Raw genomic sequence first — 288,358 nt, 5'->3', positions numbered from 1 at the left:
ATTTAAGTCTTCTAAGTGTCACAAGGGGGGAGGGGGATGGAAGTATTACCGTATGAAGGCACTTCAAGTCTGTTAAAGGAGAATTTATTTTGGTACCAAAATTTGAAATCCATGTATAAGAGTGGTCTTCACAAAGTTCATGGAAATGCATATTATCAAAAAACTATGCATGCATTTCAAAATTCTTGCACCAAAATAAATATATTTTAATTCTATTTTCCATAAACATTTTGAAGTACCCTTACATAGTAATATGTTTTTAGTAACATGAACAAGAATATTAGTATGAAAGCTCAAGATTAAGGAAGAATATTAAACTCAGAAGAGTCTCCAAAAATCATCAAGTTTCATTCTTCATCCAATTCAGGCATCCCTGCCACACACAGCAGCCCCCAGTGTGTGGTATGCTTGTGTCTGGCTCTCACAAACTCTCTTCAATTCTCACCATCGCTGTTGTCTAGAATCTTTAGTCTCACAAGGAAAGAGTACTATCATTTTTGCTTCAATTCACAATCAGAAAAAAAAAAATAGATCCCGTCTTCATCCCCTCTGATGAAAACCTATCCTCCAAAAATCTCCTCCCTCCTCCTTGAGACACAGAATGAACTATCAGAAGAATTTATTGCTAAAATCAACATGGGCATAAGAAGAGGGAGGGAAGAGAATAGAGGAGGCCCCCAGTTCATCCATCCAAATTCCATATTGCATCTGGGATTTTATGAATCGTTATTTTATAAAGGATCTCCAGTTGCTACCTCCACCAGGAAATTAATATCAAAATACAAACAAAGGAGAAAAGATAATGAAGAGCAGAGTGCAGATTTGGGCTGGGTGTTTGGCGGGTGAAGGCCAGCCTGGGAGAGAAGATGAAGTGTGCCCAAGGGACGCTGTGGCGGGAGACACAGGACTGAGCTAAGAATGGCAGAGTCACAGCCGTATGCTTGTCAGCTGAGTGGTGCATAGAGCTGGCCTTCACAAGGAGTTAACACTTGTTCAATCCCGGCCGTTGGTTGTCATTAGTAAAGTTATCCTAGAGGACAGCTCTGCAACGGTCTCTCCACTTCCCCAATTTCAGGAGACAGAGTTTTTCTTAGCTCAAATGCTCCTTTCATCCTGGTTGTGATACACTCAGCAAGGCCCAACCTGATGAAATGGACCTTGAAGACAGCCTTGTTGTGTAGTTCACGTTGAAGGATGCACCATCAAGAACTCAACTCTTTATTTGGTCTGAGAGTGATGAAGCAATTAGAACATAAAGCGTGCTTAGGGTGTACTCATCTTAAATTCCTGAGTGACGTACGCAGATACTGTGAGACAAGGCTGGGCAGGTTCACACACACCATCCTCCAGGAAGAGCAGAAAGTTCCCAGGGGAAGGAAGGTGCTAGTGGAGCAGCTGAGAGCAGTGCTCTTTTGAGAAAGGGAAAAGAGAGCTTCTAAGCAACTATCTGAGATCCCATTTCCTGAGTTCCGTAAGTTTGGGGATGGGCCACTAGCAGAGAACATGGAACCTAACCCAGGACATTCCGGGGGAAGTGAGGCAGGAAAACGCTCCGCATGATTCTGCATCAAGTTGACCAAGGGCTGGAGAAAGGATTTTGCAAAGCAGTGAGAGGACCTCAGGCAGCACTCAGCGGACTTGGAGGGCAGCTATGTCTAGGATGGAAGGTGTTGGTTTACCCTGGGACTCCGACTGGAAGAACCTTGAGCAAACCCCAGGCACAGGGTTTCCTACCATTCTGACTAACCTAGTTGTATGATTCAACGTGAATAAAATGAGGAATAAGTACATGGCATTTTCAAAGAAAGCCAGGTTTCAGTAGGAAACTGTGCTCCTGTGACATCACCATGGCCCACGCTGGCATGGGCTGCAGCCACTGGCTCTCGGACACATGTGATTTCAAAACCCCACTCTCCCTCCTCTTCACTGCATCTTTTCACCATGGCTTCCCCTTTTATTTCACTTACTCCTTGCCTGCCCATAAGGTTGGAGCCATATACCTTTGTTTTTAGTTTTTAGAATTTTAAAAAATTATTTATTAATCTACTTGAAAGGCAGAGCAATGGAGGATGAGAGAGATTTTCCATCTACTGATTCACTCCCCAAATGACAGCAACAGTTGGGGCTGGGCCAGACTGAAGCCAGGAGCCAGGAAGTCCACGTGGGTCTCCCACATGGGTAGAAGGACCTGAGTGCTTGGGCTGTCATCCACTGCCTTCCCAGGCACATTAGCACAGAACTAGATTGGAAGCAAGGGTGCTGGGATTTGAACCAGCACTCTGGTATGGCTACAGCACAACACTTGTTGTTGTATTCCTTGATTTTTAAAATACACCCAACGATAATGGTTTATGAGCTCCTTGTAAAGGAGCTGAGGTACTGAAAGAACTAGAACATCAGGACGATCAAGAAGGGTGGCTGTCAAGGATAGCTCTGGCCACAGACCGCTGAAGTGGAAAAGCACCTTACAAACAAAGGAAGAAACTCCCTTGAGCTTTCTGCATACCTGCACTTTCAAAGGACAATTCACAAGAAAATGGGATTTTTTAAGTGTGTCCTCAAAAGCAATACTCTAATACAAATACTAGCTTCCAGTCCTGATTCTAAAAAAACAAGGGAGTCATGAAAAATACTTAGAAAAGTACCCACTATTTTGGAAATGGGATATTGAGTTGGTGCTTACATGCAAAGGCCAATGAATATTCTAGAGAGATGCTGGTGAGCACAGAGCCCCAGAGTCACCCCCATTTAGCTTGCATTGAGCAGCAACCACGATGAACCTTGCCTAGAGAGAGCTCCTGGGAACAACCTTTCATTGCAGTTGGTTTTAGAAACTTCCAGATTGGCTGGCAGGGCTTCTGGGCTAGTTCAGTCAAGCTCAGAACACACCCAGGTGAGTCAAATCCAGCCTAGGCAGTGTTGTAACATGGGGAAGAGGGACCAACAGAACAGAAAAAGATGTACCCCCAATCATCCTGACTCTTAGCCCAAGGGTGGTGGACTCAACATCCATTTGGGAAAACACTGAAATTTCCAGTACAACCTGCCCTCCCTGAGTGTAGCTTGATACCCATCAAACGTACAGGAATAAACAGCTGCCTCTCCCTGCTTCTATCCCCTGCCATAGACCCGCCCTCACGTCATGAGTGAGCCTGGACTAGACAGTTCCTGGAATTACCCACTTGGTAAGGTGGAAGAAGTCCTGAGCAAGCAGCACAGAGCATCCTGGGCTGGGAAAAGCACTGGGAGTTGGGGTACCAGGAAAGCTGGGCTGATTATAGAGACTAGAAGAGAATGGTCACTGAGGCTGTATTAGGCAGCCTTACCCACCATGGAATCAGTAGGCCGCTGGAACTTCTGGATCTCAATGGAGCATGCTTTTACTACGCTGGCACCAGCTGGAGAGAGGTGGTTGTCACAGCTAGGAGGAGGCTTCTGGCATCTAATGTCTAGAGGTCAGGGATGCTGCTAAGCATCCTCCAACAGAGAGCAGCCCCCCCAATAAAGAATTACCTGGCCCAGAGCATCATGAATGCCAAGGGTGAGGAACCCGGCTCAAGAATGTGTCCTCAGCCCTACGCTGAGCCGTAGGCTGGCCCTCAGGAGCTTTGCAGGGCCTTTGTTCTTGCTGAGAAGGGAAATTGTCATCATATAGTCAGTCCAGTCCTGGTGGAAACCTTTGGATTGGGCTTGCTATTTGCTAATTCAATGCTTGACAACAATTATACAGAAAACGAATACAAGAATTCCTGCAAGTCCCCTAGGAAAGAGTTGTGACAGTCTCACTGTTTCAAAGTCAAGGGAAAATGATGACAGCACAGGGCAGTGGGGTTTGGGAGGCAAGGCAGGGAGGTGTCTGCTTTATCAAGTGACGCATTCCCAAGTTCCTAGGACAATGCCTGATGAATGATAGGTGCCCAAAATTCAAAGAGTCTTCAAAATTTCATAGAAAATGCCTATTATAAAAAAACTGCATGAATTTCAAATTTGAGGATGCCAACATAAACTTTGAATCATTTTTGCACAAACTTTTTTATATTCCTCCATATATTATTTTCTGAATCACAGACTCAGAATCCTCCCCAGACCTCCCCTGGAGAAATAATAGCTAATAGTAACTGACATTTAGTGACGGTTTAGTAGATGTAGGAACTGCTCTACATGTTTGTATTGTCTAAATCGACTGAACTCACCCTCACAGCAGCCCTGTACTCTCAATATCCCCACTGTGCAGATGAGAAAAAACGAGGCAAAAAGAAGTTCCCTATGGAGTCAGTGCTAGAGTCAAGATTCAAATGAGACTCTTCCCAGTAGCGCCATTTGCCCCAGGGAAGAGGCTACATGCCCCAGCCCACCCTGCTGTGTGTCACTCAGTCCCAGCGAGAAATACCCCACCCAGGGCAGAAAATAAGAGGGCACCTTCTGGCCAAGAGTCAAACCCTGAAACTACGGTACAGATGCTAACCTAGAAAAAGGGAAGAGTTCAGCCGCCCTCAAACTCTGAAGAAACGGAGTATAAGAGGCAGGGAGGCAGGAGATGGGGCGGGAGCAGTCGGTGATGATTTGCCTGGCTCCCTACCTAGCTTCCCAGACCTCAGGCATCGCCATCAGCCGGTCCCCTGCCCTGCTGCCTCCACTCTGTCATCTCGGTTGTGCTGCTGAACTTCATCAGAGACCTGGAGCTCTCAGCTTCACTTTGATGTTAAGCTTGACATGAACTTCTCCAGATTCTGTTCTCCAAACAGCCCCAGCTCTCACCCCAGTTCCTCTGAGTTGGTGCCGTCCCCGTTCCCCTCTCTCCCTCCCTTCGGGAATACGAGTTGGCTCTGGAAGCCCCTTCTCAGTTACTTCTTGTCTCTTCCGTCAGACCAGCTGCCTGAGCTGTCTGAGCTGCCTGAGCACGTGGCAGGTGCTTTGCTCGGCCTGGATGTCCCCAGACAGTGCTCCTGCCCGTGCCTTCACCTGCCGCACTGGGCCTCCCTGGTGCTATTCCAGCCTGCACCACTAGCTGGCGTTAGTTCTTATTCTTACTGGAGCTGCTCCCCATCCTGGACTTCCCCCTGCGTTTGCCCTGAGCACCTGTAGAGGGTGCCACTGGGAGGTGTCCCAGATTCTCTCTTCTTGCCAGTCTGGGACAGCCACCATCAGGGAGCTTACACCTCAGCTGTGACGCGGCTGTGACACACATCTAGATCCATGTTGAGGTCAGCAAATCCCACCTCTGTCCCTTACTCCACTTCCCAAAAGGTGAGGCCAAGCACCTCCGGTTTGGTTTTTCTGTTTTTTGTTTTTGTCGTTTTTTTCTTTTTTTTTTTTTAAGGTTTATTTTCATTTGAAAGTCAGAGCAACAGGGAGAGAGAGAACTTCCATCCACTGGTTCACTTCTCTCAGAAGGTTTTTCTCAATTCCCTAAGCAGAGTTCATACCTCTCCCATCCTCGTTGAGCCCAGGGTGCCTGGATATATCTCTGTGAGGACACCTGTCATTTTCAGGATCTTTATTTTTTAAAATATATGCCAGGGCAGCACTGTGGCATAGTGGGTAAACCACCACCTGCAGTGCCGGCATCCCATATGGGTGCCGGTTCCAGTCCTGGCTGCTCTACTTCAGATCCAGCTCTCTACTGTGGCCTGGGAAAGCAGTAGAAGATGACCCAAGTCCTTGGGACCCTGTACCCACGTGGGAGACCCGAGAGAAACTCCTGGCTTCAGATAGGTCCAGCTCCAACCATTGTGGCCATCTAGGGAGTGAACCAACAGATGAAAGATCTTTCTCTTTCTATTTTTTTTAAAGATTTTATTCATTTATTTGAAAGTCAGAGTTACACAGAAAAAGGAAAGGCAGAGAGAGAGAGAGACGTCTTCCATCCACTGGTTCACTCTTGAGATAGCCACAATGGTCAGAGCTGGGCCGATCTGAAACCAGGAGCCAGGAGCTTCTTCTGGATCTCCCACGTGGGTGCAGGGGCCCAAGGACTTGGACCATCTTCCACTGCTTTCCTAGGCCATAGCAGAGAGCTGGATCGAAAGTGGAGCAGTTGGGACTAGAACCAGTGCTCATATGGGATGCCAGTACCACAGGCAGCAGCTTTATCCGCTACACCACAGCGCCGGCCCCTCTCTTTTTCTTTCTTTGCCTCTGCCTCTATGAAACTCTGCCTTTCAAATAAATAAATACATATATATATATATATACACACATGTATATAGATTTGGTAGGGCATGCAGCATACGAGAGTTCTCTTAGGGAAAGGGCTAATTTTGTTGAGAAAGAGTTTCTTAAGATAATTTGGGTGGGGCAAATTTTGGGTTAAGCCTCTGCTTGCAACACTGGCATATTGCCAGTGTGCCAGATGGAGTTCTGGCTGCTCTACTTTCAATCTAGCTTCCTGATAACACATCTGGGAAAGCAATAGAGGATGGCCCAAGTGCTTTGGCCCCTGCCAGCCACATGGGAAACCTAGAGGGAGTTCCTGGCTCCAGGGCCAGTCCCAGCTATTGTGGCCGTTTGGGTAGCGAATCAGCAAATGGAAGACCCATCTCTCTCTCTATCACTCTTCATTTCAAATAATAAATAAATCTTTTTTAAACAAGACAGATTAATTGGGTTTAACGGGTTCCTTTAGGAGGTATAAACCGGGATCAAAGCCCCAGAGGAAAGGGCAAAATTACAACAGAGAGAGGGCTTTGTTTGATCCCGGAGCTAGTAGTGAGATTAAAGCAAGGAGAAACATAGGGGGGAGGAAGAATGAATCCATCAAGAGGCAAAAGGTTACACATCTCCTGGAAAAGCCCAGCCACTTCATCTGATTAACCTTGTTTAGTAGAAGATTGTTAAGAGGCAACAAGGGGTTTGGCTTTGGCATCCAGATTTTTTTTTAAGATTTTTAAAAAATGTATTTGAGAGGTAGAATTGCAGAGAGAGGTCTTCCATCTGCTGGTTCACGCCTCAAATGGCTGCAGTAGCCAGAGCTGGGCCAATCTGAAGCCAAGAGCCAGGAGTTTGTTCTTCCAGGTCTCCTATGCAGGTACAGAGGCCCACATGCACTTGGGCCACCTTCTAGACCATAGCAGAGAGCTGGATTGGAAGAGAAGCAGTCAGGACACAAACCAGCACCCATATAGGATGCTGCAGGTGGAGGTTTAGCCCACTGAGCCACAGTGCTGGCCCCATCCAGATTTATTTGAAAAGAATCAGAAATGTGTAGACATGGATTCAGAGTCAGGGGAATCATAAGATTGCAAGCCTTCAGGAATACATATACATGAAATCATATTTATTTGTGTTAAATATTTATATAATATGGGGTACCTCACAAAGTTCATGGAAAATTGAATTCAAAGATAACATTCTTTCCACTATTTCAAGTACTTTCACAGATGTGATATATAATTTATAGCAAATTATTTATGAATATGTTTGTGAATATTTACCTAGCCAACTGATTTCCAACATCAAAGAGAGGTCTTCAGAAGTTGCTAATTTGAGAACTTAGTAGGTTGGTTTCAAGTAATAAAATCTCCACAGAAACCCTAAAAGTAGGGATTCTCAGAGTCAAAACTCAAGGCTTAGCACTGCATGAAGTCCCCGCCCATTTATTATTGGTCTTGTTAGTCCTTTAGTCCCTGTTCTTTTTATTTTTTTGACAGGCAGAGTTAGACAGTGGGAGAGGGAGACAGAGAGAAAGGTCTTCCTTCCGCTGGTTCACCCCCCAAATGGCCGCTACGGCCGGTGCTACGCCAATCCGAAGCCAGGAGCCAGTGCTTTCTCCTGGTCTCCCATGTGGGTGCAGGGACCCAAGCACTTGGGCCATCCTCCACTGCCTTCCCGGGCCACAGCAGAGAGCTGGACTGGAAGAAGAGCAACTGGGATAGAACCCAGCACCGCGACCGGGACTAGAACCAGGGTACAGGCGCTGCAGGCGGAGGATTAGCCTAGTGAGCCGCGGTGTAGGCCTAGCCCCTGTTCTAACCAAAGGACATAGTAACATATGGTTTTTGTGTGTGCATTTGTACAGTGGCATATATGATAATAGGTAGTATTATAGTATAGTATTATCTAATATTACATAGGTTAGCATTTGCATCTTTTATTAAATGAAGACTCCCCAACAACAAAGATGTCATCTTACTCAACTTTATTCTTCACACCGTGCCTGCCCAGCATCCAGCAGGTGCTCCCCAAATATGCTTTGAACTGGGAAATTCTGCAATTCTTCCAACAGCAACTCCACCTTGCTAGGCTATGCAAGGTCCTTGTGTCATCTTCTACTGCTAAGAGAATGGAAGCTACTGCCTTACATAATCCTCATCAGACCTTGTGAGAAATCCCCGCAACGGTTCCCAAGCCAGCCAAGGAGGCTGTGCTGCCTTGGTTGTTTGAACAAAGGGCACAGAGCCCTGGGCAGAAGGGTGGCCAAACTACCCAACCTCCAGAGAGTGCTGAGACCCAGCCTTCTTAAGTCAGGCCCTGGGTGTGGCTCCTGTGGAGGGCCCCAGGTGAAGGGTGGGGATGGCTCTCCAAACCTAGGTGGGGCAGGGTGGGGAGCTGGTTCGGAGGCTGCATGTGCCAGTTCATTTCATTCTCACAACGATTTCCCTGGACTGGGGAGCTGTGCGCTCTCCTGGCAGTGGGCGGCTCCCAATGACACATGACAGCTTCAGGGCCACCAACCCAATGTAAAAGCTTATGCTTGGCTCTGCTTCAACGTAGCCCAGCCCTTAACCTGGTGCTTAAAGCTCTCCTCAGCCTGGCCCAGTTTACCAACTGACTTCCCAACATCAAAGAGAGGCTTCGGACGTTGCTCATTTGAAGATCGGGCCCAAGTAATGAGGTTTCCACAAAATTCTACGCACAGGGAGTCCAGGAGACAAATCCTCAGCCTCACAATGGAATGAGCCTCCTGTTTATTGGTGGGGGATGTTAGTCACAAACTCCATCTTCTAACAAAAGATCAGGAAGCCTTTATTTAAAGAGCCAGTTTATCTGATTTCTGATCAGCTAATTTCTATGTTCAGTTCATACAAATGAGTATTTGTGCACTTTCTAGGCCATGTCACCCTCACGTCAGCACCTCCTGCCAGCCATGTTATGTTTTAGAACACATTAATCTCCTGGAAACAATGACAGTGAGTGGCCGAAAACATGTCAGCTTGTATCTCATTCTACAGCAGTAATGACAGGGAGGTTTGAAAATGCCCTGGGACTCCATGACTCCAGGCACACTACCTCTTACAATCCATTGAGTGCAAAGAAGGAACAGGCACTCACCCACTTGGAGTTTTCCTTTTGCCAGAGACTGAAGTCATGGCTATTTAGGCTGCAGCGAGGGTATTATTCTGGTAATAATAACTGAAGTCATGTAAGGAAAATTTGCACTCTGAGGCCCGAAGCAAATACCTATGTTAATTAATCACTTCGGGTTCTCACAGTTTTACTCTTGGGACTCTTGAGATTGAACACTTCCTGGCCACCCAATCCCCCACCATCTCCACCAAATGTTGGTAACCGTGACATTGAGTGTATACTCTTAGCAGGCAGTGCTTTTTTTTTTTAAAAAAAAAAAAAGAGTTATTTATTTATTTGAAAGACAGAGTTACAGAGAGAAGTAGAGCCAGAAAGAGAGGTCTTCCATTCTGCTGGTTCACTCCCCAAATGACTGCAACAGCCAGAGCTGAGCTGATCCAAAGCCAGGATCTAGGAGCTTCTTCCAGGTCTCCCACACAGGTGCAGGAGCCCAAGGAGTTGGCCCAACTTCCACTGCTTTCCCAGGCCACAGCAGAGAGCTAGATTGGAAGAGGAGCAGCCGGGACTCGAACAGGGGCCCATATGGGATGCCAGCGCTGCAGGCTGGGGCTTTAACCTACTTGCTGGCCACAGTAGGCAGTGCTTTTGATGTTCCCTACACTGACTCATTGAATGCTCACAAATTCATGACGAGGATCTGCTACCCTCTTTGACAATCAGGGAAACTGAGACTTAAGCAGATTCAGTAATTTACCCAAAGGCGTATAGTTATAAATTACAGAATCTGGATTTGAACTCAGGCAGCCTGACTCCAAAATCCACATAAACTGTGAGTATGCTACACCAAATTCAAAACAGTAAAACTAAATGCAGAAGTTCTATGAACAGAATAGATGACCAACATGAATTATTTGAATGGGAAAAGACAGACAAAGGAAAAACCAGAGAGGAAAAATGACCCTTCCATAAAGTCTACAATTCTCTCCATTTAAACCCAACCATGACCTGCATTGGCTCAAGAAATGGAAGCCATGAAAAAACACAAGGGGGCATAAAAAGTTTGTGTTTGGGTTAGGTGTCCAAGTAGTGTAAGGAATGTTCAAGGGTAGCCTGATTATCCAGTGTTTTCCCTTATATGTTGAATTTAGATTCCAATCCCTAATATAATGTAACTTCCCTCAGTTATTGCAACTGATTTGGGGCAAATCTTGCAACATTTCTTCTATCATGGAATTGTGGTCAAGAGGCATGGCAAGGGGTCGGTGCTGTGGCGAAGCAGGTTAACGCCCTGGCCTGAAGCGCCAGCATCCCATATGGGCACTAGTTCTAGTCCTGGCTGCTCCTCTTCCCATCCAGCTCTCTGCTATGGCCTGGGAAAGCAGTAGAGGATGGCCCAAGTCTTTGGGCCCCTGCACCCAAGTGGGAGACCCAGAGGAAGCTCCTGGCTCTGGATCGGTGCAGCTCCGACCATTGCGGCCAACTGCGGAGTGAACCATCACATGGAAGACCTCTCTCTCTCTCTTTCTCTCTGCCTCTCCTCTATCTCTAACTCTGACTTTCAAATAAACCTTTTTTTTAAAAAAAGGAGGCATCACAAGAACCAACTGTTTTCTTTCTTTATAAAATTCCATTTTGTTTGAAAGGTAGAGGAAAAGAGAGAGAGAGAGAGAGAGACAGATAGATCTTCCTTCTGCTGGTTCACTTCCCAAATGCCCACTATGGCTGGGGCTGCATCAGGCCAAAACCAGGAGCCCAGAACTCAATCTAGATCTCACGTGTGGGTGGCCAGGACCCAAGTACTTGGGCCATCATCTGCTGCCTCCTAGGGTGTGCACCAATAGCAAGTCAGAATCAGAAATGACTCAAACCCAGGCACTCCAGTACAGCAGGCAGACTTCCAATCTGCATCGTGGCTGCTGAGCTAAACACTGACCCCTGTATCTTCTATTGCTGCAGCAACATGGTTCTGCTGAATAGGCCCCTAGGCTCAGTAGGGCCTGGCGTAGAGCTAACAAAACGCAAACATCTACCCTTATTCACAGGATGTAGTCCAAGACCAAAGTTAGATACTTGAAGCTGCAGAGAACACCAACCCCTATGTTATATATACTATGTTACCTATAGGTTATACTATCAGAAAGCTTAATTTATATATTTGGCACAGTAAGAGATCACAAGAACAAATAATAAAATAGAACAATTATAAAAATACACATAGTAAAAGATTTGTGAACATGGCCTCTCTCTCTCAAAAATAGTTTACTGTACTGTGCTCCCTTTTCAGAACATGGTTGACCATGGGGACTGAAAGCCTGGATGGTGACACCATGAATAAGGAGTCACCACTATAATAGCAATGGAAACATTGCTATAATAAATTGCTATAAATAAATGGAAACAACATAGATTCGCAGTCACACATTGATCAAAAACTCCATTAAGCACTTCTCCTTTAGGCATAAATCACACATTACCTACAACTTCATATACCGCCTCTCACTATTTTCACCCCACTGTCAAGTGATGCCTCTGCCCATGCACAGCTCATACTAATCGTTCTTTTTCTCTGAAAGCCATCTCCCTTGTGCAGTGTGCCTCAATGTAATTTGGTGAAGGCATTTTGCCAAAAGCAACGTGGGCTCTCTTTCTGAGCGTGATATTACTCATTGTCTTTGCAGCTGGTCCCAGAGGCCTCTCCCAAATAGTTAATGGGCACAGTGTTTGCTTCAGGAGGCTCGCTTGGTGTAAATCCTCAGGTAGAGAAGAAGGGCTTGGCTGTGAAGCTGAAACTGAGAAGCAATGTGTTCAGGAACTCAGGAAGAAGGGCCAGTCTGCCTTTGATTTAGATCAAAAGTAGACCACATGTTTAATTGCCATACTTCAGAATCGCTGGAAAAACTAAAAAGATTTTAAAAATAAGTCCCATCTTCCCCCTTACAGTTCTGACCTTCTTGGTCAGGACAGCAGGTCCCAGGGGTTTTTCAAAAAGTTGTAGAGGCTGGCGCCGCGGCTCACTAGGCTAATCCTCCGCCTGCAGCGCCAGCACACTGGGTTCTAGTTCCAATTGGGAGGCCGGATTCTGTCCTGGCTGCCCCTCTTCCAGTCCAGCTCTCTGCTGTGGCCAGGAGTGAGGTGGAGGATGGCCCAGGTCCTTGGGCCCTGCACCCGCGTGGGAGACCAGGAGAAGCACCTGGCTCCTGGCTTCGGATCAGTGTGGTGCGCCGGCTGCAGCAGCCATTGCGGGGTGAACCAACGGCAAAGGAAGATCTTTCTCTCTGTCTTTCTCTCACTGTCTAACTCTGCCTGTCACAAAAAAAAAAAAAAAGTTATAGAGGTCATAATCAGCATAGGCCAGAGCACGACTGTAAAACAGATTCCCGAAAGCTCTCTGTACTGTAATCCCTATTGGTTCTATAGTTATTAAACAAAATTTAATTTTTCTCTAGGTTGAAGTTTAAAAAGATGATCAACTATAATTTTGCACCTATTAATAAGAGTTTAATATTACAAAATTATCTATCTGAAGCCATACTTACATTTTCTTTTGAGATAAAAAGAGTAACACATGGGAGAAACTCCACACATTGACCATAACCTTGAGGCAATCTCCTTCCTGGTTATTCCAACCAAGAAAGGGATTGGTGAATTTGACACATGCCATAAGCAAGAAAGGAAAAGCTCTCCCCTCCTGTACCTTGCTTTCCCTCAGAAGCCAGAACATATTGTGGGGAATGACAAGAATACATCACGAACTAGCAAGCGTCAAATACAGATTTCATCACCTTTCTCTATCCAACTATTTCTTCAGTGATGATGCTGGTCTCACATTACAGCATTATGGTAATCCTCAAAGTAAAATATTTAACCCTAGTGTGACTTCCTGGATTCTATGGGGAAATAATAAATATAAGTATGTGCTATTAGTTTGTTGATGGATTAATGGATTTTATTGTAAATATGTTTTATTAATCCAGTAACTGATACACATATTTAAAATTGAGGTTTTGAAGTCAGGAATGTGGGCTCAGTCCGTTAAGCCACCATCTACAAGCGCCAGCATCAGTTCATGTCCTGGACGCTCCACTTCCAATCCAGCTCCCTGTGAATATACCTTGGAAAGCATCAGAGGATGGTCCAAGTCCTTGGGCCCCTGTACCTACATGGGAGACATGGATGAAGCTTCTGACTCCTGGCTTAGGCCTGGCCCAGCCCTTGCCCTTATGGCCATTTGGGGAGTGAACCAGTGGATGTAAGATCTCTCTCTCTTTCCCTCTCTCTCTCTCTCTCTCTCTTTCTCTCTCTCTCTTTTCTCTCTTCCTCTACTCTCTCTCTCCCTTTCTCCCCTGTCTCTCCCTTCTCTCCCTCTCTCTCTGTAATTCTGACTCTCGACTAAATAATCTTTTAAGAACTGGGGTTCTGGGGCTGGCCATCTGGCTCAGCAATTTAGATAAGGCTTGACAAGATGCCCACATCCCATATCCAAGTGCCTGGGTTCCAATGTCTGAGTTGGAGTCACAGATCTGCTCCCTATTCCAGCTTCTGCTGATGAACACCCTTGGAGGTAGCAGGTAATGGCTCAAGTACTTGGGTGCTTGCTACCCAATTCGAGCTGAATCTTGGCTCCCAGACTCAGCCTGGCCCAGTCCCAGCTCTTGTGGTTATCTGGGGAGTCAATTTACAGACAGGAGATCTCTGTCTCTGTGTTTCATTCTGCATTTTAAATAAATAAAATACTTTTTAAAAAAGATACTAGGGGGCCAGCGCTGTGGCAGAGTGGGTAAAGTCGCCGCCTGCAGTGCCGGCATCCACTATGGGTGCCGGTTCGAGTCCCAGCTGTTCCACTTCCAATCCAGCACTCTGCTGTGGCCTGGGAAAGCAGTAGAAGATGGCCCAAGTGCTTGGGCTCCTGCACCCATGTGGGAGACCTGGAAAAAGCTCCTGGATCCTGGCTTCCAATCTGCCCAGCTCCAGCCATTGCGGCCAGCTGGGAAGTGAACCAGCAGATAGAAGACCTCTCTCTCTCTCTCTGCCTCTCCTTCTCTCTGTGTAACTCTGACTTTCAAAATAAAAAATCTTTTTAAAAAAAACTGGTTAATTTAATTTAGAAAAACTGATCTCTAGAATAGTGCTTCTTATCCTCCCAGATCTTCATACAGATAATCCTGTATTGAGGTATCTCTTAATTGGATCTAAATGTCAAAGATTAATCCCTAAGGGATTAGGTAATAAGATGGTGTCTGCCCTGTGCACTCAGACTGAGAGCTGGAAAGCAAACACCATGTCCAGGATCTGCCTTTCCCCCCTTACTACACAAGAAAGGGCAGGTTTTTCAAACTGGAACTAGCTGTATTTTATAAACCAAGCTATTTAGGCCCATCAACCCATCTGTTTGACTTCCCAGGGGTCATCCCCTAATGCCTTTAAAGTCTTATTTGAATGTTCCACAGTGTCTCAGGAACGCTTCAGGGACACAGGGACAGGTCATGTTTGTATGGCTAACACAGGGATCAGAGGAAAAAACTCCTTCAGAGGCAAGAGCTGTAGTAAGTTAAGAGAACAAATTTCACATTGTAGCATGTAAAAGAATTCCTTTCTTTTCAAGCCTGAAAAATATCCCATTGTATGTAATTTCCACGTGTTGTTTATCCATCAATGAATGCTTCCACCTCTTGGCTACTGTAAATAATGCTGCTATGGACACAAGTGTGCAAATACTTCTCTCAGATCCTGCTTTCAATACTTTTGAGTTTATACCAAAAAATGAAATTTTTTATTTATTTTGTTGTTGTTTTGTTCACTCTCATGTTCTCTCCATGCCTTCAGGAACTCCTAGAACCCGAATGTTGTTTTTTTTAATAGTATCCTGTAGATTCCCAACAATATTTTTTAGATTTCTAATTTCCTCTTCTTTTCTTTGGTTTGACTGTATACTTTCCTGTGCCCTTGTCTTCTAAGTCCGATATTCTCTCTTCTGTTTCACTGACTCTGTTTTTAAGGCTCTCTAATGTGTTTTTCATTTGATCTATTGAGTTCTTCATTTCATTTTGATTTCTCTTCACTATCACTTTCCTGTTCTACTAGTTTCTGCGTTTCATTTTGATTCCTCCTTAAGATTTCATTTTCATGAGAGAGATTTTCTACCCTGTCCAGTAAGGGTTTCCATAGCTCAAGCATTTGTTTTTGAAAATTTCTAAATGTTATTATTATAAATTTTTTGAAATCCGTATCTTGCATTTCTTCCGTCTTATCATCTTCATAATCTTGGCTTGGGGTGTCTTGTTCATTTGGGGGTGTCATAATGTCTTCCTTGTTCTTGTTTCCTCGGTTTCTGCGTCTGTTGCTTGGCATTGTGGAGATATTCTTGGGATTCTTCTTCCATCACTGCAGTGTTTTTTTCTTGTTATACTATGACTGTATTAAGTGGACTGTCTGCTTTTGATGGAGCCTTAGAGGCTTGAGATGGGTGTGGCCTGAGAGCTCTGTTTGGTTCCTCAGGTTTAAGGGTGTGCCAAAGGTGACACTCCCAGGTTAGGCATGGTAAATTCTCTCTCTCTCTCTCTCTCTCTCTCTCTCTCTCTCTGATTCAGAAGGGAAGTAATTCCACACAGCTGAGCAGAATTAAAGGTAGTCTGCTTCCGATCTCTGGCTCCTGTGGGAACATTCACCTACTCTTTCCCAAGGACCACATAGGGAATCTTTTCTGCCCTCAGTGTGGGCTCAAATTCTCCTGCAGTCTCCCACTGGGTTGCCAAAGTTATCAAATTGCAGCGTCTCTGGAGAGTATTCACGTGAACTCTGTGAGTTCTCTCACCCACTGTCTCTTTTATCACAGTCTCAGTTCATTAGCTCCACACATTCACTAGGTCCTAATCTCCTGTTATTTCACCCCCCCAGAGTCAGGCTTTTCTGCTTGGCTGAGGGCAGGCACAGCCCTGAGGTCAAGCCGCTTTTCTGTATGTCCAAAATGGCGTCTGCTCTTTGTCTTGCTTGCCTTTGAGAGGTGAGCGGAGAGAGAAATTCCGGTCTGTACTGGTCCCTTTTTTTTTTTTTTTTTCCTCTCTCCTCTAGTTAGCCTGGTGAACTTTTCCCCACGGGGCTTCAAGCCTCGTTCCCTCTAGGCTCCTCATTCTCTCTAGGCTCCTCCTTCTGCTTTCCCACCGGTTGACTCGAGCTATTGAGGGTTGGCTCACCTCGCATTCCAGCGCTGGTGCATAGATTCTGCCACAGGTGTCCCGAGCCATAGACTCCCATGCCCTCCACAGAGGTCCACCGTGAATCACTTGTTCCAGAAAAATTTCCTCTGCTGTTTCTTCCCCAACTCTTCCTTGAATCTGCAGTATCTCCACTTTTATTAAACTGTCTCTTCCTGGAATATCAGTGTGCTCCCTTCCTGTTCCGCCATCTTGCCCAGTCTCCAATCCTGAGCATTTTTTAATGTATCTGTTGGCCATTTGAATTTCCTTTTTTGAAAAATGCCTGTTCATTTTTAATTTTATTAATTTGAGTCTTCTCCCTCTTTTTTTGGTTATTTTAACCACTGGTGTATCAAGTTTGTTTATTTTTTCAAAAAACCAGCTCTTCATTTCACTGATCTTTTTTTTGTTTCAATGTTGTTTATTTCTTCTCTAATTTCAATTATTTCTTTATTCCTATTAATTTGGCATTTGGTTCATTTTTTTCTAGGTCCTTGAGATGTACTGATAGCTCACTTATTTGATGCCTTTCCAATTTCTTGATGTAGGCACTAATTGCTATAAACTTCCTTCTTAACACTACTTTGGCTGTGTCCCACACATTTTTTTTATGTTGTATTGTCATTTTCATTCATTTCCAAGAATTTCTTTATGTCCTTTTTGGTTTCTTCTGCTACTTGATGTTCATTTAGGAGCATGCTTTTCAGTCTCCATGTGTTCAGATATTTTCTAGAGATTCTTAAATTGTAATTTCCACCTTCATTCCATTGTGGTCAGAAAAAATAAACAATAACACTTTCAATTTGTTTGAATTTGCAGATAATTGCTTTATGGCCAGCACATGGTCTATCCTAGAGAAAGTTCCATGCACTGATGAAAATAATGTATATTCTTCAACTGTAGGGTGAAATGTTCTATAGATATCAGTTAGGTCCATTTTATCCCTAGTGTAAGTTCATTCTGTTGTTTCTTTGTTGACTTTCTGTCTAGTCAGTCTATCCTTTGATGAAAGTAGGATGTTGAAGATATTTTTTGGAGTCTATGTCTCCCTTTAAATCTATTAACATTTATTTTAAATTGCCAGACCGCTAGCATTGGGTGCACATACGTATTATAGTCACATCTTCCTGTTGAGTAGATCCCTTTGTCATTACATAATGCCCTTCTTTGTCTCTTAACAGTTTTTGTGTTAAAGTCAATTTTGTCAGATTTTACTTTCCATTAGCATGGAATATTTTTCCATCCTTTCACTTTCAGTCTGTGTGTATCTTTGTTGATGAGGTGAGTTTCTTGTAGGCAGCAAATAGATGGGTCTTATTTTTTTAATCCTTTCAGCCATTTTGTATCTTTTAATTGGAGAATTGAAGCCATTTACATTGAAGGGTACTATTGATAAGTAACAACGTGGCCCTGCCATTTTCCATAAATAGTACTGTTGTTTCCATTGTACTTTCACTAGGAGGTCTTCTACCTTCACATTCTTTCATAATGATGACTATCTTTCTGTTTTTCTGTGTGATGCACATCCTTAACTATCATTTATAAGCCTGGATGAATGATGACAAATTCTTTCAATTTCTGTTTGTTTTGGAAGGTCTTTAGTTCACCTTCATTAATAAATGAGAGCTTTGCAGGTATTCTGGGTTAACAATTTTTTTTCTTTAAGACTTGGAATATACTCTTCTTTCTCTCCTAGCCTGGAGGGTCTCTGATAAGTCAGCTGTGACTCTAATTGGAGATCCTCTGAAAGTAATCTGGCATTTCTCTTGTGCACATTTTAGAAACTTTTCATTATGTTTTACTGTTGAAAATTTGACTACAATGTGTTATGTTGAAGATATTTTTAGTCATGACTATTAGGAGTTCAATGTGCTTTCTGTACTTGGATGTCCCTTTATTTATCCAAATTAGGGAATTATTATTTCACTGAATATGCCTTCTAATCTATTGTCTCTTTTCACATCTTCAGGAACTTGTAAGCTCCATATGTTGGGTCATTTCTTAATACCCCATAAATCCATAAATCTCGAACATCATTTTTAACTTTTCTCATGTTTATTCTTTTTATTTTTTTTCCTGACTAAAATATTTCCAAAGATTTGTCTTCTAGCTCTGGTATTCTTTCTTCTGTTTCACCAAGTCTGTTGTTAAGGCTTTTCCCTATATATTTTTTTTATTTACCATATTAAATTCTTCATTTCTTATATGTTTAATTTCTCTTCAAAATCTCATTCTCACAGGAAAATTTTTTCATCCATATCACATATGGGTTTCTTCAACTTGTTACTTTGCTTCTCATTGCTTTTGAATAATCCTATGATCATTCTTTTAATTCCTTTCCAGTCATTTCATCAATCTCTTCATATTCACATTCTAATATTGAAGTTTTGTTGTGTTCCTTTGGGGAAGTCATGTTATCTTCATTATTCATTTTTCTTGAATTTCTGCGATTATTTTAGGCATTTGTTAAATACTTGGTTTTCTCTTATAACAGCTTTTATCTTTGAACTATTCCTCTGTGGATTAGTGGAGTGTCTGCTCTTTCAGTAAATACCCAGAAGCATACTGGGTGTGGCCAGGGAACTTCAGTGCTCCAGGGTGGGGCAGGTATCCAGGTTATACCCAAGTTGAGCATGGTAGATCTCCTCTATTATCAGCAAAAGGGTATAACCACAACCTCACTTCCAAGGTGATCAATGACTGGGCTTTCCCACAGTGGGTACAACCCCCATCCACACTGGTGCATAACAAAACAAAGGATCTGTGCAGACCTCAGTGTGAACACAGAACCCTCTCAATGACTCATCAGAGGCTGTCAGGGAGCTCTGAGCTTCTGTTGCCAGATACAGATTGCCCAGAGACCCAGCTACACCCATGCCCTATCTTCCAGTCACAAGATTCCAATAGTCATAGTGCTAAGAGATCCCATAGTCACAGGATACAAAGGATCTGCTTGGCCCTACAAACCTGCCCATGGAGAAAGCAGAAGACTTCCCCAGAGCCGGCTGTCTATGAGTTCTCAACCTTGGCAGTTTGAGCATCAGAGCCTATGATATGTTGAGAGGATGATGGCACCTCATGGTTCTACATGTTTGTCCAGCCCCTATTAACCCTTTCAGCCAGACACAAAGTCAGTGTGGAATGTGGCTTTTTCCCTCTGGTAAAATCCCCTGGTCAAAGACATGTTCAAGAACTGCCACAGCTTCAACTGGTGCCAAAATAGTGCCTCCCCACCAGTTGCCAGGCACCCTTGTTGGGGGTATGGGGAGAAAGAAACATGCTTTTCTTTCCATGGATTAGGAGGTACCTAGCTCCTGATTAGGACTCCAGGTGAGACCCAAAAGCAGTGTGGTCTGCAAAGCTCTCCTTCAGGCAATATCACCAGTGACATGGGCTGCCACAGTCTGCTCTCACCTTGTTCTTCAAAGCTGGTGTGTATTTCAGTTCTTGGCTACAGGGGTTGTGTGTGGTACCTGTGCTCATTGCTGTGTGTGCACATCATCCAGGCTCCTCCATGGCCCCCCTCTCTCTTCTGTAGAATTTCCAGTGCAAACTTATCTACAACTCTTTCTCTGATTTCTTCTACTATTTTCCACTTGTCAAAAGCAGCACATCTTTTCCCTATCCAGTCATCTTGGAACTCCCAGAAGTGAGATTTCTAAGTCATATGATAATTATATTACTAACATTTTGAAAAACTACTTCACTGTGTTCTGAAGTGACTGTACAATTTTAAGTTCCCACAACAGTACAGAAAGGACCAAGTTTCTCCACATCCTTATGAGCTCCTGTTATTTCCTGTTGTGTGTGGTTTTTGCTAATAGCCATATCAATGAAGATGGGGTGACATTTTGCTTGGTTTTGACTTTAATTTTCCTGGTGATTAATGATTTAAGGATCTTTTATATGCCTGTTGGCCATTTGTATATCTTCTTTAGGAAAATGTCTGTTCAATTCCTTTGCCCTTTTTTAAAAAATGTTTTGGGGTTTTAGTTGTTTAGTTTTAGGTTGTTTTTTTTTTTTTTCAAGTACATTCTGGATCTTACTTCCTTATCAGATATATGATAAATAAATATCTCCCCTCATTCGATAGGTTGGTTTTTCACTCTGTTGATTGTGTCCTTTGACTCACAAAATGTTTTAAGTTTTAATTCAAGCTGCCTGTTTTTTTTCTCTTATTGCTAATGCATTTGGTGCTATATCTAAGAAATCATTGCAAATCAATATCATAACATTTCCTACCATTGTGTTCTTCTAGGACATATATAGTCTTAACTCTTAATGTTTCATGCATTTTGAGTTATTTTTTTAAAATACTCATTTATTTAGTGGCCAGCATTGTGGCATAGCATCTAAGGCTAGCACTTGCAATGCCAGCATCCCATATGGACACAAGTTCAAGTTTCTGCTGCTCTACATCTATACCAGTTCCCTGTAATGGCCTAGAAAAAAGCAACGGTTGGTGGCCCAAGTGCTTGGGTTCCTGCCACCCACATGGGAGACCTGGATAAAGCTCCTGACTCCTGGCTTCAGCCTGGCCCAGCCCTGGCTGTTGCAACCATTTAGGAAGTGAACCAGTAGACAGAAGATAGATTTATTCATTCTCTCTCTCTCTCTCTCTCTCTCTCTCTCAGTTTCAAATAAATAAGTATTTTTTAAAAAGCTGAATTAGAAACAAAGAAGCCAGGACTTGAACCAGCAATCCAATATGGGATATGGTGTTGCAAGCAGCAACTTAACCTGCTGTGTCACAACATCCATCCCTTGAGTTAATTTTTGTAGTGGCATAATACTTAATTACCCAGTAATGTAATATGTAGTTATCCAGTTGTGCCAATACCAGTTATTGAAAATACTGTTTTCCTCTATTGACTGGTCTTGGCATCCGTATTGATGATCATTTGATCTTATATGTGAGGCTTCATTTTTGTGCTCTCTATTTGATTTTAGTGGTCTGTATGTCAGTTCTTATACCAAGTCCTGTTTTGATTACTGCAGATTTGTAATAGGTTTTTACATCAGAAAGTGTGAGGCAAACAACTTTGTCTTCTTTTCCAAGATCATTTTTGTTATTTCAGGGTCCCTTGAGATTCCACATGAATTTTAAGATAAACTTTTTATTTCTGCCAATATATCATTAGATCCCTTTCAGGAATTGCATTAAATCTTTAGAATACTTTGAGTAGCATTGATTTTTTAACAATGCTAATGCTTCAAATCCATAAACATGGTATATCTTTTCACTTATTTTTATTTTTCTTTAATTTCTTTTTGTTCGTACATAGTTTTCAGTGTACAAGTGTTTGGGTTCTTTGCTTAAGTATACTCCTAAATATTTTATTTTGGCACAATTGTAAATAGAATTATCTTGGTAATTCTTTTTCAAAGTGTTCATTGTTTTGGTGTTTAGAAATAAAGCTGATATTTGTGTGTTAATTTGTATTATGCAATTCTGTTGACTTTGTGTCTTAGTTATAACCATCTTTTGTATATGTGTGGAAGCTATAGTGTTTTCTACATAATAAAATTATGCTGCCTTCAAACAGAAATCATTTTACTTCTTCCTTTCAATTTGGATGCCTTTGATTTATTTTTCTTGCCAAATTTCTCTGGATAGGACTTCCAGAACTATGTTGAATAGAAGTGGCCAAAGTAGGCACTGTTTTCTTCATCTTAGAAGAAAAGATTTTTCTTTCATCATTGAATGCAGTGTTAGCTGTGAAGTTTTTATCTATGATCTTTATTATGCTGTGGTGACTTATTCCTATTCCTACATTACTGAGTGCTTTTCATCATGGATGGTGTTAGATTTTGTTAAGTGTTTTCCTGCATTCATTAGGATAACATGGGTTCCACCAACCCTCATCATGTTAATGTGGTTTATTACATTGATTTTCATCTGTTGAAGCATTCTTGAATTCAGAAATAAATTCTAGTAGTCATGTTGTGAAATCTTTAAAATGTGCCTTTTGAATTTTGTTTGCTATCATTTTGTGAGGATTTTTACATTATTTATAATATTTATATATTTATATAAATTTATGGCACATATTATATATTTGTAAATAATTATTATATTAATCAAGGGTATTGGTCAGTTGTTTTCTTTTCTTGTAGCATCTTTGGGTTTGGCTTTCAGGCAATTGCTGGCCTCATGGAATGAATTGGAAATATGTGTTCCTCTTCAGCTTCTGGAAGAGTTTGAGGGTTGGTATCAATTCTTGTTTAAATGTTTGGTATAATTCACCAGTGAAACCATCTAGACCTGGGCTTCTCTTTGTTAGGATGTTGTTGATTTGTGATTCAATCTCCTTATGAGTTATAGGTCTGCTCATATTTTTCATGTAATAGATTTTATGATTCTAGGAATTTACCTATATTCTCTGAGTTATCACATTTGTTGGCATACATGCATTTTGAATATGAGACATTTTGACAATTTACTAAAGATATTTAAAGACTTATGGCAACACTAACCTAGTCAGCAATGAATTCAAACACAATTGTTACCTCAAAAAGACAATATCCTAGTATTTACACAAGTACCCACTCACAGTCATCGTGTTGTTCAGTGGGTTGACTTTTTAGCACAGTGTTTCAGTGAAAGTGCTCACCTCCCCAGCTAGGCTTCCTTAAAAGCTTATGGTTGGCCAGTGCCGTGGCTCAATAGGCTAATCCTCCGCCTGCAGCCCTGGCACACCGGGTTCTAGTCCCATTCGGGACACCAGATTCTGTCCTGGTTGCTCCTCTTCCAGTCCAGCTCTCTGCTGTGGCCCAGGAGTGCAGTGGAGGATGGCCCAAGTCCTTGAGTCCTGCACCTGCATGGGAGACCAGGAGAAGCACCTGGCTCCTGGCTTTGGATAAGCGTGGTGTGCCGGCCTCAGCGGCCATTGGGGGGTGAACCAACGGAAAAGGAAGAATTTCTCTCTGTCTCTCTCTCTCTCACTGTCCACTCTGCCTGTCAAAAAATAAAAAAAAAAATAAAATAAAAATAAAAAAGCTTATAGTTAAGTCTAACATATGTTGCAGTAAACAGGAGACACTTCTCTGATGCTAACTCATTTTATTATTCCTCTGCAACTTAGTTGTGAATTTCAGTGTCGTTAGCTATAGTAAAAAAGAATATCATTGATCAAAATTCAGTGGCAAGTCAGTGATTATCCATGTGTTCAACATACCAACTGAATAATGCAAAGGTATAGTATAATTTCTTACAGAAGGTATTTCTTAGACCCTAAGGATATCTCCATCATTCTTACTGAACTGAATAATTACATTAATTTAATTGGAAGTATTAAATTTTCTGACGTATGTGGAAGGCACTATCTTTTTTAAAACAAAAAGAAAAATTGTTTATTTTTTTGGAAGTCAGAGTAAGAGACAGAGAAAGATCTTCCACCTGCTAATTCACTCCCCAAGTGGCTGCAACAGCCCAGGCTGGGCCAAGCCAAAGTAAGGAGCCAGGAACTCTATTTCCCACATGGGTGGCCGAGACTCATCTGAAGTGTGAGCCATTTCCATCCTGGGGCCTTCTATGCTCCTCAGGAGAAGAAATGGATAAGGAGTAACTGCGAACTAGGAAGCTTGGTGTGGGGTCTTTTGGTCCGGGATGTGTTATACACAGAAAGAGACTCATCCGCAACCTGTCCAGGGTGGACAGGGCCTTATGCAGTACAGGTGATGAGCATCTCCTACTCTTGGTTCTACTATTGTCCTATTGTCCTTGTGCTCATTAGAGGCAGCCCAAAGGATAATAGCAAATTTCTCTTTATGGACCAATCATAAGTTCCTCCGCATAGTCTCAGTGTTTAATTATTTGTAGTTTACAGAGGAATAAATGAAGATGAGACAGGCTGGAGAACACAGAATAAGAGTTAAAGCAAGGTTCCAAAAGGCTAGATTCCTAGGCTAGTAGCTGGTTTTCTTTACTCCGCTATTTCCTTAAGTTTAAAATATAATCTAAAACTCTCATTATTATTTGCTACTTAGCCTTTCAGAGCACGATATACAAGCATTGCCTCGACATGAGTTTTCTCGTATTACTTTGATGTTTTTAAGCGGCTGCCATGACACCATGGTCACTTAGTTTTCTTTCCTCCTGGTGGTTCCTTCTCAAACTCCTTTACAGACTCCAGGATGCTAGGTATGGATCCTGGAGTCTCCAACCCCAAATATGTTTCTGCCATGGACTTCTCATTTCACTGAATAACTAGTTGTTCAGGCCCAAAGCGGAAGGAATTGTCTTTTATTTCCCAGTTTCCCTCATCTTCCAACATCTACACCAACCATAACATTATCTAAGTAAGCACTAGCAACACTCTGCCTAAAATACCTCTGCATTTCAGTCTCTCCTTTTCACGTCGACCACTGTTGTCTTCTTCCACACCTCTACCTTCTCTGTCCTGGGCTACTGAAGCTTGCCATTAATTGATCCCTCTGCATCCAATGTACCCCAAGCATAGCCCTCTGGTCCCAAACTATTTACAGTCAGCAAACAGAATGATATCCTAAAAGTACATTCTCCAACACACTCCAATGCCTCCCATTGCAAATAGAATACAATCTAAAATCTCCTGTCTTTTGAACTCATGCCCAACAAGTGCTTCCTTATTCATCACATCCCATCTGCACGAGTATCCTTTTTCTTCCTCAGACACTCCAAGCTCATTCCCACCTTGCTCTTTCCTCCACCAGAAATACATGTGTCTGAAACTCTCTCCTGTTCTCTCCTTCCCAACACACATGCCTCCTCCTTACACAAGCCTTCCTGGCCAGTGAGGAGAAGTCACCATAGCAACACCATCTTACCCATGACCCAGATTTTTTCAGAATACCACATGTCCCTGTTTAAAATCATCCTATTTATTTGACTTCTTGACTGATTGTAGGAGCTTTTTCTTGTTCACCTCTCAATCTCTAGCTTTGAGTAGCACCTGTGACAAAATGTGCAATAAATTTATACATAGTCTAATGGCAAAATAAACATATATAGAAAACTTATAAAGTAGGGAAGAAGATTAGAAGAAAAACCTATGCTCTTTATCCAGAGGTAGCAACTCTCAATTCATTCTCATTCTCATCTAATTGTGCATGTGCATGTGTGTAATCAAATTTATATATTGTACATACTATTTTATAGTCCGCTTTTATTGCATGGCAATCACTATTAAACATATACCCCTATAAATGATAATTATTATAAAGTTTAAATATGAGCATTTAAAAAAATAAACACAAGTAAAATATAAACAGTGAAAGTCATACCCGACTCAAGCCAGCTCCCAGAAGTAACTACGGAACATCACATTCTGTGGTTTTTCCTTTATCTTTAAAAATATACACACACACGTCATACACATATGTAAGATGTGACAAACCATAATACATATATAGAGTACATATATATGTATATATATATATGCTCATCAACATACATGGTAAAATAAGATCACAGAATTTAATTGTAATTTCAGAAGTTTTCGAGATCTTTCCATGTCATAACAAGCTCAAAATTTCAAGGACTTTTTAATCTTTAATTGGCTGCAGGGTGGGGAGAGAGGCAAGCCAAGAAGAAGCAAGTTGATTCCTGTTACAGGGAGGTACAGGAACTAACGAGAGCTCTCTGAAGCAGGGACTTGGAGTGGGATTGTGTACCGAGGGAGAAATTCAAAGTCTACAAGAAGAATACAGAAGCTAATCTCATGTCCTCACTACACAGTCAAGTGACTACCACTCCCCACCCTGTGCAGAAGACTAGGGAAGTACCAGGAGAATCCTATACAGAAATCACAGCCAAGGGCAGAAAAAGGCACACGCTGGCAACAGACAAGCTACAGGAAGTCTATATATTCAGTGGTGAAATGCCCAGCCCATTCCCACAGTGGCTTCTAGAATCATAGCAACCAGATTGCAAGATTCTGCTCCAGGAAAACTGATCACCCAAATATACTGGCAATTAGGAGTGTTCCATGGAAGCAGCCGGATTCTCCACCTTCCCCGATGGTGAGGTCCGCTAGCTGAGCCCAATCAACACAAAAGGAGCTTTCAAACTAAGTTTTTGTGTATCTCTCAAATATAAAATAGTTAGCCATAAATATGAAACATTCAAGAAAATCCTCAAAATTGGACCCTAGAGACCAAAATATATACATAAACAAACCAAACATGGAGCTTAAAGGAAAAGGACGCAGAAAGGATCATAAGCAAACCCAAACACTTACTAATTTTTCTTCCACAAATTAAGATGGATTGATACATTCTGTTTTTTTAAAGATTTTATTTATTTGAGAAGTAGAGTTACAGAGAGAGAGAGGGAGACACAGAAAGATCTTCCATCTGCTGGTTCATTCCCCACATGGCTGCAATGGCTGGAGCTGAGCTGATCTGAAGCCAAGAGCTTCCTCAGAATCTCCCTCATGGATGCAGGGGCCCAAGCACTTGAGCCATCCTCTACTGCATTCCCAGGCCATAGCAGAGAGCTGGATCTGAAGAGGAGCAGCCAGGACATAAACCAGCACCTATGTGGGATACTGGCACCATAGGCAGAGGCTTAACCTACTACACCACAGCACCAGCCCCAGATTGATAAATTCTTTAAAAAGGAATAATTAGGTGCTGGCATTGTGGCATAACGAGCAAAGTCATGCCCATGACACAGGCATCCCATTTGGGCACCAATTCAAGTCCCAGCTGCTCCACTTCCAATCCAGCTCCCTGCTAATGGCCTAGGAAAAGTAGCAGAGGATGACCTAAGTGCTTGAGCCCCTACCACCCACATGGAAGACCCAGAAAAAGCTCTTGGCTCCTGGCTTCAGCCTGGGCCTGCCTTGGCCATTGCAGCCATCCGGGGAGTAAGCCAGCAGATGAAATCTCTCTCTCTCTCTCTCTCTCTCTCTCTCTCTCTACCTCTCTCACTCTTTCTCTCTGCCTCTCCCTCTCTTCTCTAACTATAACTTTCAAATAAATACATAAATCCTTTATGAAAAAAGAATAATTCAAGAATAAGAAAAACCTCTTGGAAGTGAAATAATCACATATGTTAGGAGAAAAATTATTTTCAACAGAAACATTAAAAAATTAATATGGGGGGCTGGCATTGTGGCACAGCAGGTAAAGCTGCCAAGTGCAATGCTGGCATCTCATTTTGGAGTCCCAGTCCAAGTCTCAGCTGCTCCAGTTCTGATACAGCTTCCTGCCAATGCACCTGGGAAGGCAAACATTTAGTTAACGAAAGATCAGACTTCTTTGTTTCACCCTTTTCTCAAGGGTCTCCCATCCATCTGCCCATTCCCAGGGAGACAGCTGGCAGCAGGTTGCATTCACCCACCTGTGGGGGGAGTGACCTTTGTAATTAGTGCATCCTGTTCTTCACCATGGGTTACTATTTGCCTTTATCACTACCGCCAAGTACACCCCTAGAGTGAAGAATGGTCTGTTTTCTTCGTTCAGGTCATCAACACATGGAAGAGGATTCTCAGGGACCTTGGACATCAACTGCTGTTGACATGGTCTGTTCTTGGCCTTAGCTGGTGTTGTAGATAGCTATAGCCCTTGTGTGGCCAGATGGCAGACAAGCTGAAAGCAAAGGCTGCCATACCCCATGGCATGAGGTTGTGCCCTAGCACTGTTATTTAGCAGTAAGTGTGGCTGTGATAACTGCAGCCAGCCTGTGCAACACAGTGACAGCACTGCTCGCTTGAGATGCATTTGGATAGGAGAGGAAGCACTGGCTCCTATGAGCTCTGATTCTCCAATATCCATAGCATAAGACAGGGGCAATGGCAATGATAAGGATTGCAGACTAGTTACTTGGAAAAAAAAGTCAATAAAAAGCTTACACCAACCAACAATTGACCCCCTCTGGCACACTGTGCATGCTGAGGTCCTCCATGGAAATGTTATTAAGGAGATCTTCTGTCTTGCAGCTGTGGGATACACTTTGGAAGATCCAGGATAGGGTTTGATTGAAAGATGATAGACCCACAAGGAGGATGAGTGTATGGTCCCACAAGGTCTCCCACACTGAAACTCACACAGTGAGAGGGAAGGATTTGGATTCTGAGACCTGACTTTCAGGGGAAAACCCCAGGCAGGATGATTGTCCTCTTAAGTAAAGAGAACAACCTCCTGGTGCCTGGAACCATGCCACAGCTTGGCATGAGGCAGACAACTTGCAAGAAGCTGTGGGTCCTCCTCATTGCTCCTTCACTGATCGTCTCTGGATCATTAGTGAGGGCACGATTTCATAATATTCTGAATGGGGAGGCAAAGTCCACAGTACAGGAAAAAATAGCTTGTCCACTGAAAGAGCTGGTCTATACAGCCAATGAGAGCTAAAGGAGCGTGTATGGAATAGACCTCAAGGACTTTGGATCAAAGGATGAGTTGGTCAAATGAATTCTTCCCCCAAAAAACTGCAGGCATATATCACTTTATTGAGCTTCCATTTATTGTGCTTTGCAGATACTATGTTTGTGGCAAACACAAAACCATCAGCAAGCAAATCCAGTGGTACCAGTTCCACAACAGCATGGATTCATTTTTTGTCACATTTTTGTAATTCTCATAATATTTCTTTTTTTCATTATTATAATATGTGTTAGGAGGGTCTGTTAGCAGTAATCTTTGGTGTTTGGTTGTAATTGTTTTGGGGCTCCATGAACCTCATCCATATAAAATGACAAACTTCATTGATAAATATTTTGTGTGTTTTGACTGTTCCAATCAGTCATTCCCTGTCTACCTCCCTCTCCTTAGGCCTCCTTATTCTAAAGTTAAAATTTGGTCAGCTGATAACCACACAACAGCTTCCAAGTGTTCAAGTGTGAGGTGGACTTGTACATCTCTCACTTTAAATAAAAAGTTAGCAATGCTGAAGTTCAGCAAGAAAGGTATGTCAAAAGCTGAGATGGGCTGAAAGCTATTTCTTCTGTAGCAGCTGGCCAATTTGTGAATGCAAAGGAAAAGTTCTTGAAGGAAAATAAAAATGTCACCCTAAGACAGGCATGTGGCTCAACATTTAAAACCTTGGGACACCCTCATGCTAAATTGGAGTACCTGGGTTCAAGTCTTGGTTCAGCTCAGTTGGTTCTACAACTGTATACCCTGAGAGGTACCAGTAATGACTTGAGTGGGTTGTACCCCTGCCATCCACTCAAGAGACTTGGAGTGAGTTCCTGGCTTCTGGCTTTGGCTTGGTCTGGCCCTACCCGTAGCAGGCATTTGTGGGGTGAATTAGTGGATGAGAGATCTCTATCTCTCTTTCAAATTAAAAAAATGCTCATTAAAGTGGAATTTTAAAATAAGTTTATTTTTAAGTGCTGCACTAGTGAACAAATTAATAAGAAAGCAAAACAGCCTTACTGCCAATATGGAAAAATGTTTAGTGGTCTGGATAACTCAAAACAGCTACAACATTGTCTGAAGCAAATCCTAATTCAGAAAAAGGCCTTATCTTGCATTCTATGAAGATGGAGAGAGACGAGAAAGCTGCCGGAGAGTTTGAGCTAGTAGATGCTGGTTCATGAGGTTTGAGGAAGAAGCTGTCTCCATAACACACAAGTGTGAAGTGAATACGTGATTCAGACACAGTTTGCAATGGCCACATCCCATACTGGAGTACCTGGTTCTCCTCCCCATTCCCGCTTCCTGCTAATGTGTACCCTGGGAAGCAGCGGCAAGTGATGGCTCAAATACTTGGGTCCCTCCTGTGTAGACCTGGCTTCAGCCTGACCCAGCTCTGGCTGTTGCTGGTACTTGGGGAGTGAATTAGTAGATAGAAGATATTAATTTTCATATTCATTCTCTCTTTTTTCTCTCTCTCTCATAAAATTGCGGGGGGGGGGGAGGAAATGATGCAAGGTGAATAAGTCAGCACTATAGAAGCTGCAGCAAGTTATCCAGAAGATCTAGCCTAGATCACTGATGAGAGCAGCCACACTCAACAACATATTTTCAATGTTGACGAGACAACCTTCTATTAGAAGGAGATGCCATCTAGGACTTTGATCAAAATCAACACCTGGCATCAAAGCTTCAAAAGACAGACTGACTCTCTTATTAGGAGCTAATGCAACTGATAAAGTTGAAACTAATTTTACCTTATACCGAAACTGTAGGGCCCTAATGAAATACACTGAATCTACTCTCCCTGTGCTCTGTAAATGAAACAATAAATCCTGGATGACAGCACTTCTGTCTACAACATCGCTTATGGAATATTTTAAGCTCATTGTGTTGAGATATTACTGCTCATTGACAGTGCACCTGGCCACTGAAGAGACCTGATGGAAATGTATAGTAATATTAGCCGGCGCTGCAGCTCACTAGGCTAATCCTCCGCCTTGAGGTGCCGGCACACCGGGTTCTAGTCCCAGTTGGGGCACCGGATTCTGTCCTGGTTGACCTTCTTCCAGGACAGCTCTCTGCTGTGGCCAGGGAGTGCAGTGGAGGATGGCCCAAGTGCTTGGGCCCTGCACCCCATGGGAGACCAGGAGAAGCACCTGGCTCCTGCCATCGGATCAGCGCGGTGCGCCTGCCGCGGCAGCCATTGGAGGGTGAACCAAAGGCAAAGGAAGACCTTTCTCTCTCTCTCTCTCTCACTGTCCACTCTGCCTGTCAAAAACAAACAAACAAACAAAAAAGACCCTCTGTCTCTCTCTCTCACTGTCCACTCTGCCTGTCAAAAAATAATGCTATGGTGACACTTTTCATGGAAGAAAAAAAAAAAAAAAACGGAGTCCATCAGTGTGGCAAACTTCAGCCTTGCCTAGTATTAATGAATTGCTGCAGTACACTAACCTTCAGAAACCACTGCCCTGGTTGCTCTGTGCCTGCCAGCATTGAGACTAGACCCTCTGCTAGGAAAACAGGTTAGGACTCACCAATGGCTCAGAGGCTCATTAGCATTTTTAACAATATTCTTAATTAAAGCATGTAGATTTGAGATTTGTTAGACATAATGACATCGCATACCTAACAGAGTGCAGTCGAGTATAAACATCACACTTGGATGCACTGGGGATCCAGAAACTTCATGTAACTCACGCTGTTGCAGTGGTCTGGACCCTAACCCACAATATCTCCAGAGTGTGCCACTTAGAGACAAGTTGGTAAGATCAAACCCTTCCATCATGGGGGGTACAGTAATTCACCTTAAAAGAGTTGACATTTGCTTCCATCTCCCTTCCCTGCCTGCAGTGGTTCTGGGAAGGGGGTTGGAACATGTCACCCAAAATATGCCACTTTGGCATAAGGATTATTTTGAGTTAAAGGAATTTGAAAAACAGCAGAGGCCCAAGTACCTGGGTCATCCTCTGCTGCTTTCCCAGGCATATTAGCAGTGAGCTGCATGAGAAGTGGAGCAGCCAGGACTTGAACCAGCACCTATATGGGATGCTGGCACTGCAGGCAGCAGCATAACCTATTATGTCCCCCCACTTCTGATTTTTTTTCCTGCAGCCGCAGCAGACAGTTCCCATGCAGAGAGACCACTTCCGACTCCAGTTGTCTGTCTGCCTCTCGGCTGGAGAACTTTCCCTGGTGCTAGAGAAGTTGGCTCAGTCTGCACAGGGCCGTCCAGACATGCTGGGGATTTAACTTTCAAGAGCAAATGTCAACAGGGAAGGTTGCATAGATAACACAGTCTCTCTGCCCTCCCAGAGAACTATTTTGGGATGCATTCTACACAGCTCCTGAGAGAGTCCCCATGCTACAGCCTCAGTTGCCCACAGCAATGATCTGACTGTGAAAACACACACTTAATTGTCTTTTTTTCCTAAGCTATCTATCCTCTCTTCTCTTTCCTTCACTTGTGCTACCTGGGATCACCACCTAAATTCTCTACCCCCAAGTCCAGGCTCAGAAACCCACATTAAGACAGTGCTCCATTAAAAACCAGAAAGCATTTCTCCTGAGGACTGATTCATTTTAGCATATTAAAGGATCCAAAACTTGCATCATAAATTTTAAAAACTAAAATGTAAGCAAATACCGGAACCGGCACTGTGGCATAGCAGCTAAAACCGCCGCCCACAGTGCAGGTGTCCCATACGGGCACCGGTTCAAGTCCCAGCTGCTCCACTTCCGATCCAGCTCCCTGCTGTGGCCTGGGAAAGCAGTAGAAGATGGCCCAAGTCCTTGGGCAGCTGCACCTATGTGGGAGACCCGGAAGAAGCTCCTGGCCTGGCTTTGGATTGGCACAGCTCCAGTCATTACAGCCATCTGGGGAGTGAACCAGCAATAGACGACCTCTCTCTCTCTCTCTCCCTCTCTCTTTCTCTGTCTCTCTCTCTCTCTCTCTCTCCCTCTCTCTTTCTCTGTCTCTCTCTCTCTTTCTCTCTGCCTCTCTGTAACTCTACCTTTCAAATAAATACAATAAATCTTAAAAGAACAGGCAAATACATTTAAACATCTGTGTTTCTCAAACATATTTGTGTATTGGCAAAGAAAGTGGACTTTGGAATCAAACCAACCTCCTTTGAATGACTACTCCATTCTTTACTTTGAGAGTCACAAATCTAAGTTTTAGTATTATTAGCTCTAAAATGGGGATAATGGCTAAAGATACTGCAGTTAAAGTATATGAAATAGAGCCTGACATACACGAAGCCATACATTACATGAATGGTAAGTGGTTGATATTATCACAGTTACTTGACCACAGGATCTTTTTTGTGATATCTATTAATATCTGGAGTGGATCTTTTTGGCAGTTCCAATAGGCATTCCCATGGGGGAAATTTGGTCTCTTACAATAAAAGTACTAGATCATAATTCTGTATGGTGGCTTTTCTGCTTTCTAGAAGTCTTAAAGGCATTTGTAGAGCTCAAAAGAAAAGGAGAGTTACCATGAGGGCACTTTAAAAAAATCCATGGAAGATGCCAGTGGTGTGGTACTGCAGGTTAAGCCATCACTTGTGACACAAGTGACCCATATCAGAGTGACAATTCAAGTCCATGATGCTCTGTTTCCAGTAGAGCTTCCTGTTACTGTGCCTGGGAAGGCAGTGGAAGATGGGCCAAGTCCTGGGGCCCCTGCATCATGCGGGAGGCCCAGATGAAGCTCCTGGTTCCTGGCTTCACACCTGGCCCAGCCCTGGCTATTGTGGCCATTTGGGAGTGAACCAGCAGATGGAAGATGTCTTGCTCTGTCTCTCCCTCTCTCTTTGTTGTTCTACCTTTCAAATAAATAAATATAAATCTTTAAAGAGTTCATTGGAAATGGAATTGAAGGATAAATTTATTTTGATACAAAATATTTTAAATATGTGTACTTTTTCAAAATATACTTTTTCCTTGATTTTTTTTGTTTGCACAAAAAGCTTTTCATTCTTTCTTTCCTGAACTTTTTCAAGTTCCCTTACATCAATTAACCTCTGCAAATGAGAAACTAGGCTTAAATGCCGCCTGACCCTCAATATAAGCCTTGCAGTGTTTCTTAGAGAACTACCATTTGGCCATTTTGACACTAAACACAATTCAATGATCTTTAAAGACAAAGTTCTGTGGTTTAGATTGTAGAAGTTGTCTATACTTTGTCTGCCAGTCCAAACTCATGCTATGATGATTCACTCAGCCCAGGTTGAGAAAAAATATTGACCCGCTCTGTTACCAAAGTAAACAACAAACCAAAGAGTGCCTTTCCTATTGACTACAAACAGATTCTAGAAACAAGTGTCCTTGGTGAGAACACAGACAGCATTCTCCCCTTTCTCCTTTATTTCCTCAGACAGCTCTAGGATTACCCAGCTATATCTATGCTAAAAAGTTTTCTGGTCTTTTCATGGAACAAGCAGCTGTTGAGTGAAAGAACATCAACAACCAGACATGTCTTCTGCATAGCCCTTAGTACCAGCCAGGCTGAAGTGAGCCACCCAGATGGAGGGTTGCAAGTGCATTCTCTTCTCACAGTGACTTTGCTTTAATGACTCAGATTTGCCATGGTCTAAGGGTGGCACCACTTTGGGCAAGAATGAAAAAGACACCCAGAGGTTCTCAGCCCCACTGAGCAACAGGACTAATAATTAGCCAGTTACAATGGAAGCCTGTGTTGGTCTGTGCAATCATGAAGCGTAGTAGCAGCATTCTGAGCTGAGCAAATTCAGCATGGCATTTCTTTTATTTTTATGTGCATAGTTTTACTTGAGTTCCTGTGTATTTACAGCACGTCTGAATAGAAAAAAGACATATATCATTGGATTCAGCTTAGACTTTATTTGTTACTGAATGTGGAATTTACCCTTCAAAGACATAAATTGGAGGGTGGTGGAAAGACATTTACCCTTGTCCTAAATGCCTGATCCCAGTGATTGAAGACGCTTCTGTGTTTCTGAGTCTTGGAGGAAAGAATTTGAGCGAGGCAAGTGTGGTGGATGTAGGAGGAGAGAGAGAAGCCTTAAATGACTTCTTAAAATAATCCCAGGAACTCCCATTGATATCAGATTTCTCTTTGAACCAAGGACGAATCACCATGGAATCTGGATGTTCTATCCCACAGGCAGGCTGCCAGGGAGGGCTGGGCAGGCGTCTTGCTACACAAGGAGACCCACTCCACGGTGCTCCTGGTGGGGGCTGCGTCAGTGCTGAGGCTACAGCAGCTCTACCAGAAAGATCAGTCCAGAACAGGGCCAATGGACTGTCCTGAGACACTAGGCTTTGTCTCTGTTATCCGCCAGGAATTCATTCGGTGGTGTTGACATCTGTAGTCTTGCTTTATCCAACTCCAACTACCTAGATATCTCCCAATGGGTTGGCAGATACTTCCTGTGTGTGCTTCAGTTCTCAGTTTGCTGTATCTGCACTAAAACCAGATTGTCTTCAGGTCTTTTTTTTTTCCTGCTTGAGAAGGGGCTAGGCATTGAGATGTTGCTTACTTTAGAAACTAGGGTAGTGGCATTTGGAAATACCAATTTTGATTTATGAATATTCTTTTTGATTTGTGAGTAGACACTGAGCAACAAGTATAGAAAAGAGGACTCAGGGAAACAGAAGATTCACAACACAGAATTTGCTTTCAATGTTTCTCTCAGCTATTTACTTTTCCTGGTTACATTCAGGGTTTCTATTTCAAATCTCAGTGTTCCTTCTAAACAATTGATAATAGCAGGCTAATTACCTTGAGTCTTTATGCTGGAAAAACTGGCTGAGCAAACCATTATAAGCTGTGTATTATGACTATTTCATGATTCATTATCACTAAGACAATCTTAATCTGTTTAAATCAACAGGACTCCATTTCTTCACTAGAGAACGATCTTTAAATGAGCATGTGTGTGCATGCATGAGCACATACAGACACACACACACACACACACACACACTCTTCTGAGTTCTCCTATTTATTTCTACAGCTGAAGAGATTAAGTTCTTGGAAGCAACCATGAAGAACAAGTGGAATGTCATTCACATGACTGGATATGAGCCTTTTTGAATTCCCCTATTTGATCATCTTTTCCCACACCCAAAGTCTATTACATTCGTGATTGCCACACCTAGGACATACACTCAAATACTTACCAGAGTCGTGAAATTTAGGAACAAGGCACAGCACACTGGGACCAGGTAAGTCACACTCAGCTAAAACCAATTCAAAAAGCAAAAGCCCCCATGAGAGGCTGACGGGGCCCTAGCCCAGCCTGTGGACAGGAATTGTAAGGCCTGAAACTGCAGAGAGAAAGCAATCGTTAGATCCCAAGAGGCCTATTTTAGAAATATAATGCAAAAAATAGCTGTTGCCAAAAGAGGAGGAGAGGAAGAGAGAGTTTAAAACAGTAAGTTGGAACTGGACTCACAGCTCCCAACTCCCCTAAGCAAGCTGCTCATGCCCCGTGCTTGAGGGACTGGCAGTGGTGCCAGTTACAGCCACCTGTGTAGTTGTATGACATATGCTTGTTCACAGCCAGCCATTTTTCTTGGTGATCTAGGTTTCAAAATTGATTCTCATTATGGTTTTACTATACCACTCTGAGTTTGCCTCTTCAGAAAAGAATTAAGTATTAGAGGATTATTAAAAGAATTTGACTGTGATATTCTACCTAAGGTAAAGTATCAGGAGTTCAGATGATTGCTAGAAAAAGGAGATGATTTCTTCCCCAAACACAACAAGCTTTATTCGTAACCTCTTTTATATGAAGATGGGTGGGAAGAGGGTTGAGGGTTAAGTAATGAACCTGTAACTTAAAACATATTTATACAGCACAGTGGGGTGACTATTGTTCACAATAACCTCGTACATATTTTCTGAGCAAATAGAAGAGTTCCAAGGCTGAAGATAGAAAGTTAATGACAAAGAGGGGACAATGTCAGTGATTTGGCGGGTACACATGGCATACATGCACTGGAAGCTTTTCTAATGTTTTAAAAAGCAAATAAGGGCTGGCGCTGTGGCTCACTTGCCTAATCCTCCACCTGCGGTGCCGGCATCCCATATGGGCACTTGGTTCTAGGCCCGGTTGCTCCTCTTCCAGTCCAGCTCTCTGCTGTGGCCCGGGAGTGCAGTGGAGGATGGCCCAAGTGCTTGGGCCCCTGCACCCGCATGGGAGACCAGGAAGAAGCACCTGGCTCCTGGCTTCGGATCGGCGCAGTGCCATCCGTGGCGGCCATTTGGAGAGTGAACCAACGGAAGGAAGACCTTTCTCTCTGTCTCTCTCTCTGTCAAATAAATTAAAATAAATAAATAAATAAATAAATAAAAAGCAAATAAGTTTCAAAAAGAAAAAACACATGTTTATACTAAAACAACCATGGCTATATTTCATATCAAATATTTTTTATAAAAATTTCAAGGGGCTGGCGCTGTGGCACGGTAGGTTAACCCTCTGCCTGCAGTGCAGGCATCCCATACAGGTGCTGGTTCGAGTCCCGGCTGCTCCTCTTCTGATCCAGCTCGCTGCTATGGCTTGGAAAAGTAGCGGCAAATGGCCCAAGTGCTTGGGCCCCTGCACCTGCATGGGAGACCTGGAAGAAGCTCTTGGCTTCGGATCAGCCCAGCTCCAGCAGTTGTGGCCATTTGGGGAGTTAACCAGTAGATGGAATACCTTTCTTTCTCTCTCCCTCTCACTGGTTATAACTCTACCTCTCAAATAAATAAATAAAAATCTAAAAAGAGAAATTCCAAGCCAAAACATGGGAACTATATATTCATTTTCCTCTGCGTAGAGTACTGAGTGAAAAGGATTTAAACACAATAATGCACAAAAGTAAAAAGAGCTTTCTTCCACGTTTCTATTTCTTTTCTTTTTTTCCTTTTTGATGAACATGTAATACTCTTTTACAAAAATGTATAAACATACATTTTTACAGTGTACAGTCTAATGTTTCCACACATGTATCCAGGCCAATCAGGCAAATAGCATTTCTATTTCCTTTTCAAACTTACTCTTTGTGTTCAGAACCCAGCAGCTCTTCACTTCTAGTACTTACTGCAGCATATAATACATTTTGTGAACTGTAGTCACCCCATAGGTCTCTGTGGAACACAGTAACCCATTATTTCTCTCTGACTGGTACCCCTTATGCAACCTCCCTCTTCCCCGCCCCTTGCCCTCCATCTCTACGAATCACTGTTCTCAGATCAGTGTTGTCAAATGTTCACAGAGGAGAGAACATGTGGCACTTGTCTTTCTATGTCTGGCTATTCACTTACCATAGTGGCTTCCTGTTCCATTCACTTCGGGCAAGTGCCAGGCTTTCATTCCTTTTTCATGACTGAATAGCATTACAATGTGCACATCTACAACATGTTCTTTAGGTGCCCATCCACTGATAGTCACCCAGGTTGATTCCGTATCCTGGCTACTGTGATTAGTGCTGTGGTGGACATGACACTGCGGGTATCTCTTCCAGATGCTGATTTCACTTCCTTCAGGTAAATACCCAGAAATGAGTCATACAGTAGACATATGCATAGTCTTCTGACGATCCTCCATGATGGTTGCATGTTTCTCATTCCCACCAATGGTGTACCAGGGTTGTTTTCTCCACAATGTCACCAGCATTTGTTATCTTTTGTCTTTTTGCTAATAGCCATTCTAGTGGCATGAGATCATCTCATTGTCGATTTGATCTGTGATTCCCAGATGGCTAGTGATACTGGCCATCTCATCACATACTTGCTGGACATTCGTTATTCCTTCTTTTGAGAAATGCCCATTCAGATGCTTTGTCTTTCTTAACTAGATTGTTTTTATATTGAGGTTTTTGAATTCCTTATCTATTCTGGATATTAATTGCATGTCAGATGAACAGTTTGTGAATATTTTCTCCCATTGTGCCAGCTCTCCCTTCACTCTCTTGATTGTTTATGTTTCTATTTCTGATCAGGATTATTCTACAGTATAACAAAACCAAAAACAATTAGCTATGGTATATGGACATCTGTGTGCTCTGTTTTATCCATGTGAATGCCATATGTTATGTGTTTTTCTCTAACACATATTTCAAAATAGTGTTTTAAAACACCCTATGCAGCACAGGGATGGCATTAATGTTTAAAAAATCATACTTCAGTTAGAACCAAATAATACATAATAGCAAAAGCATCTTTTAAGAAAAGCTAAAAACGAGTGCTTCTGAAAGATGCCACTGGGGCTTTATTCAAGGGACCCTCTCCACCAGGCAGCAAATTAAGTTGGAACTTGTCATTTCCACCACACCCCTGGACTGGTCTGGAAGATGCCTTCTCCCTGTGGTTTTTACCAAGTAAAGACCTGCAGGGTCCAAACACAAGGAAGTGCTCCAAGGGTAGCCTTCAGGAAGGAAAATGTCTTTCAAAACAAAGCAAACTGTGTTTCTCAAACACTGGGCAAGGGCAGTGTGCAGCCAGGCACCAGGACCTTGGAAGGAGGTTTTTTTGTTTGCTTTCAATTTCTTATTATCTTTCCCCTTTACTTTGCCTTCTGCTGCCTCCCTGCTTGGGCAACCAGCCCCACCCAGGCCTGGTCCTTTGCACTTCTAGCCCTTTCACCTTGTCCGAACACACTGGCAAGGCAGAACCCTTCCTGGGGTCTGGAGAAGGGGGAGTGACTGGGAGACCCACACCATTACGCGCACGCGCGGGAGAGGAAGGTCTGGGAATGCTAAGGGAGCAATACTGTGTCGTGCCCTACTTTCCTCACACTACCCCAACACCCACACCTCTCCTACAGTGGAGGCTGTTATTCCTGTCTGAGCGTGGGAAAGTCACTGCATTGCCCTGTGCTTCCATTTCTAGCCTGAATCCATAGGAGGGGCTCAAGGTGAGGTTGACACTGCGTTGCTACACTGGAAGCCCTTAGAGCAGAGCCTGGGCACCATCTCTGCTGTATGCCTACAGCTAGGGGGTCAGGTGGATGGAAGGGAAGCTGGGGCCAACTCGGTAATGCCTGCAGGGGCAGACCCCTCACCTACCCCGCTGACTTCCACCCTCTTCATGCCCAGTCATGCTCTCTTCCCTGCCAGCTGCAATCTTGGCTCCTCTTTGGCACTTATCAAGAATTACAGCTGTGTTATTTCCCTGACAAACTTGAATTTGTCACTGGGCTTTTGACAATGGGACTCATTTTTCTTCTTCCAGAAAGTTGACAAAAATCTCTTCTCAGCTAATGGATCTTTTTCCTGGTGTGCATTCATTCCCTCTGATATTTGTTGTCACTAATCCATCATCTTTTCCCTACTGCTCAGAAGAAATAGATGTCCTAAGAGTCCACTCCACCACCGTGAATCAAAGGTTCCCTGGAAAGTGAATAGTTTTTCTTCAAAGCTTTAGGGTTACTGATGCTCTTAATAGAGTCTGTATTCATTTAGTTTGCAGTTCTTCCACCTAAAGGAATATTCTTCAGTTCTTCATTAAACAAACAAACAAAAAAGTCCATCCTTGCTTTAAGATTATTTTCATCAAATTTCCACCTATGAAAAGCATTTTAAAAACACCAAACCCCAGCATAATTTGACCCTTTTTACATTGTCTGAGATTATTTGAGTAAATTAACAACTGGGTTAATATACAAGCACTCCTATTCAGAGAATCTTGAGGGGCCAGCACTGTGCTATAGTAGGCTAAGCATCTGCCTGTGGTACCAGCATCCCACATGGGCTTTGGGTTCATGTCCCAGCTACTCTCTTCTAATCCACTTTCCCACTAATGGCTAATGGCTAATGGGAAAGCAGTAGAAGGCAGCCCAAGTGCTTGGGCCTCTGCACCCGTGTGGGAGACCCAGAAGCTCCTGGCTTCTGGCTTTGGATTAGCGCAGCTCCAGTCATTGCAGCCATCTGGGGAGTGAACCAACGGAAGGAAGACCATTCTCTCTGTCTCTCTCTCACTGTCTATAACTCTACCTCTCAAATAAATAAATAAAATCTTAAAAAAATAATTTTGAAGGGAAAGGGACCATTTGCAATCATTGTATAGAAGAGGGTACTGAGACCAATGGGAGGAGAACTTCCCAAGTCTACACAGCAAGCATGAGCCTAAATAAGCCACTGTGCCTAGAAAGTGAGTCCATCCAGCACTCACACATTAGGAGGAATGTCTTTTACCAGTTCACACCAAGACCAACCTAGTTAAGTCACCATGACTATCTCCTTCCACTGTTTCTATTTCCTCCAAATAGGGAAGCCTATCAAACTTTCTTCCTTCCCTCCCTCCCTCCCTCCCTCCTTCCCTCCCTCCCTCCCTCCCTCCCTCCCTCCCTCCCTCCCTCCCTTCCTTCCTTCCTTCCTTTTTTCCAGTGCTGCAGTGTATGGTTTTGAAGCTGAAAGTAATTACACTTTATGATTACCTTGCAGGACAACTTGATAAATTACTTCTTTGTCCTATTCAATAGTAAGAGGCACTTAGGCTAGCTGGCCAGGTATAGTGTGAGCATGAGATAATTGTTTAGGAACGTCAAACTGTTTATTTAAAAGGTGGAGACTCATAACAGAGCCAAGAACAACCTCAGCTTCACGGTGATCATTTAATCTGTAGGTGGTTGCATAGAGTCTCCATCAATTTCCAGATCCCAGAACTTTGCTTCTGCTCATGACATGAAGGTATCTGTCCTTGCGAATGGGAACCAACAAGAACGGAGTCTCAACACTGGAACAAGGCTGACAGAAACGGATCATTTCAGCCAGAGTGGTGACAGTGCATCTTCGTCATAATTATTTCAAGTTGAAATGCTCCCATGGGTTCAGCTCACTGGTCCCAGGCAGTTGTATTCCTAAGTATATGCCATCAGGATTCAGAGCGTCATTGACCGCGGATGCTGACATCAACGGGAGGTGTCCTGCCCAAGTCTGCACAGCAGCAAGAACCAAATATGCCCTTCAGGTGTGCCTAGAAACGAGCCTATTCGGCACTCACACATACTGTATTGGGCCAAGGCTGGATGGGAAAGAGTTCAAAGACAAAAATGTCCGTGCCAAAGAAGCTTGCCATCTGAGTCATGTTCACGTTCAATAGGAGATCGCGTTTTTTCATCTCTAGATATCCAGTATCTTCTAGAATTAGATGTGCTATTATTTTGGCAGGTGGTATTTTTCACAATGCTCATGACCACTGCAAACTCTCTTCCAGTCACAAAATACTAGAATTTTTTTAATGGTTGTGTAAATAATCACCAAGTATACATTTCACTAAAATTCAGAGGTACGGAACATCCAGCCTGTGGGCCAACAGAATGCCCACAAAATTGTCTGCTTGGGCCCTGCCAAGGCAACTGCAGAGGGTCTCAAATCAGCATATCTACAGCAGGCTGATTTGTAAGTGGGTAGTTTTCTGTGGCCTGTGAATGATGTGAGAAACACTCAAATGGCCCTTGGTGGAAAGACGGTTCCCCATCTCTGAGGGGAAGCAGCCACCTGGCATTCTGAAAGGTGCAAAAGGCAAATATGCTGGCAAGGACCAACAAGCCAACAGAAGCACTGCAGATAAGCAGCTCCATTCCCCCACACACACACTCCCCACCCCTCGGCAGCCCCTCTCCACACCGACATGCACTGCAGAATTACCCAGTGACCTTTGGCAGGAAAAACCACTCAGATGGGAAGGTGGACACGGGGAAAGGAGTGGCGTGGCAGCTGCTGCCACTGCCTGCATGGGAGAGGCGGAGGCTGTGAACGGGTGGGAGAGGGAGACCATCTAGCGGAACCACACATGGTTCTTCTGTATTGGAAGCTACTGGAAATCTCAGTGCTGTTCCCTGCAGTGGAAGCACTGGATAGACCTTGTTGGCCTCTGTGCATGGGGTATTGTGGATTGAGGGAGAAGTTCAGGGAGTAGACTATTAGAATCAACTAATAGCCATTCAAAAATTGTCCTCAGACACCTAAAACACACCTAAAAAATTACAAAAAGCAACTTTTTGTTTGACCTAATTGTCTCATAACCCTCTCAATGCAATTTTTTAAAAATTGCCTTCCCCACCATTGAAAACAAAAAACAAACTAGACACAAGATTTAAAGACCTGGTTTATTGGGGGAAAGTCATAATGGAAACTTCAATGGCTTATTCTGCAACTTACAAAATAATGATTTGATATACAAAATGATTTGGGTTTTCATTATGTCAATACAAATGGTAAAAAAATAATCCATCCAATATGTATTTGCCATTCAGAGAAAGTCACCTGCCTGAATTTTCCTGTTCCATATTTTATGTCATGTTAAGTCTGTTTACCAAGGAAGACCAGGTTTTAACTAAATGTTTCTGCTTACAGTTGCAATCTATTAGAGCTGTATCTGCATGATTCAAGCCCAGTAAGACCCGAGATGAAGAATCCATACTTGGGCTGTGTTGATGACACTTTTGTGATGGCAATGAACAGGCTTTAGAACATGACCTCATCATGTCTATCAGCCAAGGTCAACTAGACTGTCCATCTCTCGATCCATCTACACCAGTCCTGAACACACAGACACGCAACAGTATGGATGTATCAATACAGCATTTCCCAACACCCTAACCCTGTACACTACCCTAAAAGAGAAAATTTCATCATAGCACTTCACTTCTCAAAGAGGCCTGGCTACAGCCGCAGACTTTGGGCAGTGAAGAAATACTTTCCTACGTGACATATCAAGTCAGTGTGAGGCTCACACGAAAGCAAAGATCCGGGATGGTAATGACAAATCCTCACATACAGTATGCACTTAGGAAACTATGTTGCTTCTTTAAATAGCTGAAAGCTTGAAAAAAATGGTTTTGCCTTTGGACTCTGAACATTTTCACTAATACCTCCCCTTCTCTTTAACCCTTTGTAGACCCATCCCATCTGGAAGAAAACAAACACTTGATCAGATCATGAACTCTGAGAAGCTTTCTCTGTTTCGCCTTAGCAAGTGGTAAGTTTCATGTTCATATTCTTTTCCAAATGCAATATAAATGTTCGGAATAGACACAAGGAAATATTGTCATGTTCTAGGTTAATTATGGAAAAGAAACAAGTCTTGTTGAATTCCACAAAACATATACAAAAGATGAATATGAAACTATAATACCATGTAAGAAACATTTTCTCTCCCAAGCTAAAAATGTAGAGCACTTGTGCCTAGCTGAATAATATACACACTGCTGGAGTACAGGTTCCGAGGAGCCTGGGGCAACAGTTTCTCGCTCTGGAATGGATCTCGGAGGCAAGGATTCTCTTCCCCCTCTGCCCTGCCTTAGGCTGAGGTGTAGAAGTACCTGGGCTTCGCATTGCCCAGCAGGTCATCCTCGTAGTTGGGGAGACAGCAGAAGAAGAAGGCACAGCCAATCAGGATGATCGTGGCTGCCCACCCAAAGCCATAGGCCCAGTTAAAGATGTACGTGACAGCAGGGTTGAGATGAAGGTTGAAGGTCTGGGTGTACTTGACTGGGTAAATTACCAGCGAGATGATCTGGAACACAGCTAAGGGGAAGAAAAAAGGAATATCCCAGAGTATAAATGCATGCGTGAACGAATGATGGGACACACAGGAACAACAGATTAGCTCCCTCCCCCACATCATTTCTCTTTGAAATACATGCTAGATTCACCTTTAAAATGACAACGGGGCTGGAGGAACCTGGTCCACCACAGGCCAAAAGAGGTTATTGGCTCTCATGGGTAAGAGATGCCTGGAACTGGGAAGCAGCAAACCTACTTACTGCCCACGTGAAACACAGACAGAAAACAGAGCCATTTTATGTCGCAGATGGCAGCGACTACACAGGCTAAGGAAACTACATGGCGGTGCCGACCTGGTCATCACACGGTCATGCAATGCTTTCAACTAGTGCAATGGGTCAGGGACACTCAGGCCTCCTAAGCATGGGACTCTCAGGAGCCCAGGACTGGGGGCCCCTATACTCCCAGGCCTGACGCAGCCTAGTCTCTGGGGTGGGGGCACTGCTGCAAGGGGTCACCTAAGAGACAGGGGCACCCAGAGGGACAAACTGCAGCACCCGGCTGCGAGGCGGAGGATACACTGGGCGGATCCTACAACACCTCTCCTGCCACTTCTGCAGTGGTGGCATGCTTTCTGAGAGGAGGTCAGACACGGCTCCTCCCTGCAGAACGGACCACCGTGCTCCCAGTGCCCACCAGACACGTGCACCAAGATGGCCCAGACACAGTCTTACCAGCCAGGGCGAGGAGGCCCCCGATCACTCTGAGGAAGACCAGCATCTGGGGTCCGCAGAGGGCGAAGAAGGACAGCACGAAGCAGATGACGAGGATGATAAATCCGCAGAAGAGCATGGCGGCCGCCGCCCGTCCCCACGCTGCGGGCAAACAGGACAGGAGTTAGCAGGGCAGGTGCCGCCAGTGTCCCGCAGACAGGCTCAAGCACCGCGGGACATCCTGCTGGCTGGCTTCTCACCACGTTCAGCAGAGAGACGGCTGTTCTTTTGACCATCCTTAGGCACCACATGTCCAGGGGAGAGTAAGCCATTCCCACGTAGGACACTCATGGACTGATGCTTGAAAGGTAGTTTTCCCTCCGTTGGGGGGAAACAATGATACCTCGGAGAGCTCACCTCCAGGAAGCTGTTGCCCCCATAATAAACTTGGTAGGCTGACAAGGTTCACCCAAGCTCTTACATAGCACAACCAGAATAAACAGGTTTGTTGGCACTAAACCATCCAGATTGCAAACCCTTTGGGAAATGTTCCAAACACTGTTAAATGAGTCTTTTGTTTTATATTCATGGTTGATTCCATGCAAAAATAATCACTGGAAAATATGCATTTACAACCCAGACAGAGATGTTAAATAAAACAACGTAAAGGTAGAGAAGAAGCTATGTTTTTTATAACAAGTTTAGTAGCAAACAACGTTCTTATATCCCTAAATGTTTCATTTCTAAACTTTAATTTAGAATGCATTGTGCATACTTATGTATTTAATTATATGAACAACAGTGAGGGACAGCAGGGAAGAGGGAGAGAGAGAGAGAGAGAGATGTCTTCCATCCTGTTTTCACTCCCCAAATGCCCTCAACAGCCAGGACTGGCCCAGGCTGAACTCAGGAGGCAGGAACCCCATCTGGGTGACCCATGTGGGTGGCAGGGACACAAGCATGAGAGCCATCATCTGCCGCCTTCTGGACGCACCAGCAGGAAGCTGGCACTCCCATGTGGGATGACGGCATCCCAAGCGGTGGCTTAAACCACTGCACCACCACACCCACCCCTGGGTAAGAGTTCATCATTATTGATGCTGTTCCCTGAAAAGCCTCAGGAGAACTGAGTTCCCAGTGTGAGGGCCTGTATGGGGGCCTCCAGCCTTGTGCCGTCCACTCTGCGTCTGACAATACAGGGACACGCGTGACGCACACACAGAGGGCGGCAGTCAGTCATTGCTGGAGTTCAGCCTGCGCTGGTCTTCTCAGGCTTCCCTATAGCACCTTTGCTCTGAGCTAGTGCAAGGCTGGCGTTAGCTCCCCGAATCCCTGTAGCCACTGTGACCATTTCTATTTCAGAAAGGAAGATACACATGGGCCTTGAGAGCTCAAATAACCTGTTCATGGCTGCACAGTAGATGGTTTCGTCAGAGTCTGATAGCCGGCCTGTCTGAATACAAATCATGACCCTCATTTCTGAGATATGATATATGTAACTTAAATACACCTTTGCAAAGGGTGCACCTCGGTGCTTTTTTTTTTTTATTATACCCACAGGGTTATGCAAGCACCACCAGTAAGAATTCCAAAATACTTTTTTAGATTTATTGGAAAGTCAAAATTACAAAGAAGGAGAGGCAGAGGCAGGGAGAGAGAGAAAGAAAGATCTTCCATCTGCTGGTTCACTCCCCAAACAGCCACAAGGGCCAGAGCTGGGCCAGGCTGAAGCCAGGAGCCAGGAGCTTCAGCCAGGTCTCCCAAGTGGGTGCAAGGGCCCAGGGACTTGGACCATCCTCCACTACCTTCCCAGGTGCACTTGCAAGGAGCTGGATCGGAAAAGGAGCAACTGGGTCTCGAACTGGTGCCCATATGGGATGCCAGCGCCGCAGACGATGGCCTTACCCATTATGCCACAGTGCCGGCCTCTTCCAGAACATTTTTGTCACCCCAAAAAGAAACCCTATGCCTATCTGCACTCACTCTCCACTCCTCCCTTACTCCTGCTCTGGCCATTAGTACTCTTCTGTGCCTATGCAGGTGTCTGCTCTGGGCACTGGGCATAAATGCAGTTTTACACAGTGTGGCCTTGCGGCTAGCTTCTCTCACCAAGCAAGTGTTTCCCAGGGTCATTGTGTTGTGCGTGCATCAGTACTTCATTCTTTTCATGGCAGAATGACACCCTAGTATATGGATGAACCACATATACAGCATCCTTCCACTCGTTCCGGAAGCACACACACTCTTAACCGGGACTCCTCACTGCACATGAGAAGGAAAGGCATGTGCCCTCTGCCGTGGTATTTGGGCCATCTTCCACTGCTTTCCCAGGCCAATAGCAGGAAGCTGGATGGGAAGAGGAGCAGCCGGGACTAGAACCGGTGCCCAAATGAGATGCAGTCCACGCAGGCGGAGGCTTAGCTTACTACCCCCAGTGCCACCCCGATCAATGACAGATTTTAAGGATAAGATTAAAATGGGAATGTTTTCTTTTAAAATAGAAATTCATACACCCAAATGTGAACTTTAGTTAGGCCTGTTTCCTCACTTTTGCCCTATACTTGAAGTAACGCAGCGGTTGCAGGCATTTGGGGCAGTGAACCATGGGAGTGCTCTCTCTCTCCCTGCTCTCTCCTTTGCTTCCCTTACCTTCCCCTCTCTCTCTCCTTCTCTTTCAAATAAATAAAACAAATAAATTTGTTTTTTAAAAAAAATGGTAAATTTAACATTGGGCATTTGGCACAGTGGGTAAGACACCAACGCCCCTGGGACACCCACATCCCGCATCAGAGTGGCCAGGGTTTGCGTTCTGGCTCTGCTTGAAACTCCTACTTCCTGCTAGTGCACATCCTGGGAGGGAGCAGGTGACGGCTCAGGTCCACATCCTGACATGGATGTGGGAGAACCAGGCTGATTCCTGGCTCCTGGTTTTGGCAAAACCCCAGCCCCAGGTATTTTGGGCACTTGGGGGGAGATGGGAGATCTCTGTCTATCTCTGCCTTTCTGCCTGTCAAACAAATAAGTAGACAAAAATGTAAAGAAACAATTTTTAAAAAGATGTCTATTTAGGAGCAAAATAATTAAAACCCACGTATAATTTTTCCATAACACACATTTCCATAAACTTTAAAGACTTCTTGCATTTCTTGCATCTATAATTAACATTTGAAAAAAACTTAAATAGGTGACTAAATTCCTTATAAAACAGACACATCACTACCAAAAAGGACCACGTAACTTTTGGTATATATGGCACTTACAGCCTACGATTTAGTTACATGGCCATTATAGTCTCATTTCTGAAGATTTTTATGACTACTATCAATTATTAAGTTCAATTCAAATAAGTAAAATTTATTGTTCCATGTAAAGAAATGAAAATTCTATCCAATGAATTTGATTTATTTTATTTACTGGAAAAATTTATTTTTCTCGTTTTGAAACTGTAAAATGAAAGACAACACATCTTCATGTATATATGTGCATTCTGAGCAATGCAGACAAAACAACTATAAATTATACAGCAGAATGTGAGTTTCCAATAAAGACAGGAGAAACATTCTAACAAGGAACTTTTTTAAAAAAAAAAGATATTTGAAAGGCAGAGTTAGAGAGAGAGAGAGAAAGACAGAGATCTTCCATCTGTTGGTTAACTCCCAGTAGCCGCAATGGCCATCAGCTGGGCCTATCCAAAGCCAGGAGCTTCTTCTGAGTCTCCCATGTGTGTGCAGGGGCCCAAGCACTTGGGCCATCTTCTGCTGCTTTTCCAAGTGGATTAGCAAGGAGATGAATCAGAAGTGGAGCAGCCGGGACTAGAACTGGCGCCTACATGGGATGCCGGCACTGCAGGTGGTGGCTTTATCCGCTATGCCACAGTGCTGGCCCCACCAAGGAACCTATTTTAACATTCAACTCTGACAATCACAGACTTAGAAGTATAACTAATAAATTCTATTTAATGTTGCTATAAAGAGTAATAACAACTGTACATGTTTACTTGAGGAAAATGAAAACATAGAATTGCTGTTACGACTTCCTCTGGCATGGCTGCAGTATAATGTATGCTTACTTTCAGGTACTCAGAAGGAATCAGACAAAAGAAATAGTGAACCAAGTCACCCAACAGTACACCAACAGGTGAACACAAACATAGAGGCTGGCCATTTGAAGAACTTTTCCTGGGGCCAGTGTTGTGGTACAGCTTCCAATCGCACTCTCTGCTAATGCTCCTGAGAAAGCAGCAGGAGATGGGACCGGTGCTGTGGCATAGTGGGTAAAGCCACTGCCTATGGCGCCAACATCTTATATGGGCGCTGGTTCAAGTGCCAGCTGCTGCACTTCCAATCCAGCTCTCTGCTATGGCCTGGGAAAGCAGTAGAGGATGGCCCAAGTGCTTGAACCCCAGCACCCATGTAGTAGACGCAGAAGAAGCTTCTGGTTCCTGGCTTCAGATCAGCCCAGCTCCAGCCAGGGCAGCCATTTGGGGAGTGAACCAGCAGATGGAAGACCACTCTCTAGAGTGAACCAGCAGATGGAAGGCCTCTCTCTCTCTGCCTCTCTGTAACTCTGCCTTTCAAATAATAAATAAATCATTAAAAAAAAAAAAAAAAGAAAGCCGTGGCTTGGGCCACAGCTGCCCATATAGGAGACCCAGATGGCATTGCAGGCTCCTAGCTTCCTTCCATTGCAAGTATTTGGAGAGTGAACCAGCAGATGAAAGAGATATCTCTCTCTCTCTCTCTCTCTCTCTCTCCCTCCCTCCAACACTGTCTTTCCAATCAATAAATCTTCCCCCAAAAAAAAAAAAAAAAAAAAAAAAGAACTTTTCCTATGCCACATTCATGTCTTCCCTATTTAAAATGCTGAGTATAAAGAAATTCAGAATGCAAAACTAAGTGGCACTGAGTCTTGGGAAAGCTGCCTTGGGAGCAGAACGTGTCAAACCTGCTCCTGCAGCACAGAAACACCCACCGTGAATCACTCGCTGTTACCCAGGACAGACATCTGTAAAGGCAGACAGAAAAGACAGTGGCAAGCCTCCCCAGGAAGGCCACCTGCCTCCCCAGTCAGAGACTGCTTTCTTTTACAATATGCAGATCCCACGCCAGCCCCAAGCAGGATGCCTGCAGCTCAGCCTCCCACGCGTGAGAGGGGCCAATGCCCCACGTGGACTTAGAACCCGGCTAATCTCCAGGACACACATGTTGAAAATTTAACCTCAGACTACACCCTAAGTGCCTTTGGTTTCACTTAATTACCCGGAATGAACTTGTGTCTAGACTTTTACCCAAACCTTTGGGAAATGTTTGCATTTTTACTTTCACCATACTGATCAACCCCTACAGGAAAGCAGGAATTTTTAGAATTTGACCTGAAGCTATGCCTTTTGGGATTGAACAGACAACCCACAGTCCTCCTCAAAAGTGGACGGTTCATTGTCATCTGAACACAGGTTTATCCTTCCTTGCTATTTGATTTGATTTGATTTGAATACCCTTTCTAACTCAGAGAGAGAGAGAGAAACAGGAGGGAGTAGGGGAGAGGCGCAGGGGTGGAGCTCCCTGGGTGTGAGATTCCATGCGTTCTCTACATTTTCTCCGCGGCCTTGGACCCCTGACTGTGGGCACTGAGCCTGTCACGCCAGCCCATGGCCCGCTTTAGTCTCATCACAGGAGTGGGGAAGCCACCCACCACCCAGCAACAGGCTACTGCAAAATATTTGCAAGTGTATCAGATGGAAGGAGACAGCTGGAATGCAGGAAGAGAGGTGAAGAGAAAGGCTTTTAAACAAACACCCCCTTGCAGGGAACAGAACAAGGGAAGCAGATCCCGGAGGGGGGCTGTGCATGGGAGCTGTACTTTAATCCCCCTGTGATTCCAGCAGGCCGGAGTCCCTGTCTGTTTACAGAGCAAAGGCCACCAGAAGGGCCCCAGGGTCTCTGTGCTGAGGGCAGGGAACCTGGAGTGGCCGGCTTGCAGATCCTCTTACATATGTGTGACACTGTGAAGCCAACAGAGTGGCCAGTTTTTAACTCTGCTTACACAAACACACCCGTGGACACACAACTCATAATCGTCTGCTAATGACTAGTTTCATAAAATAAGAACAATTTAATATTTCACACCTCCCAAAAAGCCACAAGGGCATAATATCCAAAAAGAACTCATTTAAGTTGAATTTATCCCAATGAAAACTGTTCACTTCTGATTTATTTGTCCAGTTTCCTCTACATTTAAGAAACAGGGCTACATGTCCTAAAAATATTCCACCTAACATTCTGATTTTTTTTTTTTTTTTTTTTTTGCTTCTCCAAGAGAGATAATGGGATGCATTCTGTGGTATTCAGATGTGATTCTGGCAAAAATGAGGTTCTTCACACCAAGTTCAGATTAAAGTCGGACTCCCTCCCCAAGTTAGGTGAATAAACTCATCCCCATTATTCTCCAACAGACTTGAACTCTACCAGCTGACGCCTAAAATAGCCCCCTGATAAGTCCTTTTCCTAACAGCCTTTCTTAAAACGGAGAGAAGGCACCAGCCCTGTCAAAACAGTACGGGGATCCTGAATTTTGCATTTTGTCTACATGCCATTTAATCATTTCAATCATATACATCTCTATTTTCCTGTGTTGACAAATATGAATTGTGACTCAAACAAAAATTCAAACAAGTATCTGTTTAAGTTCTGCATTAATTTTGCTTTTACCGTCAGGGACAAGAAAAGATTCAGTGAATAATTTGGAAAAAACAAAACAAAACAAAACAAAGTGATTGCATCATCTAAAGATCTTAAAGAACATAATAATAGTGAGGAACCTAATCTGCTATTTTATAAGTTCTAAGGAACTATTTATCTTGATAAAAATGTCTGTATTCTTGAGGGCTATTGTCAACACTTGCTGATGACCCACGTCTTGTCTTCCAAATGACTGGTGTGAGTATCAGCTAACAAAAAGACGTAAACACTGCCATAAAAAGGCTTGCTCTCTTACTAGTTGCCATAGTAAATCAAAATATTTTCCTATTATGCATCAAGACTTTAAAAACAGGGTCCGCACACACCGGACGCCCGTGGGTCCTGGCGCTATCCCCTCACTCTGAGCCATCACCCTGACTCCGGGTCGGTGTGTACCTGGGGGTGGGGGATGTAAAGTGCTCAGCGCATCGCACCTCTTGTCAACACAGTGTTTCCAGCAAAGCCTTACTTCAGCTATCTGAGAATCTGTGAGTTCAGAGAAGCCGGGACCGTCACCCCACACCTGTAGGAAGACACGGTGGCTCCACTTCCCAGGCGGAGCCAGCGCCTGCAGGAGATGGGCGAGAATTAATGAGAGCTTCTGCGCCCAGCTGGCTACACTGGCAGGAGGCGGGCCCCACGCCGGCTCCCAGACCCTGGGTTTGGGATCTGATGATAGGCCCTGCATTGTAACCATCCTCGCAAAGGTAACAGGAGTAAGGAAACTGAGTTCTAAAGCCAGTTCTAAAATCGGTCAGGCCGGCACTCTAAAGACAGGACAGATTTTTCCAGATTTACTTGGAAAACGCAGCTTTGCCCAAAAGCCAGGCCAATTGCTGTATCCAACTGAGACAAAGCACACTAGATCTGCCTTTTCTGTACAACAGGAAAAGTCCATGCTGTAGACTTTATCTGATTAAAAAATCAAAGCGAGCAACAAAGCCTACTTACTCCACAGACACAGCACCAGCTAATGGGTGTGAGGCTGGAGCGGCCGCACCCTAGAAAGGTGAGCTCACCCTCCAAATGGAAGCCACTGAGCAGGGCTTTGTGTGCGTTTCACAAGAGGGCTGCGGTGCCGGCCAGCGCCGACCCGGCAAGAGTGCGGGTGGTGGCTGGGCCGGCTGCCTGCGTTCTGGGGAGAGCCCTGCACAGCGTCCTCTGGGTCCTCGCAGCAGGGAGCTAGGTTTGTTCAAAACAAACGAGCTGTTGCGTCTCCCCCCAACAGCCTGGGTCCCTGTGCATTTTAACTCAAAGACACAGTCAGCTCATCCCAAATCAACTCCCCGTGAACAGTGGAGAGACTGGGGGGTAACGCAGACCGTGGCAGGTGCAGGGCCCGTGCGTTTTCAGGAGAGAAAAGCTCAGGCACTTCTGGGCCTTTTGCCTGTCGTGACCGGCCTGACGAGGAAGGGGTTCATCCAGGGAACACCCCTACAACTCCACAAGCGATCAAACCCACCCCGCGGCTGGCACAGGGCCCCAGAGCCACAGGCAGAACAGGATTGAGAAGGAAGCCCCCCGCCACTTCGGGAAAGAAAATCCGACAGCAACTAGTGAACAAAGGGCGCCTGCTTTAATGCTGTTTACTCGGCCGGCGAAAGCCCCATAGGCATTGGGGATTTGCTGCTGCTTTTCCCCGCGGGGTCCATTTGCGTGGACACTCACACTGTACACCCGCTGACTCGGGCCCACCCCGGGCAGGGGCAGGAGCCCACGGCGGGGGACCGCCCCCTGCGCGGACACTGGGTCAAGCACCCAGGCCTGCTCCAGCCTGCAAGCCACCGCACTCCATCCGCAGGGACCCACGCTGGCCGCTCAGTGACTCTGCCCCACTTCGCTTTCCCAATCCGGTTAACAGAAACAGTTTCTAAAGGGCTGTGCTGAAGCCGCAGGGCGCTCCTCGGAGCAAGCGCTAACAGGAACTGGCCGGGTGCGGTGCGTGGAACGCCCAGGAGTCCACGGCAATCCCAGGTGCTGGAGCTTCGCCTGCAAGGGCTTTTGTTTTCCAATGGGAAATATTTCTTTGGGTAAGATCAAGTTACAAGGACCCACCGGCATCAGGCAGGGGACATGATTTTAATACTTGGATTTTAATACTAAGGAGAACCAAGGGAGAAGGAAGACAAGAAGATTCAACAGGTCTCCAAGAAAATATACTTTGTTCCTTAGGCGTACTCATCTAAGCCTTCCTAGTGGCTGAAACCCGTAACTCCCAAGATTTGAATTAGGGCCATTTTCTTCGTAGTTGCGACTGTTTTGGGTCACCCAAAGTGGCTTTTGGTTCAGGTCGAAAGCAGGAGCCTTAAGTCTAAATAGACTTAAAAAAAAAAAAAAAAAAGAAAAGAAAAAGAAAAAAAAAGGAAAGAAAAGAAGAAAAGAAAAACGGTAGCCACTAGCCCGGACCGCATAAAACCTTTCCCGCGCAGGCCGCAGTCCCGAGGACTTCCCGGAGGCGGCGGCGGGAACTCACCGTACTCCATGAGGCTCTGGCATCCTTCCTCGTAGGACCCGCTGCCGCCGCCCTCGCCCAGGCATTTCCACCAGAGCGAGGACGTCTGGCCATGGTCGCTCGACTGCAGCCAGCCTCGGCCGGCCAGCGCTATGATGTCGAAGGCGATGGCGCTGAGCAGGAGCAGGGGCAGGATCCACCTGCAGCGTTCGCAGGCCAGGCCGCAGCGCAGCATCGTGGACGGTCGCGGCGCGGAGCGGAGCGGGGTAGTGTGCGGGGCACGGGCGGCGGCCCAGAGTGGCCCGCGAGCGCGGGGGCCGCGACAAAAGGGAAGAGGAGGCCGCGGGGAGGCGGCGCACGGGGCGCGGCGCGCGGCCACACCTCGAGGCCGGTGACTCAGAGCGCGCCCGCCCGGACCTGCCCGGCCGGCCCCCGGCTCGGGTTACACCCGGCGGCCGGCTTAACCCTGCCGGGGGCGGCTTGCCAGTGGCGGGCCCGGGGACCCTGCCCCAGGCGCCGCGGGGCTTCGGCTGCGTGCCGCGGGACACCTGCCCGGTCGTGTGTGCGTTTCACGCGCGTGGAGGCGGCTGTCCCAGCGGCGAGGGTGCACGCAGGCTGCGGGCCGCTGGACCTGGAGCCCCGCGGGCCGGCGGAGGCGCGCGCTCCCTGCCGGGCCCCGCCTTGGCACTCTGGACCCTGGCTCCGGGGTGACGGGCCTGTCTTGACGCCATGTTTATTGCTGTGTGTGTCCCCGGTGTCTAGTTCCGAGCCTGGGCCAGAGAGGAGGTTCAGTGACTTGGGTGAACTGACAGATTTCCCTCGCCGGAGCCCCGCAGGTGGCCTCCCCCCACCCTCCCCCCCCATTGCTCCCTGTCCCTGCTCAGACCCCCTTTCAGCCGCTCTCCATTGGCTCCTTTGGCTTCTCTAGATAAAACCCCTAGGTCAGCAAGCCCGCCTGTCGGATACCCCCGTAGCTTCCTCCGTCCCGCAGGTGTGGCCGAGCGGGTGGGGCGGCAGCCGGGAGTGGCCCAGCCGCAGCAGCAGAACGAGTTCTCGGCGGCAGGCGCCACAGTGGCCTCAGCCGAGTCGTGGAGACGTCCCAGGAGCGTCCCTTCTTACCCTGGATCTCTGGAGAGCGCTGCTGGATGCCTTGGGTCTTCCTCCGGCTTGGTGTAAAAGAAGCGGGAAGTTTAAGCAAGTCCGAACTTTAGTCCTCTGCCTTTCCATTTCGACTTCTCCAGGGAAACTGGGCCATTTTGTCCTGGGTGGGTCTCCGACAATTTTGAGAACAAATAAAGGTACCCAGAAAGGGGCTGAAGCCATTTGAAGTCTTTTTCCGTAGCCCCCCTTGTGTGTCCATCAAGTTGCACATAAATCAAGTTCCCGTATTTTCATTAGCGGTAAATAATTCGTTGCATAGACTGGCAGGAAGCTGTGTTCTGAGAAAAGTGAGGCCCATACGGTGTAGATTTGTGAGGGTAAATGTAATGTTTGTGTTCTCAGGGCTTTCAAAAGCAATGCAAATGTTTGCGTAATTAGCTATAATTTTTCTGTGAGTGAAAAAAAATGGCCTTTCAAATCAAATAAAGTTCTCATAAGCAAAATGGTTTTGGAAACAAACGAGAGAGGCACAAGTATCTTAATGTTTGAAAAATTTTGCACTACAGGTAGCTTGTTTTCTTGTTCGGATGAAGCTACGGCGCACCAGTGCTGGGTGGACACAAGGAAAGTGGCTCTTTAGAACTTCTGGAAGAGTCCACGCTGGTCTTGGTTGTGTGCCTAACATATATGTACCTAACAGGTGATTCAGACTCTGGACCCGGATTGGAGAGGGTTGGGTGCCTTCTCCGATTAGCTGTGTGATGTCCCACAAGTGACTTAACACTGATAGATGATAGTTTCTTCATATATCATATAGATTGGGCTTACTCACACGGGTATAACATGCCTAAGAGAGTACCTACATGTAATAAGCAAGCCACAACGTAAAGGTGAAAGATTTTCACATAGGTTTTTCACTTTAATGATAGAAAAGGATAAATTGCATGTTTATAAAGGGACAATTCTATAAATCAATACCAGTCACAAGTTACAGAGTTATGTCGGACAATGCAATCTTGCATCCCAGCCATTATTTGTAAAATGATAGTCAAGAGTAGAAAGCTGGATAGCTCTCCCTGGTGGATAACACAGGGATTGCCGAGGACTTGGTAAAGGTAAATTGCACCTTAAGTTGTTTTCTTAAGCAAAGATGGATTTTTTAAAGGCATGTTTAAGGGTAGGTATTTGATGCAGGGTTAAGACTCCCTTCATGATTGCATCCCAGTCAGGATGCCTGGGTTCAGTACCAGCTCTGCTTCGATCCCAGCTGTGTACCCTGAACGGCAGCAGATGGTAGTTAAGTGCTTGGGTCTCCCTCCCTCATAGAGACCTGAATTGGATTCCATGTTCCTGGCTTCAGTCTGGCCCCGCTCTGGCTGTTAACAGGCATCCGGGGAGTGACCCAATGGGTGAAAGAGCTCTGTGTCTTTTTGCCTTTTAAATATATAGAAACAAACAATTGTTAAAAGGTAAACATCAGTATTTAATATATACATTTTTATGAGTTTGGAGATAATTACATGCTCATCAAAGCATGTAATGACCATTACAAACAAAAGCACACAGATCTATAATTTTTTTTACAGATTTATTTATTTGAAAGGCAGAGTTACAGAGAGACAGAGGCAGAGAGAGAGGTCTTCCATCTGCTAGTTCACTCCCCAAATGATCAGAGTTGAGCTAATCTGAAGCCAGGAGCCAGGAGCTTCCTCCAGGTCTCCCATGTGGGTGCAGGCGCTCAGGCACTTGGGCCATCCTCTTACTGCTTTCCCAGGCCACAGCAGAGAGCTGAATCAGAAGTGGAGCAGCTGGTTCTCGAACCGATGCCCATACAGGATGCCTGTACTGCAAGCAGCTTTACCCACTACACCACAGCGCTGGCCCCAAAGATATTTATTTTAAGAAGAAACATTTATGGGTGTTTTACTCTTCCAAATAGAGAAAGCAATTTAAATAATAACTGAATATGTACTGGTAAGAGCTTGACATCAATCTTATGAGTTCTGTACTGTCATGTTTTCATATGGACATGAAGACTAACCCTGGAAGTTAAGTATCTCACTCCAAACAACCATCACTGCGCGGCTAAGCCGGACTTCAGCCTAGGCAGTTTGATCCCAGCGGTGTTAGCTACATGAACCCCTCCGAGTCTGGGATATGTTCCTTGAAAAGCTTCCTTTTTTCTTTCTTCTCCTTTCCCTCATATATCCCTAGTGGCAACCATTTAGCCAAGGTGCATTTAATATTAGTGACACAGCTTGACAGCTGTGGACCATAAGATGAACGTGAACCCCAGGTAGAGCCAGTAGGTGGAATCCGAGAGACACAGGATCTCCTGTGGCTGCAGAAACACGGCCAATGCCAACCCAAGCTACCCGCCCTGAACCTCAGGACCCCCTCCTTCTCCTGGGACCTGAGCACAGCTACGACTCCCAGAGCTCAGCAAAAATGAACTTTTCCTGGTCCCCAATGAGAGGAGGTCTCCATTCATGTCCTGAGGCCTTGCATCATGTCCTTCCTCTCAAGATTCTGTCCACACATTTGAGATTTTTTTAAGGTTGTATTTTATTTATTTGAAAGTCAGAGTGAGAGTGAGAGAGTGTGCATGTGTGCTTCTATCCACTGATTCACTTCCAAAATGCCCTCAAAAGCCAGGGCTGAGCCAGGCTGAAGCCAGGAGCTCAGAACTCCAGCCCAGTCTCCCCTATGGGTGGCAGGAACCCAAACATTTGAGCCATCATCGGCTGCTCCCCAAGTTCATCAGCTAGATGCTGGATAGGAAGTGGAGTAGTCCAGACTCAGTCCCAGCTACTGTTGTTTGGGATGTGGACATTTCAGATGGTGGCTTAGCCCACTGTGCCACAGTGCCCGCCCTACATGTTTTATTAATTAATTCATATTTGCCTCCAGCACACTAAATCCAACATGCTGTGTTACCTCTCACCATTGTATTCATAGCACCCAGTGCCTGGCACACATGGGGACTCCAATAAAAACGTGTTGAATACACATGAGAATCCAGTCAAGTCTTAAAATAACTCAGGGGAGCTGTGGGCACCTTTCCTTTTTAATAGGTGTTACTATAAAATTGGTCATTCGTTTCCTGCCTCAGCACAACAGCCCATGGTTTCCTCCCTTGAGATACCCAGGACATGCAGGAGCCTTCACCATGGAGTTGGTTGATTTTTTCTCCCACTCCACCACCACTCGTTTCCTACATTTCTTCTCTCAGGCTGGCTATCTACTTTTATTTCAACTTTTTCCACTTCTTTGTCAACTTGTTGACTCTTCTCTGAACAACTTCCAGATTATAGTATTGCTCATTGGGTAGGGTGCTCAGAGTCAAACCTTGTGCTGACAAGTGAACTTTGTCTGCACCCCTAGTGACAGAGTCCAGGTACACATTGGTTGGTGTTTCACACCAATAGCCATCATGGCGAACCTGTGCTTCACTAATAGCACATTTACTTGTGCAGTTCTTATTATTTGTGTCTTTCTTCTGATACACTTGTATTTATTTCAGATACTTGACATCATTATAATCACCGTTATGTTGACCTGCCAGCATCTTTTTCAAATCTTTCTTCTTTTGGCCAATACATTAGCTCTTCATTTCAGCTCCTGGTTTTGTGAGCCTGTCTTCCATACAGTCATACAAGTCACTGACACCACTATAACAAGGGCCAGAGATTGGTAGCTCATCACCTCACTCATGATGGACAACACCCGTGATTGGACAACACTCCTGCTGGGGACATGATGTGCACACTTGTGAAGCAGGTGTGAGGCTTGGAAGGTAGTAGAAGCTTTCTCAGAGAAGTGAAGACTTCGCTGGTGCCGCGGCTCACTAGGCTAATCCTCCGCCTTGCAGCGCCGGCACACCGGGTTCTCGTCCCGGTCGGTTGGGGCGCCGGATTCTGTCCCGGTTGCCCCTCTTCCAGGCCAGCTCTCTGCTGTGGCCAGGGAAGTGCAGTGGAGGATGGCCCAAGTCCTTGGGCCCTGCACCCCATGGGAGACCAGGAGAAGTACCTGGCTCCTGCCATGGGATCAGCTCGGTGCGCCGGCCACAGCGTGCCAGCCACGGCGGCCATTGGAGGGTGAACCAATGGCAAAAGGAAGACCTTTCTCTCAGAAGTCAAGACTTCAGTACCGCGGTACTGCAGTACTGCATAGGGCAGAAAGGAGAAGGAAGCTTTTCCAGAGGAAGGGAGCATTTTGAATGTGAAGATGTGGATACAAGATTAGCCATAGACATTTTAAAGTGTGTTGTTTTTCTTTTCAGGTAATGATTTCATCAGCTTACTTATCAGCCCCTAATACAGTATTCTATACCAGGGAGACTTAGTAATACAAAGCTAAGAAAAATACTACCTTCAGCAAATTGCAAAATCTTGGCAAATCAATTCATCACCCAGTTATAAGTAAAAGTGTATTTTTGTTGCCAACCCATATCCCTTCAATGAAATTACCACCACATGAATGCAATTGGAGTATCAAACTAAAGCACCAAAGTTTTTATGGCAGAACTACCTATATTATGCAAATTAATATAACTTTTAAAGTTTTACTATTTCCTTCTTGTGCAGTGAGTTTCTGCAACCTGTTAGAGTCCTGGCATCAGAGCAATTGCATGTATGTAATAGAGGACTCTATGTCATTCTGAGACTCCTCCAAGACCAAGTGGAGACCATGGATGACAACACTTAGAATTCTACCTTGAGAACATTCAATACACTGATAGCAATTTCAGGTTGAAATAATTTTTCAAATATTATTTTCACATGACTTCCCATATGTAATGGGACTATCGGTGTGTTAATACTCATTCTAGGCCGGCGCCGCGGCTCACTAGGCTAATCCTCCGCCTTGCGGCGCCGGCACACTGGGTTCTCGTCCCGGTCGGTTGGGGCGCCGGATTCTGTCCCGGTTGCCCCTCTTCCAGGCCAGCCCTCTGCTGTGGCCAGGGAGTGCAGTGGACGATGGCCCAAGTGCTTGGGCCCTGCACCCCATGGGAGACCAGGAGAAGTACCTGACTCCTGCCATCGGATCAGTGCGGTGCACCAGCCGCAGCGCACCGGCCGCGGCGGCCATTGGAGGGTGAACCAACAGCAAAGGAAGACCTTTCTCTCTGTCTCTCTCTCTCACTGTCCACTCTGCCTGTCAAAAAAAAAAAATACTCATTCCAGTTGATCTTTTAAATTTGAAGTCCTACATTAATTGCCATTCCATGTTTTAAAACATCTACCTAGTAGATATACAAGTGTTTTAAATAACAAACACAGGTGACTATTTGCCATCTTGGAGAGACCCAGGGACCTGATATATTATGCCAACCTTCCTTACCATTTCTCTGCAAAAGTTGTTAGCATTTGTGTAACATTTACCTCTCTTAGCTGAAGCTGTTAGTTCTCCAGTCTCAGCATTTAATTTTTACATCAATCATTCCAATTCCTTTATTAGCTACTGAAGATATGGTTCTCGCTGTTAGTCCTCCTGGTAATTATCAAGGCTGTTTCTTTTCACATGACTATGACCTCCTGAGCCAATAGTGTTTCCTTTATTTTGAGATCTGATTTATAGATATGTCACTCCTAAAACTAATTTTATAAATGAAGTATTAGTATTTAAATTGTTGTCTCTACAACACTGGCTCCAGTTGTTGATCCAGCAGAACGTGAGTCCCCACTCTGGGCTGAGAAATCTGTGGCTGTGTGATTTTCCAGTGGGAGGTCATTATATGTTCTGTACATCAACTCCAATACATATGGGCTTCAGGATTTGAGTATTTCTACATTTGCAGTCGTTATAACCATGTCTATTGGGAGACCAAAATTCTGAAGACCAAAACACTGAAGTTCAGGATTTCTTGGTGTCTTCCACTTGCATAATGTTCTTCAAGTGCTTAGGGACATGAGTCAAAGAGGTAACACCTGTCCCCTGCCTCTTTTCTGACTGATTATGCCTGCTTCATGCTGTTTGAAAATCCTCTCCCGAGAGCACTTTTACTTGATTCCAGTAATAAGAGCAAACATTTACTGAGAACTTGCTATACACCAGGAGTTATTCTCTGTACTTCCCACACCACAACGCTGTGAAGCAGATATTATGATCACAATCTTACCAAATGGGAGGTAGGGGCTCATAGATGTTGGGTAAGTTGTCCAGTGTCACACAGCTAAGACAGGATTCCGACTCAGCCTGTCTGACCCTGACTCTGTACTCTTACACACCTTGTAAATTCGTAACATCCACACCACATAGCGATACTGTGAGTAGGTATTAATTCCACTTTAGAGCTGGGGCACTGGACTTTCCAAAAGGCCTGATGGCTTATCCAAGGTTAAAACAAACAAACTAGTCATTGAGAGAAGCCATGACACCATGTGGCTGACGTAGAACAAACACCAGACAATTATTGGTGGATAATTGCTTAGAACCAAATGACACATGCCTGGAGCAAGGGGTTTAGCTGAGCCCTGTTTTTTTATTCTGACTTTGTCGGCTGATTTATAATCAGGTCAGTTGATTTTACTTCACAGAACTGTTTGTGCCGTGAAAGGCTTCTTATGGCCACTTTGTTGTAAGACCATCTGGAACTGTGCAGACCTCACCTCCCAGCAGCCATCACCTCCTGACCCACATAAGCCATCATGCTCACACAATAGCTTCTTTCCTTTAAAAAGGACTCTAAAGCATAACTTGTAGATATTTTGTTTAATTTTGTTCTAAAACACCTGAAGACACCATGAAGGGAAAGAGTTCACTTGCAGGTTGGCAGTTTCAAGGGTCCCTTATTCACATAATCAATTTTGAAATAAGTGCTCATATTGTTGTCCCAGTAGGCTCATTCTTAGATCTAGGAATCTGACCTAAATGGACTAGATCCTACTTATAGCAACTCTGCCTCTCACCCCCTATACACACCACCTATATACACATGTGCGAAGGTATGTGTGTGCTTATGCATGCTTGTGCAAACACACACACACACACAGGAATAGAATTGACCACTGAGGAGGTATGGCTCCTCTCCTGGCAACGCATGGTACAAAACAAGCACAGTCAGGCAACCTGAGTTCTAGTTCACCCTGACCCTGTTCTCCCTCTAATCCTTGCCCAATTGCTCCTCTCTGCTAATGCAAACCTTTAATTATCCCCACTCTCTTACCTCCTACTCCTCCCTCAGCCTGCTGAGATCTCACTTTTACACAGTGATGCGAGGACAAAACGTGCAGCATTCTGATGGAAAGCAATCCTTGCTGTGTGCCATTTGCTATTTTGATGGTGTGAATGCTCCCTCCCCCTCCCTCTTGGCTCTTTTTGAGATACTGTGAGCAGACACCAGGTGTCCCTGCACTTGGGTGTCTCCAAATACTCAGTCTTGAGTGGGAGGTGCTCAGAGGAAGCCTTTACTGACTCGTGGCCAGGAAAACAGTGGCGAGGTAGAGTTCCCTGAGAAACTGCCTCCCCAAGAAGCTGTGTGCCAGAGCTTTTATAGCAAGGGTTAGGGGAGTGACCCCTGGCATTAGAGGGTGTGGGAGGGCCCTTCCTGGGCAAGCCACACACATCCTCATAGCGTCCGTCGGAACTCTGACCCAGGTCTCTGCAGCTTTCCTTGTTTGTGGTGGTCTGGCCCCCTCAAAGGTCAACACTGCAAGGTAAGCCTTCCTGGAACACCCTCTCCAAAGCAAACTCAAGCAAGGAAACTGTTTCTGGTCCTCCGCCCCGTCCCTGTGCCCACCTGTTGCCCAAATCCTACACTCTTGGCTATAGGAGATTCCTGATGTCCCCAAAGGCAGAGTTGGGAAGAAAGAGTCAGCTCTGGCAAGCCAATGAGTGCACATCACTGCCTCTGCCATCCCCAGGGTCCTACAGAAACTGCTCAAACTCACTGAGTTTGCCAAATGCAGTGGCCTTTTTATTGTGCTGTGCTTTGAGGTCTCCCTCCTGGAACTCTGCTCTTTGGCAACCCAGTGCCCAGAGAGCACCAGAAGCACTGCTAGAGTCAGAGTGATGCTTACTGACTTCCTGCAGCAAGGAAGATGCCACACCTTGGGGGGCTCTCAGTGAAAGCCCAGAGCAAGTCATGTGGGCTTAGGTTAGGTGATTTTAGCAAGGGTTCAAGAAGTGAGTCTTTTATTGAGCTGGGTGATGTCGGGAAGGGGGATAACTCACTTTGTGGCTGCATCGTGGCTTTGTCTTTCCTACCTTCGAATAGGATTAGAGAGTGGTTCTGTTCTGGTCACGCTGTCTTCTCATTGGAACAACTTTGTGCGGATATTCTGCAGTTATTCCTGCTCAGCATACAACGCGCGTGGCCTGGTAACCAACAGCTGTCGGGGATTGTTTTCCTCCTTCTCAAGGGTTCTCCTTCCATTCCTTCCTTTTCTCCTTAACATGCTGGCCTTGCCCAGGCCCATTGTGGGATAATCTGGGTTCTTTTCTTGCACCACTCTTTGGTCTTCATAGACATTTCCTGTGTGTTACATCATCTACTTCATGACTTCAGCACTCTACCTCTATACATGCAACTTGCAAATATTTGTCTTTAGTTCACACCTTTCCTCTACACTTCAAAACCTTTCCTACCCAGGGGCAGGCACTGGGCACAGCAATCACGACACATCTTGGGATGCCCGCATCCCACATGGAGTACCTGCGATCCAGTTCTGCTTCCGCTTCCAATCCAGCTTCCTGCTAGTGCACACCCTGGGAGACAGCAGGCGACAGCTCAAGCTCTCTCATGTGGGTCCCTGCCACCCACATGAGAGACCTGGATTAAGTTCTGGCCTCTTGGCTTCAACCCGGGCCAGCCCCAACTGTTGGGGGTGTTTGGAAAGTGAACCAGTAGACAGAAATTCTCTGTCTCTGCGGTTTTCAAACAAAAGTTTTCAAACAAAATGAAAATAATGTTATAATGTTTAAACAGTTTATCTCCAACTTCCAGAATGATGGAAGTACTTGGATTCTCCCTCAAACCCTTTAACCTCAAGCTGTGCTAGGATCAAATGGCCCTTTCTTTTTCTAAATCAATATCTCTGTTCCACAGTTTCGGTAGCACCTCCGTCATCTCAGTCACCATCCTGGCCCCTCTCACTCTACGTCCAGTAATAGAAAATTTTGCCACCTACTGTAGCTCCCAAACATTCCCATCAGTCAGACTCAGCTCTATCCCTACCACTGCTACCAGGCTCACTTGTCTTTACCACCATGGCTGCGTCCTGAGTGTGCCCCTTTCCCACATCCATCTCCCACAGAGCACAACAAGGAGCCAGCTGAGTGTGGATCTGACCTCAACATCTCCTTCAGGCACCCCTTACCAGCTCTCCATCACCTCCAGGAGCAAGTCTGCACATCCACAAGGTGACACACGCGGGGTCTGGACCCTGCTTGCCTCGCCAACCTCAGCTGTCAGCTCTGCTCGTCTTACACTTGCCTGCAGCTTTGATTCCTGGAGTACGTGACGCTGTTCTTGCCTGCGTTCCTGGTGTTGTTTCTGGAAAGTCTTTCTTCCTATTCCCTTTTCTAGTCAACAAGTGATTTATTCCTGATCTTTTAATAGGTGCTGCAGACCACATGTCATCCAAGAAAACTTCCTGAATGCTGGCACAGTCTCATTCTCACTTCTAGTTCCAGGAACTCTACCCCAGTGCTCCCAGAGTGCTGGAAGCATACGTCCTAATCATGGGTTTACAAAGCTTTCGCTTGTGTCCCATTGGGTTGTGTGAGCCTTATCCTTGAAGAAAGTCACCATATCTTAGTCACTTGTCCCCTCAGTACACGTCCCATTGCAGGGGTGAAATGCTGGGTGAATGGTGTGCGGGAACACCTGGCTTGGCCAGGACTTTTACCTGTGAGGGGCTACCTGGCCTCTCTGAGATTCCGTGTACTCATCTACTGGTGGAGATGGTTGAAACGGAACTGTGTAAAAATCAATCAATAAAACCTTGAGAGCTCTAAAATGCCTTTGAAAGTAGAGACAGCTGAAATTTTTCCTAAAACTCGAAGTTGATAAAATGGATTTGGAACAGTAGATGGCAGTAGAACATCATTGCCAGCTTGCATTTTGCAAGCCTTAAAATGGGCCAAATACTCAGAAAGACAAAGCTTTTTAGTGTGATTTTTTAAATGTTTCTATATTTTATTTAATAATAATGCATCAGTATTAATTGTTATAATGCATTTAATTAAATGGAAAGTACCATACTAATGCAATTTGTAAAATAATATATAATTATTTTTATATAATTCATATTTATAGAAATATATTTTATTATTTTATAATAATATTTTAATATTTTATTAAATATATTTCTATAAATATATTTACATATTAATATAATATATATAATTTATGTATATTATATAAAATAATATATAATCATAACATTATAATCACACATAATATATAACTGAATATAGATAGGAACTCTCTCTACTGTATCTGCAAGTTTGCTATAAATCTGAAACTGTTCTAAAATAGAAAGGTTAGAGGTCAGCATTTAACCTGGAGGGTAAGATGTCATATCCCACATCAGAACACCTGGGTTGAGCAACAAACTCCAGCTCCTGCCTCCAGTTTTCTGCTAATGCAGACCTGGGGAGGCAGCAGTGATGGCTCAAGTGACTGAGTTCCTGCCACACATGTGGAGCTATGGATGGAGTGCTCAGCTTCCAGCTTTGACCTGGCCCAGCTCTGAACACTGGGAGCATTTGGGGAATAAACAAACAGATGGAAGATTTCTCTCTCTCTCTCTGCTTCTCGCTCTCTCTGCCTTTCAAATAAAATGAAAATAAATAAACAAAATTTAAATTAAATAGGAAAAACCCTAAAATCAATAATTAATCTGTGAACTTTAAAAATGAATTTTTACTCTCTGAAATGGAAAATAGTGGTTTATGTCTCTACATTTTAAAATAAATGCAATTAAACATTTTACTGTTCTGTGATTATAAAAGTACTAGTGTATTTTACAGTACCTGGAGAAGACAGAATGTACAATAAAGAAACAAGAGTCACCCATAGATGATCACCTTTCTTTTTTGTAACCAGCAACTAATCTTTTTACCAGAGAATTGGTGCTAATAGTTGGACATTTTTTTTAGACATCTGTCTGCTATACAAAATTAAGATCCTCTCTTGGCTTCTAGCAACATCCATTCTTCTGGTTTCCTCCTTTTTGCAGCCTTCTTCCCTAAACGTAAACTCTTACTGACGAGGTTCCTGGGGCCTTAGTGCAACCCCTCTGCTCTCCTTCCATGTTCTCTCTCACCCTCTCTCTCTTTAAGGTTGGTTTGTTTGAAAGGCAGAGTGACAGAGAGAGAGAGAGAGATCATCCATCTATTGATTTGCTCCCCTAAATGACCACAAAGGTGCAATTGGTCCAGGCCAAAGTCAGGAGCCAGGAACTTCATCTGGATCTCCCAAGTGGGTGCCTGGGGCCCAGGTACTCAGGCCATCTTCTAGGAACATCAGTAAGTAGCTGGATTGGAAGTGGAGCAGCCAGGCACTTGAATCTGCGCTCCAATACAGGATGCCAGCAACCCCGGCTGGCTTAACTTGTGGTGCCGCAATTCCTGCCACATGCTCTCATTTTAAATGGTATCAACTATTACCATGACTTCGGGTACCACGTTGGAAACCTTCCAGCTGGTCTCCTTGTGAGATTTCTCTTGTCAGTGTCATCAGGTTGAATGTTTCACCTGCACCTCAGATCTAAACAGCCCAGACTGAGCTCTTTCACCCCAAAACTTATTCTCCAACCACGCCCCCATTGACTTCTCTATATTATAAGAGAAGTCCTCTCTCATAATATGAGCATCCTAGGCATTATCTCCAACCTACTTACACTACATCCCACCCATCAGAAAAACTGTGGCTGCCACCTACAAAATAGATCTCAAATCAGTGAAGCTTCCCTAAATTTGTTGTCATCATTTCAGTGCAAGCTTTATCCATTCCTCACCTGGACAATGCAAGAGCTTCCTGATTTCCACCCTTCTCACCTGAGAGCCTTCAGAGAGATTTAAATCACAAGTCGCTCCCTACATAAAGCCATTCACAGTGTCCATGGCGCCTATGAAGGAAACTCTGCTGCTAGCTGTGGCCACCCTATTAAAACAAGTGGTGTGGCTTGTATCTCCTGATAGAATTCTGACTGCTACCATTTTTTTTGAAAGGCAGAATGGGAAGGCAGAATGGGAGAGAGTGAGGGAGAGGGAAAGAGAGCGAAGGAGAAGGAGAGGGAGAGGGAAAGAGGGAGAAGGAGAGGGAGAGACTGTCTGCTGGTTTACTCCCCAAATGGTTGCAATGGTTAGAGTTGAGCCTATCCAAAGCCAGGATCCAGGAGCTTCTTCCAGATTCCCCACGTGGGTGCCAGGACTCAAGTATTTAGGCCATCTTCTGCTGCTTTCCCAGGTACATTAGCAGGAAACTGGATCAGAAGTGGAGCAGCTTGGACTCTAACCAGTGCCCATAGGGAATGCCAGAGCTGCAGGCAGCAACTTTACCTGCTTTGCTACAGCACCAGCCTCAGGAACCATTTTTAATTACTGAAATGCCTAAGGAAGAAATTGAAACTATTCATAATCCCATCACCCTCCCCAGGGAAAAGCCCAGTGAACATTTTTTAGTTTTATTAATACTAATTGTACATATTTATGGGCTGTGCTGACATTTCAATAATGCATATTGATGAAATCAGGCAATTAGCATTTTCCCTTCATGTTCACAGCCTTGCTGCTTCTTTCATGATTGTTCACATACTATCTACTAGGTCTGTGAACTACAGCCTCCCTCTCTGTGTGTAACACTAGGAACTGACTCCTTCAGTCTACTTCTAATTTGGTACCCATTAACATTTTGATATGTCTCTTCCTACTTCTGCTCTTTTATTCTTTATGAATACACAGACAAGCATGTGTGTGCACGCACACTCACACACATACTCACACATATGCAAGTATTTGTATTATATTTATTTTTGCTTTTAAAAAAATGAGGATGGAGCTCTACATGTAACTTTTTTTTTTTTTTTTTGACAGGCAAAGTGGACAGTGAGAGAGAGACAGAGAGAAAGGTCTTCCTTTTGTCGTTGGTTCACCCCTCAATGGCCGCTGCGGACGGCGTACTGTGCTGATCCGATGGCAGGAGCCAGGTGCTTCTCCTGGTCTCCCATGTGGGTGCAGGGCCCAAGGACCTGGGCCATCCTCCACTGCACTCCCAGGCTACAGCAGAGAGCTGGCCTCGAAGATGGGCAACCGGGACAGAATCCGGCGCCCTGACCAGGACTAGAACCCGGTGTGCTGGCACCGCAAGACGGAGGAATAGCCTAGTGAGTCACAGCGCCGGCCTCTACATGTAACTTTATAACCTGCTTCTTTTCACTTGATAGGTAGAAATATCTTAAATTCTTGATACACAGAACAATATCTCCTGGCTCTCAACAGTATGTAATTCCTGACTTGTCTGATCTTCAATACCTTTGATTAGTCCCCTGTTTGGGTCTTTATATTTCTGTGTAGTATGGTTTATAACGTTCATTTCTCCAGAAAGCATGTGGAGTTCTCACACACATGAGCACAGCGCCAAGAAGTAGTCTTGGAGTACAAAGAGTATAAAGCCCCCTAACCACCCTCCCCACAATGCCATGGTGTGGGGGAGATCCTGATGCAGAATGACACTGAGCCCAGTGCTGTCCTAATGCAGGGATGTGCCCAAGGTGATTGTGCAGGTAGAAGGTGCATTGCTCTTGGCCCTGGAACAAACAGCAAGATTATTAACAGTGGGGGAGGGGCTGGTGTTGGACCCATTTGTGTTTTGTGACCTGACTCCACCTAACTACTCCCTCCCTGGGACCAGTATGACAGCATTTCTTGCCTTGCCTTGCCTTGCCTTTTCTTTTCTTTTTCCTTTCCTTTCCTTTCCTTTCCTTTCCTTTCCTTTCCTTTCCTTTCCTTTCCTTTCCTTTCCTTTCCTTTCTTTTCTTTTTTGACAGGCAGAGTAGACAGTGAGAGAGAGAGACAGAGAGAAAGGTCTTCCTTTGCCGTTGGTTCACCCTCCAATGGCCGCCGCGGCCGGTGCACTGCGGCCAGCGCACCACGCTGATACGATGGCAGGAGCCAGGTGCTTCTCCTGGTCTCCCATGGGGTGCAGGGCCCAAGCACCTGGGCCATCCTCCACTGCACTCCCTGGCCACAGCAGAGAGCTGGCCTGGAAGAGGGGCAACCGGGACAGAATCTGGCGCCCCGACCGACCGGGACTAGAACCTGGTGTGCCGGAGCCGCAAGGTGGAGGATTAGCCTAGTGAGCCACGGTGCCGGCCATGACAGCATTTCAAAAGGGACTCACTGACAGCCTTTCAGTGGGTGGGAGCAGCCAACAATTTGTTCACAATTACTGTGTTCCACGGACTCTGCTAAACGACATTACAAATAATCTCTGACTTCTCCTAATAGGCTAGAGCGTGAGAGGCCCATTTCACTGAACTGTGTGATTAAATAAATCACCTTAGCAGACAAGAGCCTTCAAAGCCAAGCTCCCTGCCACTGTGTCCATGTTGTGTGCCCCTGGGGGAAATGGAAGTCAGAATTCTCTGAGATAATCTAAAACTGTTGGGAAAGCGTAGCATTTAGAACAAATAAGTAACGTTAGTGGACGCACAAGGTCTGTCTGCTTAGGGTGTGGCTAAGCAGCCAGCCACAGGGCGGACAGGTTTCCCACCTGTGACAAGCAAAGGAGGCAGTTCCTGAAGAGAAAGCAAGCAATTAGCCAGGGCTTTTATAGACCCGGAGGTCAGCGGAGTGTCCCGCATGCAGAAATGGCGGAAGGGGCGGGTTCCTCCTGCTCCTACAGTGAAAGCAACGTCCGTCCTCATATGTTGTATGTTCAGAAAATGACAGTAACATCTCCCCTGGGCGAAAACTTCAGTATTAATAAAGAAAGTTCAGGTTAGGTCATAAAGATCTGCCTCAAACTGGTTTCTTGCAGCTTTGAAGTTTCCTTGTTTGTGGTGATCTGCCCTGCTCCTAGTAGAATGTTGCAAGATTAGCTTTCCTGAGACATTCTCTGAAAACCAAACTGGAGAGAGTCTGTACTTGGAAACTGCATTAGAGTTTCTGCCTATGTCCCAGTGCCCCCTTTTTGCCTAACTCCTACTCTCTTGGTTACAGGCATGGAGTTAGTGAGGCGTTCCCATCTCATATACATATACTGTATAGAGACAATGATTAAACATGAACATTCACTCCAAACGTTGAAAACCACTAGGTAAATAGAGAAAAACTGACCTCAAATGATGTTATCCGGGGACCACAGTGGTTAAGACACCATTTGGGATGCCTGCTTCCTGGACTCAAATTCCTTCTCTGCTTCCAATTCCAGCTTCCTGCTAATCCACACCCTAGGGGGCAGCAGGTGATGGCTCAGGTAGTTGGGCTCCTGACACCCATGTGGGAGACCCAGATTGAGTTCCAGTCTCCTAGCTTCAGTCTGACCCAGCCCTAACTGTTGCTTGCATTTGGGGAGTAAAACCAGCAGATGGAAGGCCTATCTGTCTGTCTCTCTGTCTCTTTCTCTTCCTTCAAACAAATAAAGAATAATTTTTTAAAAAGTCACTTGAAACCCAAAAGTTTAATTAGAAATAATAAATGCTAACATTAATTCAGTGCTCCAAGCTTTGTGCTCCTATTGTAAATATATGATATGTGTTGATTTCTTCAATCTTGGATCAACACTATGAGATAGGTCTGCTACATTGCACAAATCAGGGTTCTCTTGAGCTGCAGAATTGATAGGATATGTATGTAGGTTTATGAAAGGGGATTTGTTGAGGTGATTGACTCACTCAGTGATGGCAGGTGCAGAGGCCTGTAGGCTAGAGACCCTGGTAGAGTTAGAGACTACCTTTGTGATTTGTAGTTATTTAAGTATATATATATATATATATATATATATACACACACACATACTTAAATATATATATATAACTATTTGTAGTTAATTAAGTATAATTAAGTGTTACTTGAGCACAAGCACTGTAATATTTTGCCAGTTGATCTGATAACTGAGATGGCTACTGAGTAACTAATGGATTGGTAGTGCATACAGCATAGATACACTAGACAAAGGGATGTCCTGGCTAAAACAGACCTGGACAGCCTGAGACTTCATCATGCTACTCACAGCAGCATGCAATTTAAAATGTATGAATCATTTATTTCTGGAATTGATCATGCAGTATTTTCAGGCCTCAGTTGGCCACTGGTAGCTGAAACCAAGGGAAACAAAACTGCAGATTAAGGAGGACTTCTGCCCAGCACTCCCAATACGACAGTCTGCTTCAATGGCGTGTTAATTATTCTTATCCTCACAACATCTTCTATGCTGTGTGTACAGTGGTACAGATGAAGAAAGTAAAGCCAGGAAGCGAAATGACTTTTCCCATATCATACAGCTAAGTAAGCAGCAGAACTGGGCCTCAAGCCCAGACACTTACAGAGTCTGCACAATTTACTCCCAAAACTTTCCATTTTAGTGTGCCTATTTTTAAAGTATTGGAGAACATGTCAACTTCGTAGCACATACTCGGCTGTCAGTGAGTATTTTAAGACTCTGATTATCTACCCCAGACTCTGTTTTCTCTCTTTCTCTCTCTCTTCTCCCACCCCCAGTCTCCAGTATAAAGATGATTATTATGCCCTTGGGGCTATCACAAAAATGCTGGTTGTATATCTTGGGGTTACTCCAGCCTGAAAAATTTCCAATAAATATTCAACTAGGACCTAAATGTGTGATTTATGCCCTTAGAATACACCTCTTAAAAATATTCTCACAAGACAGGGAAGGAGGTGAGAAAACACAGGCCCGGGCTGACCTGAGTTTTACTCAAAATTACACAAATTTTTTTCTTGAACAAATTGAAGGAGTCATCCACGGGGAAGGGGGAACTTTTTACACTCAATGTTCACTCATTTCAGTCTGTTTCTGAGAGTGTTGTTTTGCTGTATTTGGAACATGAGAGATATGGCAGCACCTCTTGGTGAGTCTTTTCCTGATTATGTGTGACCCCCGTGAGAGGTCACCTCAGCCCAGCTCTGACAGTCTGTGCGGTCTTTCTCCTGGCTCTTCGTAGGTCACCTTTTGATTGCTCCAGTGGCCCTTAAACACCTCAAGGTGAAGATTGCATTTCTCTGTATTCCTACAGTGCCCACTTCATCTGCCACACTCAATGTCACCTGGTTGCAGGAAATACAATGTCCAAGTAATAAACAGGTTTGCCATATGGATAGAGATAGTAAAGAGAAAAACAGTCTTGAGTATATGAATCTTGTGTATCACCTCATACTTCTATTAAGGAAAAAAACAGTGGCTCCTAAACTCACTCAAGAAACCTGTGCTTGCCAGCGAGAGCCATCGCTCCATCTGGATCTGGAGTCAGCCGACACTGTCGTTCAGAGCGTACAGCAGCAGTCAACAAGCTTATACATTTATTAATGTTGAAGTAGAGAGCTTTGCAAGAGCTACGCTGACTCTCAGAACTACAACCTAGTCAAGGATGGATTCAAGTCTTCTCGACAAATATCCAGCTTCATTCCTGGAGATGAACTTGGCAGAATCTGACATTTCTTGTCTGTTACTGTACTGCAGAAGCCATCTGCATTCATTGGACTCACACAAAGGTTTCTCCTATTTAAGTGAAACAAAAGCTGGGAGCAGTTCTCATCCCACCATCCTATACACACACATCTGTACACATGCGCTATGTGAAATAAAACTGACTTTGCTGTAGGAAATAAGGGACACATTTCTGATTTGAAGTTTAATCGATTTTTTAAGAGGTACATCACTGATTACACTCATAGAAACGCTCATTAGTTGGAGAGTGCCAGTAGGTTTACAAAAAATTTCTAAAACATGGAAATCTCAAATGGCAAAACTCACAAATTAAGTATAACTACTTTATGACAGGATCTGGTTTTTTACATGACTAGAGACTTAAAGCAATGTTCTGTTTGTTAACTTTTTTATGAGTTAATCCAGCACTTTAACAGTTGGATCTGTGGCACCTAGACAGGACATAAACCTGCCTCTGAGAGACAGTTCATAGGGAATAGACATGGAAACAGTAAATGTCACCAAGCATGTATGATAAATGCTCAATGGAGCAATGCTGAACAGACACTCAGAGGAGAGCTGGAAAGGGAATTACGTGGTAGGAGGTGCCAGAGTCTGAAGGTCTGTGTCCTCCCCAAGCTCATGTGAAACCTAATCCCTAACAAGATGATATTAGGAGATGGGGTCAGGAAAGTGGAGTCCTCATAAACGAAATTAGTACCTTATAAGAAGACACAAAACAGTCTCTGTCACTCTCCTCTCCTCTCCCCTCCCCTCCCCTCCTCTCCCTCCCCTCCCCTCCCCTTCCCTCTCCTTCTCTCCTCTCCTCTTTGTGTCTCTCTCCTCTCTATTTGTGTGTATACAACAAAAACATGGCCATCTGCAAAACAGAGAGGGAACCTCTACTGTGTATACCGGCACCCCAATCCTGGACTTCCTAGGCTCCAGAGCTGTGGGAAGTAAGTGCTTATCCCACCCTGCCCCAGTCTACAGTACTTTTGTTAACAGTAGCCAGGCCAATGGAGTAGGTGCATTCATTTTATATTGCAGTGCAACAACTTACCACAAACTCCACCCGGGGCCGGCACTGTGGCTCCGCGGGCTAACACTCAGGCTTGAAGTGCCAGCATCCCATATGGGCACAGGTTCAAGACCCGGCTGCTCCACTTCCGATCCAGCTCACTGCTATGGGCTGGGAAAGCAGAAGAAGTGGGAGAAGCTCCTGGCTCCTGGGATTGGCACAGCTCTGGCCATTGCAGCCAATCTGAACCATCAGATGGAAGACCTCTCTCTCTCTCTCTCTCTCTCTCTCTCTCTCTAACACTCCTCTCTGTGTAACTCTGACTTTCAAATAAATAAATAAATCTTTTAAAAAAAGAATAGTGCCCACTGTGGGTCCACAGACCTGTAGCTCTGACGTCCATGCAGACTTGCAAAGCTACTTGGATGGCTCTCTACGTATGTCTCATGAGGCTGAAATTAGGCTGGCAGCCAGACTGGCCTCTTATCTACAAGCAAAGTTTTGTAACACCCTGACGACAGACCTGTCACTGAGTCTGGCATCTGAACACCTTTTCTCTTGTGGATTTCTCAGGATCTTGTAGCCATGGCTTTTGGAGCCTGTCTGTGCTCAAGAGAAATGTTATCTGAGAGGCTCATGACCCCGGTGGCTGCTCACGCCCTACACACCTCTCCTCAGCTCAACTCCGTGAGATGCGGTGGTGACTACCTGCCCCTTGCCCTGCTTCAGGAGATCTCTTCTGCCACCAATCCCTAGTCGTATCATTTAAGTTTGGGGAACTTTTTGAGTTTTGTTCTTGTAATTCCAAGCAATGTATTTCCATGTCTGAGCAAAGACTGGGAGATACAGGATAGACAAGACAGATGCAATTTCAAAAAGTTCATAGAAAATGGAATTAAAAGGTAAGTTTATTTTTGTGCCCCAAATTTGAAACTGCTACGTAATTTATTCACAATGTGTGTCCTCATAAACTTTTTAAAGACCTCTTGTATGCATGTATTTCAAAGATTTTGCACAAAAGGAAACTTACCTTTTAATTCCATTTTCCATGAATTTTTGAAGTACTCTCAGGTTAATAATAGTTATTTAAGGGGTGATCAATTATAGGGAGTTTTTATGTTTACTTTTTCATTCATATATATTTCCTAAATATTCTACGGGGAATGTATTTAAGGTTTTTAAAAGTAGAAAGTGTAAGATATATGATTCTCTCTAAAGATTTCTTGGCACATATAAGCACAGGGCATGCAAATGTCATGATGTGGCACATGGCATTCTGCTTTGCTGATTTAATTTTTTCAATATTGGTGGATGCTGTGCAACTTCAGCCTCTTTTTGTTATGCACCAGAATTCCTTGGAAGACAACAACAATAAGCAGTCTCCTATTGATGGGTATTCAGGGTGTTACTAGGTTTTTGTTCTTCTGCAAATATTTCCTTGGGATAGATTCCAGCAGTGAGAATCTTGGGTGAAAGAAGATACACATTTAAAACTGATTGATAGTAACAAATGAATCTCAAAAAGGCGATGCTAATTAAAGGTGACACTAATTAATTAAGGTGACATTAAAAGTGCAAGGGAGATACGGCAAATGTTTGCTAATACTGTACTTTATAGATGGTTCATTTTAGCCAATCTGAAAGGCAAAAAATATGACATGTCCTTGACTTGATGTTCAGGTAATTTTGAGTAAAGTGAAATGTGTGGGTGTTTGTATGTATTTTTTTAAAAGATTTATTTATTTGAGTGTGACAGAGAGAGAGAGAGAGAGAGAAAAAGAGAGAGAGAGAGAGAGATTTTGTCTATTGGTTCATTTCCCAAATGGCCAGAACACCCAGGTCTGGACGAGGTAGAGGCCAGAAGCCAGGAGCCAGGAACTCCATCCTGAACTCCTACATGTATGGCAGGGGCCAAGTACTTGAGCCATTGTCCATGGCCTTCCAGGGTGCACCAGCAGGAAACTGGATTGGAACCCAAGTAGACAGGAATCACACTGGCACTCCAATATGGGATGCTGGCATCATAAACGGTGGCTTAATCCACCGCACCACAGTGCTAGCCCCTGGGTTTCTTTTTACAAATTAAGATTCTGCAAAGCACCAGGTTTGGTTATTGATCCACAGAGCAGAAGACACAGCAGTAAGTTCTCCCTTCTCTGAATTTGGATTCAGTGACTGAGAACGCTTCACCTTTCCTGTATTATTTGCTGATTATTTCTTGTAAGATTTACATTTTCCCACAACCTGACTTTACATGCTTTAAGTTTATGAATGTGGCAAAAAAAAAAAAAAAAAGAAAAAGAAACAAACCTAGGTGTGGCCTTACCCAGGCAAGACTCAGTTGCTTATAATACCGTCTGAACTCCTTTCTGAGGCCTATGAGCCAGCCAGCCCAAGCCATCCACCCAAGCCCATCTGGTGCCACTTTGTCTCTCCCTCACCAGGCTCCCTCCTGACCTCCAACACACTGCCTGCTTCACTGTCCCAAAGCCTTGGAGCTGCAGTTCTCCTTGGAACGTTATTCCCCAAGCTCTTCTGATGTTCAGTGTGAGCTTATCCCTTAGGCATCAGATCTTGCTCTAACGCATCACACTGTTACTTCCTTTAACAGAGTCTATGTGTCAAGGGTCCCCAAGACCACACTCACACTCAACAGTTCACCAGGAGGAATTTTAGAGCAGGGAAAAGCTTTTAGAAATAAATAAACCATGTTTATGTTTATTACAATGAAGGAGTCCAGACACACAGCAAAGGGGACAGGTGCACGGGGTGGGAAGCTAGACACATACTTCTGGTGTCCTTCCCAGGGGAGTCACATGGCAATGCACTTAATGTTAAGTCAGTAACAATGGGTAACAAGGATCCAAATTGTTGCTAACCAGGGGAGCTCTCCCAAGCCATGGTGTCCACAGGCTTGCAGTGCTCATGTAGCTGATTTCAATGGCTCAGTCCCTAGAGTCCCCCAGAGGCCAAACTAACACAGCCTGGCCAAAGTTTCAGGCATATATATATATATATATATCCTTGTCTTGTCCAGTAGGATATTCCAAAGGATCAGAGATTATGCCTGGGAGCTGGTTAAGAGTCAATTCTGAAGGCAGAACTTTCTTTGAAATACGCAGGGTTTGAGCAACCCGGGGCCTGCTGAGTTCGCCCTTTACTGTACAATCTAAAATTTCTTGTGGAGTGACTGTGTCTTCCTGTCAAAGATGGTTCCATGAGGGCAGAAAGACCTTCTTTGCACCCCTGACTAGGTCACTCCGAAATAAGACCAGTGACTGGCATTGGCAGACACCTACTAGATATTTGTTGAATGACTAATGAATGAGTAAATACAACTTATTTAAAATAAGTTCACTTACCTCATTTTATGAGAATTTTTATCCAGCTTATCCACCTGGAGTGCTTGGAAGCAATTCTAAAATGTAACATTTTAATAGAGAAAACAGTCCTCTAAAGTTAAATCCTTATTAGAATAAAATTCCAAGCATTCCTTCCAGCAGGTTTTACATTTCATCATTATTTGACTTGGCATGAGAATTCTATCTAAATATGTCAGAAGTTTGAGAAATAATCTTGGCATTGTAATGAATCTCACCTCATTGCAGAGCCTGACTTTCTCAAATTATAGTAATAATTCTACATAATGTTTCCTGAAGCATTTATGAATTCCTTTAGCTTACATTTCAGAAACATCTTAATCTTTTGAACTTTTGATGTGGAAATAGCTTTTTATCTAACATCATCATTTCTCACAATATATTCCAATGAGTTTAAAAAATCCTTCAATAAATAAAATAAGTCACCAGTTTAGAACATTTCTGCTTTGGGAGGTGATGTTTTATGATTTTATCACCTCATGCTTCACTTGTGCCATCTGTTCTGGCCACTAATTATAAATGACAAGCAAACAGCTCGCAGACATACAACAGATAAAAATGATTTACAATCCCTGTAGATGTTTCTTTCATTTAGAAAGGGCTGCTAAGAAGACATTATTATTCATGATTTAGGCACTAATTCTAAAGTGAACTGGTCATACACACAGAACGATTTGTTTCCTGGGCTGAAGACATGCTAAAACTAATATGTTGCTGGGTTATGACTCCACTGAAAAGTCCATAGAATCTTCAGCATTAAACAAATCCGGGAGTGACTGATTTAAGGGATAAAGCTGATGGCACGGTTGAGGACACCGAGTTAATTAGTTTCAACTACACTTACTTTCTGGGAATCTGTGTTTTGAAATAAAAAGGATTGTTAGAAATAAAGAGGACACAGTATGAAAATATATATACAAGCTCTGCAGATTTACAAAGTCAGAATCATAATAAATCTGGCTATAATAGAAGAAATTCGATTATGGACAATGAACCTAAGTCCTAATGAAAGCCATAGTCTCATCATATTCATGATGTTCCTGTTTAGACAAGTCTATGTTCCTTACTTTTGGGCAAATCATTGCTCTGCCTTGGTAACACAAATACTGATAACAGTAGATTCTGTGCTAACCCTGTACTTTGCTGCAGGTGTTGTGGTAAAGTGGGTTAAGCTGCCACTTGGGATGCCTGCATCCACCCCCACTTCCAATCCAGCTTCCTACTAATGCACACTCTGGAAGACAGCACAGGATGGTCCCTGCCCCTCACATGAGAGACCCAGATGGAGTTCTGACTCCTGGCTTTGGCCTAGTCCAGCCTAGCTGCTGCAGGCCTTTAGAGAGTAAATCAACAGATAGACTCTCTCTCTCTCTCCTTCCCTCCCTCCCTCCCTCTCTCTCTCTCTCTCCCTCTCTCTCTCTCTCCCTCCCTCTCTCTCTCTCTCTCCCTCCCTCCCTCCCACCCTCCTTCCCTCTCTCTCTCTCTCTCTCTCTCTCTCCCTCTCTCCCTCTCTCCCTCTCTCTTCCTCTCTCTCCCTCTCCCTCTCTCTCCAACTCTCTCCCTCCCTCGCTCCCTCCCTTTTGCTTGCTCTCTCTCCCTCTCCCTCTCTTATTCTTTCAAATAATTTTTTAAATTAAAAAAATTGTCTAGGTTATTATCAAAATTATAGCTCTTCAAGCACCATGCTTGTGGAACATGTTTCTTAGCAGGGGCAGGGGGGTGGACATAATCTACCCTCCAAGTGGCATGCTGGGACAAGAAATGCCCTGGGCAAACCATGTTATTGCCAGTAGACCTGGGTGTATGTTTACCAAGAAGTCCATGTGATTCTTGTGCTGAGAGAATGGGGGTCCTCCTTAGGGGGTCCATATTCTCCTCCCTTCCCTGGGGCCTTCCTTACTTCTAGGAAAAGTTTCTGCCCAGTGGGAGCCATTTGCTACTTCACAAGCACAGGCCTCTCAGGTCCAGTGGCCAGATGCCCCAGTTAGCCTGGAACTAAAAAGATTCCCAGGACACGGGACTTCCAGGGCTAAAACCAAGACACATTGCTCATAGTAACAGGAGGAGCAGGCCACGTGGCTTTTCTAGAGACCCGGGAATGGGAGAAGGTGATGTGAGAGGAAGCCGGAGCGAGCAGTAGAAATGCTCACAACGCTGAAATGTTATTTCAATCCAGAGGCATCAGAGGTGCAGGGGAATCCCTTTCCTGATGTGTAGATTAGCTTCTCCAGGCTGCTTTCTCAAAGTCCTGCTAACAGATGGCTCAAAACCAGGGAAATACATTCTCTCACAGTTCTGGAGGCAGAAAGTCTAAATCGAGATATTGGCAGAGCCATCTGGAAGTCTAAGAAAGAATCCCCTCCCCTTTTTTGCCTCTTTTTAGCTTGTGATGGCTGCCAGGAACCCTCAACACCCCTTGCCTTGTCGTTACACCACTCTGATGTCTGCCTCCAATGTCACATTGCTTCTTCCTGGGTGTGCCTGTGTGTCTCCAAGTCTTTCACTCCTTTCTCTTATAAAGACTTCAACCGTTGGTTTTAGGGCTTACCCCAGTCCATGTGACTTCATGTGAACTAATTACATCTGCAAAGATTCTATTTCCAAATGAAGATGTGTATTACTATGAGAGGATGCAGACCACAATCAGCAAAAGAACAGGTGCATGGACAAAGTGCAGGAGAAGCCTATACTCCTGGGATCCTCTCCCAGGGGAATCATAGAGAAATGCACAATTCTGAGCTTCTGGTGGGCACGAACTGAGCGTAACCCAGAACAACCTAGAAGCTACATTAATGGGGAAAGAGGCAACCACCTTGAAAGACGGTTCATCCAGTCCCCTTCATTTGGAGCGTCCACTGTGTAAGCTTCCTCCTCTAAGAGAGGTCTTTGCCTAGTGGTCCATGCCACCAATCCCCAGTCCACAAGCTCAAAACTGTGTGGGGCACACACCAGCCTCAACCCCCACCCCTAACACACAAAGACAAGAGTAACTGGGGGACGGCGTTGCCGTGTGAAACATGGGACTGTGTTTCTCAGCAATGCCCTGTGCTTACAGCCTTCTGTCAGGGATGATCAAGGATGTGTCTGCAGAAGGGAAAACGCAATGGAGCCATTTCAGGCTGTTTTGGGGTTTCAGGGAGGGTGTAAAAATAAATGGAACAGATATTACAAAGCAAAAATATACTAAGCATTTCCCACGCATGATTTCACTTCATCGTCACAATAAACCTGTGAGTAGGCATCATTAGGTCCCACTGGCCTCTCTTCTGAGCACAGAGACCTCGGTGCTCACGAACTCACTCCCAAGCCTCCTCAGAGAGCAGGGACTGGTTCCGGCTCCTTACCTAACGCACAAGGGCAATGTTCAGTAAAACCAGACCTGGAGGCATCTGACGGTCTTCTCTCCCGGACTGGGAGCAAAGCTGTCTTCCTTTCACGGTTCAAATCACCATACCCTCACCGCCAGTCTCAGAGGGCCTCTTGGTCCTCCAGGCTGGGCCCCGCCCAAGCCACACATGCCCGCCCTCGGACTGCAACTTAAACTGCAAGGCCTGTCCACACAGCTTCATCCCGAAGCGCTCCCGCCCCAGTTTGGAGCAGCAGAGAAAGGGAGCCTCCGTCTCCAGGGACCGCATAAACACGGGTTTCCGCGGTGGGGTGCTCGTGGGCTCAGCCCTAGGGAGACCCTCAGATTTGCTGGGGGCATGCTCAGGCCCCTGGAAAGATGAGGACAACGGTCAGAGGCCTGGAGACTCTGCCCAGAGAACTGAGAAGATTGGCCTAAGGCCAAAGACTGGAGAGGTAAGTGGAGAAAGCAGTGAGAGGGAAGCGCCGGTCTACATCGCCTGGAGCCGCGGTGGCCTCGCTGCGCGCATGCGCCGGGAGAGCGCTGTCCAGCATCACGCCCCCCCTGGAGGGACGAGCCGCCTGGCTACCCGATAACCGCTGGGCGGCCACTGAGATCGCTCTACCCAGGGAAGCTGCCCTGGGCTGCGGCTCCTAGCCAGCGCAGACTGCAGAAGCAGGGGTCTCTCTGCCCAGTCTGGCTCGCAACTGGCAATACCGGCAGTAGTCACCAACCTGAAATAGTCAATGAATGGGCTCCACGGGACTCCCTTCAAGAAACATCAGGCTTCAGGCTGCCCTGGGTGGAGTAGTGCTGACTTTTCTTCGAGCTGACAAACAACCCTATCACGGGCACTTTACGCAAGATTGCAAAAGATCATTTCTGTAATGTATGAAATGAAAATGCTCACTCAATCACAGAATATTTAACTTTTTATAAGGGCATCGTGATAGCTCATTTTGACATATTTTTATGTGACTCACAGGAAAGATGAATCAAGTTTGAGGAACTTCTAATCATTTTTTTCTCTGTATGAACTAAGTCATGGCTATCAGGATTGTATCTGTAAGAAGTTATTTTAAGAGAGCTTAGTGCTTCAAAAAGTTCGTGGAAAATGGAATTGAAGATAACTTTATTTTGACACAAAAATTGTGAAGAATCTTTAAAAGGTTCATAAAATATGTTATAAAAACTATTTGCATATTTCAAAATTATTTTGCACCAAAAGAAGCTTATCTTTTAATGCCATCTTCCCACAAGAGACAGACAGAACTCCCATCTGCCCAAATGCCCAGAGCAGCCAGGGCTGGGCCAGGATGAAACTGGGATCCAGGAACTCACTCCAGGTCTCCCGTATGAGTGGCAGGAACCCAACTACTTAGCGGTCATTATTGCCTCCCAGAATGCATATTAGCAGGAAGCTGGAATGTGGAGCTGAGCTAAGACCTGAACTCAGGCAATCTGATACAGTGTGCAAGCATCTCAACTCCACACCTTAATGGCTAGGCAAAATGCCTGCCCCTCCAACAACTTTTTGAAGTACACTTGTACTTGCAATTTATTTTTTTAAAGATTTATTTATTTATTTGAAAATCAGAGTTACACAGAGGAGATGCAGAGAGAGAGAGAGAGAGAGAGAGAGAGAGAGAGAGAGAGAGGTCTTCCATGCCATGGTTCACTCTCCAATTGGCCTTAATGGGGCGGAGCTGCACCGATCCTAAGCCAGGAGCCAGGAGCTTCCTCCGGGTCTCCCACGTGGGTGCAGGAGTCCAAGGACTTGGGCCATCTTCTACTGCTTTCCTAAGCCACAGTAGAGAGCTGGATCAGAAGAGGAGCAGCTGGGACTAGAACCAACGCCCATATGGGATGCCGGTGCTTCAGGCCAGGGCGTTACCTGCTGTGCCACAGCGCTGGCCCCGCCTGCAATTTTATAAGGGCTTTTCTTGTTTTATAGGTGAGAATCATATTCTTCTTAAAATATTTTTGGAAGGAAGGACAAATGCATGTAAGTGAGTTTACATAACTTTGGGTCCCAAATATATTAGGTATTTCAAAGAAGACAATAGAACCTCCTAGGAGTCAATAAGTCAGGAAATTGGGTCTCATGCCAACTCTCTAATAGCTTCTCTCATGTTTGTGCCTTGTGAGTCTTTTCTGTGAAACAAGTCAATTGAGCTAAGTTTCACTCTAATTTTCCCACTTATTCTTGCTGCAAATTGCAGAAGACTAAGATAATGAGCAACCCTAGTTCCCCACTCTTTCGACATTTGGAAATAATGGAGTGATTGATGGTGCAATACAAAGTGTGGGTTTGACGACTGACAAGAGGCGGCCTGGTAGAGGTCACTTATGTGTGCTGCAGGTGTGGGCCCCTTAGTGTATCTGTCACCTAAGTCATTTGCCCACCTGGGCTACCTCAGGCTTTGGTTACCACGAGCCCCTGATGTGCAAAAGAACAGAAAATGTATGTGTTCTGCTCAGGGACAGAACTCAAACGGGACAGAAGCCCATGAAGGGTTGAGCCCAAAGCACCCATTCCATTTTTCTAAAAGTACAAACCAGCTGAAGTCATCCTCTTGCTGTGAGGAGGAGGAAAGAAGTAGAGAGAACCTGGGCAGCTTCCACTCATGTTTCTCACTCTTGAAAAACACAGTAAATATATCCTCCCTTCTATGGTAGCATAAGGAGGTAAGAATATATGATTTTCCTTCTTACAATTTATTCATTCTTTCTTCTATTCAACAAATATTTATAAAAAACCTACTTTGTGCCAGGTCCTGGGATAGATGTAGAGACAACATAGAAGGCAAAACAAAAACTTTTGGCTCAATGAATTTGCATAAATGTAGATAAATATTAATTATGAATGGAAATAAATGCAAAGTGTGAAATATACTCTGACAGAAAAGTGTAAGGTGCTCTGAGAGAGAATAAAATGAGAACATTATGTATGTTGTAAGGGATCAGGTAGAGCTTCTTTAGGAAAGGATATTTAATCTCAAATGGAGGAGTGGTGTGTGTGTGTGTGTGTGTGTGTGTATGAATACCCCTGAGGTTAGAAAAAAACTGGACATAGGAGAGTGTGGTCTAAGCAAAGGGACAGAGTGGATGAGTGGCCCAAGATAAAAAGAATTATGTAGAATCCAGGTCAACAGGATTTGTTAAGGATCTGGGATTTACCTCTAAGTACAATGGGAAACAACTGAAGGTTTTGAGCAAGATATCAAGGGATTAATGATACATTCCGTTTTGGTGGAAAGATCCAATTCCAATACAGCCTCTGTTCCCATTCATCAGCCTCCATCTCTGCTCTAATTCTGTCATGCAAATGGAACTGAGGCTACAGGTTGGACTTGTAGGATACCAGGTAGAAGGGAGAGTCATGGAACTAGATCAATTATTATAGTATGTCAAGTTCTCAATTCATCAGTCACTTGACTATTGCTTGACATCAATCTGGAAGACCATGTTTTTGACATCCCACAAAGCTTTGCCTTTTTGTACTTTATTTGGGAAGTTACATGAAGCCATGAGTTGTAATAAATCTGTGGGTAACATAAAGCTTAGAAAGATCTGATTTGGGGGCTGGGTGTTGTGGAGCCATGGATTAAGCCACTGTCTGAAATGCTAGCAACCCACATCTGAGCACTGGTTAAAATCCTGGCTGCTTCATTTCTGATCCAGCCCCCTGCTGAGGTGCCTGGGAAGGCAGTGCAAGATGGCCCAAGTACTTCAGCCCCTGCCACCCAAGTGGGAGACCCAGATGAAGTTCCTGGCTCAGCCCTGGTAGTTGCAACCACATGGGGAGTGAACTAGCAGAGAGAAGATTCTCTCTCTCTCTCTCTCTCTCTCTCTCTCTCTCTCTGACTTTCATATAAAGAAATAAACTGTTTTTTTTAAAAGATAACTCAGCTAAAAATATACTGAATAAAATGTTAAAGACAAATGAAAAGCCTTATGTTTAGACCCAAATCAATTCTAACATCCAAGGAAGTGAAAGATGGCTCTCAGGATGGGAGAAAATATTTGTGACTCACATATTTAATAAGGGACATGTATCTAGAATATATTTAAAACACTCTTACAAGTCAATAATAAGTAGATAAGTGCTCAATATTAAAAATTGAGCAGTGGCTTTGAATAGACATTTCTCTAAAGAAGACATCCAAATGGCAAAGAAGCACATGAATAAAACATTAAACATAGGGTTGTTATATGACCCAGATATTCCATATCTGGTTGTATACTCAAGAGAAATAGAAATATACATCCACACAAAAACTTGGTACATAGTGCATGTAGCAACATTATCCAAAATTATCAAAAAGTAGAAATAAACAAAATGTCCATCAATGATGATGAATAAAAAGGTGTGCTATATTCTTACAATGGAATATTGTTTTGCTGTAAAAGGAATGGGGTGCTGAGACATGCTAAATGAATGACGTTGAGAGGTTACACCAAGTGAAAGAAGTTAGTCACAGAAACCACATATGGGCGTACTTCAAAATGTTCATGGAGAGCCGGCGCCGTGGCTCAATAGGCTAATCCTCCACCTTGTGGCGCCGCCACACCAGGTTCTAGTCCCGGTCGGGGCGCCGGATTCTGTCCCGGTTGCCCCTCTTCCAGGCCAGCTCTCTGCTATGGCCAGGGAGTGCAGTGGAGGATGGCCCAGGTGCTTGGGCCCTGCACCCCATGGGAGACCAGGAAAAGCACCTGGATCCTGGCTCCTGCCATCGGATCAGCGCGGTGCGCCGGCTGCAGCGGCGGCCATTGGAGGGTGAACCAACGGCAAAGGAAGACCTTTCTCTCTCTGTCTCTCTCTCTCACTGTCCACTCTGCCTGTCAAAAATTAAAAAAAAAAAATGTTCATGGAAATGGAATTAGAAGACTAGTTTATTTTGGTTAAAAATTTTTGAAAGGCATGCAAAGTGTTTTCATAATATACATTTTTCTTTAACTTTTTTTAAGACCCTCCTTATACTGTATGATTGAATTTACATTAAATTCTCAGAAAAGACAAATCTATTGAAATAGAAAGAATAGTGGGGCAGTGGCACTATATGTGATGAATGCTAAAGAGTATAGGAAGCTCCATAAAACAAGGAGCTTCTTTTTGGGTGATGGGAATGTTCTAAAACTGACTGTAGTGATGATTGCATAACTGTGAATATACTGCGTTAAACTCCTATAGACCATATTTTAAATCCACATACATTTTGTAGTATGTGGATCATATCTAAATAACTTTATAATCTATTATATAAAGTATATAAATTAATTTAGATAAAATTTATTCAAAGACAAAAGTTACCAAAGGACACTCAAGAAGAAATGTTCTGAATAGCTCCATTTTTATCAAGGAAATCGCATACATACAAATGCTAATCTAATCAGCTCACAATGGAGTTCCCAATAAATTCATCATAAGTTGAAAATATCGAAAGTTGAGAATACATACCCTACTGAACACCTAGCTTAGCAACCCAGCACCTCGCAGAATATCAGTCACTCATCCTGGTGAGCATGTGGCTCCCAGCCTGCTGCCACTGCTCAGCATGGCATGAGAGGATTGTGTTGCCTATCACTAGCCTGTGACAAGATCAAAATTCAGAATCCAAAGTATGATTTCCACTGAATTTGAATGGCTTTTACACCATTGTAAAGTTGAAAATCGTTAACTCAAACTATCATAAGTTGAGGACTGTCTGTGGTTTAAAACTTTCCCACAAAGAAAAGCCCAGGCCCAGGTGGATTCATTGGTGAATTTAACCAAGCATCTCTTGAAGAAATGAAGCCAATTCTACACAAGCATTTCTATCAAGGAGAAGAGCAGAGAAAGAAACACTTATCAGTAGACTGAAGCTGGCATTACAGGATACCAAATCCAGAGAAGACATTGTGAAACTACAGGTCAATATTCCTTAAGCATTCAGACACAAAAACTCTTAAAATACTACCAAGTCAACTTCAGCAATATATAAAACGGATAATATATCATGCGTGACCAAGTGGGGTTTATCTGAAGAATGTAAGATTGAGTTAACATTTGCAATTCAATTAATGTAATTCCCTATAGTAAATGGCTAAAAAAGAAGAAGTATGATCATTTCATTGATGCTGAAAAATGTAATGCTTAATTATGGGGTAAGATTCTAACAATATTAGGAATAGAGGGGAACTTCCTCAATTTGATGAAATCATCTACAATAAGCCTCTACTAATATCCTACTTAATGATAGAAGACTAAACCTATATATTTTAAGATGAGGAAAAAGGCAAGGATGCACTTATTTCCATTCCTATTTGACACTGCACTCAGAATTTCAGCTAGTTATAATAAGTGACATATATAGTTTAAAATCAAGAAATAAATTTAAATCTTTAATTGTGTACAAACATCTATATAAAAAGCTGTAAGGGACCAACAAAAACTATCACACTTAATAAATGGATATTGCAGGTTTATAGACTGCAGGATTAATGAACAAAAACCAGTTGTATTTCTACATGTTGATAACATCCAATTGAAAATTGAAGTTAAAAACAATGTAACTTACAGTACCATCAGATAACATAAAATGCTGGCAGATATATTTAACAAGTTATGTACAAAACCTACACACTGAAAATCACCAAATATTGCTGAGACAAAAATGAACAGAGAAATATGCCTTATTCATGGGTCAAAAGACAATAAGATATTGATTATCCAATAATGTATCTATAGATTCAATGCAAGCCTAAAGAAAGTCCCAGGAAAATGTTTTATTGAAGTAGACAAACTATTGAAGTAGACAAACAAATTTATGTGGAAACATTAAGGGCCTAGAAAAACTAAAACAATTTAATGAAAGGACAAAGTTAAAGGACTTAACACTACTTACCTGATTTCAAGAATATAAAGCTATAGTAATCAAAACAGGGTAGTAATGGCATTACCATAGAGATCAATAAAACACACTAGAAAGTCCAAAAATGGTCAGAGCTCTCTGGAGAAGCAGAATCAATAAGATGGATATGTACAGGGTTATTATTGAACTAGTTCATGTGATTTGGAGGCTGGTAAGGTCCACAGTCTGTGGTTAACCAGCTGGAGAACCAGAAAAGCCAGTGGTGTAATTTACTGGGAGTCTGAAGACTTCGTAAATCAGGAGTCAATGTTGTAACCCCCATTCTGAGGCCAAAGTCCTGAGAACTGGGTGTGCGGGAGCACGGTGGTGGGGGTACAAACAAGACCTTGGGAGTCCCAAGGTCTGAGAATTACAAGCTCTGGTGTCTGAAGGCAGGAAAAGATGGATGTCCCAGCTCAAGGACAGAAAGAGGCTTTGCCCTGCCTCCATCTCTTTGCTCTGCCAGACCCTGAGCAAATTGAATTCTGACTGCCCATTCAAATGCCAGCATCTTCCAGAAACATCCCTACAGACACCCTCATAGAAGATGTTTTACCAGCTACCTGGGCACACATACAGTAACCATCATGTTGATGACAACATCTATTGACAGTCAATAGATATTTGACAAAGGTGCCAAAGTAATTCAAGAGAGGAAGAGACAATCTTTTCATCAAATGTTGCTGAAACCAAAGTTCAAGGTGAAGAGAGGGAACTGACTTCCTGGATGCATGAGGGAGCTTTTTTAGTGATGGATCTATTCTATATTTCAGGTGTGGTCATAGCTACATGATTGCATATACTTGTCAAATCTCACCATATAATTAAACTTGTAAATTTTATAATAGGCAAGATTTACCTCATTAAAGCTGAGCAAAATTTTTAACCAAGTCACAATAGAGGAGGTTTTCCTGTAGAATAGTTTCTAGAAGAAGACCTCAGAATGATTTTTAATTTACTGTTCTTGATATGAATTTATAATATGCCAGGCTTATTTTAAAAGATAACCCAACTTTAAATGATGATAATTTTAAAAAATAATGTGACTGCCTCCTCTAATCATCACTTCCAAGAGAGGCATTAATGATGAAAGAAGAACTCAATGTGTTTCAGTCTGGAAATCCCAATAAATGAAGACAGTTTAGGAAGTTTGGATGGAGTTTTTGGATTCTTAAAAATAAATCTGTAGGGGATTTTTACAATTATCTTAAAGGACTTATGATTCATCAATAAATGTTTAAGACCTTTCTATAAACATCAGGCATATTCCAGACGTTAATAAAGTGATGAAAAACAGAAGAAATTCCCATTGCTATATGAAGAGACATTTTGGCTCCATAAATAAGAATATTCTATTAGAGTTGCAAAAAAAATGAGCCTTTCACAAAAGAAGTAAGATTCCTCAGCGTGTTTGGCTGTAGAGTGCACTTCCAGTTGCCAGTGGTCAAAAATTTATTCTATGTTGGGAAGCAGGTTGTCTCTGAATTCCTTTGCCATATAAAGTTCTATAGAGTTGTGCAGAACAAAAAATATTTAATATGGACTTGATAAAAAGAAAAAAGACAACATTTCACATGCTATTTTTCATGTTGAATATACTTTTCTGCTTAAAATATAAAATACGTGTACTAAACTTCAGATAATTATATTACATAGAAGAAAGAGAACAATACATGTTGTTACTCTCCTTCCATATTGTTTAAAGGCATCTGCCTACCACAGAGAGGGATGCACATGTTTTTATCAGAATGCCATCATATTGTATATTCTATGTTCCCAGGACTTTCTCACTTTGAACATACTATGGAAATCTTTGTCAACAGGGAGATGGACATTATTTATAATGATAGCAGTATGTCATGTGGAGGTAAAATCTGTTTAATCAATTCTCTGTGAATGGACAATACACATATTTGGATATTTTTCTTATAGTTTTATTATATTCCTGAAATGGAATATATGATATATTGTCCCTGTGTGTGTGTGTATACTAGTTTTCCTGCCAGAAAGTAAGATAACGATTTTGATCATTGCTAATGATCTGAAAATGGAAATAAGCATGTTATAATTTTTATTTTTTTAATTGTTGGTGATATTTACCACTTGCTTATCTATACGTAATAATGTTTTACGTATAACATCAAGAAAAACAGCTTTGGTCTTTGTCTAATGGAGCTTACACTCTTGTGAGAGATAAAGATGGTAAAGGAACACAAATGAATGTAAATTTTCTCTGTAGTAAGTGCTATGATGATGAATCAGTGCAATGAATATAAAACAGATACCAACATATTGATAATTTAATTGAAACCTCAAGAAATTAGGGGACAATTCCCTGAAAGAATCATAGCTGCATAATGTAGGAATTGACTAATTAACAGAGTTGAAGCGGAGAGAATTCTGCAACTAGGAAAGCATTTGCAAAGGTCCTGTGCACAGCCCAGACAGAATAATGCTAACGTGGATGATAAACAGTGAAGTCAGGGCCAGGGCAGTGCTGTGATGGATGTGGAACGGCAGACAGAGCAACGTCACACAGGGACTTGCAGGTCATCTGAAGTTCATAATGAGAAAAGTGTTATATATACTAATTCCACTGGTGATATGTGTTGAAGGATTTTGGTATCTCTCTGGAGAACAATGGAAAACCACTGAGATATTTTACTTGATTAGCTAATTAATCAATTTTAGAGGCATAGAGACAGAGAAAGACAAATAGATGGAGACAGACAGCTCCCATCTGCTAACTTACTCCCCAAATAACCACAACAGATGGGACTGAGCATGTCCAAAGCCGGGAACTGGAAAGTCAATCCAAGTCTCCCACATGGGTGGCAGAAATCCAATTACCTGAGCCATCACCACTGTCTCCTAGGGTTTTCATTAACAGGAAGTTCGAGTCAGGAACCAGAGCCAGGTATCCAACCCAGGTACTCCAACGTGGAATGTGATCCTCTTAGCCAGCACCTTTGCCACGGGGCTATGCTCCTCTCTCATTGAAATAGTTTAAACAAGAAGATCACGTATTAAGATTTATGTTTTAAAAAATCACTCTGGCTTCAGATTGGAAAGTATTTAAGGGGAGCTAGAGTGGATGTGTTGTAGTAGTCCAGGAGAAAGTGGTGCTGGCATAGACAGAAGTGGAGTCAGTGAAACTAGGAAGAGAAGGGACTGGAGTACCTGTGTAGACAGGACTTTGGTTATGGAGGGCAAGGAAGGCTGCATGACTTCTGACTCCAGGGCTAGTGGTGAAGGCATTCCAGTGAACTCTGCAAAAGGACCACTTTTAGAAGAAATGATGGACTTCTTTTGTGAACATACAGCTTGAAGCTTTCCCCATTTACTGGTCATTTGTCTTTCTTGTTATTTAACCTACTATTGTACAGGTTTCTCTGCTGTTACTCTTATCTACAAAATACTCCATTATTAGCGATATTAAACTTTTGCCATCTGAGTAGAGGCTGCAAAAGCTTTTGTCAACTTTTCATATACTTTTTGGGTCATTTGCTTTCAATATTATTAGTTTCTATATAAAATTGGCTTTTAAAAGTATTTTATATTTTTAAAAAATTTATTTGAGAGGCAGAGAAGGACAGAGAATAGAGCATGCATTTTCATCTGCTGGTTCAATCCCCAAATACCTGCAATGGCCATATCTGAGCCAGGCTGAAGCCAGGAGCTGGGAACTCAGAGTATCCCATGTGTGAGACAGGTGCCCAACTACTTGAGCTATCCCTGCAGCCTCCCAGGGTCTACATTAGCAGGAAATTCGAGTTAGGATTCAGTTAGTTATCAAATCTAGGTATTTGAATGGGGGATGTGGCTGTTTAAACAGTGCCTTAACCACTAAGCCTAATGCCAGCCTAAGAAATACATATATATGTAAATGTATATACACAGATGTATATATATCTCAAAATATATTAGTACATATATATATAGACATATCTATATGCATATATAGAAAAAAGAACTTATGTCAATGAAGTTATGGATAACTTTGCATAACAAGGTCAAGATATTGAGTTTTCATGGCAAACATGAAATTTGTCATTTTTCCATGTGATCTTTAACAAATATGAATCACTTCCCAATAAACAATTTAGAACTTGTATTAACCCATTTTCTGTTACAACAAAATACCCCAAGCTTACTCCATTCACAGTCTTAGAGGTGGAAGTCCAAATAGCATGGTTTGGCTTTCACGAGTGCCTGCTGCCCCCAATATCAAGGCAGATAGAATCACAGCAGGAGCAGGTGCGAGAGGCAGAGACCACACAACAAGAGAGGCAGAGGAGAGAGATGAGGATGGGCCAGGCTTGCTCTTTTATAACAACCCTTCAGGGAAGCTAACCAAGGTTCTAGAGGAACCGTATCAATTCCTTCCGAAGAACTTCCCACTAGGCCCTACTGGTAAAGGTTCCATGCCCGCTCCCAACACTGCCACACTGAAGGCCACACTCCTAGCAGATGAACCCAAGGGATACTCAAACCACATCCAACCCATAGCAGGATGGGTTCTTCCATTCTTCCAAATCACGTGCTTTTCCAAAGTTCTGGGAGATGAATTTGGAATAAAATAATTTAAAAATTTAAAAACTGCCAGTTGCAAATATCCCTGACTCATAAACTCCTGGCGTAATAGCACTCACAAATGACCAGAGACACTCGTCCATCATCTTGCTCCGTCACTGAGACTGTTCTCCAGGAGCTTTCCTCTGTCATTGGCACCATGATTCTTGGGGACCCTGACCCATCCTGCTCTGGACACCACCAGGAGCCCGTCTGGCCCTCTCCACCCACCTTGCTCTGGGGATGTTTCCAGCCAATGGCACCTCTGCCCCGTTCTTCCCTACTGCCCAAAGCCTCAGGGAGCCAAGAGCCCCAGGACTTAAGAGTGTCAGGGTTCAGCACTGCGTTTGAGGGGGTGTGGTCAGGTCTGCCCTTCCGGGGATACTGAGAGCTATGCTCAGGAATCCTGCAGCCACCTGATGGGATTAAATAAGATTTTTGTGAGTTTGCGAACATAGTCAGGGTTTATTACGCTCCCAAATACAGACTGAACAAAATATCTTCTGTAGCTGGGGATTACCTGAGAACATGAGTAGTTATAGTAATTTGATTTTTCTTTTCATTTGGTAAAATATTAAATCAAATACATGTTTTACCTTGAATTCTAAAGCCCAGTCTGATTGCAAGGATGAAAGAGATTTGTTCTTTCCCAGGCATGCCTGCAGCCAATTCCAGGGACCAGCAACCATCCAGGAAAGCAGGATTTCTCTTGCCTTCACACGTGGCTCATCTACTCCCTTCTTTTGTTTGTGTATTAAAACCTTAGGCTCAGAGGGGCATCATCTGTGACTATAAAATAAAACACATATTGATCCCTTACAATCAAAAACCAACTGAGTTTCAGAGGACAACCATTTATTCTTCTCCACTGCTAAAACACCTCAGAAAAACTTTTCAGTGCTAAAACAGATCGATTTTGCAGAATGAATTCCTTTGGTTTATCTTCTGCTGCTTTCCCAGGTTTGTTAGCTGGGAGCTGGATTGGAAGTGGAGCAGCTTGGACTTGAACCAGTGCCCACAGGATATGGCCTGTTGGCGTCACAGGCTGCAGCCTAACCCACTGTACTACAAGGCTGGTATCTACCCATTTTTTTCCCTTGAGCTTTCTTTTCCTAACTGATTTTAAGAAGTTCTCAAGGAGCACTGCAAAGGAGCTCTTTGTCAGTACATAGCTTCCAAATAGCTTCTTCCTCCAAGCTGAATTTTCCTTTTACTTCCCATTAGTGATTTGGATGAACAGAATTTCTTGACTTTGATGCAGTAAATTTCTATTATGCTTTCTGATTTTGTGCTTTAAGAAATAAATTTTTAATTCTTTTGATATCATAGTGATATTTTCTTCTATTTTTAAAGTTTTAAAATTTGTGTCTTTTTTTAAAGATTTATTTATTTATTTATTTGAAAGACAGAGTTACAGAGAGAGGTAGAAACAGAGAGAGAGGTCTTCCATCCATTGGTTCACTCCGCAGATGGCCACAATGGCCGGAGCTGCGCTGATCCAAAGACAGGAGCCAGGAGCTTCTTCTGGGTCTCCCTCGTGGTTGCAGGGGCCCAAGGACTGGGCCATCGTCTACTGCTTTCCCTGGCCACATCAGAGAGCTGGATCAGAAATGGAGCAGCCGGGACTCAAACTGGTGCCCATATGGGATGCCGGCACTTCAGGCCAGGGCTTTAACCCACTGTGCCACAGCGCTGGCCCCAAAATTTGTGTCTTTTACAAAGACTTTATATATCTGAAGTTTTGTGAGGTTTTCTGTTTTTGTTTGTTTGTTTGTTTGTTTCTTATATGTGAAATGGAGATCAATTTTATTTTTCTATAAACTCATCCAGTTGTCTTAGTGTCATTGATTAAAAGATGAACCAGCACATTTCTCCACTCCTCACAATGCCAACTCTGTCATGTGTTTAGACTTCCATTTATGTAACAGTCTGTTTATAGGTTCTGGGTTCTATTTGTTTTTTAAGAGTTATTTGTTTAAATGAAAGGGGGAGAGAGAGAGAGAGAGAGAGAGAGAGAGAGAGAGAGAGAGGAAGAAACAGAAAGAGAGGTCTTCCAATCTGCTGTTTTGCTCCCCAAATGGCTGCAATAGCCAGAGCTGAGTGGATCCAAAGCCAGGAGCCAGGAGCTTCTTTCAGGTGCAGGGCCCAAGGACTTGGCCATCTTCCGCTGCTTTCCTAGGTGCAATAGCAGGGAGCTGTATCAGAAGTGGAGCAGCCGGGACTCCAACCAGCGCGTATATGGGATGCTGGTGTCAAAGGAGGCGGCTTTACCTGCTGCACTATAGTGCCAGCTGCCAGGTTCTGGATTCTATTCCTTTGGACCACCTGTCTGTCCTGCAGCACCCCCACACCATCTTACCCACTGCGGCCTGAGAGCGATTCCCCTAGCCCTGTCCTTCTTCCCCAAGAACAGCATAGCTCTTCTTCACCTTTGCTTTTCCAAGGGAATTTTAAAATCAGCATTTTGTGTTCCATGCAAAACCAAGTTTGGGATTTTCCTAAAATGGCTTTCTATCCAATATCTCATCTTCCTTTACACAGATGAGATAGATCTCTCCCTTTACAGGGAAACTTCAAAAAGTTCATGGAAAAGTGGAATCAAAAGATGTCATTTTAAATGCAGAAAATAATAGTTCCAAAAATTTTTTGAAGTTCATACATATGAGGGATCTTTAAAAAGTTCTTAGAAAATGCATAATATGTAAAGCTATGCAGGAATTGCCATTTTTTGTCACCAAAATAAACATAATTTAACTCCTTTCCCTGAACTTTTGTACTTAGATCTCCTTAAAGTTATTCAGCAAAGACCTATAGTCTTCTGTACAAAAGACTGGCATATCTTTTCTTATATTTGTTCGTAGGTGATTTATATCATTTTATACTGGTAAAAAAAATTTGCTATTGAATAGAAATTCAGTTGTCCCTTGATATTTATATTGTATCTAAAAACTCAACATTTAAAACTCAACACTGTTTTAACACTGCTCAACTCTTATTAATCCTGACAATTTATAGATTATTTTAAAATTTCCATATGGATAATTATATCATCAGTAAATAATGACTGTTTCCACTTACTCCTTTCTTAATTCTTGTAAGGTATTTTTTTCTTATTTCATTGTGCTGATTTAGAACTTTAGTAAGTACACTGTTTAACATAAGAGGTGATAGGTACATTCTTGTCTTGGTCTATGTCCCCGCCCACATTTTGATACTTGTTGCAGAATTACAGTATAAACAGGCACATTTGATTGTTCTACCTGAAGTCGCAGGCCCTTCCAACTGGTGAAAAAATGATTAGAAAAAACACAGGCCATGTGTTGATATTTTCGTAGGCAGGTTAAACTCTGCCTGCCATGCCAGATCCCATTTCAGAGTGCTAGTTTGAGTCCCAGCCGCTCTGCTTCTGATCCAGCTCCTTGGTAATACGTCTGGGAAATCAGCAGAAAATGGCGCAAGTGCTTGGGCTCCTGCACCCTGGATGGAGTTCCTGGGTCCTGGTTTCAGCCTGGCTCAGGGCTGTCACAGCCAACTGGGGGTTGAACCAAAAGTTGGAGGATCCATGGGCCGGCGCCGTGGCTCACTTGGCTAATCCTCCACCTGCAGCGCTTGAGTTCCATATGGGCACCGAGTTCTAGTCCCGGTTGCTTCTCTTCCAGTCCAGCTCTCTGCTGTGGCCTGGGAAGGCAGTGGAGGATGGCCCAAGTGCTTGGACATTTGCACCCACATGGGAGACTAGGAGGAAGTACCTGGCTCCTGGCTTCGGATTGGCATAGCTCCGGCTGTAGTGGCCATTTGGGGGTGAACCAATGGAAGGAAGACCTTTCTCTCTATCTCTCTCTCTCACTGTCTATAACTCTACCTGTCAAATAAAAAAAAAAAAGGTTGGAGGATCTTCTCTCTCTATCTATCTTTATCTCTATCTCTATCTCTATCTATCTCTATCTCTATCTCTATCTCTATCTCTCTCCCCCCTCTCTGTCATTCTGCCTTTCAAATACATAAAATAAATCTTTAAAAATATAATAAATAATTAAGTGAATGTATGCCACAGCTTGGCTTCTGTGATAGGATGAGAAACTCTACTTATCCTAGAGATGCCTCCCAAGTTACAGGGAGGCTCTGACAGAATCCGGTGCTCCAACCAGGACTAGAACCCGGTGTGCCGGTGCCGCAAGGCGGAGGATTAGCCTAGTGAGCCATGGCACTGGCCACTGCTTGTGTCTTAACCACTGCACCAAACACCTACCCTGAAGTTCATGTCGTTTTATAGATTTCTGGAGAATTACTATCAATAATGAGAAAGAGACTTAATAAGGAAGATCCTGCCACCAAATTGACACATGGAGAGACAGAATTTAAAATTATATATATATATAATTATATATATATTATATATATATAATTATATATATTATATATATATAATTAAATATATATATTATATATATTATATAAAATTATATATATATATGTGTATGTATATAAAGTTGCTATCCATGACATATGATGGTATTTCACAAAGTTTATGGAAAAATGGATTCCAAGATAAGCTTATTCTGGTGCAAACATGTTTGAAATATACACACATTTTTTTTTCATAATATTCATGTCCATTAAGTTCTTTAATACCCCCTCATACAAACAGATCTAACAAATTGATAAAGAGAAAATATCTACATTTTAAAAAATTAATTAGTTAAGGGGCCGGCACTGTGGTGTAGTAGGTAAAGCTGCTGCTTACAGTGCTGGTACCCCATATGGGCGCCGGTTTGAGTCCTGCCTGCTCTACTTCTGATCCAATTCCCTGCTAATGCATCTGGGAAAACATCAGAAGACAGCACAGGTGTTTGGGCCCCTGCCGCCCACATGGGAGACCCAGAAGAAGCTCCTGACTCCTGGCTTCGGATAGGCTCAGCTCCAGCTGTGGCAGCCATTTGAGGAGTGAATCAGTGGATGGAAGACTTTTCTCTCTGCCTCTGCCTCTGCCTCTCTTTAACTCTGACTTTCAAATAAATCAATTAATCTTTTAAAAAATTAATTAGTAATGTGGGAGATAGAGAGACAGATAGACAGAACAAGCTTTCACTTGCTGGTTCACTCTGAAAATGCCAGCAATGTCTGGAGCTGAGCCAGTGCCACAGCTGGGAGCCAGGAATTCAATTCAGGCCTCCTCCATAGGTGGCAGGAACTCAGCCACTAGAGTCCTCACTGCTGTTCGCCAGGGTCTACATTATCAGGAAGCTGAACTCAGGAACAAACCCAGGCACTTTGATGCGGATGCATCATCTGACTTACCAGGCTAAATGTGCACTCATTCATTTTTTCAAATGAATGAAGGTCCTAAGCAGAAAAGAGCAATAAAAATAAGATGTGCACTGTCATCTTTCAGGTTTAGTTATGAGCTAAAACAAAAAATTATCGTCTTCACTGAATAAATTGGCAAAGAGGGGAAAGGTATCCAGTGCACTGTGGTGCAGGCGAGTAGGCCCCCGGGGTCTTGTGCACTGGCATAACTATGATCTCCAGTTTTTGTCTTCCAAACTTCGAGATCCCTGTCATCGCTAGGTTACCATTTCCAACTTGGTCTCCATGCACTGTGATGGGAACCAGCAGAGACTCTGAAGAAAAGGGAGCAGAAAGCATCTGGCTCCACTTTTGGGCACTCTCCTCTGTCTAGGATCCAGATTCTTCAAGTTTTGGCTGCTCTGGTTGGTTGATGCCTTCAAACCACTGCTTGTAATTTTTTTTAAGTCTGGGGTTGGAACTTTCTGCAGCACTATGTACAGAAGGCTGTAGCAGATCCAGAGATTAAAAAAACACTAACCATATCATGTATAAGTGTCTAGTCACTGTTACTAAAATAGAAAAAAGTTTTTTGCAAATAAAGGAATTTTTTTCAATGTCATTCTTAATATTACCTGTTTTGTGGGCTTTTCAATTTTTCCTTAAAGAAGGGCTACTTAAAATTAAATATTAGGGTACTTTAAAAAAATCATGGATATCATGAAAAAACCCAAGAATGAAATTCAACTGTTTTTGATCAAAATAAACCTCTTTTAATATCATTTTCCATGATCTTTGTTTATTTGAAAAGCAGAGTGAGAATACAAGATGGCTGAATAGAGAAGCTGCACTGACCTCACCCACACGAAGACATCAGGAAGTGAAAGGAAGGGTCATGTTCCCAAAGGACGATTGGAGAGAAATTTTCAGCAGAAAATTGATAGAACAGAGCCTACGTGGGAGATCAAGGAGAAAAGACAGACATACAGCTGCCAGGCTCACCACCACTCACCCCTGTACGTACACAAGTGGCTCATATCTGGGAAACACCATCTTACCAAGATAAGGTAGGCAGAGGGTGTCGTGTCCCCCATCACCCACAGCTGTAACTGAGGGAGAATTCCAAAGTCCCCACTGACATCAAGTCCTCCCTGGGGAGCTGGCAGGGTTCCGAGGGACTACTTTGCTCTGACAACAGAAGCCACGTTGCCTCCCTTCCGTACCCCCACCAGACTCAGTCCGCTGTGATAGAGTTGCAGAGGAATACTGTCCCGATTCAGGGGAGATCGAATAGTCCCACTCCTTCCAGAAGCCACCAGACCCCTTGCACCCTGTGACCATGTTAGTTCTGAGCATGAGCTCCAGAGCTAAGAAGATTGCAGGATGTAGCTGCGTACCCCGGCACCTGCTAAGTGTAACTGTGGAGACTTGGAGTTCCCTGTATAATGGGGCCAGCTCTCACACTGGGGTTGGTGAATATACTATGGAGTGAGTCTGTGCTTCTGCCAGTGCATATGCCTGGGAGGATGGCGCCATGAGCTCACTCTCTGCTGTGAATCAGCTAGCTCACCCTGGCAGAGAGCAAAGTCGGGACTGGGAACACACCAGCCAACACCCTCTCTCCCGCTGACACTAGCCGGTGGTGCTTCATCATGCCAGTCTTCGGTGTCACATTGGACTCTGCCTTGCCCACAAATGGTGCCCAGAGCTCCCTGGCTCCAGCTGCCACATACCCCTGGAGCCTTAGGTACCTCACCAAGCCTCAGAGGTATGTCTCTAGGAATAAAGCCTTCAATTAAAAAAAAGTCCTCCAGAAATTATAGAAACCAGAGATCCCCCAGATGCACAAGAATATTGTAGCAACACAAGAAATATGGACAAGTAAGGCAATATGACTTCCCAAAACAAACACAATAATACATAAATATTGTACCATGAAGAGGGGGAGATCGATGAAATGCCAGAAAAATAATTCAAAAGAATGATTGTAAGGTTACTAAAAAATAAACAGTTAAATGGAATTAGGAAATCAGTGCCTAACAAGGACAAAAAATTCAACAAAGATAGCAAAAAAGAATGAAAGGGCCAGCATTTTGGTGTAGTGAGTAAAGCTGCCACCTATAATGTAGGTGGTGTGAGTTCGAGTCCCTACCACTCCACTTCTGAACCATCTCCCTGCTAGTTTGCCTGGGAGAGCAGCTGGAGGATCGCCCCAAGTGCTTGGGCCCTTGCACCCATGTGGGAGACCCAGAACATGCTCCTAGCTACTGGCTTTGGACTGGCCCAGCTCCAGCCATTGGGCCATTTGGGGAGTGGGTTAGTGGATGGAAGATATCTCCCTTTCTGAGATTTCGCCATTCAAATAAATGAATTTAAAAAAAAAAAAAAAACAGAAAGATTATAAATGATGTATTTAATAAGTCCAATAAAAATACAGACTTATGAGACAGAAAAAAAAGAAAATCCAATCTAGAAAACTAGTCTTTTGAAATATCTCAGAAAAAAGAAAAACTTAGTAAAAATAGGAATAGTGTTCAGGATTTATAGGATACCATCAAGCAACCAAATATATGCGACTTAGGAGTTCCTGAAGGTATGAGGAAAAAAAATGACTTAGAAAACATATTCAATGAAATAACAGATGAAAATTTCCCCAATTTAGGCATAGATATGGACATCCAAATACAGGAAGTGCATAGAACCCCAACTAGGCAATATCAGGAAAGATCCTTTCCACAACACATTATAGTAAAACTTTCAAAAGTAAAACATAAAGAGAATATCCCAAAATTTGCAAGACAGAAACACCAGGTCACTTTTAAAAGAACTCTCATCAGATTGACAACAGATTCTCATCAGAAATGCTACAGGCCAGGAGAGAATGGAGAGATACAGTCCAAATTCTAAAAGAAAAAACTGCCCATCTAGAATAATTTACCCAGTGAAGCTGTCATTGATTCATAGTGAAATAAAGACTTTCCAAGACAAGCAAAAATGAAGAATTTGCTATCCTCCAGCCAGTCCTACAAATGATACTGAAGGATACAGCACACAGAAGCAGAGAAAATCAGCATCACAAAAGAACAGGAAGTCAGCAAACCTCATGGTGAAAGAGAAAGATGACTCAACATAAACCACAAGGATATTTATGGAAAAATGACAACTAACTTATTTCTTATCAAGATTAACCTTGAAAGTAAATGGACTAAATTCCCCAACCAAAATATACAGACTGGCTGAATGAATTTAAAAAAGAAGTCCTGGGGCTGGTGTTGTGGTGTACCGGGTTAACGCCCTGGCCTGAAGCACTGGCATCCCATATGGGCGCTGGTTCTAGTCCTGGCTGCTCCACTTCCGATCCAGCTCTCTGCTATGGCCTGGGAAAGCAGTAGAAGATGGCCCAAATCCTTGGGCACCTGCACCTGCGTGGGAGACCCAGAGGAGGCTCCAGACTCCTGGCTCTTGGCTTTGGATCGGGGCAGTTCCGGCCATTGCAGCCAACTGGGGAGTGAACTAGCAGATGGAAGACCTCTCTCTCTCTGCCTCTCCTCTCTCTGTGTAACTCTGACTCCCAAGTAAAAAATAAAAAAAAGAAGTCCCCTCTATACACTCCACTCAAATGAAACACGTATAGTGGCAGGGTGAACAGCTACGCTTGTTGATAAGACCCTCAAATATCTTCAGAGGATGAAAAAAGGACAAATTAATGAAAGCAGCACTACCATATTTACTTGATTGTGTAGGGCAAACATTATGAAGATAATATTTCAGTAAAAGAACTGCATATAAAACTCATATTTTTGACATTTTAATTGAACTGAATTTTGCCTAAGGGAGGAAACGTTAACAATACATTTCAAGATGTTGAATATATGCAACAGTTACAAAATACATTTGATGTTATTACCATGGTTACTATGACTCCTCAAAGTTTACAACACATGAGTAGAGCAGTATTAATGAAGACATTTTGAATGGAACAAAATTAAAGATATTAATTATAAGTGGCCAACTTTAATGATTTCGAACAGTTAACTTGAAATATTAAGGAAAAGCATTTTGATAAAAGACCCATTTGTTTCCCCCAGATTCTGAAAGCATATTTGAGTTAAAGTTGCTAACCTAAAAAGGAAAGCCAGCTACTAATTCTTAATTTGAATATGGTGAAGAATGAGTATAAGCTTAACACCATTTTATTTTTTTAACTTTTATTTAATAAATATAAATTTCCAAAGTACAGTTTATGAATTACAATGGCTTCCCTGCCCATAAGTTCTTTTTTTATTTAATAAATGTGAATTTACAAAATGCAACTTTTGTATTGTTGTGGCTCCTCCCCAAACCTCCCTCCCCCCCGTGGCCCTCCCCTTTCCCACTCCCTCTCCCATCCCGCCCTTCATCAAGTTTCATTTTCAATCACCTTCATATACAGAAGATCAACTTAGTATACACTAAGCAAGGATTTCAACAGGTTGCACTGACACAATCACACAAGGTATAGGGCATTGTTCGACTAGTAGTGTTGTTTTTAAGTTTCATAGTAAAACACATTAAGGACAGAGATCCTACGTGGGGAGCCTGTACTCAGTGACTCCCGTTGTTGATTTAACAATTGGCACTCTTATTTATGACATCAGCAATCACCCGAGACTCTTGCTATGAGCTGTCTAGGCTATGGAAGCCCCTTGAGTTCACCAACTCTGAACTTGTTTAGTCAAGGCCATATCACAGTGGAGGTTCCTTCCTCCCTTCAGAGAAAGGTGCCTCCCTCCTTGATGGCCTGTTCCTTCTGCTGGGGGCTTGTTCACCAGGATCTTTCATTTAGATTGTTTTTTGCCACCGTGTCATGGCTTCCCATGCCTGAGCTTATCACCATTTTAAATTAGGAAGAATTTCCATTGCTAAGTAGATGTGTTATTAATAGCATCCACAGCAATTTATTTTTGTGAACCAGAATTTTTAAACCAATGAAACTAGACACAATGGGAAGAATAGGACTTAAAGCACAAACCATCATAGTTGTGTGTGAAGCATTGTCCTCACTGGCCTAGCCTGGGATAAATGTGGGAACAGGCACCTGTGCTGTTACAATGAATGCACTCCTATTTACTAGTAAGTCTAATACAGGACACAGGAAGTACTGCCTCCTGCTTCAGGTTTGTAATCTACCTTTCCCTGCATTTGTATCTTTCTGGATGACAATGAAGAGCATCTTGTGGCAGGAAAGGTCAAAAGATGTTTACTTTATATTAAAGCCAACGCCTTCAGTGGGTTATTTATAGTTGTGGTTTGCATATTAGATCAATGTCAAATGTACCCCAAAAGACCCATGTGTTAAGGCTCGGTCCCCAAAGTCTTATGTTAACGGCACTAAGATGTTGGAAACTTAATCCAATTATGGGTTGAAGATTTGGTCTTCGGGAGGTGGTTGAATTGGGTTGGTCGATAGGATAGAGGCCTCGTGACTGAATCATGGTGGCTTTATTCAAAGAGATGCAGACAGACGCCCATGACTCACTCCCACTTGCCACAGGATGTTCCGCACTGCCGGGGCACTCTGCCAGCAAGATGCCATCACCAGATGCTAAGCTGTAGCTCCCTGATCTTGGACTGTGAAGCCCCCAAACTGTGAGCCAAAATAATTCCTCACCCGTCCTACGTAGGTAGCTTGTTTCAGGGATTTCGTTATAGTGATGGAAAGCTAATACATTTATGCCTATGATTCCACCTGCTGTAAACTCACTGCAGCCAGACTCTGCCCTCAGCAGGCTTCTCCGACATCCCAACTCATTTCTCACAGCTTTCAGCTCCTTTTCTGTGTCTGTCTTTGCTTTTTCTGTGCTGCTGATCTTGTTGCCTGGATACCACTTTTATTTCATTTTTGTACCACCGTTAAAAAATAACATTTTTTGTTATAAAAGTAAAAATGGGGGCTGGCATTTGGTCTAACAAGTAAAACGCCAGTTAGGACACCCATGTCCTACTTCACAGGGCCTGGATTTCACCCCTAGCTCCTGATTCCAGCTTCCTGCTAATGTAGACCCTAGAGAGGCAGCAGTTATGACTCAAGTACTTGCATTCCTGCCACTCATGTGGGAGACCTGGACTGAGTTCCTGGCTTTGGCTCCTTGCCATTGCTGGCATTTATTTGGAAAATAAACCAGCAGATGGGAGCTCTGAGTGTGTGTGTGTGTGTATATGTGTGTCTGCTTCTCCAATAAATAATTTAAAAAATATTTAGTGACAAATAAACTTACCTATAACCCCACTGGAAATCACTGTGAATATTTTGTGTATAACCTATCATGTTTACTATATGTATTTTTTCTTTTTTTTTTAAGATTTATTTTGTTTATTTGAAAGTCGGAGTTACAGAGAGAGGTAGAGACACAGAGAGAGGTCTTCCATACACTGGTTCACTCCCCAGATAGCCGCAACAGCCAGAGCTGCGCCAATCCGAAACAGGAGCCAGGAGCTTCTTCCAGGTCTCCCACGTGGGTGCAGGGGCCCAAGGACTTGAGCCATCTTCCACTGTTATCCCAAGCCATAGCAGAGAGCTGGATTAGAAGAGAAGCAGCAGGGACTAGAACTGGCGCCCATATGGGACGCTGGTGCTTTAGGTCAGGGCTTTAACCCGCTGTGCTATAGCGCCATCCCCAATATCTGTATTTTTTTCAACTTTTATTTAATAAATATAAATTTCCAAAGTACAACTTTTGGATTATAGAAGCTTTTCCTGTACTCACTTCGGCAGCACATTTACTAAAATTGGAACGATACAGAGAAGATTAGCATGGCCCCTGCTCAAGGATGACGCACAAATTCGTGAAGCGTTCCATATCTCTCTCTCACTGTCCACTCTGCCTGTCAAAAAAAAAAAAAAAAAAGAGAAGCTTTTCCTCCCATAACCTATCCCCCACCCACAACCATCCCATCTCCCACTCCCTCTCCCATCCCATTCTTCATCATGATTCATTTTCAATTGTCTTTATATACAGAAGATCAACTTAGTATGTACTAAGTAAAGATTTTTAACAGACTGAACCCACACAGACACACAAAGTATAGAGTACTGTTTGAGTAGTAGTTTTACCATTAATTCGCTTAGTACAACACATTAAGGACAGAGATCCTACATAGGGAATAGGTGCACAGTGACTCCCATTGTTGATTTAAGAATTGACACTCTTATTTATGATGTCAGTAATCACCCCAGGCTCTTGTCATGAGCTGCCAAGGCTATGGAAGCCCCTTGAGTTCACAAACTCTGATCTTATTTAGACAAGGCCATAGTCAAAGTGAAAGTACTCTCCTCCCTTCAGAGAAAGGTACCTCCTTCTTTGATGGCCCATTCTTTCTGCTGGGATCTCACTCACAGAGAATCTTTCATTTAGGTCATTTTTCTTGCCACAGTGTCTTGGCTTTCCATTCCTGAGAAACTCTCATGGGCTTTTTAGCCAGATCCAAATGCTTAAGGGCTGATTCTGAGGCCAGGGTGCTGTTCAGGACATCTGCCATTCTATGAGTCCGCTGTGTATCTCATTTCCCATGTTGGATCATTCTCTCCTTTTTAATTCTATCAGTTATTATTAGCAGACACTAGTCTTGTTTATGTGATCCCTTTGACAATCCTATCATTATGATCAATTATGAGATCACTTTGATTAGTAAGATAGCATTGGTACATGCCACCTTGATGAGACTGAATTGGAATCCCCTGGCACGTTTCTAGCTCTACCATTAAGTATAAGTCTGAGTGAGCATGTACCAAACTGTACATCTCCTCCCTCTCTTATTCCCACTCTTATAATTAACAGGGATCACTTTTTAGTTAATTTTAAATGCCTAAGAATAATTGTGTGTTAAGTAAAGAGTTCAACCAATGGTATTAAGTAGGACAAAAAATACTAAAAGGAACAAAGTAGTAAGTTGTTCCTCGACAGGACAAGAGCTGATGAAGTCATTGTTTCTCACAGTGTTCATTTCACTTCTATGGGCTTCCTTTTAGGTGCTCAGTTAGTTGTCACTGATCATGGAGAACATATGATATTTATCCCTTTGGGACTGGCTTATTTCACTCAGCATGATGTTTTCCAGATTCTTCCATTTTGTTGCAAATGACTGGACTTCATTTTTTTTTACTGCTGTATAGTATTCTATAGAGTACATAATATATGTATTTTTAAACATATATGTATTTTTTTTTATTTTTTTTGACAGGCAGAGTGGACAGTGAGAGAGAGAGACAGAGAGAAAGGTCTTCCTTTGCCGTTGGTTCACCCTCCAATGGCCGCCACGGCCGGCGCGCTGCAGCCGGCGCACCGCGCTGATCCGATGGCAGGAGCCAGGAGCCAGGTGCTTTTCCTGGTCTCCCATGGGGTGCAGGGCCCAAGCACTTGGGCCATCCTCCACTGCACTCCCTGGCCACAGCAGAGAGCTGGCCTGGAAGAGGGGCAACCGGGACAGAATCCGGCACCCCAACCGGGACTAGAACCCGGTGTGCCGGCGCCGCTAGGCGGAGGATTAGCCTAGTGAGCCGCGGCGCCGGCCCAAACATATATGTGTATTTTAAAAATTAGTACATCTATATCAGTTTAAATAATAAAATTGGGATCATGTAGCGCACGGAAGTACACAGCACTTTCCAGTTTGCTTATTTAACTATGTAAGAAAACTATTCATCTCCTGTATTATTCTTTTTTTAAGACTTTATTTATTTGAAAGTTAGAGTTACAGAGAGGCAGAGGCAGATTCATGCAGAGAGATATCTTGTAGCCACTGATTCACTTCCCAAATGGCTGCAACAGATGGAGTTGGGCTGATCCAAAGCCAGGAGATTCTTCCCAGTCTCCCATGTGGGTGCAGGGGTCCAAGGACTTGGGCCATCTTCTGTTGCTTTTCCAGGCCATAGCAGAGAGCTGGATTGAGAATGGAGCAGCTGGGACTCAAACCAGTGCCAGTATGGGATGCTGGTGTCGCAGGTGGTGGCTTTACCTGCTATGCCACAGCACCAACCCCTGTATTAATTCTTAGACTATATAACACACTACTTTATGTATGTATCCATCATGGGTTATATATCCATTTTCCTGTGGTTGGACATGTGGATAGTATTTTTAAATAATATAACTGAGGGGCTGCCATTGTTCAGTGGTTAAGCTGCTGCTTGCAAGGCCAGCATCCCATATGAGCACAATTCAAGATCCAACTGTCCCATTTCCAATCCAGCTCCCTCCTAATCTGCCTGAGAAATCAGCAAAGAATTATCCGAGTGCTTGGGCACCTGCCATCAACATGGGAGACCCAGATGAAGCTCCTGGCTTCAGCCTGGCCCAGGCCCTTCTACTGTGGTCATCTGGGGAGTGAACCAGCTGATAGTATATTACTTTCTCTGTCTCTCCTTCTCTCAGTAACTGCCTTTTCAAATAAATACGTATTTTAAAAAGATACATTGGCATCCCATATGGGCACCAGGTCTCCCACATGGGTGCAGGGGCCCAAGCACTTGGGCTATCTTCTACTGTTTTCCCAGGCCATAACAGAGAGCCAGATGGGAAGTGGAGCAGCCGAGTCTCGAACCGGCACCCATATGGGATGCCAGGACTTCAGGCCAGGGCATTAATCCACTGTGCCACAGCACTGGCCCCAGTTTGCTCTTCTGATTAATGGGTACTTGAAAATTCTGTGTAGCTTCATGGGTCATTTGTATTTTTTTCCTCTGTGAACTGATTTCACATCCATTGCCTATCTTTTTCGTTACAGTATGCATCTGTTTTTAAATACTTCGTAAAAGCATTATTGCAAAACAATTCAAATTCATGTCTGACATTATATTTTGACTTCATTTTTTTTCTATCACTGAAAATCTTTCTCCAAATAGTGGCTTCATTGGGTGTGTTGATGGTGGGTACTAGTGTCCTTGGCGGCTGGGACTTTGCAAGTTTTTGTAATTATTCCCACCTGTCAATAGCCTGATCTATTCCTTGATGACTGTAGAACCTCCTCACTGTTCTCCCAGGTGCCAGGTCCCCCTCGAAGTCCATCGTCCCCCACACCACTATGGTTACTCCACTAAAGAAGAGCAAGTGGACTGAAAACCTTTGCTGGGCTCTCAGTCACAGCTTTCAGGACAGGACGCTCAGTGCTCCGCTCCTTCTCCTCCCTCAACAACGGGGCGTGGGGGGGGGGGTGCTCCTGCCCCAGGGCAGGCTCCGAGTTACCTGCAGGCAGGGTGCTGCTGAGGTCTGAGGCCCTGGCTCACCTGCCTCTCAGGGTCGGGTCAGGGGGATGCTTTCCCGGTCACCACGTTCCCCCTCCCTCTGCTGCAATGAAAACAATTGAACCCAAGCAGTGGGAGGTTGCTGCCCGCGTTGAGAAGCATGGGTGAAGCTGCAGCCTGCGATGATGCCAACCCAATATGAACCCCAGTTCAAGGCCCTGCTGCTCGGCTTCCTACCCAGCTCCCTACTAATGCACCTGGGAAAGCAGTGTAATACGGACTGAGTGCTTGGGCCCTTGCACCCTCGCGGGAGACCAGGATGGTGCCATTTGGGAGTGAACCAGCAGATGGAAGATTCCTCTCTTGCTCTATAATTCTGCCTTTCAAATACATATTTTTTCCAAAGTGGGGGCAGATAGTAAAAAGGTCTTTGGAAGAGGACACGTTTGGAGTCCAACTCTTGTTGCCTTGGGAAGTAACTTAGTTTCTCGGGGCCTACTGTCCCCATCTGTACAATGGGAATTCTAAGCGCTAACACCTGCACCCCGTCCTCTCCAGTGTCGGAGAGCACGGTTAAGAGCTCCCGGCGGGCAGGGTCACAGCTCATTCTGTCCAGTATAGCCCCAGCCAGACATGGGCGGCCCAAGGCGCTGCTGATTAAATAAAGATCACACTAATTTTCTGGTGCGCAGCCGAGAGGATGTAGCTGGCGCGGCGCCTCCACCGCGCTGTGGGCTCCCGGGCGTCCCCGCTGGGCCGCCCCGGACTCCTCCCGCGGCGACCCGGAGCCCGGCGGGTGGAAGACGCGACGAGGCCCCTCCCCGCCCGCTGCCCGCCGCCGTCCAGCTCTCCTTCGGGCCGAGCGGGACCCGAGCCCGGCGGGCGAGCCAGCCCCGGACATCCGTCTCCACCTATCCGCGACGCCTCCGGTCCAGCCCGGCGCCGCGGCGCGGAGCGCACCTGACCCCGGCGGGCGGGGCGCCGGGGCGGGGCGGCGGGGCTGACGTGGCCCGCGGCATGGAGCCGGCGTGATTCATCAGCGGCCGCGCCGGGGCGGCATGGGGGCGAGCGCGGTGGCCGCCTGAGCACCCAGGGCCAGGCAGTGGCGGCGTCCCCGACCCGATTCGCGCGCGCCCCGCGGCTGTCCGCGGCCGGGCCCCCTGGGAGGTCAAGATGGAAGAGATCCTGAGGAAGCTGCAGAAGGAGGCGTCCGGGAGCAAGTACAAAGCCATCAAGGAGAGCTGCACCTGGGCCCTGGGTAAGCGCGCCGAGCCGGGAGCCGTAGCGGGCGCCGGGCACCTGCTCGCCGCCGCGGAAGGGCCGCGCGGGCCGGGGCTGGAGCGAGCCCTGTGCGCGGTGGGTGCACTCGCTAAGCCTCGGAGAAGCATGCATTTCGAGCGATTTCGAGAGTTGCCTCGGTGGATTGATGTGGGACACGACGATCTTGGCTCGGGCGTGGGCGTGCAGCCGCTCCTCCTCGGGTCCCTTTATTTTCTCCCAAACCTAGCCTGGACCGTGGTCCCCATCGCCGAGTTAGGCAGGACCTCCATCCGCTGGAGACCCGGGGCCTGACGCCCGAAGCCTGCGGTGGTGAGCGGAACCAGGAAGGCAGGGCTTGCTTAATTTGATTTTCCTGATACAGGCCGGCTTGCTAAGTATCAGTTTTCATGGGGATCGCCCATGGAAAATAACACCCGGCCGGGATTGTGTGACCACAGCGATGCTGTTGCGGCGTGCCCTTCAGACAGGTGGGGTTTCCGATGGGTGAGCTAGGCTAGCATGGAAATAAGTTCCAGGTGGCAAATTTGTGGCAAATTTGCAGAACTCCTTGGGGGGGGGGGTAGGAGTAAGAAACACGGTTCAATTAAGCTCAAATTTGGGCAATCGAATGGTCGGTCGCGGTGGAAATGCAGAGAGATCCGGATCCTGCTTAAGGTGCTAGCGATGCTTTTGCCAAAGGAAAGGCCGGGCTGGAAGCAGGCAGCTCTGTGGGTCCCTGGCCTTGCCAAGCCAGCGCGAGATTCCTCAGTTACCACTCCATTAAAAAAAATTAGAACCCCTTTCCCTGGAAAGGGAGAAACAGCCAGCGCTTGTCGTGATAGGAGAGCCTGAAGTGCCACCAGCTGTTTTTCCCGTGAAACGTAGAATTCTGATGGGGTTTGGAGTGACTCAATATTTAGAAGATCTTAATTCTCATGTTTGGGTGTATGTATGGACAATCGTCTCGTCTTTTTTTTTAAGCTGTGCATATCATCGTAAAGCTCTTTAGAATATAGTCTAGGAAGTTTATCTTGTAGGTGGAAGCACTTGACCATTTTAGTCTAGCAATTAAAGAAAAAACAGCATTTATCTGACAGAGCAGCAAAGCTCTTAAAGCCACAGTACTGTTTTTTGCTTTGCCATTGTCATTCAGCAACATGATTCTGAGCTAGATTCCCAAATGCCTCTAATAGGGGTCACAGATGGCTGGGTAACATAATAACGCAGGGCCCAACTGTGCAGCAAACATGCCTCTCCTCGTATTCATTATGATTTTGCTGTAAATTCGGCAGATGTAGATAAACAGGGAGGAGGAGAGGCATCGGGTGTTTTTAATGAGTTTGGGATTTGATGTTCAACATCTTGTTTAGTTAAACTACAAGGTTGCTGAGTGTAGGTCCTTGAAGCGACTAGGGAAGCCCAGTGCAGATGCAGGTGGATTTCCCGAGTGACACCTGCAGTCCAGCCGGGTAGCCCAAGGGGACAGAGTGCCTTCCCCAGCAATTGCTCTATAATGGGCACGAGGAAGCATACGTGCATGACAGAGTTAAATGATAGTGCATGTCATTTGTGACATGGGTTAGAATGAGCAAACCAGGAAAACAGGGGGAAGAAGGGGAAATGAACTTGGGGTGGGGGAGGCAGTTGGGGTGACCTGGAGGAGCTTTGAACGTCGAGCTTGCCTTAAGAATGGTCAGGGCCATCTTGGCTTATTTATTCCTCAGCATGTATTAGGCCCTCCCCTGCCCTGAGCTGGGATACAAGGATGAATGAAATGCTTGTGGGAGAAGTTTGTTAGAAGGGCATATTGGAGGGAGACTGTAGCATGAACCCAAGCATGAAGATGTGGTCTTTCCCCTGCAGTCCATTCTCCATGCCGCATCAATATTTTATTCTAAAGGACTCATCATGCCTCACTCCCATGATTTCTTTACAGACTTGCCTTGTAAATTCCTTAGAATGCATTTCAGAATCTGGCCTCGACCTCCTCTTCCTCACTGCCCTACCTGGAGCTCACCAACCTGGTGACAGTTCGCTGCCACACTTTTTTGAGCACGCTGTGCACAGCATATTTCTCTGCCTTTGCTCATGCAGAGGTCCTTCTGCCAGGAATCCCCTGCCCAAACTCCAAGAGGCCCCATACGTGGAGGAAGAACCCCTGAGAGCCTCAGAGTCTGTGACCTTCCTGGGTTCACAGCTTTGCCCCGGTAACTCTCTCGGAATACCTGCTACTTGGGGTTGGAATTGCTTATGAGAGAGTAACTTAGGGGCAAGATAATCGAGAAATCTGTTGAATTCAACAGATTAATTAAAACCTTGTTTGAGGCTGGGGTTGTGGTGTAGCAGGTAGGTTCTCCACCTGCGATGCTAGTATCCCATATGGGTACCAGTTCAAGACCCAGCTGCTCCACTTCCAATCCAGCTCCCTGCTAATGGCCTGGGAAAAGTAGCAGAAGATGGCTCAAGTGTTGAGCCCCCTGTCATGCATGTTGGAGACACCAATAAATTTCCTGGCTCCAGGCTTAAGCCTGGCCCAGTGCTGGCTGCTGCAACCATCCAGAGAGAGATCCAGAAAATGGAACATCTCCTCCCCCCCCCTCTAACTTTCAAGATAAATAAATATTTTTTTAAATCAATATAAGCTTAGACAGGGCATAGTTATTTTTTTCCTGCATTAATAGAATATCCCCAACAAGAATAGTATGAGTACAGTTCTTTTTTTAAATGATCTATTTATTTATTTGAGGGGCAGAGTTACATATAGAGAGAGCAAGAGACAGAGAGGTCTTCCACTTACTAGTTCACTCCCTTAATGGCCGCAATGGCCGGAGCTGTGCTGATCTAAAACCAGGAGCCAGGAGCTTCTTCCAGATCTCTGCATGGGTGCAGGGGCCCAAGCCCTTGGGCCGTGTTCTACTGCTTTCCTAGGCCATCAGCAGAGAGCTGGATTGGAAGAGAAGCAGCTGGGACTTGAACTGATGCCCATAGGGGATGCTGGCATCACAGGTGGAGGCTTGACCTATTACACCATGGTGCCAGCCCCCATGGGTACAGTTTGACTCAGGAATTACATTCGGTTTTGAGGACCTTGTCTGCTGTTTGAGGGCTGACTGCCATGCTCTTCCTGGATCTTCATGATTGGGCACATGAGTCACCACACTTGCATCACACTTGGGAGAGAGAGGGCCATCTGCCCCTTAGGTCATCATGGGAGAAGGGGCGTCTCCTCCAGGTTTAGATCATCTCAAGAGAGCAGACCCCTACCAGTCACTCCTGCACTTTCCTTGGCTGTATGTATTCTTTCCTGCCCCACAGGCTCATGTAAACAACCACGAACCAGTCCTCGACCATGGACTGGAATGGGCTAAGTGTGTTCAGCCTAGGCCGTGAGTGCCACAGGAATCCAGTGAGGGAAAGTTGGTTCCTCAAAGCAAAATTAGAGTGCTGATTCAGAAAGAAGGACGGTGGATGCCTGTCAATCAAAATAATGGATGTCAGCAATGTGATGGACTCCTTGAGTCCGGGCACTGTTGGTACTTCTTGGGGGCTTCTGTACCTACAGTTTAAGAAAGGGTTGTTAAGAAATTGCTAAGGAAACTGGGCTTCAAATGATAGTCACCTTTTTTTTTTAACTTATGAGAATTATATTCATCAATGTTCAATTTAAAACCCCAACAAATATTAGATCAGCGTCAAGATAACACAAGGATCAACTGTAGTCTCCCTTCTCAGGGATAACACCGTTGACATTTTGGCACCACACCCTTTTACAGAGCACCATATACCACATGTGGCGTATTGTCGCTTTCTTGTTGTTTTTATAAGATTTATTTATTCATTTGAGAGGCAGAAGTACAGAGGGAGGAAGAGACAGAGGTCTTCCATCCACTGGTTATCTCCCCAAATGGCCGCAATGGCTGGAGCTTGGCCAATCTGAAGCCAGGAACCAGGAGTTTCTACCAGGTTTCCCACGTGGGTGCAGGGGCCCAAGGACTTGGGCCATGTTCCACTCCCTTCCTAGGTACACTAGCGGGGAGCTGGATTGGAAGAGGAGCAGCCAGGACACTAAACAGCGCCCACATGGGATGCTGGCACCCCAGGCAGAGGCTTAACCTTTAACACCACAGTGCCAGACCCCATCACTTGTTTTAAATCTTAATATTTTCTTCTATATTTTCATTTTTGTCTTTAAGGTATTTTCAACTTTAGCATTTTTTCTTCTTTTTTAAAGATTTATTTATTTGATAGGTAGAGTCACAGAGAGAGAGAGAAAGAGAGGTCTTTCATCTGCTGGTTCACTACCCAATTGGCTGCAACAACTGGAGCTGGGCTTATCCGAAGCCAGGAGCCGGGAGCTTCTTCTGGGTCTCTGACACAGGTGCAGGGACCCAAGGACTTGGGCCATCCTCCACTGCTTTCCTAGGCCATAGCAGAGAGCTGGATTGGATATAGAGCATCTGGGAGAGGAACCGGCACCCATATAGGATGGTGGCACTGCAGGCAGCAGCTTTACCCGCTATGCCACAGCCCCGGCCCCAGCATTTTCTTCTACTTTATCATCACACCTCCCTGAAAATCAGTGTTCCTAGTGGTGTGTGTGTGTGTGTGTGTGTGTGTGTACCTTCTGTCTCTCTGGTGCTGTCTGAGGAGTAGAAATGGCTGAGTGGCCTGGGGGTAACTCGGGAGGGCTGGAAGAGCAGTGTTCGTCTTCAGGAACTGGTGTTCCTGGAGGTCTGGGAGCTGGGACGTGGCAGGATGAAGCAGAATGGCAGAATGGTAGAGCTGGAAGGGACCCTGCTCTCATTTTAGCAAGTTCTTTCAGGGGACTAATGTAGAGCGAATCTGGAAAATAAAGGGAGAGGAAATTAGAGGCAGAATCACCAAATAAGGGAGGAAGGATCATCTGTCCAGCCGCTGCCCTTCTCTGCCCGCCTGTGCTTTTCCTCCTGGCTGTGGTTTTAGTACCTTCCCAGACAGACTACTTCTTTTTAAAATTTTTTTAGAAAGCTTTATTTACTTAATAAATACAAATTTCATAGGTACAGCTTTTGAATTATAGTTGTTCTTTCCCCCATACCTGCCCTCCCACCCCCAAACCGTCCCAACTTCTACTCCCTCTCCCATCCCATTCTTCATTAAGATTAATTTTTAATTATCTTTATATACAGAATACCAACTCTATACTAAGTAAAGATTTCAACAGTTTGCACCCACACAGACACACAAAGTATAAAGTACTGTTTGAGGACAAGTTTTACTGTTAATTCTCTTAGTACAACTCATTAAGGACAGAGGTCCTACACGGGGAGCAAGTGTACAGTGACTCCTGTTGTTGATTTAACAATTGACACTCTTATTCATGACATCAGTGATCACCCGAGGCTCTTGACATAAGCTGCCAACGCTATGGAAGCCTCTTGAGTTCACAAACTCTGTCAGTATTTAAACAGGGCCATAAGCAAAGTGGAAGTCCAGCCAGACTTCTTGAAATATCTAGGGATTGTGTCCATGTCCTCATTTTCTACTCTTCCTCTCACTCCAGCCTGCCTCTCACCTCCATGTACGATGGTGAACACTGCTGGGTGCCCGCTTGGCTTTCCTCTGTGGCCACCCTTTCTGGATGTGACTGTGGCTCTTGAGCTGCTCTGTCTCCATGGGAGCTGACCACACCCTCAGTTTCAGCGCAGTTTCTGAGTCTATGATGCCCTTGTTCACATCACTAGTCCACATCTGTGCTGACGTCTAAACCACAGCTCAGCATCTCTGCTCGAATGGCCCAGAGGCACTTAAACTCAGCAAGTGACCAAGTATTCTTCCCCACCCCACCACACTCACAAACCTCATTCACCTCTGGAGCTTCCAGTCCATCAGCTGATGCTGTTACCTGCCTGGGTGCATCAACCTGACACGCAGAGTCATCCTCAATACATTTCTGGACTTTGCCATTATTTTTATACCTTGTCCATCACCCACGGGCTGCTTATTTTTGCCCCCTAACTAGGTCTCAGGCCTGTCTAGGTCTCTCTGCTTCTGTGCCAGTTACCTCCTTTTCTTATCTGGACTTCTGCAACAGCTTCCTATTATTTTTTTTTCTTTTGGTCTGGTCTTTAAAAACTATTTTTCAAGCAATGCCACCTTGGAAGCCCATTCTGATCAGTACCTCTGCATTCAGACACGGGCATCCCATCAGGGTGAAGACCAAAATCCTTACTGGCTTTGGTCAAGCCCTGCATGGCCTTACTCCTGTCCACCTCACAGCCTTGTCCTGCACCTGCCTCCCCATAGCTCTCTGAATTCCAGCCATACTGACCTTTCATGAACTCATGTATACTGTACTCTTATTTTTCATAAGTAACCAAATATTTGGTGAGCACCTACTATGTGCCAGGTTCCATTCCATGCACTGGGATACCAATAGTGAGCAAAACAGGCATGAAGTCCCTATCCTGCCTTCATGGATCCACTTGCAGCTAATAATCAAGATGAATAAAGTACACATGACAGCTCATAGTGCTATGAGCTGAAGGAAAACAGAAAGCAGCCAAGGGAGATAGCCTGGAGGGAAGGGGGGTTGTATTTTAAATAGGGTGGACAGGGAAAGCCTTACAGAAAGGAGGTTCTGAGGCAGGGAAGTATCCAAATCTATGGACTTGGCTTTTGCTTACAATGAGAGAGAGTGGAGTGGGGAAAAGAAGAGCTGGGACTTGGGTCTTCAGAGGATCTCTCAAGCTACTGTGATGAGAAGACCGTGCAGCTGCAGGGGGCTAGACCTGAAAGCAGGAAGCCCTGGCGGAGGCCACTGGAGTCATCCAGGGAGCAAAGATGGAGGCTGGGACCAGAGGGACTGTGTGGAGCAGAGGAGGGTGGATTTTATTTTGAAGTCTTGATGTGCTTGGAACTTGGCACGCCCCCTCCTTGCCCAATTTACACAGCCCATTTTCAGTCTCATCGCCCCCTGCGGGAAGCCCTGACCACCACAGTCCACAGTGGGATCTGTTGTATTTTGGCTTCATTTCCTGAGTTTTCCTTCTTGGTATTCATCGAGTTTGAAACAAGAACGCACACTCCGTGAATTCCCCGGCTGCGACTGTCCTCGGCATTGGGTCCCTAGCTCCGCGCGTGGTCCAGTGAGTCAAGGAAGGGAGACAGGAACTGGCAGTCCGGGGACTGATTCAGGCTGTTAATGGTCCTTTTTTCATTGGCTCCTGGCAGGAATTCCATGAGGTGGGTGTTCGAGGCCTGTTTTGGGAGATGAGAGAACTGAAGCTTAGAGGAGGGAAACGCTTTGTCCCTACCTCACAGTATCACAGCTGGCAGGGAGCCAGAAACAGAACGTGGTTCTCGTTGCTTTCTTTCTCTGTTGGTTCCTCCACGGGTCTCTCTCCCCGGGTTATTGTTGGGTCCTGCAGGCTGACAGTCAAGCTGCAGCCGTCCCCTCCTTGAGCTCTAGGCCCTCTTTGCCTTTGGTTCCATGCTTATCATTGCAAGTCTAGGGGAGGGCTCTCCTGTGCTGCACTCAGTGAGACTGCTTGGAGTCATTGTGGCTTCTACACAGCTGCCCTTTGTTCTACCTCGGTGTTAAGCGTTTGTACAACTGGGCCCTGTTACACATCCTGAGTTGGATATAAAACCCCTCTGCCCAGTGAGGAAAGCCGTGTTGATTTTATTGTTCAGTCTTACTACCTCTCTTGGGCAAGCAGCATCACATTGTCCTGGGTGCTGGCCTTGGAGCTGCTCCCTGGCCTTGCATCTCAAGGCTTCATTTATTTCTCATTCTCTCACCCTCAGCCCTGACCTCAGGCCTCCCACCTCCTCCCCTGGCCTCATTGTAAGCACCACCAACCCCGCTGAGCTCATCTTTCTGTCTGCTCATTGCTTTCCTCCAGTCCTCTGTTTTGGCCCTTTGGTCACAACAGGCTGATCCTATCATGCTTTGGTCCATTAGGCCTGGGACTCAGGGGTATGTTTAGGATCTGTTGTTCTCTCAGAACTCTTAGCAAGATGAGAAGAAATGTTTCACCTTATCCAGGCAAAGTAGTTCAAATTGACAAAGCTTTTGAGTCTAAGGAGTTAAGAGAGGAGCCAACACAATTTGACCTGAAAAATGGGATGCAAGTAGGAGTGATTGAAATAGAACGGTGTTTTGGGAAGAGAATAGTGAATTTATGTGAGTAATCCACAAACAATGGTAAAGTACTGAATATCCAGGTTGGATTAATGAGATTTGGGCTGAGCCTTCCAATCAGTATCGTTAACTACAACATGATTTTACAAAAGTTTAACCTACCGTGTTATAAACATGTGAGTGAGAATAAGATGTTGCATAAGGTATCTTGTGAACTTGAAAGTCTTCCACAAGCATGAGTTATTGTTTAAGGATATTGAAATGGCTATTTTCAGGGGACCAGCTTTCGTTTCTCTATTTTTATTGCAAGAATATACTATCTTAGCCAGTTATAACTAAATTTAATTAGCATTCTGGTTCTGGTTAGGAATTTAACTATTCATTCTTTGTCTCTGTAGGGAAATGTGTCCTAGTTTTCAATCTTTCCTTCTCTGATAGTGAGGCAAAGTCTGGGGAAGTCTCCAGGGTATCAGAGCAGAGGGATCTTAAAATATGGATGAGTTGTGTGCATACCATTGAGAATTGACTCATTTATAATTATAGGAATTCCCAGAGGAAAAAACTAACAGTGAAAACCGTGTACAGTATGGATTCTCAGTCTTTATCTATTTTTAACTTCTTTTTTTTCCCCTTTGCAGAAACTCTGGGTGGTCTGGATACTATTGTCAAGATCCCTCCCCATTTGCTGAGGTAAGAGATGGAAACCATGTTATATAGCCCAGGTAAACATTGCCCAAAGGTCACCCGGAAGGCCCAGCTAACTCTGCTGGTTTACAGCATTTTACCTGTTGCTGGTTTACAGCATTTTACCTGTTGCCTGTTTATCTATTTTTTTAACCTGTATGAACTGGGATTATTTCATGAGATTAGCGTGATGGGGACCTGATTGGTTGATCACCCACTGTCAGTGGAATGCGTGAAGTCTGTAACCCTAAGTAACTAACCAGGATATTCAATGGTGAAAAGTATCAAGTTGGTTAAGGAGAGAGATGATCAGGACTTCAGTGAGGTAATGATCAACAGGAGTGTCTTCCCCTGCTGATTAGAAAACAGCACCCCTGCTGGCAGGAAGCAGCCCTACATGGGGTGGGGTAGCTTTCAGCTCTGTTAACCTATTGAATAGCTGAGATGCCAGGAGGCTGGTCCTGCTCCCACAGCAGCTCTGAGAACTGAGCCCCTTTCTCCACTTTCCTCACCTCTTCCTAAGCCTGTTTTCCCTCTGATTGTGAGAGAAACGCACGTCCTTTGTGGAAAATTTGGAAAGAACAAGAACAAAGGAGAAATTTGTCACAATTACAAGACAAAGCATAAAGCATTGACAGCCACTTAAGGATAGCCACTGGAAACAGTTGGTTAGATTTTAACAGTCTGTTTCTACTCACTTGTGTTTTTACAAGTTAATATGAAATTTCTTTACAATTTTATCTCTTGTTTTTTTTTTTTTTTTACTATACACCATAATAAAGAACACTTGGTAATGCCAATATATGTTCTTCAAATGAAAACACTGCATTTTCCATTATACAAGGGTACTTTAAAAAGTTAGTAGAAAAAGGAAAGAAAAGATAAATTTATTTTGGTACGAATATTTTTTGAAATCCTTTATGCATAGTGTGCAATTTTTCCAGGTACTTTTTGAAGACTGCTCGTATGACTACTACATAATTTATTTAAATGTTTTTCTATTATTGAACATTTGGACTGTTTCCAGGGTTCTCCTTGAGATTATAAAAACTATTGAACATAGTCTGGTTTCTGTATTGTCAGAACACTGTGATTTATGAGGCATCTTCTCTTCAAATAGACTGAACAAGAGTTATGTTTCTGCCTTTTTAAAAGATTCATTACTTCTCCTATAGCATCTGCTACAAACTCACATATTAGAAAGGAATTCATGTGTTAATCCAACTGAATGCATCTTTATTTGTATAAAGCTTGTAAAGGAATGGAATAGCAACAACATATTTCCCTCAAGGAGGGTTCTCCAGGAATAGGAAGATTTTTCAGAGAGCTATGAAAGAATGGGTGGGAAGTCAATTTCCCTGACCCCAACTTTTAAGAGTACCCTTCTTAAACAAAGATTGACTGCAAAACTGATGTTGCGACGTCTCCTTCACCATCCATATTTTACCATCAATTTTTTCCTTGACAGAGGATAAGTATGATTGTTATCCATCCTGAATCTTTGTGATGTGTGTTTTTCTGGAGTATGAAAATGTCATCCCACAGCCACAGGTCTATAAAAATATTAGTAACCTGTTGAAGTGAAATGGACACTATGAGAAACAGTGACTTGATCAGCCCTTGTCCTGACTGTTGATGTACAATTTAATACTTTATCCCTTTTAGTATTTTTTTTTCTAGTACTATTGGTTGAACTCTGTAATTGACACACAATTATTCTTAGGGGTTGAATTTAATTGAAAAGTGATCCCTGTTAAATGTAAGAATGGGAATAAGAGAGGGAGGAGATATACAATTTGGGACATGCTCAAGCTAACTTGCCCCAAATGGTGGAGTTAGAAACGTGCCAGGGTGTCGCTCCCCGTCTTCGTGGAGGAACGACACAGGACCCTGCGCTGTTCTTTCGTCTGCTCGGCCCTCCCCGGGTTTGCTGCTGGTTCTTCCCGGGTTGGCTACTATCCCTTCCACCTCCGTGGAAGGGCAGTTCCCCCTGGCCACATTCCCCACTTCCGCAGGGGAGCAGCACACCGCCGGCCGGCTTTCTCGGGGGCTGCACAGGCGTTCCCCTAGATGTTCCCCTTAGATGTTCCTGGTGCATGCCGTCTCTCTCCTCCTTTATAGTCCTCCTCCGCCAATCCTAACTCGGCTGCCCACACGCCGAGTACGCTGCTCTCCAATCAGGAGCAAGTCCTACAGTTTATTGGTTGAACTGGAGGCAGCTGTGCGGAAGCTGTTTACTTCTCTTCTCAGCGCCATATTGTGGGAGAGCAGATGCATAGAATAAGTCTTAATTCCAGTAACTCAGTCTAGTCCGGATTGCTCCCCACACCAGGGGATTCCAATACAATCCCATCAAGGTTGTATGTACCAATGCCATCTCACTAGTCCAAGTGATCAATTTCAGTTCACAATTGATCACACTGATAGGTCTAAGAGTCAAAGGGATCACACAAACAAGACTAGTGTCTGCAAATACTAGCTGATAGAATCAAAAAGGGAGAGAACGATCCAACATGGGAAGCGGGATACACAGTAGACTCATAGAATGGCAGATGTCCTAAATAGCACTCTGGCCTCAGAATCAGCCCTTAACGCATTCGGATATGGCTGAAGAGCCCATGAGAGTATTTTAGGCATGGAAAGCCAAGACACTCTGGCAAAACAAAACAAAACAAAACAAAACAAAACAACAAACCCTAAATGAAAGATCTCTGTGAGTGAGATCCCAGTGGAAAGAATGGGGCCATCAAAGAAGGAGGTACCTTTCTTTGAAGGGAGGAGAGAACTTCCACTTTGACTATGACCCTGTCTAAATAAGATTGAAGTTGGCGAACTCAAAAGGCTTCCATAGTCTTGGCAACTCATGACTAGAGCCTAGGGAGATTACTGACACCATAAACAGGAGTGTCAAGTTGTTAAGTCAACAACAGGAGTCACTGTGTACTTACTCCTCATGTGGGATCTCTGTCCTTAATGTGTTGTCCAATGTGAAGTAGTGCTGTAACTAGTACTGAAACACTTTGTGTTTCTGTGTGGGTGCAAACTGATGAAATCTTTACTTAATATATACTAAATCTATCTTCTGTATATAAAGATAATTGAAAATGAATCTTAATGTGAATGGAATGGGAGAGGCATGGGAGATGGGAGGGGTGCATGTGGGAGGGAAGTTATGGGGGGGGCATTGTAACCCATAAACTGTACTTTGGAAATTTATATTTACTAAATAAATGTTAAAAAAATTTTCAAAAAAAATAGTAGTATCTGTGTTGGGAAAGTGAATGGTTGGAAGAACCTGGAAACACATCTTTTTGGAAGTTAGGTAGTTTTGAGTTCTTGGCTTTCAGGAACATTAAAGGAGGACCTGATCTAGATATAAGATGATGGACAAAAAGATTTTTTAAAGATAAGTTCCTTCCTTTGTAAATAAGGTTTCTTACTGCTTACATCTATAAAAAGGAAAGAGAAAAGGTATGAAATTAGTTCTTAACCTTGCTTTACTATAGCAATAGGTAGTCTTCATTTATAAACATACAAACTAATTGAAGGAAAGATAAAAGCCCTATCTATTTCTTTGGAAATGAATTCCTGATAAAATTGTATTTTCCCTGTTAACTACAATAACATTCTGATAATTATTAATGTTCTTTGAATAAATTATGTACATTAGTAATGATAGCTCACAATTAAAATCAAACACTTTGTCTATGGTCACAGAAAAAATTTTTTAAATTGCTTTATGTATTACTTTGTTATAAAGAAGTATAATAGGGAGATTAATAAAAGCCTTTCAAGCATAAAGCATTGAAAGAAAATTCTTTTAGTGGAATGGACATATGAGTTCATGAAGAAAAACTCTCCTGTTAAAGGAGAGTTTGTTCATGTATTTTTTTTTTTGATGGATGAAGATGTTATAAATTGCTGTGGTATTTAGGTTTTGGGAGTTCCATTTAAAGAGTGATATGTTTTAATTAAAAATTCTAATAATTCCAATGTGCCAGAATTACAGCTATTGCAGTTAATTAAAATTATGATGAAAAAAATTAAATGTCAACTTGATATGTGCAAAAGCAGAATTCTAGAATTTTCTTAGTGGCTTAATGAGCAAAAAAATATATCCTTGCACCTGTTCTTAAAGGTTGCTTCCTTGTTTATAGAGTGCTGTTTAATGTGATGGTTTAGTCCGAGCTTTCTGTGGCTCTGGGTTTGTGATGAGAGGGGCAAAGGGATAATGATGTCAGAAGTTCCTGGCCCCACTGGTTGGGAATGTTTGTCACAAGGCATCTGGTAGTTTCCAACTCATGGTGTGTAGGGGGTGGGGGTAGCCGTTGAGTTAGAGAAGAAACAGTTGTAATGGGCCCAAAGTCTTCCTTTTAGCCATTTATCTGCACTTTGTTCATTGGTCTTCAGCCTTACCCTAGAGCCCACTAGCCATCTTGTATGCCCACAAGAGATTATCACAAAATTGGTGGGAGGGCTGCTGAATGAGGGGCAGCGGATAAATATATGAACAGGGTCTTTGCATATCTTCCCCATGATTGGAAACAAAATCCCGAGCATTTACCTTTATGATAAAGAGCTACTGATGACATCATCCTTATCCACAAAATGATGTGCATGATTGTAGTTCAGGTGCACAATGAGAGCTACCAGGCATTCATATACAAAGGAATGAACCTTATGATTGAGACAAAGCAGATGTGGATCTTGTACTCAGAGTTTTTTTTTATTTTAATTTTTAAAAATACTTATTTGTTTGCAAGGCAGAGTGACAGGGAGAGAGGGAGAGACACAAAGAGATATTCCATCCACTGGTTCACTGCCTTATGGCCGCAGTAGCCAGGTCTGGGCAAGGCCAACGCCAGGAGCCAGGAACTCCATCCAAGTCTCCCATGTGGATGGCAGGAGCCCAGGTACTTGGCGCATCCTCTGCTGCCTTCCCAGGTACATTAGCACGGAGCTGGATCAGAAGTGGAGTAGCAGGGAACTGAACCGGTGCTCCGATATGGAATGCTGGCATCACAATGTCTTAATCTGCTGCTGCAGAATACCAGCCCCAAAGTTGCTTTAGTATTATTATTATTATTATTATTATTATTATTATTTTGAGGGAGAAGGAGAAAGCCATATAAAGCAAGGAAACACTCTATTGTGCTAGCAAGTATGAATTGATTATAGAATTTTATATGTGTAGGGAGATTTCAGTTTGGCTGTGATTTCACAGTAGTGGGAAGCCTCTCAAATCTTTTTGTGGAATATAAGAGGAATCTATAATTAGAGCCCAAAAGAGCTCTTGAGTCAATCAGAATGAAAGTTACTGTGTGATGCTGCTATTAGGGAAGTGATGTAATGAGAAGCCGTGTGGTAATGGGCTTAACCCCCTACTGTCAATCAGTCCTATTTATTTATTTATTTTAAAGATTTATTTTATTTATTTGAAAGAGTTATACAGAGAGGTAGAGACAGAAAGAGAGGTCTTCCATCTGCTGGTTCACTCCCAAGATGGCCGCAACGGCTGCACTGATCCGAAGCCAGGAGCCAGGAGCTTCTTCCAGGTCTCCCACATGGGTGCAGGGGCCCAAGCACTTGGGCCATCTTCTGTTTCCCAGGCCACAGGAGAAAGCTGGATCAGAAGTAGAGGAGCTGGAATTAGAACCGGCACCCATATGGGATGCTGGCACTTCAGGCCAGGGTTTTAACTTGCTGTGCCACAGCACCAACCCCAATAGGTCCTCTTTTAATCCTTTGATTCATCTTGCAGGTACCCTACACTCTGTCCAGTCATTATATTTACATGGCATTCTTCTGTTTGAATATCTACTCCAAAAAAAATCTAGACACTATTAATGTTTGCTCATGAGAGAGAACTTAAATGTGTGTGTGTTTAAAGATTTACTTATTTATTTAAAAGTTAGAGTTACACACAGAGATGGAGAGGCAGAGTGAGAGAGGTCTTTCAACCACTGGTTCACTCCCCAGTTGGCCACAACAGCCAGAGCTACACCGATCCAAAGCCAGGAGCCAGGAGCTTCTTCCGATTATCCCATGTAGGTGCAGGAGCCCAAGGACTTGGGCCATCTTCTGTTGCTTTCTCAGACCATAGCAGGGAGCTGGATCAGAAGTGGAGCAGCTGGGACTCGAACGGGCACCCATATGGGATGCTGGCATTGCAGGTGGCAGCTTTATCCACTATGCCACAGCGTCAGCCCCTGAACATGTTATTTTTTTCTACTGATATTTAATATATGGGAAAAAACCCGCATTTATAAGCCATCTTTTGCATTCTCCTGATTTTGTATTCAAGTTTTTTTTTTCCCATTTCTGCTATACAATCACCTGGAAGTGATTATTTGCAGATTTTCTTATTGTTTATTTTGGAAAAGGCTACAGGGATCATTGAAAATCTTGAATCCTTTAGATACCATGTTTCCTTTATTTCCTTCTGCCACTGGTTGATTGCTTTCATGTTACATGCATTACCATTTTGATAAATAATTACTAATGTTTTCAACAGCTGTGTACATTAGTCTGCATCGCTCAAGTCAGAAGAGCCCTTAAGTGACCTGTGTTGTATTATCTTTCCTCTTTTTCCTTTTGCCAGTCAATCACTCTCAGAACTTGTATATACCTAAGTACAAATGTTAAATGCATGATGGATGTCACTGATGCATAGGCTCCCCTAGGGGAGGAAGCCAAGATAATACATTTGGAGTAGAATTAAGAAAGGGGTCAAGAGACATTGCTTATCTGTGCCCAACACTCTTTCATGGAGCAAATGTCCACTGTCATTGTTGGGGGTGGGGATAGACATTCATGCAGAGCTGAGAGTCAGCGTCACAGATGGCAGAGGATTCAGGGAACCCAACCTGTGAGATGTTTCCTAAAGTTAGTAGACAGTCATGGGAAAAGCTTTCTACCCTGTGTGCCCTTCATCTTGTTTTTGACCTTGGAGTAGATTTTAAGAGTCATGACTGCATCCTCATTGTCTTTGCTTGTTTCTGTCTTCTTAAACTTCAAAGTCTTACACGTGTCTTTGCAGGGTTTTATAAAACCTATGAAACATGGGGCCATTGCAGTATCTCCAAACTCCCTCATTTCAGGCTGTGCCTACGGTCACCCGCTCCATGTCCTCCTCCTTTTACAAGCAAAAGTCAACTCAGGGTGTCCCCTAATGAGGACAAGTACCTCTGACCCAGGCAAGTTTGCAATCATAGCCACTGGCTTCATTGTGGTTAGGCACTGGTGTTTCAACCAGGGGCTGAGACCTGGAGACTCCAGATTAGGAACTGGCTAAGTCCAGTCAGGCTCCTGTAACAAATCAACGTAGGTCGGATGGCTTTTTAATAATAGAAAATTTACTTCTCCCTGTTCTGAAAGCCGGAAGTCCAAGATCTGGGTGCCCACGGTCACGTGCTGGGGATAGTGCTTTACTGGCTTGCAGCCTGCCTAGTTCTCCCGTCATCCTCAGGCATCTGTTAAAAGGGCACCAATGGTGAAGACCCCACCTCATGACCTAGTCACCTCCCCAAAGGCTGCACCTCCCGATACCATCACCTTGGAGTTTGGGGTCTCAACGTTTGGGTTTTGAGGGAACATAAACATCAGACCATAGCATTAGTTATCACTGGGAAATGTTTTCTGCTCCCTGACCACCTTCTGTTTCACCCACTCAACCCTACACCTCCCTGCTGGTCCTCGGTGGTTTGGGAATCAAATGAATAGAGCCGAAAGAACCTGGTAAACTTCATGGACTTTTCAGAATGGCTGTGGTTTCTGTTGTGAATTCTCAGGTTCATGGCTGTGCCTTGTGAGGCTCTCACCAGACTCACCTGTCAGGGAGCACCTGGCTCAAGCCGACGTGGAGTGCCACAGCTTCTATAATGCTTAGCTTCTTGCAAATTGCTACAGTCCCCTTCTCCTCCTTGCCTCATAGTCCTTGTCACAGCTTGGTTGTGTCTGATTTTTTTTCCTGAAAAATTAGAGAGACTGTACTTTCTCCAACTCTGTTAAAGGGCAAAGGGCTTATGCCTAAACTGTGGTCTTTTCAGTTGTTGTTTGTTCTACATTATTCTTAACCTGTTGGCCGTTCCCCAGGCATGGCTCCTCCCTGGATGGTAGATTCCTGCCCTGTCCCTCTGCCTCTGGACCTGGGCTGGGGGAGCTGAGCTCCTCTGCTGGCTTGTAGGCTGAAATGCCCAGTTCTCTGTCATCTTCAATTCTCTGTCATCTCCAGTGGATTAGAAATTCTAGGTGCTAGTAGCTGTGGCTTAGGACATGTTAATGTAGCTCTGTATATGAGGGCACTTCCCAAAGTTCATAGAAAATGGAATTCAAAGATAAGTTTATTTTGGTGCCAAAAAAAATTGAAGATTCTACATAGTTTTTTTTTTTTTTTTGTATTCTACATTTTCCATGAACTTTTGCAGATCAAGGGAGATGACTTTCCCTGCGCACCCTTGCCTAGCCAAGGACCTCGGGCCCCTGCACCTGTGGATGGAAAAGCTGAGTGGCTGGTTCTTGGATCTACAGCCCCACCTTTGTTCCCCATCAGATTTCTGCAGAGGTTCACTCTCCCAGGGCCAGGCCAGTGGGAAATGAGTGAGGTCAAGGTTACAACTGGTGGGCTGGGACTCAGCTTTACTTAAATACTCCATATTTTGCTTCTCATAGATATTTTGTATTAATTTTAATTTTTCTGAGATGTAGCATTTAAACATTATTTTTCTTAATTTCTGAGGTTTTCAGTGTTTCCTTCCTTTCTGTGTCTAAGACCAATGAGGAAGATCTCACAGCTGCTAGGGCAATCCCGTTTCTGTCTACTTGGTGTTACTTTAATAAGCGTTTCCTTGGGAAAGAAAAGATTCATTTCATCTTGAAGTTTGAGGTTACAGGATCAGAGGGCCCGATAAGCCAGCATCTGGTGAAGAGTGGTTAAGGCAGGATCACATGGTGAGCCAGGAAATAAGAGAACCCACCTCTCAACCTCAGAAGCATGCCCACAGGGACCCAGAGACTGCCCACTGCCCCGCCTCCCAGTACCACCACCAGATCATGTCTCTACCGTTAGTCAACCAAGCTAACCAACACTAAGACAGCAGACGTTAAGCGGCTGCCCAAGTTCAAGGGAAACAAATGCTACTCAGCCTGTAACGCGAGCCAAACTGGGTTAGGCTTCTGCAGCAGTCTGTGTCTTTTGTACTGAACAATTTGGTTTCTGCTCCTCTGTGAACAGAACTTCAGTGGCCTGTGCCATCAGGGAAATAAGCTCTTTCCCATGTCCAAGCTGTGCGTGGTAGATCCCATTCACCAGCACACTCTGCCCCACGTGCTGGACTTGGACTTTACTAAAGTCATTTCCCTGCCCCAACCAGTTCTGGGTGCCAGGACCATCACATAAGCTGGAATACAGTGCACTTGTCCTGGGTCCTCTTTGAGAAACCAAAGTTAAGACCAAACGGTCTCAAGGTGTTTGGGTAATCACCCAAAGCCTCTCCTTTATGTGGGGCATTAGCTTATGAGGGGAGCATGTTTTGTGCTACTGTCTTCATCAGAAATATCCACTGTGTGCTTCACAATATGTAGCCTTTCTCACTTCCTCATCCACTGATCTTTGTGGACTGGACTGCGGTGTCCTGAGGTGCTTCGTCACTCTCTGAAGTAGAAGTGGCTTTTGTCTCCTTTTGCAGAGTTCTGTCATGGAGCTTACCAGACCCATGGCAGTGGTTTAGAGGTTCTGTTCCCAGGTACCGTCTTCAAGGAGCTCATCTATACTTGCTGCCTGCCTCTGCACCCCACACTGAACCCTCTCTAAACACCTGTGGGATGAAACCGATTCCCTAAACTTTGCATCACATGTCCCAGGGAACCCGTGCCCTCGTCCCTTAGATTCTTGGAAAATGCAGTATTCCAAGCATCTGTGCCCAAATGGAATCCCAGATTTGACAGTGGAATTTCTGCCATCTCACTGACTGAGAGCGTGGGTCCGAAATAGAAGACCCCCGTAGTCCAACATCCAATCCAATAGCCACTCTACTTTTGTAGATTTAAATTCCTTACACTCTACTCTGCCAAGTCCTTGCCAGCATAGTGTGTCTTAGTATTAGATCAAAGAGCAGTGGTGGCTGTGGTAGTTAACCAGGACCCTAGCCAATATTCCATATCAAAAGTCACTGAATCTATAAATGTTTCAGTTCTCATTAAGTTTGCATTAAAAGTCCTTGGTATACCTGGAACAGGCAAGCTGTGTGCCCCACCCCCAACATGAATTTAGTTTCAAAGATTTCCCCTCTCAAGAGTGAAGAATGCATCCTGCCCCAGTGCAGGATTGCTCCTTCCTCCTAGCTAACTTGCTACAGGACCGGTCCAGGGGAGATAAAACTGTCAAGGGAATCCTCGAGCTGTCTTGTTACAAGGCAGCCATTGGCAGCACATCTCTTGTTGGCACAACTCAGTGGCCCTCTGGGAACAATCCAGCCATGACTCTGGCCCAGCTGCCATTTTGCTTACCTTCTCCATGATTCTTCAGAGCCAACTTTGGCTTCATTGCTTTCTCCTGCCAGTTGTCCATCCCAGGAAGACTCTAACAGCCCTTCTTTCCTTTGTCCTCATGATCCTGTCTTCCCCGCTCTTTTCCACCCTGGCTGAGCAATGCCCAGCCCTCCACTTCATTGTGCCTGCAGCCCAGGCACTGCCAGGTGCCTCCTGGTCTTGTGTTGGGGACCCACTGATTTTCACACATTCACAGCATTTATGGTTGGAGAGAACCGTCCGGAGTAGCTCCCCATTCTTCCCATTCTTTTCATTGCCTTTAGGCTGCACTGATCATATGGCAGGACAGTGCTTCTCATGAGACATCTGTGTTATTCCAGGTGGATCACAAACAGCTGTGCTTCTGCTGGATCCAAACTTGCCTCCAGGCCTCCTCTCTCATCGCTTCCTCTTTTTCCTTCCTACTACTGCTCACTTCTCTTTGTAGAGTCATGCAAACGTCAACAAGTCTTGGTTTTGTCCAATTTTACTGGTTCTGCACCAGGAAACAAACTGAAACCACAGATGATAGCAGCTTTAAGACATTTAGGGTGATCTGCGTCTGGGGAGACCCTGAGAGTCTTCCTGGGTCTTGGTGGGGACCTGTGAGTGAAGAAGTGAGGGCTTGTTCTGGGATAGACCTGAACTTCCCCACCTCTGTGAGATCGGGCCTGTCCTTAAACAGGTGAGCCACCTGCAAGGAAAAGGGGGCACTTGCAGTCTCCTGGAGCAGTGGGGCATGCTCAAGTCTGGGTTAGAATTCAAGATGCACTGAAGACCTGGTTTCTCTTATTGTTTTTTAAAGATTTATTTTATTTATTTGGAAGGCAGAGTGACAGAGAAAGAGAGATCTTGCGTTCACTGGTTCACTCCCCAAATGGCCACTACAGCCAAGGCTGGGCCAGACTGAAGCCAGGAGTCAGGAACTCTATCTAGGTCTCCCACATGGGTGGCAAAGGCCCAAGGACTTGGGCCACCTTCCTCGGCTTTCCCAGGTGCATTAACCAGGATGTGAACTGGTGTTCCAGTATGGGATGCGGCATCACCGGCAGCAGCTTAACCAGCTGTACCATGACACAGGCCCCCACCTAGTTTCTCTTTTTTCCTTTTGTTGCTATGGAAGACAAAGAGTGTTCCTGCCACCTTTGAACAGAGTGTAAGTGATAATACCATACTATTTCCTAACTCACAAACAGTTTTCTCTGGGTGTTATCTGTCAGCCTGTAGGTCAGTCCTAATGGTTTTTGTGTTCTATTCACTTTGATAAGGATGACTTACAATTAAGTCTCAATTACAAGGCCTCTCCTAGATAATAGTCCCAACCTAAAGGTGCTTTATAAGTGATCGCTTAAAAAGGAAATGTTTAAGCTGCCCAAGTGACCATGGGGGTTGGGTGGACTTGACCTTGAGGGATGCTCTAGGATGTGAGCAAGATCCTAACACTGAGAAACCCGCCGTAGCTCCTCGTCCTTCCCTATGACACACAGTTGATGTCTTTATTTGGCAACACGTGGTTTCGTGCGGCAGTGCTGCAAAGCTAACACCGTTTTGTACAACTCAATCCTGGGCTTTCTTCCGTCCCTTCTCTCGTTTTGAATGGAACGAGGGTAGGGTTTTTGCTGTGAGTTCTTTTGGGCATGTTTTCATAATTAAACTCCACTGGATAGGCAGTTTGGACTCAGATTTCCTGCTTTGCTTGTGAATCATGTCCCTGAGAAATTGTTTACATGGACAGGTTATAAATGCGAGTTTCCAAAGCTGGGCAGGGACCCGAGCTCACGGATTCCCTGATGTCAGTGGCTCATCAGGTATTTATATCCCTCTTTATCACTCGCTAGAACTTTTCATCTGGGGAAGGCCTGATGCAGAGACTAGAAAGATATTTTGTTTCTTTGGAAGCCTTTGTTTATTAAATATTTATATTATTTTTCAAAATTTTACTGCATATTTAAAAGTCATTAGGAATATGTAATTATATAATGTCCTGATGTTTCTTTTTCAAGTTAAGTTCAATAATTGGGATACAGGAATGTCCCTTCAGTGTTTTGATAGTCCAGTCTTTCTTTTTTTAAGTTATTTATTTACTTGAAAGGCAGAGTTACAGAGAGGGGAGGGAGAGGGAGAGAGGGAGAGAGATCTTCCATCGATTGGTTCACTCCCCAAATGGCTGCAATGGCCAAGGCTGGGCCATGCAGAAGCCAGGAGCTTCTTCTGGGTCTCTCACGTGGGTGCAGGGGCCCAAGCATTTGGGCCATCCTCCACTGCTTTCCCAGGTGCATTAGCAGAGAGTTGGATCAGAAGTGGAGCAACTAAGATTCGAACTGTTGCCCATATAGAGTGCCAGCATCACGGGAGGTAGCTTTACCTGCCATGCCACAGCACCGGCCCCAATCCAGTATTACTTAATATGCTTAAAAGCCTTTAGAGGGGCCGGTGCTGTGGCATAGTGGGTAAAGTGGCTGCCTGCAGTGCCAGCATCCCATATGGATGCCGGTTTGAGTCCCAGCTGCTCCATTTATGATCCGGCTCTCTGCTATGGCCTGGGAAAGCAGTAGAAGATGACTCAAGTGTTTGGGCCTCTGCACCTACGTGGGAGAATCGGAGGAAGCTCCTGGCTTCAGATCAGCCCAGCTGCAGCTGTTGTGGCCATTTAGGGAGTAAAACAGCCAGCAGGTGGAAGATCTCTGTCCCCCTCTCTGCCTCTCTGTAATTCTGCCTTTCAAATAAATAAATGAATAAATCTTAAAAAAAAAAAAAAGCCTTTGGATTTATATTTTCCTATCTAAATAACAGGACACACAGTGATACAAGTTAACATTTTTCAAATCTTTGTTGTGTTCCAAGAACTCTCCTAAGTGCTACACAGGGTATTTCAAAAAGTTTGTGGAAAATACATATTAAGAAAAAACTATGTATGGATTTTAAAAGATTTTGCACCCAAATAAACTTGCCTTTTAAAATTCTTTAACACTTACTTTATTTGAAAGAGAAAGAGAGATCTGCTGTCTGCTGGTTCACTCCCCAAATTCCCTCAACTAGGCCTGTGCCAGGATCAAGCCAGGAGCTGGGAACTCAATCCGGGTCTCCCTCAGAGGTGGCAAAGACCCAGGTATTTGAGCCATCACTGGCTGCCTCTCAGGGTGCATGTTCATCAGGACTTGGGGACAGAACCCAGGCACTCTGACATGGGGTGTAAGCATTAGCATGCCCTTGACATGTGTGCCAAATACCCGCCCCAAACTTGCGTTTTAATTCCCTTCTCTATGCACTTTTGCAGTCTGCTCAGTGATATTGCTCTCACACTCCCCGCCTAGCCTTTGGCAGAGCCAGGGCTGCTGGAATCTGAGTATCACATTTGACTATGGGGTCTTAGCTCTCTCACTATTGGATATAAGATGCAGGTTTACTTGTTCGCATTGCACTTCCTGAAAAGAGCTGAGATACATAAAGTTAACATTTCATGGGTGCAATTCTTCATTGAAGCACCCACAGTGACAACACCTTCTGTGTAGCACCTCTACTCATGAGTGCAACTTACTAATGTAAGAATATGGATTAGAGCACTTTGTATTTGAACAACTTTAAGTGCAATTTCCAAGGAACTTGAGCTTTTAAAAGAGGGGGTCTGCCACATTCAGCCTGAGAAGAGGGTCATAAATTATTAGAGCTGTTGAAATTGATGTGCATAGGTGGCTTCCCCAGGAAACTACCTGAATTGACTCTTCTCTGTAAAGCAAAAGGAAACCTTAAGAAAGAAAGCGATCTAGTTGGGAATTCATGTGAAACCCACTGGAGGAAGCCTGAGTAATTATGTAATAAGTAACTAACCCTTCCCTCTCCAAGCTTTGGATGACTTGATCCAGGCTAGAGGGGAGGTAACAGTGAATATGCTTTGTTAGGGAGACACTGGACTCCATTGCACGTGAGGGAGGGCTGCGTTGAGGGAATCTGCAGAACTACAGAGAAATTTAGGGTAGGACTCCGGTTTTTTTGGTGTAAACTAAAAGCATGTGTCTAGGACAGGTCAGGTTTTGGGTGGCAGCAGACTTAAGTTAATTCTCAATATAGCGAAGTCCAGAGAGAATTGCTGTATTTAAAAGATTTTTCCCCCTGGAAACTATGACATCCTGTTGCTTGCTTTCTGTTGTAAAAACCCCATTGTTTTTTCTGCATTTGCCAGCTGGCAGGAGATTCTTCAATAACAAGAGCGGTTTTGTATGCTTATTTCAGAGGCTGATTGTCGGAAGGAGAGAAACTGGAAAGGGAGTGTCCAGTGTGCATGGAGCCCATGGCCAGGGTGGCAGAGCGGGAGGCTGAACGCAGGGCTTCCCGGCTTGAGCAGGTGTGGACGGTTAGATTTGCCCTCCAGGATTTGAACGTCAACTTTGGAATAGAGCTGGATGTGTGTTTGCCATAAATGGGGAGGGCAAGCCTTTCTGTGTTGCAGAGGTAGTAAAAATATAGATGTGATTTAAAGGCAGTAGGATGTTTGATTAAGAAAAAAGCGCTTGTTGGTTTAAGGCATGCGTGCCCAAGCCTCCGGTATGGGGACTGCTTTTGTAAATGTTTGTTCATGGTGATTACCTGGTGCCTCTCGGTTTTGAATGTGGATGTCTCTATTGGAGGGGTCTGGGGAATGGGGTCTCCGGTGGGAAGACAGTGAGGAGTGGTTGCAGGTTCTGATGGCAGGCACAGTTGGCGAGGGGCTCAGGTATCTGGCGCCAGGGGTGCAGGAACAGGACCCAAACTCTACCCTCAACAAGCCCACCATTGGCAGAGGGCAAAGAGTTCATCCTAATATGCTAAGGCCAGCCTGCAGTCCTGGTTCTCCTGCAGAGGACTGTGGGACCTCATACGGGTCATTTATCAGCCTGCATAAACGTAGATGGAACTGAGAGGCCATGAGCTGCCTCTGCAGGGTGGGACGGGGCTGGGGAGCCCCTGTTGCCAGTGGCAAACCACACTCACGCGTCTGTGTTGATCCGTCCAGGAGCGCAGCCTCTGTCTAAGCCCCTTCGTCCTCTGTCCCCTCTGCTTCAGTTGGGAGAGCAGCTTCCGCCCCACAGAGCTGCCTCTTAGAGCCTCCTCCATGCTGCTGCATGGGTCAAGGCCGCACTTCTCAGTTTGTGGTTTCAAGACCTTGTACAGTGTTAAAAAAAATTATTAAAGGGGCCGGTGATGTGGCATAGTGGGTTAAGTCACCGCCTGCTGTGCTGGTATCCCATTTGGGCGCTGGTTCAAGTCCTGGCTGCACCACTTCTGATCCAGCTCTCTGCTAATGCACCTGGGAAAGCAGTGGAAGATGGCCCAAGTCCTTGGGCCCCTGCACCCACGTGAGAGACCCAGAAGAAGCTCCTGGCTTCAGATCGGCCCAGCTCTGGCCATTGAGGCCATTTGGGGAGTGAACCAGCAGATGGAAGATCTCCTCTCTCTTGCTGTCTCTATGTAATTCTGAGTTTCAAATAAAATAAATAAATCTTTTTTAAAAAAAATTACTGAAGACCCAAAGAGAAATTTTTGGATGATATCTAGATAACACACCAGAAATTAAAGCAGAAAAAAATGTTTAAAATTCATTCATCATTATTTTAATTCACTAAAATTGACAATAAGCAAACCCATTACACTAATAGAAATGATTTTTAATTAAAAATAGCTATTTTTTGCATTTCTTTTTTAAAAGATTTATTTTATTATTTGAAGGAGTTACACAGAGAAAGGGAGAGAAAGAGATTTTCTATCCACTGTTTGACTTCCCAAATGGCTGCAGTGGCCAGGGCTGGGCCAGGCTGAAGCCAGGAGCTCCATCTGGGTCTCCCAGGTGGCTGATCGTGAACCAAGCACTGAGGTCACCTTCTGCTGCTTTCCCAGGCCATTAGCAGGGAGCTGGATCAGAAACAAAGCAGGTGGGACTCAAACAGGCACTCCAGTATGAGTGACCAGTGTCGCAGGCAGTGGCTTACTTAGCCCTCTGTGCTGCAATGCTAGCCCTACTCTTGTATGTTTCTATCATCCCCATAGCTGTGAAAATGGCCCTATAACATCTCTGCCATCAGGGTACTCCTTATGAAGATTACTTAAAATAGCAAGTGAGATGGTACTTTGCAGAATGTGCAGACCATACGTCGCGCATCGCTCTCATGGGTTTGCAGTGTTTGGACAGTTGGCAGTGTGATTAAAGCTTTTTTGTCCCGCTCCGGTGCCAAGCTTCGAAGTGTAACTTTAGACGAGAAAGCCACGGCACCAGGAACAAAGGGGCAGATAAGGATTTTGATTTCAATAGTGTTGGTTCCTATTCCTAAGAATAAATGGTGACCTCACTGGTCCTTGGGATTTTAAAGAAATGGGCCTGAGCTGGCAAGATCTGGCACGCTCGACTGTGGCAGCCTGACCATCGTTAAGAAAGCGGCTGGTTTCTGAAACAGGGGACTGGAATCCAGGGCTGCTCCATCAGCCTCTTCCTCTTCCATTTTCACAGGCAGATGCAAGAGATTTTTTTGAGCCAGCAAGTCCGTGGCAGTGTCGATGACGTGGCTGTTGATGGAGTTCTGGTGGGGGAAGGTAGAGCATATTTTTAGTAGGACTACAACACATACCTGTCAAAAAGACAATTATGGTTTGGTTTGGTATGATTTCTAACCCATAGGACCCAACAGAGGTTTTCTTAATTAAGGGCTAACTGTTAGCATTTGGGGATTCTTAGGACCTTCCATCACTGTCTTCTGGAGCAGAAACCATGGCTTGCTCCCCACCCTCCCACCATCCCCCCAGCCCCAACTGAGCCCAGTTGGGTATAGGATCTGCCTTTGTCTCCAGCCCTGTGTAGCCAAGGAGGCTGCCCAGTCATAGGCCCAGCTGTCTGCTCTGGCCATGGGCTTGTCCTGCAGCAGAATGCAAGAGGGGTGTTGTCTCAGCCTTAGGGAAGTGAAGTTCTGTCCTCGCCTGATGATCACACTGGAAGAATGCTTGGAGCAGCTGCAGCTGTTCCGTAGCTGGGAGGGAAGCCACCCAGGGGATATAGCTGACACATGGAGGGTGGCTCGGCAGAGAAATGCGAAGGACCTGGAGTCTTGGCTGTGTCATCCAAGCGTCTACACCTGGAGTCAGGCTGCCTCCTTGTGTGGGCCACGTGGGGAGTTGGATTTTCTGTTACCTGCAGCTGATTCTCACTAAAGCAATCCAGGGACTCAGAGAAGGGAGGCAGGACCAGGCGAGGGTGGCAGCTGTCACCAATCTGAAGATCTGTCAGTGAGATCTTTTCCCTCTTGTCCAGCTGTCTTTTGGCCTTTTTGTTTGTCCTGTCTTGTCTTCTGTAGGATAAGGGGTTGAAATTGTAATTAAGCGTTTGGCAACTCTGGTGACAATAGAGAGGAAAGATGAGACATCTGTGACATTCACAAGCCATGGAGCCTTGGTGTTGCCTTCTGCACCCTGGGCTTGAAGGTGTCTGCTACAGCCTTGTCCTGCCCTGATTTATTTGTGTGCTCTCCCAGTTACCCTGTGGCCCCTGGTGCCAAGTCCCTGATCCCTGACATGGAGGACTACCCATGACAAAACACTGTTCTGTGCTAGAAATTACACTAACAACTTGACGTGCTTTGTCTTGTCCATTTTAGGATAAATATAATACGTGCTAATATACTCTGCATTTTAATGATAAGAACACTAATGCTTGGTACTAAGACCACTCCTATGAAGTCCCATTGCCAATATAGGATAGATAGACCAACCCTGATCTACCACTCAAGGCTGAGCACACTGTCTGGTGGAACAGGGTGGGACCCTCGTCAGCAAGGAGGGGGTGCTTGCTCTGCCAGCCACATTCCTGCAGGTGGAGGCTGTTGGAATGTGGAGAGGGGTACATGTGGTGTTCCCTTCCTGCAGACAAGACAATAGAAGAGGCCTTCAACTCTGCTACTCGTCTCACTGCATCAGCCTCCTATTTCTATATTCACCTGCACAGCTTCTTCCCATCTCCTACTCAGCTTAGAAGCTAAGCCCCAGAGAGTCATGTCATGTGCGCAGGACTATGCCCCGTGTCTGTTGACTGGAATTCGACTGTGGATCTGATCTCCTGGGGCTTTTCAGGATGTTGTCACCTGCCCGCATAGCCTTCCTACTTATGCCAGATCAGAGAGGCTCCCTTGTTCAGCCACCCTGGGCTTTCTGCTGGGTAGGCCCCGCTCCCCAGGCAACCCAGTGAGGAAGCATCAGCTTCTCCAGGGATGACTGCGTGGAGTTCAGCCTGTCTGAGGATCTTGGTGTCCTCTCTGTCTATGGGGAGAGTAGCAATGAAGGGTAGCAGACAGCAAGTGGCCCAGACACTTGAGTATGCCTGTTGGTTTCGCTGGCTGGTTTGAGCCTTTTGTAGCAGGGTTCCTGACAATTTTGAACCTATTCAGCATGTCCCCACCCTCTGAAGAGAGAACACAGAGTATCTTGGTGCCTCTGACACAGCAGGAGAAACACCGTGGAGCAGCTCGGCTTCCCCCCGGCGTGATTCGTGTGTCGAGACCCTGGTAACAAGGCATGGGTGCAGCTGGCCAAGCATTCAGGTCGTGGAGTTGATTGCTGTCAGTTCTCATGGTAGGGCCCTCTCCCGATGATACTGAGAGGGAAGCTGGGTATGGCTTTTATTTTTTATTTTGTGGAAGGAGAAACACTGTTCCTTAACTGGCAGTGTCTGCGGAGTAGGATTTTGCCTGTAAGATAATCATTGTAGCAGAATAATCACTGCTGTGCTTAAGATACTTGAATACTTGGATAAATTTATTGACAGATTCCCTTCAGGGGCTTAGCTTGTGTGGGCATCCCTGTGTGGCTGTTGTTCACAAATTCACTGAGTTTCTGTTGGGGTAGAGGACATTCAAAGCCAAGGCTGCTTAGAGTGATTTGCTCTTTGCCATCTAAGTGTGAAAGGCAAGAACAAGAGCCCAGGTGGACTTCAGCCCCCACTGCCCCATGAAGAGGAGATCTCAAGGGCTCCCAGGCTGAGTTAGAGCCTCCACCTTTCGCAGTCTGATTCCCCTGCCCTGGACTGGGACCCTGGCCAGACTGCTCTTACTGCCTTCGCTTTAGTGTCTCTTGGTCTTTCATCATTTCATTAAGGAAACAGTTCACTACCATTTTTCCTCTAGGGTGTGAAAAAAAAATCCTGGGCATATTTGTTTTTCCTCTAGCACGCGACTCGTGTCTCGTTTAGAAAGGTCACACAGTCAGACAATGGCTCTGTGTTAGAGTGGGATGAAGCAGCTGCCTTTAGGGAGGGGAGGTGTGAGGCAGCTTACAACAGAACATTAACCGGAGGGCCCAGACACAACTCAGCCTTTGGAACTGAATTAATCCAGAGAGATGGCCTTGTCTTCCCCATCAGATAGGGCCAGCCCAAGGCTGCTCCTTGGGCAGCTTCACCTACATCTCATTCAGCCGGCCCTTTAGGCCAATAGAGGGAGTATAGCGTTTAAGGCAGGCAGCTGATGAGACATCAGAGCAACCTTTTTGGCTCCCACCCAAGGCCTGTTTTTAGAGAGAGAGTTTGAGTGTAGAATCTGTTGGGATACTCAAGAGTAGAAATATCACCACCTTATTGCTGGGAGAAACTGCTGTCGATGGGGAAATACAATTTTACACCATTATTCTCTGATTTTTTTTTTTTAAGATTTATTTATTTATTTATTTGAAAGTGAGAGGGTGAGAAAGAGATCTTCCTTCTGCTGGTTCATTCCCCTGATGGCCACAATGGCCAGAGCTGGGCCTAGCCTAAGTCAGGTGCCAAGAGCTTCATCCGGTCTCCAATGTGAGTGGCAGGGGCCCAAGAACTTGTACCATCTTCCGCTGCTTTCCCAAGCCATTAGCAAGGAGCTGGATCAGAAGTGGAGCAGCCGGGACATGAACCGGTGCCCATATGGGATGCCGGCAGCAGCTTTGCCCACTATGCCACAGCGCCAGCCCCTCTGCCTGATTCATTTGGCCAGGATGAGTTACTTAAGGGGTGTTATCTTTGTACTTGGATGACTGAGAGGAACTGTCCATATCTCCAGAGAAAGAACTGTTAAAAGTAATTTCAAAATAGAAGAAGGTTTCAGTTTGGCCTAGTGGTCTAAAACCTGCTTGTTTCAAATTATTTAGGGAACAGGTGTCATGAGGAGGGCTATCATGTCAGATTGAGGTCTGAGTATGTTCTCAGTAAATCTGAAAGCCTAGGTAACACAATTATTGACACAACTGTGTCATGTCACGTTAACCACGTGGGAAATTTCAATGTGTCTCTGTGGAAGAAGGGATTGAAACTTGGAGAGGATAATTGTCTGAGGTTGCCCAATAACAACTGATGAAATCTCAAGTCTAACCCTTGAGGAATGAGTGCAGAAGTCACGTCGTCTACAGATGATGACTCCTAGTATTTGGGTTATTGTCTTTGATGTGCATATATGAAAACTGGGACATGTGTCATGTACCAGTCATGTTTTATGGCTTGCCACTATCACTTAGTGTTATGTTGAAAACATTTCCCCAATGTCATGAGGATTTAGTTAATAAGATTTTAAGGTGATGTACTATAGGAACTCATTTTCATATTTCCTTCATTATAGTAATGCTAATAATTTTAACAGTCAAAAACTGGCATAAAATATTAGGTACCTTCTCCTCTTTGAAGATGTAGTCTCAAGTCCTCAAATTTAGTATACCATTGTAATCTTAAGGCAGCTCAATTTTTAGTAGAGGATTTCAGAGAGATAGTCATAGCTAGTTGATTATAAGTCAAGGAAGCTTAATATGTATGTTCCCACACACTCACAGGTTTTTTATTTTTTAAAGATTTATTTATTTATTTTAGAGGTAATGAGAAGGAGAGACACACAGAGAAAGATTTTCTATTTGCTGGTTTATTCCCCAAAAATTGCAACTACCAGGGTTGAGCCAAGTCAAAGCCAGGAGCCAGGAACTCCATCTGGGTCTCCCACTTAGGTGGCTGGGGCCCAAGCATTTGGGCCATCAACTTCTGTCTTCCCTGATGCATTCATTAGTAGGAAGCTGAATCAAAAGCAGGGTAACCAGACTGAAACTAGCACTCTGATGTGGCATGTGGTGTCCCAAGCAGCAGCTTAACCCACTGCGCCACAACACCTGCTGCCCCCAACAATTAACAATATTCCCAGCCACGTGTATATAACCAGCTACTGTAACTATGTGATGGGCCAGGGGGCAAAGGGCTTGCTGGGAGGGCTCTGGGAATGCTAGTAGCACCAATCAGAAGCGGGAAGGAGGGTGATATTTGTTAAGGACAGATGGGTGTAAATAGGACCTGAGGCTTAAAAGCACTGAGTGTATGTTTGGTCAGTGATCACCAGTCTCCAGAGGTCCGTTAGCTCTGCACTGGGGATGACGTGTTGTGGTACTGTCCCTGGTCCTTCCATGTATTCAGACTGGCCTGATGCTTAACTTTTTCTTTTGAGGCTAAATTTAGTGCTTTAATGCCGTAAATTTTTAGTGCTGCTGATAAAAAAGTGGAAGAGTGAAAGATATGGATTTTTCTATTTTCTGGAGCCCATGAGCCTGTCTGTTTCACACCTGAGTGTGCTATTGAAACAGAAACAGTTCTCAGGTGTACTTGTCCCAGGAGAGGCGGGGGTTGTTGCATTGGCTGTTGTGTGCTGAGTTATCCGGGTGGAGAACACAGGACTGGAAAATGAAAATTTCTCATAGTGTTGGTTTGTTTCCAGGAATGTGTGTGCTTGTGGGTGTCCCTGCAGCTTTTTTATTCACTCATGGTGGAGAGAAACATGTTACTATGGGAGGGTGTAGGCTTTTGCATTACACAATGATAAATTTGAATTTGAACTCCTCCTTTACTAGCTCTGTTCATGGGTGTGTGATTCTGGAACCTTTTATGTTTGAATTGTAAAACTGACATGATAATTCCTTCCACCTCAGTTTCTGTGAGGATTCAATGCTTTATTGTATTTCTGAGCCTGTTAGCTCATTGATAACATGGAAATAATTACTAACACATAGTGTTGTGAGTACTCAAACAAGATCATGTATGCTAAGTCAGAATACTTGGCATGGAGCAGGCGCTGAATAGCCAGTTCTAAATGGACATTTCTCCAAAGAACAGTCTTCTTCTTCCTTCTTCCATAGCATCCCAGCCTCTGACTTCTTCTTTGCTTAACATCTTTCCTTCTGCAGTCTCTGGCCAGAGGGATTCTTCAGAGTACCATGCTACTGCTCTGAATCTTGTACTTTTCCTTGGAAACTTCATCCACTTCAGCTGCCACTTTTAGATTAATAACTTTTCTTTTTAAAAAAGATTTATTTTATGTACTTGAAAGGCAGAGTTAGAGATCTTCCATCTGCTAGTTTACTGCCCAAATGGCTGGAGTGGCCAAGTGGGGCTGGGCCAGGCTGAAACCAGGAGCCAGGAACTCCATCCAGGTCTCCCACACAGGTAGAAGGGATGCAACTGCTTGGTCCATCTTCAGCAGCTCAACCAGGCATGTTAGCAGGGAGCTGGATTGGAAGTAGAACAACTGGGACTTGAACTGGCACTCATATAGAATGCTGGCATAGCAGGCAGCAGTTAAACCCAATGTGCCACAACACTGGCCCCAAGATTAATAACTTCTAAAGTTTTCCTAAGCTCTAGACCTGTATATGCAATTGTTTAACCATCAGCATTTAAATGCCCTTGAACCCAAAATGTACAAAAAATAGAGTTATTATCCTTCTCCCATTACTTCCTCAAGTCTCTTCTTCCAGGAGGTTCTCTCTATTCTATTTGCATGTTGTCTCTAGGTTCTGTTTCTTGCTTTTCATTCCTGAGTTCAGGTACTTAAATGCATCATACTTTCTCTGCTGGGCTCTTAGCAGAGTGGAGTCCTTCATCCAGGGTTAATGATGATGACAAAAACAGAACTAAATAACAAGATAACTGCAATGATGAGAAAAATCATCATGATAGTTATCACTTACTGAGTATGTACTATGTGCTGGGCACTGTCATTGCTACCCTAAGGCCTAAGTGAGGCCCTCACCATGCCCTAGACCCACTTTCCTTAGACTGAGGGAATGTTTCCAACCAAAGCCTTGCCTGCTTTCTTGGATTAGGGTCTAGACAACAGATGGTCCTCAATTTATGATGCGTTATGTCCCCAAATACCCATCCTAAGTTGAAAAATATCGTAAGTTGAAAATGCATTTAATAAATCTACCAAACATGAGCATTTAGCCACACAGTACACCAGAGAGAATGTCAGGTGTTCACCTTGGTGATTGCAGGGCTAAGTGGGAGCTGTGGCTCCTGCACTCTAGCCAGCATCACAAGAAGGGATCATACTGCGTATCACTAGCCTGGGAAAACATCCAAATTCAAAGTACTGTTTCTACTGAATGTGTCACTTTTACATCATTGTAAAGCTGAAAAATTGTGAATGGAGCCATTGTAAGTCAGAGATGTCTGTACTTGAAACCTCAGAGTTCCCTGCTCCAAGGACTGTCCACAGCCAGGGACTGAGGTTAGCTTGCAGCCTGAGGTGTTTCTGTCTGTGCCCGTGACACTACTTATGGGACAGGATAGAGCCAGGGATGAGAAGAGAAGGTGGTTGAACTAGGAGCCTTCAAGAAAGTTGTAAATGTTAGGATGGCCCTGGGCAATCAATTAGGAATTGGCTAAGATGGCAGCTTCTGTAATCATTGTCATACTTGTTGAGCGAGGTAATATTACTTCCATATTTTTAGATGAAGAAACAGGATAAAAGAGTCTAAGTGCATTGGTTTTAATGGCAGAACCTCAGTTTGATTGAGATTAGTTTGGCTCCAAATTTTTTTCCCCACAACATTCAACTTTCTACTCATTTCCTGTGTTGTAGCCACAGTTCCTTTTTGAAGAAAATGTCTGAAATTATTTTATTCCTGTGATTGAAAAATCTTCTCTTAGCTCCTCATTTCCACTTGGTTGAAGGCCAGCCACTCTGGCATGCCATGCAAGACCCTGAAAAACCTGGCTTGAGTCTACCTTTTTCAGACTCATTTCTCACCGGTCTTCCCCATCTGGCCACAATGTGGTATGGGCTGTCGCACAGACCCATTCTGTCCCTTTGCACTTATAAGTTCAGTTGGACTGTCCTCTCCCACTCCAGACTTGACTGTCCAAATCCCATTCTGTTCCCCCTGTTTCAGGGCCAAATGAATATCATCTTGTCTATGAAGGCATTTTTGCATTTTTCTAGAGGATCTGTCCCACCCTCATAGTTTTTGTGGTTGGCTGTGCATCCCTTAATAGAAGTATATAGTACCTTGTACCCATGCTTCATATTATCACTTGTCTGTTACCTCTCCTAGTCCATGGGTTGGCTCCATGTGGACAGAATCTGTATGTCTCATTCACTGATATATGCCTAACATTTCCCACAGTGCCTAGACACTTAGTAGTCTACATAAATATTAGACACCCAACCTTCTTATTACTAAACATTTTATGTACTTTTCACAAATGGACTCTTGGTCATTTAGGAATACCAATTATAGTTCTGATGAGTATCTTAGCCTGGTAAGAGACTGGCTTCATAGGGCATTTAGACATCATAACTGGAAATTTCTATTTCATAGAAAAGGGTTGCTTTACAATTGGCCTCCCATTTTCCACTTCCATTTGGCATTTAGTGTGTAACACATTATAATAAATGCATAGAATAATGTATTATTTTGAGCTTTAATCGTCTAGTGAGTCCTGAATCAGACATAAAATCTGTCTTTTTCTCAATGATTAGTTTATCTGTCTTTGGTTATGTAGCCTTTTTTTGGAAAGATGTTTATGCCATGGAGTTGCCATTTTTCGAGAGCAACTCTACATTTGCACACAGAAAAGGTCGCTGTGGTTTTGTCCAGCTGATTTTCTCTTTTGTCTGAGGTTGTCATTTGCTTGCATGTCCACTCTGCGGCAGAGGGATGCTGCCCTCCTGCTAGAGCTCTGGGCTGACTCCTCACACTCCACTGCCAGAGGGAGCATTTTCCTTATGGAAAAAAATTTCACTAAGTGACAAAATGCATGCAGTTCTGTGATCCAAGGCCGAACCGAATCATTTCCATAGGCGTGTTTCCTGCCGTTAGGATATTCATACTTGGAGCATGTTGGAAAACATGTCAGAGAAAGAAGCAGGATTGGAAATTCAATGTACAATCAAGGTGGCCATATTTTAGGATCCTAAGCCTAGTTTCAGATAAGACAGCTTTAGGGAGATGAAAAGATTCGGTAAGTGTTTGAAAGATGGGAGAAGTTAAGGAAAGCTATTCTAGGAATATGGCCCAGTTTTTGATACAGTGGGAGTATGGGGACTTGATGGGAGAGATGAAGTTTGCACAGAGGAAGTTCAGGAAGCGGCAGGTTGAAACCATTATGGGAAACACAGTTGCTCAGGGTTCTAGGCCCAAGGCTTGGGAGGAAAGGGAGAATGTGTGTATGCATATGTAGGGTAGGGCCAACTTGACCTTTTCCCTAATTCTAAAGGTAATAGATCTTATTCTTGGAAATCTTTAAAGTGTAGAAACAAACATAATAAAACCAAAGTCATCCATGTTCCCAAAAGGCAGAAAAAATTTGGAGAATTTCTTTCTGGTCTCTTTCCTTTCTCTATCCCCTGTGTTTATATGTTATTTTTTATTCAAGAGTGAGTCTTGGCAGGGTATATATTCTACATTGTTTATTTACTTTTTTTTAGATGACTTTCTCAAAGCATTTTCCTGTTTAAGGACGTATCATGGTTTATTTAACTTTATTTACATTATAAATAAAACTACAGTACAACTCTTTGCACATGAAACTTTGCTTCATCTGTGATTTCCTTAGAAAAGGAAAAAAAATTTCCTAGAGAAAATCCTAGGACAAAGCATTTTAATATGTTTAAGCTCTCAATATATATTGGCAGATTACTTTTTATGGAAGGCTTGAAGAGCAAACACTTTGCATGGTGCTGTAGGAAATAGTCCTGTGAGAACAGGCCCTGTGTGTTGACTGAGGTGGGGAGAGGTTAATGTCTAGGTTCCCCATTGACAGATACAGTTAACATGCACAGGACTGACATGAGAGCTAACGTGAAGAATTGTAACAATGGGTTGACGGGGATGCAAAGCAAAGAGATGATTCTTGATGGAAGCGCCATCACAGACTTGATGTGTGTAACATGCTTAACCCAGTTCATTGACCATGGTTTGAGACTGACACATGGTAACCACTAAGGTTGCACAGCACCGAAGACTGGGAGTTCAGGGGTCCTTGTCGAGAAATGCTGACTCTGTACCTCGCTCTCCATAGGAATCGAATGAAGTCATGTAAGTCGTGTCCCTCTCTCCTGGGCTCACTCAGGACGTTGATAAAAGCACTTCCGTGACTTTCGCTGCTACTCTCCCATGTATTGGTGAGGCATCCTTGGGTAGAAAGAGGCAGAGTACTTGGTACAGAGAAAAAGGTCAGGATGTGTGTCCAGCACAAGCTGCTGTGCTCTATGGGAAAGAACCACCTGCTTCAGCCCTTTTATTTATATGGCCTGCACGTTCACAATTCTCAGGCATTTTGCTTTTTTAAAAAATTATTATCAGAAAATGAATTTACACCTGCCCTTTATCTTGGATATAAATACAGAAATGATGCCTGTGTTTCCTCTGTCCTATACTCAATGCCAGATTCAAGGCCACACACATAATAGGATGCTCAATATTTGTAACAAAAAAAAAAAAAAAAGGAATTCTAAAATAGCCATTAGGATTGATATGAATTTCATGCCACTATTACCCAGACATAAAAAAATTCACTGTTTTTCCCCCTAACTAATAAAGTGTTTATCTTATGGCAGAATCTGTAATAATCCTAAGGGCTGGTGTTGTGGTACAGAGGGTTAAGCTGCCCCTTGAGGTGCCTGCAGCCCATATCGGAGTGCCTTGAGTCCCATTCCACTTCCAGTCTAGCTTCTGGCTAAAGCATGCTCTGGGAGGCAGCAGATGATCGCTCAAGTACTTAGATCCCTGCCACCCACATGGGAAGCCTGGATGGAGTTCCAGGTTCCCGGCTTCCACCTGGCCCAGCCCTGGCAATTGTGGCCGTTGAGAGAATGAGCCATTGATGGGAAACCTCTCTCTGTCTCCATTTGTCTCTGTAACTCTACCTTTCAAATAAATACATCTCTTTTTTTAAAAGTGTCTATCTTGGGGGTAAATTCTGAGTTATATAGGATTCTTTTTTTAAGGGAATGTATTATTCTTTTTTAAAGATTTATTTATTTGTTTATTTGAAAGTCAGAGTTACATAGAGAGAGAGGATTCATTTTACTAGATTAAATCATATAAAATTGCTGAGGTTTAACCCATCCTGACTCACAAAAAGGCAATTTCTCGTGTTCGACTGGATCATAGCAGCAGGCTAAGTCCTGAAAGTCTATAAGAGAAAATGGATTTTGTGTTGTTTCACAGTTGTATCCCTTGGGCCTAAGGCAGTTCTTGAAGGGTGAATCTAATCTTTGTTTTGAAAGATAAGAGAAAGAGATTGACACTGATAAAAAATAATTTCATTAACATGGAAATGAAAATAGAAATGAGATGGAAGCATTTTAACTGCACTCTATTGCAAATAAATTAAGGAAGGAATTCAGTTCCAGTTGGCACAATGGAATTGATTCTGGCAAAAGCTCACTCAGTGAAAACCGCCAATGTTTGTAAAACTGTATAAAGCATCCATATTCATAAACATGAAGAATAGTATCCTGAGCGTCTCAATAGCATCCTGTGTGTACTTAGCATAGGAAAGGTCATGACTGCTGGCAGAGGTTGTGGATGTGGCGTGGACCCAGCAGCTGACTCCAAAGTGAAATGTTTTCGACTCTAAATTATCTGCACCTTTTTATGACCACACGCTATCAACTATAACTCATTAATCACAAATTACCGCTTCGTTTACATTATCTGCCTAATGCCTGTCCACTTTTAACCTAGTGGGAAAATTTGATTCAGTGTTCCTGAAAGTATTTTTAAAAAATGTTGTTTATTCATTTGTGTTTATTTGAAAAGCAGAGACAGAAAGAGAGATGGAGACAGAGACAGAGACAGACAGACAGACAGACATCATTCTCCAATCCTAATGGATGTTGGGATTTGTTTTATAGTAGTATGCCATCCACCACAGTGGTTCGGGGAAGCTGTGATTTGTCATAAGCATTATGATTTAGACTAAAGGACATGGGTTTTGAAAACAGATGGTCCAAGTTCAATTCACCGCTCTGTCATTTACAGACATGTGACCTTGGGCAAGTAACCAAATCTCTCTGCATTTCAGTTTTATCGACAATTAAATCTCTACCTTCAAAAGTTACAACTAAATAAAATTATAAATGTAAATTACATAGAGTGGTGCTTTGCCCTTACGAGCCGCTGACTTGAACCAGAGCCGCAGAGACTCTGTGAAGGTATTCGGAGAATTATTTAATAAATGACACAGATCACAGAGTCATAGTGTATAAGGCGACCTTAGCATATAAGGTGTCCTCATGCTTCTGCCCACCTGGCACATCCAAACAGAATCAGCCTACCATTCAGGGATGCATTTGGTTTCATTTGAAGCTTGTGTTTGTGCTCCCATTGAAAGGTGATTATTGGTACATCCAATTCTTCCATGTTCACCCATTTAAATTTCCCTTTGTCCATTGTTATCTTCCAGCCCAATAAAGCTGGTCTGTGAACCGCGACAAGGTAGTTAAGGAAATAGGATCCGTCTCCTTGACACGACCAGACACTGTCACGGATGCCGTCTGCTTCATGCATATACATATGCAGCACAGCTAATGGCTCTGCTTGAAGAAATAATGACATGTCAGGACATGGAACCTGGGGCTGCCACCTTTATTTAATTAGGCAAAAATGAATTTGCACATGCCTGTGCATACAGAATAATCACTTACTGTAACTGAATGTTGGTTTTGGTATGCCCTTCTCCCAATGAGACAGCATCTAGAAAGATCAAACGATGACTTATTACAATGCAGTATGCACAGTGGGGACGCAGTGTGTCATGTTGCATCTTCATTATAGATCTTGTCCTGAGACCCAATTAACAGGCCTGTTATTCACTTTCATTAAAATCAGGTTAGCAACAAAATGAAGGCAGGAGTGTTTTTATGCTATCCTAGAGCAAACGATGAAATTGGGTTTGCCCTGTGAGTTTCCTTTAATCCTGCTGTGTTCCTTTCCCATGAGCTCAGGCCTGAAGCTGTGACCGTGTTCTAGGGGACTGCTGATGGGGTGAGAGGCCGTGGATATTGAAGGGAGTCAGACATACACCTCCCTCCCTACAGACACACACACGAAGCTGCCTCTCTGCTCAGGGCTTTGTGCAACATCATCTCCAGGGCCATTCTGGGAGAACCCTAAGCTTAGCCGGGGAATGCAGCCCTCCAGTCTGCCACGGACCCCAGAGTTTCCACCGTGTTGGGTACCACTTCACACAGCAGCTCTTCACTGGACACTCATATGGAGACCTGTGCAATCCTCTGACACAACGTGTGCCCTATCTACCGAGAAGGGTGTTCTTCTAGGACCGGTGTTTGAGGGCCAGGGAAAGGTTAAGAAACACATCAGCTTTCTCAGGTCTGTTGAGACTGAAGGAAGTTAGAAGGAATTTAGTCTTGGGAGTCAGATGAATTTGGATTTAAATCGTCTCCATGTGTTTTAGCTGTGTGGCATTGGACAGGCTACAGAACCTCTCTGAACCACCATTTTCCCAACCATAAAGCAGAGGTAAAAATATCTGTTTGACGGGAATAAAAAGAAAAATAGTAAGTGATGGATTTCCCTTTTCTCTTTCATCCCCTGAGCACAAATGAAAGCAGATACCTGCTTTGCGTTGTTCTGGGCTGAGTCTCCCCAGCAACCATCCTAGTGCCTGCCACATGGAAGGCACCAAGTGTTGGTTGAATGGATGACTGACTGCGTGCTTGGATGAAGTGCCTTGGTTTGCTGCCCAGATGAGATCTCTGTAGCCCTTTTCCAGGAGAGACCTTGGTGCTATCCTTGTTTTGACCTTCCTAAGAGAGTTAGATTCACGTCCTGCCCCAAATCTTTCTGGATACATGACAAGTTTAGAGTTGTTTATCCTTTTCTGAAAATCATGATCTGTGTTGGGTGCTTTGTCTGTGTCAAAGCTGGGAAAACTAAAACTTGGGGGTCAAATCTGGCCCTTTGCCCCTTTTTGGAAATAAAGTTTTATTGAGATACAGCCATGCGCATTGATTCGCTTGTTTTCTTTGACTGCCTTTGGCTTTAGCAGAGCTGAAGAGGTGAGACAGAGACCATATGGACTGCATAGCCTAAAATATGTAGTATTTGACTCTTTTCAGAAAATGCTTACCAACCTCTAATATATATATTTGTACTCTTTTGCTATAACCCTGCAAGATTGATCTTAAGATGTGTCGCTCCCCCTCTTCGTGGAGGAACGACACAGGACCCTGCGCTGTTCTTTCGTCTGCTCGGCCCTCCCCGGGTTTGCTGCTGGTTCTTCCCGGGTTGGCTACTATCCCTTCCACCTCCGTGGAAGGGCAGTTCCCCCTGGCCACATTCCCCACTTCCGCAGGGGAGCGGCACACCGCCGGCCGGCTTTCTCGGGGGCTGCACGGGTTCCCTTAGATGTTCCCCATAGATGTTTCCCATAGATGTTCCCGGTGCATGCCGTCTCTCTCCTCCTTTATAGTCCTCCTCCGCCAATCCCAACTCGGCTGCCCACACGCCGAGTACGCTGCTCTCCTCCAATCAGGAGCAAGTCCTACAGTTTATTAGTTGAACTGGAGGCAGCTGTGCGGAAGCTGTTTACTTCTCTCCCAGCGCCATATTGTGGGAGAGCAGATGCATAGAATAAGTCTTAATTCCAGTAACTCAGTCCAGTCCGGATTGCTCCCCACAAAGATGCCCTTTCCATAGGGAGTTATGAACAAAAAACAGTTAGGTTTTGTGGTGGAGGTTTGCGTGCAGGTCCTGCTCTTTCCGTTTAGCACCCTACCTGAACTGACTCTTCTGGTCCTGTCATGTGACCATAGCTGGCAGGGGGAGTAGTCGACAGTGTCCCCTGGAGTTGTGGCTCAACGTGGCAGTCCCAGCTTCTGTCAGCATTAATTGTGTGGATGTCTAAGCAGGCAAGAAAATGGAATGAGGATTTCTAGGGCAAAGGCTGCAGATGGCAGGGTAACATGGACATGCAATAGTTTATATGCAAATGCAATGCTGCGCCCCAGGAGTCAACAGGTTGAACATTTCCAAAGGATCCTTGTTGGTGCTGAAGGTGGCATCCACACTTGTTGCGTGCCCTTGATGATGAATAATGTGTGATGCTTGTGCTTTCTTCAGCCCATGGCTACCTAATAGACTTCTCCAGCTCCAGGCTATTAGTCTGTGAGGGTTGTTGTGAATTCTCTCTTCCAGCTCCCACCCCTGCCTGGGACCATACCCTCACTGGCAGATCTGCCTCCAAATTCAAGATGAAAGTCCTTTCCCAGTGACCTAATCTAACCTTGATGGTTTCAAGGGTTTCAGATGAAGTTCTGTGCTTTTTCTGTTAGTCCCCCATCTGCTTGTAATTTCCACTTCTCACTCTACCTTCACCCTTTGAGTTTTTGCAAAATTATCAACTGGTTATGATTGAACAAAAGAAACAGCATTGGAAAAATTGCCTATTCCTGCTCCAAGGGACTGCACAGAGGTATTTGCCTTGTAGCTACGACACATGCTGACAGTGAAGATAACAGGGGCAAAATTGTAACCACCCAACTGGAAGTAACACCGTTAGGTAATTTACCCATGTGGCAAAAGGGGTATCTAATGAAAACTGGCGCTAGTGTTAATCACCTATCATATAAGAACGGATATTGCAGCCCTGGGTTTGAGAGGGAAGAGCTGAGAAGGGCAGGAAGGCCAGGGTTCTTCCTGATGGCGTTTTCAGCTTGGTCTTTGTGGCTGGCACTAGGGAGGTCCATCTCTTGCAAAGCTGCTAACAGAAGATTCCACAGACAAGCAGCAGAGCTGCAGGTGCACCGGGGGAATGAGAGCTATAATTAACTTTCTATTTCATTGTATTTTACAACAGTGACCCTTAATTCTCCAAAGACGTTAACCTATTGTCCACCCCTGTGGCTGTCCCACTGTCTAAAAGTCAATGACTTTCAGCTTTTGCTGAAAATAGAAAGCTGATAAAAATGGGGCTCCCCAGGTTTCAGTAGGGGTGGAGGAGCCTGGTAAAATGAAGTAACATTTATTTTGCCAGTGTAACTCCATGGGGAAATAAAAGGCTGATTAATATTCTTTGTTGTTTAATTATTTAGAGTGAATGCTTCTAACTAAAGAATATTTTTGTCCTCATAGCTTTTAGTTTATTCCTCACATATTTTAGTGCCCTGTGGTTTTTTTAATTTATTTTTTAGGTTTTAAAATATCCAAGTAGCTCTTCATTCATTCATTCATTTTCATTACACCAAATAATGTTGCAAGTAATGTTGTTCCTTCTCATTGGCCAGGATTATCAGTGGTCTGTTTTTAATTCTTTCACAAACATGTGCTTATTACAAACCAGTCACAGAATTCAAGTCCACCTCCTGATGGATACTAGCGAGTAAATTATTTTACAATGTTATTTAAGTTATACAAGTTTCATGTATTTTATGTATACAAAGGAACATACTTCCCACCCTAGATTCCCTCCGGCCCATGCTCCAACCCTTCTTCCTCCCCCCTTTCTCTCATTCCCAGTATTTTTACAAAGACCTACTTTTTTGTTTTTGTTTTTTTTTTGGCAGGCAGAGTGGACAGTGAGAGAGAGAGACAGGTCTTCCTTTGCCGTTGGTTCATCCTCCAATGGCCATTGCGGCCGGCGCACTGCAGCCAGCGCACCGTGCTGATCCAATGGCAGGAGCCAGGTACTTCTCCTGGTCTCCCATGGGGTGCAGGGCCCAAGCACTTGGGCCATCTCCACTGCACTCCCGGGCCACAGCAGAGAGCTGGCCTGGAAGGGGGGCAACCGGGACAAAATCCGGCACCCTGACCGGGACTAGAACCCAGGGTGCCGGCGCCGCAAGGCGGAGGATTAGCCTAGTGAGCCACGGCGCCGGCTACAAAGACCTACTTTCAGTTTACTTAATGATTGTAAAGTTATCTCTACACTAAGTAAAAGAGTTCAACAAATACTTGAAGGGAAAAAAAACACCATTCCTCAACAGAAGAGACAAAGGCTACAAACAATCATTGAATCTCAAAATGTCCATTTCACTCCAGTACATTACATTTTAGGCATGAATAAATTTTTAAACTATCAATAATTCTTGAATACTTTTGAGTTTGGAAGTAATTGATAACTAGGTAGGATTTCAGTTTATATTGATGAGGTGGCGGAATGCCGGTGGTGATGTAATTACTTCTACATGAAGAAGGGAGTTGAGCAAGGCGGATACATCTGTAGGCATGGTGCGCCTGTGTCTTGTTCACCCCAGGTGTTCTGGATGTGAGCAATTGCCTTAATCTGAGAAGCAGCAAAGCGTGCTCATGGACCAACCCAGCGGGTACTAATTAGCGAGCCACAGACTAATCAGCGAAAGGCCTCATGTTTGAGCTCCCCATAGCCATACTGAGAAGGCAGAGTTGCTGATAGGCTATTGTGTCTGCACAGCATTCGGCCATGTGCTTTTTAGGAGAAGCCCGTGTGCACTTTCGTTACTGGTTGTAGTTTTTGTGAGCGGTGGTGGTGTTTGGGGGTGGATGTACATAAGGCTTATATTGCTTGACTGCCAACTTCGCTGAGCTCACATGTGATCCTTATTGATGTGTTTGCCAGGGAGAAATGCCTGCTCCCTCTCCAGTTGGCTTTGGAATCCAAGAATGTGAAGCTGGCCCAACACGCCTTGGCAGGGATGCAGGTATGGCTTTGAATGCAGTGGGGTGACAGATATTGACAGGCCACTTTGGTACTGAAAGAGCAAATAGTTAACTTTTTAAATTCTAGCAGTTTCAAGACTCTGAAATTTACTGTTTATGGGTGAAATGGTCATTTTTCCATTTAATTATTGTTTGTAGCTATTGTCTATATTCTCACTAAATGAGGTCTTTTTGCTTTTTACTTGTTAAACTTATTTGGTGAAGCAATGTCTTTTTACTGTAAATAAATTTAAAATATGTTATTTCACAAACTAAAAACTAGGAAAGGGAGAAGGAAAAAGGGTGAGAAGGAAGAAGGTTGGGAGGGAATATCATGTTGTTTTTTTTTTTTCTAAAGATTTTATTTATTTACTTGAGAGGTAGAGCTATAGATAGAGAGGGAGAGACATAGAGAAAGGTCTTTCCTGCACTGGTTCACTCCCCAAGTGGCCACCACAGCCAGAGCTGGGATGCTCAGGAGCCAGGAGCTTCTTCTGGGTCTCCCACATGGGTGCAGGGGCCCAAGCACTTGGGCCATCTTCTACAGCTTTCCCATAGGCAGAGAACTGGTTTGGAAGAGAGGAAGCCGGGACACAAACCAGTGCCCATATGGGATGCTGGTGCTGAAGGCAGAGGCTTAGCCTACTATGCAACAGTGCCGGCCCCCATTATATCCTGTAGAATTGTATCTACAAAGGACATTGAATCTGTTAAAAAAACTATTTAAAAATGTTTAAAAATGCCATATTTGTTAAAAAAAGAAATTAAGGTTAAAATCAATTGATTTTTCCATCTGAACATATTATGCCTGTCTACGACCAATTGGCATACAGTTCTTGGGACACCTATTGTAACCTCTTTTGTTCACCTTAATTTATTTGTTAATATCTAATACTTTCTGTGATAAAAAAATTTGCCTATTTCCATTTTTTGTACAAAATATTCAGGATTCTAAAGTGAAGGCATATCTAATTTCAGGCTACTGTATTTGAAAATTTCAAAGAAAGAGAAAATCTGTTGATTTTGTAGGTAAAAAACTTTTTAAAAAGACTCAGAAATTTGATTGAACCAGAAATTAACCATAGATGAAGACAGCTTTCCTTATAGCCAGCAGAATTTCTTTGCACACTGTCACTGGGTTGAACCTTTGTAGTCAGACCCTGAAGCATGTGGACCCAGCTGAGTTCACACAGATATGAAGGGAACATTCTTGTGGCATCCAACTTCTAGAAGAAAAAAGGATCCCAAGAAAGAGATCCTAGGTTCATACCAAGTCAGATCTTATGTACATTTTAAACATCTGTGATTCTGAATGGTGAGAATGGATGGCAAACTAGATTGTATGTTGTTTTTAATCTACAGTTAGATTGGCAAATGAATTTCTGTTCAGCAATGGACCACATGTACACCATGGTTCTATGATATTATAACAAAGCTGCAAACTTCCTGTCACCTAGTTTTTAAAATTGTACTTTTTCTATCTATAGATAGGGTTAGAGATACAAATAGCATTGTGTTACACAGTAGCATCTTGTACAGGTTTGCAACCTAGGAGCAATAGGCTACACCATTTAGCCCAGGTGTGTGAAAGGCTGTACGTCTATGCCTGTGTAAGTACACTCCATGATGTTCACACAATGAAATGGCTTAATGATGTGTTTCTCTGGATGAATCCCCAGTATTAAGCAAATGCACAACTATATTTTGTTTCCAAAGCAAGGCTGGGAAGGAAAAAAGAATTTGGTTAAATAGGAAGTCAGATTGTTTGAACACATTTCCTTCTCTGAGCATTTGGGTCCAATTCCAACAGGGACAGGGTGATGACTGTATTACTACCACACTGACTTTTAGGAGTCTGTTTGTGAGACACAGGCTCTGTGAAGGTCAAGTCTGGGGCTTGGGGGAGCTTGTCCAGTGTGGTCCTGGGTTAGTGACAATTGTCCAATGTCTTTTCATGTCAGTAAGGTCTTATCTCATAGCTACTGTCTTAAGTTCAAGGATGTCCCTGATACTTTTTGAAAGTTACTATATACAGAAGACTTAGAAAGCAGCTCTCCCCCTGGCCGTTGAATTTGAATTAGTTATTGTAAATTTTCATATGTAACAGGTGTGAAATTTGTAAACTCTGTTGGTAACATTGAAAACGTCTTGCTTTTCTCCACGGTAACTAGGCCAGCAGCAAAGATGAATGAGAGTTTGTTTGACCTGCCACTTTGGTTCCTTTTTCTCTAGCATTATGTAGTTGTTTTCAAACCCCTGCTGTTTGAGCAGCCACATCATGTTGTCAGGGGTTTATTTAATTGTGAGTTTCCATGCCTTGGTGCGGGTGAGCTTTTCATTGAGCATCCTTTGCTGCCTCCTGGTAACTTTCACACCTTATTAGACCTTCCCAGTCTTATCATTTCAAGGAAAAACCGCTTTGTATATAAACTTGAACTGTTGGCTGACCTGAACATACTACATGATTCTGAACATCCTCTTTGAAAAAATATTGGGTACTAAGTCAGAGAGTCTTAAGTAGGAACGTTTGGAATACCTGTTTTCCAGCTTGGCAGCAGCAGGACGGTCAAAGAGGGAGTTACAAGGAGAATGCCACAGGGTCCTTACAGGCTGCACCTGTTGGCCACGTGGGGCGAGAACACGTCAAACAGGGAGGTGCATAAACTCCTGTGCGGAGGCCTCAGAAATCAACCGTCCAGGAAAGGCTGGGAGAGAGTGGCTTACCCACAACTCTCAGGAGTGAGATTTGAGGGCTTCAGGGTGAGTCAGCCTAGAATGTGCCATGACTACCGGCTAAGCTCATCTGGCCTTAGAATGTGACTCGGGGTGTGTGACTCTTCCTTATCACCCCGTCCTGGAAGTCCTCAGGGGCGTTTGCTCCGGTGGCCACATCCTGAGTAGCAGAATACAGGTGAGGCCTCGGCATTGTGCAGAGAACCTTCGGGGAGGCCAAGGGGCTGGAGTACGGGCAAGAAGAGGCTTGGGGGGCTTCAAGGCTGGCTCCAGATATTCCGGAAAGGGCAATCCCCGGATAGCTGCCTTTAGACGTTGTGAAATGCAATATCTGTGGTCTCAGGGGACAGTGAGGGAGTCAGATTTGTTGCTAGGCAGGGTTTGGTACAATCTCAGGTCGAATTTTAAGCAAAAATAAGAGTTGTCTGTATAGTGCAAAGGGCTATCCTGTAAGATGGACCCACGGGAATCTTCCGGAAACTGTCTCCCTTTTGAGGTTTTTGTGGGATGCATTTTCTGACGGGGAAATACATTAAGGTTTTTGGATTAATGGGTAATTCCTGACCCAGGGCAGCTCACGCAGGAAGTCAAAAGATAAATGACTAAGAACTTGTCTGTTTCCTGGGACAAAGCGACACTCAAGGGGTGTGTGTGTGTATTGAGTGCAGCTGAACTCCCCTTAACACATTCATCCTCCTTTCCCTCTACAAATAACTGGAAGGGCCACACATTAGAATTTTGCTCCCTGAAATTTAGAGGGCGTTATCATGGACTAGGAAATGGTCTTCACCCAAAAGTGTTTAATCAGGATTGGATGCATTTTCTTGTTAATGGGATATTAAAGGCCTCCAGCTACATGTCTCCCAAGTTAAAAAAAAAAATCATCTATACAGAATGTGACACAACAGACTGAGGCAGTGGGGAGAGCCTGTCTGCTCACTGCCCTGTGTCTCTTTGCAGAAGCTTCTGGCAGAAGAGAGGTTTGTATCCATGGAAACAGACTCTGATGAGAAGCAGCTGCTCAACCAGATCCTGAATGCCGTGAAAGTGACGCCTTCACTAAATGAAGACCTGCAGGTGGAAGTGATGAAGGTTGGTTTGGCCCCACTGCACGTCCCTGGGGCGGAAGCGCACTCTGACCCCCAGCACCCATTGCTGTCTTGAAGCTGCCTCTGCATGTGGTCACCATGCATTTGGAATAGATGGTTATTATCCTGGCTTGTGGTCCCCCTAAATTACCTGGCCCGTATAACAAGAGAGAGTTATAATCTTAATACGTCTGAAGATTTTTGTCCTGGTACTGCAAAGCAAGTGTTGTTAGGAAATGTACTTACTACCATTTAAGAGAATGTGAGTAGTTCCATTGGGGTCGATTAGATGGATTATCCTGGCTTTTCTGCAAAGATCTAACCATGTGTTGATCCACCCTGAGGTTTCGGCAGTCTAGGGGAAGAAGACCATCCTTGGGAGGCCTTAGCGTCTCATCTTTTTTTTCCTGTCTCCAGTTTTATGAACCATCTCTCCCTCATTCCATTTATCACCTCCCTTTAGGCCTGGCATTTCTACCTTGCCTTTCTCCTTCCCTTGGCAATCACCAGGATTGGGTGTCCCGTGGGCTACCTGGAATGGGTACTGTCTTGTGAGTGAGCGGTGGGTTGGGCAGAACAGGATAGAAATCTCTGCCCCAGAACCGTGCTTTGATCAGGGTAGCAAGGCTTTTAGTAATGCTGCCCTTCCCTCCCTAGAGGAACACATGGAAAGGAGTATTCAAGAACCGTTTCCTGAGGACTTCACTTCCACGGGTGTTAGTTTCTCCGTTCAGAAAAGAGAAGATTGATTTCCATCTTGACGCTTTCCTCCTGCCCGGGCCTCCTCCTAACCTTGTTGGTGGGTGGTTTAGGGTAGTGACGAAGAGCTCAGACTCTGGAGCCCGCCTGTCTTGGTCGACTTTTCCTTCCTCCATTTCCTGGCTGGATGACCTTAGATAGAACCCTGAACTGCCCTGGGGCTTCATCTTCCATTTGACAGATGAGGAGAAATAGTGGTGCCCACCCAACAGCATTGTTTTGAAGCTTAAATAAGGTGACATGTGTAAAGAATTTAGTATAGTAACAGAACAATAGCAAGTGCTTTAGAAGTGTTGTATACAAGGGGGCTTCAAAAAGTTGGTGGAAAATGGAATAAAAGGTAAGTTTATTTTGGTGTGGGGGAAAATGGAAATCCATGCATACTTTTTTAATAATGTGTCAAAAAAAATAATAATAATGTGCATATTCCATGAACTTTTTGAAGACCTGTCATGTTACCACTGCTGTCCTCATTCCCTTTGCTGCTGGGGGAGAGAATCTCAGTTGAGGGGCTGGGCATGTGACCTGTTCACCAGTGTCCCAGGCAAGTGTCCAACGCAGAAGACATGGGTCACCCTGAAGCTAGCGGCTCCTTAAGATCGCATTCATTTTTAACCCATTTGATTCTGGAATGTACAATTCTGCCTTAGCTTTCAACATAAGCTCAGAGATTGTGTTATTCTGGAAGTTCTGGGAGTAAGTTTTTTGTGGAATTCCAAAATCTGTATTACAATTAAAAGGAGGAAGTGCCTATTCTTGTAGGCACCATGAAAAAGCAGGGTGTTCAGTGGCTCTATCAACAGTAACCCCCGTTCTGAAAACTTGTGTTTGCATTCGAATTCCAGCCCAGCCGTGCCTTCTGCCTGCCTTGCTGAGAGAGGTGTTGACATGGGTGGACTCCTGGCAACTGAAAAAAAAGCCATCTTACTGGGCTTTCTTTTTTTTTTTTTTTTTTTTTTTTTTTTTTTTGACAGGCAGAGTGGACAGTGAGAGAGAGAGACAGAGAGAAAGGTCTTCCTTTTTGCCGTTGGTTCACCCTCCAATGGCCGCCGCGGCCAGCGCGCTGCGACCAGCGCACCGCGCTGATCCGATGGCAGGAGCCAGGAGCCAGGTGCTTCTCCTGGTCTCCCATGGGGTGCAGGGCCCAAGCACCTGGGCCATCCTCCACTGCACTCCCTGGCCATAGCAGAGAGCTGGCCTGGAAGAGGGGCAACCGGGACAGAATCCGGCGCCCCGACCGGGACTAGAACCCGGTGTGCCGACGCCGCTAGGCGGAGGATTAGCCTAGTGAGCCGCGGCGCCGGCCCTGGGCTTTCTTTTTTTAAAGATTTATTTTTTTGTTTGAGAGAGGGGGAGGGGTCTTCCATCTGACGGTTCACTCGCCAAGTGACTGTAGCTGCCAGGACTGAACCAGACCAAAGCCAGGAGCCTCATTCTGTTCCCTCATGTAGGTGGCAGGGGCCCAAGCACCTGGGCCATCCTCCATTGCTTTTCCCAGGCCATAGGCAGAGCTGGATCAGAAGTGGAGCAGCAGGAACATGAACTGGAACCCATATGGGATGCTGATGTTGTGGGCGGTGGCCCACCCTCTATGCCACAACACCAGCCCGATTAGTCAGCTTTCAAATGGCACACCATATGTAAAGGACCACGGTACTTTTAGTCGATGTCTGAGAGGAAAGTCAGACACTCTCAGAACAAAGAAAAGTAATATATGAGCTTTCACTCAGATTTCCAGAATGCGTAAGAGCATAAGGACCTTTGCTACATGTTGTTATTTTTTGATTTATATATTGAAATTGGGAAGAATTTTTCAACTCAAACCCAGCATTAGGGCGACTTATGCTCTTATTTTAGACAAACACTTTTAACCAAAGTGCTAGAAAATGGATGACATGGTAACCAAACTAGGTAATATTATTAGCATCAAATAAAACTTCATGGATGGTTGTCTCATTGTGATAGTCAGAGATGAGGGCTCCATGGCCGTTTCCTTCTCCTGAGATTTAAAATACCCATTTGGGTATAAGGGTTGATCCAAATTAAAGAATTTCTGGCTTAGAATAATCAGGTTTTTTATTGTTGTTGTTACCTCCTGTCTGTATGCAGAGGGAACACCTATACCCATTTTGTAGTGATCTGTTCAGTCTTTGGTCCCTTTATCCTACCCTTCTGTATGTCTTGTTCTGTATGTCTTGTCATGATCCAAGGAATAACTCTTCACCAAAGCCTTGTTTGGCTAAGACCACTACTATGTTAAAATGGTTTTACCACCTATTCTCCCAAATACTGTATTTTAGACCAAAAAAAAAAAAAAGATGACTCCTTGGAGGAAGGATTAGATTCCATTAATACGGAGGGTATGTTAGTCCAGTCTTGTGCTTTTGCATACCTCATTCTGATGATAAGTTTATATTTCCTGTAAAAATCCTCTCGTCATTTTATATAAGTATTTTGAAGATGTTAAACTTTTTAAGATGTGACACAGTAAACATTTGTAACTCTTGGTCTGGGAATACTGTTCAGGAGGAATAAAGCACTGTTATGAAGTTTTATCTCTGTCCACCAATGGCATGGACACTGTTAGATTAAATCATAGACATTATTTGTTAAAAGGCATCAGGCGTTTTATTCACATATCGCTCTCTACTAGTCCTTAGAAACATGAGAAGCTGAATCCTGTCACATTCTTGAGAGTTTGCAGTCACTATCTGAAATTCCCAGAGAGGAAATAATCATCTCTCTTAGTGATTGCCCCCCAATTAAGCAGAATCCAGCTCATAACAAACCCAACATTCCCGATGATAGTGTTTTCATTTAGGGAGAAAGCCCCATCAGAATGTTAAAGAAAATCAGAGATGCTTGCTTCGGACAAATAGGAATGAAGTGAAATTACCTCCTCACTCTCTGTATACTACTTAACAGGACGGGGAGAAAATGCAACTATGACTTACTGCAATGGCTAGGAAACCTAAACAGAATTTTCTGGCTTGGACAAAGTGTCAGAGCTGTGAAGAATCAGCAAGAAGTTTCCTCTAAAGATAGAGTACCTTTGAAATGGTTAGTAGGTAGATGGTAATTAGGTTAAGTAACCTCTTCCCATGCTCTGTGTGCCATTTCTGTAAAGGCGAGGCAGACTTCGGAAGAGCCCGGAATGTAACTAATGCCATCTCTGGTTGCAGTAAATAGGACTTCCCTTCCTTCTTTCTAATGCGGAACCTTTAGTGAGGTTATTACCGGACACCCTGGCTGAGTCTGCGAAGCCAGAAAGGAACTGTGGGGGGAGGCAGGGGGAGGCAGGGGTGGGACATGGACGTCCTATCTCCGGAGTGCTGGCTTTGGCAATAAGGCAGGAGGTCATCTTGGATCCTGGGTAGTCGTGTGCTGAGTGATCTATTTCTGGTTGTCTTATTTCACGTGCATCTTTAGATTGTAGACGTGAATATTGGCAGGGTTTTCAGGCAGAAATGACAGGGGATGATTATTTAACATGGATTCTGCATCGGGCACTCTGCTTTGTGCTTTATATTCCTCCTGTGGTCACCCAGCTAGTGAAATGATGGGACCAGAATGTGAACCTTAGCGGCTTGAGGCCAAACCTGTGCTCCTTAACTTGGAGCCTGCTGAGTTGGTCCTGAGAGGCCCTTCAGCGGGAGCCAGCACTCCCCATTGTAGAGGTGACTGAGCAGAATAGTGAAGACACTGGCTAATGAGAGTAACGCTAGAGTGCTTCAGAGTCTCCTGTGGTTGCTGTATCCTCCCGTGATGCTCCCTCACTGGTTCTATGAGCTAGGTTCAAATATGAAAATCAAATCAACTCTAGTTCTACCAAATTAGCTAATCGCTGTGGTTTGTGAGAGAGGTGGGAAGGGAGGAGCGTGTCCTTTGCTGTTGAGGAATTTGTATTTATCAGAAAGTTAGCAAATACCTATAGAAAACAAGAGGAATCTTCAAAAAGTTAGTGGAAAATGCATATTATGTACAAAAATAATCTGTGGATTTCAAAAAATTTTTATGCAGAAGTGAACTTTAACTTTCATTTACCAAGAAGATACTGACATATCTGCATACAAAGGTGAGTGATTTATGGACACAGGGTTTACCCTGTGTGTGGTTGGGAGTCCTACCTTCAGGGTGTCCACTCAGAACTCTGAGAGGAGTATGCTTCTAAATTCAGTATGAATATCATCAGTGTAGTCAGTGTCTTGATCTGGGTGTAAGAAACAGGCCAAACGGAAGGACCATTTTAAAGTCTTCTCTCTGGCAGGCACTTGGCACAGGGGTTAAAACGTCACATTCCTTATTGGAGTGTCTGGGTAAGAGTACCAGCTCCATTCCCAATTCCAGTTGGATTCCAACTTCCTGCTAATGAACCCCGAGGAAGGCAGAAGGTGGCAGTGATGGCTCAAGTCATTGGGTTGCTACTACACATGTGGGTGACTTGACTGGAGCCCTGGCAGCCAGCCTGGGTCCTTGCAGTCCCTTGGAGAGAGAACGAGCAAGCGGGAGCTCTGTCTCTCTGCCTCTCAAGAAAGCAAAGAAGTAAAATCCCCTCTCGATCATGCTTTAATATAAAGTCTCATATCTGGGAAATTTGTCCAAATGGTTAGTAATGATGTTTTCCATTCTGGCATTTGGTCATCTGCAATGCCTTTTTTTTTTTTTTTTTTTTTGACATATAGAGTTATAGACAGAGAGAGACAGAGAGAAAGGTCTTCCTTCTGTTGGTTCACCCCTCAAATGGCCGCTACAGCCGGCCCGCTGCACCGATCTGAAGCCAGGAGCTAGGTGCTTCTTCCTGGTCTCCCATGCGGGTGCAGGGCCCAAGCACTTGGGCCATCCTCCACTGCACTCCCAGGCCACAGCAGAGAGCTGGACTGGAAAAGGAGCAACTGTGACTAGAACCCAGAACCCATATGGGATGCTGGCGTTGCAGGCGGAGGATTAACCAAGTGAGCCATAGCACCGGCCCCCTACAATGTCTTGTGGAAAAGAATGACCACTAGGGAAGTTGGAGGGTAAAATGGCTGGTTTGTCTTGTTTTCTTCAATCAGGGAGAAATCCCCTCCTAGCCTAACACTTAGACAATTTGCAGCAGTTTCTTTCTGTTTTTTACTATTTTTTTTTTTTTTTTTTTTTTTTTTTTTGACAGGCAGAGTGGACAGTGAGAGAGAGAGACAGAGAGAGAAAGGTCTTCCTTTGCCGTTGGTTCACCCTCCAATGGCCGCCGCTGCAGCCGGCGCACCGCACTGATCCGATGGCAGGAGCCAGGATCCAGGTGCTTTTCCTGGTCTCCCATGGGGTGCAGGGCCCAAGCACCTGGGCCATCCTCCACTGCACTCCCTGGCCATAGCAGAGAGCTGGCCTGGAAGAGGGGCAACCGGGACAGATTCCGGCGCCCCGACCGGGACTAGAACCCGGTGTGCCGGCGCCGCAAGGTGGAGGATTAGCCTATTGAGCCACGGCGCCGGCCACTATTTATTATTTTTATCTACTTGAAAGGCAAAGTGACACAGAGACAGAGAGGTCTTCTATCCACTGGTTCATTTCCCAAATGACAGCACCACTCAGTGCCCGGCCAGGCTGAAGCCAGCAAGTCCGAACTCTCTCTAGGTCTCAAGCCCAAGTGCTTGAGCTGTCATCTGCTACTCCCCAGGATGCATGAGTGGGAAGTTGGAGCTGGAGGTACAGTAGCTGGAACCCAAACCAGCATCCAGTATGGGATGAGAGCATTGCAAGTGGTGGCTTAACCCTCTGCGCCACAACACCCAACACAGGATGTTCAGCTTTTGGGAATGCCATGGCTGGGAGTTGAGCTAACAAACTTACAAACATATTGTTTGTGCAGTCAGCTCAGGGAAGTGTCTAAAAAGTGTGGCTTTGACAAGTACATGACTCTCAAACAGCCTTTTCTCTTCATGTTGCTGCTAAGACAAAGGTGGGGATCATTTTTTTCTGCTTTTCACACATATTAATAGATATGGGTACCTCAAAAAGTTTGTAGAGGGGCAGGTGTTGTGGTGCTGTAGGTTAAGTTACTGCCTGGAACATGCACATCCCGTATCAGAGTGCCATCTGGAATTCTGGCTACTCTGCTTCTGATGCAGCTTCCTGCTAACACATCTGGGAGGCAACGAATGATGGCAAGGGTTTGGGTCCCTGCCACCCACATGGGAAACCCAGATGGAGTTCCAGGCTCCTGGCTTGGGCCTGACCCAGCCCTGGCTGATGTGCCTATTTGGGGAAGGAATCAATGGGTGGAAGATCAGTCTCTCTTTCTTCCTGCTACTCTACCTTTTAAATAAATAAGTCATTTTCTTAAAATTATGGAATGTAGAATTGAAAAGATAAATTTATTTTGCTGCCAAAAAATTTGAAATCCATGCATAGGTTTTTTAAATAATATACATTTTCTATGATCTCTTTGAAGACTCCTAGTAATTCTAAGTTTTTCTTCCATGTTCCCTTCACTTTTGATCTGACTGCCTGGAACAGATAGTTAAACTATTTGAAAAAGCAAGGGGTAAGCACTGGAACCTTAGAAATGTAATTTTCCCTTGGATCTTTATGCATTCTTTTTGAGATGAAGAGATGTTCATACATATTAATTTTTGGAGCATCTTATTTCCAAGTACATTTGAATACATTTAAGAACCACTCTAAGGATCTTCAAACTTTCTCCCCACATGGTGGTTAAGTATAAATAGACATCTTATTTACTGTGGATATTCTAGAGTGCCTCACAGAGTGGGGAAAATCCTCCAGTTACATCAATCATGTATTCAATTTCTTCATCAAATCATTGATTACTTCCTGAGAGCCAGGCACTGTATTGAGCACGGAAGGTCTTGTGGTGAGGAGAACCAAAGAGAAATCGGTCTGTCCGTTTGGAGGCTTGTGATGGAGACAGCAACCAATGAGAGACATCACACACGCAGACTGTGGCAAATCCAGTGACAAGCTCATCTAGGGATTAGAAGAACATTGACAATGGGGCCTGCGGGAGGGCAGGTGGAGAGAGGACGTGGCAGGCTGTTATAGAAGAGTGAGCTTCAGGGCAAAAGATCTAAAGCACAAGGATGAATGGGAAGAACAGATTGCAGTGTTCAGGTTCATTGCAGCCAAACAAGAGAGAATTTTATTTTTCTTTCACATAAACTTAGGCCAGGGTTGGCTGAATCACCATACCAGAGATCCTCATTTCTTGGATATGGTTTCTCCACCTCATGATACACAGTGGCTGCTTGTTCCCAGCCAACACATCCTCATTCCAGCCGACTTGGAAGGGGGAAGGAGGACATTCTTGCTTATAGCTCTTTAGTTAGAACTCAGTCACACAGCAACACTGCATTGCAGGGAAGGCTGGGAAGTGTAGTCTTTATCTTGAGCAGTGCTGTGTCTGGGCTGTTGTGGCTGAAAGGGGACAGGATCGGCTTCCTGGCTGGCCACGTGATTGTCCCTGCACCATCCTCCAGCCCCACCGGATGCTTAAACCAAAGCTCCTGCCTCATCCTGGGCTGTGACTCGCAAACTATCCTGAATGACTCAAAACCTGTGGTTCACCAAAGATTCAGCCTCGGGCCCACGACCAGTGGGTCCCCACTGTCAGGGAAAGAACTCTCACTGATGTGATGGCCTCTGGAAGGAGATGGAATGGGATGAAGAAATCACTTTAATACTTCGGTACCGAAGAGGAAACAACTAGAAGCATGATGGCTGCGTACGAATCCTTTGAACTGCTCAACTGGCTTATTATGCCAGGCTTTAAGGAACTACAAGAATGGTTTACTTAAATTACTTAAAATTTTTTCCAAAAAAAAAAAAAATAGGGACAGGATAGTGGTGAGAGATGACTGGCCATCTGCCATGGCACTTAGCATGTGAGATTCGGAGTCAAGGTTTATCCTCTCCAAGACACAAGGAGTCAGCACATCATCCGAGAGCTGAGTCCCTATGCCTGCAGTCCCAGAGGATTGGTATCCAGAGTCTGGGCCCCAAACGAAACAGGGCATGGACGTATATACCCTGGCACAAACAACTGTAAGGCTTTTTTTTTCATAGTTATACTTATTTGATTGGATAGCTAAGAGCTATAGGGGCCGGTGCTTTGGCACAGTGGGTAAAAGCCCTGGCCTGCAGTGCCAGCATCCCATATGGGTGCCAATTCGAGTCCTAGATGCTCCACTTCCAATCCAGGTCTCTGCTATGGCCTGAGAAAGCAGTAGAAGATGGCCCAAGTGCTTGGGCCCCTGCACCTGCATGGGAGACCAGGAAGAAGCTCCTGGCTTCAGATTGGCACACTCCAGCTGTTGCAGCCAGTTGGGGAGTGAACCAGCGGATGGAAGACCTCTCTCTCCCTCCCCACCCCTCTCTCTTTCTCTCTCTCCTTATCTCTCTGTAACTCTTCCAAGTAAATACATAAATCTTTAACAAAAAAAAAAAAAGGAGCTGTAGCACTGCTTACACTACTGTTACACAAAGTTAGACCTGTGTGCATTAGATTTGCTTTAGTTGACTTAGTTGCAATTGCAGTATTTCTCAAATTTCTGCCTTTATCCATTTTTTTTCTAACTTAGGTGAGAGGGTCCCTGCTATGGGATAACAGTGCCTTCCAGGGTATAAGAGGTTAGTGACGGCCCAGCAGACGCCATTGTAATCTCTCCTAAACTCTTGGCTCAGGCTTGGCTGGAAATCTTCACTATACAGTTAAGTCTCCCATCCAAGAACTAACCAGGCCCGACCCTGCTTAGCTTCCGAGAACTATACAGTTAAGTAAGAACAAATGGGAAGTATTGTTTTTATCCCTTTGGCCCCTAGCACCTGACTTCCTAATTGCTTGTTAATTTAGTTCTTGCCTAATGGAGACAAAGGAACACACGTGGTATAGTTCTCAGCTGCCCCGCAGGATAAACAACAAGCACAAGAAACTCAGTTGTGATTTCTGATAATAAACTGTATGAGCTCAGAAGTGTAACAGATCCACATGGACTTGTATTTCACAGTGGTTGTAATCTATATTCTCAAATCCTGCTTAGGTAAATTGAAGTTGGAGAGTTCAGTTATTTGCTCAGGCTTAACCAGTCATTGATAGCAGAATTGCTTTGTCCACCATTTGATTTTTCTGGAAAGGCTTTGTAGCAGGGCTAGGAGTTAATCTTGGCTTTGGATGTGTAGTTTTTTAAGAGACAACCGTGTGGACCTGAGGCCTTGAGTTAACTGCCTGGTCAGTGTGAGTAATGTGGTTTCACTGATTTTCAGAAGCGTAATGAGAGACTAGAAATCTCTTCCAATACACAGATATCCATGGAGGTGTGTCTGCCAGAGTGAGCGTGGCATCCTGTGACTGTGCCCTGAAGTAGTCAGTGCACCCTGTTGTGCTGGGATTTCTTTTCAGTATTGGGTAGCAGAGTAGTGAAAGCACAGCTTCTGAAAGCGTGCTGCCTGGGAACCTTGAGAAATTGTTTATCCGTATCTCAGTTTTCTGATCTGCAAAATGTGAATAGCATTGCTACATACCCCTTAGGGCTATAGGAAGTCTTAAATGAACTAAAATAAAAGAATGCTTGCACGAATGCCAGGCGCAAGAGCAGTGTTCCCTCTCATTGTTCTAGTAACTAGAATATGTGTAGCATCATGAGAAAATGAGCACCTCTGAACTCACTCAAATTATGAACAAGAATATTAGAGATAACCTTGGCTTTATGAGGTTCTTTGCCTAATTTTATTTTTCTAGCCCTCCTCTTTATTGCCTAAAACGGTAATTTTCTTCCATAGTAATGGAACAGAGTATGTGTGTCCTCATTCTGATTCCTAAATAAGGATCCAACATTTACTACTACTGAGTTACAGCTCTCTCACTTAAAAGACAGGTTGTAAGTTGCTGTGTCTCGGTTTTCCACCTAGAGTCATTTCAGGTCTTAACCATTAACCCTGACTGCACAGCCTTTGGAAAACATCCACTACTTAGCTGAGTCTTTCCTAGACATAGTTCATATCATTTGGATATTCCAGAAGAGCTTTATAATTATTAAATGTTCCATATGGGGAGATTCAAGTTGGCTCTAGCCCCTTTATCTCAGGGGACATGGTTGGTCATATCTATAGGCATCAAGTATAAAAGTACCAGAAACTGTGTTAAGGAGAGTTTGGGAGGGGAAGAGAAAAGAAGAGAAAGGGTGCTAGCTGGAACATATCCATGGAATTTGACTTCCTACAACTCCAGCTGTGAGATCCAGTTAAAAGAAGCTTGCTACAAGTTGAACTTGAAAATAACTCATTGAACATGAAAGTGTGCTCTTTTAGGCTTTCCTTTCGTTGGTTTCCTCAATGAATGTGATTGTGTTACTGACAGAATTAAACTATGTAGTTTGAAAAGCAAACATTCAAAGATAAAGTTTAGAATCTAGTAGAGCTAGTATGACCTAGTATAATCAAAGAGAGCAAGAGGTGCACAATTTCCATCATTTAAGGTAGCTGAGTAAGTTGTATCAGAAGAAACACTCCATGGGAACACTCAGAAGGAATCGCCACCTTCCACCGGGTAGATCAACAATACAAGGAGGGCATCCTATCTGAGTTGGACGTTGCAAGGTGGGTGGGATGATATTCCTATCCGAGAAGGAAAGTCCCAAGATGGAGAAGTGTGGATGTGAAGTGAGATCCGTGAGGAGAAGTGGATGATGAGCTGGGAAAGGAAGTTGAAGAAGATTTTAGGGTACTTGGTCAGGGTAGGCAAGAAGGTGACAGATTCACAGGCAGATGTTACACTTCAGCGGTGGGAGGAGGAGGACTTTGCAGGGTCGTTTGGGCATCAGCAGAACTGAGCCCTGGTAAAACAGCTTATTAGAGAGCCTGTGCAAGAGCTCCCCGGGACCTCGCTGAGTTGGTGGCAGAAGGAAGGGGTGAATGCAGAAAAGTTCAAGTGCAGTGAACTGATTTGCAGAGACAGAATCAGCAGCAGGTGGTGATGGGCAGTGACATGGGCAGCGAACTGGTAAACAGGGGCAATCTAAAATGACCTCTAGGCTGGTGACCAGAATTTCTGATTGAATGATGGGTCTCTAGGAGCTAACTTAGGAGAGAGTGAGTTTGCGTTCTCCAATCTCTTGTACTAATTTGAAGGAACACAATAGTATAACGTTATTGGCATTCTAAAGGAGAAAAATTGTGAATCTTAATTGATATTTTTATCTTCATTTCTGATCATATCTATTTAGGCATTCATAGTTATACCCATTGTGTATATAGATTTTATTTCTTGCTTTTCAAATACCTGTAAGTCATGAGCATTTCTCACACGGCTGTATTTATTCCTCAAAGTACAGTTTTAACGATTGCATAATGGAAAACTTCTGAGCAAGAAGTGTTTAGCTGTTTGCCATATTAGAGACCTAGTGAGGCTGATATGATTTTCCATAAGTCCAGGTACCCCCATGTCTCTATTCTGCATCCATGGATTGAACTACCCTGGAGCAAAACTACTGAGAGAAAAAATTGCATGTGTGTTTAACATGTGTAGATTTTTTTTCTTATTATTCCCTAAACAATATGCTATGACAGCTATTTATGTAGTGCTGATATTGTGTTAAGCATTACAAGTACTCTAAAGGTGATTTAAAGTATACAGGAAGATTGCATAGGTTATGAAAATACTATCGCATCTAATGTAAAGGGCTTGAGCATCCTTGAATTCTGGTAAGCGCAAGAGGTCCTGGAACTAATCTCCTATGAATAGTGCAGGGATTTCTTCCTGAAGGTTACAAACTGAAATTATGTAACAACCTCTGGGGGAAACGTTAGCGTTAGAAGTACATTCATGGGACCACCATTGTGGTGCAGTGGGTTAAGCCGCTGCCTGTGGTGCCAGCATTGCCAGCATTCCATGTGGGCATTGGTTCAAGTCCCAGCTGTTCCACTTCCTACACAGCTCCCTGCTAATGAACCTGGGAGAGCAGCAGAAGATGACTCAAGTATTTGGCCCCCTGCACCCACGTGGGAGGCCCAGATGAAACTCCTAGCTTCAGCCTGGCCCAGCCCTGGCCATTGCAGCCATTCAAGGCAGTGAACTGGTAGATGGAAGACCTCTCTCTGCCTCACCTTCTCTCTCAGTAACTCTGCCTTTCAAATAAGTAAATAGATCTTTTTTCTTAAAAGTATATTCATGAGGCCTCTGGTTATAGATAATGATTATGAGGGTTTGCCAAGAGAGAACAAAATAGGAAAATAATTTATTTTTAAGTGAATTAGTTCAATCCATTATAATTAATATTTACATAGTTTTCCTATGAACATCATTGCCCCAGTGACTGCGCCTGCTTTGTTGCTTGTGCATGGACCATGAGAGAAAGGGTCTGTTTCTATTTCGTGGTTGAGGTCCACTTGGAATAATTCGCACTCTGTACGCGGTGAGTGCAGAGGAAGCCGGGCACCCTCTGCTCCCCACAGAAAGGCGTTTGGTGCCTTAGAAGTCCATGCCTCCTACTGGGATTTTCTGTCCTCAGCAGTGCCAAATCCAACAGAGTGGGGAAAAAAGAACTGGAACCTGTCTACAGAGAGGAATTATGCAATGATTTTAATTTTATAAAGTTCTAAGCCAGTGTGCAAGGAGAGGCCAGAAGGAAACACGTGTGAAATTAACAGAGCTGAATTCTTGGCCAGAGCCGGAATCCAGGCCTCAACTACGTCTGGGATTTAGGATTTCCTCCAAACACAAGGAAAGTGTAAGGCCTTCTGTAGGCTGTACGTAGATTTAACGTTACTTTCTTAAGCTTTAGTCATTTATTTTGTTTGGTTCAATTTACAAGTAATGTCTAATACTTTGAAAAACGATACCAGAATCGCTCCAGGAAGCACTTGAAGATATGATAATAGTTTGAGCTGAATTACTTGTCCATTCAATGTGCACCCTGCCCACCCAGGTGCCATGGGATAAACTGAACCCCTCAAATCAACTCACTTTATGATTGTACCCTTAGCTTCTCCCCTATGTTGAACTGATCAGTGATACGTACTACAACATGTGAAGTTTAGGGTGCCATGAACTGACGTGTGCAGCATGACACCTAGTGTAGTATGCGTTAGACACAGCTATGGCCTCACGGAGCACTGTGCATTCTCCCTGGCAGAGCCTTCACGACTTATTTTACAGCTGTCTTTTTTCTAGACATCAGCTCTGCGAGATTAGGAATTGGGTCTTTTTGTTCACCATTGTATGCCTAACACCTAGCCCTGGATCCGACCCCTAGTAACACCTCAACAAGTCTGTACTGAATGAATGAATTCGTGCATGCATGCATGCATGAATGAATGAAAGCCTGAATAATGGAGCAGACAGGTAGAAGACATGGCCCTGCAGTTGCCAGTAACTTCAGGAATTGCGTCTTCATTCCTGAATTCCCCAGAAGTGGTCCTGCAGAGGACGCGCTTGGAACCTTGCCAGAAGTGATAACATCTCACATAGGTTCCCAGGAATGACGGTGAATACAAAAGATGCATTCTCAGCAGAACATAACTGGAAGTATCAGGTAGCGGGATGTTTCCTAAGTCTTGTGGGAGATGCTGCTTGTATGCTCCCTGTGCAGAGTGAGGGCCTGCCAGTTTGCTGGGCCTCCTGCGTGGGGGACCACCAAGCTACAGTTGCCTTCACCAGGCCATCCAGAACTGCTGTTTTACAGGTTGAATATCCATTTTCTGAGGTCCTGGAGGCCATTTGCATAGCCTTTACCACTTGAGCATCTCTCATCCAAAAGTCCAGAATCCAAAACATTTTGAGCCTTAGGTCAGTGTTTAAAAAGTATCAGCTTTCAGATTTTGGATTTTTGGGGTATGAATGCTCAACCTGTATTACCTTGTATAGTTGCAGAAACCACTTGTAACACGCCACACTACTTGGTTCTGAATTTGATTCTCAGGACAGCTGCCTTCTGTTAGCTCTAGAGCTGTTATTACTACATTGTCCACTCATTTTACAGTAATGGCCGGGTACTTAGTGGCATAGTCCCACTGGAACTCCGGGAGGGTGGTCACCTGTGTAAGCAGTGCGTGGGCAAAATTGAGAGTGGAGCAGCACTCATCACACCTCCGTACAGTGGACTGGACACAAGGTGGGGGGCACATTTCAGAAGGTCCACCTTACTACTCAGAAGCTTAGAGATCTGATGTGGGGGTGTGGAGAGGACACAGATTTAATTAGGATTTGGAAAGTTGGTGTTCAGAGAGAAGTTAATTTTGGTGCAAAAGTGTTTTGAAATCTGTACTTTTTTCATAATATGCATTTTTCATGAACTTTTTGGAGGCTCATTATAGATCTAAATTGCTCCCCCAAAATGCTGTAGGAGTAAGCCTTTTTAATGTTCTGCCCACTTTGGGATTAAGTTGTATGTGTCACAGTATGCATTTTGAATAAGGCATATCTTTGTTCTCCAAAGCATGCTATTTTATTAAGATATAAGCTTTGCAAAAGTATTTAGAAAAAGAAATTATGAGATTTCAGCAGGTCTAGGTGGCAGGTTGATACTAAGGTTTCAAATACAAGTGACCATTGTCTTTTTTTTTTTTAAGATTTAATTATATATTTGAAAGAGTTAGAATCTTCCAACTACTGGTTCATTTCCCAAATGGCTGCAATGGCCAGGGCTGAGCCAGGTAAAAGCCAGGAGCCAGGAGCTTCTTCCAAGTCTCCTACATGGGTGCAGGGGCCCAAGCACTTGGACTATCCTCCACTGCTTTCCAAAGCACAACAGCAGGGAACTGGATCAGAAGTGGAGCACCCAGGACACGAATCGTTTCCCGTAAAGATGCTGGCACTGCAGGTGGTGGCTTAATGGGCACCAGCCCCAACCATTGCCTTTCACCTTGGAAATTCTCTTTCCTAAGTGTACCGCTGTTGACTCATGGCCCTGAAATCACTAGGGCCAATTTTTAACTTCAGCCATGCCTTATTAAATATCCGCTTTATCTCTCTGACTTCCACTCAGCCTAGGAAGTGTGGCTTTGGTGATGATTTATTGGCCTGACCAGTTCGGAGATAATACGCATGCAACGCTTCACATGGGGCGTTTTGGCTGATGTGCAATAAGGTTCCAGCTGACCTCTAGCCTCACAGCTAGCCTCTGCTGTCACACTCGCATGCCTTTGCTCTTGGCATTTCCTTTGCTTTGTGCGTCTTTCCCTTTGTTTATCATCTCATTTGCCTTCAGAATTTCTGTGTCTTCTCGACTTCAACATTATTACATTGTTCCCAATTGTGATAGCACGAAGGACAGTGAGCCCTACAGTACCGTTAGGCAGGCACTAACATCTCCAATAGAAGGTGAGATTTTTAGGTGAATGATTTTGCTTTCTTTATATTTGTGATTGCACAGAAGCTAGAAACTTAGTGAAGAATGACTTGAATTCAACGGGAGCCTGAAAGGAAGAACACAAAGCAGAAAGTGGAATGCAAACTCCAGCAAAAGCTGCATGCTTTTCAATGTGGATTATTTAACATGCCTAACTCCTTTAGGTTGGAATACTATGAGCCACATCAGATGAGGCTTGTTTAGCCTCAAAAAGGCAGTCTTAAGATATGCACCATATGTGCATTTAAAAAAAAATGCTTTTTTTTTTTTAACCTGTAAACATCCTTGAGGTGGGATGGGAATTTTAAATGGGCTAAAGGACATAGACAAAGTGTCATGGTAATTAAACACCGAATCCATCGCACAGTCATGCAGCCAGAATGTGTGTGGCTCTGAAGTCACGGCCCCTGCTCGCTCACGCTCTGTGTTGCAGCACAGGGTGAGCCGGATGGAGAAACCCTGGGTGTGACTGTGGCCTGCTCTAGTGAGAGAATTAATCCAGGGTGTTCTCCGTCGGTAGGGTACACCTGAAACTTTGTCCATTTCGTCATTACCCACCTACAATGGTCCCTCTTCATTCCAAAGGTGACCATGTTAACTCCCCAAATGCTTGTAAAAGCCAGAGCTGGACCAGGCCAAAGGCAGGAGCCCAGAAGCCAATCCAAGTCTTCCACGTAGGTGGCAGGGATCTAAGCACTTGAGCCAACATCTGCTGCATTTGCAGGTGTTGCAGGGTGTGCATTTGCAGGAAGCTGGATTGGAAACAGGGCAGCGACTTCAACCTAGGCACTCTGGCATGGGATGCAGGCATCCCAACTTAACCAAGGCACCAAATGCCTATCCCTGGATACAACATTTTAAATTAAGGCATTGCTTCTAGCGTATAGCAACTATTCAATGACTGGCTTGTTAAAAAGTGATTTGGAATTTTTATTAATGATTCTAATCCTTTTTTCCTCTTTGCCACTGTTTCCCTGTTTTCCTCCTGGCTTGTTTCTGGCGACTGTGCCGGCAGCCTGGATAGCAAGATGCCGCCTGTCACTCAAGTTCCTGCTGTTCAGTGCTAATCTCGTCAATATGCTTCCGTGGCCCTGGGAAAGATGTATTTTCAGTGGCATTGCCCTGAATATTTAGGCGCTCCCGTTTTCCATGGGGTGAACGTGCTCAGAATGTCAAACTTTCTGCTCTCCCATTATAGAACGCAAGTCAGAGGCCTCCAATGAGTGTGCTGTTGCCCTATGTTCCCCACGCCCAGTCTGTGTTTTAATCCAGCCAATTAGCACTCGCTAGGCCTGGGGAACATGAACAGCTTCTTCATTTATCATTTTTGATAAGTTATTTCTGTCTGCTGCATCATTCCAGCTAGACGCATGCCCTTAATATAGCCCATGAGTCATGGGGGCCCGAGCCCAGCCTCAGCCCTCTAATTAAAACCTGCAGTGCCTTCCACACAGTGTACTGCCTGAGCCCATGGAGCTGTCCTCCTGGGTCTCTTTCCTTCCACTCCTTTTCTGCCTTGGGTGGTTTTGCCATATAGCTCAGTGAGTCTTGGATACTGGCAGGCAGACATGAGGTATGGCAATCCATTCTTCAGAAGCTTCCAAACAGTGTTGGCGGGGTCCGGCTTGGGGATCTTCCGTGAACTGTGGCTGGAGACCTCTCTCTGTAATTACCAGCCCTCCTTGCAACACAGGGAATTGAACTACCAAGTCCCCCAGAGGGTCCCAATGACTGGGTTCTCACAATTCAAGGCCTTCACCCAGGCCTCCCTGTAGGGGCTGCTCCCACTTCCTGCAATACAAAGCAGCTCTTGTGCACAGAAAAGTGCTCTGATCTCGCAGACTTCCCTATAAACCTCCCCCAGTGCACCTGCTAGGAATCCACAGAGAAATGAAGGCAGACAGCCAATATTGGCAGATCCATAAGGAACATCAGTAATTGGCCAGTTCAGACTAATTTTTGCCATCATTGTTTTCAGATTGCAAAGTGCTCCCAGTCTCCAGTTTTTGTTGTCAGTACTTTCAAAACCACGAGCGCAGTGTACCAAGTGCCCTCCCAAGACCACCACCCCCACTAGCTGTCTTCTCATGCCTTCCTCCCCCTCGCCAAGAAGCGTGGTGTGAGAGGGAAGCTGTGCAATGTGGCAAGAGAGTGACAGAGGACAGCATGGGAGAGTGCCCTGGGGGCCTTTCAGGGCCCAATAGAGTGAGAAAATCCATCGGGAAGATTATAAACAAGGAAACAAGCAAGCAGTGTGCGAGACTGACACACCCACAGCAGTAAGCGAAAGGCAGAGACGTAGCAAGGCTGTTGCAGAGACAGGGATGAGGAAGGCCTTTCTGACGTGGTGGCATTCGAGGTGAGGCTGAAGGAAGTCAATCAAATGAGTCAACATGAGGGGGCGGGCCTTGTGGCACAGAGGGTTAAACTGCCACTTGGGTCACTCACATCCCAGATCAGAGTGCAGGTTTGAGTCTTGGCTACCCACTCTGATCCAGCTTCCTGCTAATGAGCACCCTGGGAGGCAGCAAGTGATGGCTTCCATTCTAAGGCTGCTGCTACCCAAATGGAGTTCCGAGCTCCTGGCTTTGGCCTGGCCCAGCCCCAGCTGCTGTGAGCTTTTGGAGAGTGAGCCAACAAATGGAAGACCTCTGACTTTCTCTACCTCCCTCTTTCCTTCTCATTCTACCTTTTAAAATAGGTAAATAAAATCTTTTAAAAATATATAAATAAACCACATGAGGAGCACAGAAGGAGCCAAAGATGGGGGTTTCAGACCAAGGGACCACCCCTGTGCCCTACACAGGCTTTGAAGACAGAGCCTCCTTCCAAGCACAGGTTAGGTGCTGGTGACCCCACTGACCTTGGCATCCTTCTGTCCTCACCTTGCAGTGCCCAGAGATCCTCATTAAACCAAAGGCAGCCATTTCCCATGAGGCCAAAGTCAGTTGTTCTTGCAATCACTCTCGGCCACCATAGCCCTGAGCCCATTTTTATCTGGCGTCCACTCTTAGATTTAAGGCACCTTAAAGATCAAAGGACTGAGGAGTTAATATCTAACTTGTGACTGGGATGTGGCAAAAATGCCTGTTTTCCTTCTTTAATTACAGATTCACATGCATTTGCTTTCTCTGAAGGGGAGCCTGTTGTGAGGGTTGGCCGAGGGAACGCCTGAGACAGAGACCAAGAGAGATCTCATGTCCTTTCCTACTGTTGCACTTTGGGAGCTGACTAGGTGCATGAGGTGCATGTCCTCTGTCCGGGGAACGTGTCTGGCTGCGGTGCTGGCTCCTGAACTGGCAGGCCAAGGGCAGACGTGGCTCTTGGGTTTGGAATCGGGGAGCAGGCACCAGCCATTGTGCATCTCTGTTCCACAGCCATGGAAGTCAGAAGCCAGATGAGAGGGGCAGACTCTGGCCTCTTGTCTACAAAATTAGAAGCAACCCTTAAATGCCACGAGCTTTCATTGATCAGTCTCCTAATGAATCTGTGTAGAAAGGGAAATGTTTAATGGTTCTTCACCATCTGGCAAATGTCATGACCTTCATGTCTTTATAGCTTGGGGGAAAAGGGGACCCTGGGACTAACAAAATAAGTAAATCCCATGCAGCATTGTGGAGGACATTACAGGAGGGAAGAGGAATATGCCGTAAAAGACTCCCTCATCTCATTTGGATTTGGGCAGGGGAGAGGAACAGAAAACCATGGTGCCCTTTGAGTCTGGGACAGAATGGAGACAGTGTGGCCTTGTAGTTCAGTGCATGGAGTCGGTGACCAGAGTTCATACCTCAGGCGTGTTGCTTACAATTACAATTTGGTAATTCACATGAGGTTCCTAACACAAAGCCTAGCCATTGTTTGCAGTCTCTACTATCGCTTTTTTTTATTGTTGTTGTTATGATTGGATAGCCCGCCTGGGGTGGTTGAAGAATGGCATTTGTGGCCAGTCTTGCAGCAGTCCTTCAGTGGGCAAAGGTCAGCAGCCATTGCTTTTTAAAGTCCAAGAGCTATTTTACCAGGCAATGTGTGGCCCCTACCTAGAGAGCGGGTAGGTGGGACAGAACGAAACATCAAGTGCAGAAAAACGGGACTCCATGAGCGGTGTATTAATCTCTGCCTTTTTATTCCCTCGCCTCCCACCTCTGGCGTGCGCAAGGTTTTACTGTGCATCACCTACACCCCGACGTTTGATCTGAATGGGAGTGCTGTGCTGAAGATCGCGGAGGTGAGTGCTGCTGGTGTTTGTGCTGCTGCTCGCTGCAGCTTTACCCTTGCTGGGGTGAACGTGGCATGGAAGCGAGCCCCAGCGGTGGGGAGAGCCCTTCTCTGACTACTCCAGGGGCCACTTTCCACTAAGAAACTGCTTCGTGGGAGCATGCCATGGTCACCACCCTTTGTGTGTCTCTCTGCTCCGCACGCTTGGGGCTGCTTAGCTGATTGTGCGAGTAACAGTACTGGTTCTCCTACTCTGCTGTTCCCAGGTGTGTTGCTTTCTCAGCCTGTTTTTCCTAAGGTTCATCGAAAAGCATTTGATTAAGGTTCATCGGAAAGCATTTGATTTTTAAAAATGACTATGAGACCAAATTTGAGAGATGTTTGCTGATGAAAGCCAGCCCATCTCCAAACCCTGGCAAGTGCCTTTGTGATTGTCATTGCAAAGCCTTCTCTTCTCCATCTGCATTGTAGCCTAGAGAAATTGGCGCTTTCCAGGACTCCCAAGGTGTCCAACAGACAAGCTGGCTTCTCAATTCTCTGGCTTTTGTAAACATCACTTCCAAATTGTGTGAATATACTCAGATGGATTGGCCTTCCATTTCTTGAAAAGAATATCTATAGGATTTGTATGCCCTGATCAGAGTACACATTCAGACCCTAAAGAGGCAATGATTTTCTGAGTTCTGAAATGATGGGGAAAAATACATAATTGTTAGCTCTCACTATATTAGCAGATACATGTTCTTTTTATGATGGTATGTGTTTCAGTTCATGAACTACAGGTAGAAAAATTTTATGTGTATCAAAAGCAAACAGTGGCTCATCAACTGATTTGTCATGTTAACATAAATCACTTCAAATATATGTCTCTGGAGATAAAACACTTTTTTTTTTTTAAGATTTAGTTATTTATTCGAAAGTCAGAGTTACACAAAGATAGAGGATAGGCAGAGAGAGAGAGAGTCTTCCAATCAATGGTTCACTCCCCAATTGGCTGCAATGGCCGGAGCTGCGCCGATCCAAAGCCAGGAGCCAGGAGCTTCCTTCCAGTCTCCCATGCGAAGGCAGGGGACCAAGGACTTGGGCCATCTTCCACTGCTTTCCCAGGCCATAGTAGAGAGCTGGATTGGAAGAGGAGCAGCCAGGACTAGAACCAGCACCCATATGGGATGCAGGCGCTTCAGGCCAGGGCGTTAACCCGCTGTACCACAGCACCAGCCCCGATAAAACACTTTAACACATTTATAAGTTTTACTCTATATAAGTGATGAAAGGAATAGTTGGGTTTTTTTTAGTTGAACGCAAACTGACATCTGTGAGTACTCCGATTGTTTGCAGGTTCACTTTTCCAAGGACACTGTCATTTCTGAAAGGAGCAAGAAGCAGCCCAGCATGTAAGAGGCTGGTCTTCCCCTTGCCACCTGAAGGAAAATGTGACATTTGGTGTGTCGCTGCCCAGGAGCAGGGACAGTAAGGAGTCCTAACACCCTCGGGAGGTGAGGGCTGCCAGGGAACCCTAGCTACTCAAAGAAAAGGGGGGAAGGTTGTGTTGATCATCATCACAGCAATCTGTTTGGACATGAATCTCTGCATGATGCTGAATGCGATTCCCGGGGCCGGCACCGTGGCTCACTTGGTTAATCCTCTGCCTGTGGCACTGGAATCCTATGTGGGCCCCGGGTCCTAGTCCCAGTTGCCCCTCTTCCAGTCCAGCTCTCTGTTGTGAACCCAGGAAGGCAGTGGAGGATGGCCCAAGTGCTTGGGCCCTGCACCCACATGGGAGACCAGGAGGAAGCACCTGGCTCCTGGCTTCAGATCAGTGCAGCACGGGCCGTAGCGGCCATTTGGGGGGGTGAACCAACAGAAGGAAGACCTTTCTCTCTGTCTCTCCCTCTCACTGTCTGTAGCTCTACCTGTCAAATAAATAAAATAAAATAAAAATCTTAAAAAAAAAAAAATAGAATGCGATTCCCGAGCACCGAGCACACACAGCCACAGTCAGCCCAAGCAGCATTCGCTGAGAGTATCTGGAAGCTGGCGGAAGACTCGGCAGCCCTGTCCAGAAAGGGTGACACGTCCAAATACAGTTGGCTTGACCCAAACCACAAAGGAAAAAAATCTTAGCCTAAGAACAGTCTATGAAAAAAGAATGGACTATGCAGTCCACCAAATGGATGAGGAGCCTGGCTCTCTCGGCTCCTGGTGGTGTTGGCTTGGAGACCTCTCCTGCCTCCTGCTTGCTCTCTGTAAAAGAAACCAGCAAGTGGTCCCTGTGTTGTAGTGTGGCTGTGCCAATTAGACATGAGAGAGACAATCCAAGTAGGAAGCTTTATTGTGGGGGGCCAGTCATTAGTTAATGTTTTGCATGGTCACTTTTGAAATGTGGAAGCCATCTATAAAAACACCTTGGAATAAGCCATTTGACACCCTGTGCAAGGGGGGAGAAGGAATCTTGCCGTCTCTGCTTTCTCACTGCAGCATTCACTGGCCATTATGCAAGGACAATGTTTGCACTAAAACCTGTTGAACTGGAAATGGGAAGTGTACTTAGGTATGAAAAAAACCAAGACTGTTTCCCCCAAAGTACTGCTGAACCTATCAAAAAGTAATTAAGCTCTTAAATTGTAAGTAAGAGAGCAGCCTTCATTTGTGTTTCTAACGTTAACTTTCTTAATTAAATGGAAATAATGAAAGTTTTTCAGAATGGCGCAATACAGGGAAAAATAAGAAATACTACGTAATTGTGAAATGGACAACTATGAAATACCTAGCAAGTGTTTTCTGTTCAACTCCATGAGCAATCATTACTAAAACTCCATATGGATACCTAATCCTTCGCTTCGCTGATTGAAAGCTGAGCTGAAGGCTTGTCTTAGTCTTATTCCCAGATTAGCAAATACATTGAGTTTTCAAAGGACAGCTTACCCTAATGTTGGGAGAACTGCAGAGCACAAATTGCTGGAGTCTTGGGATAAAGGAAAAGATGGAACCGTGGCCAGTAACACCCTGAAGCCACTTTGAAGATGGCTAATGTTGCTTTTCCGCTGGGAAGATTTGGGACGTGTTTTCATGTTTGCTGAAGGCTCTTCTCTAGATTTATCAACGGCAGAAAGCCTAGTTGTCAATGTGTATTTGCTGGTTTGAGCTGGCCGACTCATGGAAACTTTATAGTCTGCTACTGTAGCCTGTTGGCAGCTTCAAGCAAAATCTGTCTCCAAGCCCCTTGTTTTTTCCTCTAAGATTCATCCTTTTAGGGGCCTTCCTTTTTCACTCCTTCCAGTCATCTCCCTCTCTCTCTCTCCATTTCAAAACACTGGTTAATATTCATAACTGCTAGTTGTTGAGTGCATACGGCATGACAATAAATAGCATTTGGTATTTGCTCTTTTTAAATCTCTGTCACAACCTAGCTAGATTAGAACTCCAAGGAAAGTGAGGCTAATTGACTTGGCCAAGTTCCTATTGCTCTACTTTTAAATCCAGACTTTTTACATTGCAAACATGTGCTGTGAGCCATTATGCTATATTTCCTGGCTATCTTTGGTCTTGGAAAATGTTCGCAGAATCTTGCCATAAAAATTGACAACCAAATGAAATTCTTACGAGTCTTATCTTTTGACGTCTACTTTTACTGAGGTATTTACTTAGGTAACTGCTATATGAAGCAGATGTATGGATGCAGTTCTTTTATTTTTTTTTTCTTGTGACCATAGAGTTAAGTAGCGATTAGGAATATGCCACGGCCGGCGCCACGGCTCAATAGGCTAATCCTCCACATGCGGTGCCAGCACACCGGGTTCTAGTCCCGGTCAGGGTGCCAGATTCTGTCCCGGTTTCCCCTCTTCTAGGCCAGCTCTCTGCTGTGGCCTGGGAGTGCAGTGGAGGATGGCCCAAGTGCTTGGGCCCTGCACCCCATGGGAAACCAGGAGAAGCACCTGGCTCCTGGTTTCGGGTCAGCGCGGTGCGCTGGCCACAGCGCAGCAGCCGTGGCGGCCATTGGAGGGTGAACCAATGGCAAAGGAAGACCTTTCTCTCTGTCTCTCTCTCTCCTCTCTCTTACTGTCCACTCTGCCTGTAAAAAAAAAAGAAAAAAGGAATATGCTACTATCTTGTCTATCTTTACACCTTAATCATTTATATTTTGTAAGTATTAATTATCAGAGGATCTAGAGTTTAGTAAGAGTTCTGCTTGTTACCCTGGACAGCCTAAAAAGTGTTACACCTAACAGCAAAGATTCTGATTAAGCTGTTCTGGTTGTCACTAAGGTAGTTTTTTAAAAAATATATTTACTTTTTATTTTATTTCAAAGGCAAAGTTACAGAGAGAGGAAGAGAGACAGAACCAGTACTCATCCATCTACTGGTTCACTCCCCCGAACAGCTGCAATGCCAGGGATGGGCTAAGCTGAAGCCAGGAGCTTCTTCTGGGTCTTCCATGTGGATGCAGGCGCCCAAGCACTTGGGCTATCCTCTGCTGCTTTCCCAGGTGCATTACAGGGAGCTGGATCAGTAGTGGAGCAGCTGGATCCTGAACTGGCACCCATGTAGAATGCCAGCACCCCAGGCAGAGGTTTAAACTGTTACACCACAATGCCAACCCCTAACTTGGAATTATTTTTTAAATTGAACTGATTTATAACTCTTGAAATATTCAGTGATACCCTTTTGACTCAGGTTGGGTGACATTATTTCTGAGATAGCCTTCCAGTAAAGTATTCTACACGGAAGGAGCAGCCTCCAGATACAATCCAGAAATCAAGTGCACAGTGGACCTGATCCACTGATCTTGGAAGCATCCTGCAGTTCTGAGACGAGGAGGTATCGCCCACCTCCTGGCAAGAACGTCACCAGAAGGAGCGAGGAGGCCAGCACAGATCAGTGGAGATCGCCAGAGGCGGGGAAGAGCCCCATTCTTAGGCACTTCGCTGCCCCTCCCCAAAGGCTTCCTGTACCTCTCTGAGGCCCAGCTGTTTTATTCTGGCTTGACGCCTCTCGGGCGTCTGTTTCCTGGCTACTTCTGGCTGCATGGGCTGTGAGCAAGCCATGGCTTCTGCAAGGAGTCCGCACACCTTCCTTTAGCCAATGGCTGTCGGACTCTCCGAGGCCTTATTTGTAAGGGTTGGAAGTCTGCGGGATGTTGGAGCTCCGCGGGGTCCTCTCTGCTTCTCTTTGAACAGAAACTGGGTCTCAGGATGCCTTCTGCTTCTGCCTGCAGAGGTGCAGGATTGATAGGATGAGGCTGCCTGAACCATTTTCATAAACCAGCTTAAGCCAAGAACATAGAGTAGGAAGAGGACTGTGACAGTGTCAGTCAGTTGTCCATGAAAACCTGGCACTTAAAGAACTTCCTTATGAATTGAGATCCAAAAGGAAAACCAACAAAATTCCCTACTTGGCATGATGATCAGACTTATATTCGCACATGTTTCCTTGGAATGATAAAACAACTTCAGCCCTCTGTGTGGGTGTGTGTTTGTATCTTCAGGACCCATGTGATTACGTACCTCCTGTCAGGCTCACCTGGCAAAGCTGTTCACCTGTCTTAGGAAGAAAGCATCTTGCAGAAAGAATCGGAAACAGCTTAGCAACTGGGTTGTCACCTGTGATTCCCCATGGAGCTGAGACTTAAAGAGTGATGACCAAAATTTGCTAACATGAACAACAAGAGCTGGTCTTCCCTAGAGAGAAGACGTTTCCTCTGCTTCCTTGGAGCTTAACTTCTGACCTTTTCTACATTTTTAATGACCATAAACCAGTTGGCATCTCTATACAGTTTTTCCAATTGGAAATATCCTAGCTCTTCTGGAATGTCATACTCAGTATTATGCACTATTTGAAAAAAACAGTGCCGTCAACCCCATTCAGATGAGAAAGAGAAGGTAAATACACAGTTCAGCAAGATGTGCATTGTAAAGCTAAGCCAGCATCTATCATGGCAAGTTTAAAATTCGTGGTCACTGTGGCTGATGCCTATTGAAAATCTACTACACTCCACTACGCTGCTTCGCAGTTAATCATTGTGATTCCTCCCTGGGTCTGGCCAGTACTGTTACTGGCAGCCTGCTGACAGAATGATGTAAAACTTTGGTTGCTTCTGGATGGCCTGCAGGCTGGTGTTTCTTGCTCTGTTTTTCTCTCTGCTCTATGGATGTGTCCCGCTTCATTAACCATTTGTATCTTTGCTCTCAGCTGTGTTTAGCATGTCATAAAACTGGATGTCCACAAATGCATGACATGATCACAGTGTCCATTGTGAGCCCCCTCACTGCCCTGTGTCTCCGTGCCTTCCCTGGTCATCAGGGGCCTGGGGCTTTTCACAAGGTATTTGACACGCATGGTGCAACCTCTGACAGAGGCACAGGACTGGGGCTTTTCAAGTTTCAGTCCTCCGTGATGAAAGCCGAGGGCATGGGGAGGTAGATCCAAGACGGGGGAGACAGAAAGATGAATTTACAAGCCCTTTCCAGAAACTCCGCCTGCCTTTGGGCTTGGTATTCTCTTAGCTCCTCTGATCCAGGGTACTCCGATTAGTACTGCCCTGAGGTGCAGGAAGAACAAACATTCACATGATGAAAATTGTTGGCCTTGAATTCAGGGTTCAAGTTTAAATGGAAACCCTAACTCTGTGAACCCTACTGGATTACCAGATTCTTATTATTACAGCAAGCTTAAAGAACTATTCTTCCAAAGTCATTAGGATAGCTGCTAAGCATTTCTTTCTGGGTACCTAAAGCTAGTAATAACATCAACTACCTGGTAATGTTATATTTAACAAGACATCCTCTTGTCATACTCTGTATTTAAATGTTCAACCTTAGCAGAATGAACTACTTATATTAGTTCTTACTTTTAGCTTAGTAAACAGTCACACATTTTCCCTTGATAAAATACCTCGTGCAATAAGTCATCTCCGCTATAAAACTAAAACCAGTGGTGACATTACAACCTGCAAGAACACATTTGATGTTTGGGAAGTTCTCATCTGTTTAAGCACTGTTATAGAAAAGCCTACTGCTCGTCTGTGCTTTTTTCGTGGGTCTAAAGTGATTGCTGGGATTTTTAAAGGGAGATTGTGTAGTCGGTGTGGCTCTAAATAGTCAAGAGAATTTATATTAACTATGCGGTTCAGCTCTCAAAATAGCTACTCTTTCATCTTTAATGCTTTTAAAGCTTAAAATTTCCCCTAAATTTATAAAATGTCAGAGTTTAGAGCCCAGAAAGATCAACTGTTACATAGACTTCTTAGGAAACTGTAGGGTAGCAAGAAGACTGTTAAATTATGAGCTGCAAAGGGTGCTGGTTTGCCTAATTTGGCTATGGAGAATTTGGTTTCATCAGAGTGAAACACTGCACTCATTTGAATGCATTTGCAGTGTTTTAAACCATTTCATCACATGCAAAAAGGATGAAAACACTTTTTTTCAAGATGTGTACAAATTATTGTACCTTTAATCCATTATACTCAGCAGTCATCACTTGAGAAAATGAATTTAAAATCCATGTGTTCTAAATAGTCTTATAAAAAGTACTGTAACTTATTCTTTAACTGTAAAATGAGTTTATCTAGGCTAGTTTCCAAATACAGTATTAAATTTCAAATGTTCCTTTGAAATGTTAAGTATTCAATAGAAGATAGATTAAACTTAAAAAATATTTACTTTGCACCTGGTTAATTTTACAAAAGGATTATTATAGTGAGGCTGGCAATTTCCTGGTTAATTTCCAGCAACCTGGATTTGTTCTAGACAGAATTATTTGGACAACTGAAAACCACTAATTTGTTTTTTTCCTCTGATGTTGGAAAGAATAAAGTTGTAAGAATGGCCATCTTTAGGGAAACACTGCTTTTCCCAAATGTTTAAAAACACACTTCCAGGGGCCGGGGCTGGGGCTCACTTGGCTAATCCTCCGCCTGTGGCACCAGCATCCCATATGGGCGCCAGTCTAGTCTCAGTTGCTCCTCTTCCAGTCCAGCTGTCTACTGTGGCCCGGGAAGGCAGTGGAAGATGGCCCGAGTGCTTGGGCCCCTGCACCCCATGGGAGAACAGGAAGAAGCACCTGGCTCCTGGCTTCAGATTAGCACAGCGCCAGCCATAGCAGCCATTAGGGGAGTGAACCAATGGAAGGAAGACCTTTCTCTCTGTCTCTCTCCCTCACTGTCTAACTCTGTCAAATAAATTTAAAAAAAAAAGAATTAGGAGTGTTTAAAAAAAACACACACACACTTCCAGGGATTTTAAATATGTTCAGTCATTTTAATTCATCAGGCTAACTTTCTGTCTAAGAGGGATTTGGTATCTTCTTGGGTTCCTGCCAAAGAACGGTGGCAGTGAACGTGTCCCTACAAGTGCATGCATGTGTTGCTGTGTTATTTCTTGACCAGGTCTGCATTGAGACCTACACGTGTAGCTGTCACCAGCGTAGCATCAACACTGCCGTGCGGGCCACTCTCAGTCAGATGCTCAGCGACTTGACCCTGCAGTTGCGACAAAGGCAGGAGAATACGGTGAGCTGGCTGCACTCCCCTGTCATCTCGGTACTGGCTGTGTGTCCTTGTCCCCAACCCCAGCCCTCCTGCCACGGTGGTATCCTACAGGAAACTCTAGAAATGGTTTGCTTGCTTTAGAAGAACCGTTCTTCCTTAAATTAAGCTCTTTTGATTGTTGGTTTAAGAGCTGTTTTTCTTTTTTTTATGGTTTCCAATGTTTTAGTCCTTGTTTTAAAATTTATTTTTAAATCATATTTTGAAAAAAATGACTTTTTAAATCCCTTTTCTCCCATTGAAATTTTGTCTTGAAAATTAGTAGGATATAATGAATGCTGGAAGTAGATAGGAAATTAAGAAAAAGGAATTCTCATTCATGACATGCCTTGGGGTGTGGGTTCCCTTTGTCACCTCTCAGCTGTGAGCATCAGGGCAGAGCAAACCCTGCCTCCTCTCTATCACCAGGGCCCACTTCAGCTTTGCAATCTACATTTGAGCAGATTGTCCAAAACAAGTATTCTCAAGGAAAATGTGAATAGAAATGGCTTCTTATGTACCTTGTCTTCCAGGAGTGTTCATGACAGAATGAATCCTCTTTAAAATTGGTGCCTTGTGTATTTCAAATTTGCATCTGGAATAATTCAGATGTAAATCCTGATAAAATCTGCAATATGTGTTCTGCAACAGCATTTGCTACTTTCTTTTCCCTAGAAAATCTCAGTTGCAGTTCAAAATATCTCAGAAATTCTGTACCAATTAATATTTTATGCTTAGCTTGAATTATTTCTCATGTTTTAATCTGTAGCAAATCATGGAGTGGAGGGGAGCCCTGTAGATCATTAAGTAGAATTCTTTGATTTCTCCTTTTACAATGAGAGCATGCAGCCCAGAGACATGAAATGCAAGTCTGAAATGAATCAGCTTATTGGTGAAAGAGCCAGAGCTTAAGCCCTGCTCACTGACTCCCAGGACAGGTTCTTAGCTTGGGTGCCGGCAACCAGCGTGGAAAACAATACGGAAAAAGCTTTTGATTTTTTTTTCTTTTGTGTTTGCTATTTCTGAAATCCAAATTTCTATTTAAAACATTGTTTTAATTTGAGACATTTTTATTACTTTAGCTTACCCTCTGTTAAAAATGATTTTTTGTACTCAGAATTTGAATCTGGTGATAAGGGAATATTCATTTAAAAGAATTTAAAATCTAGAAATGGACAACATGTCATGAGGAAAAAAAAGGTTTTTGACGGACATAAATCTAAGATGTGAATTCTTACATGAATACATATTTCTATTCCATCTTTGCTAAGTGACCGCATTCAATAATACTTTAGTATGAACAATGTTATGTTTTAAGACGAAACACTGAAATGGGATTTTGTGGTTTCAAAGAGCTTTCAATGTTACTGTTTAACCCTCTTTGGAATTGTAAGTAGGAGAGTACAGTCCCATGCTGCATACCATTTTGGGCACCATGGGCGATGGTTTGTAGCATAGGCATGCCGCAGGCTGCGCTGTCTGCAGGTGCACACCTCCACTGTGTGATGACTGCTCAGTGACAGCACAAGTCCCGTGTCTGAGTGATGTGTCCCTGTCCTCGTGCTGGTCTCACGTCAAGTGCCTCAGCCTTTTAGCCTTTCTTGCTCTTCAGTAAGAGTGGTATCATGTGTCATTGCAGAGTCCTGGATGGTACCACAGGGTCACCTGCCTTTATCCTGGGTGATGTGTGATGAATTGGCCTCCTGGTCCCATTCCCCCAAATGGAAGCAAGAATCTATATACAGTGGAAAATGAGTGGTTCCTGTCACTTCCTTTCGATTAGTCATGCAGTCCCTGGAGATGTGATTCCATGTCCCAGGAAACCACAGATCTCAGAATGCTAACATTTGACATGTTTGTGATGTCCAGTAGAGGAAGATACGAGTTTTGCCACCTAAGAATTAGGTATTTTTTTGATAAGCTGTTAAAGTGGAGTGGTCTATAGGAATGGCAAGGTTTGCTGTAAGGAGGCTGTGTGTTCCCTTGGGGGACAGGAAGCCTTACTTGGGGCAGAGGTGGAGATTTTTAACATACTCCATTTCCAGAAGATACCCTGGGCCACCTCAGATCAGGAAGACTCAAATACAGCAGAAAGAAAAGAAATAACTCAGAACACCAGAGGCATTAACATGAAGTGCATCTTCAACCTACTGTCTATCCCCACCCTGCACCCAGGACAGACTACAATTTCGATTTGGTGTCCTCAGAAACCCTTTTTTATCATCCAGCTTTATTAATGAATTGACTACATGACCATAGCCATTGTTAAACTGTGAGTTACTCATTTCACAAAGCAAAATTACCAAGGTAAATATTTGGAGCTAGGGGACAGGGTAGGAATTTGCCTACCTTAAACATGATGCAGAAGTGTTTCCTCCAGAAAATACCATTCTAATCATGTCCTGTGTGCTATAGTCTCTGACGTAACATCACACCAAAACCGGTTTAGAGCAGCTGATTCCGCAGATTCGAGAATGGAGGATAGTAGAAATATGTGCCTATTACAAGAATATTAAAAAAAAAACAGCACCATGAGATGATGTACATGTCTGGTGGTTAATTAGTGTGAAATGCCTTCCTGTTATCTCCTGGTGCAGACATGTCGGGAGGCTGAAGTGCCTTCTTCCTGTTCTCAGCTCAGTAGCCATGGTATTGTCCTGGCCTTGGCAAGTCTTACTATTTTTAATCATCCTTCCCTCAAAGTTCCTTCTCCATCCCCATGGATCTGAATCTGCCCAGCAGCAGTCAGAGAGGCTGGTCTCATAGGAGGAAGTCAACTTGCTTTCCGTGAAATAGGAAGATGGTGCTTCTTTGCACCTGTATTTTGAAGCCCAGTGACCTGATCCTTCGATCACAGAGAGTCTGCCTTTGCCAGGTGCCAGGCACAATGTAATCTGTGACCTTGGGAGAAGCTGTTCTCTGCTGTGCCTTACAGCAGGCATGGCCACAAGTCAGCATCCAACACCCAGCACCACAGGGCTTCAACTTCCTGGAAGCTTGTGGTCTCCCGAGTGCATTATTTTGCAACTGGTAAGTCTATTCCCACGCATCATCGTCTTTCTCCTAAATAGCATGAATAATGAAATGATGTGACGAGCTGGAGGGTGCACATAGGTAAGGAAGCTGAGCCCCAGACACTGAGGGCACCATTTTATTTACTAGAATTTTCCATTGTCTGAGTCGGGATTCTTACCTACGTCTTCTAATTGCTTGTGTGTCGCCTTTACTAGATCATTGAAAATCCAGATGTCCCACAGGAATTCAGGAGTCAAGGTAATGGGTTTGATTTTTACCAGCTCAGTTTTGAAAGTGGTCCTGTGAGTAAATGCTGGCCGTGTGCCTGCCGTTGTGGGTGTCACGATATCTAGGAGATCTCGTGCTGACTTGTATGCCTACTCGTGCTCCTTGGAGGTTCTGCTCGGGTTTGCCTTCCCTGCTGTTATTTAATAAGCTACTGTCTTCCTTCTGTCACTATACTCATTCATGCTAACTACATCTCTTCCTGTCCCATCTCAGTGACACACCTCCTTCTTGTAGGCTGCCTTTGCTTGTGTTATGTTTTTTTAGTTACTTTGTTCTCCATGAAAGTCAGGTTTAATTGCTGGAATGAGAATTGAGTAGAGGGTGGCAGAACGCTGACTGGCACACAGTGCTATTAGCCCAGAATTGTGTCTGTCAATCTCAGCGTCTTCATGTGATAAATGAGTCATCTTGTAAGGAGTCACGCAGTATAAGCCCAATATAGGCCATGGACAAAACCAAGTGAAGGGACTTTCTTTCTGACCCACAGGAGCAGGAACAAAATAAAGATTCACACATAATTGACAAGAAATTTTATTCTTTAAAAATTTATTTGAAAGGCAGAGAGAGCATGAAAGAGAGGGAGACAGAGAGCGAGTGGGATGGGGGAATCTCCCATCTACAGGTTCACTCCCCAAATGCCTGCAACAGCCAGAACTGGGCCAGGCAGAAGCCAGGAGCCAAGAACTCTATCTGAGTCTCCCACATGGGTGGCAGGACCCAAATGCTTGGTCCATTATCTGCTGATTTCTCAGGAAGCAGGATTGGAAGCAGAGTAACTGCGATTCAACCAAGCACTCAGATTTGAGGTGTGAGTGCCTCTAGTGGCTGTTTAACCTGCTGTGCCAGAATATCTGGCCCATCAATTTAATATTTTAAAACAAGTTTAGGGGGCTGGTGCTGTGGCACAGCGGGTCAAAGCCATGGCTCCATATGGCCACAAGTTCAAGTCACAGATGGTCTACTTATCATCCAGCTCCTTTTTTTTTTTTAAAGATTTATTTATTATTTGAAAGGCAGAGTTACAGAGAGGCAAAGAGAGAGGCAAAGAGAGATAGAGATAGAGAGAGACTGAGAGATTCCCATCTGCTGGTTCACTCCCCAAATGGCCCCAATGGCCAGAGCTGGGCCAATCCAAAGCCAGGAGATTGTTCCAGGTCTCCCACATGGGTGCAGAAGCCATCTTCTTGGGCCATCTTCTGCTTTCCCATGCCATAACAGAGAGATTGATCAGATGTGGAGCAGCCAGGACTCGAACCGGTGCCCATATGGGATGCCAGCACTGCAGGTGGCAGCTTTACCCACTAAGGCACAGTGCTAGCCCTCAGCTCCTTTCTAATGTACCTGGGAAGGCAGCAGAGGATGGCCCAGGTGCTTGGGCCCTTGCACCCACATGGCAAACCCAGAAGAAGCTCCTGGCTTCAGTGTAACCCAGCCCAGTCATTGCATCCACTTGGGTATCTGATCACAGAGAGTCTGCCTTTGCCAAGTACAGATGGAAGACCTCTCTGTCTCTCCCTCTGTCTTTTTCTTTCTCTGTAACTCTGCCTTTCACATAAAATAACTTTAAAATAAAGTTCAGGGAAAATATTTATAATGAAAAATTCATGCATGAATTTCAATTTAAAAAAAATAAATTTAGTTGCATTGTTTTTCTGAGTGATGAAAAACTCCAATTCAATTACAATTGAAATATGTTTTATTTCAGATTTTATTCAGTAATGTTGAAAATATTGAGAAAATTTGCTTTTCTGTTTGCCCAGTGAATGATAGGGAGAGGGGGATAGGAGTGGGAGAAGATGGAAAGGGGCGGGAATGCAAGGGAGAGAGAGTGAAGCGGCTGAAGAACCATAATTAGGAGAAAAAGAGGGAAGGACGGCAGTGAGAAAGAGAAATGCTCCCAGTCCTTTTCTACACTTTGCAGCTTATTTCAGTCCCATCTGGCCGTGTTCCTGGGCTCTGGCCAGAAAAGTGCACGGGTTTTACTAGCTTTTAAAGCTCTCAGTGATAATGCTCCAAGGTGGTCCACTTGTCCTTTCCTGACTGCTGTATGATCGCAAAACCTTCACTTCAGTGTGGGGTGATTTTCTAAACTAAGAGGGGGTCAAGATCCCCTTGTCAGGAACACATCTCTATTCAGGCAGCTGGTGTGGGGTCTGCTGGGTTAAACCACTGCCTGTGATGCTGACATCCCATGTGAGCACCAGTTCAAAGTCCCAGTTGCTCCCCTTCTGATCGAGCTTCCTGCTAATGCACCTGGGAAGGCAGCAGAAGTTGGTCCAAGTGCTTGGGCCCCTGCCACTCGCAGGGAGACCAGCCCAGGCCGTTGTGTCCATTTGGGGAGTGAACCAGTGGATGGAGGATCCCTTTCTCTCCGTCTCTCCCTTTCTGTTATTTAGCCTTTCAAAGAAATAAATAAATCTTTTTAAAAAATACATTTGGAAAAATTCATGGAGGGTTTTGTTTAAAATTTGTCTAGAATTCAACTTAAGAACCACTTACGGGTTTGGCTTCTTTTAAATTTGTTTTATCGTTGTCCCTTATTGTTTCTCCTACATTTAAGATCTTGTGTTCTGAGGCTCAGCCATTTCTCTCTTCCCTCTGCCCTCCACCCACTTTACTTTTATTTTTTCTCATTTTTTCTTGGCTCCATGGGTACTCATTTATGAATACAGTCATCAAATAGCCATATTTATAAAGATCTTTATAGGTTTTTCTTTTAGAAACCAAATGTGTACACTTGTTATTCACTTGACCTATCGATTCTGTGCAACTGGTGTGATTTATCCCATCTTGCCAAAAGGAAAACTGAAGATTACCCATCCTCACACAGCAAGTTGTGGACATGGCCTTGAACAGATTCCAAATTCCACTCTTTGTCCCACAGTGCTTCTGGGGAGTTTTGGTTTTAGAAACTAGAACATGTTTGGAAGGAGCAATTATTTTTCTGGTGTTTGCTTTTGCTCCATCATCAACAAAGTCCATGTGTCTGACTGGCCGTGAACAGACAGAGTAGGGGAAGATGGGGACCAAATGGTGTTGTCTCCCTTCTCCGATTTCTTTGTTCCAAGGGCTTTCCCATGCTGCCGTATTTTGTTTCTCTCAGAAGATCCAGAAAGTCAAGATGTCAAAATAAGGGAAGCTTTCATTGCCTGCTGGCTTAAATAGCAGAATGATTACAGTCAATTGGGTGGTTTTTTAAATTAACAAAACTTTCTGTCATTAGGTTTGAATTTTACGTATACTACTAAGCAACAGCTCATTATTTTCTCTCTGGGATATCTTTTGGGTGTTTCACTGTAGAAAGGAATGACTATGTTTGATTCTGAGATGATTTTTGTGGCCCACTCATATTTGGTCGTGAAAAATTGCAGAAGTGGAGGGTGAGAAAGTGTGTGGGGGGAGTTGCTGGTGCCCCCCAGCATCTAATGGCTGTCACCTCCGTGTTTTGAAGGATCGACAGTGGAGTCCTTGTGTGACGACGTGGTCTCTGTGCTCGCTGTCCTGTGTGAGAAGCTGCAAGCCTCCATAAAGTAAGTGCCATAACCATGGTGGCCCTTGTTCACCAACGGGCTAGAGAAATCATTTTTTGTCTACAGCATCATTAAAAATTGCACATCAAAGGGACAATGATTCTGCCACCCTGGTATTCACCTGTCACTCTGAAAAATACACGCAGAAACCATGGACATTCCCAAATTATAAAAAAACCTTTACCAAAGTCTATCATTTCCTGATGTGAAAATGGGAAACCCATGTCTTGTAAAGAAGACTCCATCTCCTGAGTGTGGAGCTGCGTGGAAGGAATGGTAGGCCGAGCTGGTTGATGTGAGGGGCAGTGCTAACTCATTCTTAGAGGTGCTTTGCCACTGTAGATGACTCTTCTCAATGAACCATGCAAAGGCCAGGGTTGTGTTGCTCCTTCTCTACTGCTGCTTTTTCTTTTTTTTAAAGATTTTATTTATTTGAAATGCAGAATTAGAGAGGTAGAGGTAGAAAGAGAGAAGTCTTTCATGCATTGGTTTACTCCCCAGTGGCCACAATGGCTGGAGCTGGTCCGATCCAAAGCCAGGAGCCAGGAGCTTCTTCCAGGTCTCCCACATGGATGCAGGGGCCCAAGCTCTTGGGCCATCTTCTGCTTTCCTAGGCCATAGCAGAGAGCTGGATTGGAAGTAGAGCAGCTGGGTCAGGAACCAGTGCCCATAGGGGATGCTGGTGTCGCAGGCGGGAGATTAATCTATTGCACTGCAGCACTGGCCCCTCTGCTTCTTCTAACATTTCCTGAGCCTGTGAGCTCACAGGTACATCTTTAAACAGAACATATTAGTCTAACTTTTATGTGCCTTTCACTCTTTGCATTTCAGTCTAACCATTAGTGTTAGTTCATTTAGATCATGTCTGCTACCATAGCTCTCCACGCAGTAAGTTAAGAAAACAATTCATAGCCGGCGCCACGGCTTACTTGGCTAATCCTCTGCCTGCGGCACTGGCACCCCATGTTCTAGTCCTGGTTGGGGCGCTGGATTCTGTCCCGGTTGCTCCTCTTCCAGGCCAGTTCTCTGCTGTGGCCCGGGAAGGCAGTGGAGGATGGCCCAAGTGCTTGGGCCCTGCACCCTATGGGAGACCAGGAGGAAGCACCTGGCTCCTGGCTTCGGATTGGCGCAGAGCACCGGCCATAGCGGCCATTTGCGGGGTGAACCAACGGAAGGAAGACTTTTCTTTCTGTCTCTCTCACTGTCTAACTCTGCCTGTCCAAAAAAAAAAAAAAAAAAAATTCATGCACCAAAGTAAATAAAAAGTTAAAAAAAGTAAAAGGCAAAGCCAAAGCTTGGAAAGAGCAGGCTCTCCAGGATGGACTGGACGTCTCTACTGGCTATGTGTATCGTGTATTGCACAATTCTGCCACACGGTGAAATTCTGAAATGCTCTTTGAATTATGACAGAGACAAGAAACTGTCATGCTAACTAGAACATTGGATAATTCAAGAGACTTTTGCTTGCAGAATTCTACTTTGTTTTCATCTGAATCAAAAAAAATTGTACATAGTTCTGGGGTACCACATGACATCCCAGTACATGCATACTCTGTTATGTTCAACTCAGGGTTAACATACCTGTGGGTATATCCCCTCAAAATTTCTCATTTTTTATGATGAAAATTTACTTCAAGCTTTTTTTTTTTTTAAGAAAAAAATACAGCACGTTGTTACTGTCACACCCTACTGTAGTACAACCCCAGAACTTCCTCCTGTCTGTCTGTAACAGCATTCATTAATCAACCTGGCCCCATTTCTCCCTCCCTCCCACTGTCCCCAGCCTCTGGTCACCACTGTTCTACTTTCAACCTTGATGAGATTAATTTTCTTATATTCCACAGATGAGTAACATCATGCACCTTCTATACCTGACCTATTTTACTTAACATAAGGACCTCCATGTTATTGCAAATGGCAAGGATTTCATCTTTTATATAGCTGAATAGTATCCCAGTGTTTCTGTGTGTGTGTGTGTGTGTGTATCACATTTTATTTGTTCATCAGTGTGGGGAGCAATCCGGACTGGACTAAGTTACTGGAATTAAGACTTATTCTATGCATCTGCTCTCCCACAATATGGCGCTGGGAGAGAAGTAAACAGCTTCCGCACAGCTGCCTCCAGTTCAACCAATTAACTGTAGGACTTGCTCCTGATTGGAGAGCAGCGTACTCGGCGTGTGGGCAGCCGAGTTGGGATTGGCGGAGGAGGACTATAAAGGAGGAGAGAGACGGCATGCACCAGGAACATCTATGGGGAACATCTAAGGGAACCCGTGCAGCCCCCGAGAGAACCGGCCGGCGGTGTGCCGCTCCCCTGCGGAAGTGGGGAATGTGGCCAGGGGGAACTGCCCTTCCACGGAGGTGGAAGGGATAGTAGCCAACCCGGGAAGAACCAGCAGCAAACCCGGGGAGGGCCGAGCAGACAGAAAGAACAGCGCAGGGTCCTGTGTCGTTCCTCCACGAAGAGGGGGAGCGACATAATGGTGCCGTGGCTCGGATAGGAAACCTAGCTCGGATAGGAAACCTGACTCGGATAGGAAACCTAGGACGGATATGAAACTTAGGAGGGAAGAAATGACTCGGATTAGGAAACCTAGGTCGGATAGCAAACTTAAGAGGGAAGAAACGGGAAGAACTGGGAAAATACCGGAGAGAGAGACTAGCAAACAGCCTAGGGAAAAGCCGGACGAAAAGGGTGCCGGAAGAAACTATTGAAAGCCTAGGCATAGATTCAGATACGGACTACAGGGGGAAGCTGGGAGAAATCTCTAAGGGCGAAAGCGAAAGTGAAAGCTAGAACAAACAGACTCGGACGCGGACTGTGGGGAGAGGCCAGGAGAAATGAGGGAGGAATATTGTTGGAGGAAAGCTTGGGGAAACATACCGGGTAGAGAAAAATGTTAGGGAAATTGAAGCCGCGGGGGGCAGGCCAAGGCGGAAACGGAAGCCACTTTGGGGTTCTCAAGTTAGCCCGGGAATGGGGGGTGAAAAGTTGAAACCAGAAGCTGAAACGTAAGCCAGATTGGGATCCGTCTGATTAGCCCGGGGAGCAAAGGACGGGAAGCCAAATCGTGGGGCGGAGACGTATGCTGGGTTGAATTCGCCAGGCTAGCCCGGGGAACTTAGATTGAATGCTAGTGGCGGACACGTAAGCTACGCTGTGTTACTCGCGGAAGCCGCCGTGTGCAGAGAGAGCACGGGGCGTGAATAGATAGGGAACGGGGCTGGCGCGAGGCCGTGGTGCAGACGCGAAGGGCGTGGAGACCGCGGAGCGCGCAAAGCCAAGCCGCGCAAAGCCGGGAAGCTGCGCAGATGAGAGAGGCGCGGGCTGAAGCGGCTCAGAGCCGGAAAGCTGCCGAGAAGCAGCCTCGGGGCAGGCGCAGCCGGAAAGCCGCTGGGATAAGAGAAACAGAAGTTTAGAAGTAAAAGAGAAATAGGAATGCTGGAAGATAGAAGTAAAATGGGAGAAATAGGAATGCCCGGAGATAGAGAAATAGAGAAATAGAAAGGCCTCCCTACAACACTGCAATGTGAGAGCTTGGATTCGGTCTGCCCGATTAGTGAGGCGATGAGCACCTGGGCGGCTAGCAGCTTATGCGCCGCAGGTCACCGAAGACAGGCACGAATTAACATCAGTAAGGCCTCCCCACAAAAAGGCAATGAGAAGGCTTGGATTCGGTCTGCCTAATTAAGGCGGTAAGTGCCAGCAGGCGGCTCGACCAGAGTGTGAGCCGCAGGTCACCGAACACAGGCACGCATCAGCGCCTAAAAACCTCCTCACAACATGGCGAAGAGAGGACCCGGATTCGGTTTGCCTGATTGATAGGACTTGTAAGAGCCTGTGGCAACTCTAGCAAGTAGAGCAGAGTGTGTGCCGCGGGACACCGAAGACAGGCGCGTATCAACGCCAAAAAATAAAAAGAAAGGGGGATCTGTGGGGAGCAATCCGGACTGGACTAAGTTACTGGAATTAAGACTTATTCTATGCATCTGCTCTCCCACAATATGGCGCTGGGAGAGAAGTAAACAGCTTCCGCACAGCTGCCTCCAGTTCAACCAATTAACTGTAGGACTTGCTCCTGATTGGAGAGCAGCGTACTCGGCGTGTGGGCAGCCGAGTTGGGATTGGCGGAGGAGGACTATAAAGGAGGAGAGAGACGGCATGCACCAGGAACATCTATGGGGAACATCTAAGGGAACCCGTGCAGCCCCCGAGAGAACCGGCCGGCGGTGTGCCGCTCCCCTGCGGAAGTGGGGAATGTGGCCAGGGGGAACTGCCCTTCCACGGAGGTGGAAGGGATAGTAGCCAACCCGGGAAGAACCAGCAGCAAACCCGGGGAGGGCCGAGCAGACAGAAAGAACAGCGCAGGGTCCTGTGTCGTTCCTCCACGAAGAGGGGGAGCGACAATCAGGTGATGGACACTTGAGTTTTTTCCATTTGTTGGCTATAGCCCAGCAGAAAACTTGGATGTGAAGATACCTCTAACACAAACAGATTTCATTTCACTTGGATATATATGCAGTAGTGGGATTCTTGAATCATTTAATGTTGCTATTTTTAATTATGTAAAGAACTTCCATAATGCCTTCCGCAGCGTCTGTACTGATTTACATTCCCAACAGCAGTGTGCAAGTATTCCCTTTTCTCCACATCCTTGCCAGCACTTGTCATCTTTTGTCCTTTTGAGAATAGCCAATCTAACTAGAATGGGGATGATATATCATTGTGGTTTGATTTGCATTTCCCTGATGATACTGATGTAGAACATTTTCTCGTGAAATTGTTGGCCATTTGTATGTCTTCCTCTGAAAAAATGTCTGTTTATAGCTGTTGCCTGTTTTCTTAAATTTTATTCAATATTGGAGAAAGGGCTGGCATTGTGGCATAGCAGGTAAAGCTGCCTTTTGCAATGCCAGCATCCCATATAAGTACCAGTTTGTGTCCCAACTGCACCACTTCTGAACCAGCTCCCTGCTAATGGCCTGGGAAAGCAGTAGAAGATGGCCCAAGTGCTTGTACCCCTGCACCCACGTGGGAGACCCAGAAGAAGTTCCTGGCTCCTGGCTTTGCCTTCCCCAACCTTGGCCATTTTGGCCATCTGTGGAGTAAACCAGTGGATGGAAGATTCTCTATTTCTCAGTCTCTGTCTCTCTAGGTCTCACTCTCTCTCTCTGTAACTCTTTCAAATAGATAAAATAATCTTTTATTAAAAAAAAAAAAGGTGGAGAAACAGAGACAGAGCTGCCATCCACTGGTTCACTTCTGCAATGCCCACAACAGCTGAGGCTGTTGTCAGAGCCAAGAGCTGCAAACTCAATCCATGTCTCCCATGTGGGTGGCAGGGATTCTACTACTTGAACCATCCATCACCTGTTGCCTCCCAGGATCTGCAGTGGTAGGAAGCTGGAGTCAGAAGCCAGAACTGAGAATTGAACCTAGTGCATTGCTGTATTGGACATAGACGTCTTAACTGATGTCCTAACCAACAACAAATTGCCTTCCACCAATTGCCCATTTGTTAACTGAGTTATTGATTGATTGATTGCTGTGAAGTATTTGAGTTCCTTACACTTGCATATTCTAGATACTGACTTCATGTCACATGTATAGCTTATAAATATTTTCTCCCAAGGTTGTATCTTGGCTGTTTTGATTGTTTCCTTTGGTCTGCAGAAGTGTTTCAGGTTGATGAAATCTCATTTATCTGTTTTTGCTTTTGTTTCCTGTGCTTTTTGAGTTTGATCCCCCCCCCCAAAAAAAAAAAACAACCTTATTTCCAATATCCTGAAATGTTTCCTTTATGTTTTCTTCTGTTGATTTCATTGTTTCAAGTTTTATTTTTAGGTCTTTAATCTATTTTGAGTTTATTTTATTTACATGGTGAGAGATGGGAAAGGGAGATCTGCTTTCATTCTACTACATGTGGATAGCCAGTTTTCTCAGCACCATTTGTTGAAAAGACTGTCCTTTCTCAAACATATGTTCTTAGCACCTTTGTCAGGATCAGTTGGCTGTTGATGAATGGGTTTACTTTTAAGCTCTCTAGTCTTTCCCATCAGTCTGTGTGTCTCTTTTCATGCCAATTCCATGTTTTTTAATTACGATAGTTTTGTGGTACGTTATCTTAAAGTCACATGATTTAATACCTCCTGCTTTGTTCTTTGTGCTCAAGATTGCTATGGTTTTTTTTGTGGCTTCTTAGTAATACTACTAAAAATTTTGGAAGTACTTTCTAGTTGTCTGAGAGATTCATTAGTATTTTGGTAGCGATTTCATTGAATCTGTATATTGCATTGGAAAGTATGGATTTTTATTGATATTGATTCTTGGAATCCATGAACATGGGATGTCTTTCCCTTTCTCTCTATACGCTTTCAATTTCTTTCTTCAATGTTCTATATAGTTTTCAATGTAGAAATTTTTCACCTCCTTGGTTAAATTTATTCCTATATGTTTTTTTGTTTTGATTTGTTTTTTTTGTAGCTCTTGGAAATGGGATTGTTTCTTGATTTCTTTTTTAGATAATATGCTATTGGCATATAACAATATGACTGATTTTTGTATGTTTATTTTATATCATGCAACTCTGTGAAATTTATTAGTTCCAATAAATTAGTGTTTTAATAGCATCTTTGGAGTTTTCTACATATAAAGTTGTATCATTTCCAATGACAATTTGGCCTCCTCCTTTCCAATGTGGATGTCCTTTATTTCTTTCCCTCACCTAATTGTTCTGGCACTTGTAGAATTTTAAAAATACCAGTGAGTTGGGAAAATAGTCTAGTTGCAGACATGAACAAGGTCTCTCACTTTCCTGGAAAACATTGCAAAAACTTTTTTTTTTTAAGTTTTATTTAAATTCTTTTGATTAAGGTAATCCTTGAACATTACTCTGGGGCACATTGCAATATCTGAGTACAGACACAGCGTAAGCTCAGGAGAGGCAGCAGGTCTTTACTTACTTCTCTGTTCACAGCCTCGTGCACTTCTTTATACAGGACATAATACTGCCGGCGCCGTGGCTCACTAGGCTAATCCTCTACCTTGCGGCGCCGGCACACTGGGTTCTAGTCCCGGTCAGGGAGCCGGATTCTGTCCCGGTTGCCCCTCTTCCAGGCCAGCTCTCTGCTGTGGCCAGGGAGTGCAGTGGAGGATGGCCCAGGTGCTTGAGCCCTGCACCCCATGGGAGACCAGGAGAAGCACCTGGCTCCTGCCTTCAGATCGGCGCAGTGCGCCGGCTACGGCAGCCATTGGAGGGAGAACCAATGGCAAAGGAAGATCTTTCCCTCTGTCTCTCTCACTGTCCACTCTGCCTGTCAAAAAAAAAAAAAAAAAAAGACATAATACTGTGAGCTGTAGTCATCACGTGTGTTATGCCACATGGGAACTTGCTACTTTCATCTCACTGTTATCTAAACTCCCTCTGTCCCCAGCCCCCACCCTTCTGAGCCTTTAGTAATAGCAATTCTTAGTTCAGATGCATTAAGAAAACATGTAATAATTATCTTTCTGTGTCTGGCTAACGATCTCCAGTTCTATCCATTTTACAGCAAATAGCAAACAATATTTCCTTCTTTTTCTTGGCTAAATGATGTTCCATCATCCATTCATCCACTGATAAAGACCTAGGTTGGATCCATATCTTTTTTTTCCTCATCAATTCTCATGTTGGTGTGGCATAATACAAAGAGAACAGATTCAATGTAGTTCACAGATATGAGAACATAATGATACTTCCTTTCCTCCCTCTCCTTTCCTCTTTCTCTCTCTTTCCTTTTTCTTTTTTAGTTTTTGACATATTTTCAATTTACATTCTAATGAAATGCTTAATGATCCACTAAAGAGGGAGTTTCTTTTATATGTAGAAGTCTATATATATAGTTTGAAAAGTGGCTGTCATCTTACTTGTCATATAGATATTTATAAATGTTCATTGAATTATATCCTTTTTAGAATAAGACAGCCTTCTTTCCTCATTTTATGATCTTTATCCTGAGCTCCACATTATGTGATATTAATATCTCCACCCCTGCGTCCTTTGTGCTTTATTTCCCTGGGGTATATTTAGTTCTCAAGCTTCATGGATCTTTTTGATTGACTGCTTCTTTTATAGACAGCATACAGATAGGCTTGATATGTGACCCATTCTGAAAACTATTTTATCTTGACATTTATTTTTATTAAAAAATAAATTTTTTTAAAAAGAGGACTTGTAAATGTCCACTAGCCCAAGATCATTGGGGACATGTGAGGCTCACAGAATCTGCAGAATCTGGATAATAAACTTGCAGTGAGAGAGCCTGGACAACGTTGGGAATCACAGGGCATCCAGTAGAAGGCTGCTGGGAGGGGCTGTCACTGGATTTGGGCTTGGGTTAGGTAATTTTGGAGTGGAAGTGAGGGCTTGGTTCAGGGATTAAGTGCTGTCAGAAGGTAGAGAGAAACTAAAGCATTGGCCATTTTAATGTTTATCTAGCAAATAGAAGAAACAAATGGAAGTGAGCAGTGCCATTAGATAATAAGTAGAAGTCACGGGGGAGGGACATTTTGTCATTTTTGTGGTTGTACAGAATGCTTTTATTAAAAATTGTTCAGACATGATTTTCAGTAGGCTTTCATCTTATACCACCTTTGAAAAGTAGAAAGACTATGTTTTCCCTTGCCTGTGAAATAATAAGGAAGAAGCTAAACAATTTTCCTGGGTAGTTTTCTCAAGGAAAACCTGGGCTGTTGTGTTAGGTAAGGGTGTGCATTAGTCAGCTTCTCCTTACTACAGCAGCATACCTATGACAAGCTACACACGGCAGAAGGAAGCCTATTTCAGTTCATGATTTTGGAGCTTCACAGGCTAAGATCAAGGGGTCCCATTGCTTCAGCATCTGGTGATGGCATTTTCGTCGGCAGAGTGTAGATGCTGTGCAGAGCATCACATGGCAACAGGGAGTGTGTGTCTGTCTGTCTCCTCATAAAGCCACCATGATTGTATCATGAAGGCTCCACCCCAAAAACCTAGTCCAATCTACCACCTCCCAAAGGCCCCACCTCTGTAGTACTATTAACATAGATTGCAGAGACCAAGTCTTCCACACATAGCCTTTGGTGGACACTCACATAATATCCAGTCTCAGCAAGGAGGCTCATGGTCATTGTGTCAATTAATAATACTGCACCATCAGGATGCATCAGGATAGATCTAGCAAGCAGAACCTTAATATGTACCATTCATTGTTCATTGGCCAGAAAAGAGTCTTGAGCTAGGTCAGGCATCCCTGGCATTCCAAGGTTGAAGTTCATGATTCCTTAAGACCTAGATATCTGCAGTGCCAGCTACAGGACTCCATATGTAGGGTGACCAAATAACTTGGTTTACCTGGGACAATCTAAGGTTATGCCTGTTGTGTAATGATCACAGGCATTCATTTTTTATGTCTTTTCCAGAAATATTGCTATACATGGATTTTTTTTTCAACTGCCTAGTGCTGAGCATGTAGTAAATATTTGGTATATTTTATCTCTAAACAGGTTTGTTTACTTTCAGAATTGTTGGCACTAATTCCAATTTATAATGCAGTTAGGAACACTGAGATTCCGACATCAGAAAATTGACTGTAAATCAGTAGGAAAAGGCAGTGCACAAGTATTTATTGCAAATATGTATACATACATATTAGAAACAAAGGTCATAGATTTCTTTCAGTTACTGAAAACATTTCTTAACTGTGTAGCTTGGGAATGGACTTTAAATGGGGAAATAATTCGTATGATGCATTCATGTTTTTCTCGGGTTTCTCATTGGACATTTCAACAAACATGCCTGTAAAGCATACTGTGGTTGAGCTTAACGGACTTTATAAAATTCTCATAGTCTTTAGTCTTGCTTGGCCTTTCAACTAAATTCTCCTGGTCATAATTATTCTCTAGAGATTGTTTTTTGTTTGTTTGTTTGAGTTGATCTTTCTTTCTTTTTTTTTTTTTTTTTTTTTTTTTTTTTTGACAGACAGAGTGGACAGAGAGAGAGACAGAGAGAAAGGTCTTCCTTTTGCCGTTGGTTCACCCTCCAATGGCCGCCGCGGCCGGCGCGCTGCGGCCGGCGCACCGCGCTGATCCGATGGCAGGAGCCAGGAGCCAGGTGCTTTTCCTGGTCTCCCATGGGGTGCAGGGCCCAAGCACCTGGGCCATCCTCCACTGCACTCCTTGGCCACAGCAGAGGGCTGGCCTGGAAGAGGGGCAACCGGGACAGAATCCGGCGCCCCGAGAGTTGATCTTTCTCATCATGATTCCATCACCCTACGATGAAGGCCCTACTGCAAAAGCAGCTCGAGACATAATATGTTTAGTGCAGCTGTGATGAGAACCCTTTAAGTCCACCTGATCAGATTGCACCAGGCCCTTGGCTTCTATCTGCTTGTCTATTCATTCTCCTTGTTAAGTGTGTATGTCTATATTTCTTCTGATTGTACTACCTTAACTCCTTTTCTATTTCTCTTAACTAAACTTGATGATGCCTCTCCTACTTTATAAGTAAGTTTTTCCTTTAAAATTGCACCATGGTTAGTACTTGGCCTATTGGCCATTTCCACAACCATTACCCACATACTTCACAGGGCTTTAGCTGTATAGGAGTGTGAATTTGTAAGATGTTCTGTCTCCTGGGAGAATTCAGAAAACGCATGCAGGTAGCAGAACAACTCACTCACATGGCTTGGAGATATGATATAAATAGCATTCTATATTAAGCAAATCAGGTTACATGACGCTTTTTCAATCCAGGAATTTTTAGAAGATTAATTGGGTTTACACATTTATTCCTTATCTCTCTGTCTCCAGTCCTGCTAGTATAGAATGTCAGAGAGGAAACCATACCAAAGCAAGTTTGGAATCAGTGAGGCCAGGTAAATGTTCATATCATTTGTTTTAATTCCATTCCCCCCTTTACACAATTGTTTAATTCCCTCTCTCCTTCTACAACTAAGCTAAAATCTGTTTCTAAGAGGGGGAGGCAAAGTGAAAATGGTTTAAAATGAATCTGTAAGGACTCCAGAGCTCCTGGCCATGCAGCCAGCATGGGTGACGCAGAGCCTTCACGGCCCACTGATCGCCTCCCAGGGTTGTTCTTTATGGGTCACCCACTTGGGAACAAACAGGGAAGAGCAGAGGATGTGACCAGCAGATACTCAACCTGCCAACCGTGAAATGCTCAAACAAAAGACCAAGAAGAGTGACTCACAGCCCTCCCACGTGGGCAGATTTTCCCCTCTGTGTGTTTTTAGAGATGGCTGGTGTCTAGGTTCTTTCTACCCTATGCATCGCAAGTGTTTGTTTACAGCTGGACAAGTATTGAACGTATACCCACTGTGCGCCTGCTGGTGTGTCTCCAGTGAGGGGCAGGAGTGGAAGGCGCTGACATTTTGAACAGCTGTTCCAATGGCATAACTCATGCAAGGCCATGAGGACCTGTTTTCCAGACTGCTACAGCCCACAGGAAATCTGCCGAATTCAGTCACCAAGGAGACTGGGGCCAGCTACCTTGGCAGTGCGTTCCCTGTCAGTGAGCCTCATGCTTTGGGGTTGTAGTATTTGCCATGCACACTTTAGGGGTTCTCACAGGAACCTAGATTGCTAGGAGCTTTCCTTTGGACTTACTTCCAGTGAGTTCAGAAATGGAGTCTTTGTTGTTTACGGTTATTTTACTGTTATGATGCCAGACTGACAGTTTGAGAAAGAAATTTTTGTATTGGGACATTTAATTATTTTTCTTTTTCAAAATGAGTCCAGTGGTTAGTCGGAAAGGGTAACCTGACATGGTAGCAAAAGCAGCCCTTCTAGAACTGATTTTTAATGTGATTTATCCATGATAGTGTGTCCTTTCAGTTTGTCCTCCCCAATCTGTTCATTCTAAAGCATCCTGATGAGATGAGTGTTTTAAATACAAATCTGGTCATGTCAAGCCTGTGTTTGCAGAATAGAATCCAGCGGAATTAGCAGGCTTCCAGGCCCTTCCTGCTCTCCAGCGCCCCCTTCTGGTGGTGTCATCTTTGCATTCCGTTCCATCCACAAACCTCCCAGCCCAAACTCTTCCTTCTCTGCCCCCAGGCTTTGTGGACTCCCATCCTCAAATCCTCTATGCAGCAGGCCCTGACTTGAATTTCAAGTCTCTACTATGATTCCGTTGCCTAGGGAAATTCTTTCTGGATCCTAAGGAGATGCCTGTCCTATATGGTCCCACAGGTTAACTTACATAGCATGGTCTCTTGTGTTGAGTTACTCATTTTGAGTATTTCCTATCTCCTTGCTGACAAGTCCCATAAGAACATAGAATGTGCTGTTTGAGGTCAGCAACTACATCTTGTTCAGAAGCGTAGACAGGAAGCTTGTAGGAGTTGGAGCCTAGAATTATGAGGTCTGCACGTAACTCCAAACAGCTGATTAGTTCTTGCTTTTCTTATTCTTCCTCCAGCTATTACCTACCTCTTGGCAAACAGTGATAAGTTTCTTGAAGACTCAGCCCTACCCTGTCTCTTTCTCCACCCTGAAATGATATAGTAGATGACATCAAGATAGAAGTGGGATCCCTCTTTCAAGACAGTTAAATTTTGACCATTGTACACTACTGTGGACAAAGTACCTCTCTTTAGATTATTAGTCATCACACATTTCCTGTAAAGGGCCACGTACTATAAGCTGAACATCCCCACTCTGCAAATCCAAACTCTGACATGCTTCAAAACTTTGGAGCGCACCTGAGACTTGGGATTGTCAGATTTGGGACGCTAACCTGGTAAAGCTTATACGAATATTCCATAATCGGGAAAACTCCAAAGTCTGCAACACTCCTGGCCACAAGTGCTTTGGATAAGGGCTGTTCAACAGTGTCTCTGTCTCCTATCTGTTTCTGTTTGTTTTTACAACCTTCTAAAAACATAAAAATAGTTATTTTGGTTCTGAGGCCATGGGCAGGGGTTTGCCCTAGATCTATCCCTTGCCAACCAGTTTTAGGGCATAATGTCAATTTTAGGGTATTGAACTTGGTGCTGGTGAGGATCACCTTCCCCAGCCCCTGTCTTACTGTCCTTCATCTGACAATTCCCCAGGTTTTTTCACGGCGAGGCAGCTGCAGCCTGTGGGGTGGTCTGACAGTACATTTTCCTTTCTCCCTTCTATCTCCTCAAGTTTATACTTTGCCCCTCCTGCCTTTCTTCTGCCTCCTTCTCCTAGGAATTATTTGAGCTGCTAAGAACACGAGGCTTCCTTTTGGGACTTATTTGTTTTAAATTGAAGAAAAAAAGACACAACTAAAAGTGATTTTTTATAACAATGTAAAGATCTTAATCTTTTTAAGTTTGTTTGTTTGTTTGTTTGTTTTTGAAAGTTACAGAGAGAAGAAGCAAGACAGAGAGGGATCTTCCATCCACTGGTTCACTCCTCAAATGGCCATAACAGCTTGGGCTGGGTCAGCCCAGAGCCAGGAGCTTCATTCGGGTTCCAAGTGGATGCAAGGGCCCTAGTTATTGGGCAATCTTCCGTTGCTTTCTCAGACATATTAACAGAGAGCCAAATCAGAAGTGGAGCAGCCAGATCTCAAACCAGTGCCCATTTGGGATTCTGGCACTGCAGGCAGATGTTTAACCTGCTATGCCACAATGCCGGCCCCTAAAAAATGAGTTTTATCACCAAGTGTCTCTTTTTTCTGAATATCCCATTCCATACCAGATTGCTGAGTGAATTATCTTTAGAAGGTTTATGATATATTTATAGTAAATGTGTCCTAGAAAATTAATTTCTTCCTCAGCCCTTCTGTCTCTCTGCCACCTACCTGGATTGTAATACCTGCTGGTGGGCTGAGGAAAAACCTTGTCTGTTCTCTTTGCTGGCTCTACTGAGGAACTCCAAAACAAGAACTGTGGAAAATAATTTGTCCAGTGAAGAACCACATTTCTTCAACAAATAAAGAAGGAAAGTCAAATACATATTAGTAAATTATTGACCAGTTAAAAGATAATGTAGTAAATGGCCTCTTGAAAGGTTTAGACTATTAGACATGTTAAAAATTAACATTCTGGCATAAGCTATAGATTTTAGTTAATGTGCAAATATTTGTTCATTAATTATAGCAAATGTACTGTAAGATGTTAACAGGACAAACCATGTATGTGTGTGGTTAAGAGACAGGTGCTGTGGTGTAGTGGGTTAAGCCTCTGCCTGTGGAGCTGACAGCCCATATGGGTACCGGTTCATGTTCTGGCTGCTCCTCTTCTGATCCAGCTCTCTGCTGTGGCCCGGGAAGGCAGTGGAAGATGGCCCAAATGCTTGGGCCCCTGCAGCAGCATGGGAGGCCCAGAAGAAGCTCCTGGCTCCTAGCTTCAGATTGGCCATTTGGGGAATGAACCAGTAGATAGAAGGTCTTTCTCTCTGTCTTTTCCTCTTTCTATCTGTAACTCTACCTCTCAAATAAATAAAATCCTAACAAAAGAAAATAGAATTGTTCCAAAAGTTCATGGAAAAATGTGTATTATGAAAAATCTATGCATGGATTTTTTTTTAGAAATATACCAAAACTTATCTTTTAATTCCACTTTTTGAAAAAGATTTGTTCCTCTATTTGAAAGACTGATGGATCGTCTGTCTGCTAATTACTCAATTTACTCTCCAAATGGCCGTATCCACCAGGGTTGGGTCAGGCTGAAGTCAGGAGCCAGAAACTCTGCCTGGGTCTCCTGTGTGGGTGGCAGGAACTCAAGTACGTGGGCCATTTTCCTCCGCTCCCTAGTACATTAGCAGGGAATCAGATTGGAAGTGGAGCAACTGGGGCTCAAACCAGCATTTCCATGGGATAAAGGCATCACAGCTGGTGGCTTAACCTGCTGCACCACAACACCAGCCCTTAATTCCATTTTTCTATGAACTTTTTGAAATTATCTCATGGAGTGACTCTTCCCCATTAGTTTCTCTGTTAAATCTACAGAAAGCTGTTCTAAAATGACAAGTTTCTGAATAACAAATAATTTTCCCCCACTGAATTAGTTTGCTAGGGCTGCCCTAACAAAGTCCCCTAAATGGAGTGCCGTAAACAACAGAAGGTTCTCGCCTCACAGTTCTGGAGGGGAGCCGTCCACCGCCAAGGCTTGGTGTGTTGGTGAGGTTGCTTCCCTCTGAGCTCTGTGACCATGAGATCCATTGCAAATCCCTCTCCTTGGCTTGTGCAGGCTACTTCAGAAAGTTTGAGGGCAATGGAATTATAAGTTTATTTTGGTTAAAAAAAAATTGAGATCCATGCATAGTTTATCCATAATGTATATTTTCTGTAAACTTTTTGAAGTCCCCTGTGTTTCTTTGGTTGCCTTCCCTCTCTGTGGACCAACATCCAAAGTGCCATTTTATTAAGGGCACCAGTCTTACTGAATCAGGCTCCACACTGGGGATGTCATTTAAACTTGATTACCCCTGTAAAACCTGTAACTCCAAACAAAAGGTCACACTCTGGGACCCTGGGGATTAGGACCTTAATCTATGAATTTTTAGGATGGTACAATCTAACCCATAATGCTAACCATCTCCCCCCCCCCAAAAAAAAAAATGAGGGCTTGCTTAAGGGCAAGTGTGGCAGCACAGCAATTAAGATGTCACTTGGGATGCCTGAGTCAAGTGCCGCCTCTGCTTCCACACAAGCTTCCTGCTAATATGCACCCTGGGAGACAGCCGATGCTGGCTCATGTACTTGGGTTCCTGCTACCCCTGTGGGAGACCTGGGTGGAATTCCTGACTCCTGACCTTGGCCTGGCCAAGCCTGAGCTGTTGCAGGCATTTGGGGAATGAACCAACGGATGGAAGATCTCTCTGCCTCTTGTCCCTCTGAGTCAGTCTGCCTTTCAAAGAAATAAAGCTTTTTTAAAAAAATATACGCTAAATAATTGCTAAGTTTGGCATAGCAATGCCTACCATCTTCTAAGTATTTCCCCACATACCACCTTTGATTCCCCCATTGTCTGTCTGCCAACCTGTGTGTGCGTTCTGCAGTGAGAGTCAGCAGCTGCAGCTTCTGTACTTGGAGTGCATCCTGTCCGTGCTCAGCAGCTCCTCCTCCGCCATGCACCTGCACAGGGGCTTCACAGACCTGATCTGGTGAGTAGACCCCTACCTCAGAGGTGCCCCCCTACCCCCAGGGCTCCTCCTGGCTGTGCCTCTCGGTCCCTCTCCACGGTGTCCCTTGTCCTACCAGTGGCTCCATCTGGGCATACGTGTCTTGGAGAGAGAGTAGGGAAATTGGTTTGTTTACATGAATCAGAACAAAATGCAGAGAGAAACAGACGATGATTATGACAAAATTGCTTCCAAGTCTTTATTTCACTTTGCTGACATCATAGGCTCATGAGAGATGAGAATGAGGTGGCTTACTGTGTTGCTGGTTGTAAGAACAAATAGAGGCAGAATTATATGCAGGGGGTGAGAGAGATTGAATCTCACTGTTAGCCCTACCCTGCTCTGCTCTCTGTCTCAGCCTGAGCGCTGGTCACTTAGTTAGATGACAGGTGCCCCAGGTTGCCAGGTTCAGGCCCCCTGGGCTTGTGGACAGGGAGGAAGCTGACTGGCAGTGTCAGTACAGAATTTGAAATTAACTTGTCAAATAAGAAATAATGGCGTAACTTATGTAAACAAAACTTTAAGCCACTTAGCATTTTGCTCTCTTGAGAATCAGAGACAGAAACAGGGAGAGCAATGTCCATCTGCCGGTTCACTCACAGAATTGCCCCCTACAGCTTCTGCTGAGTCAGGCTGATGCCAGAGCTGGGAAGGCAGTCCATGTCCCCTACCCAAGTGGTAAGAATCAAACCACTGGAGGCATCACCACGGGCTCCCAGGGTTTGCATGAGCAGGAAATTGAAAGCAAGGGCAGAGTCGGGTATCAAACCCAGGCACTCTGATGTGGAAGGTGGGCATCCCAGCCACAGGCTAAACACCCTCTCGCAGCCATGTAGCATTTTGAGATGATTCCTTCACTTAAGCTGTTTTCTTAATGCTGCTCTTGCAGTTTAATTAGCCATCCCTAGCTTGAGAAACCCAGGAAGAATGGCGAGAGAGGCAAATGGGGCAGAACGCAGCCAACAGTCAGAGCAAGGAGGAGCCCAACTTCTCGGGTCATTTCCATGGTCATTCCCAGAGCATCCTGTGTTCCCCTCAGGGTGCCCTTTGCATTCTGCCGCCTGACTTTCCCCGCTGTGTCTTTCCAGGAAGAACCTCTGCCCTGCTCTCATCGTCATCCTGGGGAATCCCATTCACGACAAGACCATCACGTCTGCTCACAGCAGCAGCGCGGGTGCCAGCGTGGAGTCGGACTCCGCCGCTGCGGGCGTTTCTGACCAGGGTCGCGGCTCCGGCTGCTCCTGCACCGCGCCCGCCCTCAGCGGGCCGGTGGCTCGCACCATCTACTACCTTGCAGCCGAGCTGGTGCGGCTGGTGGGGTCGGTGGACTCCATGAAGCCCGTGTTGCAGTCCCTCTACCACCGAGTGCTGCTTTACCCGCCTCCCCAGCACCGCGTGGAAGCCATCAAAGTAATGAAGGAGGTAGGAAAGAGGGTTTGCCAGGGGCTCTAGGCACAGCGTCTTGCACACTGGAAGTCTCAGGGGCATGTTTGCCAATCGCTTGCTGGGACTTCTTGGTTCCCACATGGTTTTCAGAAACTACCGGTATCGCTAGAGTCATCGTGTGTGTGTGTGTGTGTGTGTGTGTGTGTTGGGAGCCAAGTCAGGAGGGGTCGACCATGATCACTGATGCAGGCCCATGCGATTCTTGAGCTCCGTGCCTGTGCACCTGCCTGGGTCCCAGGCTGAGATGACCTTCTGCCACCGTAGGTTCTATTTGTACAGATATGGCTGTGTATTCCACTTTGGCCCAAACTGGATTTCAAAAGAATTTTATGCTCAGGTTGTAGCTTAAACAAACAAAAAAAAGAGCCTGACTAATCTGTGGTTGCTAAAAGGGACCCCTTTGCCAGAGGGATTTGTGCCTCCTGTCCCCCCAATGTCATGACCCCGACAAGAACACCAAGGTCAACCTCTGGCGATAGCTGTTTCTGTGTGCCACTCTTGGGTTGCAGGCAGAATTGCAGTTATTTTGAGGTTAATTCAAACAAGGATGCCTCTGCTTTCTTTCAAAAGCTACAACAGAAAAGGGATGGTATTTTTGTATGTGTGAACTTCGAAGGTCAGATTTGTTTCCTTTGGGGACCTAGTCACCCCTCCCCGCCTCTCCCCCTGCTAAATCAGAGTAACAAAGTTCTCTTGCTGATGACTCATTTGTCTTTAAACAATATTTGCTACCAACCAATTTCTTTCTTTTTAATGATTTATTTATTTGAAAGGCAAGGTTACAGAGAGAGGGAGATATATACACAGAGAGAGAGAGAGATTGATCAATTGATCGATCGATCTACCATCCACTGGTTCACTCCCAAGTGCCCACAGCAGCCAGTGCTGGGTCAATGCCAAGCCAGGAGCTTCTTCTGAGTCTCCCACATGGGTGCAGGGACCCAAGTACTTGGCCCCTCTTTTGCTGCTTTCCCAGGAGCACTAGTAGGGAGCTGGATCAGAAGTGGAGCAGGCAGGACTTAAACCAGGGCGCTTATGGGATTCTGTCATCACAGACAGCCCCTTAACCCTCCATGCCACAATGCCTGCTCCACTACTAACCAATTTCTAAGAAGCTAAGTTTGAATTGCCTCTTGGTGTTGTTTTAATGAGGTTTGACCGCATGGAATCATGGAAAATTCTGACCCAACATTTCTAGAAATGGAGTCACCCAGATTTAATTGCTGGTTAAGGAAATCTAAGCACACGGTCATAATCCCAATTTTAAAAACCTGCCTACTATACACCAGGTATTTCACCTCTAGTATCTTTAACATGCATACCTCTGTGAATTGATATTTTTTGTCAATGAAAAATGTTACTTCTCCCCAGCAGAGCTTCAGGCAATGCTGGGCAAAAGGGCAGCTTTAAGAACGGATCTCCTGTGAGTCAGTGAAAAAATGGCTGAGCCATGAGATACAAGGCGACTTCGTCACCACCCAGATGGCTGTGGGCCTTCCCCAGGGACCTGCCGCTACCCCAGTTAAACCTGTAGCCTGGAGGAGCCGGCCTGGCTTGCACCAAACAGAGCTCCAGGAAGAGGAGAGGGGCCAGGCTGGCCAGGGATGCTCAGCTCCTTTTCCCAAACTGAGCAGCCAGCTTAAGTCCTTCCCCTGCACAGGGGAGAGGTGAGAGGAGGATGGAAGAGAGACCCAGAACTTGACTCTGCTGGGGTGTTTTCTCTCCTACGGAAGCATGAAGCCAGGGGAAAGGAGTTGCCGCCTGCAAATAACTAAGGTGTGATGAGGTCGGGTGATGGCCCGAAGTCCCGAGGAAAAGGCACAGGTGCAAAGCCTTGTCCCTGACCTTAGGCCCACTCCTGTTTCTGGACCAGCCCCTCCTACCGCAGTGGGAGCAAGACCGGGAGCCCCTTTCCTGGCACTGATTGAGCTCCTGGCTTCCAGAGCCCAAGTCCAAGGGGCAAAGTTTGTGTCCTGTCTCTGTCACGCACCCACAGATAGGGGGCAGCACACAGTAGGTTAGTCCACTGAATTCTGAACAGTTTTCTCCTCTGTCCAGTGTTAGAGTATTCAAATTTCAATATTCAGGGTTGTTCAAAATGCAGTGACGTTTGCAGAAGTAACATGAAGTGCAGATGTATGTGGGGCACGTATCGCCACCCTCAGGAAGCGGAGAGTATTACATCCAGGTGCTGTTCTGCCAGGTCTCTGTCTCTCCTGCCTGTCTGTTCTTCACCTATTGTCTTGACTGGACCTAAATGCATTTGCCTTCCAGCAAGAGGTGGGGCAGCAAGAGGCTCCTAAGTGTGGCTAATTGGAGGAATGCCTGGAGAGACAGAGAGCAGGGGAGGGAAGAGGAGAGAGAGAGAGAATTGTGAACCTGATCAATGTTAGCCCCCACATCGTTTCACTTTTGATATCAAAGGAATGAAACATGGAGAGAAAAGTGGAAGCTCCATTTCTGTGTTCCCAGGATGGCACAGACTTCTAATTTCCATGGCCGAAGAAAAATATAGAGAGTCCTTAGCAGCTTTTTACTTAGACCTTTTCCTGCTTTGCTTGGAGTATAAATTACTTTGAAAATGAATGTGCATGTGGTACTGGCCCTGTGGCATTAGAGGGTAAAGCCTGCAGTGTCCACAGGTGTTGCTTTGAGTCTGGCTGCTCCACTTCTGATCCAGCTCCCTGCTAGCGTGCCTGGGAAAGCAGCGGAAGATGACACAGTGCTTGGGCCCCTGCACCCATGTGGGAGACCAGGAAGAAGCTCTGGGCTCCTGGCTTTGGCTTGGCCCACTCATGCTGTTGTGGCCATTTGGGGAGTAAACCAGGGGGCAGAGGACCTCTCTGATGCTCACTCACTCGCTCTCTCTCTCTCTCTCTGCCTCTCTGTAACTTTTGAATAAAATAAATCATAAAAAAAGAAAGAATGGTCATAGCGACAGGATGTGTGTTCCACATACACTTCATTAGCCATTCTGTCCTTGAATTAATTCAACCTCAAATTAAAATTTTCTGTAAAGACTTCTACCATATTGAAATATAAATCAGAATGGAACAATTATGAAAACTCTATACATGAAAACTTAGGGGAAAGTAGCTAAAGTAGTGCCTAGAAGGATACTTATACCTTTAACTGCTTATATTAAAAAGTAAAAAGCCTAAAATTAACATCCTAATTATCCAACTTGGGGGAAAAATGGAGCAGCAAAAATTCAAAGAAGTAGAGAGGAGAAAAAAATATAAAGGTAAAAGGTACAATAAAATGCAAACGCAGTAGGGGAGCAAGTAAAGCACGATGTGTTAAGATTTTTCAGAGACTCAGAAAATGGAAAAACTTCTGTCAATGGCACTAAATTCCAGATCAGGTAAAAATAAGAAGGCAAAAATAAGAAATGCTCCCAACTACAAATGTTAGACATTAAAGAAATAAAATAGGGTCTTAAGGCAATTAAGATAAAGAGGATTAATTTATAGGGAAGAGAGAGGCTGCATCTACTGATTCACTCTCCAGATACCAAACAACCAGGAAACCAATCCAGTAGCAGTTGCAGGGACCCAACTACCAGCTTCCCAAGCTGTGTCTTAGCAGAAAGCTGGAATCGGGAGCAGAACTGGGACTTGAACCCAGGCACTCTGACATGAGATGTGAGCAGCCCAAGAAACATCTTAACCATGTACCCTCTTAATGCTAACCCCCCAAATAATACAACTTTTCAAAATTGGATCAGGGACAAGTGCTGTGGCACAGCAGGTTAAGCCATGGCCTGTAGCGCTGGCATCCTGTAGGTGTGCCAGTTTCAATCCTGGCTGCTGAACTTCCAAGTCTAATGCTCGGAGGATGGCCCAAGTGCTTGGGCCCCTGCACCCATGTGGGAGATCCAGATGAAGCTCCTGGCTCCTTGATTTGACCTGATCCATCCCTGGCTTTTCCATCCATCTAGGGAATGAACCAGCAGATGGAAAATTGACATCTCTCTCTCACATTCTCTCACTCTGACTATCCCCTTTTCTCTCTCTCTCTCTCTAACTCTGCCTTCCAAATAAATATTCGACCCAGCCATCCCACTCCTTGGAATTTACCCAAAGGAATTTAAATTGGCAAACAAAAAAGCGGTCTGCACCCTAATGTTTATTGCAGCTCAATTTACAATAGCTAAGACCTGGAACCGACCTAAATGCCCATCAACGGTAGACTGGATAAAGAAATTATGGGATATGTACTCTTTAGAATACTATACCGCAGTAAGAAACAACGAAATCCAGTCATTTGCAGCAAAATGGAGGAATCTGGAACACATCATGCTGAGTGAAATAAGCCAGTCCCAAAGGGACAAATACCATATGTTCTCCCTGATCGGTGACAACTGACTGAACACCAAAACGGAAACCTCCTGAAGTGAAATGGACACTATGGGAAATGGTGACTTGATCAGCATAGCCCTGACTGTTAATGAACAACTTAATACATTATCCCTCTTAGTAGTTTTTTTTGTCTGTTCTACTTAATATGACTGGTTTAATTCTGTAATTAATACACAGTTATTCTTAAGTGTTGAAAATTAACTGAAATGTGATCCCTGTTAAACATAAGAGTGGGAATAAGAGAGGGAAGAGATGTATAATTTGGGACATGCTCAAGCTGACTTGCCCCAAATGGTAGAGTTAGAAACATACCAGGGGATTCCAATTCAATCCCATCAAGGTGGCATGTACCAATGCCATCTCACTATTCCAAGTGATCAATTTCAGTTCACAATTGATCATAATGAAAGGACTAAGAGTCAAAGGGAGCACATAAACAAGTCTAGTACCTGCTAACACTAACCGATGGAATAAATAAAGGGGAGAGTGATCCAACATGGGAAGTGAGATACTCAGCAGACTCATAGAATGGCAGATGTCCTAAATAGCACTCTGGCCTCAGAATCAGCCCTAAAGGCATTCGGATCTGGCTGAAAAGCCCATGAGAGTATTTCAGGCATGGAAAGCCAAGACACTCTGGCAAAAGATCTCTGCGAGTGAGATCCCAGTGGAAAGAACAGGTCATCAAAGAAGGAGGTACCTTTCTCTGAAGGGAGGAGAGAACCTCCACTTTGACTATGACCTTGTCTAAACAAGATAAGAGTCGGAGAACTCAGAGGGCTTCCATAGCCTTGGAAACTCATGACTGGAGCATAGGGAGACTACTGATGCCATAGACAGGAGTGTCAATTGGTAAAGTCAACAACAGGAGTCAGTGTGCACTTACTCCTCATGTAGGATCTCTGTCCTTAATGTGCTGTGTATTGAGATTTAATGCTATAACGAGTACTCAAACAATATATTTCACTTTGTGTTTCTATGGGGGTGCAAACTGTTGAAATCTTTACTTAATGTATACTAAACTGATCCTCTGTAAAAAAAAAAAAAAAAAAGAAATTATCAACTCCCAACTTGACTCTCACTGGGATTAAACATGACAATAGGTCTGATCTGATTTCATCATCATTTAAAAAAATCATCTATTATTTTTCACTTTATGTTTCTGTGTGGGAGCAAACTGTTGAAATCCTTACTTAATGTATACTAAGCTGATCTTCTGTATATTAAGATAATCGAAAATGAATCTTGATGTGAATGGAAGGGGAGAGGGAGTGGGAAAGGGGAGGGTAGTGGGTGGGAGGGACGGTATGTGGGGGAAGCCATTGTAATCCATAAATCGTACTTTGGAAATTTATATTCATTAAATAAAAGTTAAAAAAAAACTTTTAAAAAATAATAAAAATTAAATCAAGGAGAAATTGAAAGCCAAAATAATCTCATAATTGTTTTTAGAAATTGAATCAGTAGCTTAAATCTTCCCCTCAAAAAATAATACTTGCCCCATATGGCTTTAGATACAAGTTATATTAGGAATCAGAACAAATATTCTAATGTTCCATGAAATTTTCCAAAAAATTTAAAGAGGGAATATTTCCTAACCCAGCTTATGAAGCTACCCAGGAAAATTTATCAGAAGCCAATCTGACCAAAAAAAAAAAAAATTGCAACTGCTTTCTAGTCTTGTGCTATAAACGTTTTGAAATGATGCCTTAGAGAATTTTCGTTGTCTAAACCAGCCCTGAACTAGACAGTCTGGAGTCCAGTATGTGCTTTATATCAAGAGGAATACCTAAATCAATTCTATTTTCCAAATATAGGTTCAGATTTCCTAGCCCAAAATTCCACAATGCTCCAAAATCCAAATCCAATTTCAATCCTGGCTGCTGAGCACTGACGTTTTGCCCCAAGTCTGATAGTCTGATCTACTCAAGTTTTGCTTTGTGCATAAAATTATTTAAAATATCCTATACAATTGTATGAGGTGTATCTGAAACATGAATGAATTTTGTATTGAGAAGTGGGTCCTGTCCCCAAGATAACTCATTGTAGATCTAAGTTCTGTAATCTGCAAAACTCCAAAATCTGAACCACTTCTGATTCTAAACATTTTGAATAAGGGATAATCCTGCAATTGTGTTTCACGTTATGGTCTATCACTCAGTAAAGAAAGTACATGTTTATTTCTTCTCACAACTTTAAAACTTTGCACTTTTTAATGACATTCCCTTCTCTGTTGTTTCCCGCCTTTCTGAAGATACTTGGGAGCCCCCAGCGTCTCTGTGACTTGGCAGGACCCAGCTCTACTGAACCAGAACCCAGAAAAAGATCGATTTCCAAAAGGAAGTCTCACCTGGACCTTCTGAAACTGTATGATCCGTTCTCCCTTTAGGTCGATGCTTCTAGTGAACACAGATGCTCCAAATACCTTCCATCTTGTTTCCAAAGTCCTAAAACGCCCATGAATCTACTTTAAATGAAGTGTACAGTTAATGATTTGCCCACAAGGCATATGAGACTTATCTCAATTTATTATAATCCTATAACCTTGCATGTACATGATGAGCTGTCCAAAATTCAGGAGGATCATTTTTCTGGGAGATCTTTTTGGTTTATCACACCATAGCCATAGAATTCCTTTGCAGGCAGCCCACCTGAGAACACTGAATGTTACATGATTTGAAATAGTGGCATGGCCGTGCATCTGTGTCTGTTCAGGGATCTGTGTATTTTATAGAGGAAAATGGTCCACATGGACCATGTAGCCTTGAAACTACTTTTCTGTTTGAAAAAAAAACTGAGCTTCCTACAAAAGCAAGCTTGCTCAGTGCCTGCTGGTGGGAAGATCATATGTTCCCATGGGGAGTCTTGGTTTGCTCCCAGATAAACCATCTTAGCCAAGAAGGAACGTGATCCCAGACAGACTGCCTTATACAGAGGTTTTCCACTGCTAGCCCCAGCGTGCTATTCGATTATTTATCACTTAAACTGTTTAATCTTTATACAAATAAGATGATCTGAGTTGAATGCCATTCAGTTCTGCAGGCTAACCATTCTTGCGCATTTCGGAGCTTTTTTTTTTTTTTCTTTTCTGTTTCACGTGTGGGTGCCATGTTTCTCTTTCCAACGCTGTTTAGCATCATGGACGGCATGACCGAAGCGTGCATCAAGGGCGGCATCGAAGCCTGCTACGCCGCTGTGTCCTGTGTCTGCACCTTGCTCGGAGCCCTGGACGAGCTCAGCCGGGGCAAGGGCCTGAGCGACGCGCAGGTGCAGCTGCTGCTCCTGCGCCTGGAGGAGCTGAAAGATGGAGCGGAGTCCAGCCGAGACTCCATGGAGATCAACGAGGCCGACTTCCGCTGGCAGCGGCGTGTGCTGTCCTCGGAACACACGCCTTGGGAGGCGGGGACCGAAAGGAGCCCTGACATCAGCATCAGCGTCACCACGGACACGGGCCAGACCACCTTGGAGGGGGAGCTGGGTCAGACCACACCCGAGGACCACCTGGAGCACCACAAGAGCAGCCTCAAGTCGCCCGCCATCCAGGAGGGCAAGGAAACGCTGAGCAAAGTGTCGGAACTAGAAGCAGTGGACCAGCCGGATGTGGTCCAGCGCAGCCACACGGTGGCCTACCCGGACATCACCAACTTCCTGTCGGTGGACTGCAGGACCAGGTCCTACGGATCCAGGTACAGCGAGAGCAACTTCAGCGTAGACGAGCAAGACCTTTCCAGGACGGAATTCGATTCCTGTGATCAGTACTCCATGGCGGCCGAGAAGGACTCGGGCAGGTCGGACGTGTCGGACATCGGGTCGGACAACTGCTCGCTGGCCGACGAGGAGCAGACCCCCCGGGACTGCCTTGGCCCCCGCGCCCTGCGCACCGCCGCCCTGTCGCTGAAACTGCTCAAGACTCAGGAGGCCGACCAGCACAGCGCCAGGCTCTTCGTGCAGTCCCTGGAGGGCCTCCTGCCCCGGCTCCTGGCGCTGGCCAGCGTGGAAGAGGTGGACTCCGCCCTCCAGAACTTTGCCTCTACCTTCTGCTCAGGTTTGTGAACCATTTGTTTGTTGCTTTTGTTTCGCTGCATAGTCAACAAGGATTTCCAGTTTTCTTTTCTTTTTTTTTTTTCTTTTCTTTACTGGGTCTTTAGGTACGAAGCTTAGAGTTGCTTGGAGCATATTAATGGATCTCTGGATTTCCTGTGTTCAAAGAGTGAAAGAATTAGTTAAGACTTACCGGGGGCGGGGGGTTAGTGTCTGTGTGAATTGTGTAGCAGTCTGTGGATGGAATATACTTACGAGGCTGAAAGGTGTATACAAAGGGACTTAAAAACCAATCATGGGGGCAGGGCTGGCACTGTGTGATACAGTGGGTTATAGCCCTGGCCTGCAGCACTGGCATCCCATATGGGAGCTGGTTCGAGTCCCCACTGCTCCACTTCCGATCTAGCTCCCTGCTATGGCCTGGGAAAGCAGTAGAAGATGGCCCAAGGCCTTGGGCCCCTGCACTCAAGTGGGAGACCTAGAAGAAGCTCCTAGCTCCTGGTTTCTAATCAGCTCTGTGCTAACCATTGTAGGAATTTGGGAAGTGAACAGCAGATGGAAAACTTCTCTCTCTCTCTCACTCATGTCTTTCAAATAAATAAAATAAAAAAAAAAAGAAAAGAAAAGAAATAGGGCTAGTGCTGGTGCTGTGAGGTAGTAGGCAAAGCCTCAACCTGTGATGCCCACATCTTATGTGGGTGCCGGTTCCAGTCTCGGCTGCTCCTCTTCTGATCCAGCTCCCTGTTAATGCGCCCAGGAAAACAGCAGAAGATGACCCAAGTGCTTGGGTCCCTCCTCCCATGTGGGAGTCCCAGAAGAAGCTCCTGGCTTCAGACTCCAGCCATTGTGGTTATTTGGGGAGTGAACCAGCAGATGGAACATCTCTCCCCTCTCTCTGCTTCTCTCTATAAACCCTGCCTTTTAAATAAATATATAAATCTTTTTTAAAAGATTTATTTTATTTGTCTGAAAGACAGAGTTACAGAGGTAGAAACAGAGAGGTCTTCCATCCGCTGGTTCACTCCCTAGATGGCCACAACGGCCGGAGCTGAGCCGATCTGAAGCCAGGAACCAGGAGCTTCTTTCGGGTCTCCCATGAAGGTGCAGAGGAACAAGGACTTGTGTCATCTTCTACTGCCTTCCCAGGCCATAGCAGAGAGCTGGTTCGGAAGTGGAGCAGCTGGTACTAGAACCAGCACCTATATGGAATGCTGGTGCTTCAGGCCAGGGCTTTAACCTGCTGTGCCACAGCACGGGCCCCTAAATAAATCTTTAAAAAAAAAAAATCATGGGAAATGCATAGTTTGAAAAAAACTGTGCATAGATTTCAAAAGTTTTTCAGCCAAATGAGCTCTTCTAATGCCGTTTTCCATGAAGTTTTTGAAGTTCATGTACATACTCTCGCATGTACACAGGAAAGAGTGAGAAGTAACTGCATTCTAGGTAGCCGTTAGTGACTGAAATAGAACAACTGATTCCTTTTGTTAAAGATTTATGTATCTATTTGAAACGTGGAGTTACAAAGAGAGGAAAAGACAGAAACAGAGAGAGCTTACACGTGCTGGTTCACTCCCCAGATGACCATAGCAGCTGGGGCTGGGCCAAACCAGGAGCCTAGAACTCCCCTCTGGTCTCCTACATGGGTGGCAGGGGCCCAAGTACTTGTGGCATCTGCTGCTGCTTCCCATGAGCATTAACAGGGAGCTAGAGCAGAAGCGCAGCAGCTGGGACTTGAACCTGCATTCATATGGGATGCTGGCCTTGCAGACAGCGCTGCACACGGTCTTAGATCTGTGATTCTTAAACCTGAATCTTCTTTATGCTCCTCTGCCTGGGTGTCTGAAACTCATGGAGCAGTGTGCTTTGGGTGAGTCAATGTATCAACTACTTTCAATGTGGTGTTGCATCAGGCGCCAGTTGAGTTCTCCAAGTATATTCTGAATTCTACCAAATACCCATACAGGATGTGATCTTCCAGTGTCGAGTGGGGACATCATGTTCTCCAATCTCAGACTCTTCTCTCCCTCCCTCTCCTTTTAAATATTTATTTAATTGAAAGGCAGAATTACAGAGAGAGAGAAAGAATATCTTCCATCCATTGGTTCACTCCCCAAATGGCAGCAGTAGCTGGAGTTGGGCTGATCTGAGGCCAGGAGCTTCCTTGGGGTTTCCCATGTGGGTACAGGGGCCCAAATACTTGGATCATCCTCTGCTACCTTCTCAGGCCATAGCAGGGAGCTGGATCAGAAGTGGAGCAGCTGAGACTAGAACCAGCACCCATGTAGGATGCTGGTGTCATCCCAGGCAGTAGCTTAACCCTCTGAGCCACAGCGCCAGCCCCAACCCTTCTCTTTTGTTGACTATCAGCCTCATGACCCAGACCCAGTGTAAGCAGAAGAGCTGGATGGGGGAGGGAATATCAGCCACAACCCACTAGAGTGTTAGGCTATTGTTGTTGAAGAGCTGGAGTTTGGATGGAGCATGGAGATGGAAAAACCTGGGAAATACAATTTCACATTGTAAGTAGTTTATTGAAAGCTTATTTCAAATTTTATATTGAAAGTTTGTTTCAAATTTTATTGAAAGAAAGCAATAAGGGGCACATTCAGGTTGTAGCAGGAATGAATGATTGCCTGACACCAGGGAGGGCAACTGTGCCTTCCCCTTAAAGGCAAGAATCCCTTGAGGGCTGGAGCTGCCCTGGGCTGTGCTCAGGCACAAAGGACTGGCTCTCGGGGGACAACACGGAACTGTTCAAAGCCACCCTCAACACTTGCTCGGCCACCACTGAACAAGAACCTGTGCTGGTCGCTGTGTTGACTGCACTTAGCATTGTCATTGGTTAATGACCCAGATCTCCTTCCCGCAGTCAGCTCCAGAGCCAGGGCCATGCCTCATTCATCTGTTGTCCAACAAAGAAGACATCACACACAAACACACACAAAATATTCTCGTCAGGTTTCCTGGACGTTGGTGGAAGCTGAATGATGATATGTTGTTAAGGCGTATCTTAAAAGGATTTATAAGAAACTGACGGGGGCAGCATTGTGGTTAAGTCCCTGCATGCGACACTGGCATCCCATATCAGAGCACCATTTAGAGTTCTGACTGTTCATCTTCTATTACAGCTCCCTGCCACCCATGTGGGAGACCTGGATGGAGTTCCAGGCTCCTGGCCTCGCCTAGCCCAGCCCTGGCCTGACCATTTGGAGAGTGAACCAGTAAATAGAAGATCTCTCTGTGTTTTTCCCTCTCACTTTCTGTCACTCTGCCTTTCTAGTAAATAATCAGGAGGGAGGAGAGGAAGAAAAAAAGAAAGGAGGGGAGGAAGGAAATGTCCTTTGTGAAAAGAACATGAAAAAGAGATTTCAATCTCAGAATAAGTATGGAGGAACATTCATTAGTATCAGAATGATCCAAAGTTACAACAAGCACCCGAGGAGATAACAAAATTCTAATAACTCTGCAACCTGTTAAAAGGCTGTAAAGAGACTCTATTTAAATAGTCTCCTTTCCTAACTATTATTTCCTAATTTCTTGATTCTTTTTTAAAAATTCTTTTTAAAAAATACCAGTGTTTGTCAACCATAATTTATTCAATATTTTCCCTTTTGGAATTATATGCTAAAATAAACTTTGAAGCTCTTTATTTATGTGAAGGAATAACCACACATAAACAAAATACACATTTCATTGTGAGACTAGGAAAATGTATAATCTTGAAAAACTGTATTTCTCCCGTTAGTCTTGGATACTGCCAGCACTCGATTTGGCATGGCCTCATTGAATGTTCCTGGATGTATGGTTTGGCTGTTGTCTGTCTCCTTCTCTTCTCACTCCTTCCTGAACTAGCATATATAGAGAAAATGCAGTGTGCCGTAAACCACGATACACATGGCTTATTTGTAATAAGCATTTGCTGAGCACACATCATTGATGGTCTTCAGTCCCTGGGGATGTGAAATCGTTGGTGGCTGAGGGAGTTGTGGGGAAAGCCTCTGAGTCGGAAGAAACATCTCTGTTCTTTGAGAGGCTTGGTGGACCCTCTGAGTCCCTGCCTCTTCCCAGCTACAAACGCTCAGCAAGAGAGGAGCTTGCCTGCCCAGACAAGCGCCACATCCCTTGTGCCAAGAGAGCCCAGCCAGCGTCGGTGGTATCCAGAGTGGCTGTAGACCACGGTGCTGCAGAGCTGCCGCTGTTTGCAACACGATGGCCTTGAGTCATCCAGAACTGACAAATAATAGTGTCTTCCTCTCAAAAATCATCCACACAAGAAAATGCTGAAGTTTCAGCATTTAACACATAAAACTTGGGCCAGTGTTGTGGTAGAGCGGGCTAAGCAGCCGCCTACAACGCCAGCCTCCCCTATTAGAGCACTGGTTCAGGTCCTGGCTGCTCTGCTTCCCATCTAGTGCCTGCTCATGTGCCTGGGAAAGGAAGGGAGGCTGTAGTTCATAGCAACCTAGTAAATAGTATATGGACAAACAGAAGGAGGGAGCTCCAAGCCTCCAGTCATTAAAGGACGTCAGAGAAAGGGAAATGGTGACTCTGTTTCGACCGGTACACATTGGAAAGGTGTATTGATATGGACTTGTCATGCTATAGCAAATATGTACAGTAATCGTTAATAAAAGTGTTTTAAAAGCTATTTGGAAAATATTTAGGCCATCCCTAACAAACTATGTACTTATTCTGCTTTCAGAAATTTATTCCACAAATACAGTTGCAGAAGTGCTAAAAGTTGCTTCATCTTTTCAGCTGTTTTCATTATTGAAACAACATACAAGCATTAATGAAATAAGTCTCAATACAACCATGTGGCGGTACAGCCAGTCGTTAAAAAAGAATGAGGCCTGTCTGTAAATGTCAGTAGCAAGATGTGTAAGATACGAGGGGCCTTCAGAACATTTGCAGAAAATGGAGCTAAAGAATGAGTTTACTTCGATTTTAAAAATTGGAATCCTGCGCCTACAAGTATATTGTTGAGCAACATGAGGTCACAGTGCAGATTGTATTTCCATACATACAAGAAAGGGAGTCTTGCTGGAGGGATATCATTGGGTTTGGGAGAAGCAAGAAGGTCTTACTTATTTCTTTACAGTCTTCAATACTGTTAAATGTTTTAAATGAGTATTTAGTGTTTTTTAAAAGAAATATCAAGTTATCTTAGATCTGGAAGAGACTTTTAGAGATTGTTTGTGCAATCTTCTATGCAGTCTTTCATTGGAAAGCAGGTAACCCGTTTTCCTGTTCCAGACATTACAGCTTGTCTTAATTATGATGAGGGAGAAAGAATTTTAGTTACTGAAAACTGGGAAACAGAAATAACTTGACTATAGGGCTAGTGTCACAGTGCAGTGAGCACTGGTCTGAGTTCTAGCTGCACTGTTCCTGATCCAGCTTCCTGCTAACATGTCTGAGAAGGCAGAGGAGGATGGCCCAGGTACCCTGCTCCCAGTGTGGGAGACCTGGATGGTGCCAGCCTTTGAAGCCATTTGAGAAGCTAAGGAGCAGATGGAAGATCAATCTCTCTCTCTCCCCCTCTCCCCCCTCTCCACACCTCCCCTTTGCCCCCTCTCTCCCTCTCCTCTCCTCTCCTCTCCTCTCCTCTCCCTTCCTCTCTCCTCTCCCCTCTCCCCTCTCCTCTCTCCTCTCTCCTCTCCTCTCCTCTCTCTCTCTCCCCCTCTCCCCCCTCTCCCCCCTCTCCCCCTCTCCACACCTCCCCTTTGCCCCCTCTCTCCCTCTCCTCTCCCCTCCTCTCTCCTCTCCCCTCCTCTCTCCTCTCCCCTCTCCCCTCTCTCCTCTCCTCTCTCCTCCTCTCCCTTCCCCTCCCCGCTCCCCTCTCCCCTCTCCCCTTTCCCCTCTCTCCTCTCCTCTCCTCTCCTCTCCCCTCTCCTCCCCTCCCCTCTCCCCTCTCCTCCCCTCTCCCCTCTCCTCCCCTCTCCTCTCTCCTCCTCTCCCCTCCTCTCCTCTCTCCTCCTCTCCCCTCCTCTCCCCTCTCCCCTCTCCCCTCCTCTCCTCTCTCCTCCTCTCCCCTCCTTTCTCCTCTCTCCTCTCCCCTCTCCCCTCCCCTCTCCTCCCCTCTCCTCTCCTCTCCTCTCTCCCCTCCCCTCTCCTCTCCTCTCTCCCCTCCCCTCTCCTCTCTCCTCCTCTCCCCTCCTCTCCTCTCCTCTCCCCTCCTCTCCCCTCTCCCCTCTCCCCTCCCCGCTCCGCTCCTCTCCTCTCCTATCCATCCCTCCCTCCCTCCCTCTCTCTCTCTCTCACTATGCCTTTCAAATAAATAAATACATCTTTAAGAAATAACTAGAATATGGAAAAGGTTATGGTTCCTATGTTTGTTATTCCAGATTGGTTAACACTTCAGTGGTTGTTTATTTCATTATGGGTTATTGTTGCTTATCTCTTATTGTGCCTTAAGATCTTGGAGGCATTTTCCTTTCTGGTAAACAAAGCTTGGGCAAGATCAAAAGAAATCATACATTGAAATTTGTGGCAGGCAGCAGAAAGCATCTAATAAATTATAGCTGTCATGTTATTTCCATTATAAAATAGTCTGGTGTAATAAGAAAACATCGGTTTGACTGATGTGGATAGACTATACTACATTTTATTTTATTCTGAAATTTGCCAGCATTTTGTGATATAAGAAATGAATCTGGCATATGGATTTAGGCCAGGGCCAACAGCTTGCTCCTAACACGTCTGGAAAAGTGTTTCAGAATTCAGTGTATCCACGGGCAGTGCCTGCAGGGGCTGAGATGCGTCTCTGCTAATGGGTCTCCGTGTCAGCAGACACATTAACTGCCTTTTCGCTTGCAGATTCTGAGCATATGCTCAGGTTTCCAAATGTGTTCCAGGGTAAATAGTCATTGGTTTCAAAATTGTTCAAGAAATGATTACTGACACCTGAGATCAAAGCCACCAACAGGTTGTTTTGCCCTTCATCATAGACTCAAATTAAACCTGACCTTGCTTTCTATTTTGCTATGGAAAGGGTCTGATCTCCTGCCCCACATGTCCTCCAGAGAACTGAAACCCCCCCCACCAGCACTATAAGAGTGCCAGGGATCCCACAAACCAGGGCTGAGATACTGCTCAGGTCTGAGCCAAGGGTCTAATTTTCAAATCCCAAAGACCTTAGCCCATGACCCCTAACTGCTCTCAGTGGAAACCTGTCAGGTAGCTGCAAAGTTCTTAAAGAACCCCATTAAAGCAAGAGGCAGCATTGCCTACCCTGTGATTATCTAAGGTGGTTTTATTGCCATAATATATAGTTAACTCCCACCATAAAATCAGATACTCCATTTGAAAATGAGGATCTAAGAAAACATTCCAGTTACAAATCTGTATTTCTCACATACATGGCTGTTAATTCTGGAAGACTGCTACATTTCAGAGAAGAGGCAAAGATCATTTTAGCCATGAACTGAAGAGAGGATGTGTGTGTGTGTATGTATTGTATACATGTGTTTAGGATGACTGTCTCACCCCATCCCTAAATGCAGCCTCCAAGAGTTTGCAGGAACAAAAGGAACACTACACTAGGAAAAGCTGATTGGGGTGATTTTTTTTACCCTGTGAAAGCTTAGAAGAAGGTTTTGGCGTTCCTGACAGTATGAACCCATTTTTATTTATTTATTTGAAAGATAGAGAGTCAGACAGACGAAGAGCGCTCCCATCAGCCAGTTCACTTCTCAAATGCCCTCAGTGGTCAGGATGGATCAGGACCTAAGCCGAGAGCCAGGAACTCAATTCAGGTCTCCCTCATGGGTGGCAAGAACCCAATCACTTGAGCCATCACTGCTGCCTGCCAGGGTGTGCATTATCGGGAGCTAGAGCCAGGGATCAAACCTGTACACAGCGGCACACTGCGCCCTGCTCCTCAACCTCAAGCTCTCCCATGGAGACTACTACAGGAAACGGCCGGCTCTGGCACCGGGCGTGATGGTGAGTGCGTGGCGTCAGGCACTCCAAGGGCAAGCGGTGGGGGACACAGGTACCTTTACTGCTAGGCTAAACACTCACCCCATCTTTGAGTTTCAGGTACAATTGTTTGCTTGGTTTTTGTTGCTTTCTCAGTTAACATGCATAAAGTACAAGAGACCCCTCAAAAGTGAACTTTGTATTACATATAAAATAAGTAAATTTTTAGAAAACATTGTGGAAAGTGAATAAGTATGACTTACGGTTTTTTAACCTCTTTGTTTTTTTTTAAACTTTCACTGAGATATAATTCAGTTAACTGTAATTTGCTTATTTAAAATACACAATTCAGTGGTTTTTGACGTGTGTGTTTTAATTGTGATTGTATATGTAACAAAATTTTATATTTTAACCATTTTGAGTGTACGATTCAGTGACGATAATTATATTCACAGTGTTGTACAAACATCCCCACTATTTCCTCATCCTAAACAGATACAACTCTTCCCCAGTTCTTGGTAAACACCAATCTACTTTCAGTCTCTGTTAATTTTTTCATTCTAGGTATGTCTTATCAATTAATCCTATATATGTGTCATTCTGTGACTGCCTTATTTCTCTTGGCATAATATTTTTAAGCTTCATGTTGTAGCACGTATAAGAACTCCTGTTCCTTTTTATGACTATCCCACTTTATGTAGGAAAGGTCTTCCAAACATTCATGGAAAATACACATTATTAAAAAAAACTATGCATATATTTCAAATAAAATTTGCACCAAAATAAGCTTATCTTTTAATTCTTTTTTCCATACAGTTTTGGAAGTACCCTCCCATATACCGTATTTTGTGTAGCCATTGGTCTGTTGAGGGACACTGGTTATTCCCGCATTTTGCCTATTGTGTATATTGGTGCATATATATATTGTGCATCTGATGTACACGTTTCTGTCCAAGTCCCTGCTTTCAGGTCTTTGGCCATAGAAGTAGGAGTACCACTGCTAAATCAAATACGGAACCTTCAAAAAGTTATGGAAGTTTGGAATTAAAAGATAAGTTTATTTTGTTGTGAAAATTTTTTGGAACTTTTCAGTATACAGATTCTTCAAGAAGTTCATGGAAAATGTGCATATGCAAAAACTGCGTGGGTTTCAAAACTTTTGAACCAAAACAAACTTATCTTTTAATTCAACTTTCCATGAGCTTTTTGAAGTCCTCTAGTATGTTAATTCTACATTTTGCTTTTGGAGGAACATCATTACTTTTTGGAAAGTCTGTACTTACAAGTAATTACTCTAAACACCTTACATGTGTATTGTATCTGTTTCTCATAGCAGGCTTGTTCATTCATTTTTTATCTATCAATTCACAAGTATTTTCAAGGCTGCTACTATATGCTAGGCACTATTGTAGGGACCAGGGACTCTGTAATGAACAAAACTAACACTGTCTTATACAGATTATGTGATATTGATAGCAGACATTAAATCATACTAATAGAATTCTGCATAGAATCAGTGCTTTTGAGGTAATGACATAAATGCAGGGGGAGGAAGCAGAGTATTGTCGGGGGTGGGAGACGCTGCTGAAATGGAAAATCTCTGAGAAACTGCACTTGAATGGGCACCTGAAAGAACAGCAAGAGCAAGTTTTCCAGATACCCTGGGGAAGGCCATTTCAGGGAGTGGCAAGAGCATATGCAAAGGCCCTGGGGCAGGCCCACGCTTGGTGTGGGCAAGACATAGCAGGCAGGTTAGGGTGCCTGCAAGGTGTAAGAAGGAAGGGAAATTAGGAGCCACCGGAGAGCTTAGCATGAGATGGAGTGTGTCCGTTATTCTCCCTTTTTGTAGGAAAAGAAGGGGAGACTTACAGGGTCTAAATGAATGTACCGAGACACAGGTGCTAAGTGATGGATGAAGATTCAGGCCAAGGCAGAGCCACTCCAGAGTGCATGCCCTTGGCCAGCAGCCCCACTAGTGCAGCACTCCGGACATCCTGGGCAGGTGCAGTCTCTCGGGCCCTCCGCCACGGGCCCTGCCTGGCGCAGTGTGTGCAGCCCCAGCACCGCCTCCATTCTCCCCCTCAGGCATGATGCACTCCCCCGGCTTCGACGGGAACAGCAGCCTCAGCTTCCAGATGCTGATGAACGCGGACAGCCTGTACACGGCGGCGCACTGCGCCCTGCTCCTCAACCTCAAGCTCTCCCATGGAGACTACTACAGGAAACGGCCGGCTCTGGCACCGGGCGTGATGGTGAGTGCGTGGCGTCAGGCACTCCAAGGGCAAGCAGTGCTTCTTGGCTGAGCACTTAGGAAGCAGGTGTCCTGTTCCACACTGCTCTACCGCGTGTGCCCGTGCAGCTGTGGCAGGTGGGGAGAGACAGCAGCATTGAGAAGCAGGCGTGCGATTTGCATGGACCTGTGAGTTGTGGCCCCTTGGTTTCATCCAGTGTCACTATTAACCACACGTGTGCATAGACCACACGCAAAAGTGCATTGACAGCAGGCAAAGGGTGATGTGAAGATGTGCAGAGAATCTCCTGTAGAGAAAGACGAGCTGTGACAAACACTGCATTCCACAACGTGTGCAGACTGGCTCATGAGCCAGACCTGGTGGTGGGCCACCAGGGGCGGCGCCTGCCTTCGTGTAAGGTCTGGGGTGAGAATGATGTTGCTTAGCCCCGGCTGGCTCCCATGATTCCACAGTGCCCCCTTGTCTCAGTCCCTGAGCCTAAATCCACGGGGCCTGCAGGAAGGCGCTCAGCAGTGATTTGCTTAATGAGCTGTGCCTTCCCGAGGGCAAGTGATGACTTCATGAACATGAGTCACGTATTCGGACGTGCGAGGGCTCCTCTAGGGAGCAATTTTCATCTCTGCAGCTGCTGGGCCAATGGGAAGAAGCTTTGCTAAAAAATTAGCCTTGCGGTCTCTGACCCCCCTTCCCCGGGGAGTGAAAACAGAGAATGTGGCATCCCTAATCCTCCCACAGGGTGCCTGTTGAAAGATGTGAGAAATGCAGGCAGCTTCGTGAAGTTTGGGCCTCGCTCTATGCCACCTGTTCCCCTGCTCCGCCCCAGCACAGTGAACCAGTCAGTGCGGCTGGGGTGCAGGGCAAGTCCGACGTGTGCTTTAGGTCTGTGTGTCTGCAGGGCGTCACCCTGGGTCCCTTTTTGTTGTGCTCTGTCTCTGTAGAAAGAGTTCCTGAAGCAGGTGCAGACGAGCGGGGTGCTGATGGTCTTCTCCCAGGCCTGGATCGAGGAACTCTACCATCAGGTGCTCGACCGAAACATGCTGGGAGAAGCTGGCTACTGGGGCAGCCCGGAGGACAACAGCCTGCCCCTCATCACCATGCTGACCGGTCAGTGGCCGCTGCCAGGGCTCCGTGGCACGCCGGGGGTGGGAGGGGCACCCTTCAAAAAGCCTCTTACGTTGAAGCAAGCGTGTTCCAAGCAGACTTTGAAACAGCAGCCACAGGGCTTCCCTGGCAGCGGGTGACAGTTCCAGGGAATTGACACAGAGGCACTTCACGTGGAGTTTCTGTCCTTTCTGCGTGTGGGAGTCTGCCAGGCTTGCTGTACCCTGTTAGACAGGAACGAGCGTAGCACCTCTGTCTGGGGTGAAGCTGCAGGCCTCTCCTCTGGAGATCTAGGGCTTTCTGGGCACAGAGCCCAGAGTTTTTCCTGGAAGCCCTCACGTGCTAATAGACACCCTCGATCATGCTGTGCTCGGGGGAATTTCCCAGTAAGATGAAGCGATCGATTTTCAGCTTGGCCTCATTCCCATTTTCTGTCCACATCACGGGATCCCCCTTCCCTTCCTGGCTGTGCCGGAATGAAAAGCAATGCCAAGGGTGTGCCTGCCCAGCACCTTTCCCCTTGGAGTCCCGAGCTTCCATGTCCTGTTTAACTCTCAGAGATGCTACAGGCGCGCATACGGAGCAGTGTTGTGGAGTTATTTTGTTTCTGACAAAAGCAGCTTTTCTTGGCCTTTTATGGCTCAGCTACAATGTCAGTGAAAGAGCAGAGAGGTTCTGTCATCTGCCTAAGAGAGATTGCTCAGGCCTCTCCTGGGCTCGCTCTGACTTCCAGGGCTGATTTCTGACCTGAGTGATTCCCCTCTGGGCTCCAGCCGACAGGATACATGGGGCATGGCCCTGCCCAGACACCTGTGTAGTGCCCTCCTGCCTCACACGCTGTGCACCAGGCAGGAAAGGCCAGCTGGAAGGTGTAATCTCTGGCTCGAAAGGTTGGCTAAGAGGCCAGCATTGTGGTGCAGTGGATTAAGCCACTACCTGGAATGCCAGCATCCCATGTTGGAGCACCCGTGTGAGTCCACTTCCGATCTAGCTCTCTGCTGGCTTGCCTGAGGATGCACCAGAAGATGGCCTGAGTGCTTTGGTCCCTGCCACCCACATGGGAGACCAGGATGGAGTTCCTGGTTCCTGGCTTCGGCCTGATCCAATCCCAACTGTTGTAGGCATGCAAAGAAGTCCCAGCTTATTGGGACAAGAATGAAATCCTAAACTCAAGAGATAAATGTGTACCACCCTCCTTTTCCGCCTCTCCTGGTGTTGCATTCAACTGTATTAGTTATACCCAAGTACCTATATTTCAGCTCCATACTGAGGAATTTAGGGCACAGGGAACAGAGTACCTGCACCACAGTTATAACATCTCTGGTCATATTTTCTTGCCAGAATGATAAAAAGTGGTTGGTGAGTTAATTCTGTACAGGAGAGTTTATTTTACCAAAAATTTTAACAGGGCAATTTAAGATCCCATGTTGAGCTGTGATGTGGTGTCATGGTGTGCATAGAAGTCAGAAAACATGAACACTAAATCAGATTTCCCTTTGCCAACCTCAAAGGCCTTGGGGAATTTACCTGCTATAAATACTTATTTCCTGGCACAGGTGTTTAGAAGCAGGGATGGGATTCCCACATCCAACTCGGAGTACCTGGCTTCAAATCCCAGCTCCACTCCTGACTCCAGCTTCCTGCTAGTGCACATGCTGAGAGGCAGCAGGGGCTGGCTCCAATAGCTGAGTCCTTGCCACCTGCAGGGGAGGCTTGCATTTGGTTGCTGCCTCCCAGCTTCTTCCTGTCCCAACCTCAACTGTTGTAGACATTTAGGAAATAAACCAGCAGGTGGGGGCTTGCTTTCTCTCTTTCCCTGCCTCTCAAATAAATGAATATTAAAATACACACACACAAACATCTCCAACCCTGACTGCCTATTTTGAGTTGCTGGGAAAATCAAACAAAAAGATCTTACATGAAAATAGTTTGCAAATTGTAACATATTCTATCAATAAATTAGTGTTTCACTTTCCCAACAGAATATCTGGTTATCTGACCAAAGAGGCTTATTCTCTTAATGCTTAGAGAAAGCACTGAAACAAAAATCCATGTTAGGGTAACCTATCCATATAAAATCTGGGAATAATATCATGTCTTTGAATAAAAAGAATGTTCAATGATCAAAATATTCTAAGGGAATAGATTTTCCAACAACAGTGCTAGCAGAGTTTACTTTTTCAAATAAAAAACATACAACAGCATAATATAAGAATGCTTTAACATTGCAAGAAAACTGGACTTATTGAATAAAACAATTTATAATGTTCTGACCAATGTTGATATATACTTGGTATGTAACAGATACAGTGGATATTTGTTGGGGGAAAAATGAATATCGTAATGGCATTTGTTTGTGACGGGAGTGTTTCTTTAGGGGAAACTTGACTCTTTTTCCTTGACAGATATTGATGGCTTAGAAAGCAGTGCCATTGGTGGCCAGCTGATGGCCTCAGCTTCTACAGAGTCCCCGTTCACCCAGGGCAGGAGAATTGATGACTCCACAGTGGCAGGTAAGGTCTTGGATCTTCAGCTCATGAATGTCCATAGGTTGCATGTGTTACCTGCAGTGAAGTTCCTATGTGTTGCCATAAATGAATGAAGATTTTTGTCTCAGAGGAAGGGGTATCCAATGGACATTACTGGGCCTCATCCAGTGGATGATACAGCCTTTGCTATTGATAAGCACACGGTAAAACACAACCCAATGTAACCCATTAGATAAACTTTTCATCACGGAACTGCATGCAACCCATGATTGGTAGTTTGGTGGCCAGAGAATCCCATGCCCTTCGTTGCCAGGTTATTTTTGTCTCTAGAAGGTGACCCACATCCATTCATGTTCCAGGTGTGGCATTTGCTCGCTATATTCTGGTTGGCTGCTGGAAGAACTTGATTGATACTTTATCAACCCCACTGACTGGCCGAATGGCGGGGAGCTCCAAGGGACTGGCCTTCATCCTGGGGGCTGAAGGCATCAAAGAACAGAACCAAAAGGAACGGGACGCCATCTGCATGAGCCTTGATGGGCTGCGGAAAGCCGCACGGCTAAGCTGTGCTCTAGGTACTGGCCAAGTCATGCTCCCCAACCTGTGCTGTAAAGGGAGTCACTGGGAATGGCCCCAGTGGGGAAGAAGTCTCTTTAAAGGGGTTTTGCTAGGCAAATAGTTAGAGGCTGTCCTTTCGGTTAAGGGGTAATGGTTTATTTCCCCTACAGGGGTTGCTGCTAACTGTGCTTCAGCCCTTGCCCAAATGGCGGCTGCCTCCTGTGTCCAGGAAGAGAAAGAAGAAAGAGAAGTCCAAGAACCCAGTGACACTATAGCACAAGGTAACAGCAGAAGGAAACTAATCTACCTGGTTCCCGGGGTCAGGTGTGCACACTCCTGTCCACACCCACACGTGTGCTGGCACTCATCCCTCTTTTGTGTCTGATGCACAGTAATCCATGTATAACACTGGTCTTGAGGTCCCATTGAACCACAGGTGTTGGTCTGTTTTGCTTGGGGGCCCTGCAGAGTGCTTTCAGTAGGTCCCTTTGGAGATGAGATTTTCCAACGACAGTGGACCCTGGCCAAGAGGAAAGTACAGATGGCTGCTAGCAGGAGTCCTGTGGGCCCAAGTGGCTAAGCTGATGATACCTCTCTCCATCATCTGGCCATTGGCTCTCATGCTTCAAGGAGGTACACAGTTGAAGGCTATTCTGACTATAGTGGGTGAAGGCAGATGGGCCAGTTTTCTGAGAGAAAAATTGAATAGATGGAGTAAATCCATAGCAGGGAGCTCAGGAAGTCTTTGCTTTTTTTTTATTTTTTATTTTTTTGGCGGGGGGACTAAGGGAAGGGTTGATGTTCCACCTGATAAATCAGTCAATGAAATGGATGAGTATCCAGATAGAAAGGAGAAAATGACCTTGATAATGAAAGACTGTGCACACACAGAAGGAAAATGCAAGCACAGTCCAAATTGTGCTATCTATCAGATCTTTAAAATGGCAGACATTGAAACAGTTGCCCATTTTTAGCTGTGAAAAACAGTTTGGGCCAATGTCTTTCCAACTTAAATATTTAGAGACCTATGTGAAAGCAAAGTAATTTTGACAGATCCCCCATGGGGACTGAAAAATAGGTATGACAATTCACTTAAGTATTGTACAACTGTGCACTATATCAAAACCCTAACATTCAACATTCTTAAGAAAACTACAAAACCCAAACAAAACTATTCAAATTACATACAAATAAAAAATAACATCAAGGTCAGATTTACAGAGACAAATGATGTTTTGCTAAAAATCACTTTTCCCTTTCACAGCAGGAATATGTTGAGATTGCTGTCACATTAGCTTGAGAAAAGGCTCCTGAGTTCTTGGCCACCACTCAGTTACCCCCTAGATCTGGTTGCTTGAAACATTTATTCAAGGAGAGCACTGTGTTATTTGGCCATGCCTTGGCATTGTACATAATTGATGCTCTAAGTCAATGTCTGCATCCTTTCTTAATAGTTGTCTTTTTTTTAAAAAAAAAGGATTATTTGGAGCTCACAAATACAAATGTAAATATAGGGAGTAATGATACAGTAATCTTTGGTTATAAAACAGTCATCTTGGTGCTCAGAATACATGTACGTAATTTTAGAGCTGATCATCATAATGAAAGCATAATATTAAAATAATCTCAGAACTTGAAAGAAAACTTCTGTGTTACCATTGTGAGTACACAGGGGAGGGTGGAGAGTCTGGGCACAGATGGCTTTAGTTAGAATCCGTACACAAAGCCCATCAACACTGCCAAGCCTGACTCACAGCCCATGGGCACCTGGAGGGAACTACACCTACCAGCCTGGGGTCTACCTGACTTCTGGAGCCACAAAGCGGGGGTCACCAATGTTTGTACAGCCTGCTGGCTGGGTAGTTTGCATGGGGAGCCGTAGGGACATGCCAGAGAGGAGCTTGCTACCAGTGAAGTCTGTTTTCCTCTTGCCCTTGCATGACAACACATTCTTCATTTTCACCCTTTCTCTCTCCCTTTCTGTCTCCCTCACTCAGACTGTTATTTTAATAAATGTCTTTCTGGCACAGTGAAACTAAAAGTGGAGCAGAAACTGGAGCAGATTGGGAAGCTGCAAGGGGTGTGGCTGCACACAGCCCACGTCTTGTGCATGGATGCCATCCTCAGCGTAGGCCTGGAGATGGGAAGCCACAACCCGGACTGCTGGCCACACGTGTTCAGGTGCATGATGGGATCCCCACCCCTTGATGTCATCAACCCTGCCTTGGGAAGCCAGGGTGGGTAGGCTCAAGGGTCTGCCAGTGTTATAATAGGTTATGATAATCCACAGAGTTTGAATAAACTCCAATTGGGAGAGGAAAAGAGAAGAGGGAATGGGGGCAACACAGAATGTATGTTTTGGAGAACAAAGTGACAGAACAGGATTAAAGGATATTTTAATTTATCTGTTGACATTGTCTGTGGAAGATACATGTGTCCTACCAAGGAAGAAAAACCAGCTTCTTAAATAGTGGATGGTAAGAGACCATGTAAGTTAAGTGTTACTTTGTGAATCTAAAAACTGGCCATGTATCAGCAATTAATATTGCTGTATGTTTATCAGTGTCCTCTTTATTCAAAGAGGATTTTAGGTAGTTTGTGTGGATATATAAAGTGCAAGATAGCTACTTTTAATTTGTCTAGGCAAAGAAAAACAAACAGAATCATACAACTGTGTTCCAGACTGGCCAGGAATTTCACTGCAAGCCAGTGGCATCAAAGGGAAAAGAAACTCCCCATTAGCAGTAATGCATTCACAGTTCATGTAAGACAGAAACAAAACAGTAGAGCCCAAGCCTTGGCATTAGGACAGATCTGGAACAATCTGGAACAATTGGAAGGAAGGCACTGTGCTCACAGAGGCAGGTGTCCGGCTGTGCCTTGTCCTTGATGACACACACCCCAGGCCTCCCACCATGCATAGTGTAGGCAGAGCAGCCATGGGGCAGGGGCAGCAGCAGCAGCAGGGTGAGGACCCAGGGCACAGCCAGATCTGGGTTCAGTTTGACCCCTTCAAAATGAACACAGCCGTGAATGGCCCATTTCAAAGAGGGGAGCGTGCAGAATGTTCCTGATTGAGAGCCCAGGCATGAGAGGAACACAGGAAAGGACCAGGATGAATCAACCAGGAGCAAACTGTGATTGAATATGGAGTTTGCTGCTCCTTAGGAGAGAAAAAAGCGAAAGGCTCGGGTGGTCCCCAAGTTCAATGTATGGCATTGAAAAGTGCCCTAAGGATAGCGCATCAGAGTCAAGGTGCTGTTGACTGGGAGCTAGACTTACTCTGGAATCGGGGGCCTCTTCCGAACCATCTTAATCCCAAGTCCTATTGGGAACAAACACTGAACAGTGGCAGTTGCACCACGTGTTGTGACTTCTCTCTGTGTTTGTCATGATTAGGGGACTGCCCTGATCCCATACCCAAACCCCACCCCAACGTGAGTTACTGGGAGTGATCAGGACCAGGCAGGACTTGGCTGGGCAGAGCCCCTTAGTGGCCAGAGGGTCTGTCCCTCCCGAGGGTATCTGAAAGTAAGGGAACCCTCTCCAGTGCCGAATCTGAGCACTGCATACAGAGGATGAGGATTCCTTGTGGGGAAAAAAGGCTCCACCAGCCAGAGCCCCGCTAAGCCGGTAGGCTCCACTGAGTGCCACCAGTGAGAGGGCTTTGCTGCCTGCCCTTGCTCACGTGGAGTGTGAGAATCCGAGGAGCCCTGTACCCACTTTGAGGCTGTGTGGTTCAACTCAAAAGAAAAAAAAATAGATGTATAGAACAGAAAGAGATCAGGGAGGGAGGGAGCTGGGGGTGGGGAATCAGGGAAGGCTGCGGAGCTGGCTGGATTTCCTCTGTGCGTGCATGTGTGTTGATGTCACTGCTGGCTAAGCGGCACTCACTGGCCACTTGTCTGTGGCTCTTTGCAGGGTGTGTGAGTACGTGGGCACATTGGAGCACACCCACTTCAGCGACGCCACCTTGCAGCCCCCTGTGACCATCAGCCAGCCCCAGAAGGTGTCCGGGAGCTCTGGGCTCCCTGGGGACCCTGAGTGTGAGGGCTCGCCGCAGGAGCAGAGCCTGGAGCCAGGGTCCTCCCTGAGCACGGCCCCCATCGTCCAGCCCCTCTCCATTCAAGAACTGGTCCGGGAAGGCAGCCGGGGCCGGGCCTCGGACTTCCGCGGCGGCAGCCTCATGACCGGGAGCAGCGCTGCCAAGGTGGTGCTCAGCCTCTCCACCCAGGCCGACAGGTGCGTGGCACGGCCGTCTGTCCGCTCTCAGCATCATCAGGGATGGCTCTGTGCATTAGCCACTCACTGCAACTCTTCTGATCTGTGTCAAGCATAGGTGTCTCCACCGCCAAGCCCCCTATCTGGAAATGAAGCCTTTTCTAATGGCTAAGATGTAGGGTCCAACTCTGCACTTACTCTCTCTCCTTGTGCAGCCTCGCCCCCTGGTGTCTTCACTGGTGAAATCGGGTCATTTCTGAACATAGTTCCACGGGGTTCTCATGAGGTTAACTTCAGTATTAAACTTAAGGCCAAGAACAAAGCTTGGCAAACAGTAAAACCCCACTGTTTTAATGATGCACGCTGCTTACAACATCCTATACCCAAGAGTACGCGATGTTGTTTATGGATGTTCAATGACCGTGAGAAGGTAACGAGGGGAAAACATTGTCTCAACTGTTGGGTGACACTTCTTGATGCTGAAAGTGCTTTTGGTCGCTAGTTATACATCGAAGTGCCCCATTTAACTCTTTCAGCATCATGCCCCACACCAGCCAGCCTGGGTACAGTGAGGAGGATGGGGGCCAGTGCTGTGGAGTAGTAGGTTAAGCCTATGCCTACGGTGCTGGCATCCCATATGAGTGCCAGGAAAGCAGTGGAAGATGACCCAAGTGCTTGGGCCCCTGCACCTACATGGGCGAACCAGAAGAAGCTCCTGGCTTCAGATCAGCTCAGCTCCACTATTGCAGCCATTTGGGGAGTGAACCAGCTGATGGAAGACTTGTCTCTCCGTCTCTCCCTCTCTCTCTCTGTAACTCTGCCTCTCAAATAAATAAGCCAGGAGACTGACTTACCCCATTCTGCATTGTGGCCACACGAAACTGATGCTCGTCATTCTGCTCCCTGGTGTCTTCTTCCTAGTCCTACTCTGGCATCTCCAGCTCCTCCTTGACCTTGTCTGCTGGAAGTGTCTGTGCCCCGTGGCATGGGAAACAAAAGGAACCTGCAAGGTGCATTAGGTTCTGGAACATTCTTTGCCCCTGTAGATGTTTGAGCTCCTCTGATGTCCAGGGCTCTTGGTGTGTGAAGCCAGAGCCACAAAGGTGGTTTCCAGGATTGGCCCTTACTGTTTTTGTCTCCTCAACACAAAGCTCATCAGTCGTAGGCAACCAGAAGCCTCTTAGTTTATGGTATTTTAAAAATATAACATGAAATTGAAGCTAATTCTGAGGATTCTATTGCTACTCAGTGTCTGGGTGTGATGCTTGGCCACCTTTCACTTTTCTTTAAGATTGATTGATTTACAGCCCTAAAGGCACTCGGATCTGGCTGAAAAGCCCATGAGAGTATTTCAGGCATGGAAAGCCAAGACACTCTGGCAAAAAGATCTCTGTGAGTGAGATCCCAGTGGAAAGAACAGGTCTTCAAAGAGGGAGGTGCCTTTCTCTGAAGGGAGGAGAGAACCTCCACTTTGACTATGACCTTATCTAAACAAGATAAGAGTCGGAGAACTCAAGGGGCTTCCATAGCCTTGGAAACTCATGACTGGTGCATAGGGAGATTACTGATGCCATAAACAGGAGTGTCAATTTGTAAAGTCAACAACAGGAGTCACTGTGCACTTACTCCTCATGTAGGATCTCTGTCCTTAATGTGCTGTACACTGAGGCTTAATGCTATAACGAGTACTCAAACAGTATATTTCACTTTGTGTCTCTATGGGGGTGCAAACGATTGAAATCTTTACTTAATGTACACTAAACTGATCTTCTGTTAAAAAAAAAAAAAAAGAAAGAAACTATCAATTCCCAACTTGACTCCCACTGGGATTAAACATGACAATAGGTCTGATCTGATTTCATCATCATTTAAAAAAAAATCATCTATTATTTTTCACTTTATGTTTCTGTGTGGGAACAAACTGTTGAAATCCTTACTTAAGGTATACTAAGCTGATCTTCTGTATACTAAGATAATCGAAAATGAATCTTGATGTGAATGGAAGTGGGGAGGGAGTGGGAAAGGGGAGGGTGGTGGGTGGGAGGGACGGTATGGGGGGGAAAGCCATTGTAACCCATGAGACGTACTTTGGAAATTTATATTCATTAAATAAAAGATAAAAAAAAAAAAGATTGATTGATTTAAAAGGTAGAGTTACAGAGAAAAAGGAAGAGAGAGAGAGGTTGAGATCTTCCATCTACTGGTTCACTCCCCAGAGGGTCACAACAGCTAGGGCTGAACCAGACCAAAGTCGGGAGCCAGGGGGGTCTCCCTCTGGTTGGCAGGGGCCCAAACACTTGTGCCATCTTCTGCTGCTTTTCCCAGGTCACCAGCAGGGAGTTGGGTCAGAAGTGGAGCAGCCAGGACGTGAACCAGTGCCCATATGAGATGTTGGCATTGCTGGCAGCGGCTTTACCCATCACACCACAGCGCCAGCCCCCAACTTTCACCTTCTCACCTGTGCCAACCATGGCTGGCTTAGACCACGAAGACACAGAGACTTTTTTAGAATATGTTTTGCGCCTTTCAGATGGAGCTCTCATGGTCGGAACAGGCTCTTACACTGTGATAACTGATATAATAATACCATACATTTGTCTTCAGTATTTATGCAACAGTATCATTAATCACATCAACCAAATTACCATAATCATTCCACCACAAGGGTCCTGCTGAACTGCTTCCAAATAACAGATCTCCTTCTGTTTGCTCCCAGGCTCTTTGAAGACGCCACAGAGAAGTTGAACCTCATGGCGTTGGGGGGGTTTCTTTACCAGCTGAAGAAAGCATCACAATCCCAGCTTTTCCATTCCGTCACAGACACAGTCGACTACTCTCTGGCAATGCCAGGTAATTCTTTCCCTGAGGAAAGCACACCAGGAGACAAGCAGAAACAGCCTGAGTCTCTGATCCCAACAGAGGATTGGAATCCACGGTCCCACTGCCTGCGGTCACACTGGCGAAGCTCAAGTGCAGGCTCATCTTCTAGTTTTCAGGCATGAAGTGGGGCAGGGTATGAGTCTTCGTAAATGGAAGCCTTGCTGCTCCCACCGCTGCGGGTGGCACCCCTGGAGCTGAGGTTTATGCTTGTGATGGGGAAATCACACGGCTACTTCCCTGGAAGGTGGGGCATCTTCTCTGTATCGCAAACCACTCTTGTGTAGCCAACTTCCTGAAGTAACTACCAATTCCAGAAGGGATGCTGAGAGAGAGAGAATGGAAGCAGAAATAGGAACAGAAGCCTCATCCCACTCTGAGAAAAACCACAACCAGGGCTTATCCCGTCCATGACGGGCCAGTATCCCTGTCTCCCTAAGGGTGAGGCCAGGGGAAAGGAGAGGCTCTCTAGAGGCCAGCCTTGTGGAAGAGGGAGAATTGCACTGCAGCCCACGGCTCCCAGTTGGGTGGCAGGGGTCTCAGGGCAGAACTGTGCAGCAGCAGCAGAGGTGGCAGAAACCGTGCCTCACACAGGGTGAGTTCTGGCAGGGGCAGGGAGCCCTGTGTGGGGAACTACACCCACCGTGAGGTGCCTTCCACCCTTAGGAATCTAAATTGTTAAGTGCAATCGATGAGGGAACTTCACAAAGTTCCTGGAAAATGGAATTAAAGGTACATTTATTTTGATGTAAAAAAAAAATTGGAATCTATGCATCCAAAAGGTCTTCAGAAAGTTCATCAAAGATACGCATTATGAAAAAACTATGCAAGAGTGTCAAAAACTTTTTGCACCAAAAACTTGTCTGCCAGTTTCATTTTCCGTGAACTTCATGAATCACCATTGTATCTGGTCTTCTGCTCCTTGCAGCAGATCCTGATTTGAGAAGATGTCCTCCACTAGGTTGTAATAGACTTGGAAACCTTAGTTAAAGAAAGCCACCTCTTGGAGTCATCCGACTTCTAGAGTATCCCTGAGCCCAGGGGTGAGCTGCAAAGTTGCAATGGAGAAGACACCAGGCTCTGAGCTCTAGCAAAAAGAATGAGCAGACTTGGGGAAAGGCAGCAAACTTGGGAGGAGAGAGGATGAGTTTTGTAATCAGCCAAATATGACTTCCCAGCTGCATTGCCCAAAGCAAGTCACCTCCCCTTTCAGTCATTCAGCATTCAACTCTGTAACATGGCAAGTTTTCTTTTTCTTTTTTGCTTTGTGAGGTTGCTTTCAAAATGAAAGTGATGAGAGATGTAAAGAACCTACACAGTATCTGGGATAAACGTTCAGTAATTACCTGTGACTCTCGTTGTGCTTATCCTGAAGCTTAGTTGAAATGCAGAGCTGACTGGGAAGGAGCCTTGTAGTTGGGAGGGCCAGGTATGGAGCAGCACTGGGCTGGAAGCCTCGGGAAGCAGTGGGACATGAGCAAGAAGGAAGTGGAGAGGCCAAGAGACAGGGAGGGGCAAAGCAGAAGCGAGAGATCAGAGCGGGCAAGGATTACACTGGAGAGGACAGCAGGTTAAGGAGCACCGTACTGAGTAGCAGAGGAGGGCCTGGCCTGCTTAGCAAGGGCTTTCAGGTGCCATGAAGGATTGGTAGAGTAGATGGCAGCTGAGAAGGACGACGGTGACAACAGTAATAATGGTAGCTAACAGCGTTCATTAGTTAGTACGTGCCGGGCCCTGCTCTGAGCACTTGATGTAAGTTAACATGTCTAACCCTTAAAGCACCTTTAAGTGGTAGGTATGATTATCCCCAGCCCTACAGATGAGATAACTGGGGGTCAAAGGGAGCAGTCTTTGACCCAGTGTAATCAAACTGCTGAATGGTGGAGCCAGGAGTAGAGCCCGTGCTGACTCCCGAACCCTCCTGCTTAACCACTGTGCCATTGCTCCGGGTCATTGAGTGTTGTTCTCACCTGTCGTGTCCCAGGGCCTAGATCAAGGAGTAAACACGAGAGGGGGAGAGAGGCCCTGGCCTTCTGTGCTGAGCCCCCTCCCTTCCCTTTCCCACTCCCCCTCCCCCTATTCCTCTCTTCCCTTTTAGCAATCCCCAGCCCTCTCCTCCCTCAGTTGGCACACATCAAATAATCCAAGTAGTCCCAGTACAGCACCTATATTTTCAGCCTCTCTCTAAACTTGAGGATGTCAGACTATTCCTCAGCTTTGGCTTTCTGGCTTAGTATGGTCTTGCCTGCCTGTAGGAGAAGTGAAATCCACTCACGACCGAAAAAGTGCCCTGCACCTGTTCCGCCTCGGGGATGCTATGCTGAGGATCGTGCGCAGCAAGGCGCGGCCCCTGCTCCACGTGATGCGCTGCTGGAGCCTCGTGGCACCCCACCTGGTGGAGGTGAGTGCCTGGAGGGTGGGACAAACCTGCCAGCCCCCAGAACTCCTGCCGCACAGCCAGCACAGGGCTCCCGGGTGGTGTGTTGGGTAGAGAGCGCCAGGGCCGTAGAGCAGTGGGAATCTTTGCGTCACCTGCTCACTAACATCACTTGTCTGTGGTTCTACTGCAGGGCCTCTAAAGAATCACCACAAAGGCCAGGGCTACCCTGACCTCGCTCTGCCCTCTTTCTTTACAAGTGAGCGTCCCAGCTGCCTTGCACAACCAGCTTTTCATTCTTTATGCTGTGGCATCTGCCTGTGCCTGCAGCCAAAAGATAAGCAGATGGCTCTGAAAAATCTTCATTTTTGTAAATAAATACAGTTGCGTCTTTGGTTCCTGCCAATCTCTTAATTTCTAATCACTAAATGGTCACTGACTATACAGTGTCCTTTCAGGAGGGGAGCCCTACATCCTAGTTTTCCCAGTAAAATTAATACTAGGCTCCTTTCACTCTCCGGTGGAAAGCAGTTCATGTGATAAAATGTACTGGGGCCGGCGCTGTGGCATAGTGGGTACAGCTGCCACCTTCAGTGCCGACATCCCATATGGGTGCCTGTTCGAGTCCCGGCTGCTCCATTTCCAATCCAGCTCCCTGCTATGGCCTGGGAAGTCAGCATAAGATGGCCCAAGACCTTTGGCCTCTGCACCCATGTGGGAGACCTGGAAGAAGCTCCTGGCTCCTGGCTTCAGATCAGCCCAGCTCTAGCTGTGGTGGCTATTTGTGGAGTAAACCAATGGATGGAAGACCTCTCTCTCTGCCTCTGCCTCTCTGTAACTCTCTACCTTTCAAATACATAAGTAAGTAAGTAAGTAAATATTTGAAAGGCAGAGCTACAGATAGAGGGGAGGGGGAAGGGAGGGAGGAAGGGAAGGAGAGGGAGAGGGAGAGGGAGAGAGATCTTCCATCTGTGGCTCAAATGGCAGCAATAGCCTCGGCTAGGCCAGACCAAAGCCAGGAGCTTCATCCAGGTGTCCTACATGGGTGCAAGGGCCCAAACACTTGGGCCATCTTCTGCAACTTTCCCAGGCCCGTCAGCAGGGAGCTGGATTGGAAGTGGAGCAGCCAGGACTCTAATCATTGCTCTGATTTGGAATGCTGGTGTTGCAAGCGGCAGCTTAGCCCACCATGCCACAATGCCAGTCCCCATGGGACACATTTTATGGCAAGTCTACATCTCAGCATCTCAGTACTGGGTGACTGATGACTCCCAGGTTGCTGGTATTACCCTGTTTTGCAGCAAAAACTATTCTAAATTGTCCTTTAGTTCTGTCTGGTAAAGATATATCATAAATTATTTTTTTAGAACCTACTTCAGTAACCTAAGAATTTTCTAGAAAGGAAAATGGGTAGCAAATTGCAACCTCGACATGGGACAGAGTCCTGTGGTTTCCTATTGCACTATAACAAACTACTTCAAACACCCAGTGGCTTCAGACAACAACCATTGATTTAGCTCATGATTCTTTGGGTCACAAATTCTTCTGTTAAGTTCCAGTCTGAGCCAGGTTGGGCTGGGCTCAGCTGGCCTTATTTACCTATCAGTGGTCAGCTGGTTCATGATTACCTTAACTCATCAGCCTGGACAAACCGGTCTCTCAGGGGTGGGAACATCTGGCTTGGGGGCCACGTAAGGCCCAGAAAATCATTTGGTCTGGACCTTCCAAGGCAACCGCAGGTAGGACTTCAAATTCAGTAAATCTCTAGCAGGCTCATTTTCAAGTTGCTCATTTCGTGTGGCCCCTGAATGATACGAATATCTCCAAATGACCTCTGGCAGAATCAAGGGTTCCCCACCCCTGCATAGTCTCATGTGGTCTGGTCTCCAGCACACCAGCCCCTACGTATTCATGTGGTTTTCCTAGGACTCCAAGGAGCAGCAAAAGAGTAGACCCCAAATCATAATTTAATTCTCTCCTCATATAATGCCCACTGTTGTGCCACTGGCCCAAAAGCCCCACATGCAAGCCCAGGGTCAGCGTGGGACAGAAGCATTGGAGGCAGAGACCAGCTAGAGCTCTGGTCGAAGCTGAGCCACCTCACTGAGGCTCCAACAATAGCCTCTGTGATCCTCATGTGTGTGGGACAAGGCTATGGATAAGACCATGAGCAGTTCCCCCTCCAGGTCCTGGGGTCTTTATGGTGAGCATATTCTAGACCATCTAAGAAAACTGTCATGTTTTGTTTCCTGAAGAAAGAAATGACTAGGAACTCTATTAAAGAGAAATTCTAGCTGGGCCTGACCAGTTGGTTGAATTTCTTCCGATGCAGTTCGTTGCATAGTTCCTCTTAGCCCTTAGACATTCGGTGACGTCAGCAGAGTTGCCGCTCCTGCCTCTGGGTGCCCAGGAGGGCAGGGGAAGCCCCGTTCTCCCAAGCCTGGTGCCCTCACGCTGTTCCACTGTGCCCTGGCGTTTGCAGGCTGCCTGCCACAAGGAAAGGCGCGTGTCGCAGAAGGCCGTCTCCTTCATCCACGACATCCTGACGGAGGTGCTCACGGGCTGGAGCGAGCCGCCTCACTTTCACTTCAATGAAGCCCTCTTCCGGCCTCTGGAGCGCATCATGCAGCTGGAGCTGTGTGACGAGGATGTCCAGGACCAGGTGAGGGGCCCGGGCTCACAGCAGTGTCCACACCACAGCCGGCTTTTGCCCAGGGCAGCAGCAGGCACTTTTCTCTGAGCTTTTCGTAGTTGATCTTCCCTATAATCTTAAGTCAGTGACACAGGGAGGTTCAGCAGCCCAGGGAAGAATGCATAAGTAGTGCTTGAACTTCAGCCCGTGCGGTACTTCCCTCTCTGAGGATACTGCCCCTCCCTCCTTCCCTCCCCCCTCCCCCTCCCTCCCTCCCTTCCTCCCTCCCTCCCTTCCTCCCTCCCTCCCCTCCCTCTCTTCCCTCCCTTTGTCCCCTTCCTCCCTCACCCCTCCCCCTTCCTCCCTCCTCCTCCCCCTCCCTTCCTTCCTCCCTCCCCTCCCCATCCCTCCCTCTCTTCCCTCCCTCCCTCTCTTCCCTTCCTTCCTCCCTTCCTCCCTCCTTCCTTCCCTCCCCCCTCCCTCCCACCCTCCTTCCCTCCCTCCCCCCTCCCTCTCCCTCCCTTCCCTCCTTTCCTCCCTTCCTTTCCTTCCTTCCTTCCCTTTCTTTCATCTACCTTTATTTTATTTTATAAGCAGAGAGACAGAGCAATCTCCTGTCCACTGGTTCCCTCCCACAGATGCCCATAGAAGCCAGGCCTGGGCCATGCCTGGACCAGAAGTTGGAAACTCAGTCTGGGTCTTCTGTGTGGGAGGCAGGGACCCAGCCACTTGAACCATCACCTGTTACCTCCCAGGGTGTACGTTACAGGAATCTAGGACCAGACGCAGAGCTGGGACTCAAACCCAGGTGTGCTGATCTGGTGTGTGTGTGTGTCCCAAGGGGCTATCATAACAACTGCACAAAACAGCCAGTGCTATGGCCTGGCTGGTTAAGCCGCTGCTTGCAATGCCAGCTTCCACATGGGCGCCAATTCAAATCTCAGCTGCTCTGCTTCTGATCCAGCTCCCTGCTAATGTCCTGGGGAAAGCAGTGGAAGATGACCCAAGTGCTTGGAAACCTGGCCACTCCTGAGGGAGACCTAGAAGAAGCTCCTGGCTCCTGTCTTTGGCCTGGCCCAGACACAGCCATTGTGGCCACCTGGGGAGTGAACCAGCAGATGGAAGACCTCTCTCTTTGTCTCTCCTTCTCTCTGTATAGCTTTCAAATAAATGGATAAATCTTTTTTAAAAATGAAACCACAAAACACAGGGAAAAACAGGCAACAGTTAGAGTTGCAGATGACATAATCAGACCTTGAAAGAATTGAACTAAAATATTGGTATCTTCGACATGAATATTAAAATGTCTAGTAAATGGGCTGGCACCGTGGCTCAATAGGCTAATCCTCTGCCTTGCGGCGCCGGCACACCGGGTTCTAGTCCTGGTCAGGGCACTGGATTCTGTCCTGGTTGCCTCTCTTCCAGGCCAGCTCTCTGCTGTGGCCCAGGAGTGCAATGGAGGATGGCCCAAGTGCTTGGGCCCTGCACCCCATGGGAGACCAGGAGAAGCACCTGGCTCCGAGCTTCGGATCAGCATGGTGCGTCGGCCACAGCGGCCATTGGAGGGTGAACCAACAGTAAAGGAAGACCTTTCTCTCTGTCTGTCTCTCACTGTCCACTCTGCCTGTCAAAAATAAAAAATGTCTAGTAAATGATTTTTTGGAAAAGCCTGGTATACAAGAACCAGCTGCCGAAGGTGGAAAGACCTAAGAGACTGAGGAAAGAAAGAGGCAAATCCAGGATTATACAAAGGCTGATTTATTCGGGGGACTTGGAAGCATGGTGTCAAGTGGCCACAGGACAGGGGAACCCCATATCACAGAGCAAGAGGAAAGGACTTTGATGGACAGAGGCATCCTGTGATAGATCAGAATGCATCTGGAGTTTCTCAGGAGTTACCAACATTCCTAAGAGACATTCTGAGCATGTGGTAGAAACACCAGATGGGAGCAGTCACCTTCGTGCCATTGTTCACCCTATCATACTAGGGCTGAGAATGACTTCCAGGGTCACCCAGAGGTTATATCCAAGGTGGCTGTCGTCATGTCCAGTGAATCCCCACCAAAGACAGGCATGAAAATATGAGTCAACATGTGAAGACTAGGCTGGGGGATTCCAGGAGTAATGAATGAGGTTATTGGGATCAGTGTACCTACAGCAAATAGCTAGAACAATTGAATAACCAAAACAACAACAACAACAAAAACCTTAATCATTTGAAGACCCTGGAATACAACAAGGCAGTGCAGGACAATGGGGCCAAGATCTGGGAGGAAAAGAATGACTGGGGTGGAGAGTCTGGGGTTTGAGAGTACTTCTAAAAGAGCAGTCTGCTAATTTCAGAAGAGGAAACTAGATTGGGAAGCTCGGCACAGCTGATGTCTTAGATTAGAATGATGAAGAGAATGGGGCATGCTGGGAAGAAGGGAGCCCCTGAAATACTGCCTACTGGTAACAGAAAATAGCAACTCATCTTCAAATAATCCTAATCCCTAACCTGAGATGGGGATGGCCTGAGATTTCTGGCACCTGCCCTGAGCACAGAACGCCTTTCTCACAGGGAAGAACATGATCTTAAGCTTCCAGATTTTTTTTCTTGTCTTGCAGATGCAATATCTCAGTCAATCAAACATAATGAGGTGCTGTAAGAAATAGTATCTCATTTAATCAAATCTAATGAGGTTCTGTAGGAAAGAACATGTCAGTGAAAACAATAGAAAGGGACACACATAGACACGCACACATTCCTGTGTACCCAGGGACCCAGAGAACTGAGTTATCAGAGTTGAGCTTTAAAATACCTAAGCTTACACGTGTTCAGAAAGATTAAAGACAGGAGAGACTTGGGTATGGTCACTTGAAGTTTGTGAATCTCAATGACAACAACAAATGTATAAAAAAGACTAAGTTGTCAAAAACAACCACTGAAGTGTTCTAGACACTGAACAAGGATAGAGCATAAATTGAGTAACATTTATTCTTAAAAATATTTCTTGCTAGGACTTCTGCTAAGGGTAGTGCAGAGTCTGTGACCTTTGGGGCCAGAAACTGCACTCATCACCTTTATTCCCAAAGCTCTGTTTGAATATTGTGGGGCTGACTTGGAAAAATCAGCTTTTCTATTATAAGACAAGACTCGACTTGCAGAAGAAGGATAAAAGACCATTGCTTTGCCAGCTGAACCTGGTGAATTCACTAGGAAATGAGCGGGGCAATCCTTCAGCTCTGCTAGCCAAGTTTGCAGTGAGTGACAGTAAGAAGTGTAACATAAGGTCCTGAAGACCAGTGATTTATAGAAGAACCAAATAAGCTAGTTCTTCACCCTTGCCTAACTGAATGAAACATGGGACATGTTCAAGTTACAGTGTACAGATCCCATAAAAGGTAAGGGAGACTTAAGAACCGGTGGAGGGGCGGGCACTGTGGTATAGTGGGTGAAGCTGCTGCCTGCAATGCGGGACCCCATATGGCTACAGTCTGGCCAGCCCTCACTGTAGCAGCTGTCTGGGGAGTGAACTAGCAGGTGGATGATCTCTCTCTCACTCTGTCTCTCCCTTTCTAACTCTGCCCTTCAAATAAATAATTAAAAAAAAAAAAAAATGAACTGGCTGAACTTTGAAAATTCTCCCCAAACTACACACACACAGATTAGTTGACAGAGGGATGGAATCCTGAAATACTCTAAATGTTTGAACACGATCTCTCCCAATTTCATCTGCTGACCACTAAGGTCTGCAAGCAAGGGTATGAATGCTAGGAATTCAGGCAAAAAAATAATAAAAATTAAAGACATCATCATCCCCTCACACCATGGGAAGAAAGATTCTAGTCTATAATTCCAAGTAACTTAGTTTTCTTTTTAACATTTATTTATATATTTGTCAGAATTATAGAGGGAGAGGGAGAGACAGAGAGACAGATCTTCCATCCACTGGTTCACTCCCCAAATGGCTGCAATGGGCCAGGGCTGAGCCAGGCTGAAGCCAGGAGCTTCCTCTGGATCTCCCACATGGGTAGCAGTGGCCCAAGCACTTGGGCCATCCTCTACTGCCTTCCTAGGCCATTAGCAGGGAGCTGTATCAGGAGTGGAACAGGCGAGACTTGAACCAGCACCCATATGGGATGCCAGCGTTGCAGGCAGTTGCTTTACCCACTATGCCACAACACCAACCCCCATAACTTAGCTTTAAAAACTTAAGAAAAACAAATTAGAATTCATCGTTGTTTAATATGTTATCCAAACTGAGTAGTTTTCAGGAAACAAATGATGAGGAATGCAAAGAAATAAGGAAGTGATGCATACTCAGCGGGTAAAACAGTCAATAGAATCTGACTTAGAGTGATCCTAGGTTTTGGATGTGGGAGAAGAGACTCAAAAGAAGCTCTTATAAATATTCTCAAAAAATTAAACTCCAAAGTAGGGAATCTAAATAGGGAAATTGAAACTATGAAAATTCAAATTCTAGAGATAAAAAGGACAATAACTGAAATGAAAAATTAGCACCGGCGCCATGGCTCACTAGGCTAATCCTCCGCCTTGCGGCGCCAGCACACCAGGTTCTAGTCCTGGTTGGGGCGCCAGATTCTGTCCCGGTTGCCCCTCTTCCAGGCCAGCTCTCTGCTGTAGCCAGGGAGTGCAGTGGAGGATGGCCCAAGTACTTGGGCCCTGCACCCCATGGGAGACCAGGAGAAGCACTTGGTTCCTACCATCGGATCAGCGCGGTGCGCCAGCCGCAGCACACTGGCCATGGCGGCCATTGGAGGGTGAACCAACAGCAAAGGAAGACCTTTCTCTGTCTGTCTCTCTCTCACTGTCCACTCTGCCAGTCAAAAAATTAGCTAGCTGAGCTTCTGAGAAAGATTTGAGATGACAGAATCAGTCAACTGAAGAAACCTAGGTTAGGGGCTGGCATCATGGCACAGCACGTTAACCTGCTACCTACAATGCTGCATCCAGTATTGTGGAGCAGTACAAACACAGCTGCTCTGCTTCTGATCCAGTTCCCTGACAATGCACCTGGAAAAGCAATGGAAGAAGGCCCAAGTACTTGGGCCACTGCTACCCACGTGGAGGACCTAGAGGCAGTGCCAGGCCTCTGGCTTTGGCTTGAACACACCCTGGCCATTGCAGCCATTTGGGGAGTGAAGCAGCAGATGGAAGACTTTTTTCTCTCCCCCTCCCCCTCCCTACTCCCCTTTGCTCTCCCCCTCTCTCTGTCATTCTTTCAAGTAAATAAAATCATTCTCAAAATTAACAAGATAATATAAATCATTCATTCTGAAGATCAGAGAAATAAGATTGACCAAAAAGAAAGCAAGCTTTAAAGGCCCAAGCATACCAGCATAAATATGATGTGAGTTCAGACACAGAGGAGAAAAATGAGTGGGAAACTGTATTTAGAGAAATAATGAGGGCCAGCGCCGCGGCTCAATAGGCTAATCCTCCTCCTGTGGCGCCGGCACACTGGGTTCTAGTCCCGGTCAGAGTGCCGGATTCTGTCCCGGTTGCCCCTCTTCCAGGCCAGCTCTCTGCTGTGGCCCAGGAGTGCAGTGGAGGATGGCCCAAGTGCTTGGGCCCTGCACCCCATGGGAGACCAGGAGGAAGCACCTGGCTCCTGCCATCAGATCAGCACAGCGCGCTGGCCGCAGTGGCCGTTGGAGGGTGAACCAACAGCAAAGGAAGACCTTTCTCTCTGTCTCTCTCACTCTGTCCACTCTGCCTGTCAAAAAAAAAATAATAATAATAATGTAATTCCAATTAGGATCAACACAAAGATAGCTACAATAGACACATTATGCTCAAACTGTCCACAATGAGAAAACTTTGAAAGCAGTAAGAGGACAGTTAATTACTACTGAAGAACAGCACTGGGATTAGTGTCTCAGTTCTACAGAGAATGAAGGTTGACAGTGATGTCATGACATTTAAAGTGCTACAAAAACTGTCAATAATTCTAGAGAAACTACCTTTCAAAAGTGAAGACCAACTAAAAGCATTCTCAGATAAATTGTGAGAGAATTTCTTGCCAGCAGACTTTCCTACACATGAAGAACTAAAGGAGTTCATTCCAGCTGAGCAGACATCACACAGGATGGTTAGTCTGTTCCACAGGAGGAAATGGGACATGTGTCAGTTAAGGCAAAAGACTGCATTTTTCTATTTATTTTTAAAACATGTTCAAAGCAATAACTCATACCGTATTGTTGTATTTATTAAATGGATGGATATATCACAAGTAGGAATGAGGGAGAGGAAGTGGAGCAAGTTTCCTATATTTTGCTGAAGTTAAGTCAGTGTTAACTTGAGTATAATGTGTAAACTTAAGATGGGTATTATAATTCCTAGCAAGAGCAACCCCAAGAGAGTAACATAATAAAGTTTAAAGTGATATGCTAAAAGAAGATAAGAAAGGAGAAACAAGGTAACAGAATCCTATCCTGTGTATCTGGCAAAGGAATAGCAAAATGGCAGGTGTAAATAGAACCACGTCAACAATAGGGTTAATGTGCTTTGATTGAGATGCTCAACATCATTCGTTATTATTACTTAAAGTGATTGTAATGAAAATCAAGTCCACAATGAGGTATCACCTCACACTCACTAGGATCACCGCAATGGAAGAGAAAGGCACTAGCACGTGTTGGGGAAGAAGTAGAGACATCATAACCCTCACCCTGCAGGCAGGAAGGTCAAGTATGTGGCTACCTGGGGAAACAGTCTGGCAGTCCCCCAAAAGGTATGGACACAAGAGAAATGAAAACAAATATCCACAGAAATCTTCTGCCCAAATGTTCATAGCAACGTTATTTATGGAGGGCAAAAGGTTGGAAACACCCCCAAATGCCATCAGCTATGTGGATACATGACATTCAGAATATCTGTACAATGGAATGTTATTCGGCAATTACAAGTTACACATGAATGAACCCTGAAAACGTACCATTTCACAAAAAGCAGAAAAATCTATATGAAATTCCCAGAATAGAAAAATCTGTAGACAAAAATAAGATTAGTGGGTGCCTATGACTGATGGGAGAGAGGTAGAGGGAGAAATGATTGCTATAAAGCATAGGGTTCTTTGAGATTAATGAAATTCTAAAATTGGATGGTGGCAATGGTTGCACAACTCTGAATATGATTTAAAAAGAAACTTTGAATTATATACTTTAAATGGGTAAATTTTATACATGAGAAAGTTATTTTTTAAGATTTATTTGAAAGAGTTACACAGAATGAGAGGAAGAGAGAGAGAAAGAGGTCTTCCATCTGTTGGTTCACTCCTCAGTTGGCCACAATGGCCGGAGCTGCGCCAATCCGAAGCCAGGAGCCAGGAACCTCCTCCGGGTCTCCCACACTGGTGCAGGGGCCCAAGGACTTGGGCCAGGGCCATCTTCTTCTGCTTTCCCAGGCCACACCAGAGAGCTGGATTGGAAGTGGAACTGCTGGGATAGAAGCCGGCACTGCAGGCGGCAGCTTTACCCACTATGCCACAGCACTGGCCCTGATAAAGATACTTTAAATATGAATTGACTAAATTTCAATCAAAAGGCAGAAATTGTAAGGCTGGGTAAAACAACAAGATACTAAAAATATATCATCTATAAGAGACATATTTCAGATAAAAGGGTGCAAATTGATTGAAAATAAAAGGATTGAAAATAGTAAGCCATGCATAGTAACCACAAGCGACTTTAGGTGACTATTAAGGCCAGGCAAAAAGAGATGTTAATTTTAAAATATTACTACAAACATACAATTATGAAAGGATCAACATCATAGGAAGACAAATCAATTAACAACACATTTCTTAATGTGTACTGAACAACACATTTCTTAAAAAATACACAAAGCAAAAACAGAATTGAAAGGAGATAACTGGGTGTGTAGCGTAACAGGTACAGCCAATGCCAGCATCCCACATGGGTGCTGGTTCGAGTCCCAGCTGCTCCACTTCCAGTCCAGTTCCCTGGGAAAGCAGCAGATTACCCAAGTGTTTGAGCCCCTGCATTCATGCAGGAGACCCAAAAGAAGCTCCTGGCTTTGGCCTGCCCAGCCCTTGATGTTGTGGCCATTTGAGTAGTAAACTAGTGGATGAAAGATCCTTCTGTGTGTGTGTGTGTGTGTGTGGCTCCCTCTCAGTAACTGTCTTTCACATAAAATCTTTTAAAAAAAGAAAGGATATAGACGGTAATAATCACAGTGCCAGGGAATACCACTACTGTTTAGTGTCTACAGAGTTGCAATTTAGGGAGATAAAAATATTCTGAAGATAGGCAGTGGTGATGGTTGCACAACAAAATGAATGTACTTAATGCCACTGAACTGTGCACAATCGTTAAATGGTAAATTTATGTTGGATATGTGTTACCATCAAAAATGAGTTACAGTGGGACATTACCACACTCCTCTCTCAGTAGTTGGAAGGACAACTAGACATCAAGGATATAGAAGATGAATAACACTGTCAACCAGCCTGACCTAACAAACATCTGGAACACTGTTCAACAAAAAGACACTCTTCAAATATGTATGGAACACTCTCCATGACACATGATAGACTAAACCACAAAAGTCTCAATAAATTTAATAGAATTGAAATCATAGTATCTTTTCCTGCCATAGTTGAATTAAATTCAAAATATAAGAAACAAAATTGGGGGGCCAACGCTGTGGCATAGTAGGCTAAACCTCCACCTTTGGCGCTAGTATCCCATATGGGCACCAATTCATGTCCCAGCTGCTCCTCTTCTGATCCAGTTCTCTGCTATGGCCTGGGAAAGCAGTGGAAGATGGCCCAAGCACTTGGGCCCCTGCATCCTTCTGGGTGATCTGGAGGAAACTCCTGGCTCCTGGCTTTGGATCGACCTGACTTCGGGCTTTGCCACTATTTGGGAGTGAACCAGCTGATGGAAGACATTTCCCCCTCTCTCTTTGCTTCTGCCTCTCTGTAACTCTGCCTTTCAAATAAACATAAATCTTTAAAAAAAAAAAAAAAAGGAAGGTGCTAAAGAAATACTCTCCTATATGGTCAATGGTCAGTTGATTTTTGTCATAGCTGCTATTGTGATTTAATGGAAGGAGAAGATATTTTCAGCAAATGATGCTTGAATATATGTGATTAAAATGAACTTAAACCAATACCTGTCACCATACACAAAAAATGACTCAGAATAGGTCATGCCTTAAACATAAGAGCAAAAGCTATAAGCATTTCTAGAATAAGGCAAAGAAGACAACTGTTGAGACTTTGACTTATACAAATATTTCTTAAAAACATCACCAACAATGTGAGCTATAAAAACAAAAACTGATGAATTAGACTTCATCAAAATTTAAAACTTTTCTCCTTAAAATGCACTGTTAAAAAGAAAACTGGGACTGGCATTGTGGAACAGCAAGATAAAATTGCTTATAACAATGGCATCCCATATGGGTGCTGGTTCAAGCCCTGGATGTTCCTCTTCGGATCTAGCTCTCTGCTAATGCATCTGGAAAAGCAACAGAATATGGCCCAAGTACTTGGGCCCCTGCACCTGTGTGAAGACTATATGGAATTCCAGGCTCTTGGCTTCGACTGGAAACAACCCTGGCTGTTGTGGCCATTTGGGGAGTAAACCACTGAATGGATTCATTTTCATTCATATTCATTCATTCATTCATTCTCTCTCTCTCTCTCTCCCTCTCTCTCTCTCTCTCTCTTTCCCTCACCTAACCTCCCAATCTCTCTCTTTCCCTTCTTCCTTTCCCTCTGTAACTCTGCCTTTCAAATAAATAAAGTATGGAAAAAATTTTAAACCATTTAATGTCAAGAAGGATTTGGGCCTGCGCCACGGCTCACTAGGCTAATCCTCTGCCTTGCGGCGCCGGCACACTGGGTTCTAGTCCCGGTCGGGGCGCCGGATTCTGTCCCGGTTGCCCCTCTTCCAGGCCAGCTCTCTGCTGTGGCCAGGGAGTGCAGTGGAGGATGGCTCAAGTGCTTGGGCCCTGCACCCCATGGGAGACCAGGATAAGTACCTGGCTCCTGCCATCGGATCAGCGCGGTGTGCCAGCCGCAGCGCGCCAGCCGTGGCGGCCATTGGAGGGTGAACCAACGGCAAAGTAAGACCTTTCTCTCTCTCTCTCACTCACTCTCTCACTGTCCACTCTGCCTGTCAAAAAATAAAAAAAATTAAAAAAGAAGGATTTGAATCTAGAGTACATAAAGAACACTAACTACTCAATCATAAAAAGACAATGATGAGGGGCACACCTTTGGGCATAGTAGATGGGGGATACCCACATCCCATAGCAGAGTGCCTGCTTCTGCTTCTGAGTCCAGCTTCCTGCTAATGCACACCTTTGAAGGCAGCAGTGATAGCTCAGGTGGTTGTAGCCCTACCACCCACACGGCTGGGAGACCTGCCTCCTAGTTTCTGCCCTGGTCTGGGGCCATTATGGGCATTTAGAGGTTGATGGGCATTTAGGGGATAGGAGTACACTTGTTCTATTTCTCCCTCCATCCAATAAATAAATTTAATTTTTAAAAAGACAATAATGAAGGCATAAGCCTAGTTTTTCAAAAACAGTGAAATACTCAAAAAATGGCTTTAACGAGTGTGTGAATATTTGCTCCATAATAGTAGTCATTGGTGAAATGCAAGTTCATGCTGAATGGTTGCTTATTTAGAAGATTTGTAAGTGAGTCTGTCCGGGTTCCAGTTTTTCTTTTTTGCTAAAACCCATCTAGATGTAGGAGGCAGAGAAGTACACCACCCACCCCGGAAACTGTTCACTGAAGTGCCGCTGTGCCCTTTGCCTCTGCCAGGTGGTCACATCCATTGGTGAGCTGGTGGAGGTCTGCTCCACGCACATCCAGTCAGGCTGGAGGCCCTTGTTCAGCGCTCTGGAGACGGTGCACAGCGGGAACAAGTCCGAGGTGAAGGAGTACCTGGTTGGCGACTACTCCATGGGTAAGAATGGACGGGTGATTCTTGCTACAGAGCTTTGGTTCTTTGTGCCGTGTTTCATGTTATCAAAGGCAGCTGACATCCAGCGTGTTTCCTATGTAGGAAACGTCGTGGGGTCACAGGGTTCTGAGTCCTGCCAGGGATCCTAGTACCCTGACGGAGCACTGTCAGGCCATGCTCATGCTTGTTGGTTGGAGAAAAAGGCTAAGAGACTTCTGTCATTCCACTGTACACTGCTATGTTGAGTTCATTCCGAAAGCCCCAAAGAAATATGTTAGCCACTCAGTAGTAAGAAGCAGGAAAGTATCTTAGAACAAGGGAATTGGAATTAAGAAGGTAGGTTCTGGCTGGAAAAGAATGGACATTCAGGGCGGTTGTACCAGGGGTCTTCAAGGGTACCCTGCATTCAGAAACCCACCAGAAGGAGTCAAGAGACTCAGCATGTGGTTATTCAACTGATTTACCACTTGGCTCAGAGTTAGCATAGCAAAGTAGACTATAAGAGAAAAAGGCACAGCACTGGGCAGTCTACATGTGGACTTCCACCCACTCTGGTCCTTCCGTGAAGACAGTCTTTGCCCAGTGGCAAAACCACTTCACATATGGGATCTTTCAGCCCAGGAAAATCTGTTAGAGACCCAGCTGGGGACTGGTCAAATAGGCACCCTCTGCCTGGCATATGCCAACATTCCACACAGAGGAAAGCAGGTGTTAAACCAGATTGTTTGCACAAACAGGCTAGGCATAAGGACCCACCCTTATCAGTTAACTGTTACTGGGGAATAGTCTGCAAGCCAGCTGCTGGCTGCCAGTTTAGGGCCAACCTTTCAGTCTCCAACTACCCACATGAGCTGTTTCTGCACAGGTAGGGAAAAATTTGTAAATGCCATCAAAGGGATATCCAGATGGTCCTTTCCTTTGCCTGTAGATGTTTCTGTCCCTGGGACTTCACCCATTGCTTCAGCCCTGGATTCCAGCAGTTTTGCCCTCTTGCACCCAAGACCTTGCTTTGTAGCCTTCCTGCAGCTCCCCCTGCAGGCAAAATTGAGGATAGCATTGGAGCCTGACGTCCAGTCAAAAGGCCAAAGAATTTCTCCATTAGATCTTTCCTAAAACCCCTTGGAAGACGCTGAGGGTATGGGCAACCCAGGGAGTAAACCAACCTTTCTTAATATTCTTCCTCCCTCAGGCAAAGGTCAAGCTCCAGTATTTGATGTCTTTGAAGCATTTCTCAACACTGACAACATCCAGGTCTTTGCTAATGCAGCCACCAGTTACATCATGTGCCTTATGAAGTTTGTCAAAGGACTGGGTATGTGGAATTCTTCTGTCACACCCTATGACAGCTGGTCAACCTGCCCAGGATGGCTTTGTGTGGAAGGCTGTGCATCCCACTGCTGGATCAAAATCCCTGGGGCCAGCCACTTCCTAAAGAAAAGAGATTTATTTGGCTTATGGTTTGGGGGACTCTAAGTCCAAACAGCATGACGCCAGCTCTGGTGAGGGCCCACAAGGCCAAGTCACATCGCAGTGGATGGCATCACAGCAGGAGCGTGTGTGAGCGGGAGAGAGTACATGCCAGACAGGAAGTCGGGGTGGGGAGGGAACTGTGCAAACAATGCAATCCCTTCTGGGGGCAGCACTTCCTGTGACCTAATTACCTTGCAGTAGGTGTCAAGACTCTCGTCAGCATGGACACACTGGGGACCAAGCAAGCTTCTAGCAGGTGAATCCCTGGGCACATTCGAACCGTATCTAAAGCAGAGGCCATGGAGACACGGCCCTCTGACCCCTTGCAGCAAGCAGCATCCTGGGATGTGAGTAAATGGTGTTGAGCCATATACTCTGAGACAGAACGCTTACAGTGAGCGCAGTGTGGGTTTTGTCCAGGGTTAGTAGTTTTCATTGCATGCATAGGACATCTTGTATGTAGCATATTTTCTGTATATTCCTTTATACTGACTTCCTTTTTCATCTTAAAATATTCCATACTGTCTTTAATAATTGCACGTAGGACTTCTTCAGTATCCCACAGTTAGCCAGCCACCTGACCTTGACTTTGCAGCCCTTGCACAAAAATCAAGAGCGTGCCCCCCCCAGCCTTTTTTATTATAAAATACATGATGGTTTATTTTGGAAGTATAGAAGTCTCTCTTCTTTGAAGCCTTGTGTATTTCAGGATAGCTCAGCTGATTTTATACTTAACTTAGGAGCAGTTTTACAAAGTAGGGTCTTCCTAGACAACACGACCTGCTGTAGCAGGTTTTTAGACAGCATGGATTTATCTGTGGTGAAACAAGAGGGAAAAAATCAGTTAAACCAAAAGTTGAGCAGAAACTTAAGGGCATAGGGAGGTTGTTTTTTTTTTTTAAGATTTGAAAGGCAGAGTTAGAGAGTGTGTGAGAGAAAGAGAGATCTTCCATCCACTGTTTCACTCCCCAGATGGCTCCAACAGCCGGAGCTGGGCTGATCCAAAGCCAGGAGCTTCTTCTAGGTCTCCCAAGTGGTTGCAGGGGTCTAAGGACTTGGGCTATCTTCTACTGATTTCCCAGACACATTAGCAGGGAGCTGGCTTGGACGTGGAGCAGCCAGGACTCGAAGGGGCACCCCTATGGGATGCCGGCACCACAGGCAGCAGCCTTACATGCTATGCCACAGTGCCAGCCCCAGGGTTTGGGGAGTTTTGCAGTCAAGTGCTCTTAGACCCAGAGCCTGAGAACCTTGGAAACAGGGGAAAGGCAAGGTTGATATTATTCTTATATATTGTCACTAAATAACAGATCATTGGTTTTCAAAGGAAGAAAAAAGACACGAAGACGCTGTGTAATCACTAACATTGCCCTCATTTTTGGAGCAGAAACAAAATATGTCTCAGGATGGAGCCTGGAGGCCACACTCTGATCTTAGACAACCTCGTTACCGGGCGGAATTCCCATTCCATTCTGATATACAGTGGTCAGTGATCACCCCTATCCACAGGATGTATTCCAGGACCCCCAGAGGAAGCCTAAAACTGCATTAGTACCAAACCCTGTATATACTATGTTCTCCCTATATTGTGCCAAGCTGTCCTTGCTTCTGATGTTGTGGAAAAATTCCACTCTCTCATCTCCCTCTGTATCAGATAAAAGAGTTTTCCTTGTTCTCAGGGGATATGTTACAGCAGCAAAGAGTGTAAATAGTATCAAATAGAATAGGTAGCATAGTAGAGACACACAAACAGGTATCTTGTTTCTTCCTATATATTCCTGTTATTATTTAACTAAAAAGACCTTCTAGTCCTTTTTCTCATTCCATACTTTCAGTAACTCCTAGAACCTGTATGTTGAGTTGTTTGATAGTACCCTGTAGATTCCCAACAGTGTTTTTTAGTTTTCTAATTTCTTCTTGTGTTTGGTCTGACTGTATAATTTCCTGTGCTTTGTATTCTGAGTCAAATATTTTTTCTTCAGCTTCACCAATTCTGTTGTTAAGGCTCTCCACTGTATTTTTCATTTGTTCTAGTGAATTCTTTATTTCCAAGATTTCATTTTGATTTCTCTTTAAGATCTCAGTTTCATGGGAGAGATTTTCTTTCATGTCATTTATGGATTTAATTAGTTCATGCAACTGCTTCTGATTACTTCTAAGTAATCCTATGATCAATTTTTTTTTAATTCTATTTCTAGCATTTCTTCAGTCTCATCATCTTTACAATCTAGTATTGATGTGTGGTGTTATTTTGGGGGTGTCATGTTATCTTGTTCTTGTTCCTTGGATTGGTGTATTTGTTATTCAGCATTTATGTGGACACTCGTTGGTTTCATATTTGATTTTTCACTGTGGTGGGTTTTATATTTGGACTGTGATCAGATTAGTGGAGTGTCTGCTTTCAGGGAATAATTACAGGTGTGTGGTGGGAGTGGCCAGGGAGCTCCCTTCACTGCTCCAGGGTTTCTTGTCTGTTGGCATAGACTAAGCTAGCTGCTCTCCTCGAAGGTGATTAGTACTGGGCACAAGCCCCAGTGAGTGTATTATTCATCTGCTCTGCCACAAGGACCACACAAAGGATCTGTGCAGTCCTCAGTGTAAGCTCAGATTCCCCAGCAATGTCTCTCACCAGTTAACCAGGGAGCCCTGATTGTGTGGAGCCTCCCACAGTGACTGCCCAAAGTCCCAGCCACATGCTGATTCTTCCCATGCAGCCTCAGTGTTTTCACAGTCCCAGCACACAAGCCTCCCACAGTCATGAGCACCCATTCCCATGTCTAGTCTCCCCACCAGGCTCAGGATTCTCCACTTGGCTAGTTGCTGGGTGCAGACATGAGCTAGCGCAGCTGTTATGTATCTCCAAAATGGCACCTGCTCTCTGTCAGCTTGTTACAGGACACCTTTGCAGGATGACTGGGGAGAGAGAAAACATGCCCCCCACCCCGCCTTTGTTCTCTTCTAGTTTGGTGGTTACACTGTCCCCCACAGGGCTCCAGGCTGGATTCCCTCTATGCTCTTCCTGCAGCTTTTTCACCAGTGGCTTGGGCTACTGCAGTCTGGTCTCACCTTGCTCTCTAACACTGATGTGGAGGTTCTCAGCTGGTGGGGTCCTAAGTTGTGCACATCTTCACCCTCCACATAGGTCCACTGTGCTCCTCCGACTTAAATAGAGTTTCTTCTGCTGTTTCTTCCCTAACTCTTCCCTGAGACTGCACTTTTTCCACTTTCGACTGGAGCAGCAAGCTCCCTCCCTTCTCCGTCATCTTTTTTTTTTTTTTAATTTTATTTTTTTGACAGGCAGAGTGGACAGTGAGAGAGAGAGAGACAGAGAGAAAGGTCTTCCTTTTCTGTTGGTTCACCCTCCAATGGCTGCTGCGGCCAGCGCATCACGCTGATCCAAAGGCAGGAGCCAGGTGCTTCTCCTGGTCTCCCATACGGGTGCAGGGCCCAAGGACCTGGGCCATCCTCCACTGCACTCCCGGACCACAGCAGAGAGCTGGCCTGGAAGAGGGGCAACCGGGACAGAACCCGGCACCCCGACCAGGACTAGAACCCGGTGTGCTGGCACCGCAGGCAGAGGATTAGCCTAGTGAGCCACGGTGCCGGCCCTTCTCCGCCATCTTAATCCAATCCCCTACCCTAGATTTTTAACTAAAAAGTAGTGGGATCCCACACAGTATTAGAAACTAAATTCTGGTAGGCCTGTGTCCCTGTAGGTAGGAACAACAGTCTCCAGACAAGAAAGACCAATTTGGGGGAGGGTGAACTTGGCTCCAACAGTATTGCAGAGGTGAGATATACACAGTGTTTGGGATTGTTCACATGTGATCCTGAGAAAGGGGGATAAGGAGGCTGATTTCCTGTTCCCCCAAGTGTCTTGCAAGGACCAGTGTTACCCGGAGTAAGGATAGCCCAAAGGAGAGCAGGTTGGATGTGGAGAGAGACTTAGTGCATTTGGCTGCTATAACAAAATACCTGACACTAGGTAAATAGAAAATGTTTAGTTTATTCCTTTGAAAGGCAAAGAGGGGGCCTGCACTGTGGCATAGAAGATTGTGGCTCCGGCATCCCATATGGGTCCTGACTGCTCCACTTCTGATCCAGCTCCCTGCTAAGGGCTGGGAAAGCAGTAGCCGAAAGCCCAAATCCTTGGGTCCCTGCACCTGAGTGAGTGACCTGGAAGAAGCTCCTGGCTCCTGGCTTCAAATTGGCACAGCTCCGGCCATTGCAGCCATCTGGGGAGTGCACCAGCGGATGGTAGACCTCTTTCTCTCCCTCTCTCTCTCTCTGTAACTGTACCTCTCAAACAAATAAAATCTTTACCATTTTTTTTAAAGAGACAGAAATCTTCCATCTACTAGCTAACTCCTCAAATGCCCACAGCAGCTGGGTGCTGGGCCAGTCTAAAGCCAGGAGTCAGGAACTCAATCTGAATCTTCCACGTGGGTGGCAGGGATCCAAGTACTTGATCCATCATCTGCTGCCTCCCAGGGTGTACACTAGCAGGAAGCTGGATCAGAGGCAGTGCTGGCCCTCACGCCCAGGACTCTGAGATGGGATGTGGCCATCCCAAGTGGCAAGTTAACCACAGCAGCCCCGAAACTTCATGTTCACAGTTCTAGTGGCTGGGAAGCCTGTGGTCGAGGCACCAGCACAGTCCAGACCTGGTGACGGCTCTGTGTGCTTCCCAGTCGGTGCCTTCTTGGCGTGTGCTCACCTAGCAGAGGGGGAGCAGCTCTCGGGGTCTCCTTGGGGACACTGATCTCATTCACCTTTTCACACCATCACCTTGCTTATTAGGCTGCTTCTAATATTTTATTTATTTATTTGAGAGGTAAAGTTACAGACAGTGAGAGGGAGAGACAGAGGTCTTCCATACGCTGGCCCACTCCCAAAATGGCCGTAGTGGCCACAGCTGTGCTGATCTGAAGCCAGGAGCTTCTTCTGGGTCTCCCACGTGGATGCAGGGGCCCAAGCACTTAAGCCATCTTCCACTGCTTTCCCAGGCCATAGCAGAGAGCTGGATTGGAAGAGGAGCAGCCAGGACTCGAACTGGCACCCATATGGGATGGTTTCAACACATGAACTGGGGAAGTGGGGGACACAAACATTCAGTCCACAGCAGAGAGGGAAGTAAGGAATTCTCTGGACATTTAGACACGTTGATCTAATGTGAAATATTTGGATAGAGATGTCTGGCCACGTGCTGGAAATGAAAGAGTTTATCTCAACAAGAAGCTGGGGACTGAAAATGCAGAATTACCAGCGTGCCTATGGAGGATATTGACAAGACAGTTTCTAGTTTTTTCTGTGCATTATAAGGTGAACTCATGTGTACAGGACTTGAGATCAGTGGGAAAGTCAGAGTCCCTGTATAACCTTGCTGCCTGTGTCCCACCCAGCTCCAGGGAGGCGCCATTCTCATGGACTTCAGTGAGTCACACCGCAGCCACAGTAAATACACACACACACTCACTGTAATCAGCAGCATAGGAAATGTATTTTTATTTCTCACCTGCATATTTCAACATGCATTGACCTTGCATTTTTATAGTGTAAAATACATATGTGTAAAGCAAGGACTGGCACACTGTGGCTTAGGGCCAGATGTGACCCACCGACAGTTTTTATGAATCAAGTCTCATTGGAACAGAGCTGTGCTCACTTGTCAGCTGCAGATTTCCTGCTAAGTTTACAGTAGGGATGAGAATTTGTCATGGAGGCAGTAGGATCTGCAAATCCTTAAGTGTGAACTGTCTACCTTTGATCAAAAGAAACCACCAACTGCAATCTAAAATATAAACAATGTTCATCTTTTTGTGTTGTTTTAAAGGGAAAACATTCCTCATTGCCTCTGAATTTTAACTAATGTCTAGTAATTCTGTCTCCCTAACCACAGGGGAGATACTAGTTGCTACAACTGTAGACGATCAGAAATAATTACAGTGCTGTGGACTGAGTTTATAAAGTATAGAAACAGTTCATGATATGAGAAGAAAAATCCTACATCTCCATTATTGTTTGCCTGTAGACAATGTAGGCATCCTTTTGTGGATATGTTACCTCTCCAGATGTGCACCTAAAAACTCAGGATTCATTTTAATGTTAATTAAGCAGTCTGTGACCCCAGACCCTGGATGTTCACAGTCTTCCCAGAGCCTTCATGTATCATCAGTACTCAGTGCCGCACACGCACTGACAGTGAACGAGGTCCTTTTCCAAACAGAGAAAGAGAGGCTGAGCGCTTCCCTGCAGCCCAGGTCAGCACTCATCTCTGGGATCATCCTCTGTCACCAACAGCGGGGCTCCGGGGAGCAGATGACAGTGTGCCTAAGTGCAGACACACAAAGTCCAGCCCTGGAAAGTACCAGGGTAGAACAAGAAGAAACAAATGGCCATTGCTTTGCGAGAAGGGCGCTTAGAAAACAGTATAAGCCAATGAAAGAACATGTCCGGGTGGCCCCACTTAGATGCCACATATACCTACATGGGGCAGGGGTGCGAGGACTGAAAGGGCTCTTCTCGGGCTTGTGCCATTTGGGGCCATTTTCCTTCTCGTTCCCCCTCTCTCTGGATTGTAGTAAATATTTGGAGAATGAAGGCCAGGTGAGTACGTGGCTGTTCGGTTGCAAGGGTCATCTTGTGTTTCTGTGTCCCGCACTCCTGCAGGGGAGGTGGACTGTAAGGAGATCGGAGACTGTGTCCCGGGAGCAGGAGCCACATCCACAGACCTGTGCCTGCCTGCCCTCGATTACCTGAGGCGCTGCTCACAGGTAGGGGAGAGGCCCGTGTGGAGTCCCCCAGCAGCTCCCCAGGCCGCCAGGGGTCTTCAGAAAGTGCACAGCGCATGTGAATTAGGAAGAACTTATGGAAGGAGGGTTTTTTTTTTTTTTTGGCACAGAAATTATCTTTGAATTCCATGTCTGTGTCCCCCACAAACTTTTCAAAGCCTCCTCTGTGTGTGGATGCCTTTGGGTGAGGCCCAAGAGACAACGCTTCCGGCTCTGGCTCAGAGGAGATTGAGACGTAGATCTGGAGTCTCTGCGGTTGTCCCTGCCCTTTCCACAAAGGGAAGAAAATAATGGGCACATGGGGTGGGGCGGGGCCGGGGGTGGCAAGGAGACCTGTGAAACGTCTTGCACACCGACGCCTGATCTACCACAGCCTCTGACAGCATCAGGCTGTCGGGGCAAGGGTCATGAGGTCATGGGCGCCTTCATGATGGTACTGAAAAATGGAAGGTGAGGTGCCCAGGGTGCCTTGTGATACTGGAAAAAAGAGGCAGGACGTGTTCCAACAAGACCTGGTTAAAGGCAGCCCATGGACCGCCTATCAGAGCTGCCACCTGGGCATCAACCTCACCTGTGGCCGACGCCGGACAAGCTGGGCACCCACCTCCCTTCCAGCCCTTTCTCCCAGGTGTCAGGGACCACCCCCTCTCAGCAGGTTTCCTCCTGTCTCCTCAGGTTGTGTCCCCAGGCCTCTTTGGGGCTGTATGGACCATCTCTGCCTCATGGTGGCGTTAATCCAAAGGACAGGTGGCCCCACGCCCCACCTGACAGGACCCCCTGCCTTCCTCTCCACTTCCACCTCTCATGGCACTCCAGCCACCTGCCCCCTGCCTCGCAGAAACACCATGCTCATGGCTGCCTGGGAACAGGGCTGCGCCCTCAGCCTGGGCTGTCGCCCCTACACCTCCGTGTGGCGGGCCCCATGTGCCACAGCTCATCAGAAGTGTCACCTCCTTGGCAGCTCCCTGCCAACGTCCCACACACACCCTGCTCCCTCTTTGTCATACCAGTTCTTGAGTTTTTCCTATCCTATGGACGTTGGAAATGTTGTTATTTGTGAAAGGATTGTGGTCCACAGGCCCCGCAAGGACAGGAACTTTGTCATAGTCCAGAGTGGGCAAAGCAGGCAGGTTTTCTAATTCATGAAGCTTGGGAGTTTGGCCCGGTGCCAGTGACCTCTGGGGGACTGGACTTCAGCAGTAGAAGAAAAATAAGGAGCCCAGCCACTCTTCTGCACTCCCTTTAAAAAAATATTAATTTGAGAGGCAGGGAGAGCTCCCATGCACTGCTTCCCTGCCCAAATTCCCACAATGACTGGGGCTGGGCTGGTGCTAAAGCCAGGAGCCAGGAACCCAGTTATCTGAGCCATCACAGCTGCCTCCCAGAGTTGTCAGTGACAGGAAGCTGGAGTCAGGAGCCGGGTGTCAAACCCAGGCACATGGACATGGGATGCAGGCACCGGAACCACCAAGCTAAGCTCTCCTTCTGGTACCCTCATCTCTCTCTCCTGCCCACAAATGCCTCCATGTCCCCAGTGTCTCGTGGCCCTGTTTCTGGAGTGTTGCATCAGAATGGGAAATCAGGGCCTGGTAGCCCATTTGCCTAGCATCTTCTCAACGATTCCCATGGAACATTTCATCCCATAGGCAAAAAGTATAAAAATCTATAAAGCTCATATGTAACCTTGATACCAAAAAATTTCCTGCTACTTTTGCCATTGATTGCTATTTCATCTGCTTTGTGGGCTAAATGGCTCTTCTAAATTACCTTTTAAATACGAATCACAGCATACCAATCTTAAAACTTGTATACACCAGGATGTTTCTAGTTTCCTGTCTCCCAGTTATTACTGGTGTATAATATTACTGTTCTTTAACACCCAGAGTGTAGCTTCCTCCAACAGATAACTGCAGTTTTTTTGTTTTTAGTTATTGGCCAAAATATACAAAATGCCCTTGAAGCCAATATTCCTTAGTGGGCGACTCGCTAGCTTGCCACGTAGACTCCAGGAGCAGTCAGCAAGCAGTGAAGATGGAATTGAATCAGTCCTGGCTGATTTTGATGACGACACTGGTAAGTTAATTGAACTAAGCCAAGAAATTTGCTATTTTCATATTCCCAGAAGCTTAAACTGTAGATAGCTAATAGTTGGTAAAAAAGGAACACCCATTTTTGTTATTTTTTTATATCAAAACAGGTTTACCTAAAGTTGCCATGACTTTCCAAACATGTCCTTTTTACAGTCAGTGCCTCCAAATCCTTCCTTTTCAGATGCTTCTATCTGAAAACATTGCAGATTTGCAAATTCCTCTCAGTGTACTCTAACTTTGAATTCAGCAAACTGGAATGCATGGCATTGGTGCACTGGTACATAAATTGGCTGGACTTGTCCTTAATATCTTTTCAGAAAACACAGTCATTACATAAATAATTCCTGCAGGAGTTTTTGGTTAGCGACTGGGGAAATTAAGCCATTACTGGACAGAGAGTTTGTGACAGGTGAAGCTGAAGGCTCAGGAAAAGAATGATTTTAGAGTCTGTCTCAAACTAGTTCCCCTGCAATGTCGTGTGGCTCGGAGTTTAATCAGGTACTTGAGATAACTGTCAGATGGATTAGCTCCTTCTCGTACCCACCGTCTTCTGTCTCAGGAGAGAAGGAAATGACACCCTTCAATAGATCTAACTTGTGAGCATAAGTGGTTTCAAATTCGTCAATTTTACCAATGGACTTTTAGGGGGAAGTTTTTAAATGTGTTCTAGTTCATTTTTAATTTTAACATATTTTGCTGTTACAAATTCATTTATGGGGGTGGCTGGAAGGTTTTGTTTTCAATAGAGAATATAAACAGTCAAACCTCACTAGTTCAGATGAGTCACAGGAAAGAACTATAGGAAAAAATAAACATCTGTTGTAGGGAACAATTAAAGGAATGGAAACTGGCAAGATACCTAATGATACCTAATAGAGGTATCATTTTAATGATTAGGTAAGAATAATTTTTACTTAGCATTTCAGCCTCCAGCTTAGATAATTATAAGCAGAAGTTAATGTTGTTTATGTCTAATACGTTCTTTTAAACAGTTGTAAATGCTGCATATGTAACAGTGAGTGTTCCCCTTTCCACTGGGGCAAAGTAGTCACCAATTTCTTTTTTCTAGAAAGAGTACCCACCTAGAGTTTCCCACATTATCAATTCATTGAGACATCGTTATAAATATGTATGAAACATAGATCAGGAAAAAAGGACAAAGAGCTTTAAGTTAGTATTAAAAATTAAACAGTTCTCAGTATTGAGATATTCTGAAGTGATATTCTTGTTTCCAAAGTCAAATAATCCCTGCCCAAGCATGGAAATTTCAGACATACAAAACTAACAGCATATAAAACACTCAGGAGGGGTATTCAGGAAGTTCAAGGAAAACATTTATTTTGAAAAAACTATGCATGGATTTCAAATTGTTTTGCAGCAAAATAGATTTACCTGAAACATCTGTAAATGTTTCAGTATGGGTTGTTTAAAGATAACAGAACATAACCACAATGCCAATATCCTTTCTGAAAATTAACAGTAACTTGCCCGGGGCTGGGGTGAGGGAAAAATGGGAAGTTCCTTAGAAACCATTAACAGAGTTTTTGTTTGAGGGAATAAAAAATGGTCTGGAAGCAGTACTGATAGTTTGCACAGCATCGTGCATGTAATCGACGCCACTAAACCATTACTGTGTGTAAAATGGCTATTTGTTATAAATATGTACCACAGTAAGTTTTAAAAAAAAAAAAAAAAGATAAACTAAGGCAATAGAATGGAAAGAATATTCTATGATTTTTGCTATCATCAGCTTCCAAGAAATCTGACAGCACCATCAATATAGTGAATTTACATGCCATAATCACAGTTTTATTAAAGGGGAGTAAGTAAGAAAGGTGAGCAGTTTCATTGCTTTGTCAAAACATCTGAGCCATACCCTGCCCACGTTCAGAGACACTGAGAGCTCATGTAGTGGGTGACACTGGCCGTTTAGTTGGGTAGCACCATTGCTGTGCATTAGGTTTACCTGGATGTCATGGGGGTGTGCTTTGCGGCCAACAGGTCTCATTGAAGTCTGGATCATCCTGCTGGAGCAGCTGACGGCAGCTGTGTCCAACTGTCCACGACAGCACCAACCACCGACCTTGGACTTACTCTTCGAGCTGTTGAGAGATGTCACCAAAACACCTGGTAAATAGTTCTGTGCCTGCTTTGGGAGACACTTGTTACATAACTTTTCCCAGGAGAGTACTTCTGTTGGATGTCTACCCGTTTTTACTGTTGGCTAGACTTGGGACAAAGCTCCACAGATAATAGATGTTCAGTAAATATACAGATACTTCAAAAAGTTTGTGCAAAGTGGAATTAAAATATGTGTTTATTTTGGTGCAAAAAAATTAGCAAATTCACTTAATCTTAAAATTCATGACAAATGCATACTATGAAAAACTCTGCATGGGTTTCAAAAATTTGGTGCAGCAAAATAAACTTATCTTCTAATTTCATTTTTCCACCAACTTTTTGATGTACCCTTTTATTTTTTAAATGACTGTGATATGTAATATTTAAGATATATCCTGTGGATTGTTTACATTTCTTCCAGGTCATTAGCTAATTGCATGGGATCCCCACATTAATTGGGCCAAGGCTATGGTGTCAGTGTCCTCAGCGAGCCAGCTGGCTTTGCCATGTCCATGATCACAGCCTTCCTCCTTAGCCAGATCTTGCAGTACATGTTCTCAGCCCCAGAGCTGACTGTAGGGCTCACCAGGTCGACCATTCACATAAGTCACTCACAGACACATGCAGTATTAACATGACAACATTCTGATTGTGTAAAGGTCAAAGAGGACCAGATTTGGAAACAGACATTTGGTATTCACCTACCACGGTCCCCTGATTGTATAAGGGAAGAATGGCCCTTAGGAATGTATTTCTTGTTCTGAATTAAACAAGTCTAGCATATACAGGTAATAGAGATTTTAGTTTTTACTTAAAGAATCAGAACCCCAAATGAAACCATTAATTCCAAGAATGAAGTCTGTGTTCATCTTCATGAAGATTTGCTCAATGATACTGTTTCCAAATCCATAGCAAAGTTTATTTTCAGGAAAAGATACTGGAGCTACTCCTACATGTTAAAAAGAAGAAGAAGAAGGTATTTTATAGAATTAACTGTTTGCCACTATTTCTACATATGTTTCACTGGTCAGTACCATTTTCTGCTTTCAAATTAATTCCTACGAAATGTGTGATGAGCATTTAACCCAATAATTCCACTCATAGGCATGTGTCATCCAAAGAATTTAACAGTGATGGAGACAAAAATATGTATGTTTGCTAAAACAGCTCAAATACCAAAAAAATTATGAGCAAGCTAAATAGGACATAGTTAAATAAATTATGGTAAAGCATATAAATATTCTGCAGACACTAAAATTAATATTTGTGAACAATATTTAATGATGTGACTAATACAGGGATTATATTAATGTTTAGGTACTAGAGAATCCTCAAAACTCTGAACTTTTACATATTTATAAATACACCAAAAGGAAATATCAAAATGTGGTTATCTCTCTGGGTGAGGATTTTCTTCTTTTAATTTTCATGTAAGTTCCACATTTATTATAAAGAGGATAACTTGCTTTTGTAATTCACATTTTAAAAATCTATCGCAAGCACCGCGGCTCAATAGGCTATTCCTCCACCTGCAGCGCCGGCACACCGGGTTCTAGTCCCGATTGGGGTGCCGGATTCTGTCCTGGTTGCCCCTCTTCCAGGCCAGCTCTCTGCCGTGGCCAGGGAGTGCTTGGGCCCTGCACCCCACGGGAGACCAGGAGAAGCACCTGGCTCCTGCCATCGGATCAGCGTGGTGCGCTGGACACAGCACGCTGGCCGTGGCGGCCATTGGAAGGTGAACCAACGGCAAAGGAAGACCTTTCTCTCTGTCTCTCTCACTGTCCACTCTGCCTGTCAAAAAAAAAAATCTATCAACACTTCTGCAAGGCAGCACAAAGCTTCTTTATAGCATCGCCTGTAAAGCAAAAAATGACAGACATCTTAACTACCCCTCGAGAATGGAGAAGTACACTGTGGCAGTGACACAGAATGGAAATAGCATGTGACAGTAAAAATGAGGAACAGCTAAATTTGCTAACCAACATACAGAACACAGTTTACATAAAAGTAAGTTGGAAAAACACAGCTCTGTATTTCTGTTTTTATATAAACACATGCTCCTACATTTTAAAGGGGTCTGGTCTTATATGCATAAATGTATCTGCTTATATCTGGGGGGCCAGAGTTAATCTAGTGATAGTTTAGCTTTATTAAATACCTAAATTTTATATGCGTGTAATCCATCACTAAAATCAGGCAGAAACAAAATAGAAAAATGCCCTTGATATTCCCCAGTCACTGGTAAATTCTTTTGCCCTGCACTTGCTCAGAGAATGGGGAGATCCTTCGAGAGAGACCAGCATTGCCAAGCAATGACAAGGAACTTGCCACGTGAGGGCCTGATCCTGATGCCGCCTTCTCTTTTCCAGGTCCAGGGTTTGGAATCTACGCAGTTGTCCACCTCCTCCTTCCTGTGATGACCCTCTGGCTCCGCCGTAGCCATAAAGACCACTCCTACTGGGATGTGGCCTCTGCTAATTTCAAGCACGCCATTGGTCTGTCCTGCGAGCTGGTGGTAGAACACATTCAAAGCTTTCTGCACTCAGGTAGCCACAGCGCCGGTGCGGTTCATTGTGGGTCTCCCTGGTAGGCAGCCGCCTTGTCTAAAAGTGCCTCATAAATACCTAATGCAAACACTGGTGCATGATTTTTGCCCGGGGAGTGATTAAAATAGAATGACAAGGTCAGTGCCAACCTTTCAATAGTATATTACCAAAGAGAAAACTTATACCTGTATGTCCTCTGTGAAATCACCAAAGTACTCGCAATACATATCTGGTTAAAATTAATATCTGTGGGGTGGGCACTGAGGCCCAGCAGGTTAGCTGCCATGTAAGGCACCCATAGCCCAGATCAGAGTGCTGGGTGGAGACCTGGCTGTTCCACTTCTGATCCAGCTGCCTGATAGTGTGTCTTTGGAAGCAGCAGATGACGGCTCAAGAGCTTGGGCCCCCGTCACCCGTGTGGGAGACCCTGAATGGTGTTCTAGGCTTCAGCCTGACCCCTCCCTGGCTGTTGTGGCCATTTGGGAAGTTATCCGGCAAATGTAAGATGGGTCGCTCTCTCTCCCTCTTAATTAGATAAAAATAAACATTTAAAAATATTATATCTTTAGAAAAACTAATAAGCAGGTCTAGTGTGTCTGTGCATTAAGAGAAGAAAGGCAAGTTTAAGGATGCAACAAACTGAAAAATGAAGAAATACCTTTGTAGCCTGTTAGTGAGGAAGGGTGTGTCCTACCATCCTGTTTCATCTGAGGAGTTTCAGTGGAGGAGACAAGGCTGTAGAAAAGCCTTCAAGTATTTCCAAGAAGTTGCTTCACTGACCAGGGATGCAGAGAAGTTTCTCTCTCTGTGGAAGTGTGGGGTGGTTAACAGACTGATGTCCTGAGATGGAGAGGGACCTCGAGACCGGGGGAATCTGCCCACTTTATTATCAGTGGCGCCTCACTTGTGAAATATAAATCCTTGCTCATGAAGGAAGATGTGGAAGCCATCAGGGTTATAAATAGAAGTGTAAGAATAAAGGTTCCCTTGTGGGAGCAGACAGACACACCAAAAAGAACATGGACCCCAAGGGAGAGCCACAAAGCAAACAACCTGTGTTTCTACTCAGTTGTGCAAAGACAATTTGCCCTGCCATAGAGAACACTGAGAAAGGAAACACGTGTACCCCAAGGGCTTGGTGTTGACCTGACCATTGCTTTGCATGGCATGGACCCCTGGAGGATTCTGTCACATCACACGACCTTGTGGAAAGAACAGATGTGTTCCTTGAATTGGGCGAAGAATACGTGATTTTTGGAATTCTGATTTTCTCTAGTCTGTGGATAGTGTGGAGACTGAAGCAAGACTGTTTTTTTTTTTTTTCCTTTTCCAAAAACATTAAATTCAGCTATCAGCAGCAGGGGAAGAATATTTTCCCATTTTTAAAGAATTTCAATTGTTTGGTTTAGATGGAATGTATATTTAACTGGAAAATGCACATCAAGACATAAAAGTAAACCACATTGGTATATCTAGAGATGGATGGAACAAGCTGAAATTGGGTAAAAATCCAAGAGGAGAGTTGTGGTTTTGCTGGGTATCTGGGGGGTGTTGACATTTTTCTCATTGTTCCTTCACCCAGACATTTATGCATTTGTTAATTGCTCAGACTTTTCTCATTTGCACCATGGACATTTCAGTCTACCGCGGCAAACTGGAGTTCACTTTTTCCCGTAGACATCCGGTACGAGAGCATGATCAACACCATGCTGAAGGACCTCTTTGAGTTGCTTGTAGCGTGCGTGGCCAAGCCCACGGAAACCATCTCCAGAGTGGGCTGCTCCTGCATTAGGTGAGAAGGGGGCTCCCTAGCTCTCCACCAAGCTGGGGTTTTGATTATGAAAAGTATAAAATTAACTTACCTTCTGTGGCAGTGACCCCCTTTTTGGATTGTTATTTTCTTACGATTCCTTCCTTCCTTGCTTCCTCCCTCCATTCCTTTTTCTTTGTGAAAGAGAGAAGGAGAGACAGGGATCTTCCATCCGCTGATTCACCTCCCCAGCTGAGGCTGGGCCAAGATGAAGATAGGAACCAGGACCTCCATCTGGGTCTCCTGCATGGGTGGTGGTTGTCCAAGCTCTTGGACCATTATCTGCTGCCTCGCAGGTGCATTAGTAGGAAGCAGACCTGGAAAGAGGTGGGACCAATCCCAGACACTCTGATAGGGGATGCATGTGTCTCAAGAGCCAGCTTAACCCACAGTGCCTGCCCCTGGACTGTTTTCTATAAGTAAAACATGGCTGTATGCTAACAGTGGTTCTTCATTATACAATTCAGTTGGCAAATATTGTGTAAAATTTTATACAGGGGCTGGTGCTGTGGAGTAGAGGACTAAGCCTCTGCCTGCAGTGCCAAGTGGAGTCCCAGCTGCTCTACTTCCTATCCAGCTCCAGCTATTGCACCTGGGAGAGCAGCAGAAGATGGATGGCCCAAGTACTTGGGCCCCTGCATTCATGTGGGAGACCTGAAAGAAGCTCCTTGCCCAGCCCAGGCTGTTGCAGCCATTTGGGGACTGAAGTAGCAGGTGGAAGATCAATCCTCTCTCTCTCTCTCTCCAAAAAAAAAAAAAAAAAAAAAAAAACAGAAAAAAAGACTCTGATTTACAGAAAGCAATATAAACTAGGGTCTCCGCCCTACAACAGCTTGTAGCCAATGCAAAAATGATAACAGTGATGAGAAACTGTGAAATGCAAGCAAGGATAGGCAGCCGGGGGAGTAAGACGGTTAGCAAGCACTGCCTCTGAGACTTGATCACAAGGCTCCAAGGGAGGTAGGTGAGGACTCTCCACACAGGAGAACAGAATGCATGAATGCATGGAGCTGAGAGTCTTAAGGACAACAAGAAGCGTTTGGTTTTGAATGTTCATTATTTGTAGAGGAGCGGTGGAAAACGGGGCTAGAATGGAAAAATGAGTACAGAATATACATACACACACACACACTATATATATATATATATATATATATATATATATATATATATATATATATATATACATACATTGCCCAAGTCTCCGCCTTGGCCTGTCTGTACTGAGGATCCATTACTGTTTGTATCTGAAAGTGGTTCAGGAAATAGGATGCTGACACAGCATTTCAATAATGGGATACTAGATGGGGAGTGGCAAGAGTGTTATGACACAGGCAGACTTGGAAGGAAACCACAGAATAAACCAATGCGTGAGTCTCTGAGGACCTACATTTGTGACAACACCAAATGCAAGGATTCTAGCCTTTTTCCTTGGTGCTTTTGGCAGGTACGTGCTGGTGACAGCCGGCCCCGTGTTCACCGAGGAAATGTGGCGGCTCGCCTGCTGTGCCCTGCAGGATGCCTTCTCTGCCACCCTCAAGCCTGTGAAGGTAAATTGCTGGGAGCAGAGAGCCAGGGCAGGGCCCTCCTCCCCGCAGCTCCCTGGACGTCTCACAGAGGCTGAGAACGAAGTGGCTCGATCAGAACTTGGGTCCTGGCACAGTGACAGTGTCAGAGCCAAGGTGGGGCACCGTGGGCCGGGGCGCCTGCCGTGAACGTGTGCTGTCTCTCCCCAGGACCTGCTGGGCTGCTTCCACAGCGGCACGGAGAGCTTCAGTGGGGAAGGCTGCCAGGTGCGCGTGGCCGCCCCCTCCTCCTCCCCGAGCGCCGAGGCTGAGTACTGGCGCATCCGAGCCATGGCCCAGCAGGTAAGGGCGGGAGCGCTGCTCTCGGGGCTGCAGAGGCATGTCTGGGGGTCTTGTACCACCAAACTGCCTTTCATTGCCTCAGGGACGAATACAGCCATCCTTCAAAATGTCCATGCAAATAGGTGTATTGTGAAAGCACAATGTATGCATTTCAAAAATGTTTACATCAAAGCAAATTTTTAATTCCATTTTCCACAGCTTTTGGAAGTCCCTTCATTTCCCCTGGCTCTGATGGTTCATTATTACCCTTCTTTACCAGGACTGACTGTGCCCAATCACCAGCATTCCCTCCTCTCTCCTCTCCTGCTTGGTGCATCCCTTGGGCACCCACATCCACTAGGGTCTTCTGTGTAGCCCTTGTACCTTATTTGTAACTTGCTGGGACTTCTAATAACTATGTGCTTAAATATTGTTATTATTGCTAGGCTGTGAATTCCGCAGGAATCATAAACTCATTTAATTTTTTTTCTTATAGTTCCCAAAAAGAACCTAGAGCTTAACATGCAAAGATGGCTTAATCATTTGAGCTGAATGTAGCTGAGCATTAACACCGAGTGTACTCACCCGTGCAGGAATCACCATGTACCAGTAGCTTTTTCTTACTGAGACACATACAAGAAGTCACAAGTGTGGGTTGTAAGGATCTAAGGACAGAGAAGTGTATTCTGTATGTTTACCTTGGGATTCCTAGAGCAACATACTGGCTGAATCGCTGAACTACCAAGAAGCAAAAGGTCCCTGGAACACCTCGGTGTCACAGCCATCTGCCTCTGAGAAGCCTGCGTGCTTTCTTCAGCACTAGAACTGAGTGCAGTCCCTGAGTTCACATACATTCATTAACCATGCTGTTCACAATGCTAGAGAAAGACAACCAACGACACCCCCAGCACTCCATTTCATAGTAGCGGCAGACATGTTGGAACTGTGTCTTCCTAAAAAGCTACTTTGCATGTGCATATGTGTGTAATAGGTGCTTAAAAATAGTAAATGCACAAAGTATATCAGCTATCAGATTTGAATTATAATAAAATGAGGTACAAGGTATGGTCCAAAGGCTCCATTTCCCTAAAAGATCTGCTTCAATTCTTGATCAATTTTCCCCTTAGCACACTAATCATCTGGGAGCCCCAGATTACCAACATAAAGAACTCCATGACCTTCCCATTGTCAGCAGAGATGTTTCCTGGCCAGGGTGGCTTCTGCAGGGCTCTCCCAGCTGTCCCTAAGCAGTGGGACAAGATCCTTCCACCTGCAGCTTGTCCTGTCCGCTATGGAGCACAGTCATACCACTCTGAGATGGGAGGAGTCTGGGGCTCTGAAAGGGAGTACCCAGGGCCAGTCTGAAGAAGCCAGGCTGGGAGAAGTGTTGGGAACCTGCAAGGAATTGCCACTTGCAACAGGAATGCATTTATGGGGGCTGGAAGCCCGCAAGTGAGGGGTCCCCCACAGGGAGAGCAGCCCTGGACAGGGAGCTTTTGCATCTGGCTAGAGAGAGAAGCCACACGTGTGCACTCAGCCTTTCTGGCCCTGTCAGCAAGAACATGAACATCCCAACACAATCCTCTTTGAGAACGACAGGGAACTGTTTGGTGAATCTTTCACTTTAATATTTGTCTGCCTCAGTCCCAAACTTTCCTCCTGCAATCACTCCTAAGATAGCTCAGTATTCAATCAGCTGATAACTCCTACGAGATTTGGAAAGAAAAGGTTTCCTTAAAAACAGTCGGACATTTCCAAATGTATTTTAAGCCGTGTGAAATGAAATGCGGCTCAGAGATCAGGTCAGTGGCTACTAGTTTTAGTCACCTGAGCTGTAGTTCACTGCAGTAGTGTGGCCACATCAGTATTCCTGGCAGGAGAATTCCTAATTAATTCCTTATCCCTGCATTGGATATAATAGGATACCAAACAGATATCAAAATGAGAGATGATCTTTTGCAAACACAGTCCCTTTTTATTTACTCTTAATTAATATTAAATGTCAGCACCTGCTATTTGGAGAGTAATAAAGTGTCTGGTTCTAGAAGTAGTGGTATTATTAAGTTAGTGTCAACAGCTAACTTTTCTTATTTACTCCTTGGTTCCAGTGCTCTGCATATGTAACACAGCTACCGCAGGCCATTTACTTTTCTCAAATGCATGAGGGCAGGAAGAGTACAGACCATGCCCAGGGCACCCGGCTACCTGCTGGGCAGAGCCGGGTATAGGATGTGGCATTCTGAACTGTGTCTCTCTGTGCCCATGCAGGTGTTCATGCTGGACACCCAGTGCTCACCAAAGACCCCAAACAACTTCGATCACGCTCAGTCCTGCCAGCTCATTATCGAGCTGCCCCCGGATGAGAAGCCAAACGGACACACCAAGAAAAGGTAAGCCGCTGAACGTGTATGCATGGGGCATCGTAACCCAGAAAAGTCCACTTGTTCCCAGGTCCCGCTTGGCCAAGAATACTGCAAACTTCGCGGAGCCATTGAGCAAAGGTTTTTGTACAAACACTTAGCCTTTTAGCCCAGTGACCCACATTCGTATGTGCTACTTTCCTTGGACTGCCCTAACCAAGTACCACAGACAGGTGGCTAATGAAGAATGTGTTTTCCCACCGCTCTGGAGGCTGGGGGGTTCAGCAGACAGAAAGCTGTCAGGGCTTCTTCGAGCTCTCACTCCCTGGCTTGTGGATACCCGCTTCTCCCGGTGGTCTTTCCCCCTGGACGCTTCTGGGCCCAGACTTGCTCCTCTGACCAAGCTACCAGTCATATGGGATTTCAGGGCCCACCCTAAGGACCTCACTTGGATCCTTGCTCCAGATAAAGTCACTGCTGAGGTACTAGGAGTTAGGACTTCAGTATATGAGTTTAAGGGGGATACCACTCAGCCCCTCACAGCATACCTATGATTATCTTTTTAAAAACATCCTAGGCAGGTGGAGGCATTTCACCTAGAGGTTGAAAGCTGCTTGGGAAATGCACAGCCCGTATCGGAGTGCCTGCCCATGAGCCCTCATTCCACACCCTGCTAATGCTCACCCTGGGAGGCAGCAGGTGACGGCTCAAGTGTCTGGGGCCCTGCCACCCATGTGGAGATCCAGACTGGGTTCCTGGGTCTCGGCTTTGCCCTAGCCCAGCTCTGACCCTTATAGGCATTTGGGGAGCAAACCAGTGAGTGGGAGTTCTCTGTCTCTCCTTGTTTTCTGCCTCTCAAAGAATAGTCATTGTAATTTGAGGCATGGTTCAAATAAGACAGCTGTCAGGAGACATAAAAACAAACCAAAACAAAAAACCTGCGTGTTGCCACAAGAAAGCTGCACTTCCAAATACTAACATCTTAAGACATTTTGTCCTAGAATTGAAGATGAAGGTAATGACTGACTGTTTTAAACTTGTGGCCACTGACAGCAATGATGGTAGGTATCTGACCACTGTGTGTGAGGTGCAGTGGATAGGTGTTTCCACTCCCACTCACATTTTATCCAGGAGGATGCAGCCAGAGAGGCTGGACATATGCCTGCCACGTGGTGGAGCCAAAAATCAAAACTAGCTCTGGCAGAGCAGAGCACAGGTGTACAAACCCCTGCCCTGTGCCATTTGCAGTTTAGTTGGTGCAATGGCCTGAATGCTTGTGTCCCCCATCCCCTCCTAAGTCATGCTGCAATTCTAGCCCCCAGAAGGATGGGATGATGGGGTAGGGCCTTTGGAAGGAAAGTAGAAGGCAGTCCTCACCGGTACCTGACGGTGCTGGCACATGGATCTGACGCCCAGCTCCAGAGCAGCAACAAGTAAGCCCCCCAACAGATTTGCAGCAGCTCAAGCTAAGACATCAGTGTCATTCCCCAGGCTGTGGGTAGTCCGTCCAACAGTCAGCTCAACCATTTGAGTGACATTTCTAGCTACTAATTTTTTTAGGCAAGTGTTTTGTATAAAAGAACATGTGGAAGGTTGAAAGGTTGTGAATAGTGAAAGCAAACAGTAACTATGGACCTGCCACCCAACTTCAGAAATAGAACTTTCTGGGTACCCACTGTGCTCCTCCCCATTCTGTCCCTGCCTCCTTCAACTATATTTGTATCTGTTTATAAGCCAAAGATTGTGCAGTCCTTTCACATCTTAAAGATATACTTTTCCCTTTTTATAGTTCTGGTTCACATTCACCCAATTCTTGCTTAAATACTTTTAAAGTAGAAGTGGGAAAAAGGAATAGGCTGAATCTAAGTTAGAAATAAAAAGCAAGAGAAATAGATTAACCTTTAAAATCTTTTAAACAAATAAAGATTATAATTTAAAAATACATCAAACTTGGCTGACAAATTTACTTTCTATTTTTAATAGGTAATTACCCACTTGCTGCAGTTAAATGACAAAAGCATATTACATTCTTTAGCCAAAAGACAATCCCTAACATTCTTTAAGAGCACACAGCCAGATGAGATTCTCTGTTTTTGTATTCTTATATTGGACTCTCAGCAAAATTTGTTATATTCTGGTTAGGTACGTCCTTAAAGGTTCATTTTGAAATCACCTATGGGAAAACTCACCTAAACTACAACCAGATTGCAGCATTTAAGTGAAGGGGTGGGGTGGGGTGGGGTGGGGTGGGGTGTGTAATAGCTTTGACACTGATAGCCCCAAGCTTTCCACAATCCACATTATCTTAATTAGAGCTTTAAGATCTGTTAATCTGACCCTGACATTAGCATCATTTAAGTCAGCTGCCTGTGTAGCAGTGCGCTCTCCAGTACCCTGTCTGGCCTCAGAAGTGAGCTCGCAGTCTACAGCCCTCTACTTGTGAGTGCAACAAACTGGAAAACTGTTGATTTTGTCAGAGATCTTTGTCTCCTTACAGCAGGGATGATCAAAAGTTGTATCACCATAGACACTTGCCTTTCTCTGTATCTTTATGAAACTGTGCTGTCTTCCGTCTTGCTTCCCCTCACCCTTTGTTTTTCTGTTACTACATCCTTTCTCAGATGCCCAGTTAGCAACTTTTTATCTTGAAGAATCAAAGAGGAGATCTGGTTTGTAAAGATACTCCATAGTTCAAACAAGGCTTTGCATCAGTGAGCCCTCTCTTTAGGTGTTTGTTGGGAGAGAGCTTTCCATTTCTCTGCAAAGGTAATGGAAAATATCCTTGTTGGCTAACAAGTTTATTAATTTTTTTTTTACTTGAAAGGCAGAGTGACAGAGCGAGGTCTTCTATCTACTGGTTCATCAAATGCCCACAACAGCTGGCCTGGGCCAGGCTGAAGCAAAAAGCCAGGAACTCCACCTGGGTCTCCGCCATGGGTGGCAGAAACCCAAACAGTTGAGTCTTACCTGCTGTCCCCCCAGGTACATTATTAGGAATTGCATCAGAAGCAGAGGCAGGACTTGATCCAAGGCACTCCAACAAGAGATGCAGGCCTCCCATGTGGTGGCTTAACCTGCTGGGCCCCAAAGCCAGCCCCCATTCTGAGGATTTTACACCTGCAGAAGGCTCATTGAACTCCCCTCTGGTTGTACTTCCTACTCTGGGGATCCAGAGCCATTTCTTAAGGAGAACATTTTCTCCAGGCCTAGGTCTGTTCCGGAGGCCTACTCTCAGAGCCAGTCTGATTTTGTTATCTGGCTTCTTTTGGAGATTTAGGAGTGCTAATGTCACTGAACACTCTCCTAAACACTGGGGACAAGAAGATAAGAGACTTCCCTTTCCCTTGAGAGGGGGACAGCATGGAGGAGCCAATGAACAAGGAACAGACTTGGAGGATCAGGGAAGGACTCCCCTCCTAATGTGGGGTTCTGTGGTGATGCAGAGGACGCGCTGGACCGAATTGGTAGCTTTTGGAGCCCTCCTCTTCAGGAGCTTGCACATTCAGGCTTCCAGCACCTTAAGTAGCTTAACAAAAAGTGTCTTCAATAGGAGCTGAGGGGAAGGGCGGATGAAGAATGACTGCTTAATGAGTATAGAGTTTCTGCGTGGGATGATGAGCAGGTTCGAGAAATAAAGGGTGGCGAAGGCTACAGCACTGAACATACTTACCACTGAATTGTACCCTGAAACACAGTAGCAAGAGTAACTTCCTGTTATATATACTTTGCCACCTTAAGGCGGGGGGGGCAGTTAGAAAAGGGGACTGTTGGGGCTGGCATCGGGGCTCAGAGGGCCAAGCTGCCACTGTGACGCTGGCCTCCCATCTCGGATGCTGCTCGCTTCCAATCCAGCTCCCTGTTGGTGCCTGGGAAGGTAGCAGAGGATGGCCCAACTACTTGGGAGAGTCAGATGGAGTTCTGGGCTCCTGGAGTTGGCCTAGACCAGCCCCAACCATTACCGCCATTTGGGGAGTGAACCAGTTGATGGAAAACCTCTTTCTCTGTCATTTTGCCTGTGACATAAATAAAGCCTAAAAAGGGTTTTTGTTGTCTGCCCTGTGTTCTTTTCATCTGTGCGGAGAATGATGTGTTTTCCGATAATGATGGTGGCACAAGAGGAAAAGTCAGCATTTAGAGTTATAGAAGGATAAGGATTTTTATTCTCTTCTGCTAGTAAAAAAGCACTTTCCCTAATTATAAAAGTAATTTATAAATCCAAGGTCATAGCAAGACATAGAGCAAAGCATAAAATTATTAACTTAATGGGCAGACCTTTGAAGTCAATACTGTTAATAAGAGTTGTCATAATTTTATAATTATCCAGTTACAGGAATGAGTTAACAACATATTGGTACAAGCTGTTTCCACAAAATTCTAAGGGCAATGAAATGAACATGAAACTATAAGCACAAAACCACATTGGTGAATTATAATACTTGGTAAAAACAGGACCTAGAATTGAAATTGTTTTCTTACTACAAGAGCACCAAACAAAGCCAGCTGAATCACCAAGTATTGAACATGCACTCTTTTTTTTAAGGTTTATTTTTATTTATTTGAAAGAGTTACAGTGGGAGGTAGAGAGAGAGAGATCTTCCATCCACTGGTTCACTCACCAAATGGCTGAAGCTGAGCCGATCTGGAGCCAGGAGCTTCTTCCAGGACTCCCACGCGGGTACGGGGCCCAAGAACTTGGGCCATCTTCTACTGCTATCCCAGGCCATAGCAGAGAGCTGGACCAGAAGAGGAGCAGCTAGAACTAGATGCCAGTGCTTCAGGCCAGGGCTTTAAGCCACAGCACCAGCCCCAAGTATTCACTTCTAAAGCTACCTGATCTGGTGGTACCCTAAGGAGGAAAAGTACAGACATCTGTGGACCATTCAAGGTCTATGAAGGAGGAACCCAGCCCTTTTTTAAGGAAAGCACTTCAATGCAGGTACAAATTGAGCATCCTTTATCTGAAATGCTTGGGACCAAAAGTAGTTGAGACTTTTGGAGTCTGGGGGATGTCAGACTCTTCGGAGCATCCCTAACCCAAAAACCTGAAATGCTCCAAAATCCAAAACGTTTTGAGGACCATTCAAAAGAGTTTCAGATTTTAGAGCACTTTGGGTTTTCGGTAGTTGAATTTGGAGTTGCACATCCATCCTAATGAAACGGGTAACATTTGTATAGCTTTGGAATAACGGCTCCATGGCTGCACTCAGGCCCCTGACAGCGCCCCTTTTTTGCACCCGAAGCGTCTCTTTCAGGGAAATCGTGGTGAGCTTGCTGTCACATCAAGTGCTGCTCCAGAACTTGTACGATATCTTGCTGGAAGAGTTTGTCAAAGGCCCCTCTCCAGGAGAGGAGAAGACGGTCCAGGCGCCGGAAGCCAAGATGGCTGGCTTCCTCCGCTACATCTCCATGCAGAACTTGGCCGTCATCTTTGACCTACTGCTGGACTCCTACCGGACGGCGCGGGAGTTCGACACCAGCCCAGGGCTCAAGTGCCTGCTGAAGAAGGTGTCTGGCATCGGGGGTGCCGCCAACCTCTACCGCCAGTCTGCCATGAGCTTTAACATCTACTTCCACGCCCTGGTGTGCGCCGTGCTCACCAATCAGGAAGCCATCACGGCCGAGCAGGTGAAGAAGGCCCTCTTCGAAGACGACGAGCGGAGCTCGGATTCCTCGCAGCAGTGCTCGTCGGAGGACGAGGACATCTTCGAGGAGACGGCGCAGGTGAGCCCGCCCAGGGGCAAGGAGAAGCGCCAGTGGAGGGCGCGCATGCCCTCGCTGAGCGTGCAGCCGGTCAGCAACGCCGACTGGGTGTGGCTGGTCAAGAGGCTGCACAAGCTGTGCATGGAGCTGTGCAACCACTACATCCAGATGCACCTGGACCTGGAGAACAGCGTGGAGGAGCCCCCCGTGTTCAAGAGCGACCCCTTCTTCATCCTGCCCTCCTTCCAGTCCGAGTCATCCACGCCATCCACAGGCGGCTTCTCCGGGAAGGACACGCCGTCCGAGGATGACCGCAGCCAGCTCCGGGAGCACGCGGGCGAATCGCTGGGCGGGCGCACGGGCAGCGGGGACGGGCTGATGCTGCCCCCCAGCCCCAAAGTGGAGAAGAAGGACCCCAGTCGGAAGAAGGAGTGGTGGGAGAATGCGGGCAACAAAATCTACACCATGGCAGCAGACAGAACCATTGCCAAGCTGATGACGGAGTACAAGAAGCGGAAACAGCAGCACAATCTGGCCCCGTTCCCCAAAGAGGGCAAAGTGGAGAAGAAGGGCGAGGCGCTGGGGCCGCGCGGCCCGGACTCGCCGCTGCTGCAGCGGCCGCAGCACTTGGTGGACCAGGGCCAGATGCGGCACTCGTTCAGCGCGGGCCCCGAGCTGCTGCGACAGGACAAGAGGCCGCGCTCGGGCTCCACGGGCAGCTCCCTGAGCATCTCCGTGAGAGACGCCGAGGCCCAGATCCAGGTGAGTCCGGGCCGGCGGGTCCCCTTAACCAAGGCGTTCCAGGGTGTGGCGGAAACCGACTTGGCTCCAACATCAGGGAGCCTGGTGCAGGAAGAAGGCCCTGTCTGCCCCACTGGTGTTTCAGGGGGAAATCATTATTCTGTGTTGTAACACACATGATTGAGAATTGGGATTCTCCCTGCTTCATAAGATGGAAGTAAAGCATAGAAAAGCGACAGGGTCCAACAGGCATGGAGACCTCACTGTGTGCATTTAGAGACAGCACTGGAGAACTGTTATAAAGCGTTAAGCAAATGAACAAAGCAAAGACAATGGCTATGAAATGCTTTCATCTCCAGTCTTTCTAACCCATCCTGAGCACATAAAAGCTCTCACTCTTCAGGACACGGTGAGGGTGCCAGTGCCCTCATATAATTAATATCTGTAACCCTACAGCCCAGACAAAAGTGAGTTTCAAAGAAAACAGTTCTGTTCAGTTTGAGAAGAGATGGGACAGAAAAAGACCAAGAGAATGCCCTTTAAAAATAAAATGTGATTTTTGTCACAGATTTTTTAGAAGGCATGGGGTCTCTCTGAACCTGTACAGGAATGTATTTTATTATTATGAATAAAAGCAATGGCATTTCAAAAAGTTTATAGAAATTACAAATAAATTGGGGTGCAAAGTAAAATTTGAGATTCATGCATAGTTTTTTATAGTATATATTTTCTATGAACTTTCTGAAGAATCCTTATACTCTTAGAATAAACATAAACTTGGAATTAGCATGAATCTTGCAAGTTGTCTTATTTTCCTTTGAAGTATCTTGAACAAAGAAATAATATTCATAATTCAGAATCTGCAAAAATCATGCTAGACTAGATATTTGGAGTGGTCCAAACTGATATACATGCTATTCTTCAGCAGATGACCTTGACAGAGCATATGTCTGAATTGCTTTGCCAGGTCTGCAGGTTTTTGCTTACAGTTTTAGAAAAGTTATCCTAAATTAAGGCAGACCTAGTCCAAGTTATCTGCATGTTATAAGACTGCTGATTTGAAGTATCTTATCTTCATATAATGAAACTTATGAGTTTCCTAAAAATTTAAGGAATACATTGTGAAAGCTGAAAATAATATCCATCTTTATATATGTGAAGTTAAAATGACAGTTTGTTACAGGTACATTAAATTAGCAAAAGACTAATTTATTGAGCTAAAGCCTAAGAAAACCCCCTTACAGACTGTCAGAGTTAGCCACCCTCAAGCATTCAGATGGAAGTATGGGGGAAAGCAGTAATTCTGTTGCATCCTTTCTCTTAGGCATGGACCAACATGGTGCTAACAGTTCTCAACCAGATTCAGATCCTACCAGATCAGACCTTCACTGCCCTCCAGCCCGCAGTGTTCCCGTGCATCAGCCAGCTGACGTGTCACGTGACTGACATCAGAGTCCGCCAGGCCGTCCGAGAGTGGCTCGGCAGAGTGGGCAGAGTCTATGACATCATCGTGTAGGAGACTCGGATTCTGTGCCCAAGGAAAGACAGTAGCAAGGCTTAGCATCTGCCTGAAAGTCCACCTGGCAGCATCTTCTGCACCACCAGCCCCACTCAGACTAGTGTCTCAGAGAGCACTGTTCCCTAATGTTAAGAGTCTTGGTAGACAATCCCCAACTGATCAGCATGGGGCTGCTCTGGGTACTAAGGTTGTGTCCAGCGGATGCAAACCACACTCTGATCCTGCACATTGTTACAGAAGAGTCTACATTCCTTGATACATTTCTAATCTTGTTCTTTCCCAGTGCTTTTGCTTGCAGTGTTGTCCCCAGATAGGTCATTTTCAAGGACCTCCCCTCCCCCTCACTCACCTCGAAAGCACTACACTGATCCACTTGCTCCATCATTTTAAAAATAAATGCAGCTCCTGAGGAGACATCGGCTGATAGGCTACCCTGATCTGTCAACACTCAGACATCTAGTACCAGACATTGGAAAGTGGAGAGAGATTTTTATTACTTTTATGGGTTTGGCTGGGAAGAAAACAGCAACAAAAATATGTATATTCCTCAATGGTTAAGATTTTCAGGTTGTACTCACAACTTCCTCCTGTAAGGTACTTTGTGCCTTTGTCTGTTCCTAAAGAAGAAAGTTCTTTCCTGATAGGGTTTGAAGTCCATGGCTGGGCAGCATTTGACACATAGTACCCAGTGTAATTGTCAAGAGGTGGAAGATGGACCAGCTACTCTGGCTGTCCCGTTAATCTTTGCTCCTGCTCCTCAGGCAAGCAAGGAAAGAAAAAATGGTGCCTTAGTTCTTTGTTGCACAGATATTTCTATGCCCTATGGTTATCTGAGTATAAGGTACACCATTTAGTTTTCAAGACAGCAAAACATTAAAATGCAACTCATTTTCTTGCAACCTCCCTTGGAGGAAAGGAACTCAGAGTACTCCGTCCAGTGAGCAGATTTCTCAGGGAAAAGGGCAGGAAGAGTGGGGTATGGAAACAGCTGAGAGGGAATCAAGACGAGATCAGTTTAAATCTTAAAATGAGATACTAAAATCATAGACAGCCACGGTCAGTTATCAAAGCTAGAATCTCAAATGAAAGAGAAAAGAACACTGAAATTTATAAAATGAATTTTTTCCTATGTTTAAAACATTTCTCCTCTCCAGCAAAGTAAATGTAGCCTAAGTCTGAAGTCTTTATTCAGACCAATATTTTAAGTAATATTTTATTCCTTAGTGTTATGAGGGAATGATATCTTACTTACAATATATTTTATATTTCTTACGTTAGAACAACATTTGAAACTCCTCAACCAAACCCATTTATATGCATACTAGCAAATACAGTTGGTTGTCAAGGCATACATATCACAATTTCCCAGCTGTAAAAATGTATTCCTAATGGACTACAGGAATATCTTTCCTTAAAGATACAGGAAAGCTTCCAGAAGCTCATGAAAAAATGGCATTAAAAGATATGTGAGTGAAGTGACAAACATCAAATCTGCAGCACTGAAGTTAGAATTTTAAAGGGACTGAATTTTATCTAGTGATGCAATTTGCCAACTCTGCCCTCTTGAGAAGTATGTGGCCATTAAAAGGTGACCAATGAGAAAGAACGTCATTATTCAGTATGCCATCTAGAGAGCACCCCAGGATCTGGGAGACTTTAATTCCAGAAGACACCCTTGGCTTTCATTTTCTGTCCCCGCTCAGTGAACAATAATTCAAGTTTAGAAATATCATCAACTACTTGATCCAGACAGACAGCGAATTACTGGAATAGCAATGAGCTGCGTCCTACACTTTTGAATTTTTACACTTTGGAATTGAAAGTCAAGTAGATGCTTTTTTCCAACAGAAGCCCTAAGCTGAGGTTGTTGGGTTTCTTTGTTTTTGTAGCTGCTCTGAGTTTCAGTTCTGTTCTGAGACTAAGTACTTTCACAGTGAACCGCACACACCAAGCTGCAGTGAAGTCAACCATGAGAGCAAGTCCACAATGCTTATGCACAGCCACTTCTCGTAAGATGTGAAAGTCCGAGGAAACCAGTCTGGATGTAGGGCTGTCGTCCCAGGAGTGTGTGAAAGAACTGCCTAGACAGAATTCACTCTCCCACAGAGTCTTTATCATGGACCCCAAGGATTGCTCCTGAAAATGAGCTTGCCCCATACTCTCTGTCCAATCACCGTTCTAAGACTAGTCTGATTGTGGGTCCCGAGAATAAAAAGGGGAGAAAGTATACATAGCTCTCTACCTACAGTTTCACAAGAGGTCTTGGATACCTTCCCATCATATCTTGCGTGTGGCTCACATCGCACTGGGGCCACCTCCGTGTGCCAGAGCTACCTGACGTCTGCATTCACATCAAGTTTCAGCCAGCAAAGCAGTTAAGTCACAACGACTTCCCAGAGTATTTGAAGCTTTCAAAAAGCACTCTGCTTGATGCAAAGTAGTCTCTACCGAAGAGGACTTCCAAGTAGGACTCATAGCAGGTGGAGAAGGGAGGGAGGTGCTTGGCCATACTTTGCAGGCAGATGGTCCCTTCCCAGGGCCAGAGTCCAGAACTGTTCCTGGTGCCTTTGTTTCTGCCTGTCTCCCCTTCTCTTCCATCACACCCTTCTACCGTCTCTGAAAATGTAAGGTATTGTTCTCACAATCATTTTAGGGGCAACTTGAAAGATCAAGGTCCAGGCAGCTTTTTGAAGCTGTAAGTCATCCTTAGCAGGTATCTACAAATCTAAGCAGAACAAGACTTTACACATTGCTCTTAGTTGCCTGCTTTTACTGCCAAAGAAGTAGCACCCTAAAGGTGGGATTTGTCTCTCCTTTCTCGTATCTTGATCAAGTATGCTTTATGAAAGAAGCATCTGGAAAACTCTTAAGCATAAGGGAATCCCAGATCGATCGGCCCAGCCAAATGCACATACCCTTTGCCAGAATTCTCTGCCCTTAAGAAGGGCATGAGTTTTGATGATAGCGAGCAGATAAACTGTTCATAGGATCTTGCATCTCCTGGTCACCCCTTGAAGATGAGTAGGCTGCCTTTTCACACCACCTTGTTATCTCCCTGCCCTCATTATGATTTTCTAGCCTCCCTCATAGATGCAAAACTAGATCTTTTACCTTTTGGGAGCTTTTTAATGACTGACCAATAAGAATCCAAACTTATGATGCTAACATACAACTCAGATGATAACACCTTAAATCAAACATGACAAAAATGTTCATATAATTTCAAAAGGACCTTGAAACAAAAACCTCTTGGTATCGTGATTTCTAGGCTTTTTCTTCTTGTTTTAGGAAGGCTCATCATACAGGGTCAGCTGAAAGACTCAAATAGCCTCAACCATAAGAACACAATACCATCATAAAATAGATGCTCCTGGCTTTCCTGCAAACATTAGAGTAGTGTATACAAAGGAAGGTTTTCTTTCTCAGAATGGGAAATCCATTAGTGTCAGTCCCATCAAACTGAACAGAACAAAGACCTGTGTCTAGAACAGCAAGAGGTTACAAACAGCAGGGAGGTTGTAACATGTGGATCTTCACTTGCATATTAATATGTTCAGTTCTCAAAGTGACCTGGGAAACAGGCATTATTTTCCTCATCTTTTAAGATGAGGCCATAGATCCAGAGTGGTTAATAAACTTGCCCAAGACAACAAGTAAAAGGCAAAGTTGGTTGCAGTAAAAGTGTTCATGAATTCAGAGGCCATACTCTCTCCCTCTCTCTCTCTCTCTCTGAAACCATACTTGAAAGGAATTGAGGAAAGGGAGACAGTTTAAGGAATGAGACCATTAAAATGGCAATATTTGACATTCCAGGTCTGTCTGGATGTTAGGATTTTGTAAAATAAATTTTAAAAAGCATTTATATGTAGAAAGACCATATATGTGTATAATACATTTTAAAAGTTGAAAATAAAGGAAACCAATCTAAAATTTAATCTTAAAGGACATTCCATGTTACTCTGAAAATTTCACCAAGTTAGGTGGAAATGGTAGAACGACATTGTTCATGGCTAGTTACTAATTCAGAAAAGCAGCAGCCTGTGTCTAGAATGGCACACATGACTTGCAAACCTTTTTCCAATACCATTTAATCAATTCCGAATAAAGTGCCCTGGAGCCAACAGTGCCTCTTTACTTGCTTCTCTGGGAAGGACACAGCTCTATATGTGTAGGTCATTATCCAAGTTTGGGAATATGCAAAGCAAATGATAACCACTTTTCAAAATATATTCTCTGAAGAGGAAGCAATGGGTTGAACAAGATTATTTAAAGATCCAGGTACTGAGGGCATCTGGTGAATACCCATAGCAACCACATACCCTAACACCTGAGTGGTTCTACTGGTAGACAATGCAACAGGTAGAAGAGAAGCCGGAGTCCTG

General features: G+C 44.9%; 2 protein-coding genes and 1 non-coding gene across 7 annotated transcripts; 2 read left to right on the top strand and 1 right to left on the bottom strand.

The window, feature by feature from the left end:
• Nucleotides 1-42,849: 42,849 nt before the first annotated feature.
• Nucleotides 42,850-54,468, bottom strand: PERP (p53 apoptosis effector related to PMP22). Its single transcript, XM_002714845.6, has 3 exons — nucleotides 54,191-54,468; nucleotides 45,002-45,142; nucleotides 42,850-44,288 (listed from the first exon to the last, which is right to left on the bottom strand). Exons 1-3 carry the CDS (start codon nucleotides 54,402-54,404, stop codon nucleotides 44,062-44,064), a joined length of 582 nt encoding a protein of 193 aa, XP_002714891.1. The 5' UTR covers nucleotides 54,405-54,468; the 3' UTR covers nucleotides 42,850-44,061.
• Nucleotides 54,469-104,120: 49,652 nt separating this feature from the next.
• Nucleotides 104,121-104,227, top strand: LOC127493313 (U6 spliceosomal RNA). Its single transcript, XR_007923372.1, has one exon. It is a non-coding gene; the product is annotated as a U6 spliceosomal RNA (small nuclear RNA).
• Nucleotides 104,228-108,629: 4,402 nt separating this feature from the next.
• Nucleotides 108,630-287,878, top strand: ARFGEF3 (ARFGEF family member 3). Of its 5 annotated transcripts, XM_051854295.3 has the most exons (34): nucleotides 108,630-108,859; nucleotides 117,625-117,676; nucleotides 152,049-152,130; nucleotides 155,822-155,953; nucleotides 176,203-176,271; nucleotides 184,645-184,767; nucleotides 188,013-188,055; nucleotides 191,537-191,615; nucleotides 207,634-207,738; nucleotides 208,845-209,178; nucleotides 215,818-215,930; nucleotides 216,698-217,608; nucleotides 227,613-227,779; nucleotides 228,718-228,883; nucleotides 231,286-231,393; nucleotides 231,729-231,944; nucleotides 232,098-232,208; nucleotides 233,958-234,108; nucleotides 235,849-236,169; nucleotides 238,865-238,998; nucleotides 241,281-241,426; nucleotides 243,885-244,064; nucleotides 254,840-254,984; nucleotides 256,171-256,293; nucleotides 263,121-263,224; nucleotides 265,171-265,315; nucleotides 267,334-267,462; nucleotides 269,823-269,999; nucleotides 271,677-271,791; nucleotides 273,257-273,359; nucleotides 273,546-273,677; nucleotides 275,925-276,046; nucleotides 281,257-282,478; nucleotides 283,782-287,878. In XM_051854295.3, the coding sequence occupies exons 1-34, from the start codon at nucleotides 108,775-108,777 to the stop codon at nucleotides 283,971-283,973; spliced, it is 6,537 nt and encodes a 2,178-aa protein (XP_051710255.3). In that variant the 5' UTR covers nucleotides 108,630-108,774; the 3' UTR covers nucleotides 283,974-287,878. The 5 variants fall into 5 exon arrangements, with proteins under 5 accessions (XP_051710255.3, XP_089188751.1, XP_089188748.1 ...); XM_089332622.1 differs by lacking the exons at nucleotides 108,630-108,859; nucleotides 117,625-117,676 and adding an exon at nucleotides 151,766-151,933; XM_089332623.1 differs by lacking the exons at nucleotides 108,630-108,859; nucleotides 117,625-117,676 and adding an exon at nucleotides 151,811-151,945.
• Nucleotides 287,879-288,358: the final 480 nt, after the last annotated feature.

This window comes from Oryctolagus cuniculus, chromosome 5 (assembly GCF_051225735.1).
Source record: "Oryctolagus cuniculus isolate XC-2025 breed Fujian yellow rabbit chromosome 5, ASM5122573v1, whole genome shotgun sequence".
Lineage (NCBI taxonomy): Eukaryota > Metazoa > Chordata > Mammalia > Lagomorpha > Leporidae > Oryctolagus > Oryctolagus cuniculus.
The sequence above is the reverse complement of the archived record's forward strand: the minus strand, read 5'-3'. Positions and strand labels throughout refer to the sequence as shown.

What these genes read in the sequence shown, in the direction of transcription:
- PERP (XM_002714845.6), bottom strand. Translation starts at nt 54,404, where the DNA reads ATGCTGCGCTGCGGCCTGGCCTGCGAACGCTGCAGGTGGATCCTGCCC. An exon ending in CCAGAGCCTCATGGAGTACG is followed by an intron (nt 45,143 to 54,190) that starts GTGAGTTCCCGC and finishes GTTTGCCCGCAG; the next exon opens with CGTGGGGACGGGCGGCGGCC. An exon ending in GGGCCTCCTCGCCCTGGCTG is followed by an intron (nt 44,289 to 45,001) that starts GTAAGACTGTGT and finishes TCTTCCCCTTAG; the next exon opens with CTGTGTTCCAGATCATCTCG.
- ARFGEF3 (XM_051854295.3), top strand. Translation starts at nt 108,775, where the DNA reads ATGGAAGAGATCCTGAGGAAGCTGCAGAAGGAGGCGTCCGGGAGCAAG. An exon ending in GGCTTCACAGACCTGATCTG is followed by an intron (nt 207,739 to 208,844) that starts GTGAGTAGACCC and finishes GTGTCTTTCCAG; the next exon opens with GAAGAACCTCTGCCCTGCTC. An exon ending in CTCTGGCACCGGGCGTGATG is followed by an intron (nt 227,780 to 228,717) that starts GTGAGTGCGTGG and finishes CTGTCTCTGTAG; the next exon opens with AAAGAGTTCCTGAAGCAGGT.